This window comes from Lissotriton helveticus, chromosome 4_1 (assembly GCF_964261635.1).
Source record: "Lissotriton helveticus chromosome 4_1, aLisHel1.1, whole genome shotgun sequence".
NCBI lineage: Eukaryota > Metazoa > Chordata > Amphibia > Caudata > Salamandridae > Lissotriton > Lissotriton helveticus.
In genome coordinates, this window is record NC_136063.1 from 1,898,145,221 (window position 1) to 1,898,433,578 (window position 288,358).

At 44.3% G+C, this 288,358-nt stretch overlaps 1 protein-coding gene across 4 annotated transcripts in view; it reads right to left on the reverse strand.

Annotated features, from left to right (window-relative positions):
- Nucleotides 1-284,483: 284,483 nt before the first annotated feature.
- KLHL13 (kelch like family member 13) overlaps nucleotides 284,484-288,358 on the reverse strand; it is a 427,425-nt gene continuing 423,550 nt past the window's right edge. For all 4 annotated transcript variants that reach the window (XM_078688540.1, XM_078688539.1, XM_078688538.1 and 1 more), the window contains exon 7: nucleotides 284,484-286,011. In XM_078688540.1, coding sequence (XP_078544666.1) covers nucleotides 285,524-286,011 — 488 coding nt within the window. In that variant the 3' untranslated portion in view covers nucleotides 284,484-285,523. The remainder of the gene's footprint in view (nucleotides 286,012-288,358) is intronic.

The following is a 288,358-nucleotide window of genomic DNA, read 5'->3' on the forward strand; positions in this document are numbered from 1 at the left end:
GTTAACTTAGAAGAGTTGGAAAGGCAACTCAACGTTGAGCAGAGGAAAATATATGACGAAGTTACCATGCAAATTGATCATGGATTAAGTCATGATAAGAAAGAGTGCTCATGTACGTCGTTGAAGCCTGTCCGACTGTACGTGAGTGGAGAAGCGGGAACTGGAAAAAGTTTCCTCATTAAAGCAATTTCATGCTATTTGCAGGAAAAGACAGAGTCATCGCTGTCTTGTGTTGTCACTGCTCCAACTGGACTGGCAGCACATAATATTAAAGGGATTACTTTACATCGTTTACTGGTGCTGCCAGTGGAGCATGACAACAAATTAGAATATCATAAGCTATCTGGAGATGCTTGTTTTGAAGTTTCAAGAATCTTGAGGAAAATGAAACTTCTTATCATTGACGAAGTAAGCATGGTTTCCAATGTCATGCTTGCCTTTGTGCATTTGAGGATGCAAGAAGTTCTCAAAACAGAGTATGATGTGTTATTTGGTGGCAAACACATCATTGTTTTCGGAGATCTTTTGCAGCTGACACCAGTGAAAGGGCAACCTGTGTTCAAAATGCTCACGCATGAAGATACCAGGAAGTGCCTAGGCAGCATTGGCAACGTCAATATATGGTTAAACTTCAATTATGCTGAACTGCATGAAAATATGCGTCAGGCGAAGGATGAAGTTTACAAGACTATTCTACAAGATGTTAGAATTGGAAAAGTGACTGAGCATGGGAAAGAAGCTTTACATGCACGATTACTGTCAAATTTATATCCAGAACAAGATGTTGTGCCTGAGAATATTTTTCAGAAAATTACTGAAAAGAAATCTGGAATATGTTTGATGCCAACTCTTGCAGAATGTGCCAAATTTAACAACAAAATGTTGCATTTAGAAAAGCAAGAGATTGTGAAACTGGAATCTATTGATAGAGTAGAGCATATGGGATCAACAATTATTTTGTCTGAGAATCTGAAAACAAAATTGGATTCATTAGAGAAGAGTATATCTAAAACTGCAGGTTTTGAAAAGACTCTGAATGTGTGCTTGAACTGCCGTATAATTTTAAGAAGGAATTTACATGTTGAAAGAGGTCTGGTAAATGGATCAATGGGTAATGTTGTTGATTTTGTGAAATACAGAAATAGAGATGGAATTGAATTTTTAAAAATTAAATTTGATGGCATTGAGGAAGTACAGCTAATTGCTCGTTGTTCTGCTAGATTTTTGCTTGTAAAAGACTTATATGTTCGCCGTAAGCAGTTTCCTGTTTGCTTGGCATATGCGGTGACAATCCATAAATCGCAAGGTTTAAGTGTAGACAGTGCATTGGTGAATATTGGCAGTTCTGTGTTCAAGGAGGGTATGGCATATGTGGCATTGTCACGAGTTAGAACTTTATCGGGATTGTACTTGATTGAGTGTGATGTCACAAACATTTGTGCAGATCTAGATTGTGTTAAGGAATACAATAGGTTAAGAAGAGAGTATGCGCCACATTTGCCTCAGTTTCCTTTGTTTGAGAAACGTCTGGTAGGCCGGAAACGAAGAAATGAGAACAATACTGGGGAGGTTATAGCAAAAAGACAAAAAGTGAATGAACCTAAAATTACAAGCAGAAACAAAAAGGATTCTGTTGAAGATGTTGTTGGTTTTCAGTTTGAAAACAGTTCTGGTGTCAACTGCTATGCTAATGTAGTAATTAATGTTTTGTTTTCTCTAAAAAATGTAAAAGAAGAGATTGTGGTCAATTCTGATCAAAGATTTTGCGGTTTGTTAAATTCTGTGTTAGAGAAATGTAGCACTGATAGAAGAAACATAGAAAGTGTGTCTGAAATTCGAAATCTGTTAGACAGATGTTCAGGCCAAACACAATTCTCTCAAAATATTCAGCAAGATTGTCAGGAGTTTTTAATGTATATGCTTGATGTATTGCATGATGAAGGTGTAGATGTAGATCACCTGTTTGGGCTTTCTTATCAATGGCAGCATGACTGCGAGAACTGTATGATATCAAGTACTACTAGTGTAGACTCAGAAAGATTTATATATTTAACTTTGCCAGACAGTAAATTAGTCTCCTTTAATAAGCTAGTAAAAGCTGCTAATCACAACATGGAGTGTAGCCAATGTAAATCTGAAATGATGTCCACATTATTTATACGAACATATGGCCAGTACGTCATTTTAATGTTCCAACGATGTAGGCCTGATGGAACAAAATTGACAACTTTAATAAAAAAATTTGTAGCTTCGCAGTTGTCAATATCAGGAAGGACTTTTGTAACTACAGCAATTATATATCATGACGGCCCTTCAATATCATCAGGACATTACACAGCTTATTTAAAGTCTAGAAATGGCTGGTCATTCTGCAATGATTCTGTTTTAATTTTCAAAAAAAAATTGCCGTATGACCTTAAAAACTCTTACCTGGTGTTTTTAAAACCAAAATTTTAGGGAAATAATCTCGGGATGTGATCTATGGAATTTCAAGACGTTCTAATGGCTCCTACACAATTTGGCCTTGAGGATAAGTGTAGTTCAGAGACATAACTTCTAATCATAGGACTGGACATCATGGAGATATATGTGCACTTTGAATGAGTTCAGAAAAACTGTTTCTTTTTATAAGCTAATTGAAGCAGCCAATCAAAACATGGAGTAGAGGGAATGTAAGTCTGCAATGTTGTCTACTGTTTTACATTGCTTTGTGATTAAAAGTGATGTAGAGAATTAAATAATTGTTGTAGTCATAGAGGTAGTGTAAGTCTGCTTCATATTAAGCAGTATCAGTGTCATAGGAAATGTAGAACATGACTGAGCAAGAAGGGGAAGATATTACTATTCCTGGATTGTGAAAATGATCTTCAACATTTTAATTCTGAAAGTTGCGGAAATGCCAAATGATGGGATTGGCTAACAAGAAATCCAAGAGTTATACATGGCTCTGACCAGATTTGGCCTTGTGGAATCTTGTGGTAGAGAGCAAGAAGTCATTTATTGTATGTAACGTGTTTTTAAAAACGATGGAGATTTTCTTTCAGAAAGTGGCGGGCTGAAAGTAATAACAGCACAAAAGAGTGTAAGCTGTTCATAGGACATCCTTGGACGTCATGGAAAGTAAGTTAACTTTAAGGAGTTCTGAATTTTCATTTCTGATGTTGTATGGGTTTTTTAAACACAATCATTTTGATTGTGTTTTTTTTTCCCCGCTGTTACATGATGAATACCTTCAAGTCACTGTTTTTAGTGAATTTTGATACATTCTGAGAACAGCAAAAATAAACCATTTAACATGTATAATTAATTCTGTACTGTTTGCATTTATGATGTATATGTAGAACTGTGTAGGAGGCATGGAGAAGGTGAGGCTTCTGTAAGTGTCAAAGTTGTTGCATGCAGTGCTGCACTTCTGCGTATTCTTTCATATGCTAGACTACATCTGCACAATGAGATACCTAAGCAAAGGAAACACAAGTGATGTGATTGTGAAATGAGCAAAATAAATTGCATGTATTTCAATTACATCACCTGTGTTTCCTATCATTACGAATCACATTGTGCAGATCAAGTTTAGGTCTGTCCAGGGAAACATAGGAGGTTTGGACTTTGTTGAAGATTGCAGTGGACATGACTCACTTCATTGGTAGACCTTCACATGTATTATGTCCTCTATTCTCTTCAACAACTCGAAATTTCATCTGCAACCCTGAGTAGGCCTCACCTGAAACAAAACTCTGGATAGTAGACATCTTATTGGCATCCTGAAGCAATTATTTTAAATTTTAGTGTCTTGCGACACTTTTCTGAGACAACAGCAATGCAAAAGCTGCACCATGTTTTAAGATAGGCCTCACTTCATCGGCATCAAGATAGTGTTAGTTTAAAATGTATATCTTTAGGACTGTGTAGCTTCTGTAAGTGTCAAAGTTATTGAAAAACTGTTTGTCCTTCAATCTTTGCCCTTGTCTTTTGTAATTTTTTAATACATGTTTTTATATTTTTCAAATGTTTGTTCTCTCTTTCACAGATTGAAAGTATAAAAATAAAAAGTGAGGAATTTAACGACAATTATAAGGTAAGTATTTTGTACTCTTTTCGTTACATTTCTATCACATTGAACTACTATTAGTTCCACTGCTTCATTTCTTTAATCCTCAGTTTCCTGCCTTTGCTACTTCCCTCATTCCTTTCTCTATTACCTACTTACTCAACTCCTTCCACTCTTTTTCTCAGTCCCTCTCTTCTCATAGTTCCTCACTCTTGTTCACTCACTCCGTCTCTATTACTCTTAGTGTCTTTGACTGATCACTGTATCACTATTTGTTCATAATGCTTTCTCTGTGTAGTTGAAGCACACTAAGGGGCATATTATGAATGCAGCCAATAAAATTATTGCTCTTTTTATTGGCAGAAAACTGGTGCAAAAGCGGCTTTAGCGGCAGTTTTCTGCCGCAAAAGCAGCTTTAGCGACACATTTCTGCCGATAAAAGCTGCAAAACTTTTATTGCCTATGTTGATAATATGCCCCTATGTTATTTACATTAGGGCTATATTGTCCAGTATAACAATCAAAATTGCTCTCCAAAGACACCAGGCAAAGCAGACGCTCCCTCAAACAGATCACCAAGCGCAATTTACCCTACTTACAATCTAGCCTGTTCTCTGTCGAGACTTTAGCAATCTTTAGAGCACAAGATAAGATTTTTTTACATGGAAGAGCCATACGTATTGCAATTCTACTTAAGAAACAAGCATTGGCATAGACAATAGGTCTCGCCTTTGGGACCTTATACGTGTTTAGCCATGCAACAGTTGATGTTGCTGCACCAAGGATATTATGCTGCATAACTAAATACTTAGAAGGTCCCAAAGTCGATACCTATTGGCTATGCCAATGCTTGTTTTTCTTTCACTTCGTTATCTATTTTGTTTTTCACAATTATACCCTCTTCTGTCTGTTCTTTGGTAAATAGATCTATTAAACAGTATCTCTTCTTTACTCCCTATAGCTGTTTTTCTTGAAACATCACTCTCTGTTTACTTTCCTTATACTTACTCTTTTTTTTAAAAAAAAAAAAATTTTGGGTTAGCTCCCGGTCCGCGTACCGGGAAGCTAACCCGGGAGCGAACCAAAAGAAAGAGAGCTTGCCAGAGTGCTAAACATTGTAGCAATTTTTTTGGAAAGGGAAGGTAGTTCTGAAAAGAACTTTTTTTTTATATTTTTGTTGTTTTATATTTTTTTTGTATTTTTTGAACATTTTTTGTTTTTTTTGTATTTTTTGAACGATTTTATATTTTTTTTGGTTTTTTTGGGGGGGGGGAAACAACAAAAAACAGGCGTTGAAAAGGGCTCAACAGGAGCAAAAAAAAATTACTGGGGGCGGTTAGGGCAATCATGGTGTTCATACGCCAGGTTCAGTGCATTGATGCTCATGTTGCCACAAGCTAATAATGCACGACAGCGCATACATAAGTGTATCATGTTCCCAAAATTGGGTTGGATATTTGGCACAGTTTCCCGTGCCTCCTCTGGTGATAAAGAAACCGATGTTGTTGGTCTCGTCACAGGAGTTGGTCGAGGATTGTCCATCATATCCCTTAATTCCGCCCGGCTGTAATTTAAGGGATGTTTCCTCGTCATGTGCCTATGCATGGTATGATTACCGTAGCTGTATTTTTTGTCCGTCCCTCTGGACAATTGTTCCTTGCATATGAGGCATGTTGCGTACCTGGCATTGACCTTTTTTTGGCCACGAGGGATGGAAAAAAACTGCCAGATGAAACTGGGTTTCTTTCTTGAAACCCGGGGCAACTCTTCAAGAAATTGTGGTTGTTCTCCCTCCTCATCCATCTCTTCATCTTCCTCCTCAGTGTTGGTAACCACCTGGGGAGGTGGTCCTCTCTTCCCATGAGGAGGTGGAGGTGGTGGTGGGGGTGCACCAGCTGAAGCAATCAGTGAAGCCATTTTCATACAATCAAAATAGGTCTTCCAAGAAGCAAAATAGGTCTTCCTCTCACAATAATGAAAGTCAGAGTGAGGAAAGAAGGAGTGGTTTTCATCATTTGGAAAAAACAATACTTCTCAACCAATGAAAAGTGTTATTTTTAGGTCACCTGACCTAGCCTTCCATAATTATGAAACTAAAAGTGAAATGAACCAATGAAAAGCTTTATTAACAAGTCACATGACCTCTAACGCTCATGTTACGCGCTGCGGAACGCTCCCCGGTTAGCTTCCGGTTCGCTGCGCTTCGCGCCTCGGTCCGCGCCCCGGGACACTTCCGGGTGCGCTAACGCGATACGTCACAAGACGCATTTCGCGGCAACGCGATACGTCGCGCTTTCGCGCCGCGGATCGCTTCCGGGGAGTTGCGTTTCGCGCCTCGCTCCGCGCCCCGGGGCACTTCCGGGTGCGCTAACGCAGTACGTCATAAGACGCATTACGCGGCAACGCGATACCGTCACTATGTTGATTTGTTACCGGTTCGCGGACCGGATCGCGGAATCGAATTGAGCTAACGGGAAGCTTCCCGGTTAGCGGACCGGGAGCGAAACAAAAAAAATATAAAAAAAAAATTATTAATAAACATATAAAATATATTTTTGGATTTAAAGAAGAATACATTTTACTTCTGTAGATATTAGCTTTTAAAAAACCAATGAAATTCACTGAAAAAACCATAGGTTATAGACCATATATAGTTAGGAATTAGCATTTACAAAACCTTGAAAATTCACTGAAAAAACCATAGGTTATACACCATATATAGTTAGGAATTAGCATTTAAAAAACCTTATTTTACTCACACAAAACCATTGAAATTCCATATATAGTTAGTTGTACTAACTATATATCGCGCACCCGCAATCCACTGCTGATGATGTCACATATTACATCATTCATGACATGGTCAGTGACATCACTGATGACATCACTGATGACATCTCAAATGACATCACTGATGACATCACTGATGACATCTCAAATGACATCACTGATGACATCAATGATGACATCATCCAGTTACTCTGTGTTTCTGTAAAGTTAAAATATGTCTTACATATTTAAGAATGAGTGGATGTATAAATGTCTGGATGAAGGATTTATTAGGTGCATGACTGACTGTATGAGTGAGTGGTTAAATGTGTCTCACTGAGTGCATGGGTTAGTGACTAAACTGTCTCAATTTGTGCATCATTATGTTTGTTGTTCTATAAACTGCTGCATGTGTTGATCATTAGCTATATGATTAACTATATGCGTTATTGATTGGTTGCCTACGTATTTGTATGGGAGACTGAGAGTGTGTATGGGTGGCTGGGAGGTGTATGACTCTGTGCATAGATGTGTGAGCAGTTGATTCACTAGATGTATGGGTTCAAAAGTGCATGTGGAAACAGCTGTATGGGCGGTTGACTGTGTGCATGAGTGTATGGGTGAGTGAATGGATATCTCAGTGCTACATGTAAAAGTAAGTACATATGTAAAACACAGTACATGTGAGAGTTGACATATATAAATAACTGTGCATAAGAGCCAGTGAATGTGTGAGTGGCTGTATGGATCATTGTGAACTTGTATCAGGGATTGTATAAGAGAGTAAATATGTGTTAGTATATCTTTGAATAAGTAAGGTGTGTATAACTGTATAGTTGAGAAAATGGATGTGTGATTGATTCTTTGCATGACTGACTAGGTGTGTGTGTAACTCTATGGATGAGTGACAGTCTGTGAGTGTCTGTTTACACTTACTGTATCTAAGGTTATATTAGAGTCTGAAGAGCTTCATCGTATTATCACATGAATGATGTCATCAGTGATGTCATCAGTAATGTCATTTGAGATGTCATCAGTGATGTCATCAGTGATGTCATTTGAGATGTCATCAGTGATGTCATCAGTGATGTCATTTGAGATGTCATCAGTGATGTCATCAGTGATGTCATTGACCATGTCATGAATGATGTAATATGTGACATCATCAGCAGTGGATTGCGGGTGCGCGATATATAGTTAGTACAACTAACTATATATGGAATTTCAATGGTTTTGTGTGAGTAAAATAAGGTTTTTTAAATGCTAATTCCTAACTATATATGGTGTATAACCTATGGTTTTTTCAGTGAATATATATATATATGTATATATTTACCTGATATATACTTACCATTTAGTTGTAAAGGTATTCATGGTAAAGGCATATGCGTGGTAAAAACGTGTGATATAGGCTTTACATGGTAAAGAATGTGTGGTAAAGGCATTGCGTGGTAAATGCTGTGTTGTGAAAGCTGTTTTCCGCCATATACAAATAATTCCTGACCCTGTTCCAATGGAAACAGACTGGCCTGCACCATCAGGTAACTTTCTTCCTGAACCGTAACACAAGCAACCCTGGAACGGTTTCACCCTAGTTAGAGCTCATCAACTTAGTATAGCTTGGTTCCAGTGACACAGAGTGCACAGGATCCACGTCTGGGCATATTTATTCCACTTAGGGTGACACTCTGAAGTATACAATAAGTGATGGAACAAATGCTTGAATTAATCTCAACCACTGGTAATTACTTGAGCTGTATCCCTGTCCATCGTTATTTTGCACACCATGCCACTTCAGTATGGACCCAGCAACATGCAAATCAGTCTTAACCCTACTCCTATGAGAACATTTCAACCTGAACTGTTGTATCAGATTCAGGGATGGCTAAATTTACAGCATTAGTATAGTCCAGTCTAGACTGGACTAGGGCATTAATCATTGTCATACGAAGATGGAAGACAATCGCAGTTTCAGGGTCCTGCGTTGCTAAAAACAGGTTTGGGTACCTTGTGAACCTGACTCCGCATAAATACAGATGCCCAAATTACAAATACAGGAAAAAGGGCTGGTTAGAGGTGGGGGTATCAATTTTCCCAGGAAAGGAAGTTGGGAGATAGGTTTATTGTTGCGTTACTCACAATTTCTGGATTTGCGGTAGGAATTTTTAAAAATGGCTTATGAACTGCTCTTTTCCATAAACATCTCATTATGCCAGAATCATAGGAGCTAATAAAAACGGTGACCAGGAGTCTACTGGTAATGCAGTGTCACCATCAAATACTTGCTCTTAATGAAATGTTACTCTACACCACATATAACCATTACTTACATGTGTGGACACATTTGTTTACGCTTTGATGTAGTGATATTTGTTTTTGTTTAACTATAAATACGGTATAAGCATGCATCTTAACATTGACATGAGTGGGCCTAGGTGTACAACTATATTAAGATCAACATTGTGTTTTTGCTTGCTATGCATAACTATTTTTGTTTCAGGTACCGGAGTCACCATGTACGTGTTAAAAATTGTCTCTGTTAGCTTACTATGTAAAGGTCGTGTTTATTGCAAATAATTTTTGTGACGATGTTTCTCAGCACCTGCAGATGAGGGGCAGAGGAGGTTTGTCCTTTGTGAAATATCTCGAATGTACTGATAATGAAAGCACCTGGCATTGTATTGTTTCTGAGAATGAGGCCAACACCACGTACAGCTGCAACATTCGTTTTTGACTAGTTCTTACTCGGTGGGGACCTGCAGAATGTATCACTTGGATGGAATCTCATGTTTCAACTGTGTTAAGCTTTTTAGTTGAAAAATTTGGCCCTTTCCACCTTTGCAAGCGGACCTTTCTTTCCCTCTTTCAAGACCGAGTGCTGCTCATATTTCTGCTCATGGACTTACTTTCTAGACATTTCTCATATTCTTGATTGGAACCATCATTTAATTCTGTTTTTAATGCTATATTTGTGAACACCTGCTGCTGCTTCAAATTTCTTCTTGCCCACAACCTTAGCTTAGCATTCGTGAGTTTCCCTTTATGGGAACGGAATTTTATCTTACTTTGTACATGCTGTCATTAATAACGCATACTTGTATTTGCTAAATTAAATTGCCTGGATTCTTTTTATATTGCTGTATTCAGATGACTACTAATTTATGCTTCATTGATTTGATTTGAGATAATAACTTTATTATTTTTTTAAATAAACCTTCATGGTTTGTAATTTCCACCTCTCATTCGTTACTGTGGGGCTAATTCTGCTTCATGGTCATTGAGATATTGACATTTATAATTTTAACCTCAGTTTGAGATAAAAGTCCTTCCGAATGGACTAACCAGGATGAACACCACTGTTTGAAGATGCCATGTGTAACCTCAGTATGGAGACACCATTCATGGTCCGCCAGATGACGTCCACTCTAACATTTAGAGACCCCACTAAGTGATTAGCTACCAGGAAGATGTAATACCCGGCACGCTACCTTCCAGAAAGCATAGGGCATCATAGCAAAGAATACAACCTACTTATTGCAGTACCACATGGCAAATGTGTTGTCTATGAGAATCTGCACCAACCTCCCTTTGATGCATGGTAGGAAGGCATTAAGAGCCAGATTGATGCCCTGAAGTTCCAAAAGACAGATATGCCTCTTACAACTGTGATATCTGGGTGGAAAATGAGAGCAGCTTGCCTCAGGTCATGTTGGCTTCTGTCTGGCACCACAGAGATTCCAGAGCTGTTTCTTGCAATATCTGGATGCATCAGAGAGGCAACCTCATGCTGGACCCACTGAAACCTGACGTTCCACTGCAGGCCATCAAATGTAATCTGTTGACGAGGAAAATTAAGGTGTGCAAGCCTAGCAGACTAAGAAGCCTCAAAGACATCCTCACTGAGTCCCGGATTAGGCCTAAAACATCAGGATCATATCCTGAATGTCCTGGACTCTCTGTGCTGATGAAAAGGCCCTGAATCCTACTGTGTCCATAACAGATCCAATGAAGGGAATGCAGTGCATAGGGCACCGTTGGAGATTCATTTCTTTGATGGAAAACCCCAAAGATGACAGAAATTCTGCAGTTGTCTGGATGTGGTTTATGTTAGGCTGCAGCAAGCTCATCTTTAGCAGCTTGTCATCGGAAATGAGAATACAATTACTCCGAAGATAGGGGTGAAAACCGCCATCACTTTTTTGAGCCCTCAAGGAGCAGAGGACAGGGCAAAAGGGAGCACAGTAAACTGGAAATGTTCCTGGCCCACCTTGAAGAGTAGAAAATACTGCAGGATGGGTGTATGGAAACATCCATCTTGCAAGTCCAGAGATGCCATGAAGTTTCTTGGGTGCAGAGCTAAAAGTAACTGAGCCAAGCTGAGCATACTTAACTAGTCCTTTCAAAAATATGCGCAATGGGCAATGATCCAAGATGTATCTCAGGCCTCCATGTTTCTGAGATACGAGGAAGTCGAGCAAATAGCACCATTTCCTCTGTCTGTGTCCAGCACCCATTCAATGGCACCTTTTGGAAACAGACAAATGTCTTTGTTGCTCGGAAATGAATTCACTTTGAAAAAATTAAAAAGACAAGAGGTGTTTGGCAATACCGGAACAAGTTGGCTTAATTAAATGCAGCGGCCGTGAGAGCATCGACAGGGTTGCACCTGAAGACAGTCTCAATGTACAAACGTTTTGGCCGATCCTATATACAGTTTGTGAGGTCCAGGCTTAGTCATAAATCATGAATACAACCATCTGATAAAGGACATGGGTGGCTATCGACCTCGGGGAGAGCTTGTGTGGGCCACTGTCTAGCATGGGAAACGCATAATCACTACTTGTGGTGTGTATGCTGTGACCTGATTGGCTGAGTGTACTTGACTACATGTGATATCGAACTTTGTGGTATTTTGGGAACCTGTGCCTATGGCCAAACGTGTTTTAATGGGGCCAATTTCCTCGGACCTGTTTGTGGTGTAACTGCCTGTCTGCTGGATCGATCAGGGTTTTCCCTGGTTGCGCGTTTGTCTTCGAGCTGAGTGTAAATCCACCTGTGATCTGTCAATCGGTAGGCCTGGGTTTGGCCTGTCTGATCTTGTATCTCTGATTCTGGGTTAATGGGGAGGTAATATTGACTGAATCTGACAACAATGATACAAGTTTGTTATGGCGTGTACATAGAACATGGTGGTCATTGATATCATATTTACCAGCAGTCTCATTATTATGCGTACCGTTGTCCTAGCGTATATCAACATTGTTTTTCCTGCTATTGACATTGTAATGCATGCATAGCTTATGGTGTACATCAACATTGCATTTATTGGTATTGCTGCTGCGTTGCATGCATATATCATGGTGTACATTGACATCGCTTTCACCGATATTAACAACTTCTCGAATCAGAATATCAGAATCCTCCATCAAAAGTCGTTCTGGAAGAGGAAGAAGAAAAAGTGAGAAAGAAAAGGATGGGGAAAAAATTAGGGTTTAGCACCTTTGAGCAATTTGTAAGACCCACCTGTCAGATATGAAAGATCTCCAGCAAGGGATGAAATGCCACATTCTGCCAGCCATACATGGGCCTGTGAGGGCAAACTAAAGTGACATGCTAGTCCCTAAAGCACAGTAGGAACTTTCTGCCTTGAAAGATTTGGGTAGGTTGAAGTAGTACAATATAGGAAGTCTGGTGTTTCTGTGAGGTGGCCCCCTCGAATAGCCCCTAACTTTCTATATTGGTCTGGCACTTGCTTAGGTGGCACTAACAGCCCGAAGGACCTAGTTGTAGTATGACTGTTTTTCAAATGTTCTTGCACCAAGACAGCCTTTTCACTGAACAGCCTGGAGCCATCAAAGAGCATGCTAATTAAGGATGCTTGCATGTCCCCAGAAGGTCCGGTTGATCTCATCCAGGTGTTTCACCTGGACAAGACACTGATGCCAATAGCTCTACCTATGCAATCAGTAGAGTCAAGGCAAACTCGGAGCACATACTTCGCAGCATCCTGACCATCATATATTGGTTGGGTGAAAGAGGCCCTGAGTTCCTCAGAGACAGCCACCAAGATCTCACTGCTGTTATCCTACAATGCATGGGTGTACCTCCTCAGGAGACAAACTGCATTAATGGATTTGAGGAATGAACTAGCTGAAGAAAATATTCACTTTCTGAAGGCATCAATTCTTTATGATTCTCTGTCCAGACGATTATCTGGAAAGGAATTCTGATTAACCTTACTTGTCAATGCCTTAACTATTACATTTCTAGCGTAGGATTTGTGGTTAGGAAGTCTGGGTCACCCAGAACCAACAGGCATAGCTTGGTCAGTAAGATTGGGGGGGTGAGCTTCAGATTTCCTGACAATCATGCTGGCATTATGTTAAAATACATTATACGACAAACAGGGCACATGAGAGGGGCTTAAGAGGAACTGGAAAGGGAGAGGAATCCAGATTGGTGGAAGTACTATGTGAGAGAAACACAATATTTTGTAAAATAATCAAAATTTTGTAGCACTTTAAAAACAGAAATGAGAGAGAGTGTGTATGTGTTTTTGTCAGAGGGTGCATGCAAAAATCCCAGGTGAAATCTGACAGACACCTCATCATACTTGCCTGAAAGCACTTATACCCAAATATTCATCAGAAAATACATTTGATAGGGGTGTGCAATACCCTAAACACCCCCGGTGTCGCCTAGTCACAAGTCAACTAACAGGAGGGCGTGACTATGACTTGGACCATACCACCATTAACCCCTTGGCCGCGGCGGTAATTCTGCCGTGGCGCTGGGGGGAGGGGGGTCGCATGGCACCGCCATGCTTGTGACGGAACCACTCCGTCACGAGCCACGGGCGCGCTGTGCTCATGACGGCGTGGTGCCGTCAGGGCCCCGCCCGCTCATTAATTCACCCGCGCAGGCAGGGAATTGATGCCACGTGGGTAGAGCTGCCGCTGCGTGACGGAACCACTCCGTCATGAGCACAGCGCGCCCCTGGCTCATGACGGAGTGGTTCCGTCACTAGCACGGAATGGGTTAAGGCATCACTAATGGCATAATTGAAAGGAAGGAATGGCTCAGGTGAAGTCTGCTGTTGCAAAGTCATCCTGTGCCCTGGGCACCCCCAACTTTTTTGCTGACTGTTACTGGTGGTAACTGACTCTGACTGACCCAAGGCTCTGCCTAACCAGGCCAAGAGCCAGTGCTATGCTGAAAGAGACACTTAAAATACAGTGTAAACACCTACATACAATAGGGAACGTTATAGCTTAGGGTACCCTATGATTGGCATGACCTCCTCTATAAAGCCCTAGGACATATTAGGGCAGGGGGATTGAAACTACCTTTAGGTTCCTAATATAAAATAGGGTATGGCAGTTTAGAGGCCAGCAGCCCTTTCTGCACTTGCATGTGTACACTGCTGAAGCCTGAGGTCAGTTTAACGGCAGCCCTGTGTTGCAGGACTGCTTTTAAAATGCAAATTAGATCCAAGCTCGACTTTGGTGTTTAAGGCACTTACAAATTGATGTTTGGGCATATTAAGTACCCCCAGGGTCTCCCCTAAGTGTCCCAGGGGTGGGGGGGTCAGGTATTTATGAGGAGGACACTTATAAAATGAGTTTTATATGCCCTGGGTTTAGTGACGTGCATTTCTCTCCCCACATTGTTGTAACATGCTTCCGAAAATCGACTTTTGTACTAGGAGCACTATGGAGGGAGGATCTGCAATATTTTTGAAAATTCAGAACCCCTAAAGTCTCCCCTAGGGATTCCAGGGGTGTGGACTCCTGTATATATAGGCAGGGGCCTTATAAAACTTGTTTTACAAGCACTGGGATTGGAAAAATGCACAAGTCATTATTTCCATTGCAAATCCCCTGCCACATGGGTTAACTAGCAAGAATGTATTAACTAATAATTGCCGCTTGGAGAATCATCAAAATGCCATTCAAAGAGTTCCTAGAATGGTATTGATAAATCCAACAATGTGGTATTGTTGAATTCCTCCTAAAGTGTACAAACAAGAAGTTATCTGTAAGCCAAAATTCAGCCTTCCAGTGTTCTGTCCTGATTGGTCAGAGTTAAGTGGATTAGCCAGACTCCTTTGATGAGGTGATAAATAGCCCCTGAGGTTAGCCAGCTCTGCTCTTCTGGAAGGGCAAGTTTCTGCTACATAGGAATGCCACAGCAGGGGAAGGGGGTTCGTAAACAATATCCTTCAATTGAAGGAGGACACAGGCAGAAGACACCAGTTTGAGTTACACCTCTCCTCTTTGAACCCAGCTAGATGCTAGGATTATGGAAGGAATTAGCAGATGCAAGGGGGAGACTATGGATATTAACCATCATCGGTGTGTGTTTAGCCAGCTCTTCTCTCCCTGCTGGAAAATCAGCCATGATGAATTTTGGAGAAATGGTGCTCTCTGGGACAAAACAGTGTCACACTTTGGAGGATGTGGTCATACCCTGGGGTGTTGCCCTGCACCTCATTATGATAAACAAACAGTGAGCAACCCAATCAACCCTTGAGGGCTTGGGTAATTAGATAAAAGGGTAAATGTGCTCTCAAGGGAATTTGTTTAGGCAGAATTTAGTAAATTGCAAACTTATTTGGTAGGATTAATTAATATATCCTATGCGAATTTAAATCATCAATGTTGAATCAGACAAACGATATATATATAACACATGAAACATAAAACATAAACACAAAGGTGTAATGGAAAAGCGTTTTATCAAAATCAATGGTCAAAAAATATAATATACAGGTAAGGTTCATTCAGAAAATGTTTAGGTTTTGGAGGTATACAGACAAATTAATTGAAACAAAGACTCAACAAAACCTAAATGCAACTATCTAAAATCAATATGAAACAAAACAAGATAAAGATGAGGTGAAAGTCGACGTTTCGGTCTCTTAGAAGCTACTTGAGGAGACCATCTTCAGGACAGAAGTCATATATATACTGTATAAAAAGACCAGCGTAATCTGAAAATAAAAATATTTACAGTTACACATCATGTTGACTATATACAAATTGATAACACCTTTGTGAACAAACAATTAAATACTAACTCGCGACAAAACTATCACAAACATCAAAACATACATATTGCATAGACTGTATTATGCAACTACTATTTCAACCTGTTAGGGCACACCTTAACCTTGTAATTCTATCACATCCTTAGGGCATTTTCCGTTTATCTAGGGGAATGTGTAGTCAATCATAGAATGACAATACTTTCTATTAACTGGGCAAATCTTCAGCATTTTTCTGTTATACACACAATTTGACATATGGACTCCATGCATCTGCAGAAAGAGCCTTATCACAGTTATTTTCTTAATGGCATATTACATCCAACATTGTGACCCAAGACCTGTTGGCCTATCTCCGGATGAGGACATTACTAGAATGCCAAAGAGTGAATCAATGTGTTGGTCTTGGGAAAGAAGTTGATTTACCTCATTCACTTTAGGAGCGCTTTCTCTTGGCCAAGTTGCGCCTAGCGCAGAGAGGACGGTCGAAGTGGTACCGCTCCTGAAGGAACAAGAGTAACGAAGTTCACAACTTATTTTAATTACTAAAATTTGGTCCCACACCCAGTCAGAGGCCTACTTCTAGTAAAATTACATTCACCACAAGTTATCAGTACTCGCGATTTTTAGGCTAAAACATACCTATTTATTATGATGGAGTAGATTTGAACAGTATGTCCGGGGAGTCTGGTTGAATATATTGAAAAGCCTCCGCACGCCGAGTGAATCAAGGTGAGCAACGGGCATCTATAATACAATTGTATATAAGTGGACATATTTAGGCATACAACATTGCCTGACCAAGAATTGAATGCAAAAGGGTTTTTTTTAACCATAACGTACCAAGCGCTACAAGGCATGGATCAATCCAGTTGTAATGGGCTGTCTTCAGCAAGTACCAGCTGACTAACGGTCGTATTCCCACAGAAGGTTACACCGTAATCCCAGCAGAACGTTACGGGCACAGAGATTCAGGACTGATTTTTAATCTGCAAACAAACAGACAAGCAGAATCATTTGACGGTCTATAGCACTACGGACGACCCCACGGAACAACCCACCAGACAAGTGGTCTCAAAGTACTAACGCCCAGGTAGCTTACCTGGAGGGTTAGAGCACCGCGGTCTTAAGGAGTAATTTATTTTTCTATGCAGACACGCGATCTCAACGGGGTCACGGCAAGAGTCACGGACCCGGTGGTTTCAGAGGTGATGCACACTCTGCAAGTATAGAGATAAACCACATGGGTTAGGCGTCCGCAGTACACACAATTTGGGAGATCGCTAGCCCCAGCCTGTTTACGTCCGGACAGCTTACCTGTAGTATCTACGCCAAGGGTCATAGAACGAGGGTCGAGTGCAGCAAGTAAGCGCTCGCCTCCCTTCATTCTTTTTAAAGCCGATGCGGAAAGCAAAAACGGACTATCGTAGGGCCGCTTCATAACAATCAAGTTACGAAGCCAGTGTTTCAAGATATATTAATTACCTACAATCCCGATGCGTCCCTACATATAAACATGCGCCAAGTTTCGCAGGACACATAAACTTAATTCGACTTGACTCAAATAAGTTTCGGACTAGTGCACTTGGTGACGCCATTTTGGATTGGGTTACTATAGTAAAGTCGAGTAAGTTGATTTTCCTCATCCAAATATACTTCTGTCTGAAAAAGCGAGTCAATACTAACCTATCTATGACGCAAATATGGGTGAAACGCATAGTTAAGTTTATGTGTCCTGCGAAACTTGGCGCATGTTTATATGTAGGGACGCATCGGGATTGTAGGCCCTACGATAGTCCGTTTTTGCTTTCCGCATCGGCTTTAAAAAGAATGAAGGGAGGCGAGCGCTTACTTGCTGCACTCGACCCTCGTTCTATGACCCTTGGCGTAGATACTACAGGTAAGCTGTCCGGACGTAAACAGGCTGGGGCTAGCGATCTCCCAAATTGTGTGTACTGCGGACGCCTAACCCATGTGGTTTATCTCTATACTTGCAGAGTGTGCATCACCTCTGAAACCACCGGGTCCGTGACTCTTGCCGTGACCCCGTTGAGATCGCGTGTCTGCATAGAAAAATAAATTACTCCTTAAGACCGCGGTGCTCTAACCCTCCAGGTAAGCTACCTGGGCGTTAGTACTTTGAGACCACTTGTCTGGCGGGTTGTTCCGTGGGGTCGTCCGTAGTGCTATAGACCGTCAAATGATTCTGCTTGTCTGTTTGTTTGCAGATTAAAAATCAGTCCTGAATCTCTGTGCCCGTAACGTTCTGCTGGGATTACGGTGTAACCTTCTGTGGGAATACGACCGTTAGTCAGCTGGTACTTGCTGAAGACAGCCCATTACAACTGGATTGATCCATGCCTTGTAGCGCTTGGTACGTTATGGTTAAAAAAAACCCTTTTGCATTCAATTCTTGGTCAGGCAATGTTGTATGCCTAAATATGTCCACTTATATACAATTGTATTATAGATGCCCGTTGCTCACCTTGATTCACTCGGCGTGCGGAGGCTTTTTAATATATTCAACCAGACTCCCCGGACATACTGTTCAAATCTACTCCATCATAATAAATAGGTATGTTTTAGCCTAAAAATCGCGAGTACTGATAACTTGTGGTGAATGTAATTTTACTAGAAGTAGGCCTCTGACTGGGTGTGGGACCAAATTTTAGTAATTAAAATAAGTTGTGAACTTCGTTACTCTTGTTCCTTCAGGAGCGGTACCACTTCGACCGTCCTCTCTGCGCTAGGCGCAACTTGGCCAAGAGAAAGCGCTCCTAAAGTGAATGAGGTAAATCAACTTCTTTCCCAAGACCAACACATTGATTCACTCTTTGGCATTCTAGTAATGTCCTCATCCGGAGATAGGCCAACAGGTCTTGGGTCACAATGTTGGATGTAATATGCCATTAAGAAAATAACTGTGATAAGGCTCTTTCTGCAGATGCATGGAGTCCATATGTCAAATTGTGTGTAAAACAGAAAAATGCTGAAGATTTGCCCAGTTAATAGAAAGTATTGTCATTCTATGATTGACTACACATTCCCCTAGATAAACGGAAAATGCCCTAAGGATGTGATAGAATTACAAGGTTAAGGTGTGCCCTAACAGGTTGAAATAGTAGTTGCATAATACAGTCTATGCAATATGTATGTTTTGATGTTTGTGATAGTTTTGTCGCGAGTTAGTATTTAATTGTTTGTTCACAAAGGTGTTATCAATTTGTATATAGTCAACATGATGTGTAACTGTAAATATTTTTATTTTCAGATTACGCTGGTCTTTTTATACAGTATATATATGACTTCTGTCCTGAAGATGGTCTCCTCAAGTAGCTTCTAAGAGACCGAAACGTCGACTTTCACCTCATCTTTATCTTGTTTTGTTTCATATTGATTTTAGATAGGTGCATTTAGGTTTTGTTGAGTCTTTGTTTCAATTAATTTGTCTGTATACCTCCAAAACCTAAACATTTTCTGAATGAACCTTACCTGTATATTATATTTTTTGACCATTGATTTTGATAAAACGCTTTTCCATTACACCTTTGTGTTTATGTTTTATGTTTCATGTGTTATATATATATCGTTTGTCTGATTCAACATTGATGATTTAAATTCGCATAGGATATATTAATTAATCCTACCAAATAAGTTTGCAATTTACTAAATTCTGCCTAAACAAATTCCCTTGAGAGCACATTTACCCTTTTATCTGCACCTCATTAGGCAGGAGTACCCTCCTGCTTAACCCAGAGAACTTAGAATAAAGTGTCTGAGAGGGGCAGAGCCTCTCAGATCTTCTGCTTGAAACATAAGAGAGAAGAAGGGTTTATGCTGAGGAGTTTGATTGGCGGCAACCAGGCCCTGTCCTCTGAAAATTGCCCCTGCTGCAGAATCTTAACTACAGCCCTGTGGACCTAACTTGCTTCAAAAGGACTCCCTGCAAGCTACAACTTGACAGAGCTCACCTGGAACATCACCACAAAGAATCCTCATCCCGGAGTACTACCAGTGGATTTGTAAGGGTTTTGTCCACGTGGATTTGTAGGAACAGAAGTCCCAAACTTTCAATGACCATCTTGGAGCTTCCAGACCCTCTGAGTAAGTTTTGGACACTTTTGGAACCTTTGGCAACTTCAGGAAGAGGTTCCAGAAGTTTGGAGCAACTTTAGAAAAAACTCCATAAGTTTACCAACTCGACCTGGCCAGCCGAGCCGGCGGCCCTTAACCGCGAGCCGGCCTGCCGTCCAGGTTCATCCAAATAAAAAGCTCTGGAGGTCTGACTTCCAAAGTTTGACCAGTAGTAAGTGGAAACCCAAGCCGGTGAACCCTCACCTAATCCAGCCTGGTGAAGAGCATCAAGGGACACCGCAAGAAAAAGCTCCATAAAAGTTTCTCCGTCCGAACATAGAAAAGGTGACCGGGACCAACAGCGAGAGTCAAGCTGCCCACCTTCAACCGCAAGCCGGCCAGGATCCTTGGTTCATCCTGCTGGAAAGCTCCGGAGGTCGGACTACCATAAGTTTGATCAGGAGCTCATCGCAAGGCAAGCCGGCGAGCCCTCACCGAATCCAGATTGGCTGAGAGCTTCGAGGGACCCCAGGCAGAAAAGCTCCAGAAAAGTTTCTAAATCAGAAGGTAAAAACTTTGACCAAGACCCACCGCGATGAGTAGCCACACAGGGCTCCATCGTGGTCGGAGTGAAACTTTGACTTTGACCCGGTCTAGGGCAACCAGATGTACTAATAAGCACTACAGGTTTCTATGTGCTAGATAGTGCTTAATCTTTAAAAAAAATCATATCTCCAGTTCCCTACATTGGATTTTTTTCGTTTTTGAATCATTTAAGTATACAAATATTTCTTTTTTCTTAATTGGTGTTTTTTTTATTGTGAGTTGTGTCTTAATTATTTACTGGATTGGTGTTTTTAAATGCTTTACATACCTGTCTTTGAAGTTAAGCCTGCCTGCTCGTAGCCAAGCTACCAAGGGTTGAGCATGGGAATGATTTTCTAAGACCTGTACTAAGCCCTATATTGTGTTAATGACCTTATTGTCAGTGGCAGATATACATGTGCCACTACTAATAACCCGCTTTCCAACACCTGCCCTCGTTGAAGAATCTCTGTTAACTCTTTTGTCTTGGTCTCAATAAAGGGCAATTGCAAGTCTAAAGCTTCTGCTGTCTTTTGAACCATCATTGGAAATAAGACACATTCTTCCATTAGTGGCCCAGCTGGTGAATCTAGCTCTGCTTCAGAACATTTGTCTAGCCCACTGGCATGTTAGAGGTCGATATATAAGGCATCATCAGTATAATTAAGGGGGAGTAAGCTCCCCCAACACATCAACAAAGTTGGGTGCTAGGCTCCGGTTCATAGCAAGGGGTGTGGAAAGAAAGCAACAGACCAGCGTGCAAGGGTGGCGCTTAAATGCCGCTCCTCTCCATTACTTCCAGGCGCTACAGAGCCATCACAGTGCCTCGCGATGCCACCTACCTGCAGGGTTTAGCACTGCAAAAATATCCAAATCCAGTCCAACCCCTGTGGATATTCTGATGGTGAAGAATCTACAGTTAGAAGTATCCCTAGTAAACAGTGTTTTGACCCAAGTCAAATGGCAAAGTTGAACTAACCTGTTAGTTGTACATGACTCGTTATAGTATTTCTTTATTGAAACATGATTGGAATGTTTAAAGGCCTGCCTCGCGTGGACAGTAATAAAGTGTGCCCTTCGCTAACAATGAGACTTCAATAGCGTTAACTGGCAGAAACTACAGAGAAAAATCGCGCTGCTCAAGTGTGTAAACAGTGAATCCTGATGCTGCTGTGTGGTTTTTGATCACATGCGACTGGTAGGGAATTAAAAATTTGCAAACATTCGTGACAAGAATTTTCAATTCTATTAAGGACTAGGAGGCGAGGATTATGCTTATACTCAATTTCTTTACTGACATACAGCAGTCAATCACAGAACAGTAAAGAAACAAAAAACTACATTACCCATAAACCCAGGGTAACCATAGAGTACACCAATGGTATATAAACAGTCCTAGAGGTAACCACTTCCTCTTTCTTTGTCCAAAATCCATTAGGAAGAACAACTTGAACATCATAAATCCAGGAAGGATATCATCCAGAAGAACCAAAATCCGAACGAGGAGGCGAAGGAACTTCCCAAAGCCACAGGAACAAAAGCAGGCCAACGAGGAGAAGAAACTCGCAGCACACCTTCCACAAGGATGGAGCCGGAGGAGCATCACTTGGGATCAGAGCCTGAAAAAAGACACAAAGCCGTAATACACATTCCGTGTAAGCATGAGCAAATAAAAGGTGGGTAGAGAAAAAACAAAGTAATCATCACAGTACAGTAGGAATAAGATCCATGAATCATTGCACAGTAACACAATACGATATAGCAAATGCATATACAATGGGTGGGATAATCCTCGCCTCCTAGTCCTTAATAGAATTGAAAATTCTTGTCACGAATGTTTGCAAATTTTTAATTCTATTTCAGGACAGGAGGCTCCGATTATGCTTGTTTAAAGCTCCTCCACCACAACCGAAGCAACAGTAGCAACAGGCTTGAAGTAAAAGGTTTTAAATACTGAATCTGATGACCAGTCAGCAGCTTTCATAATATCGCATAAAGTGACACCCAAAGAAAAAGCCTTAGAGGCCATGGCCCCCCGAGCCGAATGAGCACCAAACACAGAAACATCAATGCCCGCTTCACCCATGAGCCACCTTACCCACCGGGCCAACGTGGCCGGAGTAACCGGGCGAAAGGGCTTCTGCAAAGCAATCAACAATTGACCTTGCAAATCAGAGCGATGAAGAGAAGTACTCACCTCATAATCTTTAAGGCATTGGACCACACAAAGGTTAGGCCGAGCAGGAAAAGAAGGGTAAGAAATGACCTCCGTATTAGTCTTAGTGCGCCTGGAAAGGCGAAAGGAAACACCTTCGGGCGTGAAGCTACGTCCTGCAAGATCCAAAGCGCGGACATCAGATATTCGTTTGCAGGAAAGCAAACACAACAACATAGTAAGCTTGGCCGAGAGTCGTTTACGAGATAATAAAGAATTAACCGGCCAAGCTTCCGGAAAACGTAAGACAACCGAAACATCCCATAAAGAAACATATTTAGGACGAGGGGGAGTAGCCATACGAATCCCCTTAAGAATTTTAGCCACAAGAGGATGTTCACCAACAGGTTTCCCATCCACAGGAAGATGGCCCGCCGAAATAGCGGAACGGAAATTGTTGACTGTGCGGTAGGCCAAACCAGAAGAAGAAGACAGAGAAACCAAAAAATTGACTATCAAAGAGACATCAGCCGATGTGGGATCAACTTGCCGTTGAGAACACCAACCACTCCAACGCTTCCAGGAGCTTCTGTAACGTTTGTGAGTATTAGGGGCCCAGGCGTTGCTGAGAAATCTGGTAGCGTCTGCAGAAAGGCCTGACACCGCCCAACGTTCCCCGAAATCCGCCATGCCAGGAGAAGGAGGGAGCCGGACTGAACCAGGGGATGCGGATTCTGCAGTGGATCCAGCAGGAGATTCCTCTTCCGAGGAAGAAGAAATGGAAAGTCGCACGCCATTTCCAGGAGAACCGGGAACCATGGCTGGGCCCTCCACAGAGGGGCAATCAGAATCAATTCCGCCCGAAATCATGACACATACGCCAGAACTCTGGGGATCATCATGAATGGGGGAAACGCATAACAAAGGGACGACGGCCACGGCTGGAGGAAAGCATCGGTGGCCAGAGCTTCCGGATCCGGTCTCCAACTGTAAAACCGGGGAAGTTGGGTGTTGAGACGGGACGTGAAGAGGTCGAGCAGACACGGGCCCCAACTGCGAAGAAGTTGGCGAAACACACGAGGATGGAGTCTCCAGTCGCTGAAGTCCTTCAGGTACCTGGAGTTCCAGTCCGCCACAAGATTCCGAGAACCGGGAAGGTACTCCGCAATAACTGTGATCTTGTGCTGAAGGCAATAGTGCCAAAACTCCTTGGCAATCTCTGCCAACAACCTCGATCGAGTCCCTCCCAGCTTGTTGATGTAACGTACTGCTGAGACATTGTCCATCCGGAGAAGGATACAGCAGTGGGACCGAAGAGGCGATAGGCATTTGATCGCAAACGACCCTGCCAGCAACTCCAAACAATTTATGTGGAGTGAAAGTTCCTGCGGAGACCACCGTCCCCCCGTCGAGATCGGACCGCAACGAGCTCCCCAGCCCCAACGACTGGCATCCGATTCGATCACAATCACCGGAGAGGAGGCGAAAAGAGCCCGGCCGTTCCAGGCCTCCATATGGTCCAACCACCATTGCATTTCCGACTTGGCCTCCTCCGAGAGAGGAATCAGGTCGGAATAACGCAGGCCCAGTTGAAGATGTTGAATCTTCAAACGTTGAAGGGCACGATAATGCAGCGGAGCTGGAAATATCGCTTGTAGGGAAGACGCTAAGAGACCGACAACTCGTGCTAACAACCTCAATGATACAGTCGGACTCGAGATAACGGAAGTCAATTCCCGTTTGATGTAACGAATCTTCTGTTGGGGAAGCAGAAGCTGACAAGTGAGGGAGTTGACCCTGAACCCCAAGAAATCGATCACTTGAGAAGGACGTAGCACAGATTTGGGAACATTCACCAGAAAACCGAGAGACTGAAGAAGGTCTATAGTCCAGTCCAGATGAAGCATTAGTTTGACCGGACAAGCCGCCAGTAGGAGGATGTCGTCTAAATAGATGATCAAGGGAACTCCGCGGCTGCAGAGAGATTCCACCACAGGTCGCAACAGTTTTGTGAAGCACCAAGGTGCCGACGAAAGGCCGAAGGGCAGAACTTGATACTGATACCAAGTCCCCAGCCACTGAAACTGCAGAAAGCGGCGATGGGGACGGAAGATCGGAACGGAGAGATAAGCATCTTTGAGGTCCAGACGAACCATCCAATCCCGTTCCCGCAGGAGATCCCGCAACAGATGGATGCCTTCCATCTTGAAGTGTCGATAAACTACTCCCGCATTGAACTCCTTCAGATTGAGGACCAACCTCGATCCCCCTCCCTTCTTCTCCACCAGGAAGATTGAACTGGCAAACCCCTGAGGATGGCGCACTGTCGGCACAATGGCCTCCTTCAACACCAGAGACTTGAGTTCCTCTGTGATGAACTCTTGACTTTGCTTTGAGAAGTGAAGGGGAAAAGGAGGACGAGACTGGTGTAAGGGATGATAGAATTCTATTTTGAATCCCTGAACCGTCTCCAGCACCCAAGCATCTCCGGAGATTGCGCGCCAATTGGCTAGAAAATGGCGGATCCTGCCCCCCAGAACAACACTGCATGCATGAAGAAGTCTCACCTGAAGTGGCGGAATCCTGATATCCACCGGAGTTGCCGCCTGATCGTCCTTTCTTGTACTGACCACGTCCTTTCCTGGAAGGGTAGAAGTTAGAACGCTGGGCATAGCCTGAATCCTGCTGGCCTCCCCTGTGGGACTGATAACCACGTTGAGTGGATTGGTATTGACCACGGCCGGACGAACGTCCCCTGTTTCGTCCGGCCCTGTTGAAAACCGGACGCATGGCCCGTTTCAAGGATGCCTGTGCTTTGTCAATACTGCTGAAAGTACTTACGAAATGCGTGAGTTCTTTTAAGAAAGGCTGGCCGAAAAGAAGACCCTGGGCCGCAGCCCCTGCCTCAGAAGAAGAAAGTTCAGACAATTTCGGGTCCAACTTAAGTAGAATAGAACGCCGCCGTTCACTAGAAAGTGCACAGTTGGCGTTGCCCAACAGGCATATGGCACGCTGCGCCCATTCAATGAGGTCATCAGGATCCACAGTTGAGGAAGCCTCCTTGGCGCGGAAACCTAGATCCAGCATTTTCGTGAGAGGGCCTAAGAGGTCCAAGACCTTGTCCTGGCAAGCTCGCCAGGAACGATCCAGCCCCTTCCTGGGGTCCTTGGAAAACTTTTTCATGTACGTCAACATCGTAGGGTCGACCTCAGGCGTATCCGCCAGGTTATCTGCTAAATCAGGCCGTGGACACTCTGAACGAAGACGCGCACGCACGTCTTTATCAAATGGATGGCGGATATGTTGCTGAACATACTCCGCCACAGCTGGGGAGGGGAGCCAGGCAGAGGAATTAGGGTGCATAATATCTTCAGGTTCGAAAGTCAAGACAGAAGGCTGGGAAGGTGCGTCAACAAAATGTTCCTTACATTTACGCTTTTTAGGCGGAGGAGGCAGAACCTCCGAGGAGGATGAGGAAGCGTCATGGTCGTCACTCTCAACATTCACAGGAATATTTTTCAACTTGGAGGAGGACAATGACCGTGCCAGTTTACGAAAGTCAGAAGAATGAGGATTACCAGGAGAAGCGGACTTCTTGGAAGGCACCCAACCTTGTTTTTTCGCATACTGCGTCAAATGGCGCTTCAGGGGCGTAATGGCGCGAACTAGCGCCTTGTTCATGGAATGTTGGACCCCTTTGTCCAGTGCCTCAACAAGGTCCTGTTCAAAAAATTCGGACCCCTCCTCCTCATAGTCACCCTCCTCCTCATAATAATAGGAACCACTCATGGTACACAGGGAACGTGTAATTATAGCCCACCAGGTGACTAGAAATCTGGTATGTCAGTGACACAGTCAGAGGGAGTGCAAAAACCTCACAGCAAGCAAGTTCAAGCAGAATAAACTGCGTGGAAAAACAATGTTAGAGCGTGGAGGGAGGCTTGCTGACAAGAAAAAAAGACAGACACTCTTGGCAAAGCCTATGCAATTATACAACCGGAATTTTGTATTCAAACTCCGGTGTCAAGAGGGGCCAGCTGAAAGGCGGTGGGCGGTTCGTCACACAGACGCGTTCAGGAGCCGGCGCTGCAATGTCAACAATGCAGCGTGTGGAGGAAAGGCAGCGCGACAAAGGTCGCGCATGCGCAAAGACACCGGCTGGCCAGACAGCACCGGAACTGCTCGAGCTAGAGGAGCGCGAGGCAGTACCACCCCAAACTCCCTCCACCAAAAACGGGAACCCGGGCAACAAGTGCCCGACCCAGGGAGGTAGCACACGCTCCCCACCGCGAGCGCCGGCCGAATTGAGGACAGAGCGAACGGCAACAATAGCGCGAGAGAAGCGCTTTAAAAGCGGCACAAGCGGCATACGCAGCAAAGCGAACAGTAGTAATACACACAATGCAAGTAAGTAATCATATAAGAAAATCAATAAAGCACTTAACTGGCTGCGGAGCAGCAAAGAAAGAGGAAGTGGTTACCTCTAGGACTGTTTATATACCATTGGTGTACTCTATGGTTACCCTGGGTTTATGGGTAATGTAGTTTTTTGTTTCTTTACTGTTCTGTGATTGGCTGCTGTATGTCAGTAAAGAAATTGAGTATAAGCATAATCGGAGCCTCCTGTCCTGAAATAGAATTAATGTTCAAAAGAAAGATAAAATGTAAACATCCGCATGAAATGCTCAGGAGTTCAGCGCATCGTGCGTCTGGCGATGACCTCAGCGCGCTCGCTGCTCGCCTGGGGATACGCAGGGAGCGCGTGCTGGCGTCTGTTTTAGGATTCCGGCCCAAGGGCACGGAGCAATGAAAGGGATATGTGCATTCTAAAACACCACAGAGTACTGTTTGTAGGAGTCTTTAAAAGTGCGTTGAAAAGTTTGCGTCTTTGTGCTGTTTGCTTCACATCTCACCAGTGTCAAGACGGCTTGGACCTGAAGTCTTTTAAAGGATTAATGCATTAGGCAGACATTCAATGTAGGCAGCTGCCCCAGTTAGACAACAGAACATTACGGCAAAATGAACACGGTGTGCTTTTTTTCTACGTACCTTCCATCATCGACCCAATCTTCTTTCTTATTTCGAGTCACTTGAATAACAGATTATTTTAAGTACCACTACAAAAGCATAGCATTTGCTGGGACATACGAGACACCATACCATCAAAATCAGGTTGAGGTTTTCAAACGATTTGTGCAAGTAATCCAATGTTTACTGCAGAGTGGACATTGTGACAGAATTACACAGATCCCGATTCACAAAGTCAGGATTTGCGGATTTTTCCAGTCGCAGATGTCTTGTATGCCTGTGAAAAACCACCGGATGCAGGGACTCAGCTACCGTTGGTGCATCAGATGCAGTGGCACCGGGGCCCATGAAACACTGGTAATTGCTGTATTTAACTACCCCATCAGCAAAGGGGTCCTTTCTTGCTTGCACCAAGGCCCATGGTATCTTTGCTAATGTACTGACCAGGCGGTCAAATTTCTTACAGTGATAAATATGGGCTCTGAGACAGAAAATGGTTGTTCCAATGCAGGCCCATCGCAGTTTGCAATACTACTGTGGTAAACACCTACACACTCGACACTCTATGGACATTCACATTTCCAATTATTTTTTTCACATCTGTTGCCTTTATAAATGTACAACTACCTCAATTAGATGTAAGTACACGATTACACGAATATTCCTATTTTTTCAGAGGGGCAATGAAAAGCAGTTTTCTACACACAGAATTATGTTTTTCAGTGTGAATAGAAAAATATATAAATACTTCGTTGAACGCTTCAACTGCTGACATGCACGATGAGTTTTCATTCTGCACACAATCTAGGTAAGAGCTTGCAGACACAAAGCAGAGAAACTGAAATGCGTAATTCGGCCTGGAGGAACCCTGTCACTTTTGTATCACAAATAAAGGCGTGTAAACTATGCATATTATAGGCCTGCGTGAACTTGCTCATTTTTTGTGACTCGAGAATTAGGTTAAAGCAGGACACTGCGCGGTGCTTCAAAGCATTATTTATCCGACAATGTGTACTTATAGTGGCTCTGCAAACAAAAGAAAGGTTTCTCTTTGTCTCGAAGCTTCTGGCACGATGTATCCCTGTCGAGAATAGCATTGGTGAAAGCAGATCATTATTCACCAGTTTAGTTTTTATGGATAGAGTCTTTCCAGGGCTGAAAGATGAGCATTTTTATTTGGGGCCATAGTTCAGCTTTTACGTTCAAATTCTGACTGAGTGCAACATCGACACATCTCTAAGAGTTTGAAGGACAGAAATGAAGGGAGTGAGTGCCATGATAAGAAAGTGACACTGCCCGGCGCAGCATGTCTCAATGATACACAAGCGCTTACCTGGGCCAGCGATTCGGTGTACGGTGGGCTTCGGCAGCGCCCAGAAAATGGTGCACCGCAAATATGGTCAGGGACTACCGAACATCCCCCTCCTCCACCTTGTGTTTAACCAACATTTATTAAAGATGGACACGAGAGAGGATTTCTTTGGAGGCGGGGGTCGTACAACCCCCGGGCGTATTTATTAAAACATTTTTTCGTTCAATAAAAATTTTACTTAGGGAAAGCAGGGTGTCAATACAAAATACAAAATCAGGTCAAGAACAAAACAATAACAATCAAGTGAAATAGTATGTCAAAAGCAATAAAAAGTAAGTAAAACTGAAAACGGGTTTTGAAACAAAACAAAGAGTATACAATGGTTGTAAAAACAAAGCAATGCAATAGTAGTGAGAGAAAATGGAATAATGAAGAAATAAGGAACGTCTAGGGTGATTAAGGAGGTTTGGGGACTTCTTGTTTGGCAGGATGTAAATGGAAGGAGCGTTTAGCAGAAACATCAAGGTAAAGCGTAATTGGGAACCATAAGTCCATAAGTTTTGTTGCCTTTGCTTAGATCTCCCTTCCTGAGGCGGAAAGCCGGGAAGTACAGAGGACGCTTTTTAACATTGTGTATTTTAAACTGTATTTTACTTGCATTCAATTGCACTCGCTGAAGTGTTTGTTTGATTCCCTCTTTTCAGGCCCCCCCCGCAGCCGATTTAGGTGCTGCCACGGGGTTCTTTACTATTATAGCCAACATCTTGGAGGAACTACTCGGGTAGCGGTGCAGCAGCCTGTCCCCTCCCTCTTCCCTCCACTTTAAATGGCCACCTCCAACTGGACAGGCAGCGGACGAGCACAGCGGGGGCGCCTAAGGCAAGCCCGTCTGCGCCCATCCGCGACCTTTTCGCGACCAGGGCCAGAGATGCTGCTGGTTTGAGCCTCCACAATATCATTGTTTACAGTCAACAGTAACTTATGTCATTTAGACCCCAGGGGTGTCTTTATCAACAAGCTCTGCCCTCGGACATGCTCGTTAGGAATTACCCGTCCAAAGCATGTGACCTAGGGCGTGATAGTAATATGCCGGCACACAAATGTCCTTTATCAGCGATTCCTCCTGCATCTCAGATTACCCAAACGTCACTTACCCTGAATGCTGGACTCATTAATTGCCGCTCCTTAGTGAAACACTCCCTAGATATTTTCCAGACTCTCTGTGACAATGACTGGGATCTACTTTTTCTGACGGAAACATGGCTTGGTGAAGAAACTAACCCTGCACTTTGTTTGGCCATTCCAGCGGGCTATAACATCCTATGTGCAAACCGCCAAAGCGGAGGACATGGTGGTGGGGTCGCCATTATTTATAAATCCCATGGGACAATCTCGTAATTTCCTTATCATCAAATTGATTCCATAGAAGTGCTCCCTTTCAGTATTAAACTAACAGCTACTACTACGTGCTCAGGCCTTATGGTTTACCGTCCTCCTAAATCCAGCCTGTCGCACCTACCTACCCTTTTGGACTTTATTCTTCAAGCCAGTTCCCGCTACGCTAATTTCACAGTGCTTGGAGATTTTAATCTCCACGCGGAAAATGCATATTGCTTGCCTAGCTATAATTTTCTATCCACTTAGGCTGATTGTGGATTAACTCAACTGGTTACTCTCCCCACACATAGAGCCGGACATCTGTTGGACCTTATCTGTTCCAACCTCTTGGCTATCACAGTAAGTGACCCCAGCCCAGTGATCTGGTCCGATCACTACTTTATTCCTTTTTTCGATTCTAATGTCCCATCAGGATAAACCTAGGATATTGGCTAAGGAGTATGGCAGAAACTGGAGTAAGATCTCACCGGAAGGCCAATTGGATCATCTCCCTTCTGCTGTCCCCTCAGGAGCCCTAGATCTGAACTCACGCATAGACCAGCTTAACAAATGGGTGATTTCAGCCATCGAGTCTATTGCCCCACTTCGGCCCATTAGAACCTTTCGCTTAGCTCCCGCTGCACCCTGGTACTCGAACGACCTTCGAAAATGTAAGTCTGCCTGTAAAGTTCTTGAACGTCTCTGGAGACAGACCTATTCGGCAGACAGTAAACTCAAATATAGAGCAGCCCTTAAAGACTCTCGGAAAATGATCATAAACCATAAAAGATGTTATCTTTCGGAAAAAATTAGTAGGGCTCATGGCTCGTCTAGGGAGATTTTTAACACGGTTAAAACTTTTACTGATCCGCAGGCCCTCAATCAACGACCACCAGTGTTCCAGGTCCTATGTACTCGGCTCTCCGATTACTTCGAAGAGAAAATAGCCTTAATCTATGATTCCTTTTCCACCACGGCTAGTCATGACACTGTGATAGGGTTACCCTTCCCCCCTACAATATCTCCCGTCTTTGCTGAATTTCAGGAAATATCTGCTGAGCATTCTCTTCAAGAACTATTTAAATGCAAGTCAGGGTCACCTAATGACCCTTGGCCGGCTAAACAATATAAAGCTCTTGCTTTACTTCTTAATCCTTATCTTAATAGCATCTGGAACGCCTCCCTGCATACCGGTGTTTACCCCGAGTCATGGAAACATGCTCTCTTGGTCCCCATTTTGAAAAAGGCTAATGCGGACCCTGACAATCCGGCCAGTTATAGGCCTATCTCTTTACTTCCAGCCCCTGCTAAAATTCTGGAAAGACTTACACATTTACAGCTTGTTGGCTTCATTGAATCTAATGGCCTACTTCATAACTCCCAACACGGATTTCGGGCAGGCTACAGCACGGAGTCAGCCCTGATAGAGATTGCCGATTCCATGCGATGGATGTTAGACAAGGGAGCAAGGGCGGTGTTGGTGCTGCTGGATCTTTCCGCGGAATTCGACACCGTCTCACACCCGATCCTGCTCAATCGTCTTCGAGCCATGGGGTTTCAGGGGATGGCACTCAACTGGATTGCTTCATTCTTGTCCAACCGTACCCAACAAGTCTATACCCCGCCTTATACTTCTACCTGTCGCCCATTTAAATGGGGAGTGCCGCAGGGATCATCATTGAGCCCACTTCTATTTAATGTCTACTTCTCCCCCCTAGCTGAGTTAATATCCCAGACGGGAATTAAGATGACATCTTACGCTGATGACATCCAGCTCCTTTTTTCCTATGATGATTCAGAACTGACCACCTTAGACCCCCTGAAAAACTGTCTCAGAGACATTACCCATTGGATGGATAACAACTTTTTAAGATTAAACGCGGGAAAGACTGAGGTTCTTTTTTTTAATCAACCCTCTCCTTTGGATTCTAATCTATGGTGGCCAGTGGATTTGAGCCCCGCTCCTCTCCCCAAGGACTCAGTAAGAAACCTGGGCGTCCGATGGGACATGTGTCTCTCCTTTCATAATCAAATCCATTTGGTTTCGGCAGCCTGTTTTTCAAAAATTAGGATGATAAAAAAATGTATCGACTGCCTACCCAGTAACATCAGGAAAATAATAGTGCAGGCCCTCATTACATCTCACTTAGACTACGCCAATGGCTTATATCTCGGTTTACCATCGGGCCTGTGCCACAGACTGCAAATAGTTCAAAATGCCGCAGCTCGGCTAGTCTGTGGCATCTCTCTTCGAGAGCATATCTCTCCTCATCTGCATAAGTTGCATTGGTTGCCGGTCCATAAAAGGGTCGAGTTCAAAGCTTTGACTTTGGCTCACCGGGCTTCAAAAGGGCACCGTTCAGCCTACCTCTTATCCTGTCTCCATCCCTATAGGAACTCCCGAAACCTCAGTTCGAAATCCAAGTTGTTACTTGTTATTCCAAGATTTAAAAAAGCTCGCTCTGGTGGAAGGACATTCCAAGTTTGCGCTACTTCTCGATGGAATAAACTTCCGATCTCTTTACGCGTGATCCAAGAAGAATCGGCATTTCGCAAATCCCTTAAAACTTTCTATTTTGTTAAATGCATTCTCTGGTAATATCTTGTACTCTGAGCTCCAGCGCCGGGACACCCCATTGGGGTAGCTGCGGGTTTTACAAAATACACAAATAAATAAAAAAAATAAAAAATGTGAATGGGCAAAACAAAAGCAGTATCCAATCTATGATTGTGACAAACGTTGTACCACCATGCTTTAAAGGAGATATTTGAAAAATCCTTCCAGTTGGCTGTAATCTGCTGAAACGCAACAGCCAGCAACAAATCAATAATTCGAGCTTTAAGTGAGACATTCTCCCAGCAAGAGGAAAGGCTACCCAGGAAAATGTGAGTGTAAGAGAAAGAAATGTGAGTACGAAATTTTTTATTGATTTGAGACCAGACCTGTATCCAGAAATCATGAACAATTTTACAGGAGAATAACATATGGAATAGAGTAGCGTGTGGGGAAGAGCAAGTCCACCATAGGTCCGGGGTTGAGGAAAATCTCTTACTCAGGTCAGATGGTGCAAGGAGAAGCCTATTGTAAATTAAAAACAGGGACTGTGTCAGGGTTGCAGCTCTGGATGATTTGCGAATTTTAGTCCAAATCTTAGTCCACAAAAATGTCGACCAAGACAAGGCAAAGTCACACTCCCATTGTTCTTCCACCTTAGACTTAGGCCTAGTGGACTCTATGGGATGAAGGTACTTGTAAATGGCAGAAGCTTTAGATGTGGTGCGCAAGAAAGAATGAAGCTGTGAAGTGGAGGTAGGAATTGTGGGGGGAGCACAAGATTGCGAGAGTCGAGTGTAAGTGGACAATACAGCCTCTTTAAGTAAAAAGTATTTGCGAACAAAGGAGGTAGGCAAGTCAAAAGATTGGCAAAGCACTGAGAAAGGTATGAATGTAGAGTTAGAGAATAATTGAGATACCCATATTAACCCTTTTTGCCTCCATGACTTCCAGTAAAAGTGTTTATTGTTGATTAAAATGTGTAGATTATGCCAAATGGTGGAGTTAAGGAAATCAGCCATCGTGATAGTAGGGGGAGGGATGGAGGATAAAAGCAGTTTGGTGGTGAATTTGTGCAAGGGAGAAGATATTGAGGACGGTTTGCGGGAGAAAGATAAGTATTCAGCAAAAGAAATAGGGGAGAGGGAAAGCCGTTCAACCGTGACCCAAAGAGGGCAAGGATCAGCAGAATCTTGTAACCAGAAAGATGCTTGTTGCAAAAGAAATGCTTTCTGGTAAGTTAACTCCGTCTTCTAGTTTCGGTCGTATTAGTCTACTAATAGACATCCAAGGTTTCTTACCATTCCAAAGAAAGGAGGATAAGATTCAGTTAATTTTCTTTAAAAAATTTCAGGGAATGGGCACTGGGATGTTGGAAATTGTGTAAAGAATAATAGGGGACAACATTATCTTGATGGTGTCGAGTCGACCCCACCATGACAAGTAGAGAGGGTGCCAACTGGACGTTAAATCGGATATTTTCTGGATGCATTTATTCAGACATAAAGAAACTGTGTCTGGAATTGAGGGGGTAACATGTAATCCTAGGTACTTAATGTGAGAAGAACTCCAAGTAAAGTTGGAGACACTAAAAGCAGGTTTGAAAGTAAACTTTGTCAAGGGCAAAATTTCACATTTGTCGCTGTTAAGTTTATACCCGGAGATTAGGGAGTATTCGCGAACTACATTGAGAAAAGCAGGGATGGATTCAGAAGGGTTTGATATAAAAAGCAAAATATCGTCAGCATAAGCAGCCAATTTGATATGAGATTGCGAGGTTTGAAAACCATGGATGTTAGGGTGCTGGCGAAGTTTGGAGAGGAAAGGCTCCAAAGACAAGTTGAAAAGAAACAAGGATAAAGGACACCCTTGGCGGACACCTCTTCCTAGATCAAAAAAGGGGGAAACTAAGCCATTGGCACAGACAGCTGCCCGCGGATTAGAATAAAGGAGGGAAATTAAAGAGATAAATTTAGGGCCAAAACCAAACCAGTAGAGTGCCGCAAAAAGATAGGACCATTCGACCCTATCAAAAGCTTTCTCGGCATCCAATGCAATCGCTGCAAGAGAGTGTTGTAAACAAGAGGACTTCGATAGGACATTGAACAATAGTCTGGTGTTATCAGTGATAAAGCGTCCTTTAACAAAACCAGACTGTTCCGCACCCAACAAGTCAGGTAACAAAAGGTCTAGTCTCGCTGCAAGTGACTTGGCAAAAATCTTATAATCGATGTTAACTAAAGAAATGGGTCTGTAATTTTTGCAATGTTTAGCATCCTTCCCCTCCTTAGGAATAAGGCATATGTGAGCATCAGAAAATGAACCAGAAGATTTACCCAGAGTAAGAAATGTGCCTAATAGTAAATGCAGTTTTGGTATCAGTAGGTTTGAGAAATGTAGATAAAATTCAACTGTGAAACCGTCTGGCCCAGGGGCCTTATCTTTTTTGAGATGTTGAAGTGCGGCGAGTAACTGTTGTTGGGATACATCTGATTCTAAGGAGGTGAGATCAAGGGGAAAATGTTGGGGTTTGTGAATGCCGGAAAAGGAATGGGATAAGGATTGGGGGGAGGGCTGAGTGTCAGAGGAATAAAGAGTATTATAAAAAAGGGAGAATTCAGTTAAAATGTCAACATCTTTGTGTTTAAGATTGGCATTAGTGTCATAAATAGATTCAATATTCAACTTATTATGTTTAACTTTCAAATAATTAGCTAAGCTCTTCCCAGCTTTATTCCTACCCCCATAGAATTTTGCACTTGACTTCAGTAGGTATAGGGATGTATCTTCCGTAGATTTTTTTGTTAAATTGCATCTTAGCGTTAACAAGGGCAGTCAAACTATCTTGAGAGTGCGATGTATAATAAGTGTGTTCCAATCTCTTGATCTTCTGAAGAAGATCACCTGTAAACTTCCAGGCAATCTTCCGTTTTGTGGCAACGTATCGAATTATAAAGTCTCTTGCTGAGGCTTTGAAAGCATCCCAAATGGTATGCTTGGGTATGGAATGAACATCATTAATCTAAAAAAACTCGGTGAAAAAGTCAGTAAAAAAGGTGGTGAACTTAGGATCTAATAGGAGAGCGTTGTTAAAACGCCATCTCCTAGGCCCAGCAACTTTGGGGAGAATATCAATATGAATAAAGACAGGAGCATGATCTGACAATAAAATGGGGCCAATTTCAGCATTAGTAAGAGTCTGGGCAATGTTATGGGAGACAAAAATGTAATTAATCCTCGATTGGGAGTGATGGGAGGGTGAATAAAAAGTAAATTCTTTTGTCGCCGGATTGCAAAGGCGCCAGGCATCAATAAGTTTATGTTGCGAGATAGCCTGAGCAAAAAGCTTGTGGGATTTATTTGGAATGAATGAAACTTTGGAATTTCTATCAAGAAAGGTGTCAAGGGGCTGATTGCAATCTCCTGCTAATATAAAATTGTCATCCACAAATTTGGTAATATGCGTGGACAGCGTGTGCCAGAAAGTAGGGTCACCACTAGTGGGGGCATAGATATTAAGAAGAGAGAGTAGAACACCTCTCAGAGACAGCTTGACATGAGCCCATCTACCTTCGGTATCAGATTCTTGGGTTAGTACAGAATGAGAAAGAGACTTGCGACATAAAATTGCAACCCCATTGCGTTTACCATCACCAGGGGAGTAAAAGACTACACCCACCCAGCCCCTCTTGAGTTTGGCTGATTCTACGTCTGAGAAATGAGTTTCTTGCAAAAAGGCAAAATCAACGTTTAACTTAGCTAGATGGGATAACATTCTTTGTCTCTTAAGAGGAGAGTTAACACCCTTAACATTCCATGTAACTACTTTCAACGACATACAAAATAATACCAATAATGATGAACAAATCGAACAAATTCAAAAGAGAAACCTGTAAAGAGAGGACAAATAACAAATGAAAAATTGTAAAAGACAAAAAAGTAGAGAGAAAAATGCAGGTCACTAGAACACGATGCAATAGGAAAAAGAGCAAGGAAATGAAGAAAAGAAGAAAAGAGAGAAATAAGAGGAAGGAAGTAAATATTAAGAAATAAAGACCACGAGAGCAAATAATAAGAAGGATAACGCACAAGAGAAGAAAATAGAGATAATGAAAAGAATGAAGAAAAAATGACACCTGATCAAAAGAAAAGAAAAAAGTGAAAGGGAAGAAGATAGAAGACAAATGCTATGACAAATGTGCAGAACAATTGAAGGGTAAACATACCTACAGAGGGGAAGGACGAGGGAATATAATCAGGAACAGAACCAAAGGTGAAGGGAGGGAGGGGTGGAGCCACATGGAGTAGGTGGAAAATCCAGGGTCAGCAAGGCGTCCAACCGGGAAAACATCACGTGATGAGGTTCACAATCTATGGAAAATAAAGGAGATCGTGAGTGCAGAATGCCACATAAAAAAGAAGAGAAAAAGAAAATAAGAAGAAGGAAAGAGGAAGTCAAGTTTGATCAAATACTATGGATCAAAAGAAAAGAGACCAGAGGATCAAGAACTAGAACGCAATGAAAACAGAAATGCATGTATTGCATACAAACATAGCAAATAATTCTTAAAACTAGAATAACGTAGTTTAAGGAATAGAATTAGAGAAGGCAACACATAAACCAAAAGAATCAGGTAGGGAAAGCAGAAGAAGGACCAGAAAGGTCCATGTCGGATGATCGGCAGGAATTCAGGAAGCTTTGAAGGCGAACAGGATCCTCAAACGTTGTAGTTTTGTTATTATAGGTGACCTTAAAAAGACAGGGGTGAAAAAGTCTGTATCTGGCTCAGATGGATCGAAGGTCAGCTCGCATATCAAGAAAGGCTTTGCGTCGGTTTGCCGTGGCTTTAGCGTAATCCTGCGCGAAGAATAAAAAAGATCTTGACCAAGTGAGGCGAGGAGATACTCTGGCCGCTGACAGAACTTTTAAGAGATCTGTGTATTCTAGGAAATACATAATGACACCTCTTGGTCTCGTCGCGGTGGAAGTTGAGGAAGGAACTTGGCCAAGTCTGTGTGCGCGTTGGATATTGAGCACAGTGTCGTCTGGTAGATGGAGAAGTCTAGGAAGGAAGGATTTAAAGAAGGCAATAGGGTCGGTCCCCTCGCATCCTTCCACCAGGCCATATATATGCGAATTATTTATGTCTGTTGCGATTTTCGAGGTCTTCCACTTGCTTTTGAAGAGAGGAGACCGGTGAATGTAAATGAGAAAATTTGGTAGAAGATTCTTGAAGAGAAGAAACACTCCGTTCCACTGACGTGACTCTTGCGTCCATTTGTGACCAATTATCAGTCAATACTTGTAGTTTAGCATTAGTTTCCTCCATGAAGGGGCGAAGAGTCCTTATTTCTTGCAACAGAAGCTCCATAGATACGGGTGATATGGATTTAGGTGGCGAAGGAGGGTCTTTCTTTAGTCGTTTAGTGGTAGTCTTCCCCAATGTTGGCACAGGCGGTTCCATCGTTGACTGCGTACTATTAGTAAGAGGCGATTGAGAGGCCTCAAGCTTAGCAAACTCAGAAAATACTTTGGAGTTCTTAATGAAGCAGTTCTTTGAGTTCTTGGTAATGAAGTTTATTGTGTTCCTGCCCATGCGGTATGAATAAACACAAAGGAGAGCGTCAAAATAGTGGTGAAGTAGAAATGCTGCTGAACCCTGTGAAATATTAGAACCAGCAGGAGGCTATGTGGAAAAGACTAGGTCCTCAATGTGCCAGGATCAAGAGACAGGAACACCTTATGCAATGCCAGAGCAAAGAAACACCAAAAACGTCACAGAAGCGAAGCAGGCAACGTGTGGTGAAGCATTGGCATAGCCCCAGGCATTAAAAGCGAAATGTCAAGCTCCAAGGAGGAAGAAACATCGCATTCAGGGAAAACCACAAAATGGCTGACAAACATTAGGAGAGGTAAAACTCTAGAAAATAGCCATAAGTTATTGAAAGGGAGCAGCCAGTTGCCAAAAGTGTCCCACCTTGTGCATGGAAATCATAGTGGAGGGCACTTCGGGAGCCGCGACCGGACCCACCGTCAACAAAAGAAGGGTCTATGGCTGCATTGGATCTTCAAAAAGCACATGCGGCAGTCTCAAGGCTATCCGTACCAGGAATCCGACATCTCCGAGTCGAAATGAAGACACAAACCGGGAGTTTTCACCGACGTGAACAGAGTGCTCACTCCCGCGCCGCCATACTCGCCGGGCACCAAGCCAAGCCCCCCTTTATTAAAACATAAAATAAAATAACATTTTAAATAAACAATATTTATACATTTTTACGCAGAAAACGTAACATGGCATTTGATTACAATTCATATGTACAGATATCAGATAGCTAACCTTAACATACTTCTAATACAAAGTATTTCCTATCCGAGTCTAATATCTGAACCATAATCATACATTACTTACTTTTCTGCGTATCCTATTTGGGCCTACGGCAAGGTCGCTAACTGGTGTCAGATCCTTATCAATTAGCCGCGCCCTCCCGTATGAGTGCGCATGCGCAGCGGGCCTGTTTACCTAGAGGGTATTTCCCCCCCGGTTACCCCCGCACGCTCCATGAACTCCGATAAAAGGGGCGGGCCCTTGCACTCTGCGCCGTTTAGTGACGTCATTGTGCCCGTGCGGGGTGGCCAACCAAACTAAAGAAAGCGTGACTCCCCGCTCCCCCGCACATATCCAGCCAACCGGATGTACCGCCCCTGGAGTTCTAGGAGAGACCACTTGTCCATCCCACTGGGCGACCCCATTCAAGAATGGCACCGCCCCCTAAGGACCTTAAATTTACTGCTCACCAATCATGACCTTACAGCCTGACCAAGGATTAGCAATAAATACGACGATTGATGACCTACAAACAGAAAAAAGTTCTAAGGAACAAAAATAATCGTACGACACACCTGTCACATTGGGAAAAAACATATTACCAACCTTATAATACAATAACTAATATCTGCTTTTAGGGGATGGTGGGTCTGGATAAAGATTACAGCCTCCTAGAAGGCTGGGTAGGGCAGGCCTGGGAGCACAGGAACAAGAGAACGCCTCCTGCACTCCCCGTTCTTTTAAACCCCATCTTGGCCAGGCCGGTTCTAACCGGCCTGAACCCTGCTCCCCCTTGACCCGGAAGCGATCCAATCGCTTCCGGGTCACTTGGGAGCCTCTTGGGCCAATCGATGATGAGGCGCGCCTACCTCATCACGATGATGCGGCGGGGCGCACTCCATCATGCATAGCAGGCGAGGGGGGAGGGGGTACCGGTGCCCCGCCATACCTGCGGCGGGGCCGATGACGGCCCCCGCCTTTCTCTGTGGCCAGGGACTACCGAATATCCCCCTCCCCCGCCTTGTGTTTAACCAACATTTATTAAAGAAGGACATGAGAGAGGATTTCTTTGGAGGCAGGGGTCGTGCAACCCCGAGCCGTATTTCTTAAAACATAATATCAAATACAAATTTAAACACAAAATATTTACACCTTTTTAGGCAGAAAACGTAACATGACTTTTGATTACAATTCATATGTACAGATATCAGATGGCTAACCTTAACATACTTCTAATACAAAGTATTCCCTATCCGTGTCTAATACCTGAACCATAATCATACATTACTTACTTTATTGAGTATCCTATTTGGGCCTATGGCAAGTTGCTAACTTGTGTCAGATCCTTATCAATTAGCCACACCCTCCCGTATGAGTGCGCATGCGCAGAGGGCCCGTTTACCGAGAGGGTATTTCCCCCCCCCGGTTACCTCCGTACACTCCATGAACTCCATTAAAAGGGGGGCCTTAGCACTCTGCGCCATTTAGTGACGTCATTGTGCCCGTGCGGGGTGGCCAACCAGCCTAAAGAAAGCAAGTTTATTCTGGGGGTCCCCTGCTCTAATTAAAAATTATAAGACTAACAGGTACTCGCTGGAATATTATGCTTCCAATTATGAATCGTGCCGTGAATGGAGGGAGATAAGTGCCCCTAACATGTGCCCTTGCTCCGGGGCTCTACCTCCATTCACGGCACGTCTTTCAATAAATCGAGCCACTTTTGGACACAACTTATGAGTGCATAGGTGCTACGGAGCAACTCAGAGCCCATATCATGAGTTCCTTTGATATATATACACACACACCCCTCTAGGAACTATGAAGGGGTTAACAACAGCGTGGTTGGATAGTGACATAATGCCAATTTAGATTTATTAGTGGTTACACACAACTAATATCATTAGACACTACAACCGTGAATGCTGGTTTAGCCACCATCCCAGCCTAGCTGCCCACACCATAAGTTACAAGCCTACAACTACGGTTTCCTCCCATGCCCAGCCACATGTTGGATGACAAAACCCGATGTACAACCCGCCGGATACTGTTGTTGTCTGTATACTAAACCTTTAGGTGAGTTCGATGCCCTACCACCTATGTTATTGCTGTTGCATTGGTTTTTATTAAATAGATTTTAATTTCAGGTTTCCACAGGAGCATGCCAACAATTTTTGCTCACTGAGGAATTTCACGAACACCAGTTCATTGGTTTTAACCCACATGCTAGCTGCACTTGTTCTAGTATGACACAAGGAATGTACAGAGTCACCCGATGGATGTTTTATTATAAACCTGTTGTGATTTTCTCATTTTCTCCCAATCCAGGTAGATGCAGCTCAACACAGGTACAATACATGGAACACTTTTCCTGTTAGAGAATCCACTTGTATGTATATTTAACATTAGATAATAAGTTAGATCACACTGACGTAGACAGTTGAAACATTAGATAATTCTTTATTTTAGGTCCTGAAGAATCGCCAGTCACTGCACATACGCGAGAAACATGTCGACCGATCAGAGCACAAACTGAACCGAGACTCGTAATTGGAAGCATAATATTCCAGCGAGTACCGGTTAGTCTTATAATTTTTAATTAGAGCAGGGGACCCCAGAATAAACTTGATCCTGGTACTCCTAGCTTTATTTTAACCCACACTAACACATCTACGCTATTCTGGCCCCACACCCGCACTTCACTTGACAGCAGTTGGATAGAAGATCTCTGCCAAAGAGCCCCTCTTTGAGGTGTCGCTCGTTGGGTATTGCACCGCTGACCCAACGAGTAGCAGCCCAGATGATGAAGCATGACACCTGAAAGGGTGTGTGAGGGCATTACATCCAACAAAATGGATGCCCAACTGTAGGACTCCACAAGACCCTACAACATCCTAGACACTACAGTGACACGTACATTCCTTAGTTGGAGGAACAGCCCAGCCTTCTTTGTTCTCACTCAATATTTTAGGGCACACGCTGAGGCTGGACCTACCACTCATTAGGAGTGGCTATCGCCCTTATAAAAAAGACCTCTCCCTCTTGTTATGAACTACTCCCTAGCCAAGCCATTATATTTTCCAATAGAATTTCATTACCTTATCTGGTCAGGTGCACCCCGTCTTTTAAAAAACACAGTTCCACCCTGACACACCCATGCGCTATGTTTTGCAAGTGAGGGGACCTGAACAACTTCCCTATTTTATTGTTGATCCTCCTTCCCGAGTGATTCAACACTTTCACAAAATGTCCCACCCTCCATTTGAATCTGGGTATCATCTGGGACCAAACTATGGTGCAACCCTGGCATGCCTTAGCTAACCAGCCTACTTCAGAGATTATATCATCCATCAAGACCCTTCTCCCCAGATTTACCAGATCGTTCCCACCCAAATGCAAGATAACTATTATGGGTGGCAGACTGTGTCTACTCAACAGTTCTGTAACAAAACCCCTAAACTGACTGAGGCAGAGACCCCCCTTTACCATGGAAAGAAACCTTAAAACCATCCTGCTCAGCTCTCTGTATGTAATTACCTGCAAGAAAAACAGATTTCATATGCCGTACATAAGAATGACCAATGACCCACACAACATGTGCTCTCTTGTCCTGTGGATGTGGCCGCCGTTGTGAAGAATCTTGCTGGTGATGCGCTGGCAACAGTTTCCCCCCTGCGTGACAGGTACGAGAAACTGCAATTTAAGCAAACAAACAGGACAGGCATCAGCCTACAATTGTCTTGCCACACTCACAACATGTGCAGCCGCACATAGCGCTTGTAACAATTAGAAGACCATCTTCCAATTCTTTTCACACTGTTGCTGTGCAACCCCCTAGCTGTTGCCTCTGTGGCAGCCCCTATGGAATGAATGAGTCCCATTGCCATGGCCTATACCCTTTTAAATTGGAACCTGGTAAGTCGGGTACCGCCAGCAAGCATTAATAGTGTGCCCCCACTGCACTATTCCTCTGTCGGAGGAAGGCTTCTAGGTGCATCACTGGGCAGCATGGGTTGTCTTGCGCCCAGTGAATTTTTTTTTCCTTCACCAAGGGCTCCCTGATCAGTTTTAGATTTTTTGATGGTTATTAGCAGTGTGTTGCCCTGTATCCTCGCGTGCTCCAGCTGGAGCCCACCTAGCACATCTTGTTTGTTGCGCACCACCTGTTCCCCTACCCTAAATGCCCCATAGAAAGCCAGTGCAAAGGCAGCTCTAAACAGTAATGCCTCTCCTATTGAACTGCAAATGCCACCCAGGGCAGTTAGCAGTGATGTCAGCCGCTCTAAACCTGTTGGTTGTCTTGTGTCTGGAGCGGCCCCCTGGAGGCGCCGCCACCCCTTTAGTGGTACAAAAGGGGGTGGTGATGGATGGAGCATCTGAACCAATCAAACACTCACACCCAGTCAACAGATCTGGGTTTAATCCATCACCGTTCTTTAGCCCACTCTGCCACCCCAGTTCAGACATGGCCATATGCAAATCAGTCTGACCCTGTGCCTCATGGGAACAGTCCAGCCCAAACTGCCAAGCCATGCCTTCCCTGGACCGGAAACAAGCTTCCGAGGACCGGTTTCTGGCATTTCAGCCGTCCTCAGCCCGGCTTGCTTGAATCCAGTGGCAAAGTGAGCAAGGGACTCACGTCTGAGCATACCCTGCCAATTTATGGCGAACAAAGTGGTACAAAAGGGGGCGGTGATGGACGGAGCATCTGAACCAATCAAACACTCACACCCAGTCAACAGATCTGGGTTTAATCCATCACCGTTGTTTAGCCCCTTTTGTACCGCCACCCCTTCAGAGCCTTCCTCACAATTAAACTATTTGTGGGGACCCTGGTGTCCCTGATCTGTGCAAAGAAAGAAACTGCTGCCACATGAGGCCTGGCTGTCGCCGCAGAGCACCCTTCTGTATTCATTGTGTCTAAATACTGGAGGAATGCCCCTGACTTATGCCAGCTATCCGCCCAATCTTGCCCCAAAAAAGCATAGTAAGACCAAAATGCCCCTTCGTAAGCCTTCCTGGTCCTGGGTGCTAAGCTAACTGCCACGAGGTTCTGTAGCTGGGGGTATCAATCTGCCAGAGTGCTTCCGGGAAGTGTGTTGGTGTCGCCTCTGCAGATGGTAGGTGTTCCCTGAAAACCAGCATCTTAAAGCAAGAGAGTGCATCAGCAGCATTATTTAGCACCCCGGGACATGTTTAGCCTTAAACTGTATGTTCATCTTCATGCACAACAGCACTATCTCTTTCAACAGGCGGAGGATCATTTTACAACGGGCAGCCTGTTGGTTGATGCATTCCACCACTGCCATGTTTTCTGACCAGAAAATCACAGATTGGTTACGCAAATGATGAGGCCATACAGTCAGTGCAACCCAGATGGGAACGAGTTCCAGGAAACCTATATTGGCTGTCAGACCACTCTCACGCCACCAAGCTGGCCAATGCTGAGCCACCCATTCGTTTCCGAGTATGGCACCAAATCCCACTCTGCCCGCAGCGCCAGTCCATATACCTAACTCCACGGAAGTAGTGGGGGGACCAGGCCACACTACCCTGCCGTTGAAACCCTCCAGAAATGCGATCCAAATCCGCTTGTCCTGGCGAACCTCAGACAACAGTCTTGTGTGATGGTGTTTCTCCTGCAGGCCTGTCATGGCCGGTGAAATGTAGCGGGAGAATGGTCGTGCCATAGGTATTACCCTTAGTGCAAAGTTCAACTGGCCAACCGCCTGTTGTAGCTGATGTAAGGTTACTTTATCTTTTGCCAAACATTGCTGGAGCGCTGCTCTAAATTTCAATATTTTCTCTTTAGGTAACCTAAAACATCCCTGTACAGAGTCCAACTCAATGCCTAAAAATTCTATTGTGGTTGCTGGACCCACCGTCTCCCCCGGCGCCAGAGGGACCCCAAAAGCACGCATGAGCACGCAAAATTCCTGCAATGCCCAAGCGCATTCCCGGGAGCCCGCCAACCCCAAAAAGAGAAAGTCGTCCAGATACTGCATAACATATTGGTACCCCGTTGCCTGTCTCAAAACCCATTCCAAAAATTAACTGAACTTTTCAAAGTAAGCGCAGGAAACAGAACAACCCATGGGCATGCACATATGCATGTAGAATTTGCCCTGAAATGAAAAGCCTAAAAGGTAGTGATCTAAAGGATGGACAGGCAGCAACCACAAGGCGGATTCAGCATCTGATGTGGCTAGCAACGCCCCTGGTCCCAGAACCCTAAGCATATCAACTGCCTGGTCAAAAGAGGCATATTTCACGCTACAGATTTCTTCTTTGATGGCGTCATTTAATGAATTGCCTCTAGGGGCTGACAGATTATGAATCAAACTGAACTCCCCTTCCTCTTTCTTTGGGACCACCCCCAGGGGTGAGCAAACAAAGTTGGGCACCGGAATGTGATCAAAAGGGCCCGCTATTCTACCCTGGCGCAGGTCTTTTGCAATTTTAACTGCTGCTAACCCCGGGTTGGACCTTACTGACAGCTGATTTTTAGAATCTGGTGTCCCTGTGTAGTCAACTGCTGGAATCCTAAAGCCATACAAAAAACCTTCTTGTAACATCCTAGCCGTGGCATGGTGTGGGTACCTGTTTAGCCAAGGAGTCATAGCCAGAACGTCTATGGGTGAATGTGTTACCATTTGTACCTTTTCCTTATTCCTGTTTTTTCCTCCCTCTATTTCCTGAGAATGAGTTCCCTTTCTTGAGGCATTTTGATTCTGGGTGAGAGGGGTGATTACATATGGAGCATGCGTGTCTGAATTTACAAGTGCCTTGGGCTCTAGTGCATGTCCGTCTATTGAAATCCCCAGCATACTCCTTTTCGTCTCCAGTTTTGCACTGCATTGCCCCGCTGTCCTGGTCTAAACTGATCAAACCACGAAATTGAGTCAACCCGATCCCAGGTAAGAGATAGGTCAAATTCCTTAGCCTTCCTAAAATTCATGTCATAATCTTTCCAACCTACCCCCCCATATTTATCATGATTCATAGTAACCCTGCTCTGGTAACACGCCATTTCTGCTTGCAGATTAGGTGAACGTTCCGCTATTATGCCCATAAATAATGAGAAAGCCCTAATCCAGTTGCAGGGCCGGCCTAAGGCATGTGCAAGCTGTGCACCTGCACAGGGCCGCCAAACCCCAGGGGCCGCCACGCCAATATATATCCTTGCGTGGCGGCCCCTGGCAGGGATTTAGCGGCCTCGGGCCCCCTACCTACTCTCCCTGCTCAGGGCCTCCGTGAGCCTAGAGCCGGCCCTGCCAGTTGTTCAAGGTCTCCTCCACCCTGAATTTCAACATTTCAACAGGCCATTCACTGGGAAGCATCCAATCCTTCTGCTTCCTGGCATACTCCATTTCTCTGTTATCCACAAGCAAAGAAAACATATTGACATAAGCACCAGACCAAATCAATTCCTTCACCTCCCGTGTTACATGCCTTGCTAAATGCTCCCTCATAGAGGGCAGTACACCCGCGCCTAGAAATGGCAATGCCACCTCCTTACCTATTTCCCCAGCTCCCGCTGGCTCCGCCATCTTGTCTTTTCCAGTGCTGCTCTCCTGTTGCACTGATTGGGGTATACTGAAAGTATTGGCCCTGGGCCTGGCACCCGGCTTGGGGCAGTCATAATATTCACCACCATCCTCTGCGCCTCCGCTAATGGGTCCTCCCCTACTTCCTTTGCACCCACTGAAGACGGTAACATTCCCCCCTTTCCTAACCAAGGGAGAACTGCCGCTATCTGAGCCACTAACTCCGGCGGTACCTGACTAACCTCTAATGGTGCTAAGACTGGGGTGGGGGCCACTGGATTCAGGGCAGGAACCCCTGGGAATGGTGTGGGGCTAGGTGTGGGCACCACAGGGATTATCACTGGGACCACCGGGATTGATGCAGGAGGCACACAACTTGGTGTAGGCACAGGCGGGGAAGACGCAGGGAACAATGGGACACTTGCCGGTATCTCAGCTGTAGATATAGGGCTCACTGGTGTCACTGGAACTCCTGGGGGACCCTTCCCTGAAGGAATCGCCCCTAAAGGCTGCCTTGGTGTGGGATCTTGATTCTTCCCCTTTCTGGTTCTAGACCGCCTGGGGAGTGGGTCCAAATCCCCTCTGGGTTTTGGGGGCACTATGGTTTGCTTGGGCCTGCCTGCTGGGCCACTCTGACCATCTAATTTCTGTCTGAGCTTCGCAAGGCTATGCCCCATTTGCTCTACCTTTCCCCATCTCCTATCCATTGTCGCCATCCTACCATCATTGACTCCAGCATATGATTCATGCGGGATCGCTTTGCACCACGTTTACTAGCCATAATTCCTGAGCCAGCAAATGCAAGGTAACTTACGCACTGATCGGCAATAACACAGCGAGCAAAATGTTATCTGTTACCTCAATGGGACCTGTCCAGGTCCTTACCTGTGTATGTTGGGGGTTCACAGACTGGCCGTAAGCACCACACAATGGGGACCGCGCCACACCAGCTAGCCTGGGTGTTGGGTGATTAACTCCAGCCCAGCGGCCCACAGAAGCAGTGAAGTGCAGGCCTGTCTGTGACCCCTAAAAGCGATGTCCTCTGTGTCGCCTTCCATTGACCTAGCATGATGAGTACCCCTGTGTGCACTCCTATAATGAAAAACCAAAGGTTACCATATGCTCCGTGTAGACAAATTTGAAAAACCGTTTTTAAAGGCATACAGTAACGTTCAGATACTTAGTGCGCTCCTTGGTGCAGCACAGTTACTCATCTAGGTGATGAGCCCTCCTCAAAATTGTCCCTGAAGCTCAATCAATCAATCAATCAATCAAAGCATTTATATAGCGCACTACTCACCCGGAGGGTCTCAAGGTGCTGGGGGGGGTCCGCTACTGCTCGAACAGCCAGGTCTTGAGTTGCTTCCTGAAGGCGAGGTGGTCTTGGGTCAGGCGTAGGTGGGTCGGAAGGGAGTTCCAAGTCTTGGCGGCCAGGTAGGAGAAGGACCTTCCTCCTGTGGTGGCTCTTCGGATGCGAGGGACGGCGGCGAGGGCGTGGCTGGTCGATCGAAGCTGGCGTTTGGGAGCGTAGAAGTTGAGGCGGCTGTTGAGGTATCCTGGGCCTTGGTTGTGTAGGGCTTTGTGTGCGTGGGTGAGGAGCCGGAAGGTGATTCTCTTGTTGACCGGGAGCCAGTGCAGGTCTCTCAGGTGTCCGGAGATGTGGCTGCGGCGGGGGATGTCCAGGATGAGTCGTGCTGAGGTGTTCTGGATCCCTGGAGTCTCTTCTGGAGTTTGGCGGTGGTTCCGGCGTAGAGGGAGTTGCCGTAGTCCAGACGGCTGGTGACGAGGGCCTGGGTGACCGTCTTCCTGGTCTCGGTGGGGATCCATCGGAAGATCTTACGTAGCATGCGCAGGATGTTGAAGCACGACGAGGAGACGGCGTTGACTTGTCTGGTCATGGAGAGGGAGGAGTCCAGGATGAAGCCCAGGTTGCGTGCGTGGTCTGTGGGTTTGGGTGCGCTGCCCAGGGCGGGGGGCCACCAGGAGTCGTCCCAGGCGGAGGGTGAACTCCTTTTTACAACAAAAAAGCCCCCCCCCGGTTTATAAACAATATTGTAGTATTGGAGCAATTTAGTAATTTGCCCAAAATCACAGGATATTAGCGTTATGAAAGACTTTTTGGCACTCAGAATCGATTTAAAGGAGGGTGAACAAAATTATGCAGCTACTTCACCTCACTTGTGTACTAAGATTGGGCCTTCTCCTTTACACTTAACGCTATACGCTGAACACAAGTAATGTACCACCTACTATCTAATCAATGGCACCACGCAATGCTAAAAACAACTATTTCAGCAATCCGGGACTAGAGGTGAGCATGCGCGAACCCCACTGCTCAGTGCAATATTCTTTCCGGCCGAATCGGCACACCAACGGTACTGCGGTAGTGAGCGTTAGCTATTATTACTCACCAGCTTCACCAAAAACATTCGGCCTCTTCCCGCAGCACGCCCGTATCTCAGAATGGGCCCTTGTTACCTTGAGGTGCCTACGAGCGCCTAACTCCGACCTTAGTAGCCGCTCGCCGACCAGGGAACAGAGTGTAAGAAAAACCGGCTCCGCTCCCGACGTGCTGTAGCCTGCTCCCCTCTCACCGTACTGTCGAGCTGGCTCTGCCCACTTCCGCACCGCACGAAGAGACCTGTAAAAAGGGTGATATAACGGACACACCAACAATCCGGCAGCCGTCTTCCGTGCTCTCTGTCCTGAAAAAACCAAGCAAAGAAAAAGATTACGGCCTCCTAGAAGGCTGGGTAGGGCATGCCTGGGAGCGCGGGAGCAAGAGAACGCCTCCCGCGCTCCCCAGCCTTTTAAACCTCATCTTGGCCAGGCCGGTTCTAACTGGCCTGACCCCTGCTCCTCCTTGACCCAAAAGCGATTGGATCTTGGGAGCCCCTTGGGTCAATCGATAATGAGGCGCGCCTACCGTGTCACGATGATGCGGCGGGGCGCGCCCCATCATGGATAGCAGGCGAGGGTGGAGGGGGGCGGTGCCCCACCATACCTGCGGCGGGGCCGATGACGGCCCCCGCCTTTCTTGGACCACCTTTGCACAAAAGAACCACAGCAGCGAGTATGGACGCAGGAGCAATGCGAAAGAGGGGCCTCATGATTGGGTAGCACCTTCAAATGGACCAATGAAGCAGGGGCAACGCCGATGCACCTCAAAAAGAAAGGCCGCAGCAGACAGAGGATCGTGAGAGCAGGATACAGAGCGAGGCCAGCATCTGCCACGAGGAACAGAACCAGCAGCCTAAAGATTGTAGTCCAGGGCCGGTTCTAGGATTTTTGGGGCCCGGGGCCGAAATGGAATGTGCGAGGTCCCTCTAATTTGTATACGTGGCAAATTCAGGGCTTCAGAAGCTGCTTTGTTTGGACTTCTCGTGAGCCACAACTCCTCCTCTCAGCTACCTACGCGCACCTCTTTTACAGCCCATTTCGGGCTGAAAGTGTGAGAATTGCTTGGGGGCTGAGAGATAAACCTGTGTGGTGCTAAAGTGCTGTCAATGGGCGTCCTGCAGTGTCTCTTGCGTCTCCTTGAAACTGGAAGCCCAACCCTAAGAGGCCCAGGGTAGCCTCTCTCCTCCCTCTCATGGGCCCAATTGCAAAGAAACGCCTTCCTTTCATTTGAATGGGCAGGAGTACAAGAGGGCTGGTGGTGTGTTAAACTGGTGCAGGGCCCCATGCTAATGGGCTGAGTGTAAGGCCCTGGGCAGCTGCCCACACTGCTTATGCCTAGCCCCGGTCGTGTTGTAGCCAAGTGTGCATACCAAGACTAATGGTGCACCAGATTCATGACAGCACAGTTGCACTTGAGCGGCATGAAGAGGCAGCCACGTACCACCCACAGCACAAACTGCAAGTATCTCATGGCCTGCCAGAGCAGGAAATGCGACAACAAACAAACACGAGTCAGCCTGCCGGAGAAGGGGAACTACCGGCTGCTAGAGCAGAGTGAAAAGGAGACGAGGTGGTACAACCAAAGCATCATGGGGCTGGGTGGTGTCACTGGGTCAAGGACTTAGGGCACGCATGGACCACAGCAGCTGGAGACACTAGACAGGCAGCAAAGCAGGCTACGAACCAAGCCAAACTTAACCTTTAGACACACCAGGGAAATCTGAGGTAAGCCTCATCTGACCTTGGCCCTCCTAAATCAGAGGAGCGCGAGCAAGGGAAGCGAGAAGCACGATAGCAGATAGTGTCGCAAACATAAGGGAGCAAAAGGCGACCCTGAGCAACCCTGCCCGTGCTCCTCGAACGATTCCCCATTAATCAGCAGAAAATCAGCAGAAACGCCCTGGGTTTAGGCTGCAACGGTGGGGCAGAGGAGAAAAGTGACGGCGAGCGGCCGATTGGAACGTCGAGGGGAGAAGATGTAACCATTCGGCTGGAGGCCCTCCTGAGACACATGCAATCGCTTTGCAGCCCGTGAAGTAGGAGGGGCATAATACCAAAAGCGAAGGCGGGCGGCCAACACAGCGAAAATCAGTTAAGGGGAGGAAGCTTTGGGATGTGGCAGAAGTGCCCCCCTGCAAAGCCACTGAAGGACAAGCAAAAAGGGAAGAAGTGACTCACTGCGGTGAAGGCGAAGTCCTGCAGCAGATTCCGGCAGCATATGTGTTTCTGGTGGAAGCTATTTGAGAAGAGGAAACCCTGCAGTGCCACCTAGTGGCCATCTCGTTGTACCACGCCCGAGGTACTAATAAAGTGCACCAAAACTGGGACACAGAAAAAGATTGACTGGGGATCACAGCGGTTGGTGAGTGAGGTTGCGAAGCCCGCAGCAGTTGGAGACACTGCCAAAACTCGTGGACAGGAAAAGCAACACCGCCATCTAGTGGCCGTTGTACAGTACCACACTCACTGAAGGTAAAGGACTGGCCAAAAGCACATGCCTCCAAGCAAAGAAGACTGTCAGTCACAGCCTGTGACCAGTGCCAGCAATGAAGCACCCACTTCCCCACCAGATGACAAGAAGAGTGCTGAGCGCCAGCAATACAAAGAACCTGGAGGAAAGGGATGGCAACCCATTGTTTTCACACAACCAAGTCTGCCAGGCCATGCCAAGACTGCGAAAGAAGAAGCAGATCCCGGTGTAGATGTTGGAAAGGTGAGCACAATACCAAGCAACTGCGCAGTAGCACATGAACAGCTGCTACAGTTTCAGAAACGGAAGACTGAACAGATTACACAGTAAGCTCATCCAGTGGAGAAAACGAAAGGAACAGTCAGAAGCACAACAAACAGAAGTGACCAGGAAGAGGTCGAAGAGGTAGCTGGACAGACCACCAGGATCACGGTTACCCCTAAGGGGGCAGAAAAACGCAAGTCTGAGGTGCGCGAAAGATGCACCCAGAAGCTTGACTGCATGGGCAAGCGCCCAGGAGAACAAGACCTCCTCGAAGAGAAGGAGGCACGCAGAAGGCATCAAGGAGAACCACTGCGAAATCCCTGAACAAAGGATGGTGCCAATGAAAGTTTCCAAAGGGAAGTACAAGTCCTACTGACAGGGCAGATCTGAGACGGGTCCACAGGAAAGATGAGAACGTCCAATGAAAGTTCCCAAGAGGAAGTACAAGTCCTACTGACAGGATAGATCTGAGACGGGTCCAAAGGAAAGATGAGACCGTCCAATGAAAGCTCCCAAGATGAAGTACAAGTCCTACTGACAGGACAGATCTGAGACAGGTCCACAGGAAATTTGAGACCGTCCAATGAAAATTCCCAAGAGGAAATAGAAGTCCCACTGACAGGACAAACCTGAGACAGGCTCACAAGAAAGGTGAGACCGCCTGGGCATCCAACGAGGTCCACGTTACACCAACATGAGACACGCGGCATGACGCCACCTCCAAGTGAGATCCTGGTCGAATGAGAGAGAAGAGAGTGACATGATGCCACTCCGCGGTGAGAGTAGCAACAGTGGCACAGCACCACAGGGCAAATGCCCACCAAAGGCATGCAGGAGGAAATGAGCAGAGTGAAAGGGCAGAAGACTCGTACCACCACCGGAGGAGCACACCCAGATACACCAGACAGCCACCAGCCAGGCCGATGTCCCGGGAGACAGCCCATAGAGAAGACCCAACTGAGAGTCGCAGCGAGCGCAAACTGAGTTTCTCTCCAAAGCGTCCCAGTGAGACCGTCCAGTCCTGAAGCCAGACCGACGTCCCTGGAGGCAGCCCAATGAGGAGAACCAAACGTAAGCTGCCAGCTCAAAGCAAGTAACTCTCCAACGTTTCCCGCGCAACCATTCAGTCCCAAACACCGACGGGGTAAGTCAGACAACATCCCTGTGTCCCACTGCAGATGACACAGGCGAAAGACAACCTCAGCAAGATAAAGGCAAGCTGGGAAGTCCCTCCAGTCCTTCTCACTCCACAAACTCAAACAAGATAAAAGACCGCTGCCTGCTGCCCAACTGAGAAACAACCACCGTTCATCATCACCACCAAGGAGCATCGCACCACCAACGTGAATCCACACACTCCAGATAACCGGAGTTCCATGAGCGAGTCACCCAGGAACCGTCAGTGTGTGTCCCCGTCAACCTGCACCATACCGAAGTAGAGCGCACCCGGCCATTGGAAGATCCACCTCTGAGATTACGCAAGACTAGGCCATGGCCCTGGGGGGAGTTATGCAGCGACCCCTCAGCACGGCCGACGTAAAGGCCCGCACAGCCCACGTGGTCACGTGGAAATCCAGGGGCAAGGGGCATCGGCAGAGTTCCCGTGAAATGGGAGTCCGAACGGGAGAAAAGTGCCGGCAGCATCTCCTCGACACACACAGGACGCCACAATAGAAGACCAGTCACCCGAAGACCAGGAGAGGAAGGCCTCACACACAGAGATCTTCCTGGACTTTGTACATAGACTTCGACACTGCAAGACCAGGCCGGTCTAAAGAAATCCTCACACACAAAAGGGGAGAGGGTCTAGATCTAATTCAACCACCCGAACCCCCTAAATGACTCTGGTACATACAAAAGAGGGGTGGAGAATAACGAGGCATAAACAAAAAATAATAATTATAAACAAAGGTCACGAGTGTGTAGACATTGGCACATTCATGAGTGTTGAAAAACTGTCCTCACTCACACATAATATGTTTGACATGCTTCATCATCGGGTCTGCTACAACGCCCAGGTGTAGCCACACTCCGGGCGGAGCATAGGGAAGGGGAACGGAAAAAAAAAAATTGTATACACACATGGACAACATGTAACAGACAACTGAAAGTGACAACAGTTATCACAAACAGAAACCAACAAATCAAGCCTGAGTACAGTGAAAAACAAAAAAATGCAGTAGAGAGTGATTAAAACTGGCTCCTGGATACCCAATATCAATTTTATTAGTAGGTTCCAAGGTCAGGGTTAAAAAGGACTGGATGGTGGTACTAGCGAAGGATATTAGGACCCCCTAGTACCCCTCCTTTACTGCTGTAGTCAACATGTTTCGACCCTTTATCACCCTTAATTACTGGGTCGCCTGGGTCTTCTTCAGGACGTCTTCCTGTCCCAGTCTAATGTAGTAATCCCCTTACCTTAATTAGGTTGTTTAACAGGGGTGAAGGTCACTCTTGCCCATCAGTAAGGGGCTATGTGGAGGGAGTTCCGCCAACACGGTGACACAACTGTGAAGAACATTGATAATAATCACAATTATACACAACAAACTTACTTATCCACTATCTAATTGTGATTTTAGATAGAAGAGCCGTCTATTCACAGTGCCCTGCAGAGAGTTCCCTCCCAACCCTACAGTGTTCAGAGCCCCATTAGGCCATTCACTAAGCCATAGTTATAGATCAGATCATTCCATATATTAGAAAGTGCAGTCCATGTGCAGACATCATTCCACAATATTCAATAAAGAATAAAAATCACCAAAGTGTGTCCCGTCACCTATCCTCCTGCAGCCTAGTCTCTAGTGGCGTCAGGAGTGTAATTTCCAATAACCATGAATATCATTCATTGTCAATCGTACAATGACAGTTCCAACTCACCGAGTTTATTGATACAGATCACTTGACCTGGCGCATGGGGGGTGGAGTCCCAAAGAAGACAACCTGTATTACCAAAATAGTAAAGGAAAAAATGTATTTTTCATTACGATCCAGTCTCTGAGTGAAAGAATCTATCTCAAACACTGAGCCGTACACTAGGGGAATAAACACGTGTATCCTCCCACAACTGCTCGAGTGCGCAGTGAGTGACCAGCCATTCCCCATCTCTCCAGAATATGATAAGTCAACAGCCTAAAAGAGGCGCTCGACTCGCACTCATCTCTGAGGGCACAAATCCCTCAAGGGCGAAAGTGCTCCATGTGGCGGCACGTGACCACATTTACAGATTCTCCAACGCACGTTTGTTAAAGAATTTCAAGATATTACAAAACATGCCCCGATGGAATTTCAATAAACCTAAATCCCTCTTTTCTATGCAACGCCCACACAAACGGGGACCAGTCATCGGGTCCCCCATTCCACTGCCGAGTGTACGTGCCCACGGTGCACCCTTTAGAATTCAACACTCCAATGCTATCGGCCCATATGAGCCTCTTACTGTTCGATGGTGTACTCCAGCAGTAATCGTGCCCCTCCTTGATACACCGCGCCGTTACCTGAACCCGCTGAAAGGTAGCGTGTAAATAGAGGCAATGGGCGTACGTTGAGTGCAGCGTACGTCATGACGTCACTGCGTCACCATGTGCGTGCGCATGCCCCTGTTCACCACTGGCCCGCCGGGAACTGTAGTATGTACACGTGTAGTGGCGCTAAATCACCGGCGGTTCGAGCCGCCTGTGCTCTTTCCAGAGATGTAGGTGCCAGCCATAGTAAAAAAAACAAAAATAAGGGGGAAGGAAACAGATGGATTCATGTTCATAATGGTCTTAAATAATGATATTAATTAGGTCTACCTTCCACTGTAGTGTGTGCGACACCCCGCATACAAGTTCCCTTATAGAGTGCTTAGCCCCCCAACTTCGCCAAGGCCAACTAAAACATCATGACCATGTGGTCCAAAGCTCCAGTGATGCCTTGCTGATGGCCCGAAGAAACTCAATTAGTGCTATTTGTTGTTTGTTTATTTTCTTCCAGGTTGGACTTTTGTTTCTTTCTTTTCATTAAGGTAGGGGGAATGTAGTGTCTAGCTAGACACGGTCTAGTGTTCTGCCCACAAATGTAACACACTTTACAACCACCCACCACAGGCGTCACTAGTCAGGTGACCATGTCAATAAAAGGGGCTGGGTGCACGTACCTGAGGCCAGTTACTGCACCTTATCATCTTGTGTCCGTGTCAGTCAATCCTCACCATGTGGGCCTGAGGCCCAACGTTACACTTACCTTCCCGCCAACCGGGTCCCGCGTCATCTCTGCTTCTGCTCTCCTGCCTCTGGCAGGAACAGGAAGCAGGCAGCCAGGCTCCCACCCCTACTCCAATCACAACACTGCAAGCAGCGTTATGATTGGTAGGGACACCTCCCAGTCAGGGGCTAATGGCCCAGCTTTGTTCTCCATGTAGGCTGCATTGCAGGCTGCATTGGAGAAGGGTGCGCATGACTGGTTTGGTTGGCCCCAGAGTCATGCACACTCAGGAGTGGGCACACCACTTCTCACCTGCCCAGCCCTGCACGCAGGGCAGCCCCACCCAGCCAACTGCCTGCAACCAAATCCTTCTGCTTTCTCACAGTACGAGAAGAAACATAAAATGGTAGTTATTACCATTTTATGTTTCTGTTTCTCGCACTGCGAGAAAGCAGTCGGGTGACGCTCCTCTGCCCTAGTGGAGGAGCTGCCCCTGTAAACACCCCTGTTGAAATTAAAAGACAGCTGAATTTCAAACAAATAACAAATAAAATCATGATCCCCACCAAAAACTCAGGGAGAACATGGTTTTGCAATATATTCTTTGTGGAAACAAATATTTTTTATAGGGCAATGTGCAATTGATTTAATTTTGCAAATGAGGAAAAATAACACAGAATCAGATCAAATCATTTTTTCTTGCAATTGAGAAAGCCATCTGTTTTTAACATTCAGAGGAGCTGAAGAAACCCAATTAAAATATTATGTGCACTTTGTTTATTTAACTGCCACAGTGCTGAAAAGGTTTCAGCAGGTGGGGGTCTATCATCCTCGGTGTGCCTGGCTTGTGTGACGGTCACTGTCCTCAGTCTCAGTAAGCTGAGATAGAGAACTTGGAGTGATCAGGCTGCTTCGACAGCATGTCTGGTATGGGTGGCTAGGGTTTACTATCGGTATGCCTGAGTCACGGCTAGTTAGACCCGAGGTCTCACCTGTGACATTTCAAGATACCAGCAGCCCGCAAGAATGACTCCTCCATGCACGACCCAGGTTTTGGGCAGCTGTCGCGGTCAAGGACTCGAAGACTCGTGCATTCTGCCTGCTGAACTTGAAGCACCACCACTTCGGCAGCACCTGTCGTCTGGGTCGGGTTGCAGTCGTCGTCACACTACAGCCACACGGCACAACAACATTCAGTGCCCGCTGCCAAATTTAAACTGACTGCCACCCACTCGCATCATGGGCAAACGGGCACGCCTATAGGTGTGTGTAGTTAGTGTCTGTCGGTAGTAGCCATTGGGCAAGGCAAATCATGCAAACACTGATTCCCTCGAGTCATCAAGTGAGACACTTACCTTTAAAGGCCAAGTGAACGCGATTATTCCCTCTTCCTTTCACACGCTCAAGATCATAAAGAAGATTGCTCATTTTATTCCTTCTGATTTACGGAAGACAGTTATCACCCCATTGGCCTTGGCAAGATTAGATTACTGTAATGGCCTTCCTCAAAACATGCAAACAATCTTGTTGAATAAACTGCAAATCTTGCAAAATTCTGCAGCCCGGAGGCTGTTTGATATGCCTAGATTTCAATCTGCTGCTTTGGCATTTAATAAATTACACTGGCTTTCTGTTTAGCAATGCATCACCTTTAAGGTACTATGCATTGCATTTATGGCCCTGCAGAGATCCGGCCCTGACTATCTGCAGGAAAGATTCAAGTGGTATCTCTGTCAACAGTTTTTTGTCCTGCCTTTTAAGCGCTACTCCTGGGGAGGCAGAAGCTTTGTTAGGTGTACAGCTCTTGAGGCGACCACACTCCCTGTGAAACGAAAATGTGCTACTTCATTATTAGCATTTAGAAAAATGCGAAAAATTCGGTTATTCTACACCTACCTTGGTCCTGCTCAACCGTGTTTTTGTTTCAGTTTTCAGTTGGGTTCTCATCCTTGTCCACTTAACAGCGCCAAGATGCCTCCAGGCAATCGAGTGCTCTATACTTTTATCATCATCAGTGAAGCTGAATGCAGCGCTGTGGGTAAACTTGTTACATTGTAACCCCTAGAGCCAGCCCAAAGCAAGCTGAGCAAACCCCAAACCCCAAACCCTGCAACAAGCAGCTCGGACCTCACGCTGCCATTACCTGTAAGGGGTGCTAATTAGCAGCTGTTTCTTGGCTTGACAGTTGAAGAGGCGCTATATATGCAAGACTTTGTATTTCAGTGCATTGATGCAGAGCACCACACTGAAATGAGTTTCTCTAATGCCTGACGAGTGGTATTTGGCAGGGCTGGCACAACGAGACCCCACTGAATTTAGGGCAACATATGAGAAGAAGAAGAAATGGCATCATGCAGCCAGGTCAGCTGGGAAAATCCTCAGGTTGCCCAAGGCAGTAAGAGCTACAAAGAGGCAGTGGCCACCTGTTGGAAGTACAAAAAAGGAGACTGCAAATGGAGATCAACCTACAAATTCAGACATGTCAGCTCATGTGAGGGCAGTCATTCAGGCAGCAAATATAGGAGAAGTAAATGGGCATCAGAGAAAAAGGAAAATGGCAAGAAACATAAGGCAGCAAGTGGCCCACCAGACAGGTGAAGGAAGGAAGGGGATAGGGAGCAGGAGAGGGGATAAGGAGCAGGAGAGGGGATAAGGGGCAGGAGTGGGGATAGGGGGCAGAGGAGTGGAGCAGCCTATACAGGAACAGCCGTAGTTGCAAGGGGCCACATCAGCCTATACTCCCATTCAGTGGTTGGCACTAAGGGCCCTGGCTAAGCGATTACAACAGGACATGCAAGGCTAAGGAGGGTTTCAAGAATGGCTTTCCAAATCCCTTTGAAGGTCCTAAAGCCAGAAGGAAAAGCAAGGACTTAAAATCAGTTTCAGAACAAAGCAGGGAAATTAGGGAAAATATTGCAAAAAGCTAAGACTTGGCTGGAACTTCAAGGAACCCCCTCTGCCAAAACCTAATGATATCCCCCTAGGGAACATACCAAAGAAGCCTGAGAAATTCATATTCATTCATCATCTACCTTACCCTAAAGGGGCTTTGGTCAATGATGGTATCAAACTGGAGCATTGGTGCATGCATCTGTTGACAATGGGGTTAACCTAGTGAGAGCAACCGGTAGAGGCAATTTAGTGTCAAACGCACACATTGAGTTGGCCTTCGATCAGTACATACCAAGAACTTCAATCTGCTTTGTTTTCAGTTCAAAGGTCAGATATATTATAAACTTGTGCCGGCCAATGGGGTGCTCTATATCATGCTCCTACTTTGAAATGTTCTGCACCTTCCTTGAATCGGCACAATGCAGGAAGGAACAAGGTGGGAGCAAGGTCCACTATCTGGGCAATTTCATGTTTGTAGGCAGCCCGCTCAGCGAGCAGTGCAGGACTCCTACAACGATCTGGCCAAGACCTTGGGGGAATCCCAGCACAGGACAAGATTGTAGGCCTAGAAATGGTGCTAACCTTTCTGGACATCAATTGGTCTCGGTACTAGTAGTATCCAGGCTGACAAAATAGAAGCTGGCAGATTTGTGGAGTGCAATCTAAGAAATTAGGTGCAAACATAAGGTAACTCTGCATTAGAAGGTGGCAGATTTGTGGAGTGAAATCTAAGAAATAAGGTGCAAATATAAGGTAACTCTGCATTAGATGCAGGAGCTTCTGGCCAAGCTGAACTTTGCTGGGAGTGCCACTTCAATGGGTAAGAAATCCACCAAGCATCTTACAAGGCTTATAGCAGTGGTAGCTGAAATATATCATCATCGCAGGCTCACGTCAGGGGTCCGGCAAGACCTCTAAATGTGGGACAGATTTTTGGCAGATTCAGTGGCACATTGATATGGAGGGAACCATGTGTCTCTATGCAGCGTGAAGAGAGGAGTGTGCAGTTCCTATATGTTGGTCTAGGTCTCCTGGTGAAACCAGGGTAGTCCAGGGGAGTGCTCCTTTTAGGAGCAAGGGCTCTCACACACCCCTGGGGGTGTCATGCTTCATCATCGTGCAGCTACTCACTGGGCTGGCGCTGCAATGCCCAACGGGCCCCTCGGGGGGGCTCTTTCCCAGAGTTCTTTTCTTTTTAGCCGGCGTGAAGAGTGAGGTGCATGTGTGGTATATGGGTGTGAGTAGAATGTGGGAAGGGTATGTGGATTAAAAATAATTAGAGAGAGTCCAAAAAATCAATTGTAATTATCGGGTCTCTTTATTATGAATAAAAACAGGATTAAAGAGCTAGTGATAGATGTAATGGTCTATTTAGGCTCTAGTTAGTGTAAGTCTGGGGTCAACATATTTCATGCCTTTTACTGTCTGCTAGAATCACAGCATTTCATCAGGACCAATTAAACTTCATCTACTCAAACAGGGATACTCTGTGAAATTTGTATATAGCATGCCCTGTGGTTGTATCCAAAACGAAATAATCCAAGGAAATCCAGATGATATTAAAATAAGTTTTAATCTGATAAGAAAACAACACCACAGATCCAACAGGTGTCTATCCTGGTCAGGCTCGACTCAGTAACTGAACACACACATCCCAAAGATTCTACGTTGCTAGGTAATGAAAAGGATTAAAAGATGCAACCTTATACACCATAGAAATTCTACAGAAATGAACTAAAATGAAATACTTACAGTAATGAACAAATGAACAAAGAGAAATACAACACATCTTTCTTCCTATACAGAATAAAACAAACAAACAAAAGCATAAGACTAATCAATTTAAACAAAAATTAAGTAATGTAATCATCCAAATACTTAGGTCTAAATCTCGGTCTGGAGAAAGTAGCTTCATGGAGATACTTAGAAGAAAAACCATTATTCTTATCTTCAAAGTTTATCTCTTTAGATACAAAGTGTGACGATTCTGAAGAAACATGATTACTTGAATTATGATGAGACAAAAAAATCATCTGACGCTTCAGAACCAGGATCTTCTTGCATTTGACCATAAGATGCTACATCATTGAAAGAATATATTTCCTTGTCAGAGCATTTAGAAACTTGAGGTTGATCAGTTTGACTAGACAATCTAAATTTGCAATCAGCATTTTTTAATTTGGCCACATTTCTCTTGCTCCACCACTTTCCACCTGAAACCATAACCAAGTGTTTATTGACTTTAACAATAATAGTTTCAGGGTAGAACTTAGAACCTCTATACTTAAATGGTCTTCTCACCGAACCTTGTCACCAACATTAAAAACATCATCTTTAACATGTTTGTTTTCATCATACCTATCTTTATAATTCCTCTGAGCTTGTTCAACCTTATTTTTAATTTGGTCAGGAGATGGAAATCCATTCCCAGAATTAGTGTTGGAAACAACCCATTGAGGAGAAAGTTCATTACCCGATAGTCTTCCTCTCAACATAGCATGAGGAGTGTTATTATAGGACCATATTCTGTCACTAACAACTTCCTAAACAATCAACCCAGATGATGATGCTAACTGAATTGACTCTTTGAAAATATGGTTCACTCTCTCAACAAGCCCATTTCCTTGTGGACTATAAAGAGCAGTTGTAAGATGCTTGATGCAATAATTTTTTAAAAAACTTCTCATGTTATGAGAAACAAATTGCACTCCATTGTCGGACACTAAAAGAGATAGTAAACCCTCAGATCTAAAAAGTGCCTTTAAAAATTGAATTACATTCTCTGTATTAGGATCTTTCATGAATTTATATGAAACCCATTTGGAGTGGTAGTTTACTAAAGTTAAGATGAATCTATAACCTTGGTTGAGTCCATTAATAGGACCAATAAAGTCAATTCCTAGTTTTTCCCAGGGGTTATTAGGAAATTTAACAGGACACAAGGGAGAATTTGTCGTATGAAGCGATTTCTCTGCATGTGAACATTCCAGACAATAACTCAAGGTAGTCCCAACCATAATATCCATACCAGGCCACCAATAATTTAACTGTAGACTTTTTTTTAGTATTGGTAATCCCAGAGTGACCTTTGTGAGCTAGAAACAGCAATTTATTTCTAACAGTAGTAGTAGGAATTAAAAAAAAAACCTCTCAAAATGAAATCTCCTTCAATGCTTAACTCCTCTCTCACTTTTGAATAGGGTACAACATTTTTATCAATTTGGTTTTCTCTTGGCCAACCACATGAAATGTACTTTTTTAGAGTGGCTTGACATGGATCAGAAACAGAGGCTTCTAACCAGTCTTGTCTAGAAATAGCATCCGTGTCTACTGATAAGGCATCAGCTAGATTAACCACAATTTCCTTATCACCCAATAATGTTTCAATGTTGTCTTCATGAATAGGACATCTTGACAAGAAATCAGCTTCAAAAATGTTCCCGCCTGGGATATGTTTCATTGAAATATTGTAATCATATAATTTAGAATATAACCTTACGAGTCTAGGGCTTCCATTCCTCAAACCTCTGTCATGTCATATCGATATTAAAGGTTTATGGTCGGAAATTAAAACAAAGTCCCTACCCCAGACATAAGTCGAAAAATGTTTGGGACCCCACACACAAGCCAAAGCTTCTTTTTCTATAGTGCTATAATTTTTCTCTGACAAAGATAGCCCTCTTGAAGCAAATGCACCAATGTTTTCTTGGCCGTCAATCATTTGGCTAAGCACAGCACCCAAACCTGAGTTACTAGCATCCACTGTTATGTATGAAAACAGATTCTCATTGAAGGGTTTCAGTGCAGGAGCATCAATTATCAAACTTTTTATACTATCAAAATCACTTTGTTGTTCTTTGCCCCACATAAATTTAACATTACTTTTGGTTAAATTTCTCAGAGGTTCACTAATGTGAGCAAAATTTTGTACAAATCGAGTATGTATCAAGATACCCAGTTGCGATTCTTAAATAGCGATTTTTAAGAAATTGCTATTTGAGAATCGCATTTTTTTGCGATTCCTTAGAATTCCTTAACTGCGATTAGCAAATTGCGAATCGCAATTAAGGAATACTTTCCCATTCATTTCTATGGGCCAGGAGGCCCATAGGAATGAATGGGAAGTTATTCTCAATTTGCGATTCGCAATTTGCTAATCGCAAATTGAGAATAATTTCAAGGGTGCAGGGGTGTCCAAAGGACACCCTGTCGCACCCCTGAAATATGCATGGGTGCACATGTGGCGCACATACATGCCCTAAGGGCAAGTATGTGCGTCACATGGCACTTTGAAAAATGCAAAACTGTGCATTTTTCAAGGAATTCGCAACTTACCACCAACTAAAAGTTGGTGGTAATTTACGATTCCTTAAGGGCATTTTGCTAAATTTTTTTGCTACATACATTGCATTTAAGGAATCACAAAATTTGCGATTCCTTAAATGCATTTGCAAAATAAGGAATTGCAAATTTTGCGATTCCTTATTTTGCACCAGTTTTGCTTCATACATTCCATTTAGCAAATTTGCATTCGCAAAGGCCGAAATTCTGCAAATTTCGGCCTTTGCGAATGCGAATTTGCATGATACATATGGCCCCAAATCCCAAAAACGATCTCAATTGGTCTTTATCTGACGGTTGAGCACATTTTCGAATTGCTTTCAGCAAATCTTGTTTAGGAGATATCCCAGAATCTGAAATTACATGTCCTAAGTACTCTACTTTGTTGAGCAGAAATTAGCATTTTTCTTTCTTGACCGTCATACCAAATTTACTAAGACTACCTAATTCCTCATTGAGTTCTTTTAAATGTTCCTAAGCAGAATTAGTGGAAATCAAAATATCGTCTTGGTACGCTAAGACATGTTTCATGTCCCCAAAAAGTTGAAACATAAGCTTTTAAAAAACCGAAGCTGCAGAGGAGAGTCCAAAGGGCATTCTTAAGAATCTGAATGCTCCAAAAGGAGTGTTAAAGGTGGTAAGAACTTTAGACTCCTCATGCAACTCAATTTAGTGATAAGCAGCTTTAAGGTCGATGGTAGAGAAGAATTTTGTACCTTTCAACTGAGCTAACATATCATGTATTCGTGGAAGGGGAAAACAATCAACTTGTATGTTTCTGTTCAATGATCTTAGGTCTACACACAGTCTAATTTCCTCACTATTCTTTTTAAGTGCCACGACTTTTGGAGAAACCCAAAGAGCTGAATCAACTTGCTCAATAACACCATCAGCACACAGTTGTACAAGATGTGACTTTGACTTATCCCTGTTGCTTAATGGGACATGTCTGACCTTATGAATAACTGGGACCGCATCCGGTTTCAATATAATTTTATGCTGAAAACCTTTAACAGTATCCAAGTTGTCACTAAAAACATTTTTATGTTTATCAAGAATAGCGTCTAAAGAAATTTCCTCTGAAAACACAGAATTCACCCAGGCATCATTATCCAAAGAAATAGGATTATCAGTCCCTGGTCTCAAAACCATAAGGAATTTACCTTGATCACGCCACCCCAAAATGTTATAACCTTTCTTTGCTATATAGATTTTAGAATCAATAACTCTTTCTTGGAACTTAAGTTCATCTGTAAAATAGCCCATCATATCAATTTCTTGACCTCCAAAGGCCACTGTACGAATGTCTGGGGGAAGTAATTTTACACCTTTCCATTCGTTGAAGAAAAACTTGTCTGACAAAATGGTTACTGGCGAACCAGAATCAACTGTGACTTCTGTGTGAATGTCACCTATCTTAATCTCACAGACAGGGTCCCCAGAATTAGAAACACCAGATGAGTTTACCATGTCTACTGATAATAAAAATCTTATTGACTGTAGAATCATGTACATTGGACTTTTCAGGTTCACCAGAGTCTACACAAATAACTTTAGCTTTGAATTTGCAGAGCGATGTTAAATGACCCATTTTCTTACAATTGGAACATTGTTTGTTGATAGCGGGACAATTGGGTGCATTCGCTAAATGGGATTTAGAGCCACACCTGAAACACTGGAATGGTTTATCAGATTTTTTCCACTCATTTTTAGAATATGTATATTTAGAACGTTGATGAGAATTTTGAGGGGGTTGAGTAAAAACTTTGTTGACAGATTCTGTAGTCTGATTTTTCACGTTACCTAATTCTTTAGATGCAGACGCAGATCTTTCAATGCCTCTAGCAATTTCTAAGGTTTCAATGAGTGTAGGATTCCTACAACATAAGATCCTTTCCTGTACTTTGTGGCTAAAACAGTTCACAACAATTTGATCCCTCAGATATTGTTCAATAGGTCCCTCAAATTCACATGACGCAGCCAGCACTCTAAGTTCAGCTAAACAATTATCAACAGATTCATGCTCATGTTGTTTTCGTGTATAAAATGTGTGCCTTTCTACAATTATGCTTGGCTCATCTTTAAAATGTTTTTTAAGACGTGCAATAGCTTCAGTAAACTGATTCCAATCTTCTGAAGGCGGGCGAATGATTGGAGGTTGATGATCAAAAATTTTTTGACCTTCACTGCCAAGTGCACTATACAACATTGCATTTTTCCTTACCAGACAAAATTTTACACCATCAATAGCAATGATATAACTATTAAATGCTTTATACCAATGGGACCATTTAATCTTAGGAGTACCAGGTTCAGGAAGGAATGGAGATGGAAGTACCGCAGTTTGAGCAGTCATGACTGAATAAATAGTAAATAATGTAAAAAGTTTTTAAATCAAAGAAAATCAGTGTATATAATATATATATATATATATATATATATATATATATATACACACACTGATATATATATATATATATATATATAATATTCCTATACATATATATATATATATATATAATAAAGCTAAATGTTGAAATGTTAAAACCTTCAATTAAATAATAATTCACTATAAATATACCTTATGTACAGTATAAAAACTTGTATTATATATATATATATATATATGATGTTAAAAATTCACAAAAACTTGTAAATATCAACTCTCGATAAAATATTATACTTGTGAAATTATGATAGTCGCTTCTAATTTTGCCAATACTGTAACACGTTGATAATTCTCATATTTCAACTAAAGATGGAGTTAATAGCAAATGCATCGTGAAACAAAGTGTAAATGTCAAGAAACTATAAATACCTTAATATTTCTCATATTTGGACAATTACACCGTAATATAAAGTGTGCGTGTCACTGATGTCTAAAACACGCAATTAAAGTTTCAAGAATAATATGCAATTGGAAGACAAACAAAATGGCTGCCACATAAGAACGGGCGTAACACGTCACGATCCTACAGATGGAAGCAAGGTCAAAACGACGCAGTACTCCTCAAAATAGAAATTCCGCGATGATCTCCGTAGAATGGTGAAGACGTAGGTGAAGGTGTCTCCGTGCTTGCTGAGATCACCGCAATGATGTCAATAGAATGGTAAAGAATGTCAGAAGATGTCTCCGTGTCCAGTGAAGTCTCGAGCTTACGAAGAACTGCTTGAAGTAAGTTTTGAAAGATGCAAAGAACTTTTAACGGCCGAAGCTTTATAAATGTGAATGAGAGATTTCATCGATGTCAAAATATTGAAAAAATAGATTTTATGGAACAGTCTTTATGAATATAATTAAAAAGTTAGTCCAGAGTGAAAATATTTCAAAAATTAGTTTGTAAAGAGTCTTAAGAAGTAAATAATAGGAAAAATATCTTTAAAGTAAGAGTTTTATTTTTTAATTTTTTTTTCCTTTTAGTAGATGTAGGCTTCCACAGCACAGGAATGGAAATATGTATTTATCGTAAAATATCCAGTTAAGCTTCAGAAACAGGAGCTGACTCGTAAATAAGTCAGAAGATTTAAAATAGTAGTAAATCATGAATAATATCACTCGATCTGGGAGAAACGTAGATGAAAACTCACTTACTCATACAAGGTGAGATTCATGAAGTTATTGAAGGTTCAATCCCAAAGATCTTCAGTGAAGGTAGGATGGCACTCAGTTCTGTTGGATCAACATTTCAGATAATAAGTCCGTGTGAGTCCTTAAGATGTTGTCCTCTTCTACCTTGTCGCCAAATTTATGGTGTATCCAACAGGAAAGAATCCAAGGAAATCCAGATGATATTAAAATAAGTTTTAATCTGATAATACTACAGAAATGAACTAAAATAAAATACTTACAGTAATGAACAAATGAACAAAGAGAAATACACCTGTATATCTTACATTAGTGTGTAGTATATTCTTGGGTGTAGACCTACTAATTAATAGGTATAGTGCCTCAGTCAGACCGGTCGGTGTGGAATGCTACTGTGCCTGCCAACGCTCAGCAGTTGGTGCATTTTATGGGCCTCCTACCTACCCCTCACACTGCTGGTCTAGAAAATGTAATTGCTTCATTGCAGCATGAGCAGCAGTTCACTGATACAGCTTGCAGCAAGGGCTTTGGCACAGTGCTAGGCACAGCATGGAGCACAATGCAATGGCCCAAGAGCTGGAAGGTGAGGGGGCCTTACAAAAAAATTAGCCTTTTCCCATATTGGAAGCAGCTTTTTCCCATATAGGTGGCACTCTACCTATGGGAGAGTAGGCTCAGCAACAAATGATTACATTATGGTCAATTAACTAAGCTGTGTTGCAGCTCATAAATAATGGTACGGCTGCTTGTTCAAGGGTACTTGTATTACTCTGCCAGCAAATGCAACAGTAGCTCAAATTAAACATGCAGATTAGGGTAAAGCACATATCTGGGTGTGTCAGTCTAACTATAAATGTTCTCTTTCACTTTCAGTTGGATAAATTCAGAGAGTTAGTACCACAAGCAGATCACTGGATAACATTGTTACAAAAAAACACAATGGGAGAGTGTAGACCAGATCAGAGCAATCTGGTTAATAATATGCTAGCCCCAAAAATAGTAGCCAAGTACTGTAAGTACTTGACAAAGTTCCAAGATGTAACAGGATTGTGGAAGTGTGGTAGCACTAAATCGACAAGACTCGCAGTAAAAAGGGTTATTCACTGGGCCTTCAATGGTGGAAAGAGTAAGTCATGGGCCCAAGATCACTTGGGAGCAATCTGGCATTCCTCCGGGGTACAGACATGGTAGGATCCCACGCACAGCCACTACTGCAAAGCAGCAGTGAAAGGTTGAGGGCAGCGACAGAGTCCCCCGATAAAATGAGAACTTACATATTAACTTTGAGAGGCTGGTGAGGATACTAGGGGTACCGACAGGACAATGCACCAACCCGTTTGAAACAGCAATGTTGAAAGTAGGTTTCATGCTAGAAACGTTTGGGCCATGAGAATTAGTGAGCCAGTAGCTCAATTAATAACGATAGCCGGGAAAGGATGCCTGCAATAGCAGGCCATGGATCTCCATAAGAACCACCAGGTGGTCAGACCGAAGGAAGCTAACACCGAACAGGCAGGGAAAAAAATGGAATTCTGCCTGGAATGTATAATGGCAGTGGATTTCTGTCTGGGCTGCTTGCTTCAAGCTTTCCTGGCAATCATCTCATACACAGTGATGGCATCGTCTTGAACAGATTCCAGTTCACCAAGGTAATGTACAAAGCACTCCAAATTAAACATCAAACAATTTACAATTGTAGATCAAGCTCGTACATGAATCTGCACTCAATATTCATACTCCAAAGTGTAGTACTGGTGCTCCCACTATGGGTCCAGCTGCCACAGGGCCCAATCCCATCTGTATGGCAGAATAAATACAGTGTGCAACAAATTAGTTAGTACACAGTAATTTCATAGACTTTAAAACCATTTTGGTTAGAAGGTAGTCTACAATGATGAACCAGTCCAAACATCTAGAAGTTTTTAATTCCAAAACTTTATTTTTTTTTTTATTATTTATTAATTAAATTGGAAATCCAAAGCCAAATCGTGCCCTTCAAAATGGGACTTGCTGTATCTATAAGTAATATAAACTGTTAGACGTGTCATCCTTAGGGTGGTCATTCCCCAACTTTTTGCTGTATCTTTTTGTTGGCCTCAGGACTCTGAGCACTTTACCACTGCTAACCAATGCTAAAGTGCATGTGCTTCTCCCCTGAAACATGGTGACATTGGTGTATACTTGATTGGCCCATTTAGTTTACCTGGAAGAGCCTTGTAAAGTGGTATACCGTGTACCCAGGGCCTGTAATCTAAATGCTACTAATCGGCCTGCAGCACTGGTTGTATCACCCGCATAAGTAGCCTTCCAAACCTGTCTTAGGTCTGCAATTGCCACTTCCACCTGGCATTTAAAACTACTTTCTAAGGATTAAACTCCCCTTTTATTACACCTAGGTCACCCCTAAAGTTGGCTCTAGGTGGGACTATGGGCAGGGCGCTGCGTAAGTAAAAGTTAGGACATGTACTATTACGTTTTACATGTCCTGGTAGTGATAAACAGCTAAATTCATTTTTCACTACTGTAAGGCCTACTCCTCTCATAGGCTTGCATTGGAAATTCTGTATACTCTTTTAAGCTGTAATTCCTGATTAGAGAGGAGTAGCTAAATCATGTTTCATATCTTTGTAATGGTAATGAAAAATCATCTCTGGTGGTAAAGTTGGGTTTGGCATCACTATTTTAGAAATGCCACTTTTAGAAAGTAGACATTTCTCTGCTCTTAACTTGGCATTCTATGTCTGCAGCATGTCTCCAACTCACGTCTGGGATGGGTTACAACGACACTTTGTGCATTCCCTCTAGACAGCCACAAACACAGGAAGGGTGGGTGTGACAGAGGACTCATCTGCCTCCTGATAGCCTTCCTGGGCAGGGAGAGAGAACTCACACTTACATCTGAATAGGCTGTGTCCTGTCCCCACACAGAGGACTGATTATCCCTCACAGATACCCTGGCAGACAGGGCCGGTATGAAAGGAGACCTGTGCACTTCAAGGAGCTACTTTGAAGTCACCCCCACTTCAAAGGCACCTTTGCTTATAAGTACTGGGGCTTGCACCATACCAAATCAGTACACTACTGGACATGAGAAGAACTCTGCTGGAGTAAGGACGTCTATGCTGTAAGAATTGCCACTTTGCCTTGACTAACTGTTATGAGAAACTTCTTCTCTGCTTTGCTGAGATGCCTTGCTTCCTGCTGATCTATGTCCTGCTGAGGACAAAGACTGGACCCATCTCACTTATTTTATTTATTTATTTTTATTTATTTAAATTTATAATGCGCAACAGCTACCCGCAGTGGGTTTCCCGGCGCAAGGGATAGACTGAAGTAGAAAATAAGGACACAACAATAGTATCATAGACCAGCTAGAGCGGGAGATGTAATTATTGAAAAAGTAGGGTTTTCAGTTTTTTCCGGAAACAAACTAAATCGGTCTCTGATTTCAGAGCGATGGGCAGTGCGTTCCAGAATTTGGGGCCTAAATGGGAGAAGGACCGGCCCCCCATCTTCACAAGTTTGAATCTTGGAACGACGAAATCACAGTTAGTGGAGGATCTTAGTGTGCTAGAAGGCTTGTAAAATGGAACAAGACTCTGTAAGTATTTCGGGGCTAAGCCCTGTTTAATTTTGAAAAGAAAACACAGGGCTTTAAATTTAATGCGACTAGGGACTCTAAGCCAGTGTAGGTCGCGAAGAGCCTGTGAGGCCGATGATCTCCTCGGGATGTTACATAGGAGTTGTGCCGACGAGTTTTGTACAACCTGGAGTTTGTTGATGGAAGCAGCGTCGGCACCGAGATAGAGGACATTTCCGTAGTCCAGGCGAGAAGTTACTAACGCCTGGACAACGGTTCTCCTGGTGGCATGGGGCAGCATCCATAGAATTTTCTGGAGCCATCTCAAGGTGGTGAAACAGATGGCGGCCACCTTGGTGGCCTGCTGCCTCATGGAGAGTTTGTCATCTATGAGAAATCCGAGGTTGCGGACCACAGTGGCTGGCTGAGGGAGGGGTCCCATGTCACTGGGCCAATGTTGCGGGCCCCAAAGATCTTTATGCTTCCCAAAAATGACAATCTCGGTCTTGTCACCGTTTAGCTTGAGGAGATGCCTCTGCATCCACTCGGCTACCCGTGACAATCCAGTCTTCAGGATCGATACACTGTTACACTCGCTGCTGGAAAGGGAGAAAACAATTTGGGTGTCGTCGGCGTATGGTAGCTTTAGAATTTTCGCGGGTACAGGATCGCAAGGTGAGCCAGATCTTACACTGCTCAAGCAGGAGAGGAACGAGGTATCATCGAACAGTTGCCAATTTGTAACCTTCACCACTGAAAGCGGTTGTTCGATCGTAGTAGCCTGTCCCGATTGGTGTTCATTCACTGTCGAGGGAACACTCATAGAGTCGTATATGCGCTCAACCTTGGCAGTAAAAAATTCAGCAATGGAGTTACAGTGAGCTTCCTCCAGAGCTGGGGGAATGGGGACAGTATCCGCTCCTGTCAATTTTTTGACAACGGAAAAAAGAGTGCGCGGGCAATTCTGCGCTTGCGTCACTGTACTCACTTGATACCAAAGTGACTCCAAGGGCTTGCTGGCTTGCCTGCTGTGTTCTGAAGTCTCAGGGACACAAAAGACTTCCTACAATCCTGCTGGTGCTGCAGGACTCTGCCAACTGTGAGTCCTACCATTGCATGAGTTGCCCCTCCAGTCCTTAGCCTCAGAAGTGGGCTATATCAGCTCGTTTCACATTGATGTTAATGCAGCAGTGACTTTGTGCCAATCAGAACCAATACATCGCCTTCAACGCCGAAGCACTGTCTGCTCAACGACAGCAATTCTACAGCCGGCTCGGCTAGCCGCCGATGGACGCATGGCTCAACATTGATGCAGTGCCTGCATCTCAAAGAAGTTTGACACCAAAGTAAGATTGGTAGTGTGGAGGGGCATGGTGGGGGGGAGTCAACAGACGACAACGGTGTAAACTTATATTAAAAAAATTAACACACTGCACCGCCGACTCAGCTATGTGGCTAGCCTCATCGTTGTCTGTCGACTCCCCCACCGCCCTTCCCCCCGCTCTTACCTGCACGGGCTGCGCCTGGTGTTGATGCTCGTCTCCATCCACGGATCGATTACGACATGGAACCTCCCGAACTCCTTGTCTTACTTTGCAAGCGGGACCTGTCTTAGTCCTGCAGACATCCTGCCCTTGATCCTAGTCAGTCTAAACTTTGGATGTACCCCAGTCTCTCGTGATCTCAAGTAACCTTTTAGAGCCATTGACGTCTAAGCATTGCTTTTGCATTCTTTAAAAATCCATATCTTGACTTCTACTGATTTGATTTTTGTCTGTTTGGTCCTGTTTTACTCAGATAAATATCCTCTTTGTTTCTAAGTGTTGCACAAATATGTTACATGTTGCCTCAAGTTAAGCTTGCCTGCTCTGTGCCAAGCTACCAGAGGGTGAGCACATATTAACTTAAAGTATGTTTTTAACTTACCCTGACTAGGATTGTGGGTCCTACTTGGACAAGGTGCAAACCTCTTTCAACTAGAGACCCAATTACTAACATAAACATATACAAATTTATTTACAAAACAGGGGGAAGAACACATCTTTTTAAAAGTATACATAATACATCCTTCTACGACTAAAACTAACACCTTGAAATCAGTAAAATCAGAACTGACAACATATATCTATAATCTAATATTAGAAGGATATGTCTGATACCGGGATATTCAATCTTTAAGATTACGACCTGAAGTCCATAATAGATTCACAATTGCAGTAACATCAGTTCTTGTTGTAATAAGAGCCAGAGAATTATTCAAGATTGTCCCAGCATATAACATATGTATATTGGAATTAAGGATCCAAAATATAAGTCTCATTTGCTGTCATTTCTCTTCTTATAAACCAACATTATAAACATGTTCTTAAGGAAATGTGTATTCCTTCTTATATGTTAATTTCAATAAAGTTATTGTGAGAAACTGGGCGATTGATTGAGGGGGCGAAATCATACTCAAGCAACAACCACAATCCTTCTGAGGGTGAAACACAAGAAGTATATATATATATATATATATATATATATATATATATATATATATATATATATATATATATTACCTACTGGCGGTCGCCAGTAGGTATATATAGTTAGGATTTTTTCTCTATGGGATTTTTGAAAATTCTATGTCTAATAACTTTGGCGTTTGTGGACGGAATTGGCTGAAATTTTCAGGAAAATGGCACATTTTGTTTCTGAGCAGCCCTTGAAAATTTGGGGGGGGTTCGTCAAGGGGGGGCCGAGAAAAAAGGGGGGTCCCAAAACGTGTTTTTAACATTGAGTTTTCCATAGGGCGGTTGGCCTCACTTTTAGCCCGAACGGCTGAATGGATTTGCACGAAACTTGGCAAAATTGTAGGGACTGGTAGCCCGATGTGCCTTTGCTAGGTCTCAATATATGTGCTCCAGTGGATTTTGAGAAATTAACGTTCAAAAAAAGATATATATCTGTAACAGCGGACCGGGCAGCGCTCCGGTTCGCGGACTTTTCGCGGTACGGAGCTTTGTGAAGCGAAGCTGATTGGTTCTCCGGCGTCTGTGAACATTCCAAACAGTCCGTAGCGGCCGCCATCTTGTCTCTCGGTAGGATCGAGAGACAAGAGGAGGCCAAAGCGAAGGGGCAAATGACCATAAGGGGGCATAGTAGATCCTCGCTGACCCCCTAGGTTTGATGTGGAGGTTTTAAAAGGGCCCTGCGGGGCAAAAAAAAAAAATAATAATAATAATCGAACGGCTGAATGGATTTGCACGCAACTTGGTAAAATATTAGGGACTGGTAGCCCGATGTGCCTTTGCTAGGTCTCAATATATGTGCTCCAGTGGATTTTGAGAAATTAACGTTCAAAAAAAGATATATATCTGTAACAGCGCTCCGCTTCGCGTAACGGAGGTTTGCGAAGCTGATTGGTTCTCCGGCGTTTGTAAACATTGCAAACAGTCCGTAGCGGCCGCCATCTTGTCTCTCGGTAGGATCGAGAGACAAGAGGAGGCCAAAGCGAAGGGGCAAATGACCATAAGGGGGCATAGTAGATCCTCCTTGACCTCTTAGGTTTGATGTGGAGGTTTTAAAAGGGCCCCGCGGGGCAAAAAAAATAATAATAATAATAATCGAACGGCTGAATGGATTTGCACGAAACTTGGCAAAATTGTAGGGACTGGTAGCTCGATGTGCCTTTGCTACGTCTCAATATATGTGCTTCAGTGGATTTTGAGAAATTAACGTTCAAAAACAAGATATATATCTGTAACAGCGCTCCGCTTCGCGGAGATAAAATTATATCTGTATTACCTAGCTGTTGCTAACACCAGTTAGCGACGGCTAGTAGGAGATAGCGACCATCTTGGGCCCCACTTTGCATGTGAGTGATATTTATCACTAATGACATGCAAAGTGGGCATGCCAAGATGTTAGCGACTGGAAACAGTCGCTAACATCGCTATCTCCTATTATCAACTTTTGGAAATATTCGCGATAAGCGCGAATATCTCCAAAAGCTAGCACCTGCCCTGAGCAGTTCTTAGCCATGTTATCCAATGGGAGGTGGATAACATGGCTAAGAGCATTAGCTCGGTAATGCATGAATATCGCTGAGTTTTCAGCGATATTAATGCATTGCGGTTGTTTTTTATCGTATTTGCGATAAACCTTGATAATAGCAAGGTTTATCTGCGATAATTTCTGACGATGCTTAGCGGTAAAAAAATCGTTGCTAAGCATCGTTAGGGATAAATATAGCTTAACTTTGGTAATATGCCCCAACGTCTGTTAACGTTCGATTCGAAGGAAATCAGGAAGTGTTGAAAAACATTGTCTGCGCCATCTTGTCTTTTTTCAAATGCCACACTTTTGTCGTGCACGGCAGTCATTTTAGATGCCTTGACCAGACCCACTCTGTGCACGCTGTCGATCCTTAGCATGGCTCCCCACCCTCGCAAGCATCTCCCCCAGGCAGTGGTCACCCCCGCTCTCTGTCTTATGCATGGGTAATAAATCTCCCCCCATCTGCGCTGCTCTTCCCTGAGAATCACACCCTGTGCCCGCCCGACACCTCCCTTTCGCCCTATTCACTACCGTACCCTCTGACACTCCTTTTCCTCTGTGTCCGATTGTCCAGGCCGGTCCTAGGGTATCAGCTAGCCCTGCAGATGTAGTTTATGGCCCCAGCTGTAAAGAATCACCCCTCTTCAAAGGAGTTATAGTAGATCAAGGCCCACACTCGATGAGATCCGTCACAGCAGACGCGTTCCTATTATCTGAAAACCATCCTGTATTGTGATTGGGGAGGGGACCGAGCCTGAAGCGGAAGATTCCAGGGATGACTCTTTGTAGATCAAAGTTTTTACAATTATGTGTCACATTAAAAATATATAGCACTCCGACAAAGTAGTAAGATTATAAAACTTTAATAACTTATAAATATATACAAGAAAACAAAAACAGTAATAACATATAAACATTTTTAGGGAAAAACAACGAAGTAGCGGTCGGCTGTGCGAATAGTCCCAACGCAGCACAACGTCCAGATTTCTGGCGTGGGGCGTCGCGGGGGGTGGGTCATCAGTAGCAAACTGTTGTGCGAATAGTTCCAAGGCAGCAGAACGATGGCACCAAGGTGATGTCCAGTAAGTTGCCGCACTGGTTTTGGTATCCTACAATGCTGCTCCGAATAACGGCGTGGGGCGCCCCGGGGGAGGCGGCGTGAACGGGCCTCTCCAGGTGGAGTCTCATCTGTTGTAGTGGGGCGCCCCTTTACCGTTTCAGTTGCCATTCCGTCCGTTTTTGGTCCACTGTGTCAAAAGCCGCAATTCAGCTGAGTTGCGCCCACTCTTGCGGTGCAGCGATAGGCGGCTGTCACAGGACTCTCAAAATGGCGGCAGGCTGTTTCCTTTTTGGGCCTGGTCCACTGAAATGGCCCTGGGACACCTTGGAAATCGGACGCTTGTCTGCTAGGTCTTGGACCCCATTCTCGAAAGCGTCCCCTCCGCCTTGAGGATTCATCAAAAGTTTTGGGGGCCCCCGACTCCTGTAGGCTTCTGGTGGGGAGCGGCTGCCATGATTGCTCGCGGAATGACCACGACGGAGCTACGAGATGGTGGTGCTCTCATGCTGACGCCAGCTTCAGTCTGAAACATCCAGAAACAAGGTGGGGCTTTCATCGTTTGGGAAAAAAAAAAGTTTTCATCCAATGAAAAGTGTTGTTTTTAGGTCATATGATCAAGCCTTCCATCATTAGGAAACCAAAAGTAAAATGAACCAATGAAAAGTTTTATAAACAAGTCACATGACCTGTTATGCGGCATAGGGTATAAAATGCGGAGAAAATACGTTGGCACGTGAGGCGGCGTCAGTAGCGGACCGATGTGCGAATAGGCCGAAGGCAACACACACGCCAAGATCCGGATGGCACCGAGGTGGTGTCCAGCAAGTTGCAGCACTGGTGTGGCCATCCTACAATGCTGAAAGTCGGCGTGGGGCGCCCCGTTGGCCTGTGAGTTTGCGTCAGTAGCGGACCGATGTGCGAATAGGCCGAAGGCAGCACAACGCGCCAAGATCCGGATGGCACCGAGGTGGTGTCTAGTAAGTTGCCGCACTGGTGTGGCCATCCTACAATGTTGAAAGTCGGCGTGGGGCGCCCCGTTGGCCTGTGAGATGGCGTCAGTAGCGGACCGATGTGCGAATGGGGCCAAAGGCAGCGCAACAATATTTTCTGACTGACACCACAAGGCGCTGAGATGCCAAGATCCGGATGGCACCGAGGTGATGTCTAGCAAGTTGTGGCACTGGTGTGGCCATCCTACAATGGTAAAAGTCGGCGTGGGGCGCCCTGTTGGCCTGTGAGATGGTGTCAGTAGCGGACTGATGTGCGAATGGGGCCAAAGGCAGCGCAACAATATTTTCTGACTGACACCACATGGCGCTGAGATGCCAAGATCCGGATGGCACCGATGTGATGTCTAGCAAGTTGCTGTACTGGTGTGGCCATCCTACAATGGTAAAAGTCGGCGTGGGGCGCCCTGTTGGCCTGTGAGATGGTGTCAGTTGCGGACCGATGTGCGAATGGGGCCAAAGGCAGCGCAACAATATTTTCTGTATGGAAGATACCACTAGGCGTTGAGATGCCAAGATCCGGATGGCACCGAGGTGATGTCTAGCAAGTTGCTGTACTGGTGTGGTCATCCTACAATGCTGAAACTCGGCGTGGGGCGCCCCATTAGCCTGTGAGATGGCGTCAGTAGCGGACCGATGTGTGAATAGGCCGGAACCAGCACAAGGCGCCAAGATCCGGATGTCACCGTGGTGGTTTCATAGTTGAGAGGCACTTCATCTGCAGTGGGGCGCCGAGATCCGGATGGCACCGAGGTGGTGTCTAGCAAGCTATGCAGCTGAGTTGCGTGCGCACTTGCGGCGAATAGGTCGAAGGCAGCACAACAATGTTTTCTGAATAGGAGACACCACAAGGCGCTGAGATTCGGTTACCACCGAGGTGGTGTCTAGCAAGTTGCTGCACTGGTGTGGCCATCCTACAATACTGCTCCGAATAATGGCGTGGGGTGCCCGAAGGGGGGGGGGGACGGCGTGAACGGGCCTTCCTAGGTGGAGGCTCGTCTGCTGTAGTGGGGCGCCCCTTTACCGTTTCAGTTGCCATTCAGCTGAGTTTCGGCTGCTCTTGATGCTACAGCGACAGGCGGCTGCAACAGGACTCTCAAAATGGCGGCCTGTTCTTTGGATTTGGGCCTGGTCCACTAAAATGGCCCTGGGACACCTTAGAACTCGGACGCTCATTTTTTTTTTCCTTTCCTGTACATGCAAAAAAAGGTAAATGCCCGGTACGTTACACGCTTCATCTGCCACGATGAACTCTCCAGAGGAACCGAAAAAAAATATAGTTATGGTAACTATACCATGCATCGTCATATGGAGAGGTGGCACCAATTAATTATAGTGCTGCATAAAAGAGAGATTTGGAGGAGAACCCCTGACCTGCTAGTACATTCATCAAAGAAGTGGCACTGACAGCATCAGAGTCAAGGGAAACGGTCCCAAATATTTAGAAGAACTTTGGAAAGATTAAAATGACATGTTTAGATTGTGGCAAATTAATTTCATGTGGACAGATGAGTGTTACTCTAATAAATACAGCATATGAACATCATCATAGTCGATGGTTGGTAGAGACATTTTGACTATATCCTGGACCTGCCCGTCCTCGCCCAAAATGGCGCCGGAATAAATGGGACTCGTAACTCCTTGTTGTGTACTGGTTGCAGAACCTTGAAATCACGAGATACGTATGCAGTTTTGAAGCACATGGCGGGCGGGGACGAGAATTGATTGAATATTTCGACATCCCTATTGATATTAAGTTCTGATGTGTTATTGATTACTGTACTATTGAAAGTTCGAATTAACGTCACCCATGGTACTTGCCCGCAAATGTATATCTAGATAATTTTATTGTAACTGGCCCTGTCGTATTTTAATTATAAAATGTACGTCCACCGATTCCGTAACTGTTAGACACCTTAGTTCTTGCAACCTAATGGCCCGTCCGTTACGTTCCTCTACAGTGTAAATGTCTACTCATCATATACGATTACAGTTTGCTCCGTGGCCGGCCCACGTGGTTATAGGCTCGTATTTGTATAATGAAATTTTCACAATAAAGGTTTTTAAAAGAAAACATGGTAGTAGTATATACATTGGTAAAGTTTTTAATAATAGTCACTGTTTTAGAATCATTAAAAGGCAAGTGAAATAAAGCAGACCAATTACATGAAGGGTAAAAGGTATAATACGAAGGAACGCAGTAAAGATAAATGGTCAAGGGCTGTTGTGTTTTCTATTCCTGCAACATAAAGTGATCGATAAGAATCTCATATTCAGGCGTATCGGCGACTAAGACAGCAGGTCGACCCTCTTTTGCTCAACGGCTCCGTCATGGGACGAAGAAACGCTCTTTTTCTCGAAAAAAGAATATATTTTACTTGCAGGACAGTTGTAAATTTTCCGGGAAAGTACATTAGCCTGGAACATTATAACATATATTTAAGAAAAAATAATGTTCGGAAGTAATAAAAAGCGTAATTTTTAGGTCATATGACCAAGCCTTTCATCATTAGAATAAGAAAAGTAAAATGAACCAATGAAAAGTTTTATTAACAAGTCACATGACTTGTTATGCTTACGTTACGCGCTGCGCGCCCCGGATGACTTCCGGATGCGCTAACGCGGCGCGTCATATGACGCATTACGCGACAACGCAGGTCCAGAATATAGTCAAAATGTCTCCACCAACCAGCGGTCGGAACACAACCCCTTTCAGCAGGCTAAATAGTTCTGTTAAATGACAACAGAAGGGACAGGCAACAAGAACCATTAGTCAAAGAGGGGAGGGCTAGTTCTTCTCTACCGGGTTACATTGGGGCGCTACCGGAACTGATCGAATTGGTAGTCTACAGTGTTTCTGGATGTTTCAGACTGAAGCTGGGGTTAGCATGAGAGCAGCACCATTTCGTACCTCCGTCGTGGCCATTCCGCAACCAATCATGGCAGCCGCTCTTTATCGTTATTTTGGGCGGGGTGGGTGGCGGAGCCGAGCTGTTTTGCAGCCATCATTGTGTGGTGTTCAGTTCATTTCACTAGTTTTGTATTTGTCATGAGGGGTTGTTCCTAATGTTTCTATTTTAGCGAGGTCAAAAAGAGATCCCATTAGTGGCCTACTGATTTTGCTCGATTCCTTTTCTTTTTTTTTTTACACGATTTTTCGTTATCTGCAAAGACTAAACAGAGTATTGCGACTCTGTGTTTGTTTGTAAATAGAGAATGAACCAAAGAGAACCAATTCTAAAACAGTAAATACTTGGATAACAATCAAATCAAATGGAGAGAGAAGCAGGCACGACGTATTACAACGGGGGCAAAGGCCTGCGTTAACTACCCTTCACTATGTGCAAAGAGAGAGAACTCCTAATAGAAATGAGGGGGGGGGGCACCATTCAAAGCAGATCAGTGTGCATAAACACGAAAATGTTTTCACTTACCACGTACTTGACATTCGACAGCTTATGATATTTGCTATTAAAAAACCATTGAAATTCACTGGAAAAACCATAGGTTATAGACCATATATAGTTAGGAATTAGCATTTACAAAACCTTGAAAATTCACTGAAAAAACCATAGGTTATAGACCATATATAGTTAGGAATTAGCATTTAAAAAACCTTATTTTACTCACACAAAACCATTGAAATTCCATATATAGTTAGTTGCACTAACTATATATCGCGCACCCGCAATCCACTGCTGATGATGTCACATATTACATCATTCATGACATGGTCAGTGACATCACTGATGACATCACTGATGACATCTCAAATGACATCACTGATGACATCACTGATGACATCTCATTTGACATCAATGACCACATCACTGATGATATCATTCATGTGACAATACAATGCATCTCCTCACATTTTAATATAACCTCTGTTTCACCCAGTGTTAAATACAGAGTATAATTTTTGAAACCATTGACACACCAATACTAGTTACTACATACGTACTCACTGATTCCTACGTCTACACACACATTCACTCATTCACCCATACAATCATTCATACATACAATCACTCATCTTTACAACACTATCATATGCACTCATACACCTATACAGACACTCACACTCTGCCACTCATCCATGGAGTTACTCACACACCTAGTCAGTCCTGTAAAGAATCAATCACACTTCCATTTTCTTGTCTATACAGTTAAACATAGAGCACCTTACATTTTCAAACATATACTAACACATACTTACTTTCTTATACAATCATTGATACAAGTACACATTGATCTGCACAGAGTCACACACCTCCCAGCCAGCCACACACACACTCAGTCTCCCATACAAATACTTGGACAATCAATCAATAACCCATATAGTTAATCATATAGCTACTGATCAACACATGCAGCAGTTTACAGAACAACAGACATAATGATGCACAAATTAAGACAGTTTAGTCACTAACCCATGCACTCAGTGAGACACATTTAATCACTCACTCATACATTCAGTCATGCACCTACTAAATCCTTCGTCCAGACAGTTATACATCTACTCATTCTTCAATATGTAAAACATATTTAAACTTTACAGAAACACACAGTCACTGGATGATGTCATCAGTGATGTCATCAGTGATGTCATTTGAGATGTCATCAGTGATGTCATCAGTGATGTCACTGACCATGTCATGAATGATGTAATATGTGACATCATCAGCAGTGGATTGCGGGTGCGCGATATATAGTTAGTGCAACTAACTATATATGGAATTTCAATGGTTTTGTGTGAGTAAAATAAGGTTTTTTAAATGCTAATTCCTAACTATATATGGTCTATAACCTATGGTTTTTTCAGTGAATATATATATATATATATATATATATATATATATATATATATATATATATATCACAACACCTTCTTTCCTCAAGAAGAATTTAGTATGCACTCACAATATCCAATATCCAATATTTCCACGTTTTCTTTATTTACAACAAGGCTTCTGGTTCCCAAAAAATATACCGACGCGTTTCGTTACAACTAACTTGGTCACTGTTGGTATGTGTGTATTACAAAACAGCCTATAAACAATATTTTTTGAGGCATGTGACTCATTACCTCATTGTAGCTCGATGGTGAATAACATTGTGGTACTTGTAGGCATATATGGGTAACAATATATAATATATTTAAAAAACATTTTCATGTATAATAACATGCTCTTTTTAATTGTTTTTTTCTCTTTGTTTTGTCTCCTAAGATTCACTAAATTTATTGTGGCCATAATTTGCACTGTAGATTCAGAACCTCGAGAAAGATTTTTTCTATTCTCGGTTTTGCATTTTGCCCTACTTTGGTTCTGTGATTTGTCACCACCTCTGATTAATTTTTCTGTCCGCTGTTATGATTTAGGGAGAGGAGATTTGAAGATTTTAACATCCTGCAAGATTGTTATTCCGATAACTAGTCGATCCGGCAGATGTACAAATTAGTGCTGCCTCAATGGATCGTATTGTTTGTTAATTAATTTATTTATTTATTTATCGGAGCTCCGATATCATTTCTTTTAGTATCCTATTGATATTTGAGGCAACAGCAATTTTATGATCTATAGTCTTGCCCTCTAGAGGGCAAAGTTATCTGGTTTAACTATTTAAACGGTTACTTTTTATGCAAAATATTCATAAGGTTTTATGTGTGATTTATATTCAGTTTAGATTTGTTTCAATTTTAATTATGCCCTCCTGTGGGCAATTTTCGTTGATATGACGTCTATGTTATCTATTTTGGAGATGATTACCCTCCTATATATGTTACCCAGCCCTACTTAAAACAGGAAAACTAGAGGTAATTCTCTGTTCAGTTTGAACATCACAAATATGAATTATTTGTTATAGGAGTTTCCTATAAATGCACATACAGCTCTTCACTCTGGTTAAGCGCCCATGGTATAAAAGTCCTGAAATGACATATCTGGCGGGATTTTCTCCTCCTTAAATTATTTTCTCATCGCCACCTCTCGCAGGTTGTGATGTTTTCTCCAAAGCATTGAACCGTAACAATTTCCTGTCCCCTTCATGGTTGCTTTCCATGTGTTTGGCGTTACTGCGATCCTTGTTAATTGTTGCTCATACATGCTCCAAAATTCTTTTTTTAGAGTTCAAATTTCATGCTGCCTATGTATTTTAGGTAGCACGGGCATTCGATGACATAAACAACAAATTGGCTTATACACGTGATTAATTCCTTTATTTGCCACATTTTGTTGTTTGGTTGCAATACTTCTGTTGTGTTTTTTGCAATTTGGCATACCTTGCATGAATGGCATTTTAGGAACCCCTTGGTTTTAACCACTGTGTCCCTTTCTTTGTATCTTGATATTGATGATGGCTATGTACCAACTTGTCCCTTAATTTTTTTGCTCTGCGGAAGCTGACATTAGGATGGTTTCCCATTATTTTTCCCACCATTGGGTCTAGTTGTAATAATTTCCAATATTTTCCTAAGGACTTCCACAATTTGTTTTGATTCTCTCGTGTAGTCCAAAATTAGTCTCACAGGATTCTCTGTTGATGATTGTGTATTGGGATCAGTTGGTATTATTTGCTTTAATTTCAGAGTGTCTTCCCTTTTCTTTTCATTTGCTCTGTTCCAACATTTTTTGATGGTGCCTTTCTTGTAGCCTCGATGGTTGAATCTTTGCGCCATCTTATTGCTGTGTTTTTGCCATTCCTGTGGATCAGAGCAGATGCAACGCAACCTGGGAAATTCTCCACATGGGATGTTATCCTTTACTGATTTTTTGTGGAAACCTCCCGCATGTAAGGTAGCATTTGTCGATGTAGTCTTTCTATGTAGGGGGTTTTCCACTTTGTTATTCACGATGTGGATTTCTATGTCAAGGAACATTGCTCTTTCACTGCTTATATGATATGTGAATCTTAAATTAGCATCTGTAGAATTTAAGATTTTGAAATATTCCTCGAATTCTTGTCTTGTCCCATCCCACACAATTAGGAGGTCGTCAATAAATCGTAACCACTTTGTGATTTTATTAACATATATATAATTATTGGGATGCCACGCTACCTGTTGTTTCTACCATCCCATTGTGAGGCATGCATATCCGGGGTGAATGGGGACCCCTTCGCACATCCGTTTACTTGTTGGTAAATTTCATCTCCGAAAGAAAGACATTCTGCATTAAGCACATTTCTATCATGTCCATTATCATTTGATTATGTTAGTTATAATGGATATATATATATATATATATATTTTTTTTTTAATTTTCAAAAAACCTTAATGGAGGATTAAGCACAGCAAAGTTACATGACAAAATAATATGCACTGTAATACGACATAAAATGTTGAAGGTTACCACATACATTTACCACTAAAAACAATTTAAATGAAATGAGTTGGGGAAACACCAGAACAATAATGAGGAATTACCGTAAGAGGCACCATGTGAGAAAAAGGGGGAGACACTGAGAGTCAGCGGAAAAGGGGGAGCAGTGAGAATGAGACTCATTGACCTTCACTGGCAGCCGCTGTGGGCGGAGCGCTGGTGGGGAGCGCGGGAGAGGTCACCGGGTGCTGGGAATTGTGACTCAAGAGGTAGGAGATAAGGGGTCCCCAAATATCAAGTGGGCGGGATCTGGCAGGCATTAGGTCCCAGAATTCAGACAGGAGAGTATGTCAGTACGAAGTCTAAGGGAGGCATCTGGACAGAATTTGACGAAGCCTAAGAGGCAAAGCAGAGGATCGGGTTGGACCAGAGACGAAGTGATCTCAGATATTACAGCGCATACGTCGCGCCAGTAAGTGAAGATCTTGGAGCACAGCCAGGCGAGGTGGGAGAAGAGAGCCGCAGGTGCAGAGCAGCGCAGGCATCTGTCATTGGCAATGAGTCCCATCTTGTGCAGTTGCACAGGGGTCCGATAGAGCCTGTGTAGGTACTTAAAGTGGATAAGTCGCAAACAGTAGTTAGGGGAGAAGCGTTTAATCTGAGTGCAGCAATACAGCTAATTGACCTGGGAGATTTCGATACCTAGGTCCTCCTCCCACGCCACGCGCGCCCTGTCAGTGGAGATGGCAGAAGCCACCAGCGTGTGAGCGTAGATTTTGGTAACCAATTTCTTTGGGGAGGGGGATGTGTAGAGGAGATTGAGAGTGGCCATCGAGGAGGGAGGTTGGGGGAACGAGTGGTGAAGCTTCTTGGAGATCGCCCGGAGTTGATAATAAAGCAAAGTGTCCATAGGGCCAGAGTCAACAGCAAGTGTATAGAATGATTTCCCAGGGTAGAGATCAGACACAGTGGAGAGCCCAAGATGAGTGGCATGTTTCACCATGCCTGGAGATTGAAAAGGAGGCAAAGCTGGGTGGTGAGCGATGGGCATTGCAGCCGCAGAAAGCATGTCCAAACCTGAGATTTTCCAGAGCCCCTCCCAGGCTCAGCGCAGTGTCTCAACCGTATCGATCTCAGCACGAGGAGGCCTCACCCGGACAAATAAAGCTGTACTGAGCAGCCATGGAGCTGCCAGGTCAGCCTCAACCGCGACGTGGGGCTGAAACGGAGTGGGATGAAGCCAGAAGTGAAGGAAACTGGCCTGGGCACTGAGGGCAAAGAGTTTGAGGTCGGGGGCAGCAAGACCTCCGCATGTCATAGGAAGGGTCAAAATATTATAAGGAATCCTGGATTGCCAGCCGGCCCAGATCCGAGTGCTCCCATAAGAACGGAGTTAATGGAAAAAATGAGCGGTGAGTGGAATGGGGATATTGACGAATAAATATAAAAACTTGGCAATGGCTATGCGACCGGCTAGAGAGAGTGGCAATTGGTTCCAGAGGGGAATCTTGGACTCCAACCAGTCCACCGTGCGGCCAAGGTTGGCTCTCCAGAGTTCATCGACGTCCCTGCTCAGCCAGATCCCAGGATACCTAGGGGCTCAGTCACCCACAGTAAGTGATAATCCGGATCGTAAGGCATTGTGGCATCGGTGAGAGGAAACAGCACAGACTTGTTCCAGTTCACCTCGATGCCAGAGTAGCCGCCAAAGCGTATCACCTCACGAACCAGAGGGCTGAGGATATCCTGAGGGTTGCAGACGTAGAGGGTGACATTGTCTTCGTACATAGAAACAAGTAGAGCACAAGCCGCAAAACCGATGCCCCTCTCGGTGTTATGCTGGTGCAGTCGGGCCATTGCGATGGCGAATAGCATTGGTGACAATGGACACCTTTGCCTTGTACCGCACTCGATGGGTCGGAGATTTGACTGTTTAGCCGAAGACGGGCGGTGGGAAGGGTATAAATGAGCAACACTTTACGTATAAAGATCAGACTGAAGCCCAAGCAGTGGAGAAGATAAAACAGGAAGGGCCACTCTAAGGTGCCAAATGCTTTAGTGGCGTCTAGTAAGGCCGCCACGGTCGGGAGCGCTGGGTTTATTTGATGGAGAAAGGAGGAAATGGTCCGCAGATTATGGGAGGTAGCACGGCCAGGGATAAAACCAGACCGATCCGGGCGGGCAATGAGTGGCATAAGGGGAAGGAGACGCGAGGTGAGCAGTTTAGCAAAGATTTTATTGTGCGTGTTTATAAGTGAGAGGGGGTGATAAGAGTCCCGCAATTCAGGTGACTTGTCCGGCTTTAGGAGCAAAGTGAGTAAGGTCTCGTGAAGCGATGGGGGGAGCTGTCCTATATCAAACACATGGTGGTTAGGTGAGGAACCAAGATGGGAGCAAAGGCCTTGTAAAAGGAGGCCGGCAGGCCGTCCAGGCTAGGAGCCTTGTCACCGGGCATACCATTAATCGCAGCTAGTATCTCTTCTTTGGAGAAAGGCTCGTCAAGGAACTCCCAGTGGAGATTGCCGAGCCATAACAGTTGGAGGGTGTCGAAGTATTGATCAAGGATCTCTGGCAAAGGCACTGACCCGGCCGTGTAAAGTTGTGTATAAAAAGAAATGAAGCGTGCTTTGATTTCATTGGGAGAGGTTGTTCAATCAGGACCGCCGTCATGGAGGGCATTAATATAGGACGCAGCCCGAGGAGGGCGAAGAAGGTTAGCCAGGGTTTTCCCAGGGGGATCACCCTCGCCGAAGTGGCACGCCTGAGCCTGTCTGCTGAGAAAAGCAAGTTCTCTGTTGGGCTCGTTGGCAAAATCAGACAGTTTCCACCGGATCTGGGCACGATTATCAGGGTTGGGGTCCGGAGCGTGAGAAGAATCGAGATCCTTGATCTCCTGTTCTGATTTGTCAAGAGTGCTGTGGATGGATCGAAGGACGCCGGACTTTTTAGAAATGCACTCACCACGAATAACAACTTTAAAACTCTCCCATAGCAGGGACGGGGAATCTACAGAACCCTCGTTAAGCTCAAAGTAATTTGTGATTGCAGTCTGTATTTCATCGCAGAATACAGAATCCCGAAGAGCGTTAGAGGGGAGCCGCCAAGAGAAAGCACGGCAGGGGGAGTGTGGAAGGCGCAAGCATAAGCGAACAGGAGCATGGTCAGAGAGGGTGCGTGCCATGTGGCCAATGGAGGTGAGCCAGGCGAGAGCGTCCGGGGTAGTAATCCAGAGGTCCAAGCAGGACCAACAGCCGTGGGAGCCAGCGACACAGGTACCCTCACATGCGTTAGGTCGAGTGTGACGCCATGCGTCGTACAAGGAGTTATCAGTGATGATGGAGCTAAGGAGAGCAGTGGTGTGCAGGTGAAGGGTGCGGGGACTGGACCGATCAAGGGAAGCAGACAGTGTTATATTAAAGTCCCTCCCCAGAGGAGCGCAGCAGGGTCAAGAGCTGAAATGCGGTGCCAAACTCGTGTGAAGAAATCAAGGTCATCACAATTTGGCCCATTCAGAGCAGCAAGTATCAGGGGCTGGGTGTGAAGAGTACGGTGAAGAATCACAAAGCGTCCCCCAGGGTCGACAACCACCTGTGAAGTTTACCAATGGAGCCCCTTACATAACAGGATGGACACCCCCGAGTGTAGGTAGAGTAGTAAGAGGAGTGAATTTTACCCCAGGGGCGAGAGAGAAGCCTAGAGGACGTGGCGGGCTTGAGATGGGTTTCCTGCAGGAAACATTTGTCCACCCTATGTCGAATAGGGTGGGTGTGGATGTGTCGCACCTTACGGTGGTCGTTAAGCCCCCGGACGTTCCAGGTCCATAGGATAGTGTACATCATAGTGTCATGTCAGGGAGGACGGTGAAACACAAGTCGATGGGAGAGAAAAATGGTGCATGTAAATACGGGTGGTGCTGCCACAAATGGTGCAAGAATAAGGTCGGTGCAGTAAGCGTAGGGGCGCAAAGTGGTGACATAATCCAAAATTCAAACAGAGCCTCACATGAGAGCGCCAATACAATCTTTGCGGTGCCCTCAGCTGAGAGGCAAACAATTGAGGTGCAAATAGAAAGCATAACAATGAGCCCATTGGGTACATAAGACAGACATACAAAATAGGAGAGGTGTGTCATGCAGAAGCCAATGACATGCAATAGGGCAAAAATAAACAGGAAAGTCCCAGTAGTAGGCAACAGTCCCCCAAAAACCCCAGCCCAACCTCCCATCCCTCCCATCCCAAGAAGCAACCCCTGTAGAATCACCTCCCCCTCCCCCACACCCACTCCAACACCCCAAACAGGCTGAGATACCACCCATCCCCACCCCAGGAACCCACAACTGGAAAGGGGAGAGACAATGTCAAGCAAGGGAATTATCCAGAGGAGGTATAGCGTCACTCAGCATATACCCCCTGCAGTGAAGGCAGGGTGGCCAAGCTCTTAAGCATGTCAAACAACAATCAAGAGATATCAAATAGCAAATAATCAAAAGCCCCTATGATTGGGCCTGGAACGGCATGTCCTCGGTGACCATAGCAACAAAGAGAGCCAGCGTGGAGCAGGCGTCGAAACCAAAGAAATTGCAATTAGTTCACAGCCATTCAATCATTGTCACTAAAGTGGTCAGCCGCTGTGGCCTGAGAGTCAGCGGGTGAAGAGCGATGCAACCTGTCAAGTTTCTTTGCAAAGGCAAGAGCTTCTTAAGGATCCGTAAAAACGAACGTTTTAGAACCCTGCTGGACAGGGGCGGTGGGTGACCATTCAAAGTGGTGGGCCGCAAAGTGATTCGCATACAGCACCGGGCCCGAACCCCAAAAGGGAGGTTTGGGGGGGTTACCCCCCCCAAGAAAATTTTGTAAAAAAATGAAGAAAAATCGTGCATTTTCAAGAAAATTTAAGCAGGAAGGTTAATAAAGCAATTGTGAAAGTGCAGTTATTACATTAATAGATGGCATAACATAGGTAGCTGCTTATTCAGTATAACCACAGAGCTTCATACATTCCGTCCTATTACGCTCAGGTGCTGAATTCAGACTATAAGACTTTCATGAAAATCTCAGCTCTAAGAGTAGAAGAAGTTGCACAGCAGTTGGGAAACAGCCTTCACAAAGCATTGGGAAAATGAGAGGCAATTACTTGAAAGCAAACTGAAAGCAATGCATCAAGTAGTAACTTAAAGCAATGCATCCAGCAAAACAGTGCATGCAGTCAACCATACAAAAGTAAACTAAAGCTAGTGTGAACCTGTGAACCTTCACTTTGAAAGCAGGGTGCTAGTCAACAGGCCAGTCACATACATTTAAACTGAAGAAGAGTACACCTCAGCATGCAGGCACCAACATAAAAGCACCAAGCAAGTCAAACAGTTTGATGAAAGAAAAATGAAAGCAACACATCCAGCAAACTAGACAGTGACTAAAAAAAAAACTGAAGCAAGTGCACACTGAAAGGAATGCCCAGTCATAAGTCAGACATTCACATAAAAGCAACTTACCAAGACAACCAATCAATTACATGGGAAAAAACTTGAGCCAATGCACCCAGAAAACCAGACCAGCACACCAAAGCATCCCACCCCTGAAAGGATGGCAGCTGTGCTCTTAGGGTCACCCCTCAGTTTTTTGGCAGGGTTGATCTGTGCCCCATCAGCATCACTACATAATTCAGAGATTTCCGGGTCAGATAATGCCCTTTTCAATTGTGCGCAGATATTTGCACCATTCTAACAAAACGCAGGACCTTGTTAGACAATTGGATTAATGGCTTCAGCTTTGTGGTCGCCGGCCAGAAGGAGCGTGGTATGCTTCTATCCTTTCTTTCAATCCCAGCTCATATGTACAGTCCTTCTCATGTCACCACGTTACATTTCTACGAGTCGTGCCACATCACAGCATTAATGTTGAGGGTTAAACTTGTAAGCAAGATAACGTTCGCTTTTTATTAACACAAAATACTGCATCTTTGCTTTACTAAATCCTTTCCTGGACACACCTTCCTTTATACAGCGGGTATCCCACACTGAAGATCTGACATTACAACTTTTCTTGCGCTCGTTTTTTTTTCATGGAGCCAATATAAGCAAACATTATCACTCAGCACCACCACAGCATCACTCAGCTCAACCACAGCATCACTCAGCGCAACTACAGCATCACTCAGCGCAACCACAGCATCACTCAGCGCAACCACAGCATCACTCAGCACCACCACAGCATCACTGGTTCAAATATGTTCTCTCAATGTTTCAAGCTTTATTACAAATGTCACAAAAAGATGTTAATATTTCACTTCTGTTCTTGGATTTTCGTCACAATAAAATACACTGAACATAATCTTCACAAAAGTTATTTACAAAAGTTTAAGCTATTGCCATTATAAATTACAATCACTTTTATTTAAGTATTAATTATTTAAAAAAATTAAAGCCATTGTTGTTTGTAATATCAATACATCTAAGTCACGTAAATACAAAACATGTTGCATTAGAAATGCTATAGGTGTCACGTTTGTAAAAGTTAAAACTATTGGTATTGTAAATGACAAAGCTATTAATTTCGCTATTTTCAAAACCAACACATAAATAAAATATTTGTCATTGTCAACTCTGCTGTTGTTGTCCCTCAAGCCCGCGCTGAGTTCATTTAAAGCAAAAAGTTTTGCCGTAAACATTTAAAGGTAAACGATGCTGCCAAGTGTCAGAGATAGGAGGATCGAACCCCACCAATGTAAACAGAGCACTAAAGTCCAAATCTCGCTGAACTGAGCTACAAGCTTCTTAAAGCTACGCCAGGCCTCGAAAAACAGCTGTCGTTCTAAATTTTAAAAGTAAACGCTGCTGCCAAGTGTTGGAAAAGACTACTATTCCACCCGCGATGACTGCGTGAAAGCATCACCCGCGGTGTGCCAAGCGGGTGGACAGTCAGGATTAGGTCATGAGGAGCCATACCTCACCTCCGCCATTACACTCCGAGGAGTGCCCGTCGTGAGTCACAGCAAGCAAGGGGGGAGGAATCCATGGCTGACCGCACATAGCGGACTTCGATAAAAGTGACCAGAGTGAGTCCCCTGAAAGCCACCATGGGAACCGCACAGGGGCTGAACAAAACAGCTGCTCTCCCCCACCCTCGGGATAATCTTCCGAGGGAAACTGCTCACCTGCTAGTCAGGCCTCTTTGCCAGGTGCCACGTGGGACCAGAGATGATCGGGACCCGAGATGATCGGGCCCCAGACCCCGCCGCATGCAAGCATTCTCAGGCTTCCAAAGATGCAGTGTTCTATTAAGCCAACAACCGGAAAGTTCTTTCCAAGATTATTACCAAATGTTATACCAACTAAATAAATGATCGCCCGGTGTCCCTTCGCAGGCCCCATTTTAAAATGTTGTACACGCTGGATGTCAGCAGGGCATGAAGATATAACGTCGACTGGCATTGAAATCACTTTCGAATTGTTTGTGAGCTGCAGCGGTAGTGTTGGAAGAACAACACTTACAAAGGGCCATTTCACGCCGAAACAATTTCGTCTGATTACTTACAAAGACGGCGAGCTCCTGCGGGGTCCTTGGGTCGGTGTCAGCCATACCGCTGCCGGTGTCTGCGCTGTCTGAGGACTGCCTTCCTTTCTCGACCCCGAACACCTCTGGCTTCCCCCTTCCTTGGACTTCCCGCCTCTATGATAGTATGATGAAAGAAACCTTGCATCCACTCAGCAACGAATGCCGGGCCACCCCAACGCGCGGCATCCAATGGGATGCTGCGCCGGTGGACCAGCCAATCCTGGCGCTGCATGCAGCGCCAGGAGTGGCTAGGGGGGCACATTTGCCCTCGCCCTGTCGCCCTTTGGAAACTCGGGCTGTGGCACTGTGGCAGGCGAACAAGCACCCCTGGGTCCCGCTGGGGAACTTACAGTGCGCATGCTTGAGAAAGTTGCCAACTTTCCCAAGGATGCGCACTGTAAGTTCCCCAGACTGCGCACTACGTCTGCTGCAGCCTGAGTGTGTGGACTGTCACTCAAGCTGCAGCAGGCCACCCCCCCTGGCAATTCCCGGCGGCTGATTGTTTAGTGTGTATTTTATTTAGATACGGCTGGCAGCCGCGATGCGTCCATGGTGGCTGGTGGGGCTACGCCCCTACGCCCCAATGGACGCACCGCTGCTGCTGCTGGACTCGTAGTTTCGCAGGATAAGCCAGTGAGTAGGAGACTTCGGGCTTTTTGAAGATCCGCTTCGCCGGGAGGAATTTGCGGCGAGCCGCCAGGACCGCAATGGTGTAGTCAGGATAAAACGGGAGAGAGTTGCCTTGATGGCGGATTTCGCCTTTATCTCCGCCACCCGGAGAATGGCATTAAAGTTCAGAATTTTGGCGATGATGGGGCGAGCCGGCAGACCAGGGCCCGGACAAGAGCCGAGGGAGCAGTCCGCCTGCTTAACAATGAACATGGAGGAGAGGATGTCGCCGAAGAGTTCTCAGATGAGCTGTACCACAAACTCCTCCATTCAGGAGATATTGGTGGATTCGGGCACTCCCTTGATGCGAAGGTTGCTCCTACGGGATCGCGCTTCTAAGGCTTCATTTTTATTCTAAATGAGGTCAAGTACTTTATCGATCTGTAACAGTTTTTGGCGATTTTGAGTGGCGGCATCTTCGGCATTAGAGACCCTGGTTTCGACATGCAGAAGACAAGCATCATGAGAGTCGACTCGGGCCTTGACTGAGTCCAGACGAGCAGAAAGCTGATCAAGCTGGGCCCCAATACCAGTGACCTTGGACTTGAGGTCGAGCATAATTGCCTTTAGGTCATCTTCACATGCAGGGGCTGCCTCCATGATGGAAGGGGAGTCACCACCATCAGAGCAGGTGCCATCCTGGCGCGTCGGGCGACGCTGGTCGAAGGCGATCTTGGGCTGCTTAGGAACAGTTCTCCCCATGGCCGGCAGAAGCAAGTAGGAGACAGGGTGGAGGCAACAGCCATAGAAGAAGACGACAGTCGCTACTACAGGCGAGCCACATACAAACAGCAGCAAGGCCAACTGCAAGGGTGATGACGGGGTCTCAAGAGGCACCCCTGATTCTGGAGGACAGGGGCGGGTAGACACTGAGGACCACAGGGGCAGCGGAGAAGTGGAGGGACTTGACGCAGGGTGTGCACACTAGACTGGCAGAATGGCGGATGGCAAAGGCAGTCACTGTAGCCATGGCAGAGTACCAAGGAGGCCGCACCGCTCCAATTTTGAAATACAGCAAATGTCCAGGAAGTCCAGAGGGGCCAGTGGTAGGCAGCAGGAGAGGCGGCGTGATGCCAACATGAGGCCCGAGGAGGAGCGCCGGGACACAGAAGCTAGTTGGCACCAAAAGCAGAGGGGCCACCGGTGTAGACCTCAGGGAGCGGCCAGCATATTTGAATGGCACAATTGCAGGGGCCATAGCGGGGGCCAAGACGGGCAGGCAGTCCCCAGTGTAGGGCCAACGCTGCAGGCCAGCCGGCCGAGAAGTGGCAGGGAATACCCCTGCAGAGGCGATAAGCAGGGAGGCCTTGCTGTCAGCCAAGTGCACCCCTGCCCCAGAAACCCCCCCAGAGACAGCAAGTGCCGCGGGAGAACAGGGCGAGATGTCCGGAGGGCACCAGGAGCAGTTGCGGCTGGAGGGTCCTGTGCAGGAAGATGTGCCAGCCGATGCAGGGTAAGCTGTGGTGTCGGAGCTACCATGGGGGGCACTGCAGGGCGAGGGTCTTCGGGCCAGTGATTTCAGCGAGATGGGCTCAGAGTCAGACAACCCAGTGAAGCAGGAGCTGATGCAGCCATGTGGGGACCAGGGCGCTGTGACGGAAATCAGGCAGGAGGAGGCCACAATGAGGATCAAGTGCACCCGGCGATCTGAAAAGCCCCGTGAGGGGAGCCGGTAGGATGCGCCAGCCAGGGGTCAAGCATGGTGGGGAGTCACAGAGAGTGTGGTGCCCCGTCACCCGACCCGAGCACAAAGAGCCACAGCGGGCGCCAGAGGTTGATGGAAGTGGCGCCCGCATCGTGGGAAGGACCGGGCCGGGCGGTGCAGTACACGCACCCCAATCCCGCCACACAAAACCCCAGCAGCAGCAGCACTCACCAGGTCCACAAATCTGGGGTCCCCCGCAGTCCTCTGGTCGGCCCACAGGCACAGGAGGCCGCAGCAGCAACAAGGTAGGAAGGGCCGGGGCCTTGCTGCCGGCAGTGCCCAAGATTGTCGTGTTGATCGGGCGGCAGATCTCGGCTCCTATGCATCGCCGGGGCCAGAAGTTGCACTGGATAACGCCCCAGGATGAGGTGCGACAGGATTGCAGGATAGTGGGCAGGTTTGGGGCAGTTGACTGCAGGATTATTGTGGATATTTGGCTTGGCCGGCAGAGCCCACTTAGAGTGCAGCCATCTTGCAGCCGGATAAGCCACGCCCCCTAAGAAGTCACTATATATACCTGTGCTGAACCCTCTGGTAGCTTGGCACAAAGCAGCCAGGCTTAACTTAGAGGCTATATGTAAAGTATTTATGCAGTTCACAAAGAGTAATAATGCAAAAACACAACACAAGGAAAATCCCACACCAATTAAAAAATGGAATACATTTTAATAAATTATCTGACACTAAAACAACGCAACTCCTATCAGCAGTACCATAGATATTGAATTGCAAAGATATTTTCGGTAATTATTGTGCCTAAAAACACAAAACACCACTAAAGGTTATCTGGTCGTGCAAGGCCGGGTGAAAGTCATAAGTTCAGGTCGACCACCATGGAGAGCGGGCTCGATACAGGGACTGGGTTAGTCAAGCTGGAAAAGTTACCATCTTCAAGATCAACACTTATAGTCCAGTTCGCCTTGAAGAAGGCCGCGAGGAGGAGGGAGAGTGTTTTGGATGGTCGTTGCTGTAGCATAAACAGCAGGCCAGGCGTCACGGATGGTCATCGCTGTGGCATGAAGATCCTGTCACGGGTCGTGGACAGCCAGTGCTGGGGCTTCACATTTACAGTCACTATGGGCTGATGATGCTGTAGCGCAAAGGCCAGATCTCACGTTGCCGGTCATTGACTGCAAATGTTGTAGCATGAAGATTTAGATTCACTGGAGCATCTTGTTAGCATTCAGCACAAGCGGCAAGATCTTGGTGCAAACGAGCCTGTTCGCGAAAAGCCCAAAACATCAAGATTTGTTCTTTTCTTCCAGGAGAAGCCCAACTGATGCCAGTCAAGGGTCCAGGACCTGGGTAGGCAAATCTTGGGGATCAGGAACTGATTTCAGCAGAAAACAGCTGGGCTCAGGCAGGTCCAGTTGCAGTTCCAGTGCAGCAGGTCAGCTGGGCAGCTGCAGGGAGGCCTCTGGAGATTATTATGCCCCTGTAGCTCTGAACAGGATGTCAATTAGATGACCCTTGGAGTCACTTCAGATAGCTTGGTATGAAGGGAGCAGGCCTAGTTTTCCTTATCAAACAGCAAGGCAGGCCTCAGGTGGCAGGGCAGTCCTCTGGCAGCAGAGCAGTCCTTATTCTGTATTATCCACAGGTCCAGGAGTGTACTGAAGAGTTGGTCTGAGGGTCAAGTATTTAAACCTGGTGCCAGCTTTGAAGTGGGAGAGACCTCTTGACTCCCCCCACATTTGGTTCTGGCATTCTCTATCCTCTCCTGCACTGGTCCCAGCATATCAGGAGTTATAAAAGGCTATAGTCAAGCCCCACTAGTAGCATTTAATTTACAGGCCCTGTGTACAGGTAGTATCACTTTTTCTAGGGGCTTATAAGTAAATTAAATGCACCAGTTGGGTGTAAGCCAGTTTTACCATGCTAGAAAGAATGAGCACAGGCACTTTAGCACTGGTTAGCAGTGGTAAAGTGCACAAAGTCTTAGGGCCAACTAATCATGGTACACCAATTTAGCATCAGGCAAAAAGTAAGTTTACAAATATTTATGTACAAAGCAACACAGGAGTGGGTTCGTCATTATCCTGTCAAGTGGCAAGTGAGAGCATGGCTACAAGCAGTAGCTGTGGGAATCCCTGCTGATTTCAACACATCTCATTACTGTGCTCGTTTGGCCACCTCCGATCAGGGTTACTCAACACCTACTCACTCCAAGCCAGTTTTTAAATTGTGGAAGAAAGAAACATGATGTGGAATCAAAACTACACAGTCTTAGTATCCAGCAGCCTGGGCTTTGACAGCGCCAGTGGTGGGCTCCTAAGGCAAACTACGGGCCGCTGCACACATTTTATTAACTTTTTTAGCAAATTAATTACTGCCCCTGCTCATCCCATGTATCTTCTGTCAAATCATATTTGTGCCCAGTTAGATACATGTAAGTTACCTGAGCTTCATCCATGGTTCTGTGAACAATATATTCCTCTTTGATACTTGCCGAGGACCTCACTATAGCTACTGACCTCTCATATTTACCAATAAGGCCCCAGTGCCTCCTCACATAGGGTAACATTCTACTGTCTACATACTATTAAAGCCCAACCCACTCCTCAACGTGATTGTCCTGCTCTACTCAGTTAACCCCCTCTTCCATTTTCCTCACCTTCATTCTGCCTCCCTATGCTCACACTACCACCCTATTCAAACTTTCTGCGACCAACTTCTTGCACACCAAGGCATGTGTGGCTCCAACAGATAACTTCCTGCATACCTAGTTACATTACTATTACTCACTTGCAAGTTAAACCGGATTGGGTTAAACTTAGGGATAATGAAAGTAAACATTTTCTGTTTTACTGTGGTACAAAAACAACAATGTAAAATAAATGTAGTTCCAATTCTCTTGATTACGTAATACATCCTACACTTGAAACGTTCCCATTTTTACTTGTCTGTGAACACTTCCCTTTTCTCACAGCTCTGCCTAGGTAGCTGCTGCCCCTAAAACCTGCTGGTCTGAGCTACTTTCCACTTTGTGCACCTTTGTCCCTCCATGTCCCTGCCGCTGCTCATTCCCCGTGGCCCCTCCCCCCTGCAGCACCACTTCCTGCTTTTCCACCTCCCAGCTGTCTAGCTCTGTTGCGCACACTACTTTTGGCGGCTGCTGCGCGGTGAAAGGAGCAATCTCACTGACCTTGTCAGTGAACTGCTTCCCTTCCCAGACAGCTCCACCTATGTAGCTGCTGCCACTGACCCTTGCTGGTCTGAGTTTGAGGCCCTCCTCCACCAGCAGGCACCCTCCTGCGCCTCATTCCTAGTGGTCCAGTGGGAAGCTTCTCTGCTCTGCTGCTGCTCTGCCCTCTGTCTCTCTGCCTTTCTTGTTCCTTCCTTTCATTTTACTTAGCTTTTGTCCACTTTTTAAATTTTTTCTGCTCTCCTTCCTCTTTTTGCACCTTTTTCCCTCTGTGTCTCTGCCACTGCTCGTCACCCTTAGCTCATCCCCCTCCAGCGCTGCTTCCTGCTTCCCACTTTCCTGCCTCCCAGCTGTCCAGACATCTCCTACACACTACTTATGGTGGACGGGCTGCTGGCACACCAAAAGCAAGCCCATCTGCGCCCATCCATGCCTGAACCACGCCCAGTGCAATGGACCCTGGTTCTCGGACCATGCAAAGCTACAATGCCAGCACCCTCTACACCCTCAACACCGGATGTCACACTACCTGTCTCCCGGCATCATCGAAAGACACATAGGACCCTTTTTCCTTCCAGAACTACAGATGCACCTTCGTCTGTCAAAGCACACCATCCCCACCCACTGCGTGACCGACAAATACTGGACTTGACCACCTCAATTGCATCCTGCTCAACACACGCTCCCTTCACAAACAGGCTGTGGAAAACTGAACCTGCTTGACTCCGTCGACCCCGAAATTGCCTTCCTCACAGTAACTTGGATGAACTCCACATCTGCCCCGGACTTCGCCACCCCAATCCTTGACGGGATCATTCACAAGGACTTCATCAACCAATCATGGAGGCATTTTCATTATACACCAAAGCAGCCTATCTCTCTCCCCACCCATGCGGACGACCAATCGACCACCATAGAGAACCTCCACTTCCAGGTCCAGACCAACCCAAACACCATCCTCTGTGGCACCCTCATATACAGACCCCCCCGGTCCCTGCCCGCCCTTCAGTGATTGCATCATTGACTTGATTAAACCCCACTCTCTCGCCTCCACAGACTACATCCTCCTTGGTGACCTCAGCTTTCACCTGGACAACTCCAAAGACAAAAACGCCTCGTGCCTGCTGAAGAACCTCTCACCATTGGACTCAAACAACTCGTCATTTTCCAACCCACTCAGCGGGATACAAGCTCGACCCCATCTTCTCCACCAGAAGTTGAAACAAGGTCACCGAAAAAAGCTCACCACCTCCTTCAGCAAAACTGCTCCACCGACATCCATGGACGCTAACACCTCAACATGCAACCTCCACCTATGGCTCTCCAACGCTGCAGACACTCTCACTGCCCTGAAAAAAGCCCCAGACAAACAACACTCTGGTTCTTCCCCACCCTTCTTGAGTCCAGACGCATGTGTAGATGGCTCTAAAAGAAATAGAGTAGCAGCAACACCCCGGAAGACCACTCAGCCTTTAATATCTCCGTCACCGCGCACCACCACCTTATTTGAACAACAAAGAAAGCAGCCCTACAAGGAAGCATCAATATAATCGCAATCAATAGTAAAGAACTTTTTGCTGTGATCAAAGAATTTGCCAGACGCAGCACAGAGACACCCCACCCTCCCAAGACATCTGCGACAACCTTGGAACCTTCTTCCACCGCAAGATTAAGGAGATATACGAGAGCTTCAACAGCCTCGATACCCAAGACCCTCCCGCCCCACCAGCAACCATTGCACCCAACAACACCGGACCCCAACATACCCTACACAGCTGAAGTCCCCTCACTGCTGACGCCTCAAGGTCATGAAGAGCATCCACTCTGGAGCACCCTCGGACCCCTACCTGCACCACATCTTCAACAAATCCAGCACCACCATCGTGTCACGATTCGCTCCCTGTGTTCTCGTGTCCACCACCAGGGAGCTGAACTGTGGGACTTTCCAGTGTTCTAATATGCTTCCTGACACTCCCCTGCATGCATATCTTGACTTCCAGCCATTTGTAACACTATTTGGGAAGTGACATCCATTCCCAATCCATGCCGGGTTTTGTGAAAGCCAGCCTGCTTAGACTTAAAGCCAGCCTACTCATGCCTGAAACTCAATTACCCAGAATTCCCTGCTCACTGCTTTGTCTCCACCCCTGCAGGCCAAGGATGGGTGGAGGAATTCAGCTCACCTATGGCTGGCTGCTGCTAGCCTGCTCACACCAGCTGCATGTGATTACTGTGAGCTCTTTTAAGCCCCAGCTCCCTTCAGGCAAAGGTTGGTCATTGTAGCTGTTTACCGGTGAGACAATCCTTGGTTCCAGCGTTCCCTGAGCTTTTGCTATTCTTGTTTCCAGTGTTTCCTGAGCTTTAATTATGCCTTGTTCCTGACCTGCTGCCGTTTACCCTGTTCCTGAATTCGCACTGCCTGCAGTGCTACCCTGACCCCATAGCCTTAGTATTCCTTGTTCCTGAAGTGCAGCAGTTTCCCTTCTCCTGAATTAGCTACCTTGTTTCCTCAGTTCCTGAGCTATAGTTATTCTTTGCTCCTGGGCTTAGCTATTTCTTGTTCCTGATTTGTACTGCTTGCAGTGCTCTCTTGACTCCTTGTTCCCTGAGCTGTAGCTATGTCCTGTTTCCTTGAACCAGTATTGCCTGCAGTGCTGCCTTGACTCCTGAGCCTTAGCTCACTTCTTGTTCCTGCCCCAGCACTGCCTTCTATGCTACTTTGTTTTCTTGATTCCTTAACCTTCACTATTCTAGTATACCCTTGTAGCCTCCCCTTCTGTATATCCGTTTCCAGTCCCTGCCTTGCTTCCCAATTCCTTGGTTCCAGTTCTAGTTTGCTGCCTTTCTATTCTGCTGTCTTACTTCTGTTACCTTGTATGTTTGTTACCTGCTTTCTGCCAAGTGTGCCCTGTCATTTCCTTCCTTTCCTGTTAAGCACTCCTCCTTGCTAGCTCCTTGTCTATTGTGCTTGTGTTTAGTTCTACCCCTTTGCTGTTACTGCCTTGCGCGTTCCTGTTTGATCGCCAGGATCCGTGGGCTTAGCGGACTACTGTCGTGTCTTTGGAATAACGACAAACAATTATCATGGAGTTACACAGGAGCTTTATTCAGTACCTCCTTCTATATCCCTGTCCCTACTCTATCTAGCCCCATCCTGTCTACCCTCCACCTCTTCCCCTCACCCTAGCTAGCTCCGCCCCCTGACTACTAGACTGCTAACAACATTACAACTACCAAGGTGGTGTTTCTTGTTCACTGTGAGTTTTGTCTTTGAGTTACATTTATAACATCACTATAGGTATAAGCTCCACAGACCCTGCCTTTGCATGCATATCCTACATGTGGGTATTTGCAGTCAGTATCTGTAACAGCAATTGTGGGTAAGAAACTTACTGAGCTTCAGTCTTACCATGTGGAGCTCCTGAGTGCTTTATCCCACACCCCCCTTTATTGTTAATGTTGTATTATATATATGTCTTGCACGTCCGTCCTGGGTGTAGTTAGTCTGAATGCTAAATTGCCTTGTGAGTGCCCTTCCTTTCTGAGTCTTACCCATCTTGTTCACTTGTTCCCCTTTGGATCCCTTTTTCTCCTCTGACTCCCTGTATGATCCTGGGCAGCACTGTACTCCTCCTTTCTGTGTATGTCTTCTACCCAGTTCCCAGTCCTTGTCCAAGTCCCTGACTGTGTTCCCCACATAGTCCCGGACAGTCCCTGACACATAGCCCCCGAACTCTGCCACACCATCAACTGCTCCATCAACTCTGCCACCTTCCCGGAAGAATACACAGAGATCAACCTCTTGCTGAAGAAAACATCTACAGACCCGACGGACCTCAAGAACTCCAGACCCATCTCTCTTCTCCCCTTCCCAGCCAAGGTCATCGAGAAGGCCATCAACACCCAACTCTCAAAGTTCATCAAAGTGAGCTACATCCTGGACCTCTCCCAATCCAGCTCAAAAGCAACTACAGAACCGAGACCACCCTCCTCTCAGCCACAGACAACGTCCTCACCCTTCTCGACTGAGGTGAAACTGCAGCCCTCATCCTCCTGAACCTGTCGGGCGCCTTCGATACCGTCTCTCTTTGCACCCATGTACAAGACTGCACAAGGCCGGCATATGCAATAAAGCACTGAAATAGATCCTCATGTTCCACTCGGAACCCACACAGATCAGCTGCAGAGTGCCTCAGGGCTGCTCTATGAGCCCCAATCTCTTCACCATCTACACGGCCCTCTCACATAAATTGTCAGGAACCATGAGCTCAACATTGTCTCCTATACCTACGACACCCAGCTGATTCTCTCCCTCACCAATGAACCCAGTTGTAAAGAACAACTTCCACTCCACAATGGGATGAAGGCTATTGCCACCTGGATGAAGTACAGCTGCCTCAAGCTCAACTCAGAGAAGACCAAAGTCCTCATCATAGGCTCCACCCCCTCAGCCTGGGACAACTCCTGGTGACCTGCAGCACTTGGTACCCCCTACACCCACCGACCATGCATGAAACCTCAGCATCATCCTGGACTCCTCGCTCACCATGAGCTGCCAGATCAACGCTGTCTAGTCATTCTGCTTCTACACGCTTTGCCTGCTCTGAAAGATCTTCAAGTGCATCCCCACTGAGTCCAGAAAGACAGTCACCCATGCACTCATTAGCAACAGAATACACTACAGCAATGCATCCTATGCCGGCATCACCAAGAAACTCCTAAAGAAACTGCAGAATATTCAGAGCGCCTCCACCAGACTTATCCTTAACATCCCCCACAGCAGCCAGATCAGCGGCCGCCTGAGAGACCTCCACTGGCTCCGAGTCAACAAAAGAAATACTTTGAAGCTCCTCACACACGCCTACAAAGCCCTACATGCTACTGGACCTGCATACCTTAACTACTGCCTCGCATTCCACACACCCACCAGAGTCCTCTGCTCCTCTCAACTGTCCTTGGCTACCATCCCATGTATCTGCAAGACCACGGCTGGAGGCAGATCCTTCGTCTACCTCGCAGCAAAGACCTGGAACACCCTCCATCTCCACCTCAGGCAATCACTGTCACTGCCTCAATTTAGGAAGGACCTCAAGACCTGGCTCTTTGACTGATTCACAGAGCCTTCAACGGAACAGCAACCCACCCCACACCCCGCCCAGCGCCTTGAGATCTTTACCGATGAGTAGTCGTGCTTTACATGCTACTTGATTCATTTTCCCACTTGCAACCTTGCACTAGTTATGTTGTCCCCTTCTTTCTCTTTCCCATGCCACGGATAAATGCTGACCTTTTACTTATTCACATTTGCTTTACCAAGATGGTCTTCTTCTGTGGCCTATAATGAGTCCCTTCTGGAAGGGATTTTCACAATATATCTACGTATGTGTAGCTGATTAAAATGTGACAAATTTTCCTTCAAATACTAACTGAAGCTTGATCCATTTTCTACACCTACACAGATGTGTCAACAAGTTTTTTTAATTTCCTGCTGCAAGAGATGGAAAAGGCCCACTTACAAGTTATGTGGAAACCATGAGGAAATTCCAGACTGCTATAATTATTGATGCCAACCTGAATTTCCTCCTAGACCTTGTTATACCCCATGGAAGTCCGTACTCTATTCACTCTTCTGTTGGGATTAAAGCTCATATTTACCACCTCCTCTGGGCAAGTGATAAATGTGAGATAAGGGACTGATACGGGGCAGAGATGAGGAGAGTGTTTAGCAATGATGGGAGAGAGTCATTGCTGAGGTTTGGGCAGGGGCTGGAAAACAGGACGGCTGCACTGCAGGCCTTTTTCTACAGCGATGTTACTTTCTAGAATTTTCAGCTAGCAAAATCAGGTCTGTGTACTTGAACCTGCAAAACCTGCTAAATCTGGGTGCTGGTACAATGTGTCATCTGTCATCGTACGAAAGGGAATTCCAAACACAAATTCCATCCCTTGACCCTTCATAGGCAGGTCGCTCCCCATGCCGTACAGCACCACCAGTGTGTGTTGCCCTTACTCCCAGCTGCCGCTGCTGATTAGAGTTGAGGCCCTCCTCAACCCGCAGGCTACCACCTGCGCCTCATCCCTAGAGGCCAGTGGTAGGCTGCAGGTCTGTTTTACTGTATTTATATTGCTCCTGCCTTATTTGTTATCGTTTCTTTTATCCTGCTCCCGGTGTTAATCTGTGCACTGTGCCATTTTACCGCATTTGTATTGCTCCTGCCTTATTTGTTATTGTTTCTTTCCTCCTTGTTCCCTGTGTTATTACTGTGTCCTGTGTCCTGTGCCCTTTTCCTTCCATTTCCTCACCGTTCCAGCCCATTTTCCTGCCACTGCATCCCCTGCGGCCCACCCCCAGCGCGCCCTTTCGCCACCCCACTCCTGCCTTCCAGCTGCTCCTGCCTTCCAGCTGCTCCTCCCTCCCACCTCCCCTTATATGGCGGCCGCTGCGCGGTGAGGAGAGCGACCCTTGACCCTTCATAGGCAGGTCGCTCCCCACACCGCACAGCACCACCAGTGTGTGTTGCCCTTAGCCCAAGCTGCCGCTGTTGAGGAGAGTTGAGCCCTCCTCCATCCGCAGGCTACCACCTGCGCCTCATCCCTGGTGGCCAGTGGTAGGCTGAAGGTCTGTTTTACTGTATTTGTATTGCTCCTGCCTAATTTGTGATTGTTCCTTTCCTCCCTGTTCCCGGTGTTAATCTGTGCCCTGTGCCCTTTCACTGCATTTGTGTTGCTCCTGCCTTATTTGTTATTGTTTATCTCCTCCTTGTTTTCTGCGTTATTTCTGTGCCCTCTGCCCTTTTCATTCTGTTTCCGTGCCGTTACTGCCCGTTTCTCGCCGCTGCATCCCCTGCGGCCCCACCCCCCAGCGCGTCCTTTCGCCACCCTGCTCCAGCCTCCCAGCTGCTCCTCCCTCCCACCTCCCCTTATATGGTGGCCGCTGCGCGTCTACGCAGTGGGCACGCTGCTGGCGTGCTGAAGGCATGCCAAAGGCAAGCCCGTCTGCGCCCGTCCGTGCCTGGACTGCGCCCAGTGCCAGAACCCCTGGCCCCCGCCCACACCATAACATCTGACGCAGCTACAATGCCAGCACCCTCCACGCACTCAACATCGGACGATCACACACCTGCTTCCTGGCCATCCCGAAACACACGCAAGGACCCTGGACCTGCCGGAACTGCAGCTTCACCAGCATCTGATCTGCAAATCCACCCACCCAGAAAGAACCCAACCAACTTAGATGCATCTTTCTCATCACCCGCTTTGCCCGTAAACACGCGGTTGAACTCTGGTACCGACTCGACGCAACCTCCCCATACGTCGCATTCCTGATGGAGACCTGACTGAACACCTCCTCGGCACCCGACATCGCCTTAGCCATCCCGGAACGGCTACAAAATCACCCACAGGGACCGCACCAACGGAGTAGGAGGAGGAATCGCCATTGTTTACAGGAACACTCTCAGAGTCTCGACCAACACCAACGACATCCTCAGCACTGCCAAACACCTGCACTTCCAGATCCACACCGATCCCAACACCACCCACAGAGGAACCCTTATCTACAGAACCCCTGGACCAAGCCCTCAGTTCAGCGACTCCGTCGCCGACTTCGTCAGCACACACGCCCTTGCATCCATGGACTACATCCTTCTCAGGGACCTGAACTTCCACCTTGAGAACAACAACGACCCAACTCCACCACTCTGATTGGCAACCTCGGACTCAGACATCTCGTCACAACGTCCACCCACACTGCCAGTCACACGCTTGACCCCATCTTCACCGCAAGCTCCCACGTCTCCTTTAACCACACCACCGAAGTCCACTGGACCGACCATCGCTGCATCTACTTCACCTTCCAGAAACCTACCACGCACCACCGCACCCAACAGATCCCCCGCCACTGCTGGAACAAAGTCACCGAAAACCAGCTAACCACCACCCTTGCTTTCCTCGCTCGTATCCCTGCCTACCCTACTCCCCGGTTCCCTGTTTATATTTTTTTTAATTTAATTATTAGTTTGTGTGAGTGGGTTGAAAGCTGCACACTGCTACCGGGCCCTGTCTCTGCCTTGTTTTCTCCCAGCCTCTAGCTTTTTGTCTTGTTGTAGATTCTGCTCGAGAGTAATTTCTATGAGGGCACACCAGCTACATACACTCTACTACCGGGCTGCTCGCTTTTGGGCCTTGCCCTGCTATTTGCCTCACCTCCTGACACACTTGCGTACCAATTTGTTTAATGCCTTTTTTTTATTACTTTGTGCAATGTAACAGTGCCATCAGCCTGCGACATTCTCTTTATTGAAGTGGAACTTACCTGTGCTAGCTAATCTTGGACACTGTCATGCTACAGATGTTATAGCTTGCTGGAAACCAAGTGTTACAAATAGTACCTGGGTGGTCTCAGACAACAATACTGTAACCAGTGCACCGTGGTATAAATATACAATAAAAGAAAGTTGCTACTGTCTACATCCCACACGGGAAAATAGGGTACGGGCTTGTGAGAGAGACAAAGAGCTGTGCCTGATTTCAGGAACTGTGTGAGATTGGTTTGACTGTTGTACTCCTCTCTCTGTCTAATGATTCCAAACACACCAATGAGGTAGCGGGTGGGAATGCTGGGATCTTTAAAGAAACAGTAAAAGGTAGATGTAACAAATATTTGATTTTCCAATATCCTCTAATTGCAACAATATAGTTCTGAATTATTCACTCACCCATTCACTTTAGGTGAGAACTTTTTTAATTAAATCTTTAAAATACAATTTTAATTTAATGTTTTTAAATTAATTAAATATTTCATTCAAAATTGTTAATAGTGTTGTAGCACTATTTAAAAATTATTTATTTAAATTAAATGTATAATTAATTGACAATAATATTTTGTTATACGGTTCACACTGAAAAGGTAGGAATGCGTATTACGACAACAGAACTTCAGGATGTAGGGACTGCCTCCATCTACACCATCACAGACAGATGCCCCAATTCCGAGCAACCTCACTGTGCCTCACCCGAAACACTGACCTTCATGGGGTGGCAAGTGATTTTGGCAACTTTGAAAATGACACTCTTATAATCAAGGGAATTGAGGACATAGATCTTACCCCTTTAGTTGTTTACGAATGGATGCCCATGTTAACACCTTAGGAGCTTCGTAAATATACCTCCCCAGTGCTGCGCTGTCCATTATCCAGTGCTGAATGGACGTCCAACGGTCGCACGCAGCACTGGGGAGGTAGTGCCCGTGGCGACCGTTGGCCGACGGCAGCACTTAAAGGGTTAAACACAAGGAAAATAAAAATAACGTTTTTAATACATTTATTGAAACAATCGTAGTCTTGCATACAAGGAATGTGCAGCAATTATTAGGCAGATAAAACAAAGCAATGTGACCAGCATTTTGAACAAGGTGAAAAGAATAAACAGTCCAATCATTGCTGTCTGATTTCTATACATTCCTACCTATCACTATACCTACTTTGAGAGCATAGTTGGCGTGCCTTCTGCCCGATCTCTTTGGATAACTTGGCCAGGGAATTGGTCTGAAGTGTTATTGGCAATCCTTCTCTTCAGGATGGAAGATCAGCAGAGCTGCACGTCAAACGCAGGATTAATTCCAGGCCAATCATGACCAGAGTGCTCCTCTGACCCGTAAAAGGGCAGTGCACCATTTAAATAATAAAAACCACACTGTTAAAGGTACAGCTCTGATGCAATGATATGTTTGGATGCTAGAAGCTGTCTCCGAACGGGCAGTGCAAGCACTGGGATATCTTGTTCTGTGCTTCTAGAACGGAGTTTGCTGATTACATAGCGAGAAAGGCTTTCTCAAACAAGCAACATGTACAGCGTCTTCTCAGAAAAATATTGTGCAAGCTAAAACGATATATGCTAAAAGGTGAAAAATATAAAGCTAAAATTAAGTATCAAAGTGGGCTCAAGGATGCCAAACAACACCCTCCGTTGGCCATGAGAAGACAAGCTTCTACATAAACTATACTAAAAAATTACAAACCATAGACTAAAGAATGTTCAACTTGACAATCAAAGCAAATAGAAGCCATCTAAAAATATGGCAATTAAAAAATATGATATAAAAAGAATAAACGTTAAAAACAATTTATAAAAACAATGTCCGAATCAACATCCAAAGGAGGGTCCCAAGATGTTGTCCATGAGTGTCAAAGGAATTTAGGATGGATTTTTGCATTCGCAGACGATATTTCCACAATGGTCTTGTTAATGAGTTCCAAAGAACAAACCTGTTCAGCACCCTCAGCCAATGGTGAAGGCATGTAATCCTGAAGCGCGCCTACATTAGACGAGCTGGGATACAAGAACTGAGGAGCCGAAGTATCCAGACCCAATGATGGAAATGGCCCATAGGAAGCATTCTGAAACACTAGCAGCCTCCTAGGGCAACAACCGAAAATGGGTTCTCATTGGAAATATCAGCAGATCTATGTCTATAGATTGTACCAATTGCATTGCAATGCAAATGTCGAGTGCACACTCGAAAGGGCACCATAGATAGCGGAGCATAGGCTGCACACAGGTAAACCACACTGATCCAAAGGATAGGAACCAGTCATCTTTTTGTTCCTGTCGAAAAGATACTAAAAAAACCTGTGTTATTCAGCGCCAGGACACCTTTGGGTAATCGTGCGCTTTACAAATACACCTGTTATGTTATGCATTCAAAACACAGCGGTAGATCCATCACCATTTTGCCTCGCAGATGAACATCCTTTGCAGAGCTGCAAAAATAGGACTAAAATACTACAAATGTGAAATAACACTAGCGATATGCCTCCCAAAACACTGGAAAGCATAGAATATATGAAGGACGGTATTACTTACAAAATGGTCTGAAGCGTGCTGACAAAGCCAGACCCAGCCGCTTTGAAAATGTGTACCATACCCATGGTGTTCGAAACATTAAATATGTGATGCATAAGTTCTCCAAAATGCCGAGGCAGGTTTGTGCATAGTAGCGATTGAATTTTGGAGGACAACCCTGCTACTTGAAGTTCAAAGGTTTCAAGGGCAGATGTAAGTGCCACGTTCTTCTGAAACAATACGGATTTTAGTCCACTCAGTTTGTCAAAGTAAACCTTAAAAGTTGGTATTAGGCCTGGCATCATTGGCGCGGGTCTCCCTTCCTCTTTGCTATCTTTTATGTTGGCTGGATTTAGATGCTCTAGGCGTTCTGCCACTGCTAATCAGTGCCACAGCGCGAATGCTCCCTGTGTAAAGATGAATTGGGTTAACCATAATTGGCTCGTTTGGTTTACTTGTTAGCCCCTAGTATTGATTGATTGATTGATTGATTCTTGATTGATAGGCTTTATTTCGATATAAAAATGTCATAAAAGCCTGTACAACAAGTATAAAACACTACATTTATGACAATCATTTCCTATTTACACAAAAAGGGAAAAAAGGGAAGAAAGTGTTAAAACAGTTAAAACAAGAATTAAATTGACAAGGAAAGCCTTCTTACACGAATCAACCATGACCACTTTAAAAATTTAGACACAGCACAAACAGTCAGAGTAGATGTGTCAGACATTAAAATACGTAGCGCCACTTTGTGCTGGCGGGTACCTAAAAGTCTACATAAGGGTTTGAGCCAGCACCTCCTAGGTGCAAAATAGTTTGGACATTCGAAAAGAATGTGGGCTACCGACTCTACTCGAGTGGGACAACGCGCACAAAAAGGGGAAGACTGGTGAGAGGATTTCCATCGGGCAACTAGTTCGCCTACAGGTAGGGTCCCCACTCTGAACTTAAAATACATGGCACGGTCGAAAGGGATGGAAATTATATCTAAGTAAGGTTCATAGGCGACCACATCTTTGATCCTCACAAAGGCTGCAGTGGAATTACAATGACATGGATCTGAGAATAGTTTAGAGGAGACCCAGTTCCAATACAATTTCTTAATCGTGGCTTTAGGTGGGGCAGTTCTCAGTGCCCACGCATCACCCAGCCCTAACTCCACTAATAGCCGTTTTACATCCCTCAACCATTTGATCCTGGACCAGCCTTCCATAGCCATAACCTCTGAAAGCGCTTCTGCATAGGAGGCTAGTTCGGGCACCCGCCACAACCGAGCCCAGAGAAGCAGCGGGCGGAGTTGTGCTTGGTCCTTAATTGGTCTGCAACCTAGATCCAATAACACAGGTACTGTAGGAGTACTCAACGGGAGAGCCATCAGATCTTTCAAAAATTTGCTCTCCGATTTTGCTAGGACGTCCAGGTTGCAAGTACCCCACAACTCCGCCCCGTAGAGTGCAGCACTAACCCCTCTGGCTTTATATATCTTCACAACTGGGGCTATAGGTTTGCTTGTGGAGGAGCGTTGTTCTTTAAGTAATACTCCGCCCACCCTTTTATGGCTGAGGAGCATTTTTTTAATATGTGGGTTCCAGCTAAATGCATCATTAAGGCGGATACCCAAATATTCAAACTCGGATACCCTCTCCAATGGAACAGAATTCAACACCGGAGCTCGCCCAGGTTTTTTAGGCGGATTCATAATCAAATACTTAGTTTTATCGGTATTGATTACCAATCCTCTCAGTGAACAAAACTCCTGGAAACTATTCAGGAGGCTCTGGAGCCCCATGGGGGTCTTTGAAATAAGAAGGGTGTCATCTGCAAAAAGCAGTGTTGGGATCCATTTGCCCGCCAGGGAAAGGGCATCCGTGGGATTTCTTAACAAATGCTCAACCACTCCGTTCACATAAAGAGAACAGAGTAGGAGCAAGCACACATCCCTGACGGACACCCCTTCCCACTGGAATACTGTCAGTTTTTTCACCATTTGTGCCCCATCGCAACTGCGCAAAATTTCCTGCGTGAAGTCTCACAAGGAGGGATAGGATGTACGGAGGCAACCCCAGTTCCAACAAGACCCTCCATAACTCCTCCCTTGGCACCAGGTCAAAGGCAGTCTTAAGGTCTATAAAGGCCAAGTACAGACTTTGCCCAGCACCACCACCTTCCAATACAAGAGAGCCAGTCTGAAGACCTGTTCTATAGTCCCAGTTCCAGTGCGAAATCCAGCTTGGAGGTCCGACAGGATGTTATTGTCGTCCGCCCACTGGATCACCCTTCCCAAAATCACCTTCCCTGCCACTTTTTGGTATGAGTCGATGAGACTTATTGGCCTGTAGTTGGCTGGGTTATCCCGGCACCCCTTTTTGACTATCGGGACAACCTCAGCCCCCTTCCAGGATTCAGGTACAGGCGCACCGCTATTAATGGCGTTGAGCAATGATGAAAGCAGCTTCCCCCACTCCTTGGGGTTTGCCCGTAGCAAGTCGCCCGGTATCCCATCAGGTCCTGCTGCTTTTAGGGGCATCAAGGATTCGATTACACCTTCCACCTCTCTAGCAGTAAAAGGAACACCCTCAGTATCCCCTGTACAATCTGCCAAAGAGAAGGTGGTGTGGGAGGCCACCTCAATAGGGGTATAGAGGGACGAAAAGTGGTTGAACCAGTTCTGTGCAGGGATGTTGCACGTCATCAGAGTGCTATCTGGCCTATACCTTGATCTTATAAGGTTCCAGAAACTTCTGGCATCCCTGCCCGTGCTTGCTTCCATGAGATCCGCCCAACACCTGTCCTCCCATTCTCTCTTTTCTGCGATAGTAGTCTGGGAGTACTCTTTCCTGGCCAGTCTAATTGCAGCCTGGGATTTGCTTTTGACAGCACATATCAGGGCGTTTTCCTTCCCCCTACATTTTTTAGTATACCAAACCGGCGGTTTAGACAGCTTCTTGCACTTGCCAGTTCGGGGCTCCTTACTTGGGAGAATGTAAGGTCACTCAAGGCCTTAGTTGTGTCACAAAAAAGCACTGTGACTTCCCCAGACAGAGGAATCAACGAGTCCAATTTGGACTGAGCTGTGTCTAAGAGTGCCCCAATAGCTAGGACTTTCTCTTCGTCTATGATAAGCTTACTCCATTTCAAACGTCTACCACAGTTGGAAGGGTATACTTCCTGAAGGATAGGTACTAAATGAGAAATATGCACTCCCTGATTCACAATCCACAAGGGACGGAGGGTAAGAGAGAGGAGGTTGTGATCACTCTCAACTGAAGAAAGTACCTCCATATCCTGCAAGAAGCTCCAAAGTTTTATGTCAAGGAGAATATAGTCTATCCTAGACGTGTGGTTAGCCCTGTTATAAGTATGGGCTCCAGAAGGATCTGACAACGTCCTTCCGTTAACAGCCCTAAGGCCAAATTCCATGTTTAAGGAATTAATTTGAACCACCACTTGAGACCACCTCTTAATGGGGGGTGTGGTTAGGACAGGTATCCCTCTCCTAATGTCTTCGTCGGCGGTTCCCAAGGTGTCCTCCAACCCAAGGGGCTCAAACGTGCAGTTTAGGTCCCCCGCGACCAGGACATGAGAACTATTGGGACGCTGCCTAAGCAAAGATTCCAACCCTGATACTATAGGTGAGTGCGAGCCTCCCTTAGTACCCCTGGCATAAATGTTAAAGATGTCCAAGATCAGCCCTCTACGCGGTCCCTTGATTGATATACTCAGTAGATCAGGTGAATTTGACACATGCTGAGTAACTTGACAGCCAAGTGAAATAGCAACCCATATGAGGAGGCCTCCTGAGTGACGGGCCTTCCCCGAAAGGGAGGGCACTGCTGGTACAAAAAAGGATGAGTAGCCTACCTGTGACAAGGCTCCCTACTCCAAGTTTCTTGGAAGATGCAAATAGAGTAGCCTTCCACAAGGGTATTCCAGTCGGGTAGAGCCAGCTTCCTTAAAATGCCCGCAACATTCCAGCTAAGAATCCTTAGATCAAAATTCGCCACAGCAGGCACCCCGCAGGGTGCAAGGCTAAATACCCCCTGCCTCTCAGGGGATGTCCAAGGTGCACTTTCTCCTTGTTGAATCCCAACAGCCAAGTTAAGATCCTGAACAAGGGGGCTGTGTACAACTGGTGAAAGTGGCGGACTAGGATTGCTTGGGCCTAGGACATAAGGCTCTAACACAAGACCCGGACTTGGGAACAAGGGAACCGCCCCATTGGAAATATCATTTCAATAACCTGGCATCCTCCCCTATGGCCCCAGCCATGCGACTGGCTGGTGTGGCAAAGGGATGAAGGGATTCTCGTGAGGGGTAAAATGATGCCTCCATCCCTCACCCCAATTAATACCGGATCTGTTACCTACAGATCTTGGGTAGAAGTAGGTCAAATCTACTACCCCAATACCTGCACCACCAGTCCCCAGATTCTGGTTGCAATTTGTTTGGGCAACCCTAACATCCTTAAAATTAACCACCACACAGTCTCCCTCAAAATGCTTGTGCCCGTAGCCTACCCACCCTACCCTTCTGACGCCTAGGATCAGGCCATCTAATTCCCTAGGGAGAGGTCTATTTATCCTTAACCAATGCATGGTTTATTTTTTAGCATTTGGTAGGATTCTTGCTGGTCAGCCTTCAAGGATGGTACATTAGTAAGAATAGCGACATAAGGCTGACAGTCTGGAGGTAAGTTCACGGGTGGTATACTAGGAGCCTCTTTGGGAGGAAGCACATCAGGCTGACTAGCTGATGGGCGATTAGAGCTGAATCTACTTGGTTGAGCTAGCTCAGGGCCTTTGCTAGTGCCAAAGTTTCTTAGAATGGCAAGGCTACTTCTACCAGAGACCTCGGAACGCACAGGCTCATTAGCAGGGAGAGTAGTGCCTTTGGTATCCTTTGATGTTTTGTAACATTCGTTGTGGCCATGCCTGGGTTCCGAACACCCCCATTGGTAGCCACAGCGTGTGTGACAAGAGCATTTGCCGCGGCCACCCCTCTAGCCCTTTCAGGTGCAATAGGTGGGCCCTGTGGGGATATGGGGGTCGCCCGGACATCAGATTCCTCCCCTGATCCATCCTCCCTAATTCTAGAATGTAACTTAATGAGAGATTTTATGGAGAAGAAATTGTCCAGGGTCACTTGCTCAAACCTATCCAACCACTCTGCCAACCCTTTAACTCTCTCTAAAACCGGAATCAGCAGCAGAGATTTCAGCATTTTCTCAATTTGGGCAATCGAGGGGATCTCATGCGGTGGGAGTTCGGCAGAGTCAGTAGTCAGATCAACACATGGCTTCTCTGCCATGGCGCCGGAAAGCTCGCCCCCCGTGACCCACTGGGGGCAACTTACACCCACCGCTGCGCCCTTCTGGATCGCACCCAACCTAGTGCCTAGTCTCCTGAGTTTCTTGAAAGGTTTGGGATGATGGCCTTTACGCGGGCTAACAGTTCTTTTACTTTTGGTATGGACGGGTATATTTACTACCAGCGATACCAACAATGGAGGGGGGGAGGGAATCCCCATGGCAAGAAGGAATGTTAGGAGGGGACATAGAGACGGAAGCATCACTGGGCCGTGAATCCGTGACAGCATCTTCAATAAGTGGGGCTATGTCTGCCATACTCTCCAGCCTATCCGAACTGACCCCTAAAGCAGCACCCCGTGGATGATCTGAGGGAAGGGAAGCATTCCCCACGGGATCAGTTGCACGTGTTGGAGAAGGAGCTAGCGCCAAGGAGCCCGATGACAACCGCTTCTCTGCAAGATGTTTGAGAAGTTCGATGGATAAGCGACGCTCAGCACGTCTCTCAGCCAGTGCGATTTCTCTATCTATCTCCCGAGTTGCCTTGACAAAATATTTATCATGGGGTCCTAATATTGAAACCCCTACAGTGGAGGGTAAGGGATTTGATGTACACATAGCCATACTTAAATCAAACAACAATAATAAAACGTGGCTTGGTCACTATAATCAACTACATAAAATGTCCCATAAAAATACTAGACCTTTAGCAGTAACAGTTAATAGTATCTGACAGGAAACGACTCACTGTGTCAACGACAGATTATCAGAATAAGATCCTTAACCAGATGTTAGTGGGTGAGCCCAGCCCAGCCTCCTGCAGCCCCTGGCGGCCACAGACGGCCTGCCCTTTGCCCGGGTTTCGCCCCGTGCTCCGACCCGCGCGAGTCCCGCGTGCGCGGTGGGAGAACCAATTAAGTAATGAGGGGCGGGGGCGGGAAGAGGACCAGCTGCGGGAGATTGAAAACCGCACTCCCTGCTGGTCCTCGCAGTCCCGCTGAAGTCCGGGGTCAGTCTCCTCCTCTGCCCGCAGTGGCAGACGATCAGCCCCTCCCTCACGAACCAGGCCCGTGAAGTGGGGGCCGCGAGAAGTAAAGAGGGTCCTTCTGAGGTTCGAGGCAAACAGCAAACAGCAATCCAACAGGCCAGGACAGGAGCCGCTCTCCCTGTGATACACCAGGTAGGAGGGTTCCTCACGCCCGTTTATTGAGTCAGGGGGCGGGGCGGGAAGAGGACCAGCTGCAGGAGATTGAACACCGCACTCCCTGCTGGTCCCTGCAGTCCCGCTGAAGTCCGGGGTCAGTCTCCTCCTCTGCCCGCAGTGGCAGACGATCAGCCCCTCCCTCACGAGCGGCACCCGCGATGCGGGGGCCGCGAGAAGTAAAGAGGGTCCTTCTGAGGTTCGAGGCAAACAGCAAACAGCAATCCCGCAGGTCAGGACAGGAGCAGCTCTCCCCTAGTATAAGTGCACTGTGTGTGCCAAGGGCTGGTAGCCCAAATAATGCTGGTGAGCCTGCAGCGCTGATTTGTGCTACCCACCGAAGCAGCTTTTAAAGTATGTCTGTGCAGCATGTTCTAATAGCGAGTAACCCTCCATTTCACTGTTTACTATTATGAGGCTATCCATTCTCATAGGCCAGAATGGGCGGGCTGAGTATTACATTCCATAATCCTACCTGGCCACAGGAACCTGATAGGAAATTCGAATTTGATATGTTTAAGGTCAGGACACTGATATACATCTTTTAGTAAGGATCATTTGCATTTCCCGTGTTCGAAAATGCCTCTTCTAAAAAAGGAGGTATTTTCTTGCCGAAGCTATCCTGTAGGCTTTGCTAGTATGTGTATTGGCCGTCTGATTTTGGAGCAGAAGGCCCAGCTGGGTCAGACCGGGCTAGAGAGAGAGATCGGCATTCAGAGTATGGGTAGGGATGACTCTTTGATTTGAGCAGGGTCATGCCTGGGAAGGTGGATGATGGCTCCACCTCCCATTAGGCGTCTCATAGCAGCTCCCTGATTCTCAAAGGGCAGGACGTAAACCAAGTGCTCCCCGACCCCACTGAACTGGTACTGGCTGGATTCAGTGATTTGTGACTTTAGAGAACAAAGACTTTTTAGGTATAAAACACTGAAACCTTTTTCAAGTGTGTTCCTTCTGGATGGCAAGACGAAACTCTGTACGAGTGAACAGAGGAAAGGACTTTGAAACTTTCACCAAGCTTGCTGAAGAAACCACCGAGGACCTAAATTGAGAGCACCTCCTGCTGAAGTCTCAGGGACATTAGACTTCACCCAGTCAGCCGTCTGAATTCCTGTGCGAGGGATTCTACTTGCAGGTGAGGCCTCCGTTGAATAATCAGGAGCCTCTAGTCTACTGTGAGGAACGCGGACTGGAAACCCTTGATAACTCTTGTGGGCAGCCGCAGATAGGAGAGAGCTGCCGCCACTGAGAGCCTGCCTTAATTTGAACCTTCGAAACCTTCACTGAATCTGTGTGGGCCATCACAGTTAAGAGCGAGCTGTAGCCACTGAGTGCTCGCCGTTGTGCCAGCCTGGTCGAGATCATCCTTTGTCCTGTGGGCCGCTGCAGCTAAGAGAGAGAGCTGCTGCCACTGAGTGCCCACACCTTTGCCAGCTTTGCCTCATTGTGATTTGTCCTGTGGGCGGCCACAGCTAAGAGAGAGCTGCTGCCGCTGAGTGCCCGCACCTTTGCCTGCTTTGCCTCATCTTGATTAGTCCTGTGGGCCGCCGCAGCTAAAAGAGGGCCACTGCCGCTGAGTGCCCGCACCTTTGCCAACTTTGCATCATCGTGATTTGTCCTGTGGGCCGCCGCAGCTAAGAGGGAGCTGCTACCGCTGAGTGCCCGCACCTTTGCCGACTTTGCCTCATCGTGATCTGTCCTGTGGGCCGCCGCAGGTAAAAGAGAGCTGCTGCCGCTGAGTGCCCGCACCTTTGCCAACTTTTCATCATCGTGATCTGTCCTGTGGGCTGCCCTAGCTAAGAGAGAGAGCTTCTGCCGCTGAGTGCCCACACCTTTGCCGACTTTGCATCATCGTGATTTGTCTTGTGGGCCACCGCAGCTACGATAGAGCTGCTGCTGCTGAGTGCCCACACCTTTGCCAACCTTGCATCATCGTGATTTGCCCTGTGGGCCACTGCAGCTAAGAGAGAGCTGCTGCCGCTGAGTGCCCGCACCGTTGCCAACTTTGCATCATCGTGATATGTCCTGTGGGCCGCCGCAGCTAAGAGAGAGCTGCTGCAGCTGAGTGCCCGCACCTTTGCCACCGTTGCATCATCGCGAGTCGTCCTATGGGCTACCGCAGCTAAGAGAGAGCTTCTGCTGCTGTAAGCCCGCAACTTTGCCAACTTTGCATCATCGTGATCTGTACTGTGGGCTGCCGTAGCTAAAAGAGAGCTGCTGCCACTCAGTGCCCACACCTTTGCCGACTTTTCATCATCGTGATTTGTCTTGTGGGCCGCCGCAGCTAAGATAGAGCTGCTGCTGCTGAGTTCCCGCACCTCTGCCAACTTTGCATCATCGTGATTTGTCCTGTGGGCTGCCACAGCTAAGAGAGACCTTCTGCCGCTGTAAGCCCAACACGGAGCTGCACGACGAGAGTCATCGCCTCCACCAGCCCGGGCTGCCGCGTGCTGCTGCCGCTGTGAGCTAGCCTGTCCCCGAGTGCCCGAATCATTGTGGGTGCATGTTGCGGACCACTGCAGTCAAGAGTTGTGGTCGCTGGGAGTCTGCCTGTCACTGTCTCCACTTCTTTGAGAAGCTGCGTTCTGTGTGCCCATCCAACGGCAGGGATCTGGTGCGCAACAGGTCGCATAGACCCAGACATGAACTCAGTCAGTGCCACATTCTGGTGAATACATTATTGCCTTTTTAAGTCCATACTGATTTACATGCTTTGTGGCTGGTTAAAACGCTGTGAGAGTCTTGTGTTAAACCTTAGATAAAGATACTATTTTTCTATACCTACTTGAGTTGTGTCCTTTTGTGGTGTCGTTACTGCCTTATTGTGTATGGTCATAAATGCATCACACACTGCCTCTGAGATAGGCCTAACTGCTTGTGCTACGTTACCACAGGGTTGACCAGGGGTTATCACAGGGGGTAGCCCACTTGCCCTGACTTAGGAAGAAGGATCACATTTCTAACAGTTGGAATACAGGCCATAAGCTAAGTTCTGTAACAATGTGCATTGGAAGAAGTAGTACTGAATTACATGTTATTATCCTAGAGACTGAAACCACAAAAAGGCACCTGCTCTCATCCCACAGCAACCCTGATTGTTCAACATCAAATAACTTCCATTTGAAAGTAATCTACTGACTGGACCAATCGAAGAAGCTAGTACTCCCTTCAAATAACATGCCAGATTGGCCATTGAGGCATTACACACACAGTGCAGTGTTGTTTCTTTACAAATTAGTGAGTATCCAAGTGAAAATTCACATTAGTTTCCACTAAGGAATACCTCCTGTTCCCCACTTACACATTTGTAAACAAAGGACAATGACTACAATTCATGCACAAAACGCTCAACTAAAGACTCATATCTGCAGACTGCAGACTGGAAAATATTTCAAGCAAGATGTAAAATGAAAGGTTGAAATTGGTAGTGAGTTCACCCCGTGTATTAACCTTACCACTGAGACTACTGTGAAAGGCAACTTTTCTAACTTCTTGATGTTTAACTGTATAGGTAGCATCTTTCTTAGCCATTAATTGTTGACTACATGTTAAATTAAAAGTCAAGAGCAATTCTGTTGTGTTCAGGTATCTCCATGGCATGAGATGAGATTTTAAAACTTGTAGCGTCAGCTCACCTGCATAATTGGCCTAAGCCAACTCTGCCCCCGGTATAATAAAGACGTCATTTGTTTTTGTCAATTACAGAGGATACAATGTTATCCAAACTGAAAATACGAGTTGACAATGTATTCATGCAATTACCAACAACAGCAAGTGCTTTCTCAAAATTAGCTTGGTCTATTTGCCTTAAACGTGCAACTATCTTTGATAGTTTCCAAACTTCTTAAAGGTAGCATAAATGAATCTTTTAGTACGTAGAGACTTTGGACCTAACAAGAAATCTTGCAAATCCATGTCATCCAAAAGGAGATAAAGATACTCTTTTACTGCCGGCAAAGTGGAATGTTGCAACCATAACTGGCATAACTTCCCCAAGGAATAGGTAGTAGTAACCCATGAGTGTTGAGACTGAATGTAATGAGGGTCCAGTTTGCAAGCTTAAAAGCCCGTGCAGAGTTAAAAAAATGTGCATGACAACCATGTGTGTCCATTGGCCACAATAACCATACATTAGGACCTGAAAGTGTGGAATTATATGTACTGTTTTGCACCATACTATTGATCTGTTCCTCAGTGTAACTTGCCAAGTGTTGCCAATTATCAAAAAGGCAACTGAGAGAATGCTAGGCAAATTAATTTCTTGCTTGGGCTAGACCCAAGCAAGTAGTCTAATGTACTGTCTTATTTAGGAAAATTATCTGTATCTGTTTAGGGATCAAGAAGGCTCTAAATAAAATGTCTGTGCCCTGCACTTGTGTGTGTCTAGTTCACCAAACAAATTCTAAATTAATAGTATATTTCCAATAGTCATGGGCATATAGGGCCAGTTAGGAAATTAATGAATCAAAATAAATCAATTTTGTTTGGGTCAGCATATTTTTCTTTGCTTGTGCAGGGTTACATTTAAAATAAAAGGAAACTAGGTCTAAGGAATCATGACCAGAAAAATATGCAAACTTGTCCATATATGTTTTGGAGCTACCCACTGGAGGAGTAGGGCAAGGTTACCATTGTGTAAAATTGAAAACTGTACTTGGAACACTAGCTCTGTGGAAATAATGGTGTGCATAGTGGTGATAACAGAACATCTTTCCATAATTAGCCAAGTTAAGGTACAAACCTTCACTATCAAATACGGTGTAATATTCAAGCTCTGAGAGCACTGATGTAACTATTTTTACATGCCAATCATCAGAAATAAAGTCAGTGGTATTCACATTACGCATCACAACCGTAAAGGCATAAGGAATCTGCAGAGAATCTCTGTGGGACAAAATATATTATATGGGACCTTATCCCAAACAATTCAAAGAAGCACTGGAAAAAAAACAGAAATGTTCACAAGGGACGGGTCTCTTCACACTGTGTTTGAGGCTGGGTGCCGTTTAAACACATCGACCAACAGTTCTGCAGTAGAACTCTCTGGGAGATAATCTCCATTTATTAACAAGAAAGAAAACAGTCCAAAACTAATACAAAGAAGCAGGAATTGTAATGAGATGGCAATCCAAATATAAAGCCATGGAGGGATCACATAAGTGTGTTTCAGCCAAGGAAAAACATCACATACACAATCTAGTGAAGTACTAGAAGAATTAGAGGAAAATTCATCAACATCGACAAAGTAACCAGAAGCAGTCTGTTGAAAAACAGGGGCCTCATTTGGCATAAGAAAAATGGTAGACACCTCCAAAGGTGGTTGATCATAAACAACTCTGTTGTTAGGAGTAGCAGTAGCAATCTGTATATTCACATCCGATGTATTGGTTGTATTCGTAGCGGTAACAGGAAACAGCAATAGTTCATTCTTCGTCCTCTCCAGCCAGGGGAAAACATTGGTGTTGCTCTAAACTTGTAGAGGAATGTTCTGTAGGGTAGTAAGAGGAGTCAGGGAACTACCCAGGAGTCCTGGAGCCTACTTTGTAGTATTAGCCACATGATGCAATGTTACTTGGTCAACTGAAACAAGTAGTTTGTCTTTACAATCAGCAAGTGGTGGCAAAATCACGGTTCCTGTACCATGAATGCTGAGAACCCGCATCAGTGCACAGAATGATGAACCAAACTCCTTCTTTACTGCAATTTTCTCTCAAATTAGATCCCCAACTTGAGGATTCCAGCTAGAAGGTGCTGGTTGCCCCTTCATTTCATCAGTGGCAGAATTCTTAGAAAATTCATTAGACCTCTCATCCCAGAAGTCTTATAGTTCCTGTAAGATAGCAAAATGTTCATTTATCTCAAAAGGGGTCCCTGCCGCCACTTTGCCAGGACTGTCAAGATCTGGAACATATATCTGGATGCCAAAAAGGCTCTCATAGGGGGTCCTGTCAACCAAGCAAAGATCATCTAGGCAGATTAATTAATGCTCTATGGACACAATACATTTGATGGAACTAACATCTACGACCTGAACCTAATATTCTACCTGTAAAGAATTGCTCTAAGTTATGCATTTTTCTCCCCACAATCGAAAATCCCTCAGGATCATATGGAGGGGAGTAATGCACAGTAACACCCATTGTATCCCTGTAAGCTTTAGAGGCAAAAGCAGGGCACTGGTCTGAGTGGAATGCAGCTACTGCATAAGGCCCAATGAGGCTTGCAAATCTTTAATAACAGTACGAGCATCAGCAGATCTTTGTGGCCACAAACATAGGAATCTGGAACAAGCATTTACAGCAAAGAGAATGAATTTAAACATGCCATCCAAATTTAAGGGACTGCAATGATAGGGGTACACGCATTGGAGTGGTTTATATGCAACTAAGAGGGAGGTCTGCAGGGGGCGTGCAATGGTGGAGCTTTTAATTTCTTGGCAAATGTCACAACTAAGGACATTCTGTTTTGTCTGCTTGTACAGACCATGCCACCAATACCGCTTCTGTAGTTGAGGATCTGTGGGCACATGGGCAAATGCTGCCCTCTCATGGGTGGCTATTATTAATACTAGCCTGCTGTCTTCATTGGGAATCACTTAATCACCAACCCCAGAGATGGTAGCAAAAGGAATATTTTGGGCACTTAACTAGTAGAATACTTTGCTGCATATTATTTAGGTAAAGGGTTGCCGTTGCACGAAGCATTGACCACACCCTCCAGGATTTCACGATTTGCAAAAAAATTGCACAATCTGCAGTTTTGTAAAAAGGCTGCAATTTTCGCAAAAACTACCCGCAGAATTTGGAAAATGTGATAATTTTTTCCCTGCAAACCACAGAGGAGAGAATCACAATAGGAAACATATGTGGAATGCACTCATCAAAACCCTCACCCCAATGATTCACTAGCGCCTGAGAAACTGCAGGGCCCGCAGAACCGTTCACAGGGAGGTGGGAAGTTAAACGTGCGTGCAATCTCAGTATATCTGAAATCAATAGTACACACTCCCTGTAACCGTTTTCATTCATTACGTTTATGTGCTCTTGGTATGGCTTCACTTCATCTCAAAGGGGGTCCTGGGCTCTGTGCCGACTTTTTTTTTTTTTTGCAGAGTTTTATATAGCGCGAACTAGACCGAACTGAATCAGGTATCAGAGCGCTTTACATATTTTCCAATTACGTTACATGAGGACACACTTTCATTTTAGGCACGGGGAGATTAAGTGATTTGCCCAGAATCACAGGAGGTTTTTGGCGTTGTTACCGAGACTTGAACCCAGATCCCCAGGTCCGAGGTCGAGCGCCCTAGCCGTTAGGCCAACTCCTCTCCCCACTTTGAATGCTTCCTATATGGTGTAGCCACCGTTCCGGTTTTTCACAAACCATAATTTGCGTTTGGGCTCAGTCATCCGAAACAGAGCCTCCCGCGTCACCAGGGCTTCTGCGAGTATCAGCAGAAACCATCACAGACAGTGAATATGCCATCTCTCTGATATGTTACTGCAGATTTTTCTAAGCTCAAGTACAATACACACCTCCTCCATTCTTCATGTGTTGTTGATGGTTACTTAGCAGTGGGGACCTGTGCTGGGCTCTTTCTTACTTGAAACACAAACTTTCCTTTACCAGTACAATCCTGAGACTCCTCAATTCAGGAGTCTGGAAAACCCAGACACAAAGGAAGGATGGACTTCCCTGGATTGAGGGAATTGTTTAACAATTGAAAAGGGCAGCCTCAGGTTCACCTTCCTGTGCCTGTTTGGTCTCCAGGAGAAACAGAGTCACTGGCACCACTAAGCCAGTACTTTATATATATCTTTGACTTTCGGCAGACTTTCTCCACTAGTGCAAGCATGTTGCAAATATTCTGGGTTGCTGCTCTCCTTCTACTAATAATGGGTGCAGTTTCACTCTGGTTCCAGAAAGACTGTCCCAGTTCTCCCCAGTGCATGCTGCTCCACACAGCCAATCTTTTACTCGCTGTAGAAAGTTGCTGCTTTAATGTTCAAGAGCAGCTTTGTGCTTGATAACCTTGACACGTGTTTCATAGTTTCAGTATTCTTCTGAAGAGTAAGTCATGGTGGAGGAGGGCTTCTAGACCTGTGCCAAGTCAGGATTCCTGCACAAAGATTTGTTGCTGTAGAGGGAAGGAGAGCGTGCCTGCCTGCCTGCATGAGGAGCTAGACTGTGCCTACCAAGAGAACAGCCATCAACATCCCAGCAAGGACTGAACAAGGCCAGCAAACTTGGAGAGTCTGCATGCAGGACTCCTCAGCAGCCCAAGACAGCTCTGAAGTCTCTAAGACCCAAAAAGCCCAGGATAAGAAATAAAAATAATCTGAGTTGTGAAGCTCCACAACATCTGTATAGCATCAGGTGGGTGAGCGTGTGCCAAATACATGTTCACACCCCTTAGCAGCCTTGTACCTGTACCAACCAGTCCCAGGGAGGCAGAAAGTCTTACACCATTGACTCACAACACCATCGCCAGCAAGAACTTTGAAATAATTTAAAGTTCCACTTAGGATACCCCAACATGTATCAGTACTGTGACACCTGACACTAGTTATAGTGGCCAGTGACTGGCTAAAATGACCAGAGGTGCCCTGCCTCACGGATCGGGGAGGCTGCGGTGCCATGGCAGGGGTGCATACATGGGCACTAGAACATCCCAGTGAGAAATACAGCTCCCTCCCACGAGGTTAGGACTGGAGCTGTGCTCCTGTAGAGCTGCAGACACTTTAAACATGCCTATTGCAAAGTGGAATACTCTGCTAAAACGGATTCCATTGATTTCAGGCTGAAAATGAATGAGTATGAGTAAAATAAAGTGCCGCAAAAATGTAGCTGAATTAACATATTTGTGCTGCTAAATTTCCATATTTGTGTGCAAAATTTGCTAACCCATGCCACAATATCCTGGGGGGTCTGATTGACACAGGCATGATATCTTTATCTATCCTTGTATGGGAATGAGTAATCGCAGCTGCTGTAGCAATCTTAATTTCAGATTTGGCAGCTTCATCAGCCAATGAATTACCTTCAACGTGTATTCTTACATGCTGATGACTCAATGTGTGTATCAAATGAGCCCATGGCAGACTGTCTTTAAACTGTGCCATCATACCCCAAAGCTGCATATGCTTTATAGTATTTCATTTTGAGTCTCTGAATCCATTCAGGGAACAGTTATGTCAATTTTCATTAAAAGACTGGGCACTATTGGTATAAATTGCATACTATGAGGGAGGGGAACTCTTAATCCGTATTTTCTAGTACTAAAATCATTGCTTTCAAATCAGCCAGTTGTATAGTATAATCCCTTAGGGACTGGGTAAAAGTTTTTTGAGAATGGAATTTCCCATCTAGTATAAAAATATGTACCAGAGCGCAGGTTGCCGAGTACTGGTGTTTGGTGCCTATAGCAGAGTAGGCTGAACCATTGGTAATTATTATGTGTTTATGCTGGTCAAGAGGCAATATGTTACTGGGCATGGGGTATTCATATTCATATTGGAGAAATTATTGAGTTTGTAAAGTAAGATCAAACACATAGTCTACATCAGTAGCCATCAGGGAAGTGGCCCATTGTGTCCATATATGATTTAAGGCTTTTGCGTTAGGAACGCTGGCCTTTGTAATAGCCTTTAAGGCTGGTACGGTAGTAACCACAATTACACGTTTCCCTTGAGTCACAGGTCTGTCTTTTATGATGACAGCCATATGAACTGCAGTTAGTATTTTTTCAATGGAGCAAAACGTATTTCAGCATTAGAATATAGATGCAATTGATATGCAATCGAGATTGTGTCACCCTCATTGAGTGTGACATATGTAAAGCCAATGGCACCCGCAGTTATATGAATTACCAAATTTGTTTTATTGATATGTGTATGTAAGTGTCTCGATGGAAGCATGTTTGTCTGTAGTGATATGAGTATTTGTGTATGTTCTTATATCCAATGTGCACTGGAAAAATCAAAGTGAATTAAATCATATATCGTTTTTATAAATTGTGCATAATCTGGTATCTATGTTCTTCCAAAATTGGAAAGGATTGCAATTCTTTATGGTGTTTGAAGGTTGTAAAAGAGCACATTTCTCTATGTAATGTGGTACCAGGCTCTTGCTCTAATTTAATTACTCACAGCCTAAAAATAGGACACAGAAAAAGGCAATCTTTGTTTTTTTTTAAATTAAATTTAATATGTAGCTTTGTTCAACAAATCCCAAAACAATGCAATCTACTCTTTCTAAGTGTGTGTTTAAGTCATCATTCATTACATATATATCATCAACATAGGAAAATGCTTCTGGGGCAATATCATGTAGAATTGCCCTTACTTGGGCAGCAAACAATCCAGAACTTTTCTTATACCCTGAGGGAGCCAACAAAAGAAGCACTGTGAGCTCAGCGTGGAAAACTCTGTAAGATCTCTGGTTTTAGGCGCTATGTTTTGGAAGAAAAAACATTGGAAATATCCAAGGTTGTTTTGCACTTTTACGGACTACGTTGTTCATTAAAGTTGTACTGTGTGCATTATGAATTCCAAATGTGTGTGTATGGCTATTTAAATGTCTGTAGTCTAAAACTATGTCACAGGAGTGACCTGGTTTCACTAACAGAAATAAGGAATTATTCATAGGAGATATGCAGGGTTCAACTATTCCCTGGTACTTTATATGTGAGAGTATTTCTCTCATAGGAGCTTTTGCTTCATGTTTAATTGGGTATTGTGGTTGCACTTATGGGCTGGACCTTATGGGCATACTCTGATAAGGCAGGTCCTTATCCAAGCCAGAATTCTTTCAGCATAATGCCAGGGCTTTGGCAAAAGCCCATTCTGTGGCATATGCCTGTTTAACCTCTTCGGGGACAAGCACAGAGAAAGAGGGTAAACTTACCTCCTCTCCTTGTGGGACTGTTCTTACAAACTTAGTTGTCCAATCGACCTCAGCTAAAAGAATATCATAATTAATTGTGACACTTTCCCAGAATATTAACCTAATGGTCCGCATTATGTCACCCTCAATCTGTATATTTAATTTATAAAGTCTATCGAGAGGACTGACATGCTGACCTGGGATTTCGGCTTCAATGAACTGCTTCCGCTTCAAGAAACTCTTGATAATTCTGGCAACTATTGTGACCTCTGCCACTCTGTCTATCAGAGTCACTGCCCACATATTATCCTGAAGAGGGGTTCTCAATATGTGCGGTATATTCCGCTGAAATTCCTGCCACATTCTATTTGAATTGGGGGTTTTGTTGTGGACGTTTCTCTTCCTTTTCATGATGAAGTCAGAAAGAATGTTGTGAGCCCTTTTTGGGTTTCGCATAATGTACTTGTCTGTGCTCTGAGAGCCCCTGCTCTCAAATCGTCTGACTAATGAGTCCTGAAAGGAACGATAAGGATATTTGTTAGTGTACTGATACCTTTCATTTTTTTTTTTCGAATCATTGTTATGTAAATTATAACCACTATCAGAGGTCTCCTATTGCGAAGAACCACCCCGTTATTTTTTACTTTGTAATTTTGTTTTGTTTGTCCCATCATTTTTTAGAAGACTTGAGTTTTTGTTTGTCCTTTTCGTAACTACCTTTAAGCTGTGGCCTGTTTGGTCTGGCCCCCAAATTATCTTGAACTATAGATGTATAGGTGTCAGCAATAATTTTTGGTACCTCGAGCTACTGGTCTACTACCACAACTTGAGCAAGGCATTGGCATATTGCCAGTGATACTACTTCCACTTTAATATTGCTGAATATGATTGAGGATACTATATCAAAATTGCCAATTAATATCATCCCCAAATCCAGGGCAGGGCCCCGTATTTATTTTGAATCTGTTTGAGCAATTCAGACAAAACAGCCAGTGATATGGACCATGAGTTATAGTATGGATTGCAGCAAAGACTGTACCCCAAGTGGCACAGTTGTCAATTTGGGGAACCAACCAAAGTGGCAAGCACATAGTGAAAATTATATGTTAATGCTGGGGTCCCCTTGGTAAAACACTGCTTCAAGCTGATTTATTTTGTTTGTGTAATCCAGAACAGAATTTCCTCCCGTCTGGTAGGTCCCATAATAGCATTGATACCTACAGGACTAATTACAGACATAGCTAACTGTGGCTGGACAGCCTGGACAGCCCTCACTGGGGCAGTTGTTATTGTGCACATAACAAACTGTGTTCATGTTAGACGGGGACCCGGAGGGTCGGCCGGATACCGAGGGAGAGATCCCCGAGGGGGACCGTCTCCGGCGACCGTACAGACAAGTACCCTCCCTCCCCACAAACAGGCACCACACCAAGTCGAGTTCAAGGCTTTATATAAGGTTCTTAAGGCAAGGATATCAGCGATACAGGATAACTTGGACCCGGGGGTCCTCTCACTTCTAGTCTCTGTAGGGAAAGGGGGTAGCGGGACAGTCTTGGTACCGGATCGGTACAGGTTGTGGTAAAAGGCGAGCTCACAATCCTCGAGCTGGAGTGTCTGTGGATCGGGCCGCGGCGGCGCCAGCAGGCCAAGATGATAGTCTCTCAAAGCAGAGGGCCGCGGCAGCGCCAGCAGGCCAAGACGATGGTTTCACGAGGCAGAGGGCCGCGGCAGCGCCAGCAGGCCAAGACGATGGTTTCACGAGGCAGAGGGCCGCGGCAGCGCCAGCAGGCCAAGACGATGGTTTCACGAGGCAGAGGGCCGCGGCAGCGCCAGCAGGCCAAGACGATGGTTTCACGAGGCAGAGGGCCGCGGCAGCGCCAGCAGGCCAAGACGATGGTTTCACGAGGCAGAGGGCCGCGGCAGCGCCAGCAGGCCAAGACGATGGTTTCACGAGGCAGAGGGCCGCGGCAGCGCCAGCAGGCCAAGTCACGGATGAGTTCTTCTCGGGTCTCTCGACTCCAGGATACAACTGCCTTCCTGGTCTGGCCCTGCCCCAGTTATAGGTCTGGTCCCCTTTGATGTCCGGGCCCTCGCGCCTGGGGGCCGGGAGGTCCGGGATGAGGGAGTCCAGACACCCAGCAGGGGGGTGGAGCCAGCGCCCAGGCGGCCTGGGGTGATCGACACCTGGCGGAGGAGAGCCGTTGACGATTCCTTCTCCCATTGACTCGCCAAGTGGTCACTCTGCCTCCTGGGGGGAGGTTGGTGCCTCGATGTCGGGGCCGGCCGGGCCCGGGGTTAGGGTCGAGTTGAGGCCACGCGGCCTCGTGCTGCCGTGCCCCAAGATGGCGGCCGGGTCGATGTCGTAGGGTAGATGGTGACCCGGGCCAGCTGGGTCCGGAGCTGGTGTCTTGTAGTGGGGGGATTGCAGGGTACTTCGGGTGGTCGTTTGTGGACTCTGGCTGGGGATGCAGGGAGAGCCAGGGTCCTGGTCCCATTGCGGGGAGGGGGGGCAGCCCGACCATGCGGCCTGTCCAACATGCGTCCCCCCCAGCTGAAGGCGGGGAGAGTCAGCCATCTTCCTGGGGACTCTCCTCGCTGAGGCGGAAAAAGCGTGACAGGCCGTCGGCGTTGGCGTGGTCCTGGCCTGGACGGTGTTCCACCGTGAAGTCCATCCCCTGCAGGGAGATGGACCAGCGCAACAGCTTCGGGTTCTCCCCCCGCATTTGCATCAGCCATTGCAGGGGTCGGTGGTCTGTTTGCACCCGGAAGTGGGTGCCGAAGAGGTATGGCCGGAGCTTCTTGAGTGCCCAGACTACGGCGAAGGCCTCCCTCTCAATGGTGCTCCAGCGCTGTTCTCGGGGCAAGAGGCGTCTGCTGATGAAGACCACCGGATGGTCGACCCCTTCGGTGTTGAGTTGGGAGAGGACGGCCCCCACACCATGATCGGAGGCGTCTGTCTGCACAAGGAATTCCCGGCTGTAGTCGGGAGCCTGGAGCACGGGGGCCGTGCACATGGCGGTCTTTAGCTTCTCGAAGGCTGATTGGCAGGCCGGGGTCCAGTTGACGGTTTTGGGGCTCTTTTTGGAGGTGAGCTCTGTGAGGGGCCCCACGATGCTACCATAGTCCTTCACGAACCGCCGGTAGTATCCGGTGAGCCCCAGGAAGGCCCGGACCTCCGTTTGGCTCGTAGGGGGTTGCCAGGCCTGGATGGCAGCAATCTTGAGTTGGAGAGGGGCCGCCAGCCCGCTTCCCACTTGGTGTCCCAGGTAGGTCACGGACCCTTGGCCAACTTGGCACTTGCTGGCCTTGATGGTGAGCCCGGCTTGCTGGAGGGCGTGTAGAACCTCCCGCAGGTGGCGGAGGTGGTCGGTCCACTGGTGGCTGTACACAGCAATGTCGTCCAGGTAGGCGGCGCTGAAGTCTTCCAGGCCCGCCAGTACCTGGTTTACCAGCCGTTGGAACGTTGCCGGGGCGTTTTTCATGCCGAAGGGCATGACTTTAAAGTGGTAGTGCCCGTCTGGGGTAGAGAAGGCGGATCGTTCTTGGGCCCTAGGGGTGAGGCCGATCTGCCAGTAGCCCGCTGTTAGGTCGAAGATGCTCAGGTAGCGGGCGGCCCCCATCCGGTCAATTAGCTCGTCTGCCCGGGGGATGGGATGAGCGTCGGTCCGGGTAACTGCATTCAGCCCTCGATAGTCCACGCAGAACCGGAGCTCAGGGGCAACGCCCGGGGCAGCTGCCTTGGGAACCAGGACGACTGGGCTCGCCCAGGGACTGTCGGAGGGTTCGATCACGCCTAGGGTCAGCATCTTGGACACCTCGGTCTGGATGCAGACTCGTACCCGGTCTGGTACGCGGTATGCTCGGTGTCGAATAGGAGGGCTGTCCCCGGTGTCTACATCGTGGAGGCACCAGGGGGTGACTCCGGGGGTGAGGGAGAACAGGGAGGCGAACTGCCTCAGGAGTGTTTGGCAGTCTTGGCGTTGCTCCGGGGACAGGGCCTCGGAGAGCTGGACCCCTTCCACTGAGCCATCCTGCTCGAGGGCCCTCAGTAAGTCCGGAAGGGGTTCGGAGTCTTCTTCTGTCCCAGTATCGGTAGCCATCAGGAGGCTGAGTTCGGATCGCACAAAATGGGGTTTGAGCCTGTTGGCATGGAGGACCCGTAGGGGGTTCCGGGCAGTCTCCATGTCGATTAAATAGGTGACGGGCCCCTTGCGTTCGATTACCTTGAAGGGCCCGGACCATCTGTCTTGGAGGGCACAGGGCTCAACCGGGGACATCACCCAGACCTGTTGTCCAGGTTCGAACTCAATGGAGGACGTGTGCTGATCGTACCACCTCTTCATGTCCTCCTGACTGGCCTCGAGGTTGGCTTTGGCGGTGTCTCGGAACCGCCGGGTCTGGTTGCGGAGAGCCAGGAGATACCGGTAGATGTCCGGGGGAGTTTTCTGGGGAGGCTGCTCCCAACCTTCCTTGACTAGGCTGAGGGGGCCCCGGACGGGGTGCCCGTACAGTAGTTCAAAGGGGCTGAAGCCGAGGGACTTCTGCGGGACCTCCCGATAGGCAAACAGGAGGCATGGAAGCAGTACGTCCCACTGGCGTCGAAGGGGTTCTTCTAAACCCATAATCATCCCCTTGAGGGTGCGGTTGAATCTCTCGACCAGTCCGTTTCCTTGCGGGTGATAAGGGGTCGTGAATTTGTAGGTGACCCCGCATTGCTGCCAGAGGGACTTCATATATCTGGAGATAAAGTTCGTGCCCCTGTCACTGACGACCTCCCGGGGGAACCCCACCCGGGAGAAGATCCCCATCAGGGCCCGGCCCACCACGGGGGCCGTCACAGTCCGAAGAGGGATGGCCTCGGGATAGCGGGTGGCGTGGTCTACAAGCAGCAGGATGAACCGGTGTCCTTGGGCTGTTCGGGGGTCGAGGGGCCCCACAATGTCTATTCCCACTCGTTCAAACGGGGTGGTGACGACAGGAAAGGGTTGTAATGGTGCTTTGATTTTTCGGCCACTTTTTCCGCTGGCCTGGCAGGTGGGGCAGGCCTTGCAGTGGTTGGCGACATCCTTCCGCATGTGGGGCCAGAAAAAATGGGTCACCAGGCGGTCGTAGGTTTTATTCTGCCCCAGGTGTCCGGCAAGGGGGACATCGTGGGCTAAGTTCAGGAGGAAGTCTCGGAAGCGAAGGGGCACCACCAGCACCCGACTGGCCCCTAGTTCTGCAATTTTCTGCTCGCTGTAGAGCAGGTCTTGGTCCCAGTAGATCCAGTGGGCCCCCGAGGTATCCCCGGTGCTCTGGGCCAGGGCTTGCTGCCGGAGTCCTTCGAGAGAAGGACAGGTTTTTTGCTCGGCCCGGAATTGTTCCTGCGTGGGGCCTCCCTCCTGCCGCCATTGTGCCAGGTCAGGGACGTCCCGAAGCTGGTCGGGTCCTTCTTCGGTTTGGGTCAAGGGAATGGCTTCTGGGGCGGCCTCCTCTGGGATGAGCGCGGGAGGAGGTTCTGGCCACTCGGGCTCTTCTGGGCGGGGGACCGCGCGGGCGGTCATGGACCGGGTCGTGACGCAGACCCATTCGGGGAGGCCAAGCATCCCCAGGTGCTCCCTCCGTTCGACAGCTGCCCAGGGAGAGCTTTCAAGGTCGTTTCCTAGGAGGCAGTCCACGGGGGCATCATCGCGGACAGTTACTTTTAACATCCCTGCTACTCCTCCCCACTCGAAGGGGACGCAGGCCATGTGGCATAGGCTTTCGGAGTTGTCGGCTGATCGAACAGGGCAAAGAATGTTCGGCAAGATTTGGTCGGGAGTGACGAGGTGGCGTCGAACCGCCGTTACACTGGCCCCGGTGTCGCGGAGGGCTTCCGCCCGGCGGCCATTGATGTTGACCCATTGACCGTACTTCTGTGTGTTGGCGGGAAGGGGGGCCCGCGGAATCATGTCTCTCTCCCCTAAGCAGACCAGTGCCATGGCGGCTGGTGCCCATTCAGAAGGATCGGTCTCGTACTCCTCTTGGTCTTCCGGGATTATTTCTTCCCCTAGGGCCGCCGCTGCAACTTGGCGGGGAGTAGCGTTCGGATTCTTTGGGCAGTTGGGATCACTGGCGTAGTGGCCGGGTCGCTGGCACCTGTGGCACGTAATGTTGGCCCGGAAACCGGCCCGGACGGCAGGGCTTCCCCGGCCAACCGGGGTCGAGGGGTTTCTGGGGGGTGACGAGGGGCCGGGGTCTCTCCCCCGACCCTGACTTCCTCCTCCCCCTCGGGGGCGATACGGTCTGGATACTTCGCTGGGTGTGCTCCGGCCAACTCGGGTGCTTTCCCACCGGTCGGCTTCGGCGGCGAGTTGTCGAGGGTCGGTTAGCTTGCTGTCCAGGAGGTGTTGCCGGAGCTCCACGAAGCAGTTGTTCGACAGGTGTTCCCATACGATAAGGTCAAAGAGTTGTTCGTAGGTGGTTACTTTGTTGCCCTTGATCCACCCCTCGAAGGCTCGGCTAAAAAAGTTCACGTACTCCACCCAAGTTGTACCCGGAATCCGTTTGCAGTCGCGGAACCGTTGGCGGTACATCTCAGGGGTGAGCCCGTATCGAGTGAGGAGGGCGGCCTTCATGTGGTCGTAGGAGGTCATCAGCTGGTCCGGGAGTTGCAGCAGGGCGTCCCGCCCTTCGTTGACAAACCTCCCCCATAATCCGGCTCCCCAATCGCTTCGGGGAATCCGGTGGGAGGTCATTGCCACCTCATAGGCTTTAAACCACTGCTGGATATCATCGTTCTTGTGGTATTCCCGGATGACATCTTTGGGGATGTGAACCTTGGGTTCGGTCGAGGCAGACGGGGTCGGTCGTTCGGGGAGCCCGAGGTCTTTATTCTGTTTCTGGATCTCCAGTGCTTTGAGATTGCGCTCATGTTCGTACTCTAGTCTCTTTTCCTCTAGCTCCCTCTGTCTTTGCTTGTCTTCCCGCTCTTCCCTGAGCCGTAAGTGTTCCAGGGTTATTTTTTGTTCTGCCAGCTTGAGTTCCCCATCCAAGCGAAGTCGGGCAAGTTCTAATTCGTGGAGTCTGGTTTTTTCTCTTTCTCGGATCTCTTCCAGGGAGAGATCCGCTCTTTCTTTAGTTGGTGCGGGGCTCGTTTCGGTTGTTTGTGTTCGGGGTACGGCCGTACCCGTTTCTGCCCAAGCTTCTAGGGCTCGTTTGAAGTCTTCCTTTGTGCTAAGACCTGTGGTTGGAAGTCCAAGTTCTATGCAATATTGCTTCAGTTCCCGGTGGTTGTAGTCTTCCAATTTTTCCATCTGAAATTTTTCCGTTGTTCCGCTCTCTATTGACATGGTTGTTGTGTGTGGTGGGGCGAGTGACTTTCTGTACGATTATGCGTAGGTTCGGATCCCGTCGCTGGCCACCAATGTTAGACGGGGACCCGGAGGGTCGGCCGGATACCGAGGGAGAGATCCCCGAGGGGGACCGTCTCCGGCGACCGTACAGACAAGTACCCTCCCTCCCCACAAACAGGCACCACACCAAGTCGAGTTCAAGGCTTTATATAAGGTTCTTAAGGCAAGGATATCAGCGATACAGGATAACTTGGACCCGGGGGTCCTCTCACTTCTAGTCTCTGTAGGGAAAGGGGGTAGCGGGACAGTCTTGGTACCGGATCGGTACAGGTTGTGGTAAAAGGCGAGCTCACAATCCTCGAGCTGGAGTGTCTGTGGATCGGGCCGCGGCGGCGCCAGCAGGCCAAGATGATAGTCTCTCAAAGCAGAGGGCCGCGGCAGCGCCAGCAGGCCAAGACGATGGTTTCACGAGGCAGAGGGCCGCGGCAGCGCCAGCAGGCCAAGACGATGGTTTCACGAGGCAGAGGGCCGCGGCAGCGCCAGCAGGCCAAGACGATGGTTTCACGAGGCAGAGGGCCGCGGCAGCGCCAGCAGGCCAAGACGATGGTTTCACGAGGCAGAGGGCCGCGGCAGCGCCAGCAGGCCAAGACGATGGTTTCACGAGGCAGAGGGCCGCGGCAGCGCCAGCAGGCCAAGACGATGGTTTCACGAGGCAGAGGGCCGCGGCAGCGCCAGCAGGCCAAGTCACGGATGAGTTCTTCTCGGGTCTCTCGACTCCAGGATACAACTGCCTTCCTGGTCTGGCCCTGCCCCAGTTATAGGTCTGGTCCCCTTTGATGTCCGGGCCCTCGCGCCTGGGGGCCGGGAGGTCCGGGATGAGGGAGTCCAGACACCCAGCAGGGGGGTGGAGCCAGCGCCCAGGCGGCCTGGGGTGATCGACACCTGGCGGAGGAGAGCCGTTGACGATTCCTTCTCCCATTGACTCGCCAAGTGGTCACTCTGCCTCCTGGGGGGAGGTTGGTGCCTCGATGTCGGGGCCGGCCGGGCCCGGGGTTAGGGTCGAGTTGAGGCCACGCGGCCTCGTGCTGCCGTGCCCCAAGATGGCGGCCGGGTCGATGTCGTAGGGTAGATGGTGACCCGGGCCAGCTGGGTCCGGAGCTGGTGTCTTGTAGTGGGGGGATTGCAGGGTACTTCGGGTGGTCGTTTGTGGACTCTGGCTGGGGATGCAGGGAGAGCCAGGGTCCTGGTCCCATTGCGGGGAGGAGGGGCAGCCCGACCATGCGGCCTGTCCAACAGTTCAACATCTGTATAGTCTAACTAGACTAGTATTGAGAGTGCATAATTTACCCGCATTTAGAAGTCCCAATTTAGGCAATGTAGCCCTGTTGTTGCTGAGGTGACCCATTCAAATGTCTTGTAATGGACGTGGTAGGGTGCGTGGGAACCATTTTGTGTGTCCCTGAAATGTTAATGGTATTTATTTTTTTTCAGTTGAAAAAGGAAGTTTATTGATTTAATATAAGACAGCTGAATAAAGTACAGAAATAGGAAATACAATCTGAACTGTATAGTCGACTTAGGGTAATGGGAAAGGAGGGGAAAGAAAAAAAAGGAGGGAAGGGAAAAGGGAAGGAAAATGACATTCATGTAATATTAAGATCAACGTAACCACTTATACACTTAAGACCTACTGTATTACATAATAAAATAAAAGTGCACAGAAAGAACATAGTGATGTTACAGAAAACAAATATATAAATAACTAAAATGAAATCATGGGAGCACCTGGAGGCAAGATGGCGGCCGTGGCGTGGGCTGTGTAGGCAGCTTGAACCCTTGCTCCTCATTCCAGGTTTTGAACGAAGAGAACCGTCTCTTTGGACTTACTAGGCGAGGAAAAGATATGCCCTTGTAAGTTTGAGGACTGGTGCGGTGAATTGGAGCTTTTCGACACCAAAAACCTTGTGAAATTTTGTGCGAGCTGAAGACGCTGAGTGAGATCGTTGGTGGACCGTTAGCCAGAAATACCTGGGCTGGCCTATCGTGAAGGTAGCGAAGGTAGCCAAGGCAGCGGTCTGGTGTGGTGAATTGGAGATTTATGGTTGCGCTCCCTCGATGCTTAAAATGCTGTCAAACTTGAACAGTTAGAAACGCTAACAAGAGCATGGGTGCGCCGCTAGCCAGAAACACCTGGGCTGCAGGATTAGTGCGGCGCTGTGAATTGGAGCTTTCAACACCAAAAAACGCTGTGAAAAGTTGAGTGAGTTGGAGCTGGAGACGCTGTGGAATTTTGTGTGAGCTGAAGACGCCGATCGCTGGTGCACCGTTAGCCAGAAACACCTGGGGTGATTGACAGTGAAGGTAGCGGTGGTGGAAGCGGGACGATTCTGAAACAGAAGGAATCAGTGGTGTCAGCGTAAAGTGCAAAAGCGGTTTACCAGACGGATGTTGAGCAGCTTGTTTGTTTCTCGGAGTCGCAATCGTTACTCCCTTTGACGGTTTCCCGCTCTGTTGCTGGGATTTCAGTGTCACGTTGTCCGTGGCTGAGGGGGAGCTACGGCCCGCAAGAAGATGCCATCGAAACCAAAAATACCGACGAAGGTTTCTACGCGGAGTGGTAAAACTAAGGATCAGCCTGTAGTGGTGGATGCGGGGGAGAACTCTGGTGAGCGTATCGACGGAGGGATCATGGAAGGTGGTGAGAATACCCCAAGTAATGTCCCTGCTAATGCAAGAAAAGGGGGTGGCACATCGGGGGAAAGAGCTTCTTCTGCTCCACGTTCGATTAAACAAGGCAGGCAAACTTTGCTAGCAATGTTTGAGAGACAGCATATTAGAAAAATGGGAGCTCAGCCGGGCTCGGTAGAATTCGCTCTTGATAATGCTGTCTTGGCGTGAACTTTTGCCCCTCAATTCAATGACCAATCCTACAGTTAAGAAGGACCAGTCTGTATATATAGATAACGCTTTGGTAGCAAACCCAACTGACAAACAGCACAGCCCAAGTTCGAGGAATGCTGAGAGCTGTATTGTGGGAAATGGTGTCCTTGAAAGTTTTGGTAGTGCTGTTAAAGAAATGCTGACTGGTAGTATGGATAACCTGGCAACAGAGATAGATCTGCTTGCCTTAACGGAGGGAGCACAAGAAACGAGTGGGGCACATGAAACCGGCAATAAATTTTACTCCATTTCAGATCCATCCTTTGATGAAAGCACAAACTTAAGTAGGGAGTGGGTGGACTATAGTGAGGGCAGCAGCTCGGTGGAGGGATTAAGAATGAGTGAAACCTCACCAAACACTATTGTTGCCACCGTAAAGAGACGGAGGAAAAGAGCATCACAGTGTACTAAGTCTAGAATGGAGGAGCAGGTCCTTGAAGCTTCTGAGATTGTGAAGGAAGCTCCAAGAGCAGAAGCAGCTGCTCCCGAAGGCAATGAAATATCTGCTCCACAGGAGATTACTCTGGCCATAATCTATAACACAATGATGGGTCATAGAGCGGAGAGTAAAGCAGAGAACCTACTAATGCAGGCTACATGCAGTAAAGTAAAGAATGCTGTTCGACGGGCAATACAAATCTGTGCTGAAACAGTTGATAGAGTCACTGAACCTGAGGCCAGAATCTCAGTACTTGAAGACGATGCTGTCGCTCAAAAATTAGAGCTAGAATCTGTTAAAGCTCATCGTGACAATCTCAGTTATAATTTGACGGAGTTGGAAAACCATGCCCGAAGAAGTAATTCGCGCTTTTTGGGCGTGCCGGAGAAGAAGGAGGGCTCAGACACCCGGAAATTTGTTGTGGAATTACTGAATGAAGCCTTCCCTGAACTGACATTATGGGGCTGGTCTAGGGAAAGTCAAAGGGCACATCGGTTTCCATTCAGAGTGAAGCAGCCACGTCAAGGAGAAGAGAATCTTAGTTTGCTTTAACAATTTTCTAGCCCGGGAGGATATTTTTGCTCGAGCACAGCCAGATAAGAGAGCATTTGCTAAGGACTGCAGCTTTTTTGTCAGGCCACACTTTTGTCAGGCCACAGTGTCTAAGCGTTGGCATCTACGTCAAATGATACCTGATTTTCAATAAAAAGGGGCGGTTGTGTATTTGCAGAACTCAGCAAAACTTAAAGTTATGTTTAAAGGGCAAACAAAAATGTTTCTTTCAGAAATTAAGGCTAAAGAATACCTGGAAGCTTTGAAGTAGGGCGGAACAAGTTTACATTGGGGGTACGCGGTATTTATGTTAGTAATCCTTAAGGTTTCTCCTTTTGTTCCCTTTATCTAAATCCTGCCCTATATTCTCTTTGACTGACCTGGAATGGGGGGGAGGGACACGGCACTCCATATTTTGCAGGGACTGATAGTCCCTGGGCCTCATATGATGGGTTGGGGGGTTGGAGGGGTGGGTGGATGCTGTGGGAGGGATGTGGGGTTAAGGTGCTGGGTATGGGGTGTAGGTGGTGTAGGTGGCGGGGGGTGAAAAGTCAGCAGCAAACCAGAAGCATTTGATGGTGGTCTTTTTCTTACAGAATATTTTTAACGATGAAAAGACGTTTAAAAAAATATGTAAAAGATTACATAGATTTTTCAGTAGAGATGGCCGTTTCTACCTTGGTTATTTTTGTTAATGGATAGGAAAATAAAGATTTGTACGCTGAATATATGCGGCCTTAATGATCCTAAGAAATGGCAAGTATTAGCTAAAATTGTGCAAATATTACATATTGATTTACTATGCCTACAAGAAACACATGTTGCGTGGGCTAATAGGGGGTATTTGAAAAATGTAGGCATGAGCTGGCAGTGTGTTCTAAACAAACTGGGGTGAAGAGAGGGTTTACGATACTCATAAAACGTGGTGTGGGTGTTTGTATTAAGTCTGCTGCAGATAGATGGGGCCGCTGGGTTATTGGGGAGTTTAAGATTAGGCAATGTAGATTTACACGTTGTAATGTATATGGCCCTAATTTGGACGATACTGAACTTCTGAATTTTTGGAATATTGAAGTAGCACAGTGGCCGCAACCGGTGTTAATGTGTGGGGATTTTAATGTAAATAGTGAAGCTGGAGTGAATGTCAGATCAAGTTATGTGTATACAGGTAGAAAGAGGTTGGTATTTACAGCGTTACGGGGCTTGTTGCTAGAACATGGTCTTTATAATGTTTGGAATATTCTGCATCCCGATGACCCAGGTTATACTTTTTTTTGTGCCCCACATACCAAATTTGCTCGCCTAGACTATTTTTTTATTGCGTCAACTTTGTTAGCTAAAGTGAATATTGCGATTCAACCTTAATTGGTCTCGAATCATAACCCTGTGGTACTAGAACTGGTTTTAGATTCTGCAGTCAAAAAAAGCTCTCAACCATGGTCTTTTGATAGGAAATTATTATTTGACGAGGAGTACTGCCAATTTATGGCTAAAATAATTCAGGAATTTTTTTACTTAAACAAAGGCACGGCTCCACAGGAAATAGTATGGGACACGTTCAAATCATTCATTAGAGGAGAAACCGTTAGTTTCTCAAAATGTAAACGTAGAAAGGCTTGGACGAAGCGTCAACAAGATTTTGTAAGGGTTATAATAGCTGAGCGGAAATTATCTGAAATAATTAGTATGGGTGCAGACCCGGCATAAGAACAAAATGCTCAAAGAGATCTTACCATTAAAAGGGCTAGTGCATATGCTAATATTGCCGATCAGATTGCGGAAAAATATGCACAGTAGAAAGAAGAAGCGTACGAATACAGCGAAACGACAGGTAGAACGCTGGTGAAAAGATTAAGGGAGAAATCAGTCTATAATGATATTCCTAAAATCATGGACTTACAAGGAGTTTTGCAAGAAACTAAGGAGGGTGTCCTTACAGGGGTTCAAGGATTGTATCAATTATTATACAGAAACGAGGGGGCGGAAATGGGTGAGGGGGATGAGGGGGATTATCTACACGATTTGACCTCCAAGCTACTGTCGGACACTCAAAAAGCGATATTATCTGCTCCTTTGACTTGGTGTGAAGTAGAACTAGCATTACTAGGTCTGGCCCAGGGTAAGGCTATGGGTCCTGACAGCATTCCACTCGAATTTTTTCGGATGTTTAGGAATGTACTGAAAAATGAATTATTAGAAGTCTGTCAACAGGCCTTTCTTGGTAAGGCACCAGATTCTTGGTCTAAAGCCACGATAGTGGTTTTTAAAAAGAAAGGCAAAAAAGATATTGAGATGGGGTCTTGAAGATGGCGGTCCGGCTGTAGACCGTAATGCAGCACTACGCTTGAGCTCCGCCTGAGCTCCGCCAGGACCAGAGGAAAGACTACGGCTTCATCCTGTACCCTGTTCCCTGTGCATAGACTGAATCGGGTGAGGGGAATGCTCGTTTCTACATCTTTTTGGACGAGTGAAAACGTATCTGCCTTTCTGCAGCCGAGCAGCTGCTTTCCCACACATATTGAGGCGTAATGGTTCCTGAGCCGATACGAAGACTCCTAAGCTCGCACTTACCCCTGCTCGCTGCGCGACCACCGACTTCTTCTCACAGCACCATTGCCTGTAGGATTGTGGTCGCTCCGGCGGGGTGTTCCCGGGGTTTCCGCCTAACATCAAAGCCGCGGCCGCAGCTACAGCATAGCCGTTCTACAGTAACCCCGGTTCTCACCACAGAGGCGCTGTGCTACAATCTTGCTTTTTATGTCCGGATTCTTTTGGTGGAGTCGTTCAAGCAACTAACTATGCCCCCGAAGACCGCGTCTGCAGCATCAGCTGCTGTATCCCGAGTGAGAGTGGCGAAGGCTGCCAGAGTCCTTCGCAAGGAAGCAGAACGGCAGAATCTAGATGCAACGCTGGACGAGGGCGGGCCAGCCAGTACATCTCTCAACAAGGGGAAATCCAAAACCCGGAGTCAGCGAACGCCCAAACAGCATTCCCCAAGGCACTCTCCGAGGCAGGATGCACTCGCCTCTAGAAGAAAGCTGAATACCACAGGGGCCTCAGTGATGGATCTATTCTTGAAAAAAAGGGGGCGCAGAGTAAATCATAGACTGATTTAGGAAAATCGACACCCCAGGAAGTATTGAATAGCTTTTCTAACATTGATAGTACACCGAATGCAGGTAATCCCGGGTGCAGTGTGGGGATGTCTGAGCCCTTGGAGCAACAATTGAACACTCCTACGAACTCCGCAACTGGAACTATATCCAATGCAATTGATTCTACCAGCTCTCAGCTCGCTTCAGCCGAAAAAACTGTAAGTACCTCTGCTATAGTTGAGCCTGAGCAGCGCATTCACCCTGATGGAACTGTTGATTTACCAACTAATGAGGAGCAGGGTTTGGAAGGGCATTGCATGTCAATTACCAGAGAAGGTGGAAATGTATTGGGGGTACAAACTGGAACAATCACTATGATGGCAGAGTATAGCCCGGACACAATCCACACTATTTCTACCGACATGCCCCCAGTGGTCATTGACTCCGCTATTGTGAATAGTGCTACACATGATCCTCCGCATGTCCCTACACCAGGTGTAAGCCCCTCAACCTCAAAGGTTAATTTACCCACTGAGGGGATAAGGAACAAAGCGAGTTTTACTCTTTTTCCGATGAGACTGGTGTCGAGGCTGTGGAGGAATGGTCAGAAGATTATGAGTCTACAGGGGGTTCGGAGGATGATGTTGAGTCTGACAACCTGCCCAGCACCTCCGAGGACGGCTATGGTGAAGAAAGCTTGAATGCGAACACGGTTAGAGCTAAAACAAAGTCAATACCTAGATTTAAACAGCGTGGCCCAGTTGACGGCCACCCTTTACCCAGGCCAACGTTGCGTATGAGTCATGACAACTCTGGTACTCCCGAGATTCCTCAAACAGCTGTTGAGACCATATTACAGGCTATTGCTGCTCACAGGGAAGAGACAGCCCTAGATAGTAAAAGATCCCGAGCAGCACTGCGTAAAATGCAAGGGGTGGTCAAGAAGCTTTCCAAAACCTGCAACCTTGTAGGCGAGAGAGTTACTGAGATGGAGGCTTAGGTTCTCTCGAATGAAAATGAGGCGACTGTGAACTCCGAAAAAATAAAACTTCAAGAAGCAGAACTAACCGACATAAAATGGAAGCTTGAATATTTTGAGAATCGGCAGCGCCGTAATAACCTTCGCATCTTAGGAATTCCGGAGAAAATGGAGGGTGAAAATGCACGGGCGTTTGTAATAAAGCTATTCAAGGAGTCTATGCCCGAATTAAAGAACTGGAACAGGGATGTCGAAATCCAACGTGCCCACAGGATGCCGTTTAATATGCCTCTCAAACCCGGGGTATACCCTCGAGCAATCCTAGTTTACTTTGGAAACTTTTTGCTAAGGCAGACAGTTGCCGAGAAAGCGAGACCTGATCATAAGGTGATATATAATGACCTTTCATATTTTACAAGACCTGACTTTTGCCACGCAACGGTTGAAAGACGCTGGCGGTTGCGATCAATGATTAAGCCTTTTCAAGACAAAGGAGACCAAGCTTACTTGAATAACCCAGCTAGGCTGAAAATTGTGCGAGGTGGTCAGACAAAATTCTTCCAGTCTGAGATCAAAGCAAAGGCCTATCTCGACGAATTGACATAAAAAGGGTTGATTAGATAGATGATTCCATTATATTGTACAGTTACTTCTGGGTTTGAAAAGTCTACAGTACAGAAAATCGTCGACTAGTTGCAGAACTTTTTGTTGGGTATGCCTTACTGGGTTAGTGCTTGGGTTAATATTCAGTAGCACTCTGTTAGAACTTACTCACCTTTTTTTTTCTCTTTTCTTTCTTTTCTCTGGTTATATTTTCCTTTCTTGCATATCTTACATATTAGAAGGCAGTAGCTCAAGACGTTGTGCTGCAGCTTCATCACCCAGACTCTGGTTGAGTCTGAATGCCTACTGTTGCGGGAGGGTGGTTATGGGGGGGTGTCGGGGGGTGGGCTTGGAGGGGGGGTCGGAAAGGGGGTTATAGAAAAAATCAAAAAAGAATCAGGTTTACTAGCAAGAGACTTTTTGTGTATGAATTATTTCCAATGTTGTCAATGTTGCCGATATTGCCGCATTTATCTAACTAAATCAAAAGTAATTAATAAGGAGCCAGAGCAATGCGCTAAGCAATACTTGTTGAAAGGTTTACAGCTAACTGTTCCTATAAGCAATGGGTAGGTTGTGTCCAAACATGGAATGTAGGGGGTCTTTTGTCCGGCGATAAACGACGTCGATTGGGCGAACTAATAAACTCATATCCTGTAGACATACTCTGTCTCCAAGAGACACATCTGCCTTGGGCAAAGAGATCCTCACTGAACTTCAATGGGTATAATTTGTTGATAACATCTACCCAATCAACAAATATAAGGGGTGTAGCAATCCTAGCGAAAACACGTCCTGGTTTGGAAGTACGTCATCTTTCAGATCCCCACGGTAGATGGGCCATTGTTAAACTTGCAATTGGTGTCACTATTTGCACCATTTATGCTTCCAACCTCGACGATCCTGCAGTGTTTGAGGTGCTAGAATCTGAACTTGCCACCTGGCAGGGCCCACTAATTTTATGTGGCGACTTTAACATATCACTTCATCCACTGCTCTGTCACTCTGGTTTGAAACAGAAATATGTTGGTCGCAAACCAAAGGTATATCAGGCTGTTAAAAAACTGGTAGAAAGCTTCGGTTTAGTTGACGTCTGGGTGCAAAATAATCCTCAGGACCCAGGTCATACATACTTTTCACATCCACATCAAAAACATGTCCGGATTGATTATATGTTTGTATCTAGTGACCTAGCACCTCAATCATTAATAAATAAACCTCCGAAAATTATCTCAGATCACAACTCACTTGTTCTCTTGGCTACATATGGCACCTCAATTACACAACACCGGCCCTGGTCGTTTGATAGGAAGCTTCTGTCTAACAACAAATACATTACGTTTATTAAAAAATGGACGGAAGAATTTTTTAATATCAACCGGTTTAGTGCCTCAAGAAATATCGTGTGGGATTGCTTTAAATCCGCACTTAGGGGGGAAACCATATGCTTTCAAAAAAAGGCCAGAAAGAAATTAAGAAATGAATATGAGGTAAAGGTTTCAGCCCTGGCTAAAGTCGAAGAAGAACACACCCTAATGATCTCGCAGGGACAAGATGCCAGCCGCTTGATGTATCAAGTAGCAGTACTGAAGTCTGAATTAAACTCCAGTCTCAGCCAAAAAGCCGCCCAAACGTATAGAACCCACAGGAAAAAAGTTTATGAGAGTGGTGAAAAGGTTGGCAGGCAGCTGGCACTCCGAACCCGTCAGAAGAATGTAATAAATAACATCCCCTCAATAACAGATAGCGGGCAGACTTATACCCAAGCGGCCGACATTATCTATCGGTTTGAACAATTCTACCAAAAATTGTATTCGGAGGAAATGACTGCAACCGAGAATGATATAGAAGGATATCTCGATAATCTTCTTAATAATCCCGAAGCTGTGAGACTGCTAGATGACATTACCAGGGAAGAGCTAGAAACTGAAATCACACTTGCCGAGGTGATAGTTGCACTATCATCACTAGCGCCCGGCAAAGCGGCTGGCCCAGACAAACTGCCAATCGACCTCTATAAAATTCTAGGTCATCAATTATGTCCCCTTCTTCATGACTTATTTCTAGGGGTACAGTGGAATGGGGTTCCCCCAGAGTCCTGGGATGAGGCTAATATAATTGTTTTTCTGAAGAAAGGGAAACCTCCCGAGCAACTAACCTCGTACCGCCCTATATCCTTAATCAATTCGGACTCTAAATTATATGCCAAGGTGATGGCTATCAGGCTCAGTGGGGTCATTGAACACCTTGTCTCTCCGTGGCAGCATGGTTTCGTCCCGGGTAAGGGGACTACTGACCATACACGCCGTGCTATAGCCCTGTTCGATGCCATGTCTGCCGCGGGGAGTCCAATGTCAATGATCCTACTGGACGCCGAGAAAGCCTTTGATCGCGTCTCATGGAACTTTCTGTGGACAGCCTTGTATCGTAAAAATTTCGGCCCCAAATTTGTGAAATCAATCAAGTCTATGTATTTATGCCCCAAAGCTAAACTCCAAATGTTAGGATTAGAATCTGGATGTATCAACATTGCAAGAGGCACTAGGCAGGGGTGTCCATGTTCACCCCTGCTCTTTGCTCTGTATATCAATCCGCTAATTTTGAAATTTTTGGAGAGTAATATTATTAAACCAGTGCTCAGTGGTCATTTTGAGACAAAAGTATTGGCTTATGCCGATGATATCGCGGTCATTACACCAGACCCGATTGAGGCTATCCGTGAAATTGAGAAGCTGACAATAGAATACGGTAATTGCTCGGGATACTCCCTTAATAGAGACAAAACAGTTCTTTTGTGTACCGACAACATTGTATGTTTGGATCAAAGGAGAGCCGAGAAGGCTACCTATCTTGGTGTAACCATCTGCTCTAAAACTAAACAATTAGTGAAGCTTAATTTTGATCCTCTCCTTGTTAGGATAAAGAGGGATCTGGACAGGATAAACAGTCTTCACCTTTCAATTACAGGCAGAGCCAATTTCTTAAAAATGAATGTGTTACCTAGATGTTTATATCTATTTCGAGCGATTCCTCTAGCTGTGGAGCATAACATTTTAATACTGATTAATTCTCTTATATCCAAATTTGTCTGGCAGCATGGTAAGATCCGGAGATCCCATAGTCTCATGTCGCTTCCACTTCATAGAGGTGGGCTCACAATACCTAATATTATTTTTTATCATTGGGCAGCATGTCTTAAACCACTCACCCCTTTAATTAACTTCCCAACTGAAGAAAGTATGATGGACATTGATTTAATACCTTCAATTTATGAGCTCCTACTTGGTCAAGAAGCTAAAGGCTTATTTTTAAAACAAACCGAGGCAAAGTATTACAAGAAATTTAAGGGAGAAATCATAATCAGTGCCTGGAAAATTTGGGATAAGGTTACTAAGCATATGCAATTTGGGAAAATGAATCTGTATACACCTCTATGACACTCAAATCTAACACATGGTCTTGAGTTTGATCTAATTGCGAGGAAGTGGGAAAGGCTGGGTATTAACACTGTCAATGATTTTTTGTTAAATGACTTTGATACAACCTTTTCTGATCTGAAAATCAAATATGATTTGTCTAACGGAGATTTTCTCAAGTTTGCGCAAGTATTTGCTAAACTTAAAGCTAAAGAGTCTATGATTTGTTTGTCAAGAATTTAAACTATTGATGTTATGCTTAGAGTAAATACTAGAATAGGCACATTTTACAATATTCTTTTGACTAAAACCCATGATGATCTAGAAAAAAACGAAACAAAATGTGCGACTAAATTAAATAATCCTAATGTTGATGTTGATAGAGTTTTGGAGCTGAGCCACAATCTTTTTATGGCTAGCAATTTGAAAGCACAGCTTTTAAAACCCTATTTGATCTCTATTATACCCCGGACAAGTTGTTTGCTTGGGGTAAACGAGAGAATGACTTATGTCCCAGATGTTCACAAGGACCCGTGACTCTTATCCACATGTTTAGTAACTGCTCTGAGCTGGTCCTAATTAAAAGTATGATCTCAGCATTCTGGGAAGAACTATTTGGCCATAAATTGCCCGAGTCGGAAACCCTCTTTTTACTGGGACATGATCACTCTTTAAAACTATCGAAAACCGAAGAAAGACTGCTTTTTATTGGCACAGCAGTATTAAGGTTATTCTGTCTGCTCGCTGGAAAGAGCCCGACCCCCCCAGCTTTCAGATGTGGCTAGCCCGCTTTTTAGCGGTTTATAGCTATGAAGTGGCCATTTATGATACTAGGGGATATAAATCAAGGAAGCGGGGGGATGCAATTTGGCGACTGGTCACCAACTGGAAAGCAGGTCTAACCCCTGCCTCTGGGAGTATTTGATTTGGCTGATCCCAACAAATATTGTTAATAGTTCTGCTGGATGAAAATTGTTTACATCTTGCCCCAGCTAATACCTTCTCATATTCCTTTTATCGCCCTGCTGTTTTTTTTTTCCCCTTTTTTTATTTTTTTTATTCATTTTTATCTAGTTAAGCATCTCTTAAGTGTTTATGCTGTATTTATAATTATTGCTCCATGTTGCTCCATGGTTTAGCTATTCTGGTATGTCTTTGTTTGGTCTCTTATAATCTCTCTTGCTGTTTCCTGATTCAAATAAAATATTTGCACAAAAAAAAAGAGATGGGGTCTTATAGGCCGATTTTATTATTGAACGCAGATAGTAAGATATATTCTAAACTTATTGCAAACAGACTGAACGACTTTATGCCAGGGTTGGTTTCATTAAGGGAACATGGATTTATCCAACGTAGAGACACCACGGATTATATTAAAAGGATCATCTCCATGCTGGATTGGTCGCAGTGCATTAATTCCTCTGTTGGCATGGCCCTGTTGGAGGCTGAAAAAGCGTTCGACAGTGTCGTGGAGGTTTATGTGGTCAGTTTTGGCATGGAAGGGATTTCCGGTGGAATTTATTACAGCTGTACAGACATTGTACTCCCACCCTTCGGCTGTTATACGGGTATCTGGGGAGGTGTCAGGGAACGTGTCGATAGCAAGGGGGACGAGACAAGGTTGTCCTTGTTCCCCCTTGCTGTTCGCTTTATATATTGATCCTTTTATAGCTACATTGGAGAATATGGCAATTAAACCTGTCCAGATAAATAATGGGGTATATAAAGTATTTGCGTATGCAGATGATATTGCTGTAGTTACGTCGGATATTGCTAATGCTCTACCAAGGATTATAGAGGCCGCTGAGGTTTTCGGGAGGTTCTCTGGTTACAAATTAAACATTTCTAAGACGCAATTGATTCATTCGGAGATTGGCCGCCCAGAGAATATTAATTTTGAGACCGAGGTAACCTATCTAGATATTTAGATCACACCAAAAGTTGAGGATATTATTGCCTTAAATTTTAACCCTATTATTGCCTCCTCTAATAGAACCTTAGAAAGGATTAATAATCTCCATTTATCACTTTTCCGTCGGAGCAATGTTTTAAAAATGCTTATTTTCCCTAAATTTTTGTATTTATTTCGGTCTATCCCCTTTCTTATACCCGCGTCGTACTTTTCTCGAATTGAGAGAATGTGCTCTAGATTTCACTGGGGCTATCACCGTGCGCGGAGAGCACTTAAACAGTGTTACCTAGAGAGAGAGGAGGTTGGGGTGTTCCCGATTTTCAATTATACCATTGGATAGCGATTTTACAACATATGGGTGTTTTAATATTGCCGGACGATTCAACTGAGGACTTTGCTGCCCCTTCTATCTATGAGATGCTTTTGGGTTTTGAAGCGAAACAATGTCTAAATCGTATAATAGAGCCAAGCTATTACAAGAAAACAAAATTTAAGGCTGTGATCGCCGCATATGTAATATAGAGGAAAATAAAAAAGAAACTAGGCATAGGCCCTAACCTGAATTTAAATACCCCTTTCCAAAATTGCCCTTTATTGCCAGGGATTTTTAACGACCAGGTCATGTTAAGGTGGCATAGTTTGGGAATTTGTAAACTTGGGGACCTGTTTCAGGGGAATCCTTTTTCATCTTTTGAGTTCTTGCAGAAGAACTATAATTTAGTCCGAACTGATTCGTAGTTTCTGTGAGCAGAAAATAAGCAAAAATATGATTATAGTTAAAAAAATTGAGATTATCGAAGCACTTAAATTAAGGTATAAAATGGGTACCCTTTATCAGCTATTTATGGAAAAGATGGAGGATGATTTAGTGGCTTGGGAGTTAAAATGGCAAAATAAATTGGGGATTGAGTGCGTCAGTTTGGCGAGAAGTATAGATTTTGCCACAAATGTCTTACTTAATGGCCCTCTAAAGAGCCAACATTTTATGTCGATCTTTGAATTATATTATATGCCTGGGAAATTGGCTAAATGGAATTCTGCGCGGGGTAATAACTGTAGTCGCTGTGGCCAATTTGCAGCTGACGCTTCTCACATGTTCTTCTTTTGTCCTAAGCTCTCTCAATTTATTAAGGAGGTTGAGTTGTTTATGGCAAATAATTTGGGTATTCGATTGCAATTGTCGGCACCATTGGTGATGTTTGGCTGCCAAGAAAATCTGGCCCATGGGTGGTCGGCGGCCGAGGAGGGATTATCTACACGATTTGACCTCCAAGCTACTGTCGGACACTCAAAAAGCGATATTATCTGCTCCTTTGACTTGGTTTGAAGTAGAACTAGCATTACTAGGTCTGGCCCAGGGTAAGGCTATGGGTCCTGACAGCATTCCACTCGAATTTTTTCGGATGTTTAGGAATATACTGAAAGATTAATTATTAGAAGTCTGTCAACAGGCCTTTCTTGGTAAGGCACCAGATTCTTGGTCTAAAGCCACGATAGTGGTTTTTAAAAAGAAAGGAAAAAAGATATTGAGATGGGGTCTTATAGGCCGATTTCATTATTGAGCGCAGATAGTAAGATATATTCTAAACTTATTGCAAACAGACTGAACGACTTTATGCCAGGGTTGGTTTCATTAAGGCAACATGGATTTATCCAACGTAGAGACACCACGGATTATATTAAAAGGATCATCTCGATGCTAGATTGGTCGCAGTGCATTAATTCCTCCGTTGGCGTGGCCCTGTTGGACGCTGAAAAAGCGTTCGACAGGGTCTCGTGGAGGTTTATGTGGTCAGTTTTGGCATGGAAGGGATTTCCGGTGGAATTTATTACAGCTGTACAGACATTGTACTCCCACCCTTCGGCTGTTATACGGGTGTCTGGGGAGGTGTCAGGGAACGTGTCTATAGCAAGGGGGACGAGACAAAGTTGTCCTTGTTCCCCCTTGCTGTTCGCTTTATATATTGATCCTTTTATAGCTACATTGGAGAATAATATGGCAATTAAACCTGTCCAGAAAACAAAATTTAAGGCTGTGATCGCTGCATAAATAATATGGAGGAAAATAAAAAAGAAACTAGGCATAGGCCCTAACTTGAATTTAGATACCCCTTTCCAAAATTGCCCTTTATTTCCAGGAATTTTTAACGACCAGGTCATGTTAAGGTGGCATAGTTTAGGAATTTGTAAACTTGGGGACCTTTTTCAGGGGAATCATTCTGTACTTTGGTTTTTAGACATCACTGTTCCCAAGTCAGATTGCGTACAAAGGTGTGGCGTCGACGCATTTCGATGGAGAAATCTTTATAGGTGCTTTAGCCCATGTTCTTGTGTGAATACCAAAACGGATGTGCACTTCAAAGGCATGACTCCAGAAGCTCCTCCCCACCTCAAAGACACAACTGAGTATAAATACTAGAACTAAGACACTAACTCTTCAGTACACTTCTGGACATGTGGATACTCTGCAAGGAAGAAGGACCGCAGTGCTGCTGAAAGTACTGCCACTCTGCTAAACTCCTGCTCTGAAGCACTGCTGTCCTGCTGTGCTGACATGCTGCCCTCTTGACAGGGTTATAAGGACTGGACCTGCATCTCTTGGTCCCAGAACCCAGACTGCCCTCAAGGGCTAGTTGGCTGGTCTCCTGCCCTGAAGCCTCAGGCACACAGCAAGTTTTCAATATCATGGAACCTGCACCTGGACTCTGCAATCTGTGGGTATACCCTGCTAAGTGGAGCCAGTCCAGTCCTGGACCCTTGGAACTGGGCTGAAGGTGCTCTGCCAGCCAAACAGATGCATCTCCTCTATTGCTTAGCACAAACCCAACCAGAACCAATGCATAGCAGCTGCTGCTGGATTGGATTAATTGCAAAGACCTGCATAACCTCCGCAGCATCTTCAGAACCGCTCCACAGTGCCACATTCGCAATGCCAGACTTTGCATCGCAAACCCCGTCAAAGGGATCCTTGCCGACGACACAGACTCTCACTTAGCAGCCTTGTTGCACCTCAGAACCAACACATCGCTTCGGCTGCTTAGCGCAACCTCAATATGGATCCTCGCAACAGTCTGCAAACCAGAACTTCAGGGACTTTGTTCAGCAGACCTAACAGGGACTCTGTAGCTGGCCACCGCTCCATCATGGTCGGCCTAAACTTGTGAATTTGTCCTGGTCTGGCGCGACCAGACATCCACAGTTGGTCCTTTCTGCTTTTTGGCGCTATTTTTCTACAATATTTAATGTAGTTCAACTGATTGGATTTTCTTTGTTTTGGTCTTGTTTTATTTATTAAAGAAAGTTCTATTTTACTAACTTTGTGTGGGATCCTTTCCGTGTGGTATATTTACTTTACTTTTGTTTGAAGCATTGCACAAATCCAAGTTAAGCCTGACTGCTCTGTGCCAAGCTTCCAGAGGGAGGGGAGGAGAGCAGGTTAATTTAGGGTTGGCTTGTGATTCACCCTGACAAGGAATGTGGTTGCTACTTGACCAGGGCTCACACTCCAGTCAACCAACAATCCAATCCCTTACAAATCCTATACAAATGCAATTACATTTTGAATTAGAACCAGAATTAGTGCCAGAAACAAGGTAAAGCACAGCAGATATAGCGCAACAATTACATTTCATCTCTAATGCTTTATAAATTACACATTGATTTCTGGGAGAAAAATCAAATGCTATTTCCTACGTGTGTGGCTGCATTATCAGTAGTGAGATTTATCTAAGTTGACTACCTAGTTGCCTTGACAAGCAATTAACAATTACAGATGCACTCAGCCAATTGCACTACAAGCAGTTAAAGTGATTTTTAAATAATCGCTTGATAGATACTCCGAGTTCCTGGTGTGGTGTCTGCGTGACAAATGCGCAAAGCTAAGTTTTATTACAATGTCCCTACAATATCAGGACACTTGCTGAGAGAATGTTCAGGCCTGGATGCAAATCGAATAATGCACGCTGTGCCGACCTTCAATGATTTGTAGTATTATTAAATAAGGGAGTGGTTGGATGCACTACTATGAAAGAGCAGAAAGAGTGTCCATGATTATGATTAGAAGGAAGGAGGATAAGGACAGCTGAATAGATCCAGAGACATTAATATATTTAAAGAAGATGTAATGCTAATGGGGGGATATGAAAGTAAGTGGCTAAAATCTAAAGCAAAAATAAAAAGAATAACAGATGTTACCACACAGTCTTTTCCATGCATAACTTTACCTTGTGAGCATTACACTGACTTGATGTTTACAACATTTTGTGATACCAATCAGGGTTTTACAACACAATTAATTGGAAATAATGAATATATATAGTACGTGAACAAAAAAACCATAGAATAAAGAAGTGAAGTTACAGTTAGAAATTGTAATCATATCTTATTTTACATTTTAAAAAACTTAAAAATTCACTGAACAAAACACAGGTTAAAGTAAGGTTATAGTTAGGTGAAAATGTCAGTGACAATGTAGCATTTTGAACTCACAAAACCACTGTACCTCACCAGTTATAGTTATCTCTAGTAACTTTAACTTGTCCCCTAAAGTAACTATAACTTGTGCCCTCGCCATGCACTGCTAATTACCCCACATATTACATCATGCATGACATGATCTATGACATCATTGATAACATGACTGCAACATCTGAAATTACATGATTAACTTGGGAATTTACATTTTCTTATTTTAGTTTAAAATGTTACGTTGTCACTGAAAATGTCACCGTACTATAATGTTAATTTATCATTGGGCTAGCTAACTCCTGCAACCCACCCCGCCCCTTTATTTAAATTTTCTTTCCTTTTTCTCTTTTAGTGGATAGCTCCCAAACCGCTCCTTTTCTTTGAAGCATCTTACCTCTCTTTACCCCTACCTGCCCCTGTACCCTAAAAACTTTTAACAACCTTTACCTTTAGCCACCCCTGAACCCCATAAAAAACTATCACTTCCATTTTCTCATTAAAACTCTTTACCCTCCTTTCTCTCTGTCCTCCCCAAAACCCTAAGCAACCCTTAACTTTCTTTACCTTTACTCACCCCTGAATACTAAAAAAACCCTTACCGCCTTTTACCTCTACCTGCCCCAAACCCTAAAAACCCCTTACTATCTGTTAGATTTGGGGGTCTCTAGTTGGGACAGGTAGGTACTTGTGACAAATAGGGACCCTTGCCTCTAGTCAGGGAAAGGGGTACACTCCTAAAATAACCCCTGCTCACCCCCTTTGTAGCTTGGCACGAGCAGGCAGGCTTATCTCAAAGGCAGTGTGTAAAGCATTTGTGACCACATACAGTAATCCAGTGACAACACTACAGATGGACACCACACAGTTGTATAGTAAAAATAAGTATTCTTTATATAGACTTAACACAAGACCACAAACGACAAAATCCACAATACTATACTTAAAAATGGCAGTTTTAGCTTAGTTCAGTTCAGTTCTTAAGATGCGACACTTTGCATCAATGTACCTTACGATGCGTTGCGCTTCCACCACAGGCAATGTTGCAGCGATAGAAATGCGGCAAAGTTCCGGTGCAAAGAAATAAAGACGTTAAGATCTTCCAGATGTGGCACGCTTCTCCGATGATGCGAGAAGTCTCAATTCGATGCGACACCCTTGTTCAGCGATGCGACGGCAACAGCCTTGGCTGCGACACTCTTCTCCGATGTTGCGAGAAGCTTCCGCACAATGCGACAACTACAGCGGCGACATCCAAGATGCGACGGCAGCAGCTCCGACGGCGGCGCGCTTCTCCAGGGATGCGAGGTGCTTTTCTCTATGCAGTGCAAAACGACAGCTAGAGCGCGACATCCATGATGCGACGGCAGCAGCAGCGAGGGCGACAAGCTTCTTTCTCGTTGGGAGACACTTCTCTCGATGTAGTGTAATACAGTGGCGACACCCTTGTTCAGAGATGCGACTGCAGCAGCAGCGACAGCGACACGCTTCTTCCTTGTTGAGTCACGCTCCCAGCTCCTTGTGACATGCAGTCCCTCAGAAGGCCCAAAACAGCAGCAGGCACTTCCAAAGAACTCTGGGGAGCTGGGGGATGAAGTCTGTTGTCCCTGAGACTTCAGCAGGAGGCACGCTCTGTTCTAAGCCCTTGGAGGTCCTTCACAAATTGAAAGCAAAGTACACAAAGTTCTTTCTCCTTTCTTAGGCAGTTAGGCAACCACTGGAGGCCAATCCCCCAAGCAGCACTTCAGCTTAGGGTTAGTCTCTCCTCAGTTTCTTCAAGTTCCTCAGCAAAGGTTTCTTCTTGTAGTCCAATAGTGATCTAATTTCTTGGGATCAGGGTCCCAATATTCATACCCCAAAATCCTTTGTCCTCTGAGGGCAGTGGGGCCTTTGCCCAGTCCAAACAAGTTCTGATGCACTCTGTTTACATGACTCCTTCTTTCCTTTCACAGCGCAGGGCAGAGACATCAGCTGCACCACAGGAGGTGGAGCCAGCATTGTGGAAGGCAGGCACAGCCCTATTCAGGTCCCAGGTGCATCTCCTCCCACCCATCTAGAGGCAGATCTCTCTATTCATCACTGGGCTGACTCTTTCTGTCTCCTGGAATCCCCCAGCCCTTTCACTCACACTCCAGACAAGGAATACACAACCTAGCAGAGGCAGGCTTTGTGTAGTTAGACAAGAAAATGCCTACTTTTTAAAAGTGGTATTTTCAAACACAGAATGTTAAAACCAATGTCACTAAAAGATGTATTTTATCATTCTGAGTTCAGGCATACTAAAATCGAATTTCTACCCTGTTCCCTGAGTCAGGTAGGATTATAAAATGTAATAATCTAACCACCCATTCTGGCCTAAGGAGACAGGTAACCTTGCAATAGTGAAAAACGAAAATGGCAGTAATTCACTATCCCGTACCCTAACTGAATCCTGAAATCTAAAAACCCATTTACATCCCTTACTACCCTGTACCCTAACCCAATCGTGTATCCCAAAAAAAAAACTTTAAACCCCTTACCACCCTGAAATCACTGCCATCTCTTAACTCTAACCCCCCCTTTTTAAATAACATTAATATAACATATAAAAAAATACCTGCTTGTTAAAGTACTGTGTAGTAGTAATGTACCATAAAAAGTTCTGAGTGGTAATTACCTGCCTGGTAACGTTGTGATGGGTTAAGAGTGTATACCCAAAAAATCACTAATAATTAAGTGTATGTTTAATTTTTGTATATTAAGAAAAGTTCTAGTTTATGATGGGATATCTCGCACACATAGGTAGACCAAACCAAACTTACAATCAAAAAGGTGTACTTTACTGTCTTTCCAAGAACTATTTTTGCACTGAATCGGCTGCCAGGTCAAATATTGAGCACGTCATTTATAGTGAAGGAATTACAGTTACCATATCAGGAGTATGGTTTTGAACTTGATAGCACAGCTAGTTTCGATCCAGTCTCTACTTTAGCTGCTCTTTTATTTTTTAACATGGGTCATTAATTCCATTGAAAATGATGAGGAGGCCGTGTGTTGTTTTTCTCATGCTTGAAATGTCTAGGATATTGAAGTCACGTAGGTGAGGACTAGAAGTTAAAATATGGCACATTTTTTCCACCACTGAGTGGAATTGTGGTTAAATGAACCATGAGCAGAAAATTAAGCAAAAAGCACCGCTGCTTGTTGGTGCACTGTAAAGACGACGGCAATGTATTTATTCACCTTAACACTAACAGCATTATGGTAAATACATCCCTCCTGTAGGCAGGCACTTCAACTCAATTTCCCCAGTGGAATTTCATCCATCCCAGGTCTGAGATTTCTTCAAAGATCTGCGAAGCGATAAGAGTGAGCCATGTTATCTGTGTTTCTGTGGGTGATATAGTCTACAATGTCTGGAGTGTGAAGTACTGCAAAGTGTGTTACTAAGTATGAATTGGAGTGTGTGCGTTTAGTAGTTAGAATGCATGAGGTGACTAGTGGGTGTAGTGATCCAAAAGGCTACTACACTGCATTGTTGCAGACAGCTTCCTGGGCCGGGCGCGGGCCAGGGAGTATAAATAAAGGTGACGTCAGGGCATAGGACTGGTGGCGCAGACAACCAAAGAGGTGGTTGTTTCCAGCGCTGCTGCCAAGTAGGCCCGTTGCCCTATATTGGTCCACCTCTGCCCGCAAACTGTTAGCCACACCAAATGCCCCAGAGTTCCCCATCTCAAAGATTACAACAGGGTCCCATGAGGGTGCGGCTGATGAGGATCAGACGTCTTCTGTGTCCTTCCAGGCCCAGCCACGTATGCGAGAACGCAACGCACGCGGAAGGGGTGAAGAGGCTGATTGCTGCGAGGGACGCATCTGGCCAGTGGTAGGCAGTCGAAGGCCTGAGGGTGTTCGGGTGTGGAACAATGAAGGCCCCTCACAGCAGGAGAAGAGGCTGGTGCAGATTGCAAGCCTCTCTGATCCCACAGCCTGGCTAGAGCTGTGTGTGTAAGCGGCGTGATCAAGGGGCAAAAGGACCACTGCAGTGGGGCACTGGTGTGAGCACACATGCACGTAGGATGCCCAAGGGACAACCCAGGTGGACAGCTTTGTGCAGGAGAAAAGCAGCCCCACTTCAGGATGAGCACACCCCAGGTGCAGGCTGCTGCGCAGAAAGGAGGGGCGGCAGGGAGAATGCGCAGCTCGCGCATGGCGGTGAAGGCATTTCCACCATTCAGCCAGCTGGCAGACCCAGCCACGGCGGCGCCCACGTGGCGGAAATGCATCGGCCAGTTGGAAAAATATTTTGTGGCCAACAGGGAGACTGACAATGCAGTGAAGCACTAAACCATGCTCCTCATGGGAGGAGACGAGCTCTATGACCTATTTCAGGACCTGCCTGACACGGGGGATGGAAACGACTACAACAAGGCCGTGAGGGAGCTGGATAGGCATCTCGACCCATAGGTCAACCCAGACTTTGAACATTTCAAATTACGCCAGGCGAAGCAGAGGGAGGATGAATCAATTGACATATTCTTTGCGCGTTTGAGAAAATTGGCGAGTGCCTGTATGGGGACTGACCGAATGTTTGAGACCAGAGCACAGCTGATCAATGACTTCAAGACGTTGGAGTTGCTCAAGTTGATACTGCGACAACCAGGAAGATCATTGGATGATATCCTTATCCTGGGAAAATCCCGCGAGTTGGCTGATGCAATGGCAGGGGAGATGGAGTCGGCATTAGCAAGACATCCTGCCAATCCGCAACCGCTCTACCATACCCCCATCAAGGAGGAATGTGTGGAGGCCATAAAGAAGTCGTTCAGTCGAGGCAGGGGCAGCCCTGAAAGAACCGGGGATCGTCCAGGAAAACTAGGCTGCAGGAACTGTGGGCTGGTGGAGCCATTCCCAGAAGGGATGTCCTGCGCTGGGCCAACAGTCGCTGCGGTGCAACAAAAAGGCCATTTTGCGAAGATGTGTATGGGCGTGGCCCACACTGGATCGAGTCGCAACCGAGGCCTGAAACAACAACAGAGTGTGAAAACCGCACAAGAAGTGGAAGATATGGACAGTTGGTGCCAGAAGAGGCATATCACGGAGGAGGAGGAAGATGACGAGGTCTTCGTAGTGTCCAACATACGCGGTGTCAACACCACCAGGAGTCCACCGCCCTTGTGTCAGATATGGATTGAGGACAAGAGTGTAAAGGCATTGATCGGCACAGGTGCGTCGGTGAACATTCTCGATGCAGACCAGTATGAGGTGCTGGTACCCAAGCCATTCCTGCTACCCACAAAGGCCAAGATATTCACCCATAGCGGGGACGTCCTGATATCTCTGCAAGGAGTGATAGAGGTGGAAATCAGTCACGGAAACCGGTCAACACGCACCCGATTTAATGTGACCTGTGATCGTGCCGGATCTATCTTGGGCTGTCACTCGGCGGAAGACCTGGGACTCGTAGTGTTTGCCAAGCGTATACATCAGTCACAGGCTGACGCGATCCTGGCAGAGTTCCCGGAGCTGTTTTGGGCTTTGGAGTGCCTAAAATAAGTAGAGGTACAACACCATATTGATGACACCGTCAAGCCTGTGGCCCTTAGACATAGGAGAGTACCGTTCCATCTGCGCCCACTCGTAGAGGCCGAGTTGGATCAGCTAGAAAAGGACAGAGTAATCGAGAAGGTGTCCGGGCCCACCCCGTGCAAGCGACCAGGTGAGATCCGCCTCTGTGTGGACATGAGACTACTGAATAAAGCAATCAAGAGAGAACGGCACATTACGCCCACCATAGATGAAATTGTGGCTGACATCAACAGAGCCCAGTGGTTCTTGTTCACAGAGAAAAGTCGATATAGAACCACTTTCTCGACACATGTGGGTCTCAGGCGATTCAAACGTCTTTGCTTTGGAGCCTTGTCTGGGGCAGAGATGTTTCAAGATGCGGAGAGAGAGGCCCTGTCCAGGCTGGTGGGTGTGGTAAATGTCAGTGATGAAATTCTAATTTTCTCCAATTCTCTAACATCACCATACTCGACTCCGAGATACCTTGAGAAGGCTAGTGGAACAAGGACTGATGCTACATAAAGCCAAGTGTGAGTTCTATGCCAACGAACTTGAATTTTTTGGATACAGATGTGCTATTGGCAGTGGTCAAGTGAGGAAGCCAAAGCGTTCAATGACATCAAGAAAGCGTTGCTGCAGGGAGCCACGGTGACCTATTTCAAACCTGGGCAAGCAACGGAGCTCGTAGTAGATGCTAGTCCGGAGAGACTAGATCAGCATGAAGAGTGGGTGCCTATCGCTGACGCCAGTCCGGCGTTGACTGCAGAGGAGACCAGACATGCTCATATTGAACGTGAAGCACTAGCCATCCGTTGGGCCTGTCAGCATTTCGACATTTACTTGTGTGGCCATAGCTTCACCGTGGTCACTGACCACAAGCCTCTGGTGCCGTTGTTGGCGGGCACTGCTCAAAAGGACCCCCCAGAATCGAACGATGGGCAGTGCAAATTCAACACTACAAGTTCAACGTGGTATACCGTCCAGGTGTCAACAACCCGGCTGACTATTTGTCACAAAACCCGTTGGCCATTGGCCCAGGGACTCGGGGTGAAGTGGATGAAGGCACGGAATCATTTGTAAAGCAAATCGTAGAAGATGCCTGCCCGTGGGCGCTGTCGGTGGAGGAAATCCAGGGGGCCACCAAGGAGGACTTGTGCTTACAAGCAGTAAAACAAACGTTACACAACCATCAGTGGAAGTTATTTCTTCAAGGATCCAGCGGTTTGACAGAAGATGAGAAAGAATAGCAGCAAGGACTGTGGAGATGTCAGGAGGAACTGAACGAAGGATGCAAGGGGGTTATACTCCAAGGTGCAAAAATGGTGATTCCAGCCTGGCTGTGGAAAAGAATAGTGGAAATAGCACACCAAGGCCACCAAGGAGTCGAGAAAACAAAAGCAAGACTGAGAGCGAAAGTCTGGTTCCTGGGGATGGACAAAATGGTGGAGGAAAAGGTAGAGGATGCCACACGTGTCTGATAATGGGAGCCGAAGCCCCCAGCATGTCGGTTGTCACCGAAGCACCCAGTCTGACACCGTGCAACAACGTGAGTCTGGACTTTGGCAGTTTCCCAGATGGGATACATACAGTTGTTATGGTGGACAGCTATTCCAAGTTTCCGGTGGTGGAGGAGGTAGCTTCAACAGCTTTTGAGTGCCTCAAACCAGTACTGGAGAAAACATTTGCACTCCTTGAGATGCCAGCAGAGATACAAACGGACAATGGACCCCCGTTCCAAGGGCAAGAGTTCCAAGAATATCTGATTTTGAACAACATCTGACACCGCAGAATAACACCCCAGCGGCCTCAGGCCAATGGGGATGTTGAAAGGTTTATGAGAACTGGAGTGCATCAGTCCGAAGAACTAGAAGGGTGTTTGCACCGTTTCCTACAGGCATATCGCCAGATTCCACACTGCACCACCCGGTGTGCGCCAAGTGACATACTCATGCAGCGAGCCGTGAGGGATGTGATTCCTACCAGTGAAAGATGGTCACTAGCAGTACTGGATCCGGTACGTACCCAAGAGGGAAGACAAAACACCAACGACAAAGCCAGCCAGAGAAGGAGAGCCAGACCAACAGCAATCTGAAGGGGGGGCTATGTCGTTGTCAAGGATTGACACCCGGTATCCAAATTTCGAACACTGTTTGAATGATAGCTGTGAGAGGAGGAACAAGTGAAAGGATCCATGATCACAGCGAGAAGAGGATCTCAGCAGGTGGTGCAAAACACATCATGGTTCAAAAAGGCCAAAGTCCCTACAGCTGCTCTGGAAGCAGATGAGAGCAGAGAATTTGAGGGGGTCGGGAGCTCGGAGAGCATGGCAGCTACAGGGAGTCCTGAGCCAGCGTCCATTGCCGAGAGTGGCGAGGAACCAGTAACTCCGACGCTGGTGGCAGTTGAGAGAACCGGAGGTGGAACAGAGGAGAGTCCTAAGCTCCGGGGAGGACAAAGTTACCAGCTGAGATGCAACCTCCAACCCAGCACCAGACCGAAAGACTTTGTGTGCCACGCAGCAAACGAACTGTGAGTAGCAGTGTGGACACTGCAGACATTGCACTGTTTGTTATGTTAGTTTATTGCGTTAGATACTTATTTTAGTTTATTGTTTTGTTCTCCCATTGGTTAGATGGGATGTAGTGAGCCACACGGCTACTACTCTACATTGTTGCAGACAACTCCCTAGGCTGGGCGTGGACCAGGGAGTATAAATAAAGGTGACATCAGGGCACAGGACTGGCAGCGCAGAGAACCAATGAGTTGGTTGTGTCCCTTATTTCCAGCGCTGCTGCCAAGTAGGCCCGTTGCCCTATATTGGTCCCCCCACCCCCAAACTGTTAGCCACACCGAATGCCCCAGAGTTACTCATCTCAAAGATTACAGTGGGGTGTGTATGAGCTTGTGTCTATGGGTTGTGGTAATGATGCAGCACAAGTGTTTGTGTGATCCAGGTCTGTGTGAATTTGTAAGGATGGCGACTTAGAAGTGTTGGGCTAGGTACATGATTAGATCTTACCTTGTAGGTTTTTTATGAGATTGCAGGGGGGCATGGGTTCTGGCCCTGTGCCTATACTATACTACTTGACAGTGTAAGATCTTAGCAAAGGATGATCATGACGCAATGCCCTGTGAAGTTGACTGAAGGCAGAGAGAAGGCAAGAGATTTCAGGTGGGAACCAGTAATGCCACTTCAATAGACATGGTATGGTATGCTGGGAATTGCAGTGATTTTACTCTCTATAGAAATAAATGGTGGAGAAGGAAATCCCCGTATCTGGCTTCTACTTGTAAAGATGGTTTTGGTGAGAAAGCTGTGATGTCATGTACATTAAGGAGAAAAGCAGAGAAATTCAGGGGTGTCGTTTGCTCTCGCAGTGGGCACTGGGGAAATGATTGGGAATTCTAAAATGGGTGATGCAAATGTAGTTTATAAGGTTCAACTGGTTCTATCTCTTTTCTATGGAGGTGGCCCTCTTATGAGAAGAGGCAGAAGACCCTACTGATGTGTCAGAATGGTTAGTCTCCACTGAAGGAGATCTTGGCCTTCTAGGCACACCATCAATTCTTCCTGGAGGGACAAAGAGAGGACTCTGCTGGCCTTCTTCATCTCAAGTTGGATCTGGTTCTCCCAGGTCCAGGTCATTGTCACCTGTCTGGTCAACATCAGAGTCTGGGTCCTGTGGATTGGTACCACTGGCCTCTTTCCCTTCTGTTGCTTCCACCCCACTGCCTACCCTTACAGGCTCTGAAGCCTTTCTCTGGTCATCAAGCATCAACACCTCTCTGAGATGTTGGGTGGTTGCATTTTTTTGTGACTTCAATTTCCTCATAGTACACAGAGCCCTTAACTCTTAAAAAGGTAATGTGTCATACTTGGATGTCTGTAACCTACTGACATTTGGCTGGTATCCACTGATTTGTGGCCTTGAAGACATAACTAGTGAGCTGTGGTGTATGCACTACCTACTCTAGTTGGGTACCTACTCTAGTTGGGTACCTACTGGATTCTCTTGAGTCGTAGAAAGGGTGTGCTTAAGCCCTTGACACACAACACCAAGTTCAGTAGAACGTACTGTATTTAAGCTTGTATTATATGCACCTCTAGTACATTTAGTGGTTTTCAAATGATCAGACACTTGAAATTATCTGGTAAAACAATGGCAAGCTGGAATTCCACACGCTGCACACCAATGTGAGAAGTTGGCCTGGCATATGCTGTCCACTATTCTAGTGGGTACCTTGCACCAGTCCAAACGACCCTTATTGATGGTAGGTTTAAAGACATCCTATATAGAAAGCTATCCTAATGGTAGCTGTGGAGAGCAGCCTTCAGGCTAAGTCTTGAAGGAATGTAAAGCAGCTTGTTTTACCAGTCTATAATCTCATGAGTGACCAAATGAATGGAGAACCACACCAGGTGTGTATATATAATATATGTATTTATTCTAAACACATCCCTCTAGTCTCTTTATGAGGCTAGAGGCAAAAGTACATTCAGTAATCTTATTTAGCACACAGAAAATTAGCACAATATATGATTAGCCCTAGGGGCGTCACAAACCATATACTAAGAAAGTGGTATAAGAACCACGACTGACATAGAAACAAGGCCTAGAGCCTTTAGAACCACTGGGGTCACCAAGAACCACCCAAGGTAGTGACACAGGGGACCTACGGAGGACGTGTGCAGTGTCTTAACACAGCCGCGAATCCCCATTTACTTCTATGGGGAAAGTCGCGGTTGGAAAATTACAAAGGAAGGACACTTAGAAAGAGGACTAGGAGCAAACCCTTTTAGAAACAGGCAGTTCTAGAGTCAATACCCACGGGAGCACCAGAGTACTCAAGTTACCTCACCCAGGGAAGCCGGGTGCATAGGTGTCTATTGATGTCGGGTTTCGTCATCGATTTTAATGGTGAGCTGTGGAAAAGTGCTGCAGGCAACCAAGCTGAAAGTGTCCGGATAGATCCAAGCCTGGATCAGAGTCGAGAAGAATCTGAAAGCAGAGGGGACAGAGTCTGGGTCACTTGCCAGTGACCAGGAAGGCAGAAGATGGCAGAAGATGCCAACCAATGTCGGGTGATTTCAGGTGAAGAAGGTGTAGTTTGACTATTCAGCCACGAGGACCAGGAGGCGCCAATGACAATCAGGAGCTGGATTCGACCTGTCCCACAAAGGATGTCGAGTACTGCGGTGTCGGTTTCCAGATTGGACCCAACAGCAACCCATGCAGAAAGCAAAGATTGGCTTTGGTGCAGACCAGCAAGGTCTGAGGGACTCACCCTTTAGAGGGGAGTCAGTGCACATCTGGAGCAACCACGAAAGCCCAAGAAACAGAAGAGTTACCTTTGTGGGGACCCACCAGTTGACGGACCAGGGATCATGAAGGAGCCTCAAGTGGAAATGCTAGAAGCGAGCTTACGGAACACTCGTGGAGTGTAGGCCCCCAATCTTCGGTGCAAATGGTGCTCGGGGAGTGGACTGTAAGTAGCCCAATGCACAACTTCAGGAAGGCTCTGGAAGTTGATGCCCTAGCAAATGTGCACGTGTCCTGGGGTTCCGGTTCCACGTCACTCATGGGGGCTGCGGGTCTCAGCTTTGCTGTGATCTCGTGTCGGCCTCAGAGAAGTCTGCAAGTCTGAGTCCTGTGTCACAAATCCATTTGGATCCGGTGGGAGTCTTGGAAACGCAGACCGGCAAGATGCTTCTTTGGTGCATGTTTGAACAAGGGAGTCACTCCTTGACCCCAAGGGAAATTCTTCCATCTTCTAGTCGAAATAGAATGTCGAAGTTCCAGGATATATGTTGCAGAGTTTTGTCCAGGGTAATCTAAAGTCCTAAGGACTGGGTTCCTATACTTATGCTAAGATTAGGGGTTGGACTTACTCTAGTGTCCCACCTATGGGAGGACCCAGGGTGGGGGTGGTTACACCACTTTCCCTTTGTCCAGTTTTGAGGCAGAGCAGGGGATGAGTGCCCCTGCAACGAACTGGGATATGTACAGGGATACCAAGTGTGCCCTCAGCACTCTCTGAAAAGCATTCTCTGAATGCACTCACCCAGCTCCAATACACTAAAGCCTGTCTGGGAGGTGGAAACGTATCATCCAGGCATTCCCTGCCGGAGTGTCGTCCAGCAGTAGGAGGTCAGACTTGTGTCTGTGGCTGCAGCATCCATTTTGTGATGACAGGGCTCTTTAAAACTATTACCGGTTAAGTAAGTATGTACATGTCTTCTCCCTCTAGAAGGGTGGAATTCTACCCCTGCTGCCAGAACTGACAGGGGTGAGGGGGGGTTGGATTCCAAAGTGTTTGACACTAAACACAACATGTTTCCATGGAGCTATTCCAAAGTTAGCATTAACCGCGAGGTTATAATGCACTTAAGAGTATATGGTCTGGCTGCATCACAGAAAAGCTACAGAGAAGTGATTCCGAAAGCTGCAGAGGGGTCCTGCTCATGCATGGGCACCCTCTCACACAAAACCAAGCACTCTGCCTTCAGGATTGTTAAGGCCTGACATAGGAGTGACTTATAGGTTTATATGTGTCAGTGATATAAGGTTGATATAGGTAACCTATATCTCAGTAAGGGCTGCGTGCACCACCTTACCCAGTAGCAGACCTATGGTGCCATTTTGGAAGGCTTCCCAGGGGTTGCATAATACATGCTTCAGCCCCTGGTAGGCCTATGGGGTTCCTAAGGTACCATATACTAGGGACTCACAAGGGTAACCCAGTAACCAATCTGGAGTGTACCTAATGTACATGCAATAAATTAAGAGAGGAAGCAGCTAGGCTGGGGTCCTGGTTAGCAGGGCCCCAGCCAGACTAAAGTAAAAAATCAGTGAAACACCAGCAAAAAGTGGGGGTAACCATAGTAAGCAGATCCTACTCTCCTACAATAAGAAATTAATTTAAAGTGTGATATCATCATGTTAGTGTACATATTTGATTTTGAAAGTAAATTAATAGTTTACATGGCATTAACAATGCACAAAATGAGGGAGGAGCTTGAGCGCATCCAAAATGCCTGCGTGAGCTTGAGGATCCCGAGACCCCCGCTGCCCCCGGGTACATCCTGATCTCTATCCTGTGGTTGGACCGGAGAATTCGGTCGCGGACAGGAAGCGGTGCCGGGCACCGCCGCCGCGATCCCAAGCAAAAGGACACGGAGGATTGCGGCCTACCTGATCAGAAGCCGGGGTCTCGAGTTGGAATCGGACCCCGGCCACAGTGCATCAACATCGGGGCCGAAACCGGAAGTCTCCGCTCGGCACCGCGGAAGTCCTGGCCTCTCTCCCCATGCTTGCTAGGCGGCCCCCACTGTCCCCCACAGTACATAACGAGCGGATCCATGGAAGGGGCAAGCTCACGCTGTGGTGGCACTACTCTTGGCATTACCCACATCTGGGGCCCCGGCTTAGTGGATGCTGGACTGTGGCCTGCCTGGGTCGCGCTGACTGGGCAGGGGAGCGGAGCGGAGGGTCCTTGATTGAACGTTGGGGAGCCGGTGAAGATCAGAAGTGCCCCAAGCTGTTGTGTGTGGATCCGGTGCAGTGGCGGTGACGCAGGAGAAGAAGGGCATGGCGTGGCTGTGGTTGGGCAGGGAGCATGGCAACTCTTCCACTCTGAGAACCATGGGCATTTAGTGGAAGGCTTTCGCGGCGTGCATGTATCCTGTTGCCTAGCCATCGGGCTGGGTATTGAAGATCAACGCTGTTATCGGGCGGTTGGTGTGACTTAGGGGATCACCGTCCCCCTGGAATGCTGGTTCGCGCAGCTGGTGGTGGGCTACGCTGATTGAACGAGAGTGGCTACGGCCTCGCCCACACAGTGGTGCCCGTGGTTTAGCGCCTCCGTCGCAGGATCTCTGCCGCGGCTTGACCCGCTCTCCACTTAAATTCAAAATGGCGACAAAACCTGAAACGGAGAAGCAACAAGCTAAAATGACTAGAGGGGCAAGATACACTCAAGCCAACAAGTTGGACCGTTACACGCAACCCAGAGGGTCGCCTATCGGGTTTGGGAAATTACAAGATGGAAGTGTGGAGGCGTCGACCTCTACAACAGAGCTAACGCTACAGAATGTGATGGCCGAGATCGACGGGGTGAAAACCTCCCTCCGTCAGAAGATGGAGTCCTTAGATCATACGCTTGACACGGTCACGATAGAGGTTAACTTAATCCGTGCGGAACTCACCAAAACAGGTGAAAAGGTAAAGTCATTGGACATCAAAACCTCCAGTCTTACGGATGATGTGGCTTTGTTGCAACAGGAAGTTCGTGATCTTAAAACTTCTAGTGAAGTTGCAAGTTGGACAAATATGAAAGGAGAGCCCGTAGAAACAATGTGCGCATTATTGGTGTGCCAGAAAAGGCCGAGGGCCAGGCTGGGGACCTCTTTGTCGAAGACATTATACTCAATCATTTGAAACCTAGAGGCTTGGGGAATTTCTTTACAGGGGAAAGAGCGCACAGGATACCGGGAGGGAGATCGCGACCTGGAGCACCACCCCAGCCGACGATTGCAAGGGTGCTTACCTTTAGGGACAGAGACGCTATCCTGCAGGCTTCCAGGACTGGGGGTCCTCTGAAGTATGAAAACTCTACCCTCAGTTTTTTTCCAGACTTTACGCAGGCGGTACAGAAACAACGGCAAACCTTCATGGGTGTCAAAAGGAAACTTCGTGATAAAGGGTTGAAGTATGCCATGATGTATCCAGCCAAGTTGAGAGTTGAACATGAGGGTAAGGCGTTCTTCTTTGACAATCCTGAAATTGCCTCGGACTGGTTGGAGACTCTTTCCTCACGAGATGAGCGGTGGCGACGCGACGGAGCGGAGATGAGGATGAAGGCGCGCAGGAGCAAAAATAATGACTGACATTGTTGCAGGTGGGGTTAGATTGAGTTGGGGGGTGTACCCTGGCTGAACCTTATCCGCAGATAAGTCAGTTGTAGTAATGGCTTAAACAGGTCCAATGATACACTGGGGGTTAGGCGGGGAATTGGAGGGTCATACTCCTCCTCAGTTTACTTTTCGATAGTTCAGTAGTTAGATTATGGGGCGACAGGCACACTGCGAGTTGGGGGCGGAGGAACACCGTGAGCAGGGGTGCAGGGAGGGGGAGGGAGTGGGGTTTGTTTGGGGGAGGGGTGTTTTGTTTTCTTTTTGTATTGTTTGTCGTTGCTTATCAAGGCATCGAATTGGAAAGTGTTCAGTGGTTGGGGGTAACTGCTCCTTCTGTGTCTTTGATGATGGGGGGTAGGGAGGGAACTAAAGATATTGCGTTGGAATGTGAATGGGTTGGGTGACAAAATCAAGCGTAGTGTAGTTCTTCAATATTTTAAACGGTACGCACCCGATGTGTTTTTTTTTTTTTTTGCAGAGTTTTATATAGCGCGAACTAGACCCGAACCGAATCAGGTATCAGAGCGCTTTACATAGCACCAGTTACGTTATATGAGGACGGACACACATTCATTTTAGGCACAGGGAGATTAAGTGATTTGCCCAGAATCACAGGAGGTTTTTGGCGTCGTTACCGAGACTCGAACCCAGATCCCCAGGTCCGAGGTCGAGCACCCTAGCCGTTAGGCCAACTCCTCTCCCCTACTACAGGAAACTCATTTGGTTGAAAATAAGTGTAAGGCGATGCATAGAATGGGATATAGATTGGTGGCGCATGCTGGCTTTACTACTGGCTCTAGGGGGGTAGGAATCCTTACTCATAAGACACTCCCATTGGTGATTGATTCTATCTTCGAGGATGACAGGGGCAGATATGTTGGAGTGACAGGTCGCTGGGAGGGTCATATTCTATCCTTGTTATCAGTTTATGTGCCTCCAGGCATGCAAGCTCTTACTTTTGCCGATTTGGGGAAAGCTCTACTAGATCTCCCACGTGGCCTATTGATTTTGGGGGGTGATTTGAATGCGGTGGACTCTGGAGTTATGGATAGGCATCCCCCGCGGGATCATAAATGGTTGCCTGACTTCCTCGATGCCATGGGTTTTGTTGATGGCTGGAGACTACTCCATCCGGACCAAAAGCAGTACACCTTTCACTCTGGGGCTGATCAAGGCATTAGACCACTATTTCCTAGAAAACGAGGGATCGTTGTCCTCGTCGATCATGCTCTGGGAAGCCTTTAAGACGGTTCTTAGGGGTCAGGCTCTCTCGTTGATAGCAGGAGCTAAGAGAGACCGAAATAAAGAAATTGTTGAGGTAGAGGCTGAGATTGGGGGCCTTGAAGATGAGCTGGAGCGGGAGGTAACTTGTGCTAAGCTACATGTCCTTAATCTTAAACAGCATGAGTATAGAACGCTGGTCACAGATAGCGCTAAAGTCCATCACCACCCCCTTTTGTACTGAGTAGAGAGCAGCAGGGTCGGCTGTATGATGTCGGGGATAAAGCTGGGAAGCTTATCGCTTGGTTGGACAAGAAGGATAGAGCAGATCGAGTTGTCCCAGAGCTTGTTACAGAGAGCGGACTACATATCACAGACCCCCAGAATATAGTGGATAGCTTTGCGGATTATTTTCACACTGTGTACACCTTGGTCTCAGATCTCCCGGAGGAGGACTGCCGGTTGATGCCGCGAGACTTGCAGCTCCCGTGCTTGACAAGGGAAGACCGTGAGTTTATGGATAGTGCCCTCACCATAGATGAAGTAACTCAGGCTGTGCGCTCCTTGAATTCTGGTAAGGTGTTGGGGCCTAATGGGATCCCAATTGAGCTGTACAAACTTCAACCTGACAAGATTGCTCCCTACCTGAGACGCATGTTCATTGAGGCCCGGGAGAGGGGGATACTGCCCTACGATCATAGAGTAGCTTCTATAGTGGTTATTCATAAGGAGGGCAAACCAAAATCATTTTGTGCTACATATAAGCCTATCTCGTTATTAAATGCGGAACCCAAAATCCATGCTAAGATCCTTTCCACCAGATTGATTAAGGTGATCAGCGGATTAATACACCCCGATCAATCGTGTTTCATCCCTCATAGGAACACGGCCCTCAATCTGCTTAGGTTGCACGGTGTGATCGCCAGGGCTCACACCCTGATGGAACCCACTGTAATAGCATCACTTGATGCAACAATGGCCTTTGATACGGTAGAATGGCCTTATTTGTGGGCTGTCCTAGCTAAATTTGGCTTTGGCTCTGACTTTATCCGCTGGGTTCGCTTGTTATATACTGAACCGCTCGCCCAAGTAGTGGTGAATAACCAGGTCTGGTTGCCATTTTGTCTTGGACGGGGCACCCGACAGGGCTGTCCCCTTTCTCCCCTTCTGTTCTCATTAGCTATGGAGCCGTTGGCCGCCTGGATCCGCTGGGAGCCCTCGGTTCGAGGTCTCCGGTGAACACCACAGTGGGAGGACAGGATCTCTCTGTATGCAGATGATATTTTACTTTATTTGGCCTCACCTAGGAAATCCCTGGATGCTGTTTGCGACGTGTTGGCCTCCTTTGGTAGGAACTCGGGGTTATCTATAAATTGGGGTAAATCGCTTTTGTTCGTTCTTAGTGGGGAAACTCCGCTTCCCCCGCAAAATTGTCCGATTCAAATAACTACAGACGGGTATTAAGTATTTATGAATCTTTGTCTCATTGGACCCCGCAGTCCGTTATGCTAGGAATCTCCTTCCCCCTTGGTCAGACTAAGAAGGAATGTGGCCGGCTGAAAGAGACTCCCTCTTTCCCTGCTGGGGTGAGCGACCCTCTTTAAAATGATGTATTTGCCCCGTTTTCTTTATGCCCTTCGAAATACATTAGATGTAGTGCCAGCGAGTTACTTTTGAGAGGTCGAAGGGTTACAACGTAGTCTGTTATAGGATGGTAGACCCCAGATCGCATTGGTTAAACTGACGCTTCCATGGTATGACGGCGGGATTGCACTCCCTGAGATCAGGTGATACTATTGGGCCTCTCAGTTGGCGGCCATTAACCTTAGTACTTACGGGCCCCCTTCAGACCCTGGATATGCGATGGATAGATGGCTTCTTCCTGAAGGCAACTATAATCGGGCGCTGTATGCTAAGTCATCAGGGAGAAGTTTGACAGGGCCGACTGGGCATGCGGTGCGGATTTGGCGTGATGCCACTAGCTCTTTGGGATGGAGGGACCGTTTGACGCAGGCTACCCCACTCTTTGACTCCGAAAAGTTGGGCAAGCTTTGGAATACAAAGGGTTTTGTCAAGTGGGACCTGATTGGGATCTCGACTATCGGTGACGTTTGGGTTAAGGGGAGGATTAAAACGTTTGAAGACTTGCAAACTGAATATAAACAGGGGAGAACTGAGTACTTTCGCTATGCACAGGTCAGGCATGCGTTGACGGCGGCTCTGTCGGCGGAGGCAGACCTGCCCGAGGCGTCTCCTCTTGAAGACAGAATTTTAGATGGTCATCTGCCCGAAAAAACTATTTCCCTGATTTATAAAAAATTGATTAATCATAGGGCAGATCTCCTGGTTGAATTAAAGGAAAAATGGTTGCAAGAAGATATTCAACTAGATGATGAGGACTGGCAATCTGCTGTGTCTTCACCGAAGGTAGTCACAATCCCAGCATGCTTGCGGCTTGTTCAGCTGAAAATATTGCACAGAGTTTATGTCACAGGACCCCGCCTGGTTCGGATGGGGCTGTCAGATACAGGTTTGTGCAGACGGGGGTGTGGCTCTGTGGGTACATTCCTCCATATCATTTGGGAGTGTTGTTCTGTAGCCGAGTATTGGAGTGGAATGCATGATGTCATGCGGGTGATCCAGCGGCCTATAGGAAATATGTCATAAGCTACGCTACCCAACTCCACACTATTCACTATTAATTATAAATCAATCACAAGGCCCATAATCTAACATGACATATTTTTACCAACTGAATCATGTGACCTAATTATCCTATTCACTAATTATATACATTTATATACAACCGCGGCAAATGAATTTCATCACACTTCACAAATCCTAAAATTAATTAAGCCACTGTGGCGATAAGATCTTGCAAATGGTAACCTAAACTCATGAAATAACAAGGCCAGCTTGTTTTCCAAAGTAAATATTTATTAACTATTTGTTTAGAAAATGTATTAGATATTTTTATTAGAGCATTTTATTAATGTATTTGTAAATTGTAACGATGTTTTAAGTAAACTTCAGTAGCATAAATCAATTAGAAGATAACAGTAATTTGGCATTATCAAATTCCTAAGTCCCTAACTACACTTACTAGAATAAAGAATAAAGAATAAAAAGTCATTTTGGGTCTCTTACGTGCTCCAAAAGAGAATCGTCAGCACAACATGTCCATCCAAAGGTCAGCAAGAAGCAGCGCTCTCTTCCCAGGGGAAGAGTTTTTTTCCCCTTTCTACGCTAAACTAATCTAAGTAAAAGTATATTTTTCTGCTCAAAACGAGTTCTCATTGGGCCATCGTGTCTTTCCAAATTTTGAACATTAGTTCCGTCACTTTCTTAGAGTCCATTGTTTTTAGCTTTCGAATTGCAAAGCTTCCTCCAGTTTGCAACATTTACTGAAAGAAAATCATAACTTCCTCGGCCTGTCAAACTCCTCTGCCGGTTCCTGGCCTTGGCCTTGCTTGACTAAAGAACAGTCAGCTCATCAAGTTCTATTTTACATCACGACACCATATTTCAGCAGAAGGAATTTTTCCATGATGGACTCTTGCTTTTCTCCGAGCAGAATTCTGCCAAACACGAATGTACTAGGCCCAGAACCACTTTTACGAAAACTATTATATAAACAAACACAAAGAGTAATTAATGAAAGAAATACAGTTTGTTCTGTTACCCACCCTCCATTACTAATGATTAACCCATTAGTCTAAATTACCTAGCAGAAGCAAACAAATAAAGCAGCATTTATATCTACCATTTCTTCATTTAGTCCAGCAGAATTCTCCATGCACCTGTAAATAATAAAATGACACTACGTAGACAAAAGCATACATAACATAGCCACATGCTATTAATTAAATAGCTGCAATTAATCAAAACATGACAATAGACAACATTTAATTTATTATTTTCACAAACATGAAGATGCAGCATATTGCACATTTATAAGCACAAATGTTAGTTTCCCGCGTGTTCTGTGTAAATGCAACTTTAAACTAGGTTGAATTAATATACACATAGCACAGATCATTAGAATTATAAATTCAGTTATGGAAATATGATTTCACAAGCTGAAATGAATACATTTCTGAAACTCGCTCCATCAACTCCCTCATCTGGTGATATCCAAATCACCACATTACACTCAAAATTTAGCAAAATTTATCTAGAATGAATATGATTTGATTTCACTGTGTTAGTATTTCTAAAGACTTGTCTCAGCTGTGTCTTTGCAACTATCATATTGAGCTCTACGAAATTCCTCCAGCTCTATCCTGTTCCTTTCTAATTTTGTAAATTCTTCTCTTTTCTTTCATGTACTTCTTCCTCTTGTGTAACATGCAACTGATCTTCATCAAAACCATTATAAAAATTATTACAAACAAAGGTGTTAAAATGTTGCCAAGAACTGAACTACCAATCTCTTGAAACCAGGTTTTGATAGCCTGAAATCTTTTTGAAAGACGTTCTGAAAAATCATCTTCTTCTAAGGGAACTATTTACGAATGGATCTCTGTCATGTTCTTTATGTACATTTCAATATTCTTGCTCTCATCTGGGATGTATGTACAGCAGTGCTGAACATATAAAATGCCACAGACTCCTCCCTCTTTTGCTAGGAGTATATCCAAGGTAAGGCGATCTTGCATTACCATTGATCTGATTGCAATGACCTCGGTATCTACTAATTGGAAGCTACCAGCTGTGTCAGTTGATAACCTGTCAACTATTGTGGAAAATTTTCTGATTCTACCTGCATTCAAGGTAATACCTACTAAAGGTATCACTGCTTCAAAAATGTCTCCCAAAATTTCTGAAAAACTTTCTCTTTTATATCTGTTTTCATGATTACTGATTTCAAATGAACCCTCTGCATTTCTGTCAACATGAAATATTTTTGGAAAAACAAGACCAACAAAACATGCCCCGTACCAGTGGTCCGGAAGATTATAATAAGCTTTGTCTCCACAGACAAAATAAATTCCAGGAAAAATTGGGTCATTGCCACCTTTGAATCCCCAACCCCCCATGATCTGATAAGTGTCTTCACAATTGCTAGCTCCCACAAAATAATTATCAAAAAGTGTGTTATCTCTTCTAATGCAAAGCTTGCCACTAATTGGTCTGTCTATGTGAATTGCAACATTATCAAAAGATTTGCCATTAAACCTTTCATCCTCCTTCTGCCAGAATATGGATTTAGTCTGTTTGACCATCTCATTTCTTTTATAGATTGCTTTTCTCTCCTCAACTAAATTTAGGAAAGTCTTTTCTTCAGCTCTCAATTTGCAGGTTAAATTGTTTCTATAAACATATTCGTAAGTAAGTTTGTTAGTAACTAAAAAGAATTCCCTCATCTGTTTAGCTTGTTTGTGTTTATTTAAAGTCTTCTCAACTTTCAGGTTAGCAAAAATCTCATCGTAGTTGGAATAGTAATACTCCAAACGACCAGTTTGATAAAATAAGCTAGCTATCACACTGCAGGTCATGCCATAAGTAAGAGGAAGCATATTGTATGTCACTCCCTCAGAAACAGAAGCAGGTAACTTTACAGAGATGTAACAATCTTTGACACCCATAACCTTAACATACTCTCCCAAAAGCCTCGAAAATGTATTGCTAGAAAAATCACTAACAGACCTATCTTGATGAGCCTCTGGTCTGTGATCAATAACTTTGTTAGGTTTGTTTGTTGCACTATGTTTATCTTGACTAACTGAAGCTTTGCTTGTCATATTGACTTTGTACATCTCCTTATCGATCCCGAAAGGAAAGATGACAGCTAAAACTAACCAGAGCAGAATTAATATGAGCATACATATCAGTCATCTTACAGCATTTTTCAAGGAAGGAACACTTTGAAATACTACGCTTCAAAACAAAAGGCATTTTTTTTCTAGCCTTATCACAGAAAAAGAAAACAAAAATTTTAAAATATATCTAACATAAACCAAAATTTTTAACCACCCCCCTTTTAAAAAAATTTTTTTATTTTTTTTTAATCCTTCTAACAGCTTTTCTACGACCTTGCATCACAAGTTATTTTCTAACTAAACACAAATTCTTCAACCTTGTGTCGCCTAACACAATTTCTTCAGCCTTATGCCAAAAAAACCTAAATTCTAACAAATTAGTACTTTAATCATTGTCACTATTCTCTTCAATTTCTTCCTGACTGCTACTATTTATCTCAATTACAGGCGGGATAATAATGTAAGCCCACTCAGGAGACTTATATTTTTGATTTGGCCTTAAAACTCTCTTTGTTTTTCTAGAGATAACTTCTATTTTCTTTCCTTTTTCTGCTTTCTTTTCAGGATCTTCCTGACTAGTTATCTCATTCACCTGCTCCTTTGATCTCTTAATTAACCTGACTCTCAGTCCACCGTTTTCACTTGGCCAGGTTTCGCCTTTTCTCAGTAACTTTCTTTTTAGTTCAGTCACATTAGATTCTGTTTTCCAAGATCTTTTTCTGAATTTTCTTTCTTGAGATTCTTCATCACTTTCATCAAATTCACTATCAGAAATTTAAATTCTTGACTCAGGATCTTCTCTAATCGGCAGCCTCACTCCGTTAGGAACATTACTTTTTCTACCATCACTGGTACTTGGCAATTTGTCTTCCTCCACTTCTTCAATTACCTTCAACTTCCCAGTTCCGGTCTTCTTGTCCCTGCATTCAGAGCTTCTCTTCTGCCTTTCGATACTCTCCTGGTCTTGTTGCTGAATTTGATCAGACTCTTCTGTGTTTTCAACTTTCTTTTCTTTATCTTGATCGGATTCTTTTGTCTCTTTTATTTCTTTGTTAGTTTCTTCTGCTGATTCTTTTTCTAGCAGATTTTCATCATCTTCAGAATCAACTACAATAATTTTCAAATCTTTTCCAATCAAATCTCCATTTACAGAAACATTATCCAGATGTCGACCTCCCTGTCGATCTTCAAGATCTGGAATTTCTCCAACTTCCTCTTCAGAATCTGAATCAGCTGTTGTATCACTCTCTTCATCAGAGTTCTCAGGTGTAGGTATAGAAATAGTATGACTGGGATGAATCCACCGTTTTATTCCACTACACTTTACAGCATTCGTTGTCACTAATATCACCTGTCTCGGTTTCTGCCACCTCGGCACCAGACAATTTCTTCTCCGGTGAACTTTTGTTCTCACCCAATCTCCAGGTCTCAGATCATGCGTTTGCACTTTGTCTTTTGACTGTACTTCAGTTCCCACCTGATTAGACACAGAAGTCACGACGTCAGAAAGCTTCTTACAGTATTCCAAAATTGCACTGTCATTAATACTCAACAGTTTTCCTACTGGTACAAATGCTTGTCTCATTACTCTGCCCATGAGAATCTCATGAGGACTTAGACCTGTCTTTTTATCTGGTGTACTTCTTAGAGTCATCAGAACAAGTGGAAGAGCATCTGTCCATTTTATACCAGTAGCTAGACACATTTTCCCTATTCTGTTTTTAATCGTTCCATTTATTTGTTCCACCACTCCAGATGCCTCTGGTCTGTATGCACAATGCAACTACTGCTCAATGTGTAAGGCTTCACAAATTAATTTCATTAATCTGTTATCAAAATGTCCTCCTCTATCACTCTCAATAGTCACAGGAAATCCGTATCTTGGTATTATTTCTCTTAAAAGTAACTTTGCCACAGTAATTGAATCACTGTGACGTGTGGGAAATGCTTCTACCCATCTTGAAAACAAATAGAAAATCACCAAAACATATTGTAGCCTGTTGTGTTTGGGCATCTCAATGAAATCCATCTGTAACCTGGTAAAAGGACCACCCTCCCGACCTATGGTCCCCGTCCCCACAACCGACTTTCTGTTTGGGTTCATTTGTTGGCAAATCAAACACCTTTGACAGAGTGATTCTGCAATTGTTCTGAACTTGGTATTAAACCAAGTTTCCTTGAAAAGCCTAATCATTGAATCCCTTCCAATGTGACCTGGGCCATGATACATTCTGGCCATATCAGCAATCATGCAATTTGGTAAAACTACTCTGCCATCTTTGTAAGTCCAAACTCCATCCTCATCTCGCTGTCTACATTCTGCTCTCAACCATGAATTGTTCTCCTCATCATCAGCTTCATCTTGCAAATCTTTGATTTCCTGCCATGTCTCAACTACTGATGTTAGCATTAGTGAATTCAAAACATATTCATTACTTTTCTCCCGATTAAGTGCAAAATTGTTTCTTGCACAATATTTAGCAATTTCATCTGCGTAAGCATTCCCTTTGGTGATATAATCCTCACCTTTTTTGTGAGCTGCACATTTTACCACAGCAATTTCTTTAGGCATCTGTATCCCATCAATTAATCTTTTGATAAACTTTGCATTTTTGATTGGCGAACCTGCTGATGTCATGTAGCCTCTTTGAGACCAGAGCTGTCCATAATCATGCACAACTCCATACCCATATTGGCTATCAGTAATTATGGTGACTCTCAAATCTTTTGCTATTTCACAAGCACGAATTAAAGCAATCAATTCAGCCACTTGTGCTGAACGAATTCCTTCAAGACATGATGCTTCTTCAACATCTGCAACTGTACAGACAGAATAGGCTGCTCTCAAAATGCCTCCTTCTGATCTTAGACAGGAACCATCCACAAAGTAAACACGATCTGATTCAGGCAATGGTACATCTTTAATGTCCTGCCTTCGCTTGGTACAATATTCCATGACATCCAAGCACTCATGCTCCACATCATTTTCATCACTAATTTCAATATCAGGTGGCAACGTGGAAGGATTTAAATTCACACATCTTGCTATAGACACATTATCTGATCCTAGAAAGATTTTCTCATACTTCGTTAATCTATTGTTTGTCAGGTGTTGCGTTTTACTCCTTGTTAGGAGAATCTCAACTGAATGGGGAACATAGACTTTTACAGGAAATCCCATTATGATTCCTTCACTCTGCTCAAGGCTGATACTAGTTGCTGCAACTGCTTTTAAGCAGCCTGGTAAGGCTTTTGCAACTGGATCAAGGACTGCTGAGAAATTTGTCTATTGTCATGTTTTGATTAATTGCAGCTATTTAATTAATAGCATGTGGCTATTTTATGTATGCTTTTGTCTACGTGGTGTCATTTTATTATTTACAGGTGCATGGAGAATTCTGCTGGACTAAATGAAGAAATGGTAGATATAAATGCTGCTTTATTTGTTTGCTTCTGCTAGGTAATTTAGAATAATGGGTTTATCATTAGTAATGGAGGGTGGGTAACAGAACAAACTGTATTTTTTTCATTAATTACTCTTTGTGTTTGTTTATATAATAGTTTTCGTAAAAGTGGTTCTGGGCCTAGTACATTCGTGTTTGGCAGAAATCTGCTCGGAGAAAAGCAAGAGTCCATCATGGAAAAATTCCTTCTGCTGAAATATGGTGTCGTGATGTAAAATAAAACTTGATGAGCTGACTGTTCTTTAGTCAAGCAAGGCCAAGGCCAGGAACCGGCAGAGGAATTTGACAGTCCGAGGAAGTTATGATTTTCTTTCAGTAAATGTTGCAAACTGGAGGAAGCTTCGCAATTCGAAAGCTAAAAACAATGGACTCTAAGAAAGTGACGGAACTAATGTTCAAAATTTGGAAAGACACGATGGCCTTTCACTTGACAGCCAATGAGAACTCGTTTTGAGCAGAAAAATATACTTTTACTTAGATTAGTTTAGCGTAGAAAGGGTATAAAAACTCTTCCCCTGGAAAGAGAGCGCTGCTTCTTGCTGACCTTTGGATGGACATGTCGTGCTGACGATTCTCTTTTGGAGCACGTAAGAGACCCAAAAAGACTTTTTATTCTTTATTCTTTATTCTAGTAAGTGTAGTTAGGGACTTAGGAATTTGATAATGCCAAATTACTGTTATCTTCTAATTGATTTATGCTACTGAATTTTACTTAAAACATTGTTACAATTTACAAATACATTAATAAAATGCTCTAATAAAAATATCTAATAAATTTTCTAAACAAATAGTTAATAAATATTTACTTTGGAAAACAAGCTGGCCTTCTTATTTCATGAGTTTAGGTTACCATTTTCAAGATCTTATCGCCACAGTGGCTTAATTAATTTTAGGATTTGTGAAGTGTGATGAAATTCATTTGCCGCGGTTGTATATAAATGTATATAATTAGTGAATAGGATAATTAGGTCACATGATTCAGTTGGTCAAAATATGTCATGTTAGATTATGGGTCTTGTGATTGATTTATGATTAATAGTGAATAGTGTGGAGTTGGGTAGCGTAGCTTACGACATATTTCCTATAGGCCGCTGGATCAATTTCCTGGTAGCAGACTTGATGGTTGCTATGGTAACCAATATGCTACATGGTAATTATATAGGATCGATGTATAACATATGTTGAGTTCGTTCACTTTTGTTACGTGTAGTCGAAAGGTTTTTTCCTGCAGTGTGAAAAATCCTAGTTGTACCGGTACAGAGTGGTGTAACAAGAGTGAAGTTACACACTGCATTTGATCTGTTTCAGAATAGTGGTATTAAAAATATATCACAAGTGTTGTGGTCGTACAACACGCGTTAGGGATATAGGTGTGCTAGATATAATGAATATATGATAGTGAGGATTGTCTATAAAATCATAACTTTGAATATAGGGACAAAGAGCCCGTTCTAAAATTCACTGCGATGAGAGTAGTAGAATATATTCGAGCTTGAGTGTAGGGTAAGATAACATTGTTTATCTTGCTGATGATTTTGGTTATCTGTGGCTGGTTAAAGTCCTGCCAAGATTTCGTGTATGTATGGTTAGGGATATTTTCTGTTTGAAAGTGCGTAAATGATTTGTAATTTTGTTCGAATCAAACTTTGAATTGCTATTATATGTACATTCAGAGGGAAATGAGTTCATTATTACCTGTTTGAAGGGTAAAGTAAAATTTTATTTTATCGGTGGATGTATATTCTGTGAGAATAGCGTCGTCTATTCCACGCAAAGAATTTCTCGTATGTCTGTATAAACTATCACTTTATTTTAGAGAAACAGACAAATGGTTTGTCCTTTTGTTGTTGTTAATCGAAAATTCATTGAGAAAAACGCTCTTAAAATGGCACTGTGAAAAGTTTTTGTGAAGGAGGGGTGAGCACTGAGAGTGAGACGCGAGAAACCGCAGCGGCTGTCTACGTCACACGGTCCGCGCAGTGATTGGGAAACACACGTTACAGCTTGTATTCTGATAGGCTCACGTGACTTTAACGAGCTAGACGCTGATTGGCTTTTGCGAAAAGCTCTGTTTTTATTGGTCGAGCAAGGTGGTGACGTAGCTCGAACCTGATTGGCTTGTTGCTGTGTTTCGCGCACGGATTGGTTGTTGTTGCGGAACAACCGGAAATTAATTTCGATCATTTCTGACTACGTGGATTTGGTTTTAAAATGAGTTATTTTTACAAGAACGTTGAGAAAAAGCTTACAATGCTTCAAAAATTTTAAATTTTTATTTCACCTGACAAGAAAATTGAAACGCGAGGTGGTAAATTACTTCATAAATACAAAACACCTGCAGCGTATATGGAAGGCGAATATGGTTATCATACTTGCCTATGGTTTGATGTTTGGAAACATTACACTAAAGATGACGGTGTTTTGGCCTGGCCAAATGATGGTTCATTTAACATGAGAATTTTAAGAAATTTGAGAGAAAAGATGTCAGCTCTTGTACCAAGACCTAGACCAACACAATTCAAAGCTTTAGTTGAATGGGAGGATGAGATGTTACAACTTCAGAAAGAAGCAAATGGGCTAAAAAGACCTCCTAAAACATCGATTTACAAAAGAGAAACGCATGAAGATAGAATGCGTATGTGGAGACAGGCAGACATGTGTGAAGGTCTCTATTTAATAAATGAAATGGTTTTAGGGATTCCAGGTGAAAATAATACAGAAAAGAAAATTAATATTGTTGTAGAAAGTGAATCAGAAGATGTAGTCTAAGAAGAAATTTACACCACGAATAAAAAGCAAACTCCATTGAGACCGCCTTGTTCATGGTCTACTCCAATGGTTTCTACAGGAACCACACCAAGTGCACCTCCATTAAATGAATCACCCAAATTGTACCCAAATAATTCTGAATCTTTTGAAACTCCAGAAAGAAACGAGACAAGAACAAATTCTAGTGCTTATAATGGAAGTAGAAATTTTCCTGAAATTCCAATAGAAAGGGAAGCCCCTAGAAATTTAACGAGAGTTGTAAGAGATGAGGAAGTTGCAAATACTTCAGAATACTTACGATCAAAAGAAGAATTAATTCGGCAGTTAACCAAGGGCATAGAAGCAGTGACAGTTCCAGTAACTATTGGTCCTGTTCAGCTTGTTTTTGATCAAAAAGAAATGAAACAGACAGGTTTGACAATTCCATTAAATGCAGAAATTCAGAAAGTAGCAGAAAAATTTTATTCAGATTTATCTGAAATACATCGTGAAAAAACTAAATTGCCTGATTTAACTTTTAACCAAGGTTCTTTTAACAAGACATCAATGGGTGCAGAATCAGATGCTGAAACTCCTGAGAAAACTGAGTCTAATTCAAAACTTGATGTTACAAAATTAAAAGCAGACTTGGAAGAATTAATAATTGGCACTATTGGTCCTGACAGTTTGAAGTATTATCGAGATGATGAACTCCTGTTCATCTGCAAAAGCATTCAATGGAAAACAAAAAATAAATATGAGCAATTGGAAGAACTAGCCGCTGAATTAGAAATTGACTTGAGCAGACAGAAAAATTTGGGAAAACATTACATATTAGACTTTACAGAAAAAGACATTGGGAACTTCAATACAATGGGAAGAATTATGCATATAAAGGAATTGATAGTATACATTAAAAAGTTGGGTGATTTAAGTAAATGGAGAGCGAAATGGACCAAAAAGAGAGAAGATGAAAGGTTGGATAGACTGTCTAAACAGTTTCCAATGAGAGAAATTGCAGGTGGAGGATATGTTCATGTCCCATGGTCGAGACAGGATATTTTACTTTTCACAAATGATTTTCCTCGGATGAGGGAAAAGCCTGTGGAATGGTATCGACAAGTGGACAGGTTTATCAAAGTCTCAAAAGTTCTGTGGATTGATTGGGATGGATTCTTTGACATAGTTGTCCCATCAGATCTTTGGACATTCTAGAATGTAAAATTGCTGTAAGTTGGCCCAAAACAGAGCCAGATCGTATCAAGGAGACAGGTGCTCCAGCACCAGAAGTCATGGATCTGTATGACAAAGTGATTTATTGGTTGAAAAAGAAAATTGTCCCAAAGGAAGTCGATTGGATAAAAATAGATAGAACAAATCAGGAACCAAAGGAGTCAGTTCATTCATTTTATGAAAGGTTATTACTGGTTTTTAAACATTACAGTGGTTATGAAAAATTAGATGAAAAGGATATGAGTCATTTTATTTACAGATTTGTTTATGGTCTTAAACAAGAAATTGGAGAAATTATTAGGAATAATATTGTCGGATGGCAATCAAATTCAGTTGATGAAATCTTGAGAAAAGCAAAATACTGCAGTGATGAATTGGAAGTAAGACAAAAGAAATTAAAAGAGAAAGCAATGTGGGCACAGGTGAAAGTGGCTGAGCAACAGATTGCAAATCTTGAAAATAAAAATATAAACTTTGTTCAGAATCAAAACCAGAGTCAGAGTCAAGGAAAGTTTAAAAATAATTTTAACAAGCCAAAGTTTTATGTTAATATTGAAGAGTTAAAACAGAAATTGCCTTGTTTTAATTGCGGGGAAATTGGACACTGGAAACGCGAGTGTAAAAAACCGCCCAGAAATTTAAAAAATGCATCATTAAATTCACAGATGCAGAACGATGTTGATCTGCAACAACAGCTACAGCTACAGCGACAATTAAATGATTTGAGTCTTCAGCAACAGCTGCAGCGACAGTTAGTACAACAACAGAATCAGATTCCACAGCCTCCACTTCCAAATTGTGGGGGTGGTCAAAAATATAATTCAAGTACGGGATTCAGCGGAGGTGATCAGGTAATAAGAGTTCAAAGATCAAATGTGCAAAATGGATTAGGACAATTTTTGTTGACAGGAAATCAAGGAAGCGATTCTGATGACTGCTTCTGACGGTGCCCGAGAGAGGGGGAAGAGTGTGTAATTGGAGCCACTCTTGATGTTGACCAGTCTGGTCCATATGTAAATGGGAAAGTCAATGATGTAGAAATCACTTTTCTTGTGGACACTGGTGCGACACGTTCTACTGTTAGATCAGTGGAAATTGAAAACCTACCTCTCTCTGGGGATACCATCCAAGTAGTCGGTGTAAGTAATCAACAAATTAAAACAGATCTGACTGAGCCTGTGAAAGTAGAGATTGGAAATTTTAAAGACGAACACAGGTTTGTGGTTTGCAACAGCAGTCCTGTAAACTTGTTGGGGAGAGATATATTGTGCAAGATGAATTGCAGAATATATTGCTCACCAGAAGGAATTGAATTACAAACCATGGAGGAAGATGGGTTGTACAAATTAACAATGTTGATGGTTGAAGCAGTAGAAACGAAATCATTTGCTGTAAGGAGAATTTACCAGAAGAATTAAAAGAAACAGTAAAAGCTGAAATTTGGGATTTAACAGGAAATGAAATGGGTCTGATGAAACATGTAGATCCAGTTAAAATTACAGTGAAGCAGGGAATAGAATTTCCGAACATTCCTCAGTACAAAATGAAAACTGAAACAATTGAAGGTGTTATTCCTGTGATTGAGAAATTCATTAAACAAGGTGTTTTGAAAGAAATTGTGAGCAGTCCTTGTAACTCACCGATTATGGGGATCAAAAAGCCAAATGGAACGTACACAATAGTTCAAGATTTGAGAAAGGTTAACCAAATTGTTGTTCCTGGTTGTCCTGTTGTTCCAAACCCAGCAGCCATTCTTTACCAAATTCCACATGATGCTGAATGGTATACTGTCATTGATCTTTGTAATGCGTTCTTTACTGTTCCATTGCATCCAGAGAGCCAGGAAATCTTTGCTTTCAGATTCCAGAGTAGGACCCTTGCATGGTGTAGAATTCCTCGATGGTATACAGAGAGTCCTTCTATCTTTAATGAGCTGTTAAAGAAATCATTGGAAGATCTAAATTTACCTGGTAGATGGACATTAGTCCAGTACATTGATGATCTGTTGATAGCAGCAAAAACAAGAGACAATTGTGTGTCAGATACGATTATTCTTTTGAATCATTTGGCAGATGAAGGACATAAAGTTTCTCCTGCAAAATTGCAGTTTTGTAAACAAGAGGTAAAATATCTTGGTCATAGAATTGCAAAAGGAATGAGACAAGTGACAATGGAGAGAATTAAAATGATTCAGAGAATGCATCCTCCAAAAACACAAAGACAGGTCAGAATGTTTCTAGGAATGGTTGGTTACTGTCGTCAATGGATCAGTGGATTTTCAGTAATTGCGAAACCACTGCAAAAGATTGGCAAAATCAGACATAAAAGATCCAATTGTCCTTACTGAAATTGAGTTGGAAGCTTTTGAAAAATTAAAGAAAAGTCTGTGTGAAGCTCCAGCTCTAGGCATGCCAGATTACGAGAAGGATTTTGAGCTATACTGCAGCGAAAGAGAAGGATGTACTTTGTCTGTGTTGATTCAGAGACATGGAAATATGAGAAAACCTATTGCCTATTTCTCAGCAGTCCTTGATCCAGTTGCAAAAGCCTTAACAGGCTGCTTAAAAGCAGTTGCAGCAACTAGTATCAGCCTTGAGCAGAGTGAAGGAATCATAATGGGATTTCCTGTAAAAGTCTATGTTCCCATTTCAGTTGAGATTCTCCTTACAAGGAGTAAAACGCAACACCTGACAAACAATAGATTAACGAAGTATGAGAAAATCATTCTAGGATCAGATAATGTGTCTATAGCAAGATGTGTGAATTTAAATCCTTCCACGTTGCTACCTGATATTGAAATTAGTGATGAACATGATGTGGAGCTTGAGTGCTTGGATGTCATGGAATATTGTACCAAGCCAAGGCAGGACATTAAAGATGTACCATTGCCTGAATCAGATCGTGTTTACGTTGTGGATGGTTCCTGTCTAAGATCAGAAGGAGGCATTTTGAGAGCAGCCTATTCTGTCTGTACAGTTGCAGATGTTGAAGAAGCATCATGTCTTGAAGGAATTCGTTCAGCACAAGTGGCTGAATTGATTGCTTTAATTCGTGCTTGTGAAATAGCAAAAGATTTGAGAGTCACCATAATTACTGATAGCCAATATGGGTATGGAGTTGTGCATGATTATGGACAGCTCTGGTCTCAAAGAGGCTACATGACATCAGCAGGTTCGCCAATCAAAAATGCAAAGTTTATCAAAAGATTAATTGATGGGATACAGATGCCTAAAGAAATTGCTGTGGTAAAATGTGCAGCTCACAAAAAAGGTGAGGATTAAATCACCAAAGGGAATGCTTACGCAGATGAAATTGCAAAATATTGTGCAAGAAGCAATTTTGCACTTAATCGGGAGAAAAGTAATGAATATGTTTTGAATTCACTAATGCTAACATCAGTAGTTGAGACATGGCAGGAAATCAAAGATTTGCAAGATGAAGCTGATGATGAGGAGAACAATTCATGGTTGAGAGCAGAATGTAGACAGCGAGATGAGGATGGAGTTTGGACTTACAAAGATGGCAGAGTAGTTTTACCAAATTGCATGATTGCTGATATGGCCAGAATGTATCATGGCCTAGGTCACATTGGAAGGGATTCAATGATTAGGCTTTTCAAGGAAACTTGTTTTAATACCAAGTTCAGAACAATTGCAGAATCACTCTGTCAAAGGTGTTTGATTTGCCAACAAATGAACCCAAACAGAAAGTCGGTTGTGGGGACGGGGACCATAGGTAGGGAGGGTAGTCCTTTTACCAGGTTACAGATGGATTTCATTGAGATGCCCAAACACAACAGGCTACAATATGTTTTGGTGATTGTCTGTTTGTTTTCAAGATGGGTAGAAGCATTTCCCACACGTCACAGTGATTCAATTACTGTGGCAAAGTTACTTTTAAGAGAAATAATACCAAGATACGGATTTCCTGTGACTATTGAGTATGATAGAGGAGGACATTTTGATAACAGATTAATGAAATTAATTTGTGAAGCCTTACACATTGAGCAGAAGTTGCATTGTGCATACAGACCAGAGGCATCTGGAGTGGTGGAACAAATAAATGGAACGATTAAAAACAGAATAGGGAAAATGTGTCTAGCTACTGGTATAAAATGGACAGATGCTCTTCCACTTGTTCTGATGACTCTAAGAAGTACACCAGATAAAAAGACAGGTCTAAGTCCTCATGAGATTTTCATGGGCAGAGTAATGAGACAAGCATTTGTACCAGTAGGAAAACTGTTGAGTATTAATGACAGTGCAATTTTGGAATACTGTAAGAAGCTTTCTGACGTCGTGACTTCTGTATCTAATCAGGTGGGAACTGAAGTACAGTCAAAAGACAAAGTGCAAACGCATGATCTGAGACCTGGAGATTGGGTGAGAACAAAAGTTCACCGGAGAAGAAATTGTCTGGTGCCGAGGTGGCAGAAACCGAGACAGGTGATATTAGTGACAACGAATGCTGTAAAGTGTAGTGGAATAAAAAGGTGGATTCATCCCAGTCATACTATTTCTATACCTACACCTGAGAACTCTGATGAAGAGAGTGATACAACAGCTGATTCAGATTCTGAAGAGGAAGTTGGAGAAATTCCAGATCTTGAAGATCGACAAGGAGGTCGACATCTGGATAATGTTTCTGTAAATGGAGATTTGATTGGAAAAGATTTGAAAATTATTGTAGTTGATTCTGAAGATGATGAAAATCTGCTAGAAAAAGAATCAGCAGAAGAAACTAACAAAGAAATAAAAGAGACAAAAGAATCCGATCAAGATAAAGAAAAGAAAGTTGAAAACACAGAAGAGTCTGATCAAATTCAGCAACAAGACCAGGAGAGTATCGAAAGGCAGAAGAGAAGCTCTGAATGCAGGGACAAGAAGACCGGAACTGGGAAGTTGAAGGTAATTGAAGAAGTGGAGGAAGACGAATTGCCAAGTACCAGTGATGGTAGAAAAAGTAATGTTCCTAACGGAGTGAGGCTGCCGATTAGAGAAGATCCTGAGTCAAGAATTGAAATTTCTGATAGTGAATTTGATGAAAGTGATGAAGAATCTCAAGAAAGAAAATTCAGAAAAAGATCTTGGAAAACAGAATCTAATGTGACTGAACCAAAAAGAAAGTTACTGAGAAAAGGTGAAACCTGGCCAAGTGAAAACGGTGGACTGAGAGTCAGGTTAATTAAGAGATCAAAGGAGCAGGTGAATGAGATAACTAGTCAGGAAGATCCTAAAAAGGAAGCAGAAAAAGAAAAGAAAATAGAAGTTATCTCTAGAAAAACAAAGAGAGTTTTAAGGCCAAATCAAAAATATAAGTCTCCTGAGTGGGCTTACATTATTATCCCGCCTGTAATTGAGATAAATAGTAGCAGTCAGGAAGAAATTGAAGAGAATAGTGACAATGATTGAAGTACTAATTTGTTAGAATTTAGGTTTCTGTTTTTGGCATAAGGCTGAAGAAATTGTGTTAGGCGACACAAGGTTGAAGAATTTGTGTTTAGTTGGAAAATAACTTGTGACGCAAGGTCGAAGAAAAGCTGTTAGAAGGATAAAAAAAAAGATTTTTTTTTTTTAAAAAGGGGGTGATTAAAAATTTAGGTTTATGTTAGATATATTTTAAAATGTTTGTTTTCTTTTTCTGTGATAAGGCTAGTAAAAAATGCCTTTTGTTTTGAAGCGTAGTACTTCAAAGTGTTCCATCCTTGAAAAATGCTGTAAAATGACTCTGATATGTATGCTCATATTATTTCTGCTCTGGTTAGTTTTAGCTGTCATCTTTCCTTTCGGGATCGATAAGGAGATGTACAAAGTCAATATGACAAGCAAAGCTTCAGTTAGTCAAGATAAACATAGTGCAACAAACAAAGCTAAGAAAGTTATTGATCACAGACCATAGGCTCATCAAGATAGGTCTGTTAGTGATTTTTCTAGCAATACATTTTCGAGGCTTTTGGGAGAGTATGTTAAGGTTATGGGTGTCAAAGATTGTTACATCTGTGTAAAGTTACCTGCTTCTGTTTCTGAGGGAGTGACATACAATATGCTTCCTCTTACTTATGACATGACCTGCAGTGTGATAGCTAGCTTATTTTATCAAACTGGTCGTTTGGAGTATTACTATTCCAACTACGATGAGATTTTTGCTAACCTGAAAGTTGAGAAGACGTTAAATAAACACAAACAAGCTAAACAGATGAGGGAATTCTTTTTAGTTACTAACGAACTTACTTATGAATATGCTTATAGAAACAATTTAACCTGCAAATTGAGAGCTGAAGAAAAGAATGTTGCAATTCACATAGACAAACCAATTAGTGGCAAGCTTCGCATTAGAAGAGATAACACACTTTTTGATAATTATTTTGTGGGAGCTAGCAATTGTGAAGACACTTATCAGATCATGGGGGGTTGGGGATTCAAAGGTGGCAAAGACCCAATTTTTCCTGGAATTTATTTTGTCTGTGGAGACAAAGCTTATTATAATCTTCCGGACCACTGGTACGGGGCATGTTTTGTTGGTCTTGTTTTTCCAAAAATATTTCATGTTGACAGAAATGCAATGGGTTCATTTGAAATCAGTAATCATGAAAACAGATATAAAAGAGAAAGTTTTTCAGAAATTTTGGGAGACATTTTTGAAGCAGTGATACCTTTAGTAGGTATTACCTTGAATGCAGGTAGAATCAGAAAATTGTCCACAATAGTTGACAGGTTATCAACTGACACAGCTGGTAGCTTCCAATTAGTAGATACCGAGGTCATTGCAATCAGATCAATGGTAATGCAAGATCGCCTTGCCTTGGATATACTCCTAGCAAAAGAGGGAGGAGTCTGTGGCATTTTACATGTTCAGCACTGCTGTACATACATCCCAGATGAGAGCAAGAATATTGAAATGTACATAAAGAACATGACAGAGATCCATTCGGAAATAGTTCCCTTAGAAGAAGATCATTTTTCAGAACGTCTTTCAAAAAGATGTCAGGCTATCAAAACCTGGTTTCAAGAGATTGGTAGTTCAGTTCTTGGCAAAATGTTAACACCTTTGTTTGTTATAATTTTTATAATGGTTTTGATAAACATCAGTTGCATGTTACACAAGAGGAAGAAGTACATGAAAGAAAAGAGAAGAATTTACAAAATTAGAAAGGAACAGGAGAGAGAGATAGAGCTGGAGGAATTTCGTAGAGCTCAATATGATAGTTGCAAAGACACAGCTGAGACAAGTCTTTAGAAATACTAACACAGTGAAATCAAATCATATTCGTTCTAGATAAATTTTGCTAAATTGTCCTAATCCATTTTGCACATTTTTATCTTTGAACTCTTATTACCTGATCACCTCCGCTGAATCCCGTACTTGAATTATATTTTTGACCACCTCCACAATTTGGTAGTGGAGGCTGTGGAATCTGATTCTGTTGTTGTACTAACTGTCGCTGCAGCTGTTGCTGAAGACTCAAATCATTTAATTGTCGCTGTAGCTGTAGCTGTTGTTGCAGATCAACATCGTTCTGCATCTGTGAATTTAATGATGCATTTTTAAAATTTCTGGGCGGTTTTTTACACTCGCGTTTCCAGTGTCCAATTTCCCTGCAATTAAAACAAGGCAATTTCTGTTTTAACTCTTCAATATTAACATTAAACTTTGGCTTGTTAAAATTATATTTAAACTTTCCTTGACTCTGACTCTGGTTCTGATTCTGAAAAAGTTTATATTTTTATTTTCAAGAATTGCAATCTGTTGCTCAGCCACTTTCACCTGTGCCCACATTGTTTTCTCTTTTAATTTCTTTTGTCTTACTTCCAATTTATCACTGCAGTATTTTGCTTTTCTCAAGATTTCATCAACTGAATTTGATTGCCATCCGACAATATTATTCCTAATCATTTCTCCAATTTCTGGTTTAAGACCATAAACAAATCTGTAAATAAAATGACTCATATCCTTTTCATCTAATTTTTCATAACCACTGTACTGTTTAAAAACCAGTAATAACCTTTCATAAAATGAATGAACTGACTCCTTTGGTTCCTGATTTGTTCTATCTATTTTTACCCAATCGACTTCCTTTGGGGCAATTTTCTTTTTCAACCAATAAATCACTTTGTCATACAGATCCATGACTTCTGGTGCTGGAGCACCTGTCTCCTTGATACGATCTGGCTCTGTTTTGGGCCAACTTACAGCAATTTTACATTCTGTCCAAAGATCTGATGGGACAACTATGTCAAAGAATCCATCCAAATCAATCCAGAGAACTTTTGAGACTTTGATAAACCTGTCCACTTGTCGATACCATTCCACAGGCTTTTCTCTCAGCCGAGGAAAATCATTTGTGAAAAGTAAAATATCCTGTCTCGACCATGGGACATGAACATATCCTCCACCTGCAATTTCTCTCATTGGAAACTGTTTAGACAGTCTATCCAACCTTTCATCTTCTCTCTTTTTGGTCCATTTCACTCTCCATTTACTTAAATCACCCAACTTTTTAATGTATACTATCAATTCCTTTATATGCATAATTCTTCCCATTGTATTGAAGTTCCCAATATCTTTTTCTGTAAAGTCTAATCTGTAATGTTTTCCCAAATTTTTCTGTCTGCTCAAGTCAATTTCTAATTCAGCGGCTAGTTCTTCCAATTGCTCATATTTATTTTTTGTTTTCCATTGAATGCTTTTGCAGATGAACAGGAGTTCATCATCTCGATAATACTTCAAACTGTCAGGACCAAATGTGCCAATTATTAATTCTTCCAAGTCTGCTTTTAATTTTGCAACATCAAGTTTTGAATTAGACTCAGTTTTCTCAGGAGTTTCAGCATCTGATTCTTCACCCATTGGTGTCTTGTTAAAAGAACCTTGGTTAAAAGTTAAATCAGGCAATTTAGTTTTTTCACAATGTATTTCAGATAAATCTTAATAAAATTTTTCAGCTACTTTCTGAATTTCTGCATTTAATGGAATTGTCAAACCTGGCTGTTTAATTTCTTTTTCATCAAAAACAGGCTGAACAGGACCAATAGTTACTGGAACTGTCACTGCTTCTATGCCCTTGGTTAACTGCCGAATTAATTCTTCTTTTGATCGTAAGTATTCTGAAGTATTTGCAACTTCCTCATCTCTGACAACTCTCGTTAAATTTCTAGGGGCTTCCCTTTCTATTGGAATTTCAGGAAAATTTCTACTTCCATTATAAGCACTAGAATTTGTTCTTGTCTCGTTTCTTTCTGGAGTTTCAAAAGATTCAGAATTATTTGGGTACAATTTGGGTGATTCATTTAATGGAGGTGCACTTGGTGTGGTTCCTGCAGAAACCATCGGAGTAGACCATGAACAAGGCGGTCTCAATGGAGGTTGATTTTTATTCGTGGTGTAAATTTCTTCTAAGACTGCATCTTCTGATTCACTTTCTACAACAATATTAATTTTCTTTTCTGTATTATTTTCACCTGGAATCCCTAAAACCATTTCTTTTATTAAATAGAGACCTTCACACATGTCGGCCTGTCTCCACATATGCATTCTATCTTCATGCGTTTCTCTTTTGTAAATCGATGTTTTAAGAGGTCTTTTTAGCCCATTTGCTTCTTTCTGAAGTTGTAACATCTCATCCTCCCATTCAACTAAAGCTTCGAATTGTGTTGGTCTAGGTCTTGGTACAAGAGCTGACATCTTTTCTCTCAAATTTCTTAAAATTGTCATGTTAAATGAACCATCATTCGGCCAGGCCAAAACACCGTCATCATTAGTATAATGTTTCCAAACATCAAACCATAGGCAAGTATGATAACCATATTCGCATTCTATATACGCTGCAGGTGTTTTGTATTTATGAAGTAATTTACCACCTCGCGTTTCAATTTTCTTGTCAGGTGAAATAAAATTTTAAAATTTTTGAAGCATTGTAAACTTTTTCTCAACGTTCTTGTAAAAATAACTCATTTTAAAACCAAATCCACTTAGTCAGAAATGATCGAAATTAATTTCCGGTTGTTCCGCAACAACAACCAATCCGTGCGCGAAACACACCAACAAGCCAATCAGGTTCGAGCTACGTCACCACCTTGCTCGACCAATAAAAACAGAGCTTTTCGCAAAAGCCAATCAGCGTCTAGCTCGTTAAAGTCACGTGAGCCTATCAGAATACAAGCTGTAACGTATGGTACCCAATCACTGCGCGGACCGTGTGACGTAGACAGCCGCTGCGGTTTCTCGCGTCTCACTCTCAGCGCTCACCCCTCCTTCACAAAAACTTTTCACAGCGCCATTTTAAGAACGTTTTTCTCAATTAATTTTTGATTAACAACAACAAAAGGACAAACCATTTGTCTGTTTCTCTAAAATAAAGTGATAGTTTATACAGACATACAAGAAATTCTTTGCGTGGAATAGACGACGCTATTCTCACAGAATATACATCCGCCGATAAAATAAAATGTTACTTTACCCTTCAAACAGGTAATAACGAACTCATTTTCCTCTAAATGTACATATAATAGCAATTCAAAGTTTGATTCGAACGAAATTACAAATCATTTACGCACTTCCAAACAGAAAATATCCCTAACCATACATACACGAAATCTTGGCAGGACTTTAACCAGCCACAGATATCCAAAATCATCAGCAAGATAAACAATGTTATCTTACCCTACACTCAAGCTCCAATATATTCTACTACTCTCATCGCAGTGAATTTTAGAACGGGCTCTTTGTCCCTATATTCAAAGTTATGATTTTATAGACAATCCTCACTATCATATATTCATTATATCTAGCACACCTCTATCCCTAACGCATGTTGTACGACCACAACACTTGTGATATATTTTTAATACCACTATTCTGAAACAGATCAAATGCAGTGTGTAACTTCACTCTTGTTACACCACTCTGTACCGGTACAACTAGGATTTTTCACACTGCAGGAAAAAACCTTTCGACTACACGTAACAAAAGTGAACGAACTCAACATATGTTATACATCGATCCTATATAATTACCATGTATCATATTGGTTACCATAGCAACCATCAAGTCTGCTACCAGGAAATTGATGCAGCAGCCTATAGGAAATATGTCATAAGCTACGCTACCCAACTCCACACTATTCACTATTAATCATAAATCAATCACAAGGCCCATAATCTAACATGACATATTTTGACCAACTGAATCATGTGACCTAATTATCCTATTCACTAATTATATACATTTATATACAACCGCGGCAAATGAATTTCATCACACTTCACAAATCCGAAAAATTAATTAAGCCACTGTGGCGATAAGATCTTGCAAATGGTAACCTAAACTCATGAAATAACTAGGCCAGCTTGTTTTCCAAAGTAAATATTTATTTACTATTTGTTTAGAAAATGTATTAGATATTTTTATTAGAGCATTTTATTAATGTATTTGTAAATTGTAACGATGTTTTAAGTAAAATTCAGTAGCATAAATCAATTAGAAGATAACAGTAATTTGGCATTATCAAATTCCTAAGTCCCTAACTACACTTACTAGAATAAAGAATAAAGAATAAAAAGTCTTTTTGGGTCTCTTACGTGCTCCAAAAGAGAATCGTCAGCACGACATGTCCATCCAAAGGTCAGCAAGAAGCAGCGCTCTCTTCCCAGGGGAAGAGTTTTTATACCCTTTTTCCGCTAAACTAATCTAAGTACAAGTATATTTTTCTGCTCAAAACGAGTTCTCATTGGCTGTCAAGTGACAGGCCATCGTGTCTTTCCAAATTTTGAACATTAGTTCCGTCACTTTCTTAGAGTCCATTGTTTTTAGCTTTCGAATTGCGAAGCTTCCTCCAGTTTGCAACATTTACTGAAAGAAAATCATAACTTCCTCGGACTGTCAAACTCCTCTGCCGGTTCCTGGCCTTGGCCTTGCTTGACTAAAGAACAGTCAGCTCATCAAGTTTTATTTTACATCACGACACCATATTTCAGCAGAAGGAATTTTTCCATGATGGACTCTTGCTTTTCTCCGAGCAGAATTCTGCCAAACACGAATGTACTAGGCCCAGAACCACTTTTACGAAAACTAGTATATAAACAAACACAAAGAGTAATTAATGAAAGAAATACAGTCTGTTCTGTTACCCACCCTCCATTACTAATGATTAACCCATTAGTCTAAATTACCTAGCAGAAGCAAACAAATAAAGCAGCATTTATATCTACCATTTCTTCATTTAGTCCAGCAGAATTCTCCATGCACCTGTAAATAATAAAATGACACCACGTAGACAAAAGCATACATAAAATAGCCACATGCTATTAATTAAATAGTTGCAATTAATCAAAACATGACAATAGACAACATTCAATTTATTATTTCCACAAACATGAAGATACAACATACTGCACATTTATAAGCACACATGTTAGTTTCCCGCGTGTTCTGTGTAAATGCAACTTTAAAGTAGGTTGAAATAATACACACATAGCACAGATCATTAGTATTATAGATTCAGTTATGGAAATATGACTTCACAAGCTGAAATGAATACATTTCTGAAACTCGCTCCATCACAGGAGGTTTTGGGAGTGGCTTTGTTGCCGGAAGTGCGGAGATGCCTCCTGAATATTTGAGAACCCACTGATCTTAATATAGCGCAGACCGAATGGGTAACTCTAGGTAATATGATAGCGAAAAGGAATATAGCACAGCGGTGGGGATCCGAGAGGCTACCCACCGTTGAAGAATAGTAAGAGAACATGGATTGGTGTATGTTCCGCAAAAAAACTGTTTATATGGCAAGGGGCCGCCCTAGTAAGTGTACTATGTTTCCTGCTTTTTCCCCCTTTACAGGATGGTGTGCAATATGGGAGAGTGTCTCCTCCATGTCATGTCTATATTTTTAATGCCTTGTTTTAATAAAAAGAAATATTAAAAAAAAACAATGCACAAAATATAAAATGCAAAAAAATTACAACACTGATTTGAGAATTTTTGCCAGGGCTTCTTTTGGTTCTCCATTCTGACCCTGTTCTTAATGCAATATGCATGGGCTACTAAACACCCAAGCGTTGGCAAAGCCAACAGGCCTGTCACTAACTGCCAGCATTTTGGCTTTTTCCAATAGTTGTTTGGTAATGGGCTTTGCAAAATCTATTGTTGGGGAAGCGGTTAGAACTTTGCCAATCAAAAAAGAAACATTGGTCAGAATCAAAATGATCTTTTGATCACAAAAAGCTCACTTGTGATAGTAGTTTCTGGCAATGAAGTGAACTACTTTGTGTGTGGGTGTGCTCCCTGTGAAAGGTGGAATATCGTCACTCACAGTGAAGTTACTGGCTGAAGTGGGATAACCTATTGCACAGTGACACATTAACAGACCTATGTTTGATGAGGACTGATTGAAAACCCTTATCAGTAAAGTATATTTTTGATACAACGTTATGGCTAAACACCACCATCCGCCGTATGGCAGAGTTTTTGCTCGCGAGCGGGTCACTAATGGTATATTGGTGAGCGACAATTGGTGTCCCCTGGGGCCCCAGCAAGATTTTCTCAATGCAGGCGGTTGCAACTGTTCATAATGAGAAAGCTGCTGCATGAATAGAAAATCTATTGGACCGGCAGCAAAGAAGTAGAGCTGTGCCGTGTTCGTGCAGACTTTGCAGGTCAAAACAAGCTCCCGGCGCTAAAAAAATGAGCGTGAGCAGGGCATTGTACAATTTTTTGCCCGTTCACAGAATCTAGCAGAGTTTTCATGTAACTCCACAAGTTCAGCCCACCTCTAGTAAAATCAAAGCATCTTGTTTTTCGGTAATTCTAAATGTTTGAAAAGCGAAAACTAGGCGATTACAACATCCTGTTGAAACAGTGAATTATTAAATATTCAAATAAACACCAATTGTCCCCAAACTTTCAGAATATAAACAGTTTCGAACAGATGAGTATGAACTGCTCCGGAGTGGTTTGTATCTGCAGTTCAAAAATACAAAAAGGCCAGCTCGAACATTTAGCACGCTCCATCAGTTGGATCAGTATAATCCAGTACCATTAGCATGAAGCATCAAACCAGTTTACGTCCACGGTTCCAAAATAGAAATGGAAATGTCATCGACACTTACACACAAACGTGTCAGCATGTCATCTCCTTTTAAAGGGCTGCCCTCAGAGAATTTAGATTGTGTGCACTGCTAAGAGCCCAGAACAAATAATAGGCATCCAGTTTGTCAGCTGAAAGCCTGGCACAAACACACCTCTTCTTCCCAGACACAAAATAACTTGAAGAAAATGTTTGCAAATTGAATATGATTCAGGTGTGGTAATGGCCTTAATGTAGCACAAGAGGTGAAAGTCAATGTGTCTAGGCCTGCCCTTCTCAATAGTTTTCTGTATGAACTGGGCCATGAGCTCACCCAACCAAAGGACACTTTGAGGAGTAAGTAGATTGTGGAAGTCTCCAAATTCCAGTTCCTAGATTTGTCAACCTAGGTACTCCCAGAGAAAAGCTTCTAAGGATACAAGTTCTCATCTTGTGCCTACCGTGTCTTAAATGCTTCACACAGGCAGGGTCTAACTGGGATAGAAATTAGGCCCAGGCACCAAAACAGAAGTGTCTCCCATTAGCAAATCATATAGCTGAAAAACTGGCCCAATTTAGTCATGCTGTGTAAGTGTTTTTCATGTTAAAGGAGACTGCATGTAATTATGTTGCTGCAGGCAATACTTGGGCTATCAGGGAAATAAACAATAAAAACCAGCCAACCCGACCATAAAACAGACCCACAAACAGCCCCAAAAAATAACCCCTACACTGAGCTGCTAGGTCAGAACACGTTATAGATTAGGGCGACCATGCACACAGGTCGAGATCACTAAACAGTTTGTGCTGGCTACATCATAGGCACTGAGGTCAAGTGTCAGGCTGTTTTTTGACAAACTTCTGTTTTCCTTTTGAAAGGGAGATTGGGGTTTATTTGTCTTTCGATGATTGCAAAGTGAGAGGATTTTGTAAAGTGAACTATGAGGATCTTGCTGGGTACAAGAAAAGAAAGGAGAGGCTTTAGGGTGCTATTTTTTTCTTTCAAACAACATTTAAATAACTGTAAATGAAGTGTACAAATATATCAGAACATATCAGCAGTTAGTAAAGCACAAATGAAGCACATTTTTGTAATTCTGAAGTGTAATGGAAACTGATTTTAATAAGATCGAAATAAATCAACCCACTTGGTAATGCACAAATGAGATTTTCACTGAACTCCAATTTCCACACATTTGTTGTTTGTGTGCGGTATAGTTTTTGCAGCAAAACTGCATGCCTGCGCAAATTTAGAAGACATTTCAATGAAAAATGTACTATCATTAAATGAATGTGCACTACCACACCCTGCATTAGTAAGCTATTTGTGACAGTGTGCTCCAAATGCACCAGTACACCCATGCCACCGTCAAGCACAATATATTTTCTACATGTGTTCTTTGTATGACTGGTTTTCCCAATCCCTAGGACTCCAGCGATGCAACACTGATGGCGGCTCCCCCACTCAAAATATTATTCCAGCACCACTCGGCGATCTGTTGGTTTTGTCAATGGTTAAATATGTTGGCACACTGATTGATCTGAACACTATGTAATGTATTTTTCAAAATGTGCCAGTGATATTTAAAAAAATAATATATTTCACAGTTGTAAGCTGCTAATTTATCTGATGAATTAGCATGGGAATTCAATAATGTTATGTTAGCATATGGCTGCTCTCAATAGGTAATAGCTGGGATCAATACATATTATTTTCTTACTCGATATCAACTTTCTCTATTCTCCTCTTAAGGCAAACTAGGCATGTCTATTTCCTGACTGAAGTTTATGTTTCAAGCTGCAGACTATAATTACTGCTCCCTATAGTGAACATACAGTTCCAAGTGATGCGTACATTAAAACGTTTATTGATGGTAGTCCACATCTTTAACACCTCATCCCGAGGCGGTCTCGAGAACAGCTGACATGCAGTAATTAAAGAAGGAAATGGAAGGCTCGGAGAGGAAGGGTAGTACGAGGAGAGTGGGGCGGAAGGAAAGAGCATACCAGGGCCATGGTAAAATACATTAGACTATAGCACATCTCATTAGTCAAGATCATAGAATATTCAATCAATGGTTTATAACACCTCTTCATTATGCAATAAAAATTTAATACGCAAACAGCAGAGCAACAGAAGTACAACATATACAATATCTGTTTATCTACCCGTGCCACCTATAGATGCTCTTCCTTTTTTTGATCTATAAACAATAAGTGTGGACTGAGGGGTCTGGACCCTGATTCAATTACCCCCTCATTTTGCATCATTCTGCACCAAAGAGTCTAAACACCACGCAATTACTCAAAACGTTGCAGTTCTCTTACTTGGAAAGCACCATTTTCTTGACAGGTCCTTATCTATCCATACAGAATTTACCTCCGCTTAGCCACATGGCAGACATGTTGGTACCTGGGGGTTGATCTGTCTTTCAGGACAAGAATGGAGAAAACTCTGTTACACTATAAGACTCGTACCGTTAGAGCACAATTTGTTAGGGAGAGATTTCTAAACATGTACTGCTGTCACTCTAGCAAGTTGGAGTCATGCTTTGATCATTCTATTCACCGTCTCATCTTAACAGTGGTTTACAGATATCTTTGGTAGCAATGCAGCTGGAGACCACTTACACTCTGTTCCCTTATTCATGAAGGTTTTTCTCAAGAAATCAAAGAGCATGTTATTGGAGATGTTATGCAATGTCTTTGTGACAATTCAGTGAGTGTGGTAATAAACAAGAACAAGAATAACCGCTTTTTTATTCCACTAAAATTAATTTGCATAATTATGTTGAAGGTAGGTTTGCCAGGGTTTACCAAGTTCATTAGCTTTTGGTTGTGGTGGTTTCCATACCAGTTTAGTTTTAACACTAGTTGCACAACAGCTCCTTACCTTTTGTTGTACCACGGAGTCTAAAGCAGGCCATTAATACTGAGACCTGATGACATTGTTAGTTACAATTCTTCTTTGTAGAAGAGATTTATCCTTTTGTGAATCATCATTCTGGAACTGTGTTTATCTCCTCTTAACCCCTTCTCATCCACAAACTCAATCAATTCTTGACTTCCCATGTTTTACATTTCCTCAACAGCCTCTACATATTTTAGGCTAGCACTGAAAAACCTATCCTTTGTGTCCACCCAGTACACACGTTTCTCTTCAATCTCTTCTCATTCATCTTTCATTAGTAGTTCCTTTGTGATGCCTAGTACTACTTCTTCAAAGAGTCCTCTTCATCTGCACATTTCTCCAAAGTATCTCTGACAAAGTCACACACTGTTACGGCTTCAGGTAGTACTTACATTTGAAACAATATCCGTATACTGGGGGTTTTAGGTTGTGACCCACTTTCAGGTAAAACCAAAGAGAAGGAGGCTTGTGGTGAGGTTTCACAACAAAGGGCAACCCCCTCAGTAAAATGTATTCTAGGCTAGTGGCATGCTAGATCTCTGTGCTCTGCAAATGAATACTTACATTCTGAACATTTCAATGCTTGGGCAGTGAAACCCACAAGTCTTTCCTTAACTTATATGACCTATATTAAGGTACTCCATATACTGCTGTATCTGTGGTTAACAATGTGTACCTATTTCTTACACATTTCCAATATATTAGCTCTTTAAGGATTTCATCCTTCACAAAACAAATTTGACACATTTCATTACAATAAAATATGCTTTCTTTACAAACACCCACCAAGTGGCTACTAAATCAGCAAAATTACTGGAGACCTTGGTGTAATAATCTGATTAAGCTAGACATTTTTTATGTTTATCTTTGGTTCGGGGGGCTGTAGCTTTTTTAATTGCTGTCACCAAATCATACTTGGGTTTTACTCTATCCTTAGATATAGTTTGGTCTAAATGGTAACTATTCCCACAACAATATATTGTCTCCTTTAATAAATAATCCCACATCCTTTGGTCTTTCCGATACTTGGTTAAGGAGATATTATAGATCTCTGAAGGTTTCATAAATTAAAATATTGTCTTTGGGAGGCTTTCTAGGATGTGTTGAATAATGTATTTGGATATTGCAGCTACTTAGGCCAAGCCCAATGACTTTGCTTACTAAGGAATTAGAAAGGAAAGAAGAGTCCTTGACTCTATGAAAGGTTTGAGCAGGGGCACAGGGGGGGCTGGAGGTCCCTAGAGGTAAGGTGTAGATAAATTGCTTCTGCTGAAACAGGTGCATTACCAAACACACTGAGCATCTCAATAAAAGTTGGGAAGAGGTAAAATTCACATGGTAAGATCATTTAAGTGCTCACATACACAACTTCCTTTCCCTTCATTAACGGTGGCAAGGACTTTAGAAGTTAATCATTTTGGCCCACATGCATCAAGCATTTTTGGAGTCGCAAACGGTGCGATTCCTTAAAATCGGCCGTTTGCGAATGCAAAAGTGCTGTTTGGGATGCATCATGCTATTTTAGAAATTGCAATTTTTTTGCAAATTCTAAAATTGCGATAGCACATAAGAAATCGCAATTGTGCAATTTCTAAAATGCTATGCATCATTTCTTAAAAATGTGCGATTTTACAAATTGGAAGTGCAAATTACCACGAAGTTCAACCTCGTGGTAATTTGCGAAATTGTTCAAATATGCACAAAAATGCATTTTTTAAACTGTTAAGTTACAGACACACATGTCCTTAGGACATGTGTGTATGTAACTTATACTGAAAAGTAAATTTCATGGGTGCAGGGGGGGGGTCATTTGCACCCCCCTCTCCACCCTTGAAATGCATTGATGAATTTCGATTTCAAATTGCGAATTCGCAATTCCCATTCATTCCTGTGGGCATTTTGGCCCATAGGAATGAATGGGAATTGTGAATTCGCAATTGAAAATTTGCATTTTTTATGCAATTCGGTAAAAATAGCGATTTTTACCGAATTGCAAAAAAAAAAGCAAAAATATTCATGCATAGTCTTTTGCGAATTCTAAATTGCGAATCGTTATTTTTCGCAATTTAGAACTCGCAAAAGCCGATATTGATGCATGTGGGCCGTTGAACCGTTCCATTGATTCAGTAACTACCTGGTCATAGAGTTTGCTTATTATTTTCCCCTGAAGGGTTCTTTCAGAAGATACAGAACAGAAAGCACCTGTGGGCTATAGAGATAGCTCCGGCTTTTCATTTTATTTGTGATGGGAATCTTTACGGTGCCCCAATTTACCAGAGAATAACAGTCCACAAACAACCATACTCCCACACTTACAAATTGTTCAAGCAGGACCAGGCCATCTTCATTTAAATTAGCCCTGATTTTAAGTTCAACTTAGAGTATCAATCCAAATAAGTTTGCCCTTCATTTAGTGACTTCATCGTTCTCCAAAGCAGTTCTGTCTTGAGGAAATACACATTTCGACCATGCCCTTAAGAAGAACTGGATCAGCATTATACCCCTCAGGGTTAACTTTTGCTCCTTTAGAGAGGTACCCTTCACTTCCAAGTTTCTATTAAAAAAACTACTGTCAAGACGAGCAAGAGTTTGCTAGTGCTTTATTCAACAACATAAGGGAGTGGCACAACTTGTCAACTGTAGTTTGTTGCTTCTACTGTAGGAATTATTTACAACAAGGGGTGGTGATGGACAGAGTCTCTGAATTAAGCAGAGTACTCTCACCCAGTCAAGAGATCAGGGCTAGATCTAACACCGTTTTTTAGCTCATTGCACCATCCCAGTTTCAGAACCTGGCTGTATGCAAATTAGTCTGTCCCTGGCCCAGTGCATCATGGGAACAGGGCAGACCAGACTACAAAAGCCAATTCTTACACTGGGAAGGAAACAAGCTTCCGGGGACCGGTTTCTGCCATTTCAGGCGTCTTCGGCCCGGCTTGCTTGAATCCTGATGGTGCAATGAGCAAGGGACTCACATCTGAGTATACCCTTCCACGCTTAGGGTGGACAAAATTATTTACAACAAGGGGTGGTGATGGACAGAGTCTCTGAATTAAGCAGAGTACTCTCACCCAGTCAAGAGATCAGGGCTAGATCCAACATCGTTTTTTAGCTCATTGCACCATCCCAGTTTCAGAACCCGGCTGTATGCAAATTAGTCTGTCCCTGGCCCAGTGCATCATGGGAACAGGGCAGACCAGACTACAAAAGCCAATTCTTACACTGGGAAGGAAACAAGCTTCCGGGGACCGGTTTCTGCCATTTCAGGCGTCTTCGGCCCGGCTTGCTTGAATCCTGATGGTGCAATGAGCAAGGGACTCACATCTGAGTATACCCTTCCACGCTTAGGGTGGACAAAATTATTTACAACAAGGGGTGATGATGGACAGAGTCTCTGAATTAAGCAGAGTACTCTCACCCAGTCAAGAGATCAGGGCTAGATCCAACACCGTTTTTTAGCTCATTGCACCATCCCAGTTTCAGAACCCGGCTGTATGCAAATTAGTCTGTCCCTGGCCCAGTGCATCATGGGAACAGGGCAGACCAGACTACAAAAGCCAATTCTTACACTGGGAAGGAAACAAGCTTCCGGGGACCGGTTTCTGCCATTTCAGGCGTCTTCGGCCCGGCTTGCTTGAATCCTGATGGTGCAATGAGCAAGGGACTCACATCTGAGTATACCCTTCCACACTTAGGGTGGACAAAATTATTTACAACAAGGGGTGGTGATGGACAGAGTCTCTGAATTAAGCAGAGTACTCTCACCCAGTCAAGAGATCAGGGCTAGATCCAACACCGTTTTTTAGCTCATTGCACCATCCCAGTTTCAGAACCCGGCTGTATGCAAATTAGTCTGTCCCTGGCCCAGTGCATCATGGGAACAGGGCAGACCAGACTACAAAAGCCAATTCTTACACTGGGAAGGAAACAAGCTTCCGGGGACCGGTTTCTGCCATTTCAGGCGTCTTCGGCCCGGCTTGCTTGAATCCTGATGGTGCAATGAGCAAGGGACTCACATCTGAGTATACCCTTCCACTCTTAGGGTGGACAAAATTATCAACAACCTTTTCTGAATCATTTTGTCCACAATAAGCGTGGAAGGGTATACTCAGACATGAGTCCCTTGCTCACTGCTCCATCAGGATTCAAGCAAGCCGGGCCGACGACGCCTGAAATGGCAGAAACCGGTCCCCGGAAGCTTGTCTCCTTTCTGGTGAAGAATTGGCTTGGTAGTTTGGTCTGCCCTGTTCCCATGATGCACTGGGCCAGGGACAGACTAATTTGCATATAGCTAGGTTCTGAGCTGGGATGGGGCAGTGAGCTAAATAACTGTGATGGATCAAGCCCTGATCTTTGGACTGGGTAAGAGTGGTCTGCTTAATTCAGACACTCTGTTCATCACCACCCCCGTTTCTGAATCATTTTGTCCACCATAAGCGTGGAAGGGTATACTCAGACATGAGTCCCTTGCTCACTGCTCCATCAGGATTCAAGCAAGCCGGGCCGACGACGCCTGAAATGGCAGAAACCGGTCCCCGGAAGCTTGTCTCCTTTCTGGTGAAGAATTGGCTTGGTAGTTTGGTCTGCCCTGTTCCCATGATGCACTGGGCCAGGGACAGACTAATTTGCATATAGCCAGGTTCTGAGCTGGGATGGGGCAGTGAGCTAAATAACGGTGATGGATCAAGCCCTGATCTTTGGACTGGGTAAGAGTGGTCTGCTTAATTCAGACACTCTGTTCATCACCACCCCCTTTTCTGAATCATTTTGTCCACCATAAGCGTGGAAGGGTATACTCAGACATGAGTCCCTTGCTCACTGCTCCATCAGGATTCAAGCAAGCCGGGCCGACGACGCCTGAAATGGCAGAAACCGGTCCCCGGAAGCTTGTCTCCTTTCTGGTGAAGAATTGGCTTGGTAGTTTGGTCTGCCCTGTTCCCATGATGCACTGGGCCAGGGACAGACTAATTTGCATATAGCCAGGTTCTGACCTGGGATGGGGCAGTGAGCTAAATAACGGTGATGGATCAAGCCCTGATCTTTGGACTGGGTAAGAGTGGTCTGCTTAATTCAGACACTCTGTTCATCACCACCCCCTTTTCTGAATCATTTTGTCCACCCTAAGCGTGGAAGGGTATACTCAGACATGAGTCCCTTGCTCACTGCTCCATCAGGATTCAAGCAATCCGGGCCGACGACGCCTGAAATGGCAGAAACCGGTCCCCGGAAGCTTGTCTCCTTTCTGGTGAAGAATTGGCTTGGTAGTTTGGTCTGCCCTGTTCCCATGATGCACTGGGCCAGGGACAGACTAATTTGCATATAGCCAGGTTCTGAGCTGGGATGGGGCAGTGAGCTAAATAACGGTGATGGATCAAGCCCTGATCTTTGGACTGGGTAAGAGTGGTCTGCTTAATTCAGACACTCTGTTCATCACCACCCCCTTTTCTGAATCATTTTGTCCACCATAAGCGTGGAAGGGTATACTCAGACATGAGTCCCTCGCTCACTGCTCCATCAGGATTCAAGCAAGCCGGGCCGACGACGCCTGAAATGGCAGAAACCGGTCCCCGGAAGCTTGTCTCCTTTCTGGTGAAGAATTGGCTTGGTAGTTTGGTCTGCCCTGTTCCCATGATGCACTGGGCCAGGGACAGACTAATTTGCATATAGCCAGGTTCTGAGCTGGGATGGGGCAGTAAGCTAAATAACGGTGATGGATCAAGCCCTGATCTTTGGACTGGGTAAGAGTGGTCTGCTTAATTCAGACACTCTGTTCATCACCACCCCCTTTTCTGAATCTACTGTAGGAATGGAAATTGTTTTACATCTTTTTCTAAGCAGTCTGCTGCATACAATTGAATGTTGCAAATTTATCGACACACTTTTACAAAATTTCCGTTCTTGGCACATTTTTGAAAGATGAAAATTCTCACATAGCAAGTGATGGAGCAGGAGAGTGACAACAATCTTTGTGTAACCCTTGCAAAATTAACTTCTTTAAGCTATAACGTATTAAGCATGTGCAGCATGATAATCAACAAAAGAAAATATACTCAGAAAAGTTACACGTGGAAAACTAACGGGCTGATTTGCAAACATTAATGTATTAATAACGTATAGAAGTCATATTAATATAGTGCGGTAACGCTTTAAAGATTAGATGGAGCATTGTTTTTATGTTTAAAGGTGTATTTTTGTGGCAAAATGAACACGTTTGGTAAGTAAACAATGCATTTATGTCACTTTTCACTAGGTAACCTCTAACATGGGAAAATAGAATGGCGGGAGGTAAACAGACGGGCTTTGTTTATAAAATCTCACATCTGTTTTGTTTGTGTAGAAATAAACACAGTTCTTGTAGTTGTAGTTTATTCCTTAAGTTACAGCTCAGTAAATTCCAATGTAAATCTTAATATAAGCTCCTAATATAAGCCCCACCAGGAGCGGCCTCCTGGCTGCTCAGCCCATCTTCTCTAACTGCTCTCACTTCAAGCACAAACCTCCATAACATTCTAAATGACATCACATAGCAAGAGCATCAGAGCCAGGGAGATTCATTACATAAGAAGGAGATTACTACAGTTTGTTTTAATATTAGTTCCCATTTCAGGCCCATGCGGCCTAGTATGAAAATGGCTGCTTAAGTGAGACTTTGAGAAATATGGCTCTACGCATGCGCGACTGTAAGCGAGAGATACTTGAACGTCCCGTACTCGGACTGTAGCTGTCAAGGTCAGTTTGACCTAAGCCACCAGAGCTGTGCCAAAGGATCCTCGAGTTTGTGAGCTTGGGAAAGTTGCAGGCTGTAAATACATGATGTATAAAATACAAGGACAAGATGATGAAATTGCGGGGACAATTTTGACTGTGTGAGAAATGTGAAAATGACATTGCAAAATGTGGACAATGAGGAGATAAGTTGATCTTCACCACCCCACTGATGGACCAATGAAAAATAAGTGTGGACTCTAAAATTTAAAATTTTTAGATAGATAGTTAGGGAAAAAGGGTATAAAAGAGCCGTTACAAAAGAGAGAAAAAAGCTGGTTCTTGAATTTTTCACGCACCACGACATGTTGTCAGACTGAATAATTTTTTGGTGCAAAAAGACTTTGAATTATTTTGGACTTTAACTTTTGATGGGGAAAGAATTGATCGCGGAGTCCTGATGGGAGGTAGACATCGAGGAGGATAGAATTGGGAACCTGTGTCGTTTAATCCTGTATTTGTCTTCTCATGGAACTTGGTAATATAAGTTTAAATTTCTATTTCTTAAATGTTTAATAAATGCCATATTAAATTCAAGTAAATCTTTTCTTTGAACTAAAATTTAGATAGATATTAAATAAGATTTATGCAAGTTAAATGTTCGTTCCAAAATGAAAGTCATGACAGAATAGAAATAAAATAGATTTGGAAAGTGTAAATTAAGCTGGTCTTGATTTCCATCAACTAACTTCTACTAGCTGGTCCATCGACCAGAAAAAGTGGGTCACCTTGATGTTATTTCCTATCAATATAGAGCAAGAGAATCGTTCATATATGCATATGTACATAATGTATAGAGTTTAAATTTAGGTCAATAGGGTGTTCCGCTGTCCAGCAGCTCGCCTTCTAGTTTCACTGATTTTGGGAGCAGTGTGATTGTGTGAGTGAGTGACTCGTGGTGTTATGGGCCCCATCGACGAGTGAAGTAAGATAGCTCCTGAGTAAACTGAGATGAATTGGAGGGTTGTTTGAGAGCCGCGCTGGATCCGTTTTCTCTTGGTAGCATGAGTCTGGTTGCTATAGGTTAGTTTGGATAAGCAATGTATAAATTGACAAGGTTAATGTATATAGAGTTCTGATGTACAAAATAATGACTAACATTGCATGTTCAGTTTGTATTACATTATGTGTAGTCGGAAATGTGAAACATCCGGAAAGTAGGAAGTTTGTTAATCGGTCTGCAGGCAGAGGGGAACGTGTGGCAAGTGAAGTCACACATTACATAGTCTGATTTCAAAGTGGTAACATCGTCGTGTGTTACAGTTAGGGACATTTATCGTGTAAAAGTGGCGAGTGTATAACAAAGGACACCTGTAAAATTTTGGCTCTAAGAACGGGAGTCAAATGTACTCTGACTAAAACGTAGCCCTGGGAGAGTAGCAGGTTTGTTACTGAAGCTTGTTAGAATGGTAAAGTAGAGGGAAGTGCTGCTTTATCGGAGAAACTAAAATTCTGTGGTAGAGAAGAGGTAAGCGCTGTCTACTGTAAATACAGGATTCTTGCGAGTTTGAGAAAACTATCACTTTGGTTTTAGCGAAACAGACAAATGGAAATGTTTTGTGTTGCAACTAACTAAAAAAAGTTGTGTAAAATACCGAATCATTGTGCCGATACATTTTGCAAAGGAGGGGTCAGCAGAAGCCGGAGCAGGGCTGACGTCAAAAAGAGTCGCGCTGAGGTAGGTCCACGTGACTAAAACGTTTCAAACGCTGATTGGAGCTTTAGTGAGAACTGCACAAGCATTGGCTGAAGTGACTGTGACGTATTCTCTTCTGGTTGGTGCATTGGAACACGTTGAGATAGAGTGTACGCTTGTTTTGAAGTAAGAAATCTGCGAAAAATTGATTATTATTATGGAGAGGAAAGGAAGAAACCTACATGGTTTAAGAAACTCAAGAGTTTATTTTCAAAGGATAAAGAAATAGTTACTAGAGAGGGAAAATTATTTTCTCCACCAAAAACGCCCGCATCGTACATGATGACGCAATATGGCTATCATACTTGCATATGGCTAGAGAATTGGGCTAAGTATACAAAAAATAATGGAGTATTGGCATTTCCAGAAGTGGGTACTTTTAGCAAAGCGGTATTACGGAATTTGAGAGAGAAAATGACAAAACTTGAACCGAAACATAGACCGACACAATTTGAAGCATTGACGGAATGGGAAGATGTGATGCATGAGTTAGAACGAAAGAGATTTGAAAGCTCAAGGGAACGAAGGTGAAGTTTGAGAGGTTTATGGGGAACGACTCATGAGGGTAGAATGAGAAGATGGAGAAATGCTGACATGGGGGATGGAATGTATCCGATGAGAACAGATGATGAAACTACAGGACGGAAAAGTACAGAGAAAAGGAAAAATGTAGAAGTAGAGAGAAGGAGTTGTGGGATCAGTGATACTGAGGATGAGGTGCTGGAGGAGATTTTAAATTAAAGACCCCCTTCGTATCAGCCAAATTCTGTAGTAGTGACACCAAATGCTCCACCGATGGAGACTAGGTTAACAGGAACCCCAAAAGCGTATTCTGAAACAAAAGGTAATGCAGAAAAACAGGAGCAGAAATTAATTGAAGATCCTAGTGCTTCTGAATTAATGCGATCCACAAATGAATTAGCTGAGAAAATACAGGCACTTACTAGAAATATAGAAGGTGTAACTGTACCAGTAACAATAGGTCCTGTGATTCCTGTTTTCGAGAATCAAAGAATAAATTATCCCTTGTTAACAATTCCTTTGAATCCAAGTTTACAAAGGGTAAAGGAAAAGGTCTACCCCGATTTAAATGAAACTAGAAATACTACTAGAACGATGCCACCTGAGTTAACTATAAATCAGAGTCCCCTGTTTAAGATTCCTATGGGTGCAGAATCAGCATCTGAAACCTCAGAGAGAAGCATGGACAAAATAGATTTGACAAAAACCCCAATAGGACCAACAACAGAAGAATTGAATGATTGAGTTAAAACTTTGCAACAAAGGATTCAGAACCTAAACTTTTAGATGTAGTTAGGCTAAAAATAGATATGGAAGAATTGATTATTGGAACAATTGGGACTGAGAGACTAAAAACATATCAGGACGGTGAACTTATGTTTATGTGTAAAAGCATAACACGGAGAGCTAAAAATCTACTTGATAGATTGGAAGAAACAGCAAGTGAGTTAGGAATAGAATTTGCAAAAATAAAAATGTTGCAGAAACCCTACAGAGTAGACTTTACTGAAAAGGATATAGACAATATGAATACTTCAGGACGATTGACGCAAATAAAAGAAATAATTGTGTTATTAAGAAAATGGGTAGATGTAGAAAGATGGAAAAGCAAGTGGATAAGAAGAGAGAAGAGTCTAGCGATAAAATATCTTTAGCATTCCCTGTCAAAGAAAAAACATCCGTAGTAACTGAATTCCCCATGTGAGAAATTACAAGATATATTGTCATTTACGAATGAATTTCCAAGGTTGCAAGAAAAACCTGTAGAATGGTATAGGCAAGTAGATAGGTTTGTGAAAGTTTCAAAAGTATTGTAGGAAGATCTAGATGGATTGTTTGACATAGTTGTGCCTGCAGATTTGTGGACAGAATGTAAAATTACCATTGATTGGCCAAAAGAAGAATACCCAAGCGGTACTAAAACCGGTGCTCCTGGTCCAGAAGTAATGAGGAAATATGATCAAGTAATAACGTTTTTAAAGAATACAATTCCTCCCAAAGAAACAGATTGGGTAAAAATCGACAGAACTTTGCAGGAACCTAAAGAATCTGTACCTGCTTATTATGAAAGACTGCTGTTAGTTTTCAAACAATATAGTAGATATGAAGCATTAAATGAAAGGGATATGAGTCTATTTGTATACAGGTTTGTATTTGGTTTAAGGCCTGAAATAGGTGATATGATAAAACACCATATGATGTGCTGGCAGTCTAGCTCAGTGGATGAAGTGTTAAGATATGCAAAATACTGTAGTGATGAACTTGATGCCAAACAACAAAAGCTTAAAGAGAAAGCTATGTGGGCACAAGTAAAAGTAGCTGAACAACAAGAAGCACAATTTAGTAACCAAAATAATGAAGGAAATCATGCAAAAATGAAGGGTGGTATGAATAAAGGAAAAGGGCCATTGAATATAGATGAAGCAAAAAAGAAATGGCCATGTCATAATTGCGGCAAGACAGAGCATTGGAAGAACGAGTGTAAGTTACCTCAAAAGGTTAATCCAGAAAATAAATTATTAAATCCACAGGTGCAGAATGAGGCAAATCCATAGTCATCACCACAGCAACAGGTAGTCACTCAGCAGAGTCAGGTACCAGTACCACCTCTCCCACAAAGTGTAAATCTCCAGAAATACAGTGCAGAGACACGATTCTATGGAGGAAAACAGGTAAAAAGATCATCGCGTGCAACTGCAATTCTGCAGTTTTGGTTGAGGTCGGATGGAAATGAGTCAGATGAGAGTTGTTGACGGTGCCTATGAAAGGAAGTGGAGTGCGAGCGTGGCGCAACTCTGGAGGAGGATCACTCTGGTCCTTTTGTGAATGGAAAGGTGAACGGAGTAAATATTACCTTCCTAGTGGATACAGGTGCTACCCGTTCTACCGTTAGATCAGTAGAAGTTCAAAACCTTCCTCTCTCAGGTGAGTACATCCAAGTTGTAGGTGTAACAAATAAGCAGATCAAAACGCCACTCACTGAACCAGTAAAAGTGGAAATTGGAAACTTTAAAGAGATGCATCGTTTTGTGGTATGTGACAGTAGTCCTGTTAACTTGCTTGGACGGGATACACTCTGTAAGATGAATTGTGCCATTTACTGTTCACCCGACGGCATTGCTTTTCAAACGGCAGATGATGACATGTTGTTTAAAATGACCATGTCAATAATCGATTCGGAATGAAATTAAATGTTTCCTGTGTTAGACAGAGAGAAAATCCCTAGTAAATTAAAAGAAACCGTCAAAGAGAGAAAGTGGGATTTTACAGGAGAGGAAATAGGTCTAATGAAAGATGTAAGTCTGTAAAGATTTCTGTGAAAGAGGGAGCTATTTACCCGAATATCCCACAGTATAAATTAACCCCAGAAATAATAGGAGTAACCCCCTGTAATTGACAAAATGATTGAGCAAGGAGTTCTGAAAGAAATAATGAGTAGTCCATGTAATTCACCTGTAATGGGGCTGAAAAAGCCAAATGGAACATTCAGAATAGTGCAAGATTTGAGAAAGGTAAATAAAATTGTTGTTCCATGTTGTCCAATTGTACCAAATCCAGCTGTGATATTGTATCGGATTCCACATGACGCAGAATGATACACAGTCATTGATTTGTGTAACACGTTATTTACAGTTCCATTACACTCTGACAGCCAGCCGATATTTGCATTTCGGTTTGGAGAGTGTATTTTGGCATGGTTCCGAATTCCTCAGGGGTATACTGAAAGTCCCTCCATCTTTAATCAAACGTTGAAGAAATCATTACAGAGTCTAAAAATGCCAGGTAAATCTGTTTTGGTTCAATATATTGATGACCTATTAGTGGCATCAAGGACCAAAGATGCATGGGTTTCTGACACTATTGCATTGTTTTTTTTTTTTTTTTTTTTTTTTTTTTAAAACCTTTATTGACAATGAAAGCTCACAAATACTGGCCTACAACCCCACGGGCTGGCCAGAAACAGAATGGTCAAATAACCAGCATACAAAAAGAAGATCTGCACAGGATATAACATCAGGAGCACTGGTGAAACAAGAAAGACCATCGAGCGTTCAGCAAGAGCAGGATAATAAAGGTTAAATTTTCTAGCACGGGGAGGGGACCAAAAGAATAACGGGCCGCATACGAGAATACAAGGGAGGGACCGCGGCAAGCCGCCATTTTATAAGCACAACGTAAAAAAATGAAGCCATATAATCAAATCGAGCAAAGGACAAAAACAGAATCAGACCATCAAATAGCGACAGTGGCAACAATCAATCGCACACACTCACCTCCGCCCCCACCCAAACAGAGAAGACGTGGTCAAAAAGCCCCATCACAAAGACCATACGATACGCACCCCAACGGAAAAAGGGCACCTCCATAAAGGAGGAAGGGAAAGAGGGAAAAAAGACAACAGAAGGAGCACCCGCCAGACCAAGCATCCTCAGGGGGAAAAAACAGGACAATAAAACCGGCATGCGATGTAACAGCAACATAATAACAGAATAGGCAGCAAACCACAATCAGCCACACACCGGAAGAAGGACAGAATACCCCCGGGGGAGAAACAAGGCGACAGAGTCCCGAAAAAGTGAATACACAAGAGCCATAGAACAAAAAGGGAAAATAAGGGGGGAAAAAGACCCCCCGACACAAACAGACCCCCCCCACCCACACCTAAGCCCACCCTGCACCCCTGCAGAAGGCTACGGCCTACCCCCCCGCAGCGTGCCTGTCGCCCTAAGTTGAACCCGAAATTTAGTGGAACAAGAAAAGTTGGAATTAGAAGACAAAAAAAAAAAGGGGGGGGGGGAAAGGGAGGGAAGGAAAGAAGGGAATAAAGACATACAAACATACACACGGGGGAGGGCCAAAGACAGGAGTAAATGCACCCATCCACCCGCCCGGGTTAAGGGTCCAAGTCCTCGGGAAGCCAAAGAGTATCAGGCCAAAGTCCAGGAGCACTAACCAGTTACACAGAACCATATCAGGACACTGAGATCATCCAAACCGTTCATGAACCACCGCATATAGGAGCCAGTTTGCATCAGCCCTGACCCTTTTTATCCAAAGCAGTAAGGGTCCGATCCAACGAGGACCCTGCCAGAAAGAACAGAAGGCAGGCAGCAGGAAAGTCCAACGGCAGTCCAAAAAAGTCACAGGAAGAAAAGCATGGAAGATCCAGGAAAGTCACAGAATGTAGCAAACGATGCAGGCACAGTTCCAAGGACATATCCATAAAAGCCGACCCATCCGGGCCGGTACAGGAGACGTCATCGGGCAGTGGTGATTGAGAGGGACCAGGAGAATCATGAAAGTCCGGCAAAACAAAATCCGGCTCCCGGGCCAAGGGCAGAGGAGGCAGAACAGGAGGAGAAGGCGCCGTCAGGATGCGCGCCTCCGGGGTGGCAGCCGGGGCCGAGTCCGCCAGGAGAGTACCAGCCACACCCCGCGATATCGATGCCTCATCCGGTCGCGGGGGCCCGGGAGGCCCGTAGTGAGGAGCCGTCTCGAGAGCCAGGAGTGGCGCGGCCAACGATAGCCGCCAGGATAGCAGGACGGTCAGGATCCCCTCAAGTGCAGGAAAACATTCACAGTATCCGACACCCGGGCCTTGTGGCGGGCCCCCAGCGCTCGTCTGGGCCCGGCCCAAACAAATGGGGCTGGTCGCCATCTTGAGAGCCCGAACAGGCCGCGCGGCCAACAACCTCCGCCGGGGCGGCATTAAAGCAGACGAAGTCCCGTCGACAGGCAGAAGAACACCCCGGACAGGAAGGAGGGCCACCAGAAGAAGGGGATTCGCCGGCCCTCCAATGTCGCCGGTCCCGTTCTCCGAGTCCGGACGGCAAAGAACAAAATGGCCGGACCGGAGAACAAAGGGGGAGGAAGCCGAACACACGAGGAACCCCAATAATGAAGGGCAGCGTCACCATCCAAGGCCGCTGCCACACAGGAGTCTCTCAGCCAGGAACCTCCGGCTCACACGAACAGCGGCCCTCCAATCACCTCCAGCGCGCCCCGAAGGGCAAGCCCGCAGGCTGCATCCGGCCCAGGAGCCGGGACGAAGAACCAGGCCAGTCCGCTCTCGAGTCCCGGGAACGATCGGGGACACTGCACCGGACCCACAGCAGCCAGGACAACCGGAACAAGTGGTAAGTGCCTGCAGTGCGTCGTAGTAGTACCACACAGCAAGGAGGGCTTCCCGGGGCAGGATAAATGCAGGATAAATGTGAAAAACACAGGCGGGCGAACGGAGCCGAGCTAAAGCGCGGCCATCTCGGTCGCGAGCTAGCTAGTCTTCCACTATTGCATTGTTAAATCATTTGGCCGAAGGAGGACATACAGTCTCCATCCGAATTACAATTTTGCCAACAGGAAGTGTAGTATTTAGGTCATAAGATTGGAAAAGGGTTGAGACAAGACACCTCAGAAAGAATCAAAATTACCAAAGGAATGAAACCCCCAGAAACACAGAAGCAAGTAAGAATGTTTCTGGGAATGGTTGGTTACTGTCGCCAATGGATAAGTGGATTTTCATTAATTGCAAAGCCTTTGCAACGTTTGACGAAAGCAGATGTGAAAGATCCCATAGTGCTGAATGAAAAAGAGATGGAAGCATTTGAACAGTTGAAAAACAGCTTGTTTAAAGCACCAGCACAAGGCATGCCTGATTATGAGAAAGAATTTGAACTGTATTGCAGTGAAAGAGAAGGGTGTGCATTATCAGTTCTAATTCAAAGACATGGAAGAATGAGAAGACCAATTGCTTACTTCTCTGCAGTTTTGGATCCAGTAGCAAAAGCATTGCCTGGGTGCCTGAAAGCAGTTGCTGCTACAAGTGTGAGTTTGGTGCAAAGTGAAGGCATAGTCATGGGATACACAGTGAAGGTATATTTACCACACTCAATTGAGATTCTCCATACTAGGACCAAAACACAGTTCATGACAAATAACAGATAGACCAGGTATGAAAAAGTAATTCTGGGTGCAGATAATGTGACAATAGCAAGGTGTGTAAATGTAAATCCTTCTACCTTGTTACTTGATACCTTGGATGTAGAGGTGAAAAATTACGTTGATCACAAATGTTTGGATGTGCTTGAGTACTGTACAAAACCAAGACCTGACATTAAGGATGAACATTTGGAAGAATCTGATTATGTGATGTTTGTGGATGGTTCAAACCTGAGATCTGATGAAGGTGTTTTGAGTGCTGCATATGCTGTATGTACAGTGGCAGATGTGTTGGAAGCATCTTGTCTGAAAGGAATTCGTTCTGCTTAAGTAGCTGAATTGATTGCTTTGATTCGAGCATGTAAATTGGGAAGAGACGTTCGAATTACCACAGTGACTGACAGTCAATATGGGTTCGGAGTTGTTCATGATTATGGACAACTGTGGTTGCAAAGAGGATATATGACCTCTATAGGATCCCCTATAAGGAATGCAGAATTTGTGAAAATGTTGCTTGATGCAATCCAGTTACCTAAGCAAATTGCTGTTATAAAGTGTGCAGCTCACAAGAATGGAGATGACTATGTCACTGAAGGCAATCGGTTTGCGGATGCGATTGCTCAATACTGCGCTAGAAATATAAATCCTATCAATCGGGACAGAGAAAAAGAACATGTTTCACGTCCTTTAATGCTTACTAATGTAGTTGAAACTTGGCAGGAAGTGAGAAAGTTGCAAGAAGAGGCAAGTGATGAGGAAAAAGACATATGGTTAAAAGCAGGTTGCAGACAAAGAGAAGAAGATGAAATTTGGGTGTACAAAGATGAAAGACCAGCAATGCCTAATAGCATGATCTCTAACATGGCCCGAATGTACCATGGTCAAGCCCATATTGGTCGAGATGCAATGATCCATCTTTTCAGATAAACTTGGTACAACCATAAGTTTAGAATGATCGCTGAAAGCTTGTGCCAACGGTGTTTAGTGTGTCAACAATTGAATCCAGGAAGGAAAACTGTTGTAAGCCTGGGAACCATAGGATGGGAAGGAGGTCCTTTCACCAGGATGCAATTGGATTTTATAGAGATGCCTCCACGTAACAGGTTAAGATATGTCCTTGTAATATTGTGTTTATTATCACGATGGGTTGAGGCTTTCCCGACACGGCGGAATGATGGAGTAACTGTTGCAAAGCTTCTTCTAAGAGAAATAATCCCGAGATTTGGTTTTCCAGTAACGATTGAATCAGATAGAGGAAGACATTTTCAGAATGAATTGATTCAAATGATCTGTGAAGCAGTGGACATGCGTCAAAAATTGCATTGTGCTTTCAGACCAGAGGCTTCTGGGGTAGTTGAACAAGTAAATGGAACAATAAAAAACAGACTGCGAAAAATGTGTTTGGCCACAGGACTGAAATGGCCTGATGCTTTACCACTTGTTCTCATGACCTTAAGGAGCATACCAGATAGAAAGACAGGACTGAGTCCTCATGAAATACTGATGGGAAGAGTAATGAGGCAAGCATTTGTGCCAGTTGGTAAACTATTGACTATAAATGAGGATATCATTCTGGATTACTGCAAAAGCCTGTCTGACTATGTGACTTCTGTATTTCACCAGGTTGGAATTGATGCAAGTACAAAAGAGAAACATCCAGCTGATGATCTAAGTCCTGGAGATTGGGTTTGGATAAAAGTACACAGAAGGAGAAACTGTCTAGTTCCTTGCTGGCAGACAGCGACAAGTCATTCTGGTTAGCACCACTGCAGTAAAGTGTGCTGGAGTGAAGAGATGGGTGCATGCCAGTCACACAATATGAGTGCCTGAACCTGAAAATCAACACTTGGAAGAGACATATAGTAGTTCAGACTCTGATTCTGAAGGTGAACCAGACCAAAATCCAGATCTTGAAGCTGGACCTGTACGTCGACATCTGGAGATATCAGATACTAGTTCAGCATCTGAAGAAGAAGGTGAAACAACTGAAATTCCAGATCTTGAAGATCGACCTGTAAGTCGACATCTGGAAAAACCAAGTACCAGTTTGGACACTGACAAAAGCAAAAAGAATACTGGTAAAGGTAAAGGTTCTAAAGAACAAATTGAAAATTCTGAAAGCAGGAACATAAATCTCGAAACTGGTGACAAGGAGAAACCTCACGATAAGGATGACATTCCAAGTACCAGCTCTGGAGAAGTTCCTAGCAGAGTAACTGAACTGGCAAAGATTCAGTGGATGAATCAGAAATAATAAAATTCAGAATAAGAGGAGCAGATGAAAGGTCTGAGACTAAATCTGATGACAGTGAAGGAGAGACAAAGCTAAGACGAAGCTCCAGAAAAAGAGCTTGGAAAGTTGAACGTGGAATAGTAGAGCCTGAAAATAAAAAGCCACGTAAAGGAGACAGTTGGCCTAAAGGTAATGATGGACTAAAATTCAAACTGGTTAACATAAATAAAAATCAAGAAGAACAAGTAAATGAAATAACCAGTCAAAAGGAATTGGCAAGAGCAAACAAAGAGACTGTACAAAGGCCAAAAAGAGTAAGGAGACCAAATCAGAAATACAAATCACCAAAGTGGACATATGTGGCCATACCCTGTATAGAGGAAGTGGAAAGTAGCCAAGAATTTTAAAACAATCTAAGTGAGTGAAAAGATTGATAAAAGACAAATTGATACAATACTTGAAACCAAAATAAGAAGAAAAAAATAATAAAGAAAAGTGAAAGAATTCCTAAAAAGGAAAAAATGTATCTTTGAAAGAGATTTTAAGGACATATTTTTATGTGCAAGAAGATAAAGAGACATTAGCAACGGTAAAAGACTGAGAATAATTCAATATTTTGTGTGAAAAAGCAGTGTAAAAAAAAAATCTTTGTTTTGAAAAAATGCCTACTAATGATGTTAATAGGTCAAATTGTGCTATTTTTCGTAAATGGTGTAGAATGTGGTTAATATGTACCGGATTATTAATGTTAGTGTGGCTCATTTTAGCAATAGTGATCCCTTTTAGACTGGAAATTGGACCGGTTGAACATAATGATAGTAAAAGTGAAAAGATTAATGATTTAAAAAAGGATGTGAAAGTTATAGATAATACTGATTTGCATAGCTATAACCCTATTAGTGATTTTTCAAAAATTCTTTTTCTAAACTATCGTATGAATATGTGAAAACGATGGATGTGAGAGACTGCTACGTATGTGTGAGGTTACCTGCATCTGTATCAGAGGACGTGACTTACCATCACCTTCTTTTGACATATGGAATAACACCATTGTATTAGCTAGTTTCTTTTACAAAACAGGTACATTGGAATATTATTATTCTGATTCTGATGACACATTTGCAACATTGAAAATTTCACAGGGACTGAACAAAATGGAAATGGTTAAAGTTTTTGGTGAATATTTCCTTGAAACACAAGAACTAACTTTGGAATACGCTTTTAAAAACAATTTAACATGTAAAATGCAAAGAGAAGAAAAGGCTTTTTTGGACATGGTAGAAGAAAGGAGAATCCAATATCAAAGAAAATCACCTGCAAGTAAAACAAAATCAACAATGTGGAACTTTGAAGATGAAAATCTTGAGAGAAATAATATAAATGTAGCAATTAATATAGATACACCACAATTAGGGAAATTGTGTATTCGTCGAGATAACACGCTGTATGACACCTATTTTGTGGGTGTAAGTGAATGTAAAGACACATATATTATCAAAGTGGAATGGGGATTTAAAGGTGGAAATGATCCTGTTTATTTTTTGTGTGGAAACAAAGCTTATTATATATTACCGAACCATTGGTATGGATCTTGTTACATAGGTCTGGTCTTTCCAAAAATATTTCATGTAGATAGAGGAACTAATGGAATTCATGAGATAGGTAAACTATAACACATAAGAGAAGGGAAAGATTTTTAGAAATAATAGGTGATGTTTTTGGAGCATTGATACCAGCAGTGGGTATACCTTTTAATGCGGATAAAATTTGAAAGTTGTCAACGATAGTAGATCGTTTATCAACGGATACTGCCAGAGGATTTTTAATGGTAAACACTGAAATGGTTGCTATGAGGGCTATGGTGATGCAAAATCGTCTTGCTCTTGATATAATTTTAGCAAAAAAAAGGAAGAGTCTGTGGAATCATAAGGGTATAGCACTGTTGTACCTATATTCCTGACAAAAGTCAAAATATTCAAAAGTATATTACAAATATTACTGAATATAGGGAAATTACTCCACTGGAGGTTGACGGTGTTCTAGAGAAACCTGGTAAAGGTTTTTCGGATGCAAAAAAGTGTTTTTTAGAAATAGGCAGATCAATAATAGGGAAAGGATTAACTCCATCGTCTGTAGCAATCTTCATGATACTAATATTGAGATTAATTTGCAAATGCACAAGAAAAAGAAAATTTTAAAAATCTATAAAAAATAAAATTGAAGAAAATAAGGAAAGAGAACATGAAATGGGAGAAATAGAGTTGGAGGGATATAAAGATAGAAAATATAATAATACAAGAAGAATGGAAATAAAAGATACAAAAGTCTGAAGCTAACAGAATGAAAGAATCTGAAACATGTTTTATCAAAATTTTAAATGTGGGTGTTGTGTGGTGATTAAATCACCAAAGGGGGGAGTTTAAGGAGCAGGGGAGAGACTAAAATGTGTGTGTACCCCTTGTAAAATTAACTTCTTTAAGCTATAACATGTATTAATCGTGTGGAGCATGATAATTAATCAACAAAAGAAAATATACCCAGAAAAGGTACACGAGGGAAAAATAACGGGCTGATTTGCAAACATTAATGTATTAATAACGTGAAGAAGTCATATTAATATAGTGAGGTAACACTTTAAAGATTAGATGGAGCATTGCATTTATGTTTAAAGGTGTATTTATTGTGGCAAAATGAACGAGAATGGTAAGTAAACAATGCATTTATGTCGCTTTTTGCTAGGTAACCTCTAACATGGGAAATTAGAACGGTGGGAGGTGAAGAGAAGGGCTTTATTTCTAACATCTAACGTCTGCTGTGTTTGTTTCCATATTAGTTCCCATTTGAGGCCCGTGCGGCCTAGTATGAAAATGACTACTTGTGCGGGACTTCGAGAAATATGGCTCTACGCATGCGCGACTGTAACGAGAGATGCTTGAACGGCCGGTACTCGGACTGTAGCTGTCAAGGTCAGCTTGACCTAAGCCACCAGAGCTGTGCCAAAGGATGCTCGAGTTTGTGAGCTTGGGAAAGTTGCATGCTGTAACTACATGATGTATAAAATACAAGGACAAGATGATGAAATTGCGAAAGGGACAATTTTGACCGTGTGAGAAATGTGAAAATGACTTTGTAAAATTGGACAATGAGGAGATGAGGTGATCTTCACCACCCAACTGATGGACCAATGAGAAATGAGTATGGACCCTAAAGTTTCCAAATTTTAGTTAGATAGTTAGGGAAAAAGGGTATAAAAGAGCCGGAACAAAAGAGAGAAAAAGCTGGTTCCTGAATTTTTAACGCACCACGACATGCTGTCAGACTGAATGATTTTTTGGTGCAAAAAGACTTTGAATTATTTTGGACTTTAACTTTTGATGGGGAAAGAACTGAATGCGGAGTCCTGATGGGAGGTGGACATCGAGGAGTATAGAAAGACAGTCAGCATTGGGAACCTGTGTCGTTTAATCCTGGATTTGTCTTCTCATGGAACTTGGTAATATAAGTTTAAATTTCTATTTCTTAAATGTTTAATAAATGTCATATTAAATTCAAGTAAATTTTTTCTTTGAACTAAAACTTAGATAGATGTTAAATAAGATTTATGTGAGTTAAATGTTTGTTCTAAAATGAAAGTCATGACAGAATAGAAATAAAATAGAATGGGAAAGTGTAAATTAAGCTGGTCTTGATTTCCATCAACTAATTTCTACTAGCTGGTCCATCAACCGGAAATAGTGGGGTGACTTGATGTTGTTTCCTATGAATCTAGAGCAAGAGAATCGTTTATATATGCATATGTACATAATGTATAGAGTTTAACTTTAGATTAATAGGGTGCTCTGCTGTCAAGCAGCTAGCCTTCTAGTTTCACTGATCTTGGGAGCAGTGTGATTGTGTGAGTGAGTGACTTGCGGTGTTATGTGCTCCACCGGCGAGTGAAGTAAGATAGCTCCTGAGTAAAAAGAGATGAATTGGAGGGTTGTTTGAGAGCAGCGCTGGATCACAAGCAATACTGTTAGCAAGGGGCCCCATATTCCCACAATGGTAATATTTTGGCTTGTTATTCTTATTTTCATGCTAGAGCATAGATTAACCCATATCTTTAGTTTTAGCACAGTTGTAATGTTTTTTCATAAACCGTTATTGCACAAACTGCTTGCTCAACTGGTGTAATTTCTTTAACACAATTCACTGCCAATTCAGCACTGCTGGCAATTGAGATCACGTTTGTGAGGCCAAGGTTCTATGCTACACATTTTTCCTGAATCTAGGAACTAGTCAATCATTTAACCAACAGATCTATGATACGTAAGCCATGAAATACTCTTGTAGTTTTTTTAAGATTACCTGAAATACTCCCAAATTCTCACCAATCCTGAGTCACTTAATGGCTATAAAACACTTTAAAAAACCTTTATACATTCTATCCCTGGACTATGTAAGAGAATATGTTGTCTGCACAAGAGAATACATTTCTATGCCCATAGTGATGAGATTATTCAATAATTTCACCAGCTGCTGCCAAGGTTGGTACGTGTCAAAAAATATGTCCTTTCTGTAGAGTGTCCCCTGACTTTTTGCACATTTGCTACGCCCTATATTTTTGTTGGCTGTAGAACTCTTTATCCATGTTGACTAGTGATAAAGTGTCTGTGCTCCCCCTTCCAACATCGTGAAATTGGGATACCCCAATTTGTCATTTAACCTACCTAAAAGTTCATTATTTCTGCTGCAAAGCGTACCCATGGCCTGCAAGTAAAATGTCACTAGCAGAATGCAACCCCCATTGTGTCACACTCTACAATGGCAGTACAAACATGATTGCAGGCCTACCATTATTTAGTCCGCCTGTTGCCTTTGTTATCACATTTCTGCCTGACAGCAATTAGCATCTGAGTAGGTGTGAATGGGATGAAATGCCTCTCTGGTGCCAGCAGGCTGGCCGGAATAAGCAGAGACAATCACTCTGAACAAAATGAATATACAGGGTAGGGCTGTGAGAATCCTTTCTGACATTACAGTGTAAAATCCAGCTTGAACGTCAAATTGTGCTTGACAGGTCTGCTGGGTCTACATATAGCCAAGGCCCGTATAGGGCTTGCCACCGGGTGGTGACGTGGGGCGGGGGAGGGGCAGGGTGGGGAGTTGTAAAATGCGGCAAACGGATGATTTCAGGTAAGTAACGGGGAAAAAATGAATTTCGTTGCACGCGGTGCATTGCCAAATGCAATGCAGGGCGCCCAACAAAATTTGTTTCATTCTTTTTTTTTGTTACTTACCTGAAATTGTCAATTTGCCGCATTTTACAACCCCCCACCCTGGCCCTCCCCTGCCCCATGTCACTGCCCAATGGCACGCCCGACACGGGCCGTGGCTGTCTACATATAACACTTTGGAACACACTTCAAAAGACGGGTATCAGGATGCCACCATAATTATTGTGTAGCCACAATCCTGGAAAACCCTGCTTTGTTCTATCAGATTTCTGTTTCTGGTTTTATTGGGGCTAAGGTGACTGCCCCAAACTGGATTTCAGGGTTAGATGTAGGAGAACACTAGGATTACCATCGTACACTTCCACACTCCACCAGCCGTAATGGTTCAAATTTAGTGTGGATGAAGATTTCTGCCATTTTGAAAATTCTCAAAGTGTGTAGCCTTGGCCCTAGGAACTTTTACCCCATTGGTTAGGGTATGCCCAGGAGTCATTTCCTTCCACTAGCTCGTGCCAGTCATAAATGGGGCATCTCGAGGCATCTACCTCAGAACACTCATGGACCAAAGGAAGAGCATTGAAGGACTGTGCCCACTTTGTTTTATACCCAGAACAATGAAAATTGGGCTCCAACGTTCATAAGGGTGACCTGTTAAAGCTACAGGCACTCATCAGGCTACAAGAGACCTTTTCCTGCAACTGTCCAGTGGACTACTGACAGGTAGACCTGCACTGGACCCTGGTTGGCCTGTGCCTGCCATTTTGTTTATTACATTTTACTGTACTTCTAGAATTCAGTTTAGAATTTAAATTATGCTGCATTTCGACTTAATTACTGTTTTGCTACTCTATAAATATTTTACACATTGCCCTAAGCTAGGGCTGTCCGTTCTGTGCCATTACTACCATGGGATTAAGCTCAGGTTAATTTAGTGACTGTAAGAGTTCATACAGGCTAGGGTTGTGATTATTTCTTGAGGTGGGTAGTCACCACCCCTAAATATTATTCCAATCTGTTACGGTACGGTTCACCTATGTGTTTGAGAAAAGTAAGGGCTGCAACTTACTAGCATCATTCATTCTGTAATAAGTAAAAAAAGAAATACTTTAAAAAAGCAAGGTAAAAGAAGAAAGGAGCAAAAGTATTACTACTACATTAAAAAATGCTCAATTCTCACTGAGAAAGTGTCTAAAATAGCTGGCACACACACAAATAATGGGCTTTTATTGGGAATACTAGATTCTATTATGTGCTATTATCGTAAATATCATGTTGACCAGAATTGTCATAATTAGAAGAATTGCTTCAACTAAACATATCTTGATGCATTGAAATGGTATAGTGGACCCTAGCAATTGAGGGTGTGGCGTCAAGCAGACTGACTGTGTTGGGGAGAGATGCTGATAATCAGGACCTCAAATTGAGGTATTTTGTCATACAGGTAAGTTGGGGGATTGTGTTACACAGCGAACACTAGGTTAAATATATCGTTCAAACTGCGAGGCAGCTAAATTTTAATATAGATTGGGCAGATACTAATTGGTAAGAGATGTATGATGAACACTGGGGCGTATCTAGATTTTGCCCTTATTTTAATTTTAGTTGCTGAGATTTTTTATACATTTTATAATCCTTGCTTATGATTTATTATCATCATAATAGAGTCTTTATTTCGATTGTAAAACCATAAAAGACATTTACAAACAATAGAAAAGTGATATCATTAAAAATACATTGGTATAAATATTTAAAACATACACAGAGTTTTCATAACATGAGTATTAAACCACAATCCAAGACTCTGAATTAAAGCAATAGTTATTATACAAAATTATTAAAATTGGGTATGGAGAGACACACGGCATTTGACACTTTATACAGGTGGAAGAAGGTATGGACAAATCATGCTACCTCACGGCTATGGACACTTTAGACAGACCATATCAGGGAACCCTGAGTTTATTAGCCCAAATCCTCCATGCCCACCCTAGAAATGTAGCGGTGGCAATGACTATAGCATCCAGAGGGCTTGTCTGTAAAATTCTCAAAGCTTCAATGGCAACCCTTGTGCCAAGGATGAAACAAATAGGTTTAAGCCATTTCCTCCTCGGTAGGCGGTAGGCTGTAGGCCGGACTGACAAATAGCATGTGGGGAATAGATTCAGGGTATGCCAGACACAACGGGCAGAGGTCCGTCGTAGGCCTATGCCATCTACTAGAAAAGGCTCTTATTGGCAGAGAGCCTACCCTAAACTTGTGAAAGAGCTTCATATCCAGTGGTTTTAAGATAAGGTCCCAATAGGGATCAAATACAGGTTCATGCTTAATTGATAGGAAGTCTCTAGTTAGGGATGGCCCAGTTATTGAAGAAAAGCATTTCACCTTCAAAAAATCCATATAAGCGACCTTGAGCTCCTTTTTGGAGGGAAAAGGAGTCGAATCTGGATTATCCCACAGGATGCATATCCCCATTGCTGTCAGAGTATCCTTAATGTACCAAAGCCATCTAATCTTCGCTAGTGTCCCAACCCTCCTAAAATCAAGAAGGGCTCTAGCGTAAAGTAGAATCTCAGGCTTGGCCCACAGCCTTCTCCAGAGGGCTAGAGGCTTAAATCTAGCTAGGTCCTCAATATGATGACAACCCAAGTCCAGAAATAGGGGCACCATTGTAGTAGATTGCGGTAGTCCTTTTAGGGCCCTCATAAATTTGTTTTGGGCAATAGTCAGGTGGGTTATATCCTCGTGGCCCCATAATTCTGCACAGTATAAACCAGAGTTTACCACTTTGGTATCATATATTGCGAGGGCAGGGGCTATAGGTTCAGTGTGTGACAGGCTATGTTCTTTAAGGAGGACCCCAGCAAGCTGTGCATGATTCAAAGCAAGTATGGGAATTTGGGGCTTCCAGTGCAACTTCCTATTTCAGGTTATCCCCAAGTAAGTGAACACGTCTGTCTGCTATAATGGAACGTTGTTCATATGGACTGTGCCCTTTACAATTTTTGATTTGTGGAGAACCATAAATTTTGTCTTGTCCACGTTAACCACCAGCTCATGATCGCGGCAAAACTCCTCAAAATGGGACAGAGCCACCTGTAGCCCGGATTGGGTCTTAGATAACATCAGCGTGTTATCCGCAAACATGAGTAGGGAGAATTTCAACCCCCCAAGAGTTGGACCATCTGTGGAGCATGTGGAATAGTATTGCACTACCCTGTCTATAAATAAGGAGAACAAGGTAGGCGCGAGAATGCACCCTTTACGCATGCTCTTGGTCACCGGGAATTTGCTGTGACCTCTTCGTGTGAACCCCATCTAACCTGGGCGTGGTTGGAATCATGGAGTTTAACTAACATCGCTAGCAGCTCCAGGGGCATCCCCACTTCTAAGAAGGCTCTCCACATTTTATTACGTGGAACAAGGTCAAATGCCGCGTATAGCGTGCCTCCACCTACTAGGACAACCCTCCAAAAGATCATCACAAATCTCAGTACCTGGTCAATTGTACTACTACAGGGCCAAAACCCTGCCTGCAAGGGAGATAAAATCTTGGCGCCTCTATCCATAGTTGGATCTGACTTGGAACTAATCTGGCACCAATTTTCTGTACGGAATCTATCAGGCTGATAGGCCTGAAATTACCTGCCAATGCTCGGTCCCCCTTTTTGTAAACCGGTATGAAGACCACACCAGTCCACGTGTCAGGGATACACGCACCTCTGGCAATGGAGTTAGCCAGATAGGTTATATAAACCACCCAATTGTCCTTATCAGAAACAAATAAATCCGCAGGCACACAATCAGGCCCCGGGGTCCTGTCTCTCCGAACAAGAGAAAGGACAGCCTCAACCTCAGATTTACTAAATATCAAAGCTGGAATTGGGCTAGAAATTTTAAATTCGTCCAGATTAATGTTAGTGCTAGCGTACTGGGCCCCAAAATACTCGGCCCACTGTTCTTGCGGACATAGTTAATTGGTTTAAAGGGTGTCCCATCGCTCCCCCATTTCACCAACTGCCAGAAATTAGCCATACTCTTCTCTCTGCTAGCTTGGAGAAGATCATTCCAACGATCCTCATCCCACTCTTTTTTTGGCTTTGAATTGGGTTGCCTTGTAATTAGCACTTGCAGACTTCACTTCTCCCAAGTCTTTATATCTAATGGCCCTAGACAGCAAGCGATACGCCTCTCTGCAGTCTTTATTATACCAGGAGGCTTTTATTGTCCCTGCCTCAGAATTATTTTTGCTGGGCTTAATAAAAAAGCTTTTAAGATTGGAAAACAGGTCACAATGAACCTGCGTGGAAATTAAATCAATATCCGCCTGTGTGGGGCAACTTTGAAAGCAGGAGATTGATTGGACAACCAAATCCTTTATTTCAACAAGATCCCCTTCTTTATCAATAATCCTGGACCATCTTACTCTCCTCATGTCGTTAGATAGAAATACTGTGGGAGGGGGGTCGCCTACCTACGGGGGGTTTGTGATGTCAAAGCCTTCATTAACAGGATCAAAGGATCATGGTCACTTTCTGGGCGTTCCTGGACCCGCATGTCAATTAAAGAATTCCATGATTCAACATTTAGGAAAATATAGTCTATACGGCTGCTCCTCCCACCATTATTGAAGGTGTGTGCACTCTTCCTGTCAGAGTCAGTCCTCCCTTTCACAGCTCGCACACCCCTTTCCAGGCACAGCCCTTTGAGTTGAAGCGCTGCTTTTGACCGTTTTCTAACAGGGCACAAATCTAGACTCGGAATACCCCACTGCATGTCCTCATCTGCACTTAACTTACCATCCTCTGAATCAAATGGTTCAAAGGTGCAGTTAAAATCTCCCATAATTATCAAGTTACACCCTGCCTTCCAGTTCTCTAAAAGACTGTCAAGATGGTCAACAGTGTCTGATCGCCTCCCTCCCGGTAGGCCTCTGGCGTACACATTAATTACCAGGGTCTCAGGGGCATAGTTCACCCGGAGCCGTATTGTCAGGATATCTGGGCTATCAATGGTAACTTCCTCAACCTTTATCCCACTTTGCTGTCTCACCCAACAAATGAGACCATCAGATGATCTGCCCCCCGCCCCCCTAATGTTGGCTTCGAGAAGTTTAAAAACCCGGAGTGGTGGACCTGGTCCATAGACCAAGTCTCCTGGAATGCCAGAAGATCGAACTGTTCAACAAACCCGGCCCATTCACCTGATACAGTTTTGGAGAGGAGACCTGCGATATTCCAGGAGCCTAATGTCATGACAGGTAAATGTTCATCTAACCTGGTACTGCCTAGAGGAGAGGGGGGTGTGGGTTCCTCCTCCACCTGCGTGTCATATCCCGGAGGGCAATGATTGAGTATATCACCCTGTGGATGTCAAATAACCGTATCTGCCTGAATTTCCCTACTCTGTCTTGCTTGGGCGATACAGGCTCCCCCTAGATATCCCATGTAGATAGTCAATACATCCCCCACTGGAGAGATCGCTCTAAATCTAGTGGGAAGCTCAGATGAATTACAAGAGGGGGAACCATATCCTAGTCCCTTCAGGGCCCCGGGAAGACTAGGCCTAATGGGGATATCAACATCAGATCCCGGCAGTCAGTCGATATCTTCTAGTGAGGCTAGGGCGTTAAATCTGTTGTGAAGGGGAATGGGGTGATTAGATTGTCCCAGAGAGCGTGAGGGCCACCTTCCATCATAACTAGGAGTTGGCATAGGGCGGTAAAAGTACCCCAGAGGAAGGACAGAAATGCAATCTCGGGCAATAGTATCCCCCGCCCTCTCCAGGATTTGCTGCACCAAACCTGGGGAGCCAAAGCTTAAAACCACACAATTACCCCGAAGTGACTTGCACGACTTCCCAATCCAGGATACTCTATGAAGCATTTTGCATTCTCTAAACAGCTGATTGTTAAGCCCCGTCCTTGAACTCAGTAGATGTAGGGCCTTGTTTCTTAGTGCTGGCCAGTCCTCAGTTCCCAGCGGCGCCAGCTTGGGAACATTACCCAAAACTATAGTGTAGGGAGGGCTTCCGGAGGAAGATGCAAGAAGGTATGCCCATTTTGGGCGTCAGGAAAACCGGTTAAGTTAGGGGGACGTGTTCGGGATTGTAACCTTGTTTGAGAGGGACCCCCAGTCGGGTAGAAGTCGGATGACTGGAATCGGGAGATGGATGCGGGGATTCTGATCTTTGGGGGGCAACCCCTCTTGCTACCTGTTCCCCACCTCCCCGTTGTGGGGCACCACACCCGTCAACTTTCTAAGCTGTAGCCAGAATCAAGGAGGGTTGTAATAAAACCTGTTCTAATTTACTTAATCCGCCTTCTATCTGGCTCAATTTATGGGACAGGGGTTCAAGAAGATCAGCGAGTCCCTGCATAATGCTCTTATAGAGGGGATTCTCCATCATACTAGGGGGACTGGTGGCTTCTATACTAGATTGGATAGACTGACTACATCTGTCTTGCCCCCTCTGTACTGCCTTCCGTTTCACCCCAACTATAGGCTGAGGAAAAGCCTTAAGTGGAACCCGGCCTTTCCTTTTCTTCAAAGGGGATTCACCTTGGCCGGCCTGCAGAGCCTTCTTACCCCTTGTAGTAACCATGAGTGAATGTGAGTTAGTAACGGAGGAGGGTGAGGACTCGGATAAGATCTCAGAGCCCTGACTTAGCGGACTTAAAACTGTTAGGGGAGATGTTAGTGGTGGGCCTGTGTGCATTACTTCAGGCTGGGGGCTTTCCCTTCAAGGTTGGGGTTGAAAGTAGGGGGTTCTAAAGATATCCTCCGCTCCGTTAATTGGATCTCATGCATCACAGCAGATTCTACCCTGGTCAAGAAGGCATCAAGTGTTCCCACTACTCCCCCTCCCCCCCCCTGATTTACGCTTGCAGGAGGGCCCCTTCCCCACAGGAGACATGACTACAATACAGTAAAATAATATAGTCCTCTAGCACCGAAGAAATATCGATAAAACAAATGTACATAAGGTGGCCCAGCCCGGCCCCTACCGGTCTCAGACGGGCCCACCCTTGGCACCGGGCTTTGCCCGGATGCGCGTCCCGCGGTGCGGGAGCCCTGACTGCGCTTTAAGCGCCTTCTGGTGTCGGCGGTGACGTGGCGGCTTGCTCGCGGTGCAGCGCGGGCGCTGTAGTCCCCTCTCCCGCACTGGTTAAAGGTGAAGATGCGGGTCCCCTCAAGGTGCAGGCAAGACTCTTTGGCAAGGTTAGCCAAGATTAGGCTCCCCCTTATGATTTATACAAGAACACATAGTAAAATCTAATACATAATATAATATATGAATAGAGAATAGAGTTAAAAAAAAAAACATTTGACGGTTTGAATTCACAAACTCAAGGCGAGTAATGAGTCCAGAGTCTGCAAACTCACTTCAAAGTTCACGGTTTCCGCCGTGAGTTTGCACCTGAAAGGATAGTTGCCTTACGCGACTCGAATGGTGTTATGGTCCACTCTGAGTCAGATATCCTTGAGGTCCTCCGGAGCCATCTGCAGACGGTATATGAAGCTGACCCATCGGTCACGGAAGATACCTATCACTCGTATCTTGAGGACCTGGACCGCCAAACCTTGCCGGAAGCGGTGGCAAAGGAACTGGACATGAAGCCGACACTGGGTGAGATTAATGCGGCGATAGCCGCCCTCCCTCGTGCCAAGGCCCCTGGTGGGGACGGTTATCCGGCAGAGTTCTATCATTCCTTCGGGCACGTCCTGGCCCCCCTCCTGTTGCAAGTCTACAATGAGTCTCTGCAGAAGGGCGCCCTTCCGCCCACCATGAATCAGGGAGAGGTGTGCATGATTTTGAAGCCGGACGGGGATGGTACTGATCCCGCGGCATACCGCCCTATCACCTTGATTAATACGGATGCAAAAATCCTCACTAAGTTGTTGGCCACTCGCCTTGCCCCACTCATGACTCAGCTGATACACTCCGACCAGTGCGGATTTATCCCAGGTCGTAATACGGCGATGAATTTGCGCCGCCTGAACCATGTCCTGCATGAGGTACGGGGATGAGAGGGTCCTCATGTATTGGTGTCGATTGATTTAGCTAAAGCCTTTGATACGGTGCACTGGGGATATTTGATGCAGGTGCTCCGGAGGACGGGGTTCGGACCTGAATTTCGCGCCTGGCTCCGGGTGCTCTATGGAGCGCCCCGGGCCAGGGTGCGGTTGGGGTCGGCCCGTTCAGAGGAGTGGTCATTGGGGAGAGGCACCCGGCAGGGTTGTCCTCTCTCCCCTCTCCTCTTTGCTCTCGCGATTGAGCCCCTTGCCGTCTCCGCCCGCGCTGAACTACAGCGATGGGGGATAGCTGTGGGTGACACTACTAATGTGATATCCCTCTACGCAGATGATGCACTCTTCTATCTTGCCTCCCCCTCAGAGGCCCTTCCCGTCTTGATGCGGATCCTGGACCGCTTTGGTGCGGCCTCTGGGTTGCGTATTAATCTTAACAAATCCCTGGTCTTCCCGCTGACGGGCTGTGTCCCGGACCCGAGCGTGGATAGGCCCTACTTGGGCCTCCGTTGTGAGCGGGAGGCGTTCTGCTATCTTGGCATTCAAGTGGCCACATCTGATGGGGCCCTACTGACTCACAATGTTGACAGGGTACTTACAGATCTGTCACCTTTTGGAATACACTTCCTCTTTCTCTCATGGGACGGTTGGCGGATGCCAAAATGGTGATGCTCCCTAGGATCCTATATATCTTACAGAACACCCTATGTCCGTTGCCTCCCCGAGTGTTTCGCACGTTGGACTCGCTCCTCACCTCCCTACTCTGCGCAGGTGGGCGCAGCAGAGTAGCTTTATGCACAGTAGTGCGGAGTTGGGAGGAGGGAGGGTTTGAGGCCCCGAGATTCGAACTATATTACTATGCAGCGCAACTCCTCCCGGCGGCAAGGTGGTTTGCTGAGGAGAGGAATTGGGAACTGGCACTGCTGGCTGGTACAGTCAATGACCGGGTCCTACGAGAGGCCTTGATGCAGGGCCGCGGCGCCGATGGCACTCTGCTGTATGTGGTGCGCCACACGGCCGAAATCTGGCAGCGGTTTGTTGAGAGCGTGTTGAGGCGAGCGCCGTTTCATAGGGAGCTTCCGATATGGGTCTTGGCCCCGGTGCTCCGGTTGGAAGAGACTATGTCCTACCGGGAGTGGCGCTCTGGTGGATGACGACTCCTTCCTGTCCTTTGAACGAGCCATGGAGTCCTTTGAGCTGGGAAAGGGGCAATACCTCCACTATAGAAGCCTTCAAGACGTGGCCAACACAACATGGCCCCAATATCCAGAGGCGCCTCCACTCACGCATACTCTCGACATCATCTTGTCCTGTGGAAGAGGCAAACGATTGATCTCCCTTCTCTACTCGGCCATGCGCCGAGACTCAACCCCCCCGACGGCGCCGGCTTGGGCGGCTTGGGAGACAGACTTGGGGGTGGCACTGGAGCCTGACCAGCGGAAGCGGCTCTTGACCCACAAGGTCTCCTGAAATGCGCGTTTCAAACTTATACATTTTAACTTTGTCCATCGAACCTATATGACCCCTGTCTCCCTGCATCGCATCTCGGCGGATAGACGTCACACATGCCCGCGGTGTGGAGCGCAGAGAGCGGGCTTCCTGCTTTTGGCGTGGGAATGCCCTTTGGTTCAGGACTTTTGGAGGAAAGTGGTGGCACACATTGCCCGGGCCACGCATATCATGCTCCTTCCGGACCCGATCCATTGCCTCCTGGCGCTGGTACCCAAGCCCAGGAAGAAGAAGCTGTCTTATAAATTCTTGCACCTCTTGTTGGTTCTGGCGAGGAGGCGCGTGGCCATCACTTGGATGGGTCAGAGGGCACCCGACTTGTCCCTTTGGCTGCGGGATGCGAGAGAGTGGGCCTTGGCTGAGGAGACGCACATGCAGCGCACTCGCAAGGATGAGAAGCTGCAGGATGATCTGCGTGCCTGGAGGGTGTTGTGCATGGAGGGACTAGCAGAAGATGATTCGGATGCCACCAGCGCTGAATTATTTACTCCTACTGATCCGGAGTCTGACTGTGCTGCGGAGGGGGCAGATGTGGGGAGCTTGGATCCGGTGTAAGGACCCATAGTAGCCACGCCAGTTTTCCTTGGTATGTCTGCTTGTACGTAGCTGTGATTCCCATAAGTCCATACTGCATTATAATGTCTATGCCTTAGCTGGGCCCCACATTTATGACTTACTTCCTTCGACTCTGTACTATTGATGCCTTTGTTTTTGGGGGTTTTGTTTATTGTTACAATGTTCTACACAATAAGAATTCAGAATGAGAAAATCAGCGAATGTACTGATAGTTTCGTATCCTTAGAGCACAAATGCATTTTTCCTATCCTCATTACATGCTTTGCTCCTACGCCGCCCAGCCTCTGGGATGTGGGCCGTACTTGGCTGTGTACTATCCTTGTGACAGCATGTTATTATCTCATACGCATAAGCGGTCTTGATGACAATGTACTTTGTGCCTACTCTATACTTTCGCAATAAAAAACATATTTAAAAAAAAAAAAAAAAAGTTCACGGTTTCTCAATCAACATTGCGGACTATGAAGATGGTAGATCCATTTTGGGTCCCCTGTCATAGTTTGTGGAATCTGTACAGAAATCTAAGACTATGAAAATGATGGACCCATTTTGGGTGTGCTGTCACAGGTTGCAATTTTATGCAAAAACAATATTCGCCACGTGGGTGTGTTACAATTCAAGACCTGAAACTCATGTCAAATTTAGATTTAGTTTTAAAAAAATGATAAAGGGGCTATTGCATTGTTTATAAAGAATTCAAAGATTTTAAATGTGCTTGGTCTGCTGACCCAGCAAACTAGCCTTTAGGTCAGGACTTCTCTTGGTGCTGTATCCTACAATTGAACCATGGCTGATACAACTGACAGGGGGTATCTGCACCTCAGAAAGACGAAGCCATATATACTGGAAAGATCGAGAGAAAAAAAGAAATGGCTTGGGTGCGTTTTCTCACTTTCCCCTTGAGTTAAATACCTTCCTCTCGGAAGGGTAACATGTAAAATGTGCAACCAGAAATTGAGCATTGGACATAGATGCCTTTACTCCTTTGGACATTCAACACTGACAAGACATCTCAAAATGAAGCATCCCCAAGCACCAGCTATGTAGGACGTATAAACACCACAAAATGTTCCTGGACAAGTGCTGCAACAAGTAGAAGAGGAAAACGCCATTTTGAAATCTTTGTGTTGCATTGCATGCAGAGCAAAGTAAATCTGGGGCACAGAGTATGAAAACCCAGTATTGGGAATATGAAACTGGATGTCCACCACAAAAAATACCACTCAAATGTGCAACTTTTAACAGTTGCGCCAGAGATCAGTTAAAAGACAAAAAACTCTCAACATAAAAAAACAACATCTAAAGTAAAATAAAACCGGCTTGAGAACTTCTCAGAAAACTAAATAAAAGGTCTTATCTCTGTTAACTCCTATGTCACTTGTGCGGTTGGTTAGGTGTAGGACCTGGCCAACGGCTCGCTGTGCATAGCTGAAAACTACTTAAATTCACCACTTGTGGTTAGCGTCACAAACCATAACGTGCACAACAGACATGCAAACCTTCAATCACACCCAAAAAGCAACACTCAAACTCACCGTTGATGTGACAATCAGTTACAAATGATCATACACGAGATCACATATCCCTTTGACATTAAATCTATTATTATGAAGGGTATTAATATAGCATTATATATTGATTTGGGTATGTATAGTTATTTAATGGCCTAGTGCTTTTGTTAGTCCCTACTGGAATACTTTTTTGTGTTTTGTGAGATCATATGCATTGTATATGGCTGTAAAGCTGTTGTGTGAGTTACAGGTGCTGAGCTAACCTTAATTGGTGAATACAAGTGTTTCGTTCAATTTTAATTCATAACCATAACGGTGCTTTGTGTGTGGTTTTTTTAAGTAAACGTAAGAGTTTTTTGTTTTTTATAGGTAATTTAAAGGTATTTGGGGTAAGGTTAAGTGGAAGGTCTTATACCCAATTCTTACCATAACTACACTTAAACTGTGCAGATGTCAGTGAAATTCTGAAGTTTGCTTTGAAGGTATACACCATCACACTTTCAAATCCTCACAGCTGGCCAACCCTTGCTGTGCATGACCTTTGGCTGAGCACAGAAAGTGTTGGCTGGGAGGCCTCACCTTGCAAGCCCCGAGATCAAACATGTTACCCCTGCAACAGAATAGTTAGCCAGGAGTGCATTCAACGCATTTCAGTCAGGATTTATCACTTAAAGTGGCAGAAATATTAAATCAGGCTTGGAAAGGTGCACATCCTGTACATTCACTACTATGATGTAAAAGAAGGCCTGAGATCTACTGTTCACAAACGTAGACCAGTGCCTTTGGCCATAGGAACAACGTGGAAGTGGAGGCACTTCACCTCTAAAAAGGGAAATATAGTTACTTTTAATACCAATGAGAGGGACTCTTACAGTGTCCTAATATAATAGGGAAACATTGACACCTGCATAAAGTACTCATGCTCTTATCGTTTGAAATCTCCCGTCCATATCATAGGGATACAGCACAAAGATAGAAAAGCAACTTTACACTGCATTACTTTGCATAAACTTTAACAGTCGTTTCCTCTAAGCTTGAACAGAATCAAACTTACCTAAAATGTATGGCTCACACACATTATGAATGTCCGTTCATTAACAAACACCAGGGTTTAAAATAAAACCATATTGAACATAGCGTGTATTACAGATTACAGAATGGTGGAATAAATAGAAATATGAAAGCAAAGAATTTCGCCATGCTAACAAATATAGGTAAAAAGAAAAAGTTTTTTAATTTCCGAGTTGTCCTGTGCCCATTCGGTTTGGTTTTTGGTAAAGAAAGAACTAACCAAATATAGAATATGTAAAATAAAAATGAACAACAAGAGTAAAAACAATTAATTCATAAGAAATTAATAGTAATGGGGCATATTTAAAATACATAGAACCTATGTCTGAATCTGAACCTGGGCTTTTCTACTCCACCCTAAAGTCCAAACCCCATGCAAAGCACTTTTTTGATATTTGGAACAGTTTACACTTAAGCCTTCATATTTTTTTTTCTCTACAACATATCCAGTCCAAAATACTCAAAACGTCGCTTATTAAAAATGGGGAAAGAGTGCTGTGCAACAAAGTGTGTTTGTTCTTCTTCTAAAAACGGCATAAAAATTTGTTTTGCTGTGAAACAAATACCCTCTTGCAAAAAAATGTCTTCCACTACAGTTTTCTATTTTACATAAAGTGGTTTGTGGAGGAAAGAGATGTGAAACCCATGGGTCCTCTCAGAAAGCTAAATGTTTCTGAAAAGCATACAACATTCTGAATTTAGCAAATGTTGGTTTACGTTGCTTTTTCATGGTTTCCTCAAATAAACTAATCATTGAAATAAAAAATAAATAAGTAGAAAAAATAGAACTAGGAGACAATGTAATAGGGATTATAATACATTTTAATTGCCTCTCAAACATGAATCAATTCTTAAAGTAAAATCTATTGATAGAAAAACAGCTGCATAGTAAAGAATCCAAGTGGAGGAATTGGATTTTCAATCATTTTTGGAGTTGAGTCAGTGCTTTATTTGGCCTGGTTTCAGTCGGCACCCATGTAAAAATCCCAAAAGTAGATATTTCGGAAACTTAGACATCCGGGAAAGCCAGGTTGAGGCGGCCTGCATGGTTTCCACTTCATTTTTTTACCCATTATGCCCAACAAACGCAAAACTTTTCCAAAAAGAACACATTTTTACTATTGATGGAGACAGGAAAGGCCCCAAAATGCAACGTGGAAGCATCAAGATTTATTATTTGATTTACATTGATTCTTGGGACGAGATAGCTATAGTATTTGGATCTTGGGTCTGCCTGGACCAAAGGTGGCCTACCAAGGCAGTGGCTTACATGTGTCTCAAGAACAAGTTGTTGTCAATGTGACGCTGAAGCTGTTGGTTTTTGCACAAGTAGCTCAGAGCAGGACAAACCTTGATTTCATAGCTACCATGATTGCTTTTTGGGTCGTATAAATGTACAACCACAGTCCGGTCCAAGATTTACCTCAGATCTTAGTTACTTTTTGGAAGCTGATCTCCTCTAGCAAGGCAGGATACCTTCACTGGGAGGTCCCACTGAAGCAGTTTCCATCATGGCAAACAGTTCTGAGCACGATTCACTTGGTTTCTTATCTGCTTTGAGTGCAACCTCCCTGGGCAAGCCTCAGAACCTTGTCTTTGTCCAAAAGAGGTTGAATACAAACAAGCTACTAACCTTCGGTAACGCCGTATGTGGTAGGGACAATATCTAGACGCAGATTCCTTACCTTTGAATTTCCCCAAGCGTCAGACTAGATTCTGAATATTTTTCATGAGCAGTGCCCCGGCGCGCTGGTAGGTGGCCTCGATAAGCTCCAGTGCCAAAAGTGACATTTGCATCACCTATATAGGCGGCACATTTGGGTGCTGAAGTCAGTTACTTTTATTGACTTTCCACGCCAGTGGTGCAAAGCCATAAATTGAAATTACACTGGTGAATCCAAACTAGGGCCCTAGCTCTAGAAATCTGTCCGCAAACGAGGAGATGGCTGGGTCGGTAAGGAATCTGTGGCTAGATATTGTCTCTAGCGGAGGCGGTACTGAAGGTAAGTAACTTGTTCATCGGATAGAAACTTCTAGATGCAGATTCTTTATCTTTGAATAGATACCCAAGTAATATTATCTCCGGAGGAGAGCTGCGGACCAATTTCAGACTATGAATTCCTGTGGGACCGAATGGGCCCATCTATACAGACTTGACTGTCCAGACAGTAATATTTAGTTAACGTGTTCAGGGAAGCCTACGTTGCTGCCTGGCAGATGCCCAGGACTAGAACTCCACGTGCTAACAGAGCTGTCGCAGCTTTAGTTCTGTGGAATGGGCCCTCAAGCTTTCAGGAGGCTGCTTCTTTGTCAGTGCATAGCAGATCTTGATGCAGAGAGAGAGCTCATCGAGAGATGGTCCGTTTCTGCACCGCCCAACCTTACTTTACACCAACATACCCAACAAAGAGTTGGTCATCCAGCCGTAACTCTCACGTGCGGTCGGGTAGAATGACAATGCTCTTTTTGGATCCAGATGGTGGAGTTGCTCCTCTTCCTTAGAGAGATGTGGAAGAGCGTAGAAGGTGGGCAAGGTGACAGATTGTCTCACAAGAAATGGTATCACTTTAGGCAGAAAAGAAGCTCTAATGCGAAGCACTAGTTGTCTGGAAAAACTGAGAATGGAGGCTTGAAAGATAAAACCTTCAGCTCACTCACCCTCCAGGCTGATGTAATTGGCATAAGAAAGCAGTTTTGAGGGTGCGCAGCCTGGGAGTACAATTGTGAAGAGGCTCGAAAGGAGCACACATCAAGGATATGAGGACTAAACTAAGGTCCCACTGGGGCATAATAAAAGGAACAGATGTATGAAGCCCTTCCAATATCTATTAACAATATGGGACTTAAATAAAGAGGGTTGTTCAGGCAGCTGCAAGAAGACAGTGCAAAAACATAACCCTTCAGAGTGTACAAAGCAGAGACCTGCTAGGCAAGTGCAAGAATCCAAAGCAAAATATCAGAAAGAGAGGCAGAAAGTGGGTCAATGGACTTTTCTTTACAATATGATACAAGCTGCTTCCAATGGCAGGTTTATACCATCTTGGTGGAATGCCAGAATAACATTGCAGGTTTCAGGATGAGGGTAGAAAGCTATCAACTGCTGCCGTCCAGTCTCCACACAAAGCAGAGAGTTGACAGGTTTGAGTGGAGGACCCTTCCCTGCTTCTGCAAAGAAGATCTTACCGAAGGGCCAGCCTGATTGGACGATCGACAAGTTCAGAACCTCAGGATACCAGACTCTTCGTGCCCAGTCCGGAACCACAAGGACGACTTGGGTTCGGTCGTTCCTGATCTTATTGTGAACTCTTGGCAGGAGTGGTATAGACAGAAAGGTGTACAGGAGGCCTGAGCTCCAATTTAGATCAAATCTGTCTGAGCAAGAGCAGCCTTGAAAACTCCATAACATACAACTGCTGACATTGAACGTTCTCGGCATGGGCTACCAGATCTAACCAAGTCTCTTAGCACTGCTGAAAGAGACTTTGCGCCACCTCCGAGTGGGGATGTCATTCGTGATCCGCAAGGCCTCAATGGCTGAGTTTGTCATCTGTGGTGTTCAGAGAACCTGCCAGGTGTTGATCCACCAGGAATATGCCCTGATGTTCCAGCCATGTACAGAGACACAGGGCCTCTTAACAGAGGGCCTACAAACCCACCCTGCCCTGTTTGTTAGAGTACAACATGGCGGTAGTGTTGTCTGGGAACACCTGCCCTAGCATTTCGTTGATGGAGGGTAGAAAGGCTTTCAATACCAGTTGGATCACAAAGCTCCAGCATGTTGATGTGGAGTTCAGATTCTGCTGGAGAACATAATCCATCGACAATTCTATGAGGTGGCCACCCCATCCCAGGAGGGACAGATCTGTTTCTACTGTGAGATCTGATTGGGAAAGGGAGAGGGGTCTGCCTCTGACACAATTGCGGTTCATTAACCACAACTGCAGGTCCACTGTAGTTCCCTGCGAGGTCTGGACCATGTCGGGGAGATTCCCTGATGCTGCGCCCACTGGAACTTCAGGACCCACTGCAGAGCCTGTATGTGCCATCTGTCATGCATCACTAGCAGGATGCAGGAGGCCATGAGGCCCAGAAGCCTCAGAGTCAGTCTTACCTAAACCCATGATAGAGGCAGAAATATCGGTATCGTAGCCTGAATATCCTGGACTCACCACTTGAGGGGGTAAGCCCAAAACTGCAGTGCCCAGAACAGCTCCGATGAAAGGGAGTGTCTGAGAGGGAGTAAGGTGTGTCTTCAGCATGTTGTCAGTGAAACCCAGTGCATGTAGGAAGTTCTGCGTAGCCTGTAGATGGGAGACCACAGCCTGAGGCAACCCGCCTTCAGCAGCCAGTCATCGAGATAGGGAAATAGACTGGCAACCCTAACCTACACAGATGAGCTGCGACCACTGCCATCTCCTTGGTGAACACCTGAGGGGCACTAGTACAGCCAAAAGAGAGCACAGTAAACTGAAAATGCTCATGGCCCACCGTAAACCACAGGTACCGCTGATGGGTAGGCAGGAGGGAGACGTGAAAATAGGCATCCTGCAAGTCCGCTACCATCCAGTCTCCTGGGTCCTGGGCAGACAAGACCTGAGCCAATGTGAGCATCATGAACTTTTCCTTCTTGAGGAAGTAATTGTGAGTTCAGAGATCTAGAATAGGACGGAGGCCCTTGTCCTTCTTGGGGTCCAGAAAGTGACGAATCTCGCAACCACAGCCTACTTCTGGCACCGGAACTCTATCTATGACTCCTATGGCCAAGACAGCCATGACCTCCTCGCAGAGAAGGGACAAATGATCCTCCATCAGCCGGTCGTAAGATGGTGGCATGGCGGGAGGGGTAGTCCCAAAGGGGAAGGAGCAGCCTCTTCAGACGATCTGCAGAACCCAGACTGCCAGTGGTGGAGGTGATGGTGAATCCTGCACCAACAGAATGCCCATGTTTTAAAAGGGTAAGATTAGGAAGGTTTGGAGGTTGCAGTTGCAGGGGGGTGAAGGCAAGACCAGACTGCTTGCTATCTGACCCACAAGGCTGGTAGGAACCACACCCTCATCCATGCAGAGGCTGGGAAGCTTAAGTGGCTCGGTGGCTGGGATAGGGTTGGTGCGGTTGAAAGCCCCTTTGAGGCCACAAACTGAGCGAAAGACAGACTTGGGAAATGGTGCAGCCCAGAGGCCCAAAGAGTTAGCTATAGCCCACGAGTACTTAAAGTGCTCCAGCATGTGCATGAAAGAACCCTGGACATCCTCGCAAAAGCCAGGTGTGGTGTCTGAGGGCCACTATCAATTAAACTGCTCTGACCAGTGAGTCGGTTGTGTCCAAACCACAGCCTATATTGATCTTGGCCGCGACTCTCTCGTCTGCAACTGCTAGGGAGAAAATGGCCCAGGCCTGCTCCAGGACATGAGGCAGTACTTGGGTAACACTTTTCAAAAGCATGTGGGAATAGTGACCCAATAAGCATGCATTGTTCACTGACCGCAATGCAAGGATGGCGGAACACATTTTTTCCTTCCCAAGCTGTCCAGCTTCTTGGATTCCCTGGCCGGGGATTACAGGAAACGCACCATGGGAAGTTATGTCAAGGTCTCATGGGTAGGGTTTGGGGTGAGGAAATTTGGGTCCCCTGGAGGGCGTGGTAGGCAATCGTCTATTTCTCAGGAGCCCTTGTGCTTCGTTTGGAGCAGGGTTCCCAAAAGGATGTCAGTGAGGACTTCATTGAATTGAAGTAGGGGCTCAGAGCAGGACACTTCTGGTTGCCGCACTACCGTCAAGATGTTGGTCTTGACTGCCACAGAGGGCAACTTAGGGTCAAGGACTTTAGCCGCCTCCGCACCATCATGGCATATGTAGCTTCCTCCTCTGTAGCCACAGTAGGGGGAGAAAGCATGCTCATATCTGGAGACTTATCTAGTCCCCTGGCATCAACCATTTTCTCTCGCCAGTCTAAACCCTGATCACACTGGTATTTCAAAGGGTACAACGACCCCTACAATTTCTCACTGAAGACCTAGGCCTTCCGAATAGGGCTCAGACTCAGACCTATGAGACTAGGGTCAGCTCGGCATTGGAATCGGCGTCTGTTGGTTTGGCTCCGTCGTCATCAGGGACCACAATGGGGCTGGTGACGCCAGGAGCATCAGCATATGGGCCAGCCGGTCTGGACTAATGGCAGAATCCTTGAGGGCCCATCAGAGCTGGGACCAAAGCCGCTGGTGCAGAACCAGATGGGGCACCTGCTAACCACGAAGGCTCACCACTCAAAAATTAGATGAATGGCCTGATAGAATTCTTTAACTTGAGTGGGGGCAGCTCTGGTTCTGGGAAAACTGGGAAGGCTCGGAGTTTGTCCAGGCACAGGTTTGGAGGAACCAGAACTCAAACGCCAATGTTCCTTTGTTGCGTCAGCCTACGGACGAAGAGAAGTTGAACTGCGTAGCTTCCCTTGGATCACCAGCCGGACCGCTACCAGCTTCAGGGACTGCTCGCTCAAAGCCTTCAACACCATGGCCCGGCAGTCGGAGCGCAACTTTAAGTCATGGTCGCGCTCCAGACACCAGAAACACAGGCGGTACGGGTCCATCGCCAACATGGCACAATGACAGGGTTTAAAATCGGTCTTCCTCAAAGACATCTTCGAACACAGCAGGAGAAACAAACCTCAAAAAAGGTTGACAAAATGTAAAAATCCTGTCAAAAACTAACAGAAGGGTACCTTTTCTCTTGGATAAGTGATGGCTGGCATGGAAAGAAAAGACCGGACGTCAGTGTGCCGAAGTGGAGCCCATACAGGTGACGCTGACATCCCTCTCAGCACAGATGGCGTTGATGACGTCACGTAGAGCCCACCAATGCCACCTACCGGCGGGCAGAGGTACTGCTCACAAAAAAAAATTCGGATTAAGTCTAACGCCCGGGAAAATTCAAAGGAATGGGATCTGCAGCTAGAAGATTCTATCAGATAACTTTCTAAGTCCTAACTTTTTCAAAGTTCTGGAAAAGTGCCTACTGTTCAGTCCTGCAGCCCCATGCTCCTCAGGGCGTGCTCCTAATTCTCCAGGTCAGCAGGGCGTTTTTGGTATCAGGAGTCCTTCTGATTTAATGTCCCTGAAGCAGGAAATCAGGAGACCACCCACTTGACCCTTGGCGAGTAGTTCCACTGCCCTAAGCATCAGTAGCATTCAGGAGTCATTTAGGGATTCCTCTTCTTGCAGCAGGTGTCTTCTCCCAGCAGGGCCTTCTTCAGATGAAATCTTCCTAAGTCCAGGAATGAACTGCGAAGAAGCGGTCTGAGGTGTCAGATTTATCAAGTGCACTTGCCAGTGACTGAATAAATTCTACCACCAATCATAACTCTTATCTGAGATGCCTACCTCCTTTTGCAGCACTTCCTCTGTGCCTTACTGTAAAAGTAATCAGAAGCCCATGTTTAAAGATGGCAGAACTTCGCTGCCACCAAGCAGGCCTGTGTTCAGCTCATTAGATACTCCACTATATGTTATGTTTTGCAGGTTTGTAGAACTCACTGTCACCAGGAAGGGTATCCTGGCACTGAGTATGTGTGAGTTTAAGTGCACTTAGGGCCTAGTGGGAATACACGCAAATCCAGACCATCAGCTTCTTGTAGATTTCTAGAAGTGAGGAGGAGCCTCTTATGTGTAGCGGTGGGCGGACATCTCCATTCCACCCACGGAATGTGCGGAGATTTGCCCCTTCCAACTTTCGCAATGAAGGCAGAGAAACAAGCCAAATCTCCACACACTCGGGGCCGCCCGCCTCCCGCCCTCAGTATTAAATTACATTAAAAAGCCTAAAAAAAGGTTTAAATAAATCTTACCTTATCGCGGGCGCATCCTTGTCCATCGCACCTTCTTCTTGGAACTGCGCATGTGCGGGAACCTGCACATGCGCATTCCTGGTGAGGAATGCGCATGCGCAGGCTCCCGCGCATTTGCAGTTCCAAGAAGAAACCTAAACTAAACAGTACTGATTTATGACCCAAAGTAATGTCGGTCAATCGTGCAGAAATACAACAGAGATTAATCGTTCAATTTATAGTAGTCACATTAAGTGATCTAAGCATAGAGAACAAGAACAAAAGGGTGCACATGAAAAATTTGTATTTAATACTTTTCAACAAATTAATTAAAAAGGGTACACAATCAATATCGACAATGTTACAAGAAGTACATATTGATGGAATAAGTTAAACACTTCTTTGGAACAATTGTCTATGCTTTTCTCCCTTGTTGTGATTGATATATTGAATTCAACGGAGAAAAAGCAAGAGTCGACGTTTCGTTCTCTAATAGTGAATTGATGAGACCATCTTCAGGACAAAAGGATATTTCTGAAGACCATATCAAAACTAACTAATAAAACTTTATACACATGTTACACCCGTAGTCTTGTCACTTTAAACAAATATTTGCATCAAGATCCATGTTTTGTTTTTCATAGCTGTTTGTAATGTTGGCCTCTCATTAAACATTTATAATACATTATGAATTACATATAATCATTGTGAGTTCATATTTTATACATGCATTTAGAATGTCATTTTTTATTCATTATGGTCATGATTCCTTCAGCTTAAAAAGTATTTCCAAATCTATCACACGTTTCTAAGTTTAAGACAATACATTCATTCAGGAACGAGCAAGCTCAATTTACAATATATCATCACACGTTCTAGTGTATTTCCTTGCATATATAATGGAAAAACTATTTTTGTGTATCTATATATACCTTGGCTGGAATATGACGCATATTCTGTATGCTGATGGCCATTATCTTCGCCGATTATTCAAACGGTGCAGGTTTCTGCAATATACATATATGCATGCTCTGTAGTCACAAGACATAGTCATAACATGAAGAAATATTCAAAGAGCGTAAGTCCCTATCCTACAACTCGAGGACATGGATTAAAGAGTCACAATTTACTGCAGAGTTGCAGTGTGTATATTGGCTTATTACCCTTATATCGGAATGATTTTTTACACGGTATAGAGTTATGGCATACAGAAGATTGGCCCACAATATATTTAGCTCGGGGCTCTCAACGTTATGGATTCATATCGCCGGACACTTGAACTACACCAGCTTAGGTCAAACATTAATATCAATTGTTTACATTAAGTTAATACCTGCTGGCTTGTTAAACATGCAAAACGTTTTAACTTGGGTTGTCACATACAAAAGTGAGTTAAATCGGCTTTATTTTGCCGAGAAAAATAAAATAAGCGTTTATAGAAATCTCGACATAGATTCAGTACCTGAGGTTGAAAGAATCTTCAGTCAGACACGTGATGACTTGTCGTATTGTACAGCACTCTCAATATTGGTAGGTAACCTAATAGCGAAACCGTGCCATATATTAGGTATTTTCGAGACTATGGTATATGCTAGTCACATTCATGGTTGAACATCCTTTTTATTACATTTAGGCGATCATATTTATCGCTCGGTCCATAATTAAATATATTAATCAGTCAAAGCGAAAAGGTTTGAGGAGCAATATTTTGCATCTTGTTACTAGATTAAGAGACAACCTTCTATTATCCAACGCAAACATATCGCAAGACTTCACAATTTATTATATATACTTGCTATGTGCGCGCATCAACTCCTGGGAAATTTTAGAAAAAAGGGCTAATAAATGTGCCTGTGTAGAAAAAGAGTGAGCACTGTTATAGTCTTACATCGATAATGTCCGTAGTCTAAAGAATCAAGATCCACGAGTTCTTGACTCGCGATCAAGAGGTCCTCCTCACCTTATTTGAGAAATATACGGTCATCTCATCCGGAATATTCAGGTAGTGGCAGGAAAGCTCAGGTAGTAGCAAGGGATGTATTTTTTTTTTTTTTATTGTCACGAACTTCCGATACACCTCTCCGGGCCTACAACCTCAAGGGCCGGCCGCGTTATTCTCATTTCAGCTTATATAATAGACACATGCTTACACAGCCCATCAGCCGACAACCCGGGGGTCTGGCACCGTAGTCCTCAAGGGAGCTGACCAATACTCCGTTATCACGGCCAGTGAAATAAGGGGGTGCAGTTATCATGCATATTTTCATTGTGTACTTCCAAGATTACATCCCTACAATCCCTTCCCTTAGATCTACGGCTTAGATTAATAACATGTGTGCTCGTGCCCTAACTGAACTAAAATTAACTCCCAAGTCGTTCAATAGCCCTGTCTCCCCCCACCCCCTCCCTCCTTGCGCTCACCATGTGCCTACTGCAGTGACCCAGCCCGCCCTGAGATGCTCAGTGCTATCGCATTTCTGCCCCGCCTATCTAATCAGTACCTGCGCCACTCCTTGCCCCTGTCTCACTACATGAAGCGATATCTGGATCAGGTATGTAGCCCTCCTAAGGTTCCACGTCTTTGTCTGCTGGGCGACTCTGTGGCCCCTTCCCCGGACTGTCAGATTCCTCCCGCTCCCTCCCACTTAGGTAAGTTTGGTACAGTGCCCAAAAGTTTTTAGGGCGACTCTTGGGGGGCAGCAACTCGCTATAAGTCTCCGCTTGAGTGCTACAGTACATCATGTCTCGTGCCCATCTGGTTCTGGTTGGGAGAGGTCCTCTCATCCAACAGTGTGCTACTACTCTCTTAGCCATTAACATCCCCATGTCCGCAAGTCTGCGAATCGCCACTGGGAGCCGCTTGGAATTACCAATGAGAGCCAAACCCGGCTCCGGTGACAAATCCACCTCCAGGATTTTGCTCATTTCTGAAAAGACGTCACACCAGAAAGTCTGGATGCCCGGGCAGCTCCACGCCAAATGCATGAAATCTGCATTAGCAGCATGACAGCGTTCGCAGTCCGCTGTTTGCCTCAGCCCATATCTGTGAAGTCTCTCCGGGGTGTAGTATACCCTTTGCAGGAACTTGAAATAGATTAACCTATGTTGTCCGTTAAGCGATATCCGCTTCTGCTTTCACAGCAGTATCGCCATATTGTGTCATCTAACGTGGTCTCCAGGTCTCTCTGCCATGCCAGTCTCGCTTTCATCAGCTGGTGTTCCCCTTGCAACCTAGCTATCTTATACAAATTCGTAAGGAGCTTCCGGGGCTCCTTGGTCTTGATAACATATGTCAATTCAGGGACGTCTAGGGGTTCCACCATGTCCGGACCGAGCAGCTCCGAAAGAGCACCACGTGCCCTATGGAATTGGAATCATTGCAGCATAGGGATCTCTCTGCAATCGCCGTTCACTTGATCCCAGGTTTTGGCCACACCGTCCTGAAATAGGTCGCCGGCTCGTTGAAGTCCTAGCTTCGCCAACCCTCTCGTGACACCCTTCTCACCCATAGGAGGGAGCCAAAGCGCCCAATCCAGTGGCATATCTGGTGAGTATAGTAACGCGCCCCCCTGACGTTGTAGGAGCGAGTGCCATGCATGGTTAGTAGCAGTTATGGACTCTAGCACTCCAGTTCTACGGTCCAGGGGCATGCAGATCGTGGCCGGAAGCGGCTACGGATGCGCAAAGAGTCGCTCCATGCGAACATGCGGGATCATCTTGTCTCCGTGGACCCAAGTGTGCAGGTGCGACGCCGGAGCTATTCTATAATAAAGTTCAAGGTCTGGGGCTGCTAGGCCACCCAAGCCGTGAGGCAGAGTGAGTGTCGACCACTTGATCCTGGGCTGCTTTCCCGCCCACGCCAGGTTGATCATGAGACTCGTCAATCTCTGAAAAAAGGCCTTAGATAGCACTATCGGGAGAGCGTTAAAGAGAAACAGAAACCGCGGTAAGACCACCATCTTCATGATGGCTATGCGGCCCATCAGAGAGAGAGGCAATTTACTCCAAATCGCTATGTCATCTTCCAGCTTGCTAATCGCTCGACCGTAGTTTTGGCTGATGAGCAGGTCCGGGTCCGTGTGTAGTTGTATTCCAAGATACCCAATCGGGTGTTCAGACCACTGGAGGGGGTACTCCGTCTCCATCTGCCTTGTCACAGGCGTAAGAGGGAAAACAATGGATTTTGCCCAGTTGACTTTGAGGCCAGAGAGTGCTCCAAAGTGTACCACCTCTCTCAGCAGCGGGGGAAGGTTCACAGCAGGATCGTGCACGTATAGCAGCGTATCATCCGCGTACATGGACACTACAATTTTGTTGGTTGGGAACCGTATGCCCTTGTAGCCGTGGTATTCTCTCAGTGCGCAGGCCAATGGCTCCGCCGCCAAAGTGTATAACAATGGGGATAGAGGACATCCCTGGCGGGTTCCTCTGCCTATGTAGAGGGGCTGCGAGATAGCATTGCCTACTCTCACTCTAGCCGAGGGTCCTTTGTAAAGGGCGCCAACCATTTGCAGGAAAGGCTCCCCAATTCCCATCCGTTGCATTACCTGTAGCAGAAACGGCCATTCCACCGAGTCGAAGGCTTTTTCCATGTCAAGGAAGATAGCCGCTGCCGTCACGTCCTGCTTGACATGTTGAATCGTTCCTAGTACCGTTCTTATGTTATATGTCAAATTCCTGCTAGGGATAAACCCTGCTTGCTCTGGAGCCACTAATTCGGGGGCGAGCAGTGCCAATCTAGTCGCTAGAACTTTGGCATAAAGCTTAGTGTCTACGTTCATCAACGACAGCGGTCGGTATGATCCGCACTCAGCGTGTGCCTTATCCGGTTTAAGTATTGTGACAATCATTGCCTCTCTTATGGAGCTCGGCATGCTTCCCTGGATGCAAATGTCACTCATCAAAGTAGAGATATGCGGCAGTAGCTGCTCCAGAAATGTTTTGTAAAAGTCTACTGTCAGACCATCCATACCGGGCGCGCTCCACGACCGCATTGAGGCCAGGGCTTCCCGGATTTCGTCATTCTGTATAGGGTACATGAGGAATTCCCTTTGAGAGTCGGTGAGAACCGGGAGCTGTATGTGCTCCAAGTAGTCAAGAATTTCAGCTGACAGGTCCCCGTACTTCGAGGAATACAGCTCCGAGTAATAATCTTTAAAGATAGTTGCTATATCCGCCTCATCGGTGACACTGTGGCCATCCGCATCCTTCATTTCCGAGACTAATGGCTTCCCTCTCCTGCCTTTAAGGATATTAGCCAGTATCGAGCCAGGTCTTTCACCTTCTCCATATGTGCGTGCCGTGGCATATTTGCCCATGTGTTTAACCTCCCTGTCTGCTTTGTCATAGTACTCTACTACAAGGTTCTTGATTTCCTCCTCCGTTGCCACATCTGGTCGGGACCGCTGCTGTTCCTCAAGGTCTTGCAGCCGTGCTTCTAGCTCTGTCAATTGGCGTCTTATCGCCTTCAGGACGCTAGAGTGTTTAGACATCGCAATGCCTCGTATATAGACTTTGAACGCTTCCCACACTGTTTGGAAGTCTTCCACCGACCCAACATTTTTTTCAAAAAATATTTCTATCGCCTCTGCCAGTTCTCCCCGAAAAACTGGGTCCAGGAGCGAATATGGCGGAAAGCGCCATGTAAATGGGGGAATTCTCCTCGCCGGGGCCTCCAGTATCAGTAGTATGGGGGAATGGTCTGACAGCGTACGCAATAATACCAAGCAGTGCCTAATGCTGCGGTTCGTCCACGGGGTGGCAAACCAATAATCTATTCTAGTGTGCACACCGTGGTAGGCTGAGTAATGTGTGTACCCTCCCGGACCCGCGTTTCTGCTTCTCCACACATCTTCCATGTCCAATACTAATAGTCTGGCCGTCAGCATCTGTGCAGCTGCCGATGGCCTACGAGGCGGTCCAGTAGACCTGTCCATGTCCGAATTCAGTGTCAAATTAAAGTCCCCTCCCCAGAGTATTTGGGGCATATCATATGTGCTAAGTTTTGCCGCTAATGCTTCGTAGAATTCCGGGGCATCATAATTGGGACCGTATGCATTGACGACTAGTAAGTCCAGCCCCATGCCTTTACAGGACGCTATGACATATCTACCCTCTGGATCGGTGCTCAGTGTCTGTAATAGGAGTTTCGAACCCGGGTTAACCCATGTGATAACCCCCCTGGCGTGGGTAGTGAATCCAGCTGCTGCTACATTCCCCTCCAGCCCCCTGCTGTGTAGCATTCTACTTGATAGTGGCAAGTGGGTCTCCTGTAGCAATGCTAAGTCTCTATTATGTCTCTTTAGATAGCTCAACACTTTTCTCACCTTCCTGAAGTCATTCAGCCCCCTGACGTTCCATGTAAGGGCGCGTATAGTGGCATGTTCCTGCCCTCCCGATGTATTAGACAATCATGATGGGGCACGCTCAGTATGTGTGGCACAGGGTCTCCAAAAGAGAACCTGACAGGTGTGTAGAAGTGCGTGGCCTAGTGGGCCGTGAACATGGACCAATCTGTAGTGAGCGAGTCGTGAGCGTGGAGACAAAGGGCAAAGTGCATACATCAAAATACAATAATGCTTCTCACTTCCCATAGATCCTCCCCCCCCTCCCACAGCAGACCAGCCCCAACTCGGCCAAGCATGAAAGTACTTCCCCCCCCCCCGAAACTTCCCAAACATCCCAAAGTGTCCCACGCACGACTCATCAGTGCGTACAGCGCTAGGACAGAGGTCGCCAAATCAAGAATTAGTAACATTCGCTGACAGAAGCGTTTCTCAGTTTCGCTCCTAGCGCCATCACCCAGTGTGTGTCCTTCAACGTGAGCCAAAATCAATGTACCATTGCACATCTTTCAGTAACCCCCCACCATTTTGCATCCATTCCCCCCCAACTCGTGTTCTAGCACGGCGCTCGCCAGTAACGCACATAAGGAGACCCCAGCCCCCCCCCCCAGTATCTGTTAAGCGAAGACACCAGTCCACACAAGAGAAAGTAACATGGAAAGATCTCACCAGGTCTCGGGGCATCGCGGCTCTCGTGTGCCCCTTGCGTGCATGCCTCTCCCAGCCGTCTGGCAAGCAGTGAGCTTCGCAATTTGGAACCCAACGTCTCATCAACTCACAATCCCTGCCTCAGCTCGTCTACTGGCAAGGCTACCAAAAATCAAAGGGGAACATAGTCCTATTCCTGCTCCTCCAGGCAACTGGCGTTTTCCTGCTCTCCGGTCTGGCTTCTGGGGCTGTGTCTCTGCTCCTTAGTCCAAACTTTTAGAGCCTTTTGAAGGTCTTTTGGGTTGGTGAAAAAGTGAGAGTGTCCCTGTCTGTTGATCCTTAGTTTCGCCGGGTATAGCATGGCGTAGTCCAGTCCCAGGTCGCGTAGTTGTTGTTTGTATGGGGCGAAGTGCCTGCGTTCCTCCTGCACCTTCGCAGTAAAGTCCGGATATAAGGAGATGGCTGCTCCCTCGTATTGTAACTTCCCCTTCTCTCTGTCCACCCTCAGCGCAGTGTCTCTGTCTCTGTAGTTTAGCAGTTTTGCTATAATTGGCCTCGGGGGGGGGGCTCCCGGGTGAGGGCGCGTGTAGCAAGGGATGTATGACGGTACGACGCGGGCTATTACCACGCGTACCGTTACAACGCGTGTTTTACAACGCAAGTCGTTACCACGACTTGCGCTGTAGGGTGCGGACTTAGGAATAGTTTAATTTACTATTCCAACACCAGTCCCCGTGGATAGTAGGGAAGGTGTTGGAATAGTACATTTACTATTCCTTGTCCTTGAGCGCCATCCAGCGCAAGTCGTGGTTACGACCTGCGTTGTAAGAGACGCGTCGTAATAGTAGCGCGGAGTAACATCCGCGTCGTGAAGGATGTTCCCCAGTAGCAAGAGCCTCCACTCTTAGCAGAGCTCGTTTTATTCAATCGTTTGGAGATCGAAAGAGGACTTACTAAACTCACAGGCACCTCAGTGTTGATATTGCAAACATGTCAGCCATGTTTAAATGCATAATTGTGATAAAGAGTACAATGTCTCCAGCCGCCTATCTATTTCAAAAACACTTTGTATATGGTGTATATATATATATATATATTAAAAGCCGAAGGTCTTAAATACTTACAAAGGTTCGCGAATGGGATCTACATTGGCGCTTATCGTCAGTCGTAGTCTCGATATCAATCTGGCTAACAGTTGACAAGATGTTCATTAGGGCACTAATGTTACTAAGCGAATGAGGATGCCGATCTATATGTAACATATGGTTGTAATTAGAGCGACTAGGTGACCTATTTCATTAGACTTGGAAATGGTAGTAATTTATGTCAGGGAGCCCCCTGTTTGTGATCTTTTTTTGCCCATAGCCTCAATAGTAACTTTATTGAAACAAAGCGACCTGTCTATTAACATGCTGATATACGTCATATACACATTACATTGTAACAGTTAAAACGTATCCAGCAACACCGATTTATACAAACCAGGACATTTGAACACATAATTTGTTTCTAAATGTCAGCTTGTCTGTTTACATCAAGTGTGTGCCGCATTATTCATACCATCTTAACAACAGAACAGGCAAACTTCAAACATCTCTGGTTTTTTGGAGAAAGCTAATTATAGTACTTGACTTTTTGGATGTTGAAATATCTGTTTATGTCAAACATTGACAGTAAAGTAAAAGCAGATGATTTTAAACAACTCTATTTGTATGAATAAAGTTATTTACACATGCCGAAACGTTGTTATTCAAAAGAACCTAAATCAATCTTTACAGATCCATATTGAATTATTCATTATTAACGTGCATTTAATTAAAAGCTGTAACACCCAATTCTCACAATAAAGAATATCTACACATGTCAAACATCCGAGGGACAACATTTATATCCCACTCCAAGACAAATTTCGATAACAGTTATATCTAGCATGGCTTATTTAGAATCGGAGTGCATCTCTATTGTACTGGAAGTACCTATTAATTTATTTATGGATATGTCTATCCTTACATATATTTTAATAGACCAACCAAATACTGAGGCAAAAGTGTACTGTTTACAAGCAAGCTAGTGTATGCCATTCAGTTGCACTATTCAGTCCCCTTTCTATTGTGTCCGCATTACAGATGTATTTTCCTTCCCTCATTGTAAGAATCCTGTCCACATTCTGTTGTCTTTTGGTAGGTTTTATGACATCAATGACCCACCATGTCATTTGATTACACGAGTGTCCTAATTGATTAAAGTGATCGACGAGGGGGGCATTCTCTTTCTTGCATCTTATACGTGACTTGTGTTGTAGGATACGCCTTTTCACAGGCTGGATTGTTTTGCCAATATAGTGCAAATTGCATGGGCATCTTATGCAGTAAACCACATTTGTGGTATTACAATTAGAGAATGACCTTAAGGTTATATTGACGTCGTTAATGTTGCTTGTCTTTACTGTTTCTGTAGTTAGACATGCTTGGCAATTACTGCATTTATAGTGGCCTTTGATCGGGGCTAGTTGTCTCATGTTGTCAACCAAATCGTATTCATTTTTACTGTCATATGCGTGCACAAGGCGGTCCTGCAGATTAGTGCCTCTTCTGAATGCAAATATGGGTTTTTGTACAAACTCTGGGATGGATACTAAAAGATTCCATTGTCTAAGTAGGATTTTCTTTATTGCATTAGTGTGTGTCCCAAATGTGGATACACAGATCAGATTGTCTTTCTTGGGGCGATCTTTGATCATCAAAAGAGCATCTCGATTGTTATACCATGCTCTTTTCATCGATTTTTTTAAAAGTTTGGCCGGATATCCTCTCGCCTTTAATTTCTCTTTCAATTTCTTCGCTTCACAGAAATAATCAGTTTTAATAGTACAATATCTGCGTAAACGTAGAAATTGACCGAAAGGTAGCCCATCCTTAAGGGCTTGTGGGTGATGACTTTGATAGTTAAGTAAAGTATTTCTGGAAGTAGGCTTGGTGTAAAGAGTTGTATATAGATGGTTGGATACATCATTCTTAATAGTAATGTCCAAGAAATTAATCTCGTTGTTGTCATGTTCAAGGCTAAACTTCAAATGTTGACTTCTAGAGTTAAGCCACACATGAAAGTCCCGTAATTCGATCTGCGTGCCATGCCAAACTACAAACACATCATCTATATATCGTAACCATTTCCGGATGTTGTTCGAGAAAGGGTTAGAGACATTAAAGATGTGTTGGCTTTCAAAATTGGATACATAGATATTAGCAATATCCGGGGCATAAATAGCACCCATAGCAACACCTTTAAGTTGCTGATAAAATGTATTCTCATAGAGAAAAAAGTTTTCACACAGAGAGATGTGAATGCATTCGATAACAAATTCTGTGGGGACTTCGTGAGGTCTTGGTCGACTTTCAAGGAGATTTGTAAGAATTGTCAAAACTTCCTGCTGGGATATGTTCGTATAAAGACTTTCTATGTCCATAGATACGAGTATGTCATTAACTGGGTCAAAATCGAAGTTTTCAATAGCATCAATTACTGCCAGTGTGTCTCTTATGTAAGAGGGTTGCTCGATAGCAAAAGGTTGAATGAAATGGTCTGAGTATTGTGCTAATGGTTTCAGAATTGAATTACAACCAGATACTATCGGCCGTCCTGGAGGATTGGTCAGATCTTTATGGACCTTTGGTAATAAATACCTGACAGTCTTTCCCATCCCCCCCACCCATCCCTGGTTTCGAATGGAGCAACACCCAGCCACCCTCGGCTCTCGTTTATGCTTTGCCTCTGCTAGCTGATGCGACACTTCCGCCTTTTAAGTCGCTCAGCAGAGAGGTAATGCACTTTCCGTAATATAATCTGCATCGCCTATTCTTGGAAATAAAAATGGGGAGTATTATAACATTTCTATAGTTTTTAAGAGTAGTTTCAATCAGATAACGTTTCAGATGAAGTCTGCCAATCTTTTTATGATATGTTTGGCGAAAGTTGGAGGTGATCGTCTTCCTTTTGTATCATGAATCATATAAATAAAGGACTTATATTGAACGGGTAAGTATTCCAGCCCTCTGTGTTGCAGTAACTGGAAAGAGCTATCCGCAGGGAACGTGCACTATAATATTCACGACTACATTTATGTTATGAGCATTTGTTTCTAACATTTCTATTTACACGGTCCCGCTGTACTTTTGAAGAGTGGGGAGTCCCAATTCAAGGTACTCTGTGTACAATAAGTGTGGTTTATTGGATGCTCTTTTAAAATAAATCTGCCTTTTCTTGCTGCATCATATTGTAATCCCTGCCACATAGCTTGGTCACCTCTGTAACACATTCCAGAGCCCCTGGATGTATCTAATGTGTTTGTTAGTTAAGGGCGAAGTATGCATTTCTCTTCATGTGGATGTGCTGCTGAAGTAGCAGTGCTTAGTAGGCCTTATGTCTATGGTGGCCTGTTGTGTACATGATGGTGGCGGGGAAGAGGTGGTTTAAACTGTTATTGTAGAAGTAGCATGAAAGAAATGTATCTTGTTTTAACATGTCAAGTCTGAGAGTTCTTCATTGCCTGTAGTCGACTAGTAACTTTGTTAGGTGTATCTGTGCAGCATTAGAAACAAGTTAGTCTGTCTACTGTGCTCTGTAGGATTTCGGCCCGTCATGGGATAGAACAGAGAAAACAATGCAAGATAAACGGATTCTACTTGCAGCTTTTTATTTAAGATAGAACTATGAAGTAAATATTCTATTAGTCAGATGGTATATTTCCTGCCTTTTCCTGAGAGGAAAGGTTAATTAAGAGGAGGCTTCTGTCTTGCTGCATGGAAATTCAGCAACATTTTCATCCTCATGCAGTGTTACTCGGGGTTGAGCCATACAGTCATGGGTTGTGATGTATCAGGCAATGGACCGTTCTGTACTAGGGATAGTGGGCTTCTGTAACCAGCTGGAGAGGCTGAGCTGAAGAGCGAGTTGGTGAAAATGAAGAAGGCTATTGGAGTAGTATATTAAAGGTGAGTGAGGCAGGAGTGTCATAAGGGTTTTTATAGAATTATAAATGGGAAAACCCTAATTCATATTTCAAACATATGCATGTTTCTTTCAAAACCCTACTCATTTTTTTTCATCCTGGAACATCCCCACCCTTAAGAGGGAGAGCCATGTTTCCAGTAGGTAACATTCAATAAACCTTAGGAAACAAATGTTTCATCTTATCAGAGGAGCATCTTCAGTTGGAATGTAACCAGTTAGAACTGCAGAGCTGATATAAGACCACATTAATTCTGTTGACAGTGAAATGGTATGGTTTGACGTTGATAACTTTATGTTACTGGACTACCAATATTCTTGACTGTATTCTATATGCACACATGGCAACTATGATTATGTAACATAATAAATGCACACTGCCTTTGCATAAGACTGTCATACCAAGAAAATTCTAAGCACGCACGACAACATGGGAAAATAACAGAGTAATGTTTACAGTTCCAGTTTTACAAGAAAGGCACAAGTCGGGGGGGGCGTGGCTTGGCGCCGTGGGTGATGGCGGCGCCTGACTGAAGCTCCGCCGAGGTGCCGGGATTATTGCCCCCATTCCCGCGATGTTCCTGTCCTGACGCTACACAAAGCCGTCGGAACATCTCTCCTGAGCAGCGGCGCCCTTGACGACCTTTTCGGAGCGACGGAGAAGAAGATATTTGTCGCTCCGTCTTCACAGACGCTCCGGTGTGCGCAGGCGCCATTTTGCGCGTCCTGTCACGGAACGACTTTCACACGGAGGCGGAGGTAATTCATTGCTCAGACCTCCCAAGTCGGCTGCTTCTCTTCTGGAATGCCGGTGAAATTTTTCAGAATCCAGACATGCTGCCTTCTCTCTCCGGTGCCTCGCACTTGAGGTAAATGTCCTTCCTCACGTAGCGCGGCCGTCATTTTGCGAACTCTGCTGTATTTCTGCTTTAATGTGGGACTATTCCTCCCTCTACATTCCACTCTGGCTTCCCATATTTACAATATTTTTTTTTTCTGATTGCTCCATGGACTGAATTTAATGCATACATTCTATTTTTGCCACAAGCAGGGATGGTAGAATACATACTGTCCTTCTCAGTTAGCATATTTGAATGGGACCTGCCTTAATGAAGCAGAAGCTTCCTTCCTATTTGTCTATCAGCCCGACGATGGTATGGTGATTTGCCCTTCTCAAAGGTCTTGCTGCCTTCCATTTCAGCTTCAGATTTTTGGCGCAGTTTGGGAACACTTTCTGTGATGTACTTGGCCGCACGTTTCCGCCATTTTGCCTTTTGCTCTTCTTGAGTAGCTCCTCATCACTGGAGTTGCTTCCAGAATTCTTCCTCGCTATTACCAATTGTCGCTCAATCTTCACTTCTTTGCTCCTTTCCATGGGAAAACAACAATTCATGTCTCGCTCTTCCTCCAAACCATCAACAAGGGTGGCTTTTATTAAGAACTCGAAAGTCTTCTCTGCTCTCTCTCAATTAGAAGACTCTCTTTCACCCTCAGGCTCGGAGGAACTAATGGAAACACCCTCTCCTCCAACATTGGGGAAGACCACTGTCAAGCGGTTAAAAAAAACACCTCTTTCTCCGCCTAAGTCAACGTCTCCTGTATCCATGGAGCTGCTATTGGAGGAAATACGCTCTTTTCGTCCTTTTCTTGAGGAAATTGGAACACTTCGCCCCTTCATGGAGGAGACTAATGCCAAGCTTCAAGTTCTCACGGACAATTGGTCTCAAATTGAAACGAGAGTTTCTTCGGTGGAACACTCTGTTGCATCTTTTCAAGAATCGCAAGCCAAAGTCACACACTTGTCTTCACAAGTAGGAGCTCTTCAAAAACAGGTGGAGGAGTTGGAAAATAGAGGCAGACGTAATAATCTTCGTATTTACGGTCTTGCAGAAAATCTTGAAGGGTCCGACCCGATTGCCTTTTTTAAAACCTTCCTTCCTAAACTGCTCCATCTACCACAGGATACATCTCTTAACATCCAACGTGCGCACCGTCTGGGCCGTTTACCCACATCCCTCTCCATGTCACAAAGGCCGAGGGGTGTTATTCTATACTTCCTGGAGTACACCGACCTTTTGAAAGTTCTAGCAGCGGCTAAGGCTCTTCCTAAACTGACTTGGCTTGACTCTCCACTATTCTTCGCTCAGGATTATGCCAAAGCTACTGCCAACCGTCGAAAAGCTTTCCTCAGTATGAGAGAAGCCCTTCGCGCCATGGGTGCCCGATATGGTTTATATCACCCGTGTCTTTTCAAGGTCACCTACAATAACAAAACCACCACCTATGAGGATCCAGTAAGATTGCAGAGTTTCATCAATGCCCATCGCACCTCTACTATGGATACCTCTGGTCCTTCATCTTCTGCTCCTGGCTGACTGTTCACATTGCATGCTTATTGAAGACTTACGCTCTTTCATTACTGTGTTGTTGTCGGCCTCCTGTTTTAGGCTGATTACTTGGTTCTGTTAGTTGCTCTATGCACCATTCGTGCGTTTTGTTGTTCTCATTTCCCCCTTTTTTGAAGTTTAATGTATGCTTGTTTGTTATCTTCCTTTTTCCATATTATGACGTATACCATTAGTTTGTTTGCTCATCGTCATTTTTGCCACTGCTCTTTGTTTTGTATTGCCTTCTCAGCTTTTCCCCCTTATTTGTTTCCACAGGAACCCATTGATCCATGATGATGTCTCCCCGGTTCCTTGCCCGGTTGTCTTCAGTTGTGTTGCCTCCCCCACCTGGCTCCTTCCCCCCTCGTCTTCTTCTCGTATTTTTCCTTAGTAGGTATGTTTTCTTCATGTTTTTTGTACCTTTTTTGTTTCATGTCCCTCTTCCTTTCCCCTTCCTCTTTCAAAGTACTTTTTGTACAGCTTCACGATGATGTTCTTTTCTCTTCAGGTTATATTTACTCTTTTTCTACTTTCGCTCACTTCTATTTCTTACTCACTTCTCTGTCCATCAATACTCCATTTTTATCTCTTACTCTTCCCTCTTCCTTCTTGAACCTTTCTCCTATTTCTGAATTCACTGTTCTTGTATACTTCTTCCTTCTTCCTCATTTTCCTTCTATTTTTCTCCATATCCTTTCGATCACTCATTCTTTGGTCTACACTTTCTTCTTTTCCTATTCCTTATTCTTGCATGGACGCTTTTCTCAGCTACTTTATGAACTTTATTCGTAAACTATGTCTTTAAATCTGGTTTCATGGAATGTTAAGGGTATTAACTCACCTGTTAAGCGACAACGTATTTTATCTCACCTAGCCAAATTAAATACTGACATTGCCTTTCTTCAAGAAACTCACCTATCGGACACAGAATCTGGTAAACTTAAGAGAGGGTGGGTGGGTGATGTCTTTTTCTCACAGGGTGATGGGAAACGCAATGGTGTTGCTATTTTATGTCGTAAATCACTTCCTTTATTGGTCATATCTCAAGATTCTGATACCAATGGTAGATGGACTCATGTCAGACTATCACTTAGAGGTGTTCCAATCTCTCTCCTTAATGTTTATGGTCCCACGACGGGTGACCCCCTTTTTTGGGCTGACCTTTCTCCCTGTATCCCTCAATTCATGGATGATAACTTCATCCTTGCGGGAGACTGCAACCATCCTCTTGATCCTTTTTTAGATAGGAAATCCGATGCTACTTACATTCCCACAAGGCCTCACAAATTGTTTACCCAAGCTATTTCACAACATAAGCTTGTAGATTCTTGGCGTTTATGTAACCCAACTTTGCAAGAATTTACTTTTTACTCCCCCCATCACCGCTCTCAATCACGCCTCGATTACATTTTTGTTTCACACGCTCTTTCCCAAACTCTACAGGCGGCAGAAATTGGTCCTATACTACTTTCGGATCATGCCCCTGTCTTGGTTAGTCTTGACGTTTTACCCAAGACTGAGGGTCCCAAGAGATGGCGTTTCAATAATGCTCTCCTTATGGACCCTAATTTTTCTACTTTTTCTGCCTTTTTTGATGAATTTTTCCTTTTTAATGATATCCCACCTATTTCGAAACATACTCTCTGGGATGCCTTTAAGGCAGCTGCCCGTGATTTCATTATTACCTATGTTGCTAAAAAACGTAGATCTGCTCGTCACTTCACCAAACACCTTCTTCAGGACATTAAGAGATTGGAACACGCCTATTTTACCTCGCACTCTTTGGTTGCTGCCAAACTTAAGTTTAACGAGAAGTCTACTGAAGATGCTTCTTTATACTTGCTTAAATCTAGTGCCAAGTTTTATGGTGGTCGGAACAAAGCCGGGAAGATTCTTGCTAACTACTTGAAAGTCAAACAAAATAAAATAACCATTGAATCAATTTACGATGATGATGCCCATTTACATCACAAAGATGCCGACATTCTTGCTACTTTTTCACATTTCTACAAGTCCTTATACACTTCAGACACACCTTCTTCCCCTCAGACTCTCACTCATTTTTTCTCTACCATTCAAGCCCCTCCCTCTTTCCCTCTCGACCTCTCCTCATTAGAATCTGATATCTCGCACAAAGAACTGCTTAATGCCCTTAATCGTTTAAAATTGAACAAAGCGCCTGGCCCCGACGGGTTCACAGTTGAGTTTTATCTTCATTTTTCGAAGCTTCTTCTTCCAAAACTTCACTCTCTCATACACTCTTTTACTGAATTAGGCACTTCTTCTGGTACCTTTTCCGATGCCCATATTTGTTTAATTCCCAAACCAGGCAAGGATGTTCAATATTGTAAAAATTATAGACCCATCTCCCTAGTTAATATAGATTACAAAATTGTTGCCAAATTACTAGCACTCCGATTGGACCATCTGCTCCCTGATCTCCTAGGAGATGAACAATCAGGTTTTGTCAAAGGCCGTTATATAACTGACAATACCAGACTCCTGTTCAACATCTTGACAAAATCTTCACATCTTCAATCTCCTCTTGCTGCCATTGCCTTGGACGCAGAAAAGGCATTCGACAGGGTAGAGTGGCCTTACCTTTTTCACACCCTTAATTGGTTTGGATTTGGCCCTAAATTTATGTACCTAGTTTCGCTGCTATATTCTCACCCACGTGCTGCAGTTTTTGCTAATGGCCAAGTCTCTTCATATTTTGATCTTCGTAGAGGTGTTCGTCAAGGCTGTCCTCTTTCGCCCTTCTCTTTAACCTGGCCTTAGAACCTTTTTTATCTAAACTCCGTCAAAACCCCGATATCCACGGCTTTCACGTTAATGATCTTTCCATAAAATTGGCTGCTTATGCAGATGACATTTTACTCTTTATCTCTAACCCTACTGTCTCTATTCCCGCTTTTTTAGAGGAGGTTCGACATTACTCCTCAGTCTCTGGTTACAAACTTAATAATGACAAATGCGAAATTTTACCTTTGACAAAATTCACTTTTAAGAATGATTTCAGTGCTTCTAACTTTACCTGGAGTCCTTCTCATATTAAATACTTAGGTTTGCATATTACCCCCTCGATCCCTGACACAGTTTCCCTTTGTTTAACCAAGTGCATCCAGAAATTATCTGATCTCACTGCTAGGTGGCATCCTCTTTATTTGTCTTGGTGGGGTCGCCTAGATACAATCAAAATGATGCTTTCCCCTGTTATTCTTTATACCCTATCTAATATTCCCGTTGCTATTCCAGCTAAATTTGTAAAAAAGATTAATTCAATTCTATCTTCCTTTCTTTGGAGTAAACGTAGACCCAGGATGTCTCTGGCTCGGCTCATTCGCCCAATTTCTGAAGGTGGAGTTAATTTTCCGGATTTTTATGCCTACCACAAGGCTTTTCTATTACGTCAATCCTCTTTCTGGTTACAAGACCCTGATTCTCCCTGCCCTTTATGGACCAAGGTAGAGCGCCTGTTTCTCTCACCTTTCTCTTTTGCCGAATGTATCTCCTTTTCACGCAAACCTGCCTCAATTCTCACTCCTATACATAAGTTCACCCTTAAACTCCTCCTAGCCTCCAAACCCCCGCCTCCTGCTTGCGTTGCTGACTTCCTATCTTCCACTATTTGGCATAATAAGCATCTTTTAATTCGCGGTCGACCCATTCTTTGGACATCTTGGAGAACCAAAGGGCTGCTTTGGATCTCACAACTATTTTCCAACTCCGTCTTCCTACCTTTTCACACTCTTCGTCTCACTTTTCACCTACCTCTCTCTTCCCTTCCCCAATATCTTCTACTTAAAGCATCAGTTCTGGACACATACAATAACCTTCCCCATTCTCGTCCTTCATCCACTCCTGATCCTACCACTCACCTTCATTCTACTCTACTTACCTTTCCAAAAGCTGCACTCCTATACAAACATTTTCATACACGCACTCTCCCTAGACTCAAAAGCAAAGTAGAGGAGCAGTGGGAGACTGACCTTTCCCTATCTTGGCCCACTTCCACTTGGGATAAGATTTGGTTGAAGACTCGCAAATCCTCCAGAGCTGCCTCCTTAACGCAATCCCTTTTTTTTTATTTATAACCGTCTACTTCATACTCCTTCCACCCTTCATAAACGTTTTCCCAACACACCAGATACATGTTGGTCATGTGCTTCCCCGAACGCTACCTTGTTTCACATGCTGTTCCTTTGCAAGAATGTTCATGCCTTTTGGTTACAAGTATGGGCTCAACTCAATGTCATTTTTTCAACAACTATTCCATTTTCACACGCTCATATTTTTCTAGGTAGCCTCTCTCCTTGTTGGGACCATTTTGATTTCAATGTCCGTATTATTGATCTGTTAATCGCAGTTGCCTTCCAACAAATCACGGTTAATTGGAAATCTACGTCGAGTATTACATTCAAGGCTTGGTGGTATAATGTGTGTCACAACCATAGACTAGATACTGCTTTTGTTTTTCCTCCACAGATGGCACCTAAACGTGCTGAGTTATGGCTTCCTATCACCTCATATCTAGACAGTTGTACAACCCGTTCCTTTCGTCCTCTACCTGCTCAGCAGGAAGTTCCCAAACCCCCTTGACACCCTTTACATTTCTTCATGTTCAAATAATCAATTTTACTGCATAGTTATATTTGCATTTTATTCTATTGCATATTTACTGTATTTTGTATCTTGTTTTTCCTGATTCGTTTTTATATTATGAATTGTTTATTTCCAATTATATTGTTCCTATATCTTTTTATTAATCCGTCATCGTATATTCCCCCTTCCCTTTTTGCTCCCTTTTTGTTTTCCTTACAGTACTTGTTCATATTCTGTTCCTTTAACATGCATTTCTTTCAATAAAATTTTTTTGAACTTAAAAAAGAAAGGCACAAGTCAATAAAAATACAAAAAAAAGACCGGATTCATTGTATGTATTTTTGATTCTTGGCTAAGATGGCAATGGCAAAAGTTCCACCTTTATGGGGTCAGTTAGGTCAGTGTATCAATTTAAAATGCATTTTTTATTTTGCTAATAACGTTCGTCCCGATTAACGAATCTGCAGGAAAACTTAAAATTAAAACAACTTTATCCGCTTCAGATTTTTCATGGCAACTTTTGTGCAGATCCAGTAAGCAGAGGCCAAAAAAAAAGGGACGGGGATCCCAAAAGTGACATTCACATTTTAACTCCCATTGGATTCTTTGCTCCTCAATATAGAAAAAGGTCTCAATGGATTTTTATCAGGCTTGACTTGTAAGAAGAACTTTATTTAAATGAGTGCCTTTTCTTGTTGGAGAGGGTCGACTGAAAACAGTGGGAGGTGTTTTTTATGTTTTACAAAGCAAGGATAGTTAGCAGTTGTTTCAAGAAAGCAATTTAATTAACAGGCAAGCTACTGGGCGTAAAAAATGCATTCAATGTATGTTCTTACAGCCTGTTCTGTAATTCTCTGCTTAGTAGTGCTCTCATCGCTTGAAGTAAAATTGTAGTCCTTCTATTTTTATGAAATGTCTCGGTTTTGGGCTTTAAAATTCGGGTCACCCTAACCCCAGGGACAATGGCCCATCCCCAGCCCACCTCACATCCTCACCCAGCCTCCCCGTCATTGCTCCCCACCCCAGCCTCTCTCTCCTCAGGGACACCGGCACTCCCCAGCATGCCCCAATCCGTCCATCACTGCTCTGCAGTGCCAACCCTGGCACCCAAGGCACTGTAGGCGGGGGTGCTGCACCTACCCTGGCACCCAAGGTTCAGGAGGTGGGGGTGCTGCACGTACCCTGACCCCCAATTGCTGCAGGTGGGTGTGCTGCACCTACCCTAGCCCCCAAGTGCTGCAGGTGGGGGTGTTGCACCTACCCTGGCTCCCAAGGTTCTGCAGGTGGGGGTGCTGCACCTAATCCTGGCACCCAAGTCACTGGAGGCGGGGGTGCTGCACCTACCCCGGCACCCAAGGTGCTGCAGGTGGGGGTGTTGCGCCTACCCAGGCTCCAAGCCGCTGGAGGCGGGGTGCTGCGCCTACCCTGGCCCCCAAGGCGCTGGAGGTGGGGGTGCTGCATGCTCACCATCTATACATTCCATCTTGCATTTTAAGATCTTTTTTCATATTTTTATTCATCCATTTACACTCCTTTACGTTAACATAGCCTTAGCTTTACTGTACAGTTGCTATAAGAGCTTATAGTATGGTATAGTGTGCACTTTTTTCTTTAAATTATCACTCCACTTAAAAAACATAACTAAAAAACATTACCATTTACAATGTCAATAGCTCCAACTCCAACAAATGCGAGACCTATTGCATTGTAAATGGTTGTTTTTTAATGGGGATCTATTGGACCTACTTCAGGTGTGGTGTGATGTGAGTGCATTGTGGGAGGTTTAGTGTGATTCTGGCTAAGTTGAAAAGGTCTGTAGCCTTCTGGGGTGACTTTTTTGATCCCAGTATAAAGGGTGTTCCTGTAGTCCAGCTTGCTTGGGACCGGGGTGTGTGGTGATTTTCTGGGTGCCTATTGTGAGGCACTTGAAACATGTTCCCAGCATTTTCAGGAAGCATGAGGCGATGACGACATTGACTTTGTTGGTCATGTCAATGTTGCTGTTGGTTAAGATGATGATCCCAAGTTTCTTGGCGTGAGTAACAGTCCTAGCTCTGTTGCCTTCCAGGTGGAGTCCCACAGTAATGTGCTCTTCCCAAAAATAATAATTTTCGTCTAGTTGTTGTTCAGCTTTAGACTGTTGGTCTTCATCCAGTGAAAGATTCAGTCATGCAGGCATTTAACTTGATACAGCAACTGGGTGTCTTTTCTGAAAGGAAGAAGAGTTGCGTGTCATCAGCATAGAAAAAGATGTTGATATTGTGAGATTGGATGATGCTGGCTAGAGGGATCTTGTATACACTGAATAGGGTTGGGCTAAGGGAGGATCCTTGTGGAACTCTGCAGATGAAATTGCGGGCATTCTAGGTTCATGGTGCAAGGCTGCCTGACTGGGTACTTGCTGTCAGGAAGGAGCAGATCTATCGGAGTGTGTCTCATTGGATTCCGATTTTGTGTAGGCATTGGAAGAGGATGGGGTGGGAGACTGTCAGATGCTGCGGAAATGTTCAGGAGGATGATGGCCACCGTGTCGCCTCTGTTCAGTCATGTGGACGTCATCAGTGGCAGAAATGCAGCCAGTTTGCAAGTTGCAGTTAGGTCTGAAAACAGACTTAGTGGTATCAAGTAGTTGGTGGGCATTGAGGTATTTGGTGAGGTGTCTGTTGATGATTTTCTTTAAGACCTTGGCAGGGAATGGTAGCAGGGAGATTAGTCGGTAGTTGGCAAGCGTTAAAGGGTCTGCAGACTATCTGCCGTCTCCCATCTGACGGGGTAAAAACTGGTTTTCTCCCCTACTGTGACTGCAGCCTGGTTGTCGGGGGGAGGGAAGTCTTGAGAATGAATATGAGAAGTTCTCTGTGTCATCTTTAATTCAAAAGAGGTAGCTCTAAATCTTCTCTTTGTTCGGAAAATTGTTTCTGTTCACTCCCAAGATAGATAATGCCTGCTACATGATCAGCAGTTAACTCCCACTTATCTGGGCTCAGTAGCAAACAAAAGCAATAATTCTATCTCACCGAAGGTCAGTGAGAACAGATGTTCGCCCATTCTCTCCCAATTTCCCCCCACCCCCTCCCTGGATGAGTTTAATGCTCTTTTTATGAAACTTAAGTCTGGATCTCCTCTTGATCCAGCACCTCTGGGAATTCTCACTCTTGAGCCAGAAATGAATGTCCTTATTTTGTTAGAATTGGTCAATGTTTTCCTGAAAATGGGCACAGTGCCTCCACCACGGAAGCATGCGATGGTCAGAGCTAACCAAAAGAAACCTAATCTTGACCCATCCAGTTTTAATAACTTTCTTCCAATCTCCCTGCTCCCAGGTCTAAATAAAGTGTGTGAATTGATGTCTGTCGAATTTACTAGAGGCCAACTCAATCCTGCATCATACAAAAACTGACTTTCGACCTAAGAACCATAGAGATACCGCCCGATTGGCGGTGATAGTGGGGCAAGAAGGGGAATTGATCAGGGGGCAAAGATGGCTATTGTGCTCTTTGATCTTAGCATGGCTTTGATACGGTTGACCTCTTTATACTTTTAGATAGAGTTGATAGGGCCAGAGTCACAGGGCCTGTGGCTTGTGGTGTCCCGCAGGGGGCCCCATGCTGTTAAATATATACCTTCAACCTTTGGCAGATGTCGTTGCTCCCTTTGGGGTCTCCATAGTCTCCTATGCGGACAACACCCTGCTGGTTGTCTCTTTCCCCAGACTCGGATCCTTTAACATCTAATCTTAGACCATGCCTGAGCAAGTAGCCAGCTGGAAGAACAAGTGTTGCTCGAAGCTCAATGGAGCAAAAACAGAATTCATGATTCTTGGGAACAATTCCACTATCCAACAAGTTCTGGGAGGGCCTACTGCATTGGTCCCTCGCCAACCCCTAAGGTTGTAATAAATAGCTTAGGGATGTGGCTTGAAGACACCTTGACTATAGAAGCTCAGGCCACTAAAACGGCGGACAGTTTGCATCATTGTTGTCTAAAGTTATGATATAATATTTATACATTTTTAAAAAACAAGAAACAGAAAAGAATACATTTTGTAAAAAATTCATTTTTTGTTATGGAAATCATTGTAAGGGATGGTTTTTAGGTCTTGAATACGCAGTGCGCATGCACTACATAGGAAATGGCTACAGTTTGTGTCCCAAAAACGTGCAAGCGTTGCATTGTCTTCAATGGCAACGCGTGCACGTTTGGCGAGTCCCTTGCAGGAGCGAGCTTTAAAACCATATGTGTGTAATTAACTCGCTTGCGCTCGCAAGGGAAACAGGCTTAGGCTCCTTCATCTATCCCCTCCCCCTGCTGCCTCCTCCTTTCCTGCTAAACCTGTTATTTTCCAGCACGCCCGCTTGTTTGTTTTGGCAATCCTGGTATGTCACAGGCCACCTCTGAGCCATATGTGCGTTGGATGCGATGTTGGAGAAATATTTGACCGATGTCCTATTTGAAAATTCTTTTCCTCCTATCATTGTAATGTGTGAATGCTTAGTCATCTGTGCAAAAGATGGGAATCCAGGTCACATTAACTGAATGGCCTATCTGAAGTCTGAGGAAGGCGCTACGTTGGTTTCCAACTTGTATAACCCTATCACCCCCACCTCTTGAAAATGATCAATTCTCCCACACCTAGGCTCTCTGCTGACTGCAATGTTGGAGAGAAAATGTTGCCTCTATTTAAATAAAGGGTGCTAGGGAGGCAGACAATGCACTGCCAGGGTGTATGTGAAATAGAATACGGGCTGAAGTGTAATATATATCAGGACTGAAACTGGAGAAGCTTGTCCCACTGAGGGTGTTAATAACTGTGCAGTTTTCATATCATTTGACGTGAAATTAGGCAAAGGTGTGTGCACTCTGTCATTATGATAGGCAAGCTGTCGGTTTACAATTTGCATTGAACCTTACCCGACACTTTAGAAAAAACATATTTTCCCTCGACCTATCATTTTTTTTGCTCCACTTCTCCCCTGAAATAAATGTTGAGTATAAGACCATTGTTGGTGTGTCTTTCATGGGTGCAGCAGGTGCAGTGGCACCGGGGCCCAGAGGCTGAGCAGCCCACTGAACCCTATTCATTGCAGTGGTGCTGAAACGATTTTCGGACTAAGGGTGCTGAAATCAATGTTACATCATTGAAGTCAAGAGGATGGAGAAAAATCAAAGCTTCACACAGAGAAAAAGTATAGCAAAGGAGCCCCATTGAGCAGGAGTGGTAAGGGTTTTGTATGTAGCCGATGGTGCGTTTTAGAGCGCACCGTCACAAATATATTACTAACATATGGTGTGGTAGCAGACTCATTTACAGATACCACATTTGCCACTGAAATGGCCAAACAATTCACACTGAAATGCAGATTTACGGATAAAGCTATATAGTATAACAAGCATCGGCATAGCCAATAGGTCTCGCCTTTGGGATCTTATAAGTATTTAGTTATGCAGCACAATATCCTTGGTGCAACAACATGCGCTTTGTAATATATGACCTTGTTATTAGAATTGTACTTATTCACTAGGAATGTTTCTCTCCCCTGGTCCTGCTGGTGTATTCGTTTTTTAGGGGCCCTCTACTTTATTTATTTACCATTTTAGCAGCTACAAGAACATATTTCTCCAACTGCAAAGTCCCTGATACGTGGTAATTACCAAAGTTTCACCCCAGAGTGGTGAAGGAGATCTGCATATAAGTACAACCACTGCATGCAGACGACAAGGAGCAAAAAAAACTGAAGGTAGCGGTATGAAGATCAATACTTTGGGACTTGTTTAGATGGTAAGAAGAGACTAATCCACAGAACAGAAAGGTGGGAGGACAGAAAGGTATCCACTGAAAGAGCATTATCAAAGGTAAGTAACGTGTTCTTCTGATGGATACCTCAAACAGCAGATTCCTCACCTTCAGAACAGATACCTAAGCAGTACCTACTGAACCTGGAGGGTCTGTGGTGAGGGCTCAGACCAAAAAAGTTCTGCAGGACTGAATGGATGAAATAATCTGTTGTATCTGGCTGTGAAGGCAATAGTATTTAGGAAACATGTACACTGATACCCAGATCATGCCCTGAAAGATTTCAATGAGGCTGCCAGTGTCAAAGACAAAAGACAAACATTTCAAAATATCCAACAGTTTAAGTCTGATCTGCGGGCTCCACGCCAGCCCACAAAGGTGTCCTTGCACCCAGGATAAATAGAATTTGTGGAAGAGCACCTGGCAACCAGGATGACACTTCAGTTGGCAACTTAAACGCAGTCATCTGTTGTAGCTTAATCTCCATGTATACAGTTCTAGATTGCACAGGTTTGGGTGGAAAACTGAGACATTCTGCTGTAACGGAGGATCTTCCCAAAGTAGTAGTCGGTTAGGTGCACATGCTTAGAAGGTCCAGGTGCCACACACTCCTAACGCAATCCGGGGTCACTAGGATGACTTGCGCCCGGTTGCTACTGATTGTTTAAGAACTCTGGAGAAGCAGAGGTGGGAAGGTATACAGGTGTCTTGTATTTCATTACAACCTAAATGCATCTCCTAGGAAGAGCCTTCACAGGTCGCTAACACACAACCGTTGGGATGCTGCACATTCTCAACAGTGGCAAAAGATCACGCCATGGTTCTCCCCGTTATTGGGAGGCATCTTGTACCACCTCAGGGTGCACCGGACATCTGAGCCAAAAGGTACCGCTGGCTGAGCTCATCAGCCCTGGCTCTAAAGGATACCATCAGGTGGTTCACAATCAAGGAAATGCCCTGACGTTACAACCATCTCCAAAGGCGCAATGCCTCCTGGCACAGGATCCTGGATCCCACTCCACCATGCTAGGACCCATCTGTATTTGTGATGGATTGCCACCCATCGAGACAATGTTGTATACTGCCTCCTAAAGGGCGGTCTAAAGTGACCTGGATACTGGTGCCACCCAGTAGGGAATTGGGAAAATCAATGTCCCTGGTGACCGGTGTGTTGCCTGCCTGATACCATTCCAGACAATGAAAGGTTTGGGGTGACTGGAGTGTGGGGCCATGGCATTGTCTGTATGTCAACCCTCTGGAATAGCCCTGAAAGTCTAAAATGATGCGGACTTCGGCAGGGATGAAGAGGCCCAAAGAACGGCCATGGCCCTACTTTCCTTGAACCACTCTGAGGCAGAACGACACTGATGAGGACTGCTTGCCTCAAGCAATCGGTAGCATCCAGGCTAGCACAAAAGACATCTTTGGCTGCATCCTGACAATATTGAATGGTTTGAGCTGCGGAGGCCCTAATTTCTTCCAGAACCACTAGCAAGATCTCATTAGCCAAGTCCCAACCACATGAGTATATCAATCTAACAAGCAAATCATGTCGACCGACTTCACGGCTAGGCTGGCCAAAGAGAATATTAATTTTCTAACAACGCAATCATTTTAAACTCGCTGTCAAGGTTGTGTGTGTGTTGTGGAGAACAATTTAGAATTCACAGTTCTTGTAGAAGCCTAACAACAAAATTCTCAGGAGTAGGATGCTGCACAAATAAATCAAGGTCTGTGGCGTTTGCCCACCTACCTCGTTCACTGGTGGGCAAGAGGAAGGCTTAGAACAAGTGAACATCACAGTGTCAGTCAGGGCTTCGTGAATGGGAGTAAGAGCTCAGATGAAGCAGACCCAGGTTGCATGATGTATGTTAAGACATCGGTCTTAACTTCAAAAGACGGCAGTTTGTCCAGGACTTCAGCAACACATCTAATAACCATGGTAGAGTAAGCACTATCAACCGTTGGTGGGCCACGGGGAGAAATTTCCTATTAATCGGATCAGTTACTGTTAGGTTGTAAGGTTATGAGGTTTTATAAGGTTATGACATTTTAAAGAGTAAGCTTTGAACTTTGAAATGAGGTCTGCACAATTTGTAAAAATATAATAGGAATTAAGGCACAAATTGTGTGATTTAGAGTAAGCTGCGCTCAGAGAGACAAAGCATGTAGAGGATGAAAGTAAATAGAGGGTCATTTGAAAGAAAAGGAGACGCAATAATTTGAGGTTTTAAGGCATGGTCAACTTTCCTATTAAAGAAGAGGCTTTTTTGAGATTACATGCAGATTGATAATACAAAAACTGTAAAAGTAAATGATATTATACCACGGGAGACAGTGCTACATTAAGTACTATTGACAAGGAGTAGAATCAGGCAAACATTCTATTCTTTGAGCGGCTAAAGCTAGGCCACCACTTCAGCAAGCACAGCTGATCAGCTAACTGGCTGGAATCAAAGTAATGGGTGGGAGTATATGTAGAGAAATTTCGACAAGTTTAGGCCCTGTTCAAAGGCGGCAGTATCATCAAGTGCATTGACAGGTGGGAAAGTATGCAGGGTAAATAATACAGCAAAGGAGATTCTGCAAATGCTGGAGTGGATATCTTCTGATGTTCACCCTTAAAGTTTGGCTCAGAGAATTACAAAAGTGAAGCGGTATCCATATTCCGTACCCCTGGTTGTAGCGTATCACAAGATGGGGGTGAGGAAAGCTTCACATGCAGTAGAAGTGTATTGCCTGCATTTCTGAGGTTGGAGACCAAAACAAAGTATGGAGGATGTAGGTCTTCTTTTAGCCATTTTGCCATTTACCTGTCCCTAATTGTTGCTTCAGAAATGTTAATAACATTCCGGTACAGAGACCTCTCAATAGATATAATACAGTTAAGGCAAGACCAATACTTAAACTGTACTAAAAGGAATTCACAAGACTTAGACATGTTGCAGTTGAGTCGAACAGTGATATTTCGTGAGTTTTTGTATGTTCTGAGAACAGAGCCTGGGCTAAGATGGAGCAGAGACTGGTCTACGGCTTTACATTTATGTAAAAAACAACCTATGCGTTCAGTCTCCTCAGGTGGCAAGAGGGATACCCCTAGGAGTATGGAGGAACTGGTAACGAGGCCTAAGCCTACAGAAAAAGGAAAGGGATGGAAAGAGGGCATTATGCCAGGAGTCACTGAGCTCAGAGAGAAGAAAGTAAGGGAGATCGAGGTAAGGATGGAGAGTGGAGGAAGAGAAGAAAGCGTATCGGAGATAAAGAGGATGGAGACGAGAGAAAGAAGGAGTAAAAAAGGGGCAGATCTGGGAGGGAGGAAGTGAGGGAGTGAGTTCGGAAGAGAGGACTGAGAAAGAGGGTAGGGTGTAAGAGAGACAGGAGGAAAAAGAAAGAAATAGAGGCAGAGAGAAGAAGGGGGACCGAAAGACTGTATACTAAGAGTTCAGAATGAAGGGACAGCATGGTTGTAGAAAGAATGGGGCAATATGTTAGTGTAATAAATATCTGAAGGTAGAGGGTGCGGAGACAAAATAGGCAATCCAGTGGTGGCAGGGATGGTTCATCACTCATCCCATGCCTCCACCTGCACTGCCATGCGGTCACTACTCATTCACCTCTGCCACGTTCCACACTTACCTTGTGGACACACGTGAAAGCTCAACACATCCTAGTACAATGACTCCCTCACAAGAATGTGCCTGCAACAACAATATTTCAAGCAATCCGTAAATCTAACTTGTGTGGTAGGGTATTAATAATAACACATATATATAAATAATGATAAAACACGTTTCATCTTAGAAGTATGGTGTTTAACTATATGGAAATAAACTCGCATTTAAAACCCAAAACACCGACGCACTGTAACAGCAAAATCTACAAAGGGAATGTAGTCTTTCTATAGGCACTTTACCTTAACTCATAGATGTACCTTTGAACACCTTTCAATATTTTTACTGTGGGGTGGCGCACTTCTATTGCCAAAATAATATTTCCTTCCCAATGAAGGACAGTGTTAATTACGTAGCAAAGGATTCATAATGTTTTTAATTAATATACTGATTTTTAACAGTACCTGATCAGGGGTAGCAATATCCTTCAAGGTTGGCCCTTAATTAGTTAATATAAAATTAGCAATATTTGATGTGGCCAACTCGAGACTCGATGTCCCATCCTTTTGCACAATGAGATCCAGCTCAGGTGAAATTTGGTTTAAGGAGGAGCTGAAAACCAAACTGGCTGGCTTTGGGGACACAATGAACATGGCTGACAGACCAGCATACCACTATATGAGCAGGTTAGTATGAGCTGTTTAATTATAGGATTCATTTCAGTTTCACTTTTGGGCAGTCAATGGGACACATGGCATATGAATTTCTGCGCCAGTCCCTGCATCCCGGGCCAGGGAATTCTGACTCCCCACACTCCAAACTATTATTGTGACAATTTACAGCAATGTTTGCAAAATGGTAAGACAGGATTATGAGATCTGCTAGATTGAGGGGTACTTGCAGAGGTAGGTCCTGAACTACCTCAAGCCACCATTGCATATTCATATTTGAGTTTCACTGACCTGCCCATTTTACATTTTGCAACCTATGAATTTAACTATTTTACCCAAAAGAAGCTGTTTGTCTATTTGTTAGTGTCTTTCTCATAGGTCAGTGTGGCTCTTTAGGTTGATTTAATTAAACTCTATATTGGCCCCTAAAGGAGCTGGGAAACCGTGATTAGTTCAGTGCCGCCGGCCCCATTCAGCGCGGCCTACCTGGACATAGTCCTCAGTATTTTAAAACTAGTTGTCATATTTATTTGTCCCTTCTTTTATATTTTCCTAAAACCACCCTGTGATTGTTATGTTATCAAATGAGCTTGATCCGTAATAGACAAATGAATATTTGGACAATTCTTAATTCCAACCCATTTTTATCGCTCGACTATTGCACTGTTTTCACACCAACCGGGGTCCTTTTCTGTTTCTTTTTGAATTTTTTGTACTCATGAGTCACACGGTTTTAACATTTTGTTATGATTTTTAGTAATCGAACAATAAAATTTGAACTGACAGTGCCTTTGTAAAGTCAAACAGAAGCTGGCATTGGGTGCTAGAACGTGGGTGAAATCCCAGAAACCTGCCCTTCGAGACTCAATGGCCTAAACTGTACATTTAGTAATATGGTGATGACAATATTGGCAGACTTCTCTGCAGTTGAGCCCCAAAACTCTTACCTACCTGACTTCCTACTGCAAGATAAATGAATTCGAAACAAATCCAGGAAAAATTAAACGGTCACCTTCACAAGGATCTGCAAGTGGCTTCTCTATTACTTGAAAATAAGAGATCATAGGACTGACAAGGCCAAATCATATAAGTATTTAGGCATGGAGTTTCAGGCCTCTGGATAATCCCGGCCCCAAGATATACCTCCGTAAACAAATTGTCAGAGCAGATTTGAATGCCCCTTACCCCTCCGAACTGCATGGGTGCATACATTTGAAAATATAAATGTACAATGAGCTCCCAGCAGCAATATAACCACCAGCCTTCAGTTTAGTTTGCAGTCTTTGAAAAAGTAAACAAAGTTTTAACACCGCCCTTGAGTGCTGGTTACAGGTTCACACTGTGAGATCAGAAAAATGGTCAACATTGATGAAACTGTGCCGATCCAGAATAATGAAATTTATATTTTTTGGGTGAGACTGTACAATGACAGAATTTGTTTTTGTCAGTTTTACAAAAAGAACTAGCCACTTATGGTGTTGTCAGCTGATCTGACCCAGTGAAATCACAAGAAATAATTTTAGGAAACGTCCTGAAAGATTTAGATTTTGCACTTATTGAGAAATTTTGTGGACTTTTTTTTTACCAAGGTATATCAAGGGGGCAGGACTAGGGACATCTCTCGCTCATCAGAAAGCTCTGCAAAAACTGGCCACAGGGATTGCGGCTGGCCAATGCAAAATAGCAAATCACATCACAGTCTATATCTATGTAGGGGTATTTATAAAGCGTAACTGCTTCTCCAAGGAGTGTACTGGCACAAAGCCGAAAGGTAGCATTGGGGCAAGGGAGGAGATTATAGGCTAGAGAAAAGCCATGTTTTCAGCTTTTTCCAGAACACGGGTGTAGACTTATTGCTTCTAAGAGTCATAGGCAGTTTGTTCCAGAGGGACGGGCCCAGAAAGGAGAGGGCCATTGCCGCCAGTCTGGCCTTTTTAATACGTGGGGTACGGGCTAGAAAGAGAATCGAGGAACGGAGATTTCTCTGTGGGACATAGAGCAAGATCCTGTGTTTTAGGTAGCCAGGGCCCATTCCGTATAAGGCTTTCTGAGTCACAAGTAGTGTCTCAAAGATGATGCTTTTCCTTACTGGAGGTCAATGGAGATTCTTCAGAAGGATTGACACGTGAGCATCACGGGAGAGTTCAAAGATAGTTCGGGCCGCTGCATTCTGGACAATCTGAAGGCTGTGCGTCAGATACCTGGGCATTCCTAAGTAAAGGCCGTTCCCATAATCCGTATGAGATATGATCAGGGCCGCCACAGACAGAACAAAGGCTTCAGAAAAAGACACAGGAGGGCAAAGCAAGTACCCACTACCAAATTTACTTGGGTATGAAATAATAGCGGATTTTCACATTTAAAATCCACGTTTTTCACCACCTGCTTTTTGGAGACTGGGGTGGGCACATCTGGTGGCCAGAAGGACTGCAGTGGGGTTTCTGCATCTAGGCCAAGGAAAAGCAGTAACATCTTTCCTGCATTACATTTCAGCTGGTACATGGCCAGCCACCTAAATACAGCTGAAAGGCAAGTACTAATTAACTTGCCAGGGCAGGGCGCGTTATCCTTCCACGTGAACAGCACATGGGTGTCATCTGCGTAAGACCCAATTTTTGCCCCTAAGTATTCCACCAACGTAGCCTAAGGTGTGAGGTAGACATCAGAGGCGCAACTAAAGCCAAATTTCGGGGGGGGGGGGGGGGGGCTAAGAAAACATTTCAGGGGGGGCTGAACCTTTAATCAGTAGGCAGAGTGGAGCTGCAGGGCCTCCAACAAGGGCTGAAACAACAGCAAGGCCTAATTAACATTCAAATGGTCTTTTAAAGACCTGTGAAACGTTCGGGTGTGGCTGTGTGTGTGCCCGGGATCTGTCTCATCCCGGGCTGCCACACACGACGGGGGGGGGTGGGGGAGGCTGAAGCCCGGTGAGTTCAATGGGTGTTGCGCGCCTGGTAGACATTGAACAAGGTCGGGCTCAGGGCAGAGCCCTGCAGGACACCGACCTTCAGCTGCTGAGACGTGGCCGAGTAGGACACGCACAGAATCCTCCAAGAGGATTGGCGAGAAAGAGTTCAAAGAGAACACTTCAGTATTGATGGTTGGGTCTTGGACCGACTCTTCCTGGATTTCCACCAACCCTAAAATACCTTGTATGTCATTTCCCACACTAAGAGGTGGGAGACTAGTCTTAATGGTATCTATGTTTTCACAAAAGAACAATGCGAGCATCCTGCACAATTCCTTTGAAAGACGTCTCTGAATGGAGCCTACTTCAGGCTCGCTATTGCAAATACCTCAGGTCATAAAAGCTCAATTCTTGCCTTCATTAGCCTTGAAATATTTCTTGCCAAATGTGGGTGCTGGTTAAATGTGCAGCAATCCAGACTATCTGCAAATATTCAGACTGCCAAATTGCACCAGAAATCCCCAGATGAGGCTTGAATTTGGTCTTAAATTTCAAACAATGGCACAGACCGCCGCTGTGTTGAAGCTTTGGTTTAAACTAAAGAAAGCTGAAGGGAAGGTCTCAGATTCCGTTTGGACAAAGATCTGTTCAACTCACCATCATCACTCTGAAGGATACAGTGGGGAAGCTATTGGAAGACCTGCAAATATGCAAATCATGTAATGAGAACATATCATGGAGTCTTAAAATCCCTTTAAGGAAAGGCGGTAAAAAAGTTGTCGGTAAAGGAAGACCGGGCCCTACAACTAAAAGCCCACAACTGATATGCAGTAACAACCTACACCAAGAGAAAGCCTCTGTCTCTACCTCTGGCGAGAAACTGTAAGTGTAAGTTCTTAAAGATTATAGATGGGCCTCTTTGATGTCAGAGAAGTGGATAAAAAATTAGACCTGTACGCAGAGATAACTTCTGCCATTTCTGTCCTTTCCTGAAGCAATCGCTGGCCCATGTACTTGCCCTTCTTTTGAATGGGAAAAAAAACTTAAAGCTAAAGCCGTTTTAGAGAACTGCAGGTGCATAGCTGTCAAGAGGCGGTTAACCAATGCTTCTAGAGCACAGATAACAGGTGTACTGCCCACTTCGTGAAATTCATGGACCAGGTTGAAGTGAGACTTGATCGCCAAAGTTCTCTGGAAGAACTTGCTTTCCATAATTTCAAAATTCTACATTGGGCACGAGAATGAGCATGGTACAACGGGTAGACACGAGTGCCTATATAAACAAACACCTTACTACAAATTAGGCACTTTAATGTGAAGATTTGCACCCCTTTTGTGACGATCACTGAGATATCATAATATATTATCTGATTCAATTAATATTTGTATAGTGCGACGTATGCCCAAAGGCAATTAATAGTGATCAAATTATTTTAATTTGTGTATTTTAACAAATTTCTTATTTTTTTTAAGGATTGTTCCAAGATTAATTTTATTGTGATATTATGCAATGGTTTTTATCAACTAGGCATATATTTATTCAAATGCTAGAACTTGACAGCTCTGCTGGATCAAATGGTGCTCATTGGATACCTACATTTAAGGAGCAGGGAAAAATCAAGGTGTAGGTTAGTAGTTGATCGGACATACTACAGCAATGGAGTGGTCTTCAATGAAGAAAACACTGGCTTCGATTTCCACCACCAGCTTTCAAATCCTCAATGAAGAAATTGACACTTAAAGAATTTACAAGCATGTAGGTTATAACAGTACATTCAGAGGAATAAACTGTCTTCTACTCAATATACAAAGGGCTCTCATGGCTAAAATGGTGCTTGCAAAAAGAACAATTGATGGATAGAATGCAGAACAATGTAATACATTCACCCCGATGCAGAGATCTGGGCCTAAATCCATTGTGTATTTGCTCCCCGAACATTCCAGTTTAGGTCCAGCCATATGCATTTCAGTCTTGACCCAGTTTCCCTTAGGAACAATCCAGCCCGAACTACCAGGCCAGGTCCTCCCCGTGGGAAGGGTATGCCCAGATGTGGGTTCTGTTTTCACAGAGCCACTGGCTGATGAGGGGTGATGCCCCGAAACCGGTCCCAGGATGCTCGTTTCCGGTACAGGGAGTGGCAGTTTGGGCTGGACTGTTTCCATAAGGACAGGGTCAAGACTGATTTTCATATGGCTGGGTCCAAACTGGGGTGGCATGGTAAGCAAAAGAACAATGGATTAAACCCAGATCTTTGTGGCTGGGTGTGAATGTTTGCATTATTCAGCATTATGTCCATCATTTGTTTCTTTCTCATTTGTCGCCCTTAGTGGGTGGGGTATGCCCAGACGTGGGTCCCATGCTCACTCCGCCATTGTAATCAAGCTAGCCTGGCTGATGAGGGATGATGCCCTATAATTTGTCCCAGGAAGCTGGTTTCCGGTCCAGGGAGGACCTGGCTTGGCTGCTCAGGCAGGACTGTTCTCATAAGGAACAGGGTCAAGACTAATTTGCATATGGCTGGGTCCAAACTGGGGTGGCGTGGTGAGCAAAAGAACAGTGGATTAAATCCAGATCTTTGTGACTGAGGGTGAAAGTTTGCATTTTTCAGCATTCTGTTCAACATTTGCATTGAAAAAGTGCTTGGGCACACACTGAAGTCTAAGCTTGAGTTTTGTGTACATACCAAGGACAGATGGCATTGAATAAAATATTGGCTAAAGCAGTGATACTCAAAGTATGGCCCGGGTGCCGTATGCGGCCCACTGGCCAAGAGCAGCACTGGGTTAATGTTTACGTGACTCAGCATCAACATAAACAAGCATTTGCACTGCAATCGGCCTTGCCTTTGGGACCTTATATGTATTTAGCTATGCAGCACATTAGCCTGGGTGCTGAAACATCTTCTGTCTCAGATGTCGGACGGACCACCACTGACTGACTGTTGGTAGCGATCTACCAGACATCATAATGTGGCCCCATAACGTTTGAAGCAATATTCAGGCCACAGGCGCAAGCACAGCTGTTCCAAGGTCTCAGACACTATTGATTCTGTGTATTTCCTCACTCTGTTCCTTAACCCCAACACCAGCAGGATAGATTCTGGATTGGTGCTGAGCAGTACGGACACATCAAGGATCATGGGGTCGGTATGAAATGAAGAGAATTAAGAATACAAGCTTTACCAGAAGAGATATGCCGATTTTTACCCAATACCCGCCACTCAAAAGAAAAATATTACTAGCGTTCGTTTGTAAGATGTGTGGGTTTGCCAGATGGCTGATTCAGAGGAAGAGAAGCAAAGAGAAGGCATGACAGAGAGATGCAGAGAAAATGTAGGCAAGTTCATAATTTTAGGATTTGAACAGGGGCCTGAACAGATGTGTCTTCATAGTTCTACTGGTCTTCACATGGTCAGCTTCAAGGCAGAGGAACCACGTAGAATGTGGCCTAACGGCTAGAGTGATCGAGCTCGAAGCCGGAGAACCCGGTTCCAGTCTCGGCAGGGACGCTCAACATCCTGTGATTCTGGGTAAATCACGTAATCTTCCTGTGTCTAACAAAAAGATTGTGTCCATCTGTAACGCAACTGGTGCTCAATTAAAGAGCTCTGATACTTTCAGGTCGAGTTAGCGCTACATCAAACAAAAAACACAAAAAAAGAATGTTCTACTGGAGGAGCCTTTTTACAACAATGAGCAAAACCCAAGATTAATACAAGTCTGTTAGCACCCTTTGGGAAAGTGACATTAAGTGTTTGATGAAAAGGTCAGAAATCAACTGATGTGCAGATTTACCTCAGCTCTGAGATGTAAGGAAGGGAGATGCAGATTAGTACTGTGTGGCATCACAGCTCATCTGCCCTCGAACGGATCTTGAAGGAGGCACTGCCCACACAGTCGTCTGAGTCACATAATGCTAGGATGCAACCACTGCCTAAGGTGTACATGCCTTTAAGAAGGGATGGACCTTTTGTGGAATTTAAAAAGTTTAAAGTGAAGGAATAGGCGGGAGAGAGATGAATTGATTTGCCCGGAATCACACAAAGAGGGGAACTGGGACTATAACCAGGACCACTGGAATTATGCTGCAAGGGAGAAACACATTTTGTTGAACAAATTCTGCAGCAAGAAAATACACAGTATGCAGCATAATTTTTGTGGCAGCATTACTTTATTATTGTTATTTTTAAACTTTAGGACTGCCTGGGTAAATGGCTTCTCTCATTAGTACAAGTTTAACAAACACCTAAATACAGCAATCAGCAACTGAAAGGTGACCAGGTAACTAATGGAAATAGCCTTCTACTGCGCAGCAACACGCGCTGCAGTTCCTTAGGGTAACTTTTTATTCTTTTCAACTAGAAAAAATTAGCTGTAAAAATCTGCGTATGCATATGATGGATTATGTGGCAATAGCAGCAAATCCGTATTTAATGTGGACATTGCAGGTGTGGATGAATCACATTTGCACAAGGCACGACTATAGCTCAAGCCTTTTGATTGACAGTGTACCACAAGAGCTGATGGGAAGCTGTTTCTCATCGGATTTAGTACAAATCCGTGTGATGCCAGCTCACCGTGCCCCCACAGGCCCAGGGAATCCTTGCAAACTCAGGAGATGTGACGCTCCCCTGGGTGACTGTGGTGCTGATAACAAGGGTGTGATGCACTTCAGGGCTGACATGATGGTGTAAAATAGGTCTTGGAGGAAACTTTCCACAAGAGCTAAAACAACAAAAAACCCAGAAAAGAAAAGCAAATATAGCCTCTTAAGAGAGCGAGATTGGAAAAAGCACAGGGAGGCAGCATCTGCCATTACTGGTAGCAATGGTATAGAGCGCTTTGAAGCCAACCGAACAGGATTAACTGCTTACAAGACAACATTAGAAAGAGGTCTGTACAGAGGGAGGTATGGACTTTGCACTACCATTCAAGTCCTCGTTTTCTTCAGGATTGGAGAGAAGCGACGCTATACTTGGAGAGTTCTGAGAAACAAGCATGTAAACCTGTGAGACTCAACACTAATACGTCACCCACGTGCACAATAAGCCACAACAGTACAAGGAACTGTTTACACTTCCGTGAAGAGTCTATCTTTTAACGTCCACGACTAGGTGGAAAAAAAACACACAAGGAAAAAAAGCTGAATGCAGAAACAACACGATTGGTAAAACCTAAGCCGCCCTCGCTGCCAGCAAATTCATGACATTCATAAATGTGTCTCAGTTTGTGGGAGGACAGCCAGGATAAAAAACTCACACCGACGCATCGCACCTCCCCAATGCCCCCCCTTTCTGAAGCGTAAGACGCTAGTAATAATGGCCTCATTGTCTGAGGGGGGGAATATATTTACACAGCAAAGTTTATTGCACGAAGAAGCTGTGACTAGACAGCCAGCTCGATAACCATTGGCACGCACCGGAAGTTGGACTGACAGTTTTACCAACGTTTACTGCCCTCAAGCTGTGCCAGGAGCGCCCGGACAGTTTCCCTTTCCCAGCAGGTGCCCTGCAAAGGCTGCACGTACCTTCCCTAATCCCCCAGGTCTGCAGGCTCAGTCTCTCGCCTGCCCTCGGTAAAGCGCAAGCAGGACGAGCACTTGCATTACAGCCACCATGCTGCTGCTGCAGACATTGACCCTTCTGACAGCCGCGCATCAGGGCAATGGAGCCGTGAGAGTCACGACACTAATGAGTGACTGCTGTGCAAGACAGGAGCTACAGAAAATAAGTGCTGCCCTGAGGGTGCTGCTCACGGCAAAAAAGCATTTGCAATGCAATAGGACTCCCATTTATGTGAGACCTATTGCATTGGAAACTGGAATGCGGGGCGAGACGGCATGAATGTGAGTGAGGGGGTGGGGGCAGAGGTACCGAGAAGTCACGGACTGCGGGAGGGGGGGGGGGATAAGGGAAAACAATAGTGTTAGGAGTAAAGGGGCTGTGGAAGGATACTAATGACAACATGGCCGTCATGAGGAGGGACTAATAAGCCTAGAACCAATTGGAAGGCAGCGTTTAGGACCTAAGCCAATGACAAACATGGGTGGAGATTGGGCGGAGCTTCTACGAAGCTTTGATGTTATAGTGTATTCTGCAAGCCTTGCAAAGCGAGAAACGCATGCGCTGCAATGCTAGGCGAGACCTAAAAATATGTTAAATAAACCGGTAAGCATTTAAAGGTCAATTGAAATTAAAGAAAGGAAGTAACTAGGGTGTCCTAAACCACTTAACTTTAAGAACACCATAATTTATAAAAACATCTTGCAGTAAAAGTGTGATAAAGTCTGTTAATTCATTAACATGCAGAACTGTTTCACCACAGTACATCAGATTATTAGTGCATTGAGAATATAAAGTGATAGTTTTCAAACATGAACTGAGAAACATTCATTCTTCCCTACACCCCGATAACAATGCCAGTAGTTTATAGAAGATGCAAGTCAGTTGTCATGTTCACCTTTTGGGGTCTGTAATTTCTATTATACATGAACAACATATAGTTTATTAAATCAAACACTGGAAAGGGCTTTGTACAGCACATATCCTGAAGCCATGTATTTTGTGGCCCTTATGTACTAATCAAGAAAAAGGAGGGAAAGTGAAACTAAATAATTACCAAGGATCACACAGCTTGGTTAAGCAGAGAAGTCGGGATTAATCCCAAGTTTTTGGTTTCACATTGTGGAATTCAGACACTAGATGTATACACCTAGCTTCCCTTACACCCACCTTACCTAATACAACCCTTGGGAACATCACAGACCAAATTTGTGGCCCCTGGTACAATGCCTGTGAGTACCCATGAGCTAAAGTAACCCCCTCAACGCTATGTACCCAGAATAAAGAACAATAACAAAGACATTTAAAGGGCAGGAGGAATAACCTAAAGAATTAACCTGAACCAGAAATGTGTCTGGCATTCCAATAATGGATGTGAGGGTGCTAGATTATTTCAGCATCTATGATATACCTGCCTCAGAATTCTATTTTATGGGAGTAGTTAATATTGTAGCCTTTATCTATTGCACAGAAAATTCCTGCAGCATACAGCATGTTACAAGAACGCATTTATGTTGTTCAAAAATGGTTCCGTTAACGCTGGTGCTCTTGTGCTGTTAATCAATGCAGCTCACGTGAGCCACCTGTCTGTGCAGAAATATACTGACAGGGAATTGAATTCATATTGGGACTGGTTATCAAAGAGCCACTGTCACCATGACTCCACCTAACCGCTCTCACACTTAGAGCATGGCTTCAGTTTGTGGGTGGTTGAATAATAGCAGTGGGTTGTAAGGGAGAAGGCCAGATCGCTAGGCATTTTTTTTTTACACATTGGTACGTCGAATGGGGTGATCATTGGTGGGACAGAATGTCAGGTTAACCAGTATTTATTTATGGATTGAGGCGAGTAGAGGACACTCTAGCATATGCCAGCAAGATGCCAGGTTAATGTTTGGGAAGGAAATGGGACAATGACCAGAAGGTAGTGTGTGTGGGTGAATATGAGGGTAGCAGGTATATACTATTTTGTAGTGCAGTTATGAAAATTTGGGCTGATGGAGGTGAGACTAAGGTGTGCATGGCGCCTTCACGATTATTTCACCCTTCTGCAGCTGTACCATGAAATCAGCAGAGCAGGAAAAGACAGTGTGGGGGGCGTAAACAAAACAAAATTGTACAAGAGAAGCTGCCTATTACACAGAGATTTTCAGCTCCAGGTTTTAAGCGAAATCATAGAGAAATGGAGCTTTGTTTATATTATACATCTGATGTCAGTTAGAAATCGTCGTTGAAAAACAATCCCACTTACTTTAAATTAATTAAAGGGTTTTATAAGCATTCACACATGACCTGCGGGTCACTTGAAAGCACTTGAAAGAAATGCAAGGAAGAGAATGCAGTGAGAGAGGACATAGAATAAAACTAAGAAGTAATATATACCTGAGCTTAATGTGTAAAAGAATGAGTGTCGGTGCCAAAAGCGCTGCTTCAAAGCTCGCGGCAGGCGCTATTAAATGTAGGCACTCTGAAGATGTAGTCTTGAATTCACCTGCATTTTTAACCCACTACAAGACAAACCTCGTCCTTTTATCTCACTCTTGCCAGGTCTTGCATTCCCCTGTTGCCACTTTTACCACCTTTCGCTGCCTCCTCCTTTCTCCTTTGTGTGTTTTCCTTCCATTGCTCTCGGTCAATGTATGATGAGGAAAAATAAATGTTGGCCCCAAAAAAATGAGTGCTGGTGGGTCCCACTGTCAATCAGAACCTCAAATTAGGCACTGATATATACTACTGAGAAGAAGTGAAATGGAGAGAACTCAATTGTTCTAGTCCTATCAAACTATGAGGTTTAGGAGTCCAGTGATGGATGAAGGTAAACTTCGGTCTTTACCTAGAACTAATCCAGATTAATGGTAAATTGAAGTTCTTTCTTAACAAAAAGGTTTTGGGATTTTTCTGGAATGGAGAGTAGTTTCCTTGCTTTCAAAAGAGGGAATACAGGTCATGTCAGAAACAAGATCATTTGGATATCTGCTAAAACAGTTGTGTTACACTGGTTGATCTAAGATCAAGTAGGTTGGTACAGGGAGGCGAGAGATTGCAGTTAGTTCGGTCCTTTTTTAGGATGTGCCTTACATATGATGCATAAAACCCTTGAATATGATGCTCTGGTGTACAGCAAGCAATAAGCAAGTCCGCATGGACAATGATTAAGGTTCACATTTTCTGAGGCAAACAGATGCTCGCTGCTTGATGTTGCATCCTCTGCAATTATGAGTTGAGTTTTGTAGACCTGCATAGATACAATTGCGGTACTCCTATATGGATAGGATTTGGATTTTTTCTTAACACTGATGTATGGAATTTGGATTTGTTTTTACTACAGAATTTATCTGAGGTTGGAAGGACATTTCTTTGTCGAAAATTATATCAAAAAGTGTCAGATTTTTACTTTAGCAGGAAGGATTCCAAGGATCTCAGAATGTGACTTTGGGAATAAGGGTTGCCACAAATCCACTGGCCAAATGAAAGGCAGGGTTAGGTTTGGTCTAGGCCAGTTAATGAAGATGAGGACATTTGTTCTATCTAACATTTAGACAAAGAAAGATGCTCCTCATCCGCTAGACTGTGTATTTCAAGCAGAGGAGAAAGTTGGTTTGGTCAATTGAATTGCTTTGTAGTCACAGTAAAATGTGGGAGTCATAAGCATTTAATAGGAACTGGCATTGGTATGAAAACAATTTGAGCCAGATGACTCGTATGCTCTTAACATAACAAAAGTGATGGGGATGAGCTTTTCAACGAACGTGCATCAGACAAATTTCCAGATGGATTTACCGGACTATACTGTTGTGGAATGCTTTGATACAGTCTAACACTGAACCAGAAAGGTGTATTCAGCCTACAAAGAAGGATCAGTGCTGCTGGTTGGTTTACGTCATTGGATTAGAGGATGTTTTCACAGATATTTACTAGTACCAAATGTATCCTTCTTTCTGCCTGAATAGAGGTTGTATAGGAGGTCATCAGGTTCCACTTGATAACTGAAGTTGCATTTTAATTTCCCTTTCCAGAATCTTGTTGATCAACAGAATACAGAAAATTAGAGATCGGTCTAAATATGGATAATACTTTTCTTTAAATACGAAAGGCATGATTGAAGCTTACTTTAAATACACTGCCACTATTGTCTGTTGGCTAGAGGCCATTTCAACACGAGGACCCATTTTGTGGGAAAACAATTCTTGATTCATCCTGCTGCATAAGGGTTGATTGAATGGTTTCTATAACTCTATATAATAGCTGATTTGTTAAACCACAATGCGCTGCTAGCCATCAGAATGTGAAAAGCAGCTTCCAGAGCAGAATATCAAGTGCAACTGATTCTTCATCAAAATCGAGGAGTAAATGTGTTTTCAAAACAGTAATGGAGCTGGAACACCATGTTTCACACACACAAACCTAGAAGAATGAGGTTCATCTTCCCACTAAGAAAACCCCTTTTATTTAGGAAACATTAGTGCTAGAAAGTGAAATTCTAGATTTCCCAGATTATCAGAGGCGTGAATCATGGTATTGCACAGTTGAAGGCGGCAATCAAGAGGTTCACTTTGAATGAGAGAAAAAGAAAGCAGTATAAAGTTTCTCACCATAGGGATCTAAGTCATGTGTGAGAAGGTCATTGGTTCAGGAAAGTGTTTAACCCAGACACATTAAAAATGTACATAACGTCAGTCTTTCCTAAGGCTAGCAATTGCTCACCTTATATTATTAATTAATGATGAATGTTTAGGGTGTCCTTTCATAAGTTTGTGTTTAAAATTATTTGCTGAACTTTAAGAAAGATTCAGACGATAAAGAACGTTGTAGGAACTGTGCCTTTGGCTGTTCAACATTGTAGTAAGAAATACGATTGGCAAAGTTAAGTTGGAGGTAAAGAAAAGGTATCTGGGCAAAATAAGGTCCAAAATTGTGTTTCAAGCTAAAAAACATTTAAGGAGCAACTGAAGATACTTGTGAGCAGACACTCCACACGTAGAGGGCAATAGATGAGACAAACATTCTCAGAAAAGTAGGTGAGTGTATAGAGAAGTGTGCGAGGTAGAAACAAATAAATCAATTGCAGAAATGTGTAACAAAGGCAGGCATTAAAGTAAAAGGTGATATTAATGAAGGAATACTTAAAAGGTGTGTGGGTATATTTGGATAGGAACAACAGAAATGCAAACATCTATAACATGAATAAACATGTCAGGGAAGCAAACTAAATATTAGCTTGAATCCATCCAAAAACTGAGTATATCAGTCATATATCTCGCTTAATGAGCTGCCTACTTTTTGAAGATAGATTATGTTTTAAACTTGCAGCCGTCTTCATGAGCTTTCACACTGACCACTCTATCTGGTCAAAAACTGAACATGTCAGCTAGGCAGTACGGACACCTCAGAAAAATGTCTTATATGATAATTACACCCGTAACCAATTATTTTGCAGCTGCACACCCAAATTTGAAGTTCAATTTCATTGGTGTAAGAGCACCTCCTTTTCTTCATGCCAAGGACAGCTTAAACTAATTCTGCTCAGGCTATCCTACGCTCCCGTCTCGCTTTAACACCAGGCCCTCTTTCCATCTATGTAGGAAGAATTATTTTACATGATTAGTAGCTGTTCGCTAAATGGGAGAATGCCTTATGTCCTTTTTGATGTATATACACACACACACACCACTTAAATTACCTGTTCTGTGCGTTTCTCACAACTGAATATACCTGCAAATATTATTCATTTTCCACCTTTGCATGTTGTTCTTAGGGCTGCACCAAATATATTTTGCCAATTTTCCAGTCTGTTATCTTCTGTCCACCATCACACCACCTAAAAACGTTTCTGTTCACAGTACAGACAATTTTATTTAGTCTACATATCGGTATACAGAGAAAGGACCAAGAGAGCAAGAAGGTAATGGAGGGTTGGTAGCTCAGTGAACTACTTACACTCCAGCAATCTATGCCTGCCATCATGGTCATAGGTTCTAAAACAGAACTTGCCTTACTCTAAAGGGAAATGCAGGTCAAGAGTTTGGGGACATTGTGAAGGTACTCGGCCTTCGGTCTCGTTCCTCTATGTGAACCAGTTCAAGTTGCTGTATTTTTTACAATGCATGTTATAGGCTACCTTATCCGATATTTACTGTGCGTAAAACAAGCTCAATCATACCTAAGCTCAAACAACTTGTTATATATACTAGTAGTCATCTTCTTAATTTTAACCAGTGAGCCAGGTCAAAACATGTGCATGTCAAGCAGCTCGCGGTTTGCAAACACCAGACTCTCCAACGAAGCATCAAGTAAGCCTCGACGCTTGGCACAAAAGAGATGGTGTTGAAACAAAGTTTTTCTTTGAACTAAAATGTTACCGCGAATTACAGACGTAGAGCCATTTTAACAAGCATTTGATTCCTTCCTATAAAAGTATTTAAAGAAAGCAGCACAACACTTCTGCATTTCAGCAGAAGCTTCATTTTAGAGGGATGAATTTCAGTTAGCTGCCAATCCAAGCTGAAATGCATATTTCGGAAAATGGCGTTGGAATAAGATGACAAAAACACGTTTCTCGAATGTAGGTCAGATAACCAATTCAGGCTCGTTTATGCACTCGTTTCTTAGCAAATGCTGTTTCCCACTTCGATACAGAGAACATGTATCTAGGCAACGGTGATGCTGCAGAATATAAAAAGTGCATTAATGAAGTATCTCACGACTGAATAATTGCAGTTAAAAGTTTTATTGAACAAAAGAAAGAAGGAAAAACAGTAGTTCAAGTTCACTGAGCAAAAGCAGCCCTCCCGCTGAAGCTGCAGGTTGTGCTAAATAACCTTATTTAACTGAGACTGTACATGGTATGGAAGTTATTTCAAAGGTAAAGGGAGAATAAATTCAATCCATCGATCAATTTGGTCAGTTTAGAAATGATATATATATTTTTTTAACTTTCTAGCCCTTAGCTAATTGAATTACTGTAGCTGTAGAAAAGGTCATCATCCTTATACACTGAATTGTCTTATAATTTGTGCTTCCACGACAGCAGAAAAAAAAGAACGAAAAATATTTCCTCCCATTCAAATTGCAGTTCAAATCGTAGCATGTAATTTCAAATCAATTCCGCGACTAATACATTTAGGTGAAGCAGGTTTAAAAAAAACTGGCGCTTTGTAAAAGGAATTTCCATTAATTGATCTTTTTAGGCATTTTGTAATTCCGTTGTCACCTAAGCCTCTACGTATGCTTCAAAATTGAAGAAAATTAGAACATTAAGTGATATGTCAGACGTGCTGCGAGGAAAAGGGAGGTAGCTGATTCTCCTTGATGCCTTACGTGGTCTCATTTCATTGCTGGCCTTAACCATTTTCTGTGACACATGAAAAAGAAGACTTTGAAGCAAAAGTGCCCCCAAAGTATCATTAACAACGTCATAGATCTGCTACATTCCTTCTGTGGTTTAAATTATTGGGCTAACTCATCATATAAGGTACTTGAACCAACATACAATCTTAAAGCGTACCTAATTTAAACATTTCAAAATGACGACCTTCCTTAAACTACTAAACACTTGGCTCAACTGAACCCATTTTTATAGTTTATTGACTCTCTTCGCAAACATTTTAGGATAAATTGCAAAAGTAGCCATTGAGTTTCATGTGTGCGAATTGTACCAATTATTGTAGGCCACGCCTAACAAAGTACTGAAGAAAACAGAGTCCATGATGCAGTGCAAAAATATTATTAAAGCATCTTAAGAGAGAAGATGTCTAGGGTGCTGAAAGAGGAGATTCTCTACATGGGGACCCTGTATTGTCCTCTGGTGGGAAAACTGTAAGAGTGCACGCTCGAATGCCACCAAGGGATTCTGGGAGGTCAAATACTTTGTGCCATTCATCTTTTTCCGGATCATATTTCTGAACAATTTCCACCATACAACGGTTATTCCAAGAATATCCGCCAACGACATAGATTTTATTTTCAAAAACAGCCACACCAACGTCACTTTGTCCACGTAACATGGCAGCTATCGGAGTCCACTGGTCGATAGATGGTGAATAAAATTCACAGCTTAGTACGTCATCATAATCACTTGTCCCTCTAAAATGATTTCCGCCGATGACATACAGCTTGTCCCCAACAGTACACATGCAGTGCAGCCCTCGGACCGTCGTCATGGGAGCCTTCTGAGTCCACTTGTCTGTGTCCGGGTCAAAGCACATCAATTCCTTTTGGAAAGTATCATGAGTGATTCCACCTGAAAAAATACAAATGTGTAAAGATTAACACCAAAGAACTTGCACATATTTCATACAAGACAAACTTGTGTCACTGTGTTCTCTTCATCAGCAGATCACTAAAGTGTTAAGATTCAGTGTTAAAAGCAATCTAAATAGCAGAAGTGTTTATAGATTAAAAACAACTAAGTCTCTAAAACTTGTTGCTTCAAAACCTCAGAAAAATGTTTAAATTACGCTAAATTCCCAGTTGTCTCAATTTTCTCATTGGAGCCAAACTCTGAATCATGCTTTCAGCGAGGTAGATCATAAATGACAATAGTCCATTAAGAGATTAAAGGGCATGTTGAAATTCACTTGAATATAGTCGGGAGGGCGATATTTCCACAATAAGATTTAATAATTTGGACTAATTTAAAGGTCGATGAGTTTAATATGACCATTATCAAAAAGGATTCACAATTCTGTCTCTGTAACCCTGAATAGCATAGCACAGGAAGCAGAATTACAAAAACCTTCTAATGGTACAATGAAAATGGCAATCCCAATTACTCATTTTCATGCTTTCTAGAATACTAGCCTGTATTGGAAGCCATTTCTTACTGTTGTGAAAGATAGGCAAAAAATCCAAGGCTGACCCAGCCCCCTTCCACAGAAAGAGACTATAATGCCTCCGGTGTCACATGGTGGTTACTCTTATACAGACTTGTTCAGTAGCTATAGTACACTTTTGATCACTGAAGCTTGAGGAGGGGAATAGACCAGGCAGTATCACTGAGGGATGAAAAGTCAATTTGAATAGAAAGACATTCAGGTTTTTTTTCTTAAACACTGTCACATAGGCCAGAATCCTTGGAGGCTTTCTAGAGTCAGGACACCCAGCATCCAGGGCAATCTTCCTCCTTGTTTCTTGCGACCAAATCTGACTTGTGCCCCACCTGATCTTTGGTTCCGGGAGGCTCTGTACACAGGAAGAAGAAACCACAAACATGTGAGGCCGCCCTGCACCTATGCTATGAAGATGTGCAGATAATCTTGAATTATTTTTTATGCGCTGGAAGAAGTCAATTAGGCCTATCACATTTTTTAACTGGTAGAGAAATGTGAACCAATTCCTTCAATATAAAGCAGAGCCTGGCTGCTTGGTTTATGTAGATCCTGTAGCTTTGTGATCTCGTCCTTGTGGGGTCCAGAACAGATCATTTGCAATAGTCATATCTTGCTAACAGTATTGACCTTGTAAATACAATTCAGTGAGGTATCTGGATAGGTGGGAGGCTCCTTCTCAGTAGCATAATGTACAAATTGGTGTTTTAACAACTGTAGAGGTTTGGCGATAAAAAAAAAACTATACATAAAACCATACTTGTAGGTTCTTTAATGCCGGAGCAGTATTTTATGTGGCTCTGAACTCATTCGGACAGGAGAACAGCAGATTAAAACCTGCTGAGTGTCCCACTCTCAGGATTCTGTACATGATGGTTTCCCAAAGAAGCCCCCTATCTTCGACAGGATTTCCGTTGGAGTTCAGGTTAGGAAAGTCTTTTGTTTAGAGGAGAAATATGGGAATTTATGGACAAGTAACCATCGTACAGGCTACTGACCAATCCTCATAAATGTTAACTCACATTATGGGAACATACTTGAAATGGCCACACGCCTGCTTATGTGTTTCTTGCTGTAATTACTAAGGCATAGATTTTAAAAATCTGTTTTAAACAGTACAGACTGGAAAATTAAAAATTAATGACAGAGAGCTTCTATGTCATAAACCAGAATCTTAAGTGGTAATATAACCACGAAAGACGTTTATTACTCTAATCTGCAAGTAACAATTTGAAGAGAAACGGCAATAAGAGACAATTTGAATAATAAATATCGGGCCATATTTTCAAAGCAATGCAGTCATCCTCATGGTTGATCATCAAATGGCTAATGATCAACAAGATCTTTTAAAGGGTTCATTCAGTGAGCCGAAGTCAGCGTCAAGGGAAGGCGGGACACAGGCTAGTATCAGCAAAAATAACGGCTAAGGATACTAATGTTATTTGCAAAATAATACAGTATTACAAGTCAGCGAATGCTAAAAACATGGGGGTTGTTGACAGACTGTTTGAAAGCCAGTATAGTTGCCTGTAAGGCATCATTAATTACTGTGAAAGGTTAGGGCCAGAACAATAGACAAGTAACATTTCGTGAGAAGAGCTGCCGCCCTGTGCATTAAGTATGCCCTGTAGTAATTGCCATTGAAACTGCCAAACAACACACTTGTAACATGATCTTATCAGGTTGAGTGGGTCTTTTTAACCAACTGAATGGATACAAAAGGTTTTAGGTTACACATTTCTTTCCGAGTTTCTGCTGCTA